The 270,249-nt window shown below is 37.5% G+C and overlaps 8 protein-coding genes, 2 long non-coding RNA genes and 1 pseudogene across 14 annotated transcripts; 4 read left to right on the top strand and 7 right to left on the bottom strand.

Annotated features, from left to right (window-relative positions):
* The first annotated feature begins 43,475 nt into the window (after window positions 1-43,475).
* LOC135776896 (uncharacterized) lies at window positions 43,476-45,582 on the top strand. The gene is made up of 3 exons (XR_010544221.1): window positions 43,476-43,576; window positions 44,569-44,779; window positions 44,922-45,582. It is a non-coding gene; the product is annotated as an uncharacterized lncRNA (long non-coding RNA).
* Window positions 45,583-53,902: 8,320 nt separating this feature from the next.
* On the top strand, window positions 53,903-77,531 carry LOC135776824 (uncharacterized). The gene is made up of 10 exons (XM_065287741.1): window positions 53,903-54,248; window positions 54,827-54,951; window positions 56,830-57,027; window positions 68,777-68,881; window positions 69,062-69,245; window positions 69,523-69,947; window positions 71,462-71,811; window positions 75,176-75,318; window positions 75,527-75,738; window positions 75,810-77,531. Exons 1-10 carry the CDS (start codon window positions 54,111-54,113, stop codon window positions 76,210-76,212), a joined length of 2,283 nt encoding a protein of 760 aa, XP_065143813.1. The 5' UTR covers window positions 53,903-54,110; the 3' UTR covers window positions 76,213-77,531.
* Window positions 77,532-78,299: 768 nt separating this feature from the next.
* Window positions 78,300-81,267, bottom strand: bnip1b (BCL2 interacting protein 1b). Its single transcript, XM_065287242.1, has 6 exons — window positions 81,144-81,267; window positions 80,864-80,956; window positions 80,176-80,267; window positions 79,979-80,080; window positions 79,708-79,826; window positions 78,300-79,379 (listed from the first exon to the last, which is right to left on the bottom strand). The coding sequence occupies exons 1-6, from the start codon at window positions 81,225-81,227 to the stop codon at window positions 79,183-79,185; spliced, it is 687 nt and encodes a 228-aa protein (XP_065143314.1). The 5' UTR covers window positions 81,228-81,267; the 3' UTR covers window positions 78,300-79,182.
* A 2,336-nt stretch (window positions 81,268-83,603) lies between these two features.
* Window positions 83,604-104,302, bottom strand: crebrf (creb3 regulatory factor). Of its 2 annotated transcripts, none has more exons than XM_065287241.2 (9): window positions 104,177-104,302; window positions 97,089-97,284; window positions 96,870-96,995; window positions 95,116-96,325; window positions 93,332-93,526; window positions 92,873-93,062; window positions 92,322-92,395; window positions 92,006-92,128; window positions 83,604-91,337 (listed from the first exon to the last, which is right to left on the bottom strand). In XM_065287241.2, the coding sequence occupies exons 2-9, from the start codon at window positions 97,200-97,202 to the stop codon at window positions 91,219-91,221; spliced, it is 2,151 nt and encodes a 716-aa protein (XP_065143313.1). In that variant the 5' UTR covers window positions 97,203-97,284; window positions 104,177-104,302; the 3' UTR covers window positions 83,604-91,218. The 2 variants fall into 2 exon arrangements, with proteins under 2 accessions (XP_065143313.1, XP_065143312.1); XM_065287240.2 differs by lacking the exon at window positions 104,177-104,302 and adding an exon at window positions 103,490-103,611.
* Window positions 104,303-104,630: 328 nt separating this feature from the next.
* LOC135776486 (V-type proton ATPase subunit e 1-like) lies at window positions 104,631-108,747 on the bottom strand. The gene is made up of 3 exons (XM_065287239.1): window positions 108,554-108,747; window positions 108,068-108,115; window positions 104,631-105,728 (listed from the first exon to the last, which is right to left on the bottom strand). The coding sequence occupies exons 1-3, from the start codon at window positions 108,655-108,657 to the stop codon at window positions 105,635-105,637; spliced, it is 246 nt and encodes an 81-aa protein (XP_065143311.1). The 5' UTR covers window positions 108,658-108,747; the 3' UTR covers window positions 104,631-105,634.
* A 795-nt stretch (window positions 108,748-109,542) lies between these two features.
* On the bottom strand, window positions 109,543-115,048 carry LOC135776485 (prenylcysteine oxidase 1-like). Its single transcript, XM_065287237.1, has 6 exons — window positions 114,767-115,048; window positions 114,386-114,592; window positions 113,727-113,901; window positions 113,024-113,235; window positions 111,398-111,538; window positions 109,543-111,097 (listed from the first exon to the last, which is right to left on the bottom strand). The coding sequence occupies exons 1-6, from the start codon at window positions 114,915-114,917 to the stop codon at window positions 110,436-110,438; spliced, it is 1,548 nt and encodes a 515-aa protein (XP_065143309.1). The 5' UTR covers window positions 114,918-115,048; the 3' UTR covers window positions 109,543-110,435.
* A 6,386-nt stretch (window positions 115,049-121,434) lies between these two features.
* LOC135776895 (uncharacterized) lies at window positions 121,435-123,976 on the top strand. 2 transcript variants are annotated; one of them, XR_010544220.2, is made up of 6 exons: window positions 121,435-122,462; window positions 122,552-122,612; window positions 122,700-122,872; window positions 122,963-123,184; window positions 123,264-123,487; window positions 123,586-123,976. It is a non-coding gene; the product is annotated as an uncharacterized lncRNA (long non-coding RNA). The 2 variants fall into 2 exon arrangements; XR_010544219.2 differs by having other exon boundaries at window positions 121,435-122,612.
* Window positions 123,977-125,699: 1,723 nt separating this feature from the next.
* Window positions 125,700-187,276, top strand: ppp2r2bb (protein phosphatase 2, regulatory subunit B, beta b). Of its 3 annotated transcripts, none has more exons than XM_065287234.2 (9): window positions 125,700-125,954; window positions 173,742-173,839; window positions 176,616-176,781; window positions 176,997-177,109; window positions 181,164-181,341; window positions 182,430-182,594; window positions 182,870-183,039; window positions 186,234-186,325; window positions 186,425-187,276. In XM_065287234.2, exons 1-9 carry the CDS (start codon window positions 125,783-125,785, stop codon window positions 186,702-186,704), a joined length of 1,434 nt encoding a protein of 477 aa, XP_065143306.1. In that variant the 5' UTR covers window positions 125,700-125,782; the 3' UTR covers window positions 186,705-187,276. The 3 variants fall into 3 exon arrangements, with proteins under 3 accessions (XP_065143306.1, XP_065143307.1, XP_065143308.1); XM_065287235.2 differs by lacking the exon at window positions 125,700-125,954 and adding an exon at window positions 149,651-150,123 and having other exon boundaries at window positions 186,425-187,274; XM_065287236.2 differs by lacking the exon at window positions 125,700-125,954 and adding an exon at window positions 172,537-172,691 and having other exon boundaries at window positions 186,425-187,275.
* A 70-nt stretch (window positions 187,277-187,346) lies between these two features.
* On the bottom strand, window positions 187,347-202,573 carry tcerg1b (transcription elongation regulator 1b (CA150)). The gene is made up of 20 exons (XM_065287233.2): window positions 202,485-202,573; window positions 201,022-201,250; window positions 200,170-200,322; window positions 199,712-199,988; window positions 199,299-199,550; window positions 198,890-199,075; window positions 198,455-198,558; window positions 198,282-198,370; window positions 198,024-198,184; window positions 197,304-197,379; window positions 196,360-196,495; window positions 194,365-194,454; window positions 194,170-194,288; window positions 193,741-193,891; window positions 191,568-191,732; window positions 190,864-191,046; window positions 190,589-190,768; window positions 190,235-190,318; window positions 189,654-189,754; window positions 187,347-187,959 (listed from the first exon to the last, which is right to left on the bottom strand). Exons 1-20 carry the CDS (start codon window positions 202,532-202,534, stop codon window positions 187,758-187,760), a joined length of 2,988 nt encoding a protein of 995 aa, XP_065143305.1. The 5' UTR covers window positions 202,535-202,573; the 3' UTR covers window positions 187,347-187,757.
* An 8,652-nt stretch (window positions 202,574-211,225) lies between these two features.
* LOC135776894 (zinc-binding protein A33-like) lies at window positions 211,226-215,016 on the bottom strand (annotated as a pseudogene).
* Window positions 215,017-215,423: 407 nt separating this feature from the next.
* Window positions 215,424-242,298, bottom strand: clint1b (clathrin interactor 1b). Its single transcript, XM_065287231.2, has 12 exons — window positions 242,100-242,298; window positions 226,212-226,316; window positions 225,604-225,700; window positions 225,171-225,279; window positions 224,193-224,363; window positions 221,471-221,651; window positions 221,017-221,239; window positions 220,335-220,416; window positions 218,898-218,975; window positions 217,852-218,114; window positions 217,373-217,547; window positions 215,424-217,259 (listed from the first exon to the last, which is right to left on the bottom strand). Exons 1-12 carry the CDS (start codon window positions 242,138-242,140, stop codon window positions 216,919-216,921), a joined length of 1,866 nt encoding a protein of 621 aa, XP_065143303.1. The 5' UTR covers window positions 242,141-242,298; the 3' UTR covers window positions 215,424-216,918.
* Between the last annotated feature and the right edge of the window lie 27,951 nt (window positions 242,299-270,249).

Below are 270,249 nucleotides of genomic sequence, written 5' to 3'. Positions count from 1 at the left end.
TTTCTTACTGGTGTGCTTAGAAAATAAAACTTGTAAATTTAAAAAGTCTTGATGTTCTGTGCTAGAATACTTTACTTAAAATTTGTTGTAAGGCTTAGGATATTTATGCAAAATGTTTGACTTGTAAATGCCCCCGTGCAGTTTTCCTGTAATTCCTCTTGTTCCTTGGTGACAGAATTCTGTGGCATGTGTAAATGTGTGTCCTTTCCTGAGACCCTTGAAGGAATTGAAATCAGCAGGGGTGTAGCTTCTCTCAGTTGTGATGACACCTGCTTGCACCCTTCTTTGCTGTTTTAAGCGACCTGGATCAATCTCATTACCAGTGTTCCTGCAAACTGATGGGTGCGAGAGCAGGAAGGAGAGTGCCTTTGAATACAACAGCTGTGCCCTCAGACAAAGATCTCATTAAGGCCTGCTGCTGCTGTTTTCACTCCATAATGGCGCTCTTCCACTATCATCATTGTTTTATTTGGTCTGGGACTTCTCATAAAACCAAAGGTCTAGAACAATAAATTGAAACATGCAGAGATAAGCGTTTTGGGATGAGGTCTTAGATTAAATAGATTAGATAGATAACAACGTTATTTTGTGTATTTGGTATAATACAATGTGCTCACGTGGTTTATGGTTAAAAAAAAAACATTTTTTCCACATACCACATACATTTTTATAGCCTCAGATTTCACTCTCTTCCTGAAATGCATGGATTTGAAAAGCTCTGTGTCCCTGATTGGCCAGCTAATTTGTACATTGTGATTGGCCTAAATACCTCATACATCAGCCGAAAATGTGACGGTCCTTACCTTGTTTGAAAGATTCAGTCATAATGCAGTGCTGAGTTAACTTACCCGTTGTGAGTCCGAAGCGGGAGGAATTATGATAATGTTGGTCTTGTCTACATCACCAATCCCAGGAAGTAAACTAATGCCTACAATCCGTGTGTTTGTTGTAGTCCAAGAAAAGAGATTTACGTTGAAGACGATAACTCACGTCATCGTTTACTTTGAGGTATGACCTTTTGCATATACTAATACACACCTACACACCAATGGAAATGTAAAATCGTGAATCAGACAGTGGTGCTCTTTAATAGACGCGTTGTTACATTTTTGGAGTGGTCAGCGTCATTATACAAAATTATTTTACCAATCAGAGTCATATTAGAGAGAAACATGTTTATATTATCATATTCAGGCATTTGGCAGTGGATGATATTAAAAGTGACTTTAAATGCATTCAAGTTAGACATTTTTTCATCATACGCATTCACTGAGAATTAAACCCATCATTCTGGCACAGCAAGCAATACCCAGCAAGCAATTTTGCGTTTAAAAGACATCTAACAGCCATCCAAACACAGCACAGACGTCAAGGCTAAAATAAGGCAAAATTTGGGCTGTCAGTAAAATTTAATAGATGTCTAACTATAGCCAAAAAAAATTATTTTAGATTTGGCTGATGCTTTCATCTAAAGCAACTTACAGTGCATTACAGTGCCTACATTTTTATCAGTATGTGTTTCTGGTGTTTAAACCCATGAACTTTTGTGCTGCTAATGCATTGTACCACTGAGCTATACAGTAGCATAAGTAAAGTAAAATAAATGGAATAACATAAATAAATGAAACCAAACACCTTGTAATCACTGTTGACTTTGCTTACATGCTGGAATGCAATACATCACACAATTTATTTTGGCAAACCAAATTATTTTTTGGTAACCAAATTCAAGTTTATTTTGGCAAGAAATGGGTTCTCATAGCCAGACCATATACTCTAAAAAAATTGTGGGTTAGGGTTGGGGGGGGGGGGTGATAGCACCAGATATGGTTCTATAGCACAATATGGTTCTACACAGGTACCACATAGGTGCTATATGGCACTTAAAATGGTTCCCCTATGATTACGAGCAAGTGAACCACTTTTAGTGCTATGTAGCACTGTTTGTTTTTGGAGTGTATTGGGTCCATGGCCATGTCTAATATATTTATTTATATAAATTGTTTTTGCTAACAAGATTTTTAAAATGCAGACTTCTACTTTAGCTGGCTTAGAAAATTTGAAGTTCTTTGATTTTGGCATTTAAATCCCCACATGGAAAAAACATATATAAACATATATGTTTCAATATAGGTTTTGATATAAGTTTTACATATATGTGACATATATAAAATTGGCCGTTTTCCTATATTATATGTACATATATGTACATATATGCACATATATGTTAACCTATATATTGGTAAAATTATTAAAATCTGTAGCTGCTAATAAATTAAACATAAATAAAGGTCCAACCAATGACAGTCTGCACCTGCAGGAGCCAGGATTCAAACCTCCAACCTTCCGATCACAAAAAAAATGCAATCCCACACGCCACTGCAGGGATTCGAACACCCAATCTTCCGATCATTAGACAACTTGCTTTACCATCTGCGCTACTGTCGCTGTTAAATAACACTGAACAGTAGCTGTTAAATTCAACCATTTTGTTATACATGTCCTAGACAGATCTTGTAAATGTTTTAAATGTGCAGACATAACTTTATTTAATAATTCACATAATTTATGGCCTGTATATGCACATATATGCACCTCAATTTTGCATATATGCAGCATATATATTATCATATATGGGCATATATGCTGTATATGTGCAGCATATATGTGCATAGTAGCTGCATAAGGTTTCATATATGTGCATATATGCTGTATATATGCAGCATATATGTGCATATAAACTGCATATAGGTTTCATATATGCACATATATCCACATATAGGTTCTTTCCATGTGGGTCCCAATATAGTTTTCTACTCTTTTCTTTCTAAACCACTCATCTTCCATGAATTAGGAAAGTTTAATATTAACCCAAGCGAAATTGGCAATTAACTGTCACTGTATACCTATTCCTTTAAATCCTCCATATCCTCTCCAGCACAGGGTTTACAAAACGAAGTTTCGGGTGTTCGGGTCGATCACTGTGACGATGCAGAGGGGTCCATTGGAGTCCATTTGATATCTGCACTTCTCTTTTAATGTGAAATGAAGATGCTAGCATGTTGGCAAATGGATTTAAGGGAGAGACAAAACCTGTCCGACTGGCTTTAATGGAAACACACCTTTTCAGCCGAGCTCACATAACCAGCATGCAAAATTATTCAGGCTGACAAGCACATTTACATATATTAGGACTATTTGAATGTGGTTTGAAAAAGCAGATGTTCACTTGTGTCTCACTGTAAAGATTGAGCCTCTGCATTTGCGACCCTGGCTGGTTGGTCTCCGATTTCATTCGCCGCAGCGCCAGCGATGAATAAAACATTGAATCCATTAAAAAATTAACCACCCCTACCTAAGGCATAATTATGGCACAATGTGAATACGTTCCTCAAAAGAGGAGAATGCAGTCGTAATGAAGATGCATTGTGTCATTTTGTATGCCGTTTAAATATTTAGCTAGCATACACATGCCTAAACAAAACGTTGTAAGTAGAACACACAAATGGGATTGCATTTTCAGTCGCAGCTTTATTAAAGCCAACAGGAACAGTTGAGCCAAAATGGCTGCGTTGTACATAGCTTACTTGCATAGTCACATTTGCTTTAGTCACCCATCCCTGGATGTAGTTTTGTAATCCTTTTTATTGACCTCCATTATTTTTGATACCATTCTAAATAAAGCTTGGCATGCAAATGCTACATGATTTATCAGTCTGGTGTGGCACTCACTGCATTGGGCCAAATCGTGTGCACATTGTTCTTCGTCTATTTGTTCTTGCCGGACTCCCTGAGGGATAAAATCCTAATTAAGCTGAAGAGGCCGAGCAGTCAGTTGCGCACCAATCCCGCTTATGGGAAGGAATGCGGCTAGGCGAGCGCGTCAGAAATGCATTTAAGATTTTATTAGTCCTCTGGGCCCTGATTCGAATAAATTGAATGAACAGCAGGCCGGCATACGTTTGTGTATTTGTACAATACGAGTATAACCTAGAAAGCATAATTGTCCTGTTGAATTTATGCGGTTGTCACCTCAGACCATCACAGTCCTAGATGTTATCCAACAGATGTTCAATGTCAATTTAACATGCAAGTTTGTAAGTTAAGGCACCGACTGTGTACCGAAACAAGGGTTATGCTACAAAATGATATAACTCATTCCCTCCGAAGCCCCCCCAAATCCCACAAAACGCTGACACGGCCGATCAGACTGGGTGGCCGGTGGCAAAATGCTGAGTCAGTCTGGTCTGCACCATCCTCCCCGGCAGAGATGCTCGTAGTGCAGCTTCATCAATAATGAAACGTTCAGCCAGCCGAGAGCCACAGCCAGGACTGAAGCTTTTAAAGAGCATGTCATGGCCCGCTGCAGTATTCAGACCCCTGGGATGGTGTGGCAGTGCAAAACTTCACTATCAGTCTGATGTCAGAAAGGTCGAGAGGTGGTCGAATAATCGAGAGACCGCCGGACATTTTGTGATCGAAATATTTAAACATTTTATGATTCAAACTCACAATACAAATTCCAATCTAGGAAATTGATATTGCTCCATTTTTATGCTCCTCAAGCTTTCCAGCATTCTTAAAAAAATGCAAAATGAGGTGGTTTCCCTAGGCTTAATAAAGCCTAATTTTCCTCACAAGTTTGTTAGTGCCCTACTTAAACATGGGTGTTCCTGCTTGTGTCTGCTCTAAATTCGGTAAACAGAATGAAATTACAGTGACACAGTGAGATGTTTTACAATACCACAAAAATGAAAGATCGGTTTAAATATAACCCATAGACAGAGCTGTAACCATGAACCATTTCTCAGAGAAACATGTTCTGAGGTTTATTCCTAAATTTGGTCCCCTCCCAATTTTGTGGTTATCTGGTTGCTTTCTTGCCCTTTGGACCACACTGTTAGCAAGTCAGCATTGATACATTTGCTAATGTTCTTTATACTGTATATACAATGAAAACATCCTGAAAATACATAGTCTGGTTGTCACTGCAGATACCTCAGAGGCCCAGCAATCCATCTGCATTACAGTTGGTTTGGCAGTGCTCTGTATTTAGCGGCTAACTCTATAAACCTATCCAAACTTTCTAATGTCTGCTCTTATTCAAGATCACAGTCCTTTACACTTTTATGGAATTAATTGAAAACATTTGTCTTAAATCTCTGGGAATAGATGCACATTAGTTGGGAAGAGATTGACTGAATATGTTGACAGGTGAGCTTTGTTTTTGTGTTAAGGAGGTTGCACACCCGGTGAAAAGCGCTGCGCTGAGTAGCATGTTGGACAACTTACAGGTATCGCAAGTAAAAATAAGACAGAGTCTACTTCCTGATGCAAAATTCTATGTTAATCATTAATGATTTGGGACAAATAAGATGTTATTTAATGTTAAACTATGCGAGTGGTGCTCTGTGGTACGGCAGGGATTTGAGAAGCATGCAGAGTCACAAGGGACTGCCCCTGTCAAACGAAGGCGCAGGTGTGTGTACATTCATAGAAAATATATGTTCGATTTTTTGATACCTGGTGCGATGCTGCAGTTCCTGCCTGGTGTGCATCCTCCTTTAGTGTTAACGCATACACCTTTTAAAAAATCAAGGTGCTTCATGATGCCATAGATGTGGGGTGGTAGTGGCTCAGTGGTTCATGTAGGTTGTCTACAAATCGTAAGGTTGGAGGTTCAATCCCGGCTCCACCTGACCAAGTGTCGAGGTGTCCTTGAGCAAGACACCTAACCCCAGCCACTCCCGACGAGCTGGGTGGCGCCTTGCATGGCTGACACCGCCGTCTGTGTATGAATGAATGGGTGAATGTGAGGCAAAAACTTGTAAAGCTCTTTGGACGGCCATTGGTCTGTGAAAGTGCCATATAAATCCAGTCCATAGAAGAACCATTTTGGTTGAATGGTTCCATTAAGAACCTTTAACATCTGAAGAACCTTTCGGTTTCACAAAAGGTTCTTTGTTGTGAAAAATGGTTCATCAGAATATTAAAAGGTACAGAAAGAAATGGTTCTTTGAAAAACCTTTGAGTAAATGATTCTTTAAAAATGGTTATTCTATGGCAGGGCTACGTGCCGATGTCCTGCAGATTTTAGCTCCAACCCTGATAAAACCTTACCTTAGGGTGGCCATTCGTGCCAGTTCCGCCGGACATGTCTCTAACAGGATTTCGGGTGCTTTCTCCGGAAGTCGCGTTGCTCGACCGCATACGTCATCGAGGTTCTCACATTTCAGTTAAAATACATTAGAAAATTAAGATTTATTTCTTTTAAGACATACAATCATTGTAGTTTCATTCTTAATTTGAAATGTAACGATTGCTTTTTTGTAATTGATCCCGAAATATTAAACCTTGATGACGTACGGTCGACCAACGTGACTTCCGGAGAACGCACCGTGCACATTTCAGCAACGTAAGTGTTGTTGTTCCCCAGTGGTTCTAATGTGTTATGAACTAAGAAAGTTTATCAAAACGGTTTCCCAGCATCAAAATGTCTGGTTGTTGCATTTGGTTGCACTATATATAATATACTAATATACGTATATATGTATCTGGACACTTTATATTTGCCCATCTGATAATGTCTTCTATCCACTCCTCTATGGTACACGGATCTGGTAGCTGTGTTGAAAAGTTGATAAAGTCCACAGTTTAAAATAACTTTCTATGTCTGTGTTGCTTCACTGCTGATTCTTGCCATACTACCGTTGCCATAATGCGCGCGCATGCGTTGCCACGTCATCATTGTGTACAAACTGTAAAAGGGTCTATGGCATCGCTGAAGACCTTTTGAAGCACCTTTCTTTATAAGAGTGCATGGTTGTTATATTTGCAGTTAAAGTTTACGCTTGTCAGCTTTAGCAGTTATTTCAGATTAATTGCCCATATTGCAATATCACAACATGAAATATTTCCATTATCTGATGGTATAATACTTCTTTCAATCTCAATGTGTTTTTCATACCCCCATTTCGATTCATTGATTACAGTGTGTGACCTTTTCATTGTCATCATGTGACTTTGGTGAAAAGGGATTGATTTTCCACCCAGCTATGTTCATAGACCTCAGTTTACAGGGTTCACAATAAGGACACCTTAGATGGACTGGCTAAGATATAGGACATAGGACATGAATTAATGCTGACTTTTATATACTATTATAATATTTCGTTTAGTATCGTTACAGTTACTCTATGTTTATTATACAGCTTACCTTAAATTTCATTTAAAATCCTTTTTTGTGTAGCCTATTTGTTAATGCCCAGAATGAACTTTGTCTGAAATAGTTTGAATTACTCTTTTGCTTGTTGCTCAACAATATTGAGGCTGCTGTGGGATTCAGACCAATTTTTATGCTCTATTTATGCTTTATTTTATTTTTTACTTTTCTTGCTCTACTTTTTGTAGGAAGTTTTAGAAACCCATTTTAATAAGGAAAGTGCCAAAAATTTTGAATAAAGGAGGTCAGTAGGTACAAACCCTAAACCTAACTTGTATTACAGTAAGTACATGTAGTTCCAGTATTTAGTGTATGTGTGTGTGTGCATGTGTGTGTATTAACACATCTACTGTAAAATGAAGGAAAAACCTTAATTGTGTATTTTAATGACCGTTATAATAAGTTAACATTGCTGAAATAACATCACACTATACTGTGGTGTTATACAGTATGATGCAGTTATAGTACTAGATGATAATACTATAGTACTTAGATAAATATACCATGGTTATCACTATAAACTATACACCTAGTCCATGGTTTTACAGAGCTACTTTGACGTTTGTCAAAAAATGGTTAAAACATATACAGTATACAACACATGACATAAAATTATGATTTTAATTACGATTTTCCTAGTGTACATTCTGTCTCTTCACATGTTGTTAATCATAAATATACACAACAAATAATGGCCAATTGAACATCTTTCTGCTTTACGGCAATCTTTCAACATGCAGTACAATACACAATGCCACAACACCCACAATTTTTCTTTGTTTAATTTGTAGGCCCCAGCTAGAGACAGATGGTGTGATGCCATATATCAGAGCAGCAATCTGCACTCCCATCAAACATTTACACATTACCTACCTTTCTGCAGCACACACACAAACACAAATTCAAGTGCTACCCTGGTAAAGTACTGTGTTTATCCCAGTCCTATTCTCACTTAGCTCTGGATCTCCGTGAATTCCCCTTCCCCCTCTCTTGCTTTCCTGGTCATTCCCAGCTCCTGATAGAAGCTCCGGGAATGCTGCCGAGACTCCCTCATGTGGGAGTGAATGGGTCATTTAAAGGCCAATCAAATTAATACATATACAGATGTACCTACATTGATTATATGAGAAGATATCAGTTATGTGCTTGTCCAGATATCTCCAATGCTAAGAGAAGGGAGTGTGCCTCATTTTGTATCATACGCCTGAACGTCAATTGGCCACATGACATTTTGTGATGTATGTCAAATTGAGCGGCCATTTGAAGTCACACTGTGGACGAATGCACAACACAACGACTGTACAATAGTTTTATATGCAGAAGAAAAACATGTAGAAACTAATACATAAAATACATCCTAACCCAAACCCCAAATCTAACCCCAATCAAAATTATTTAAAAATAGGGGGAAATAAATGAAAAAACAATACATAAAATGACAAGAAAACGAAAGTCATGTCACGAACACGAATAACTATAGAAATTTGTGCGACATGAAAAAGACATTTCGTATCAAGGACACGAATAAACTTATTTAAGTTTTCGTGACAATAACACGACTTTTCGTGAGATCATGTTGTATAAAAATATGGTAATCATTTATTAGTATGGTATTACTGTCTTAATCTATCACTGTACCATAACTACAATAATGCATTACTTATCAGCAGCAACCGTATAAGATTATGACATTTCCACTACAATGGTCATACATGGCCTTTATTTTTCATTTGCATGATTAAAACGTAGCTTTACTGAATATATTCATTATGAATGTACATATTAGTGCATTCCATTAAATATAAAAGACAACTGTTGTACAAGTCTTAGTGATGAATTCCTGTTTTCGGCTAATCGTGTGGTCTCCTTGGCTACTGTGGGAGTAAAGGCGTGGGATGCAGTGATGCAGGGAGTGAAGGCCCGCTGTCCTTGTGTGGGGTGGCATGCCGTGGAACAGTGCGGCACAGATCGGGAGCGTCACAGTGAGATGCATTGATGCATTCACCAGGCCAAACATAAAGCTCAGATCTGCAGCATGAACACACAACCATCCCCTGGGTGACCTGCTGACAGACTCAACATTGAAACAAAATCAGGCCAGTTGGACTGGTTGTGGATGAGTGATTTGGTGACTTGGCAGTAGAAGGAATGGAATATGTAACATGTCTTAGAAATTATGATTGCATGTTTTGTTGAAAGATCAATGGAAATAACGTGATAATTATTTTTATATCTTGTAGCATAGGGCCTAAAGACGCTCATTAAAAAATCTCTCTGTCAATATTATCTAAGGGGCTGTTTATACCAGGTATTAAGATGCGATTTGGTCGATCGGATCACAAGTGGACGTGAGAGACACATTCACGTTTACTTTCGACTGCTTCTGTCCTGATTACTTTGAGGGAGTGGTTGGTGGGTGAGCCCTTGGCTTTTGATAAAACGCCAGTGGGAGAAATGATTGGTTTAAATTAACACACACTATTATTGGGTCAATGTCCAGTGCTTGTGTTGTTATTAAACATGTTGCACAACGTCCTTTACTATATGTATGAGCTTTCTTTGATATTTCGATGAAATAAGCTTGCGCAACATTCACGCAGGTTGAATGGGTTTTTGATTACCTCTGAATGTTGTCAAAAGTGGACGAGCTCAAAACTTTTACACCCCGTTTACACATGTCTTCAGCGTCGTGATCTGATTGACCAAAATATATCTTAAGGTGTCACATGCAAGCTCTACTGTAGGTGCCACATGCAATTTGTGGAAACGTGTATTTTCATTTAAAGAAATAGTTCACCCAAAAACAGAGGTCAGTCATTGTCAGGTATCTAACATTTGTTCTATTAATCAATTTATTTCTTATTACCTTTTGTTTAAACACTGCTTAATACATTATATAATTATCCACTTTGACGCTGTGCGGAGGAAAATATATGCGGTGAAATATGAGCTACAGGGATCCATTTCTATGACAAAAGGCTTGCGTTACCAGGGGTTACTGGCATTTTCCAAGGGCGGCTCTTATCACGTCAAACGGATGTCAGGAAAATGTACCGTAATCAAATTCCTGACAGAGGGTAATTAGTTCAGCTCCTGTGCTCAAAGCAGGGCTAACGGCACACAGCCAGTGAGAGAAGGCCTCCACATTATTCTCATGTGTTGTGCTAACATGGCTGACGCTGCTGTACGCCCCATCCACAAAAATGTGCTCCGTACTAAAGTGCCTGTAAATAGTAGGTCAATTTGAATGTTCATTATATCCAAACTCAATTCACTTCATGAAAATGACATTAAACGTATCACATAATCATGAAGATCTTTCGCTAAGTGTGTCATTGTGTGTAAAACGTTTGGCTCATAACCCTGCAGATGTCGTTTGCACTCTTAGCAGACGCTATTTCACCATAGCAACTTTGCACATATTGCATATAGGGTTGCCACCCTTGTCTGATAAAAAACCGGGACATATCGATGACCCGACCAATTGGTTTGCTCACAAGCCCCCTAACACCCCCCCCCCGGCATAATATTTCTATAGACCTATGCAATTTTTGGCAACACTTTACAATTCTTATTTGTTAACATTAGTTAATGTATTAACTAACATGAACTAACCATAAGCCATACATGTGTTACTTTATTTGTTAATCTTTGTTAACATTACTTAACAAAAATACAGCTATTCATGGTTTATTCTTGTTAATTCACAGTGCATTAACTATGTTAAAAAGATTTAAATTATGTATTATTAACAATAACAAAGATTTAAAAAATAGCTTTATAAGTGCAGTTCAGTACTAGTTCATGTTAACTAATGTAGTAAACTAATGTTAACTAATGAACCTTATTGTAAAGTGTTACCCAATTATTTGTTAATTATACTAAAATATGTAAATCACCTTTACAATTTATATAAGCTCCTTATACTATTAATGTAAACTGTTTTATTTATATTCCATTTAAACAGGTCTAAATAGCAACTAGCCTCTCAACATGTATTTTACAATCATTTTAACCCCCCTGGGCAATGCTGAAGTCACTGTTACAAACTGTACAGCATCAAGATTGTTATTACTTTTAACTCTTTTAAGACAGGGGTACACTTTCGTGTAGTCTGGCGTAAAATGTGTCTTATATTTTTGCTTTTGGGGCGCTGACGGCGCTCCTGTTTCTAGATAATTCGGTTCGGGAGAAGAGATAAATCCCGCCCACACTGACAATTGATTGGTTGATTTACCGAAACAGGCCAATCAGGATGCTCTCTGTCTTACATGCGCTTATTGAGGCACACACATACACAGACGCAAGGTCTCCGTCTCTGCCGTGCGTGCGCTAAATAATATATTCACATAGCTTTCGAAAACCGGGACATGCAGTGTCCCGGGAGAGTTGATAATTTTCCCGGGACAGGTTAGTAAAAAGAAGGACAATCCCGGTAAAACCGGGACAGGTGGCAACCCTAATTGCATAAGTGGTAATTACCGGAACAGGTAGCTAAAAATATAAGTGAAGTGTTCATGTAGGGCTTTGGGTGCCAAGAAGAATGCCAAGAACACAATGGTAAGTGCCAAAACTGCGCAAGTGCGAGATCAGGTCGCCGAAGAGTTTTTAAAGAGCCAACTAGTGCTGTAAACACAGTGTCAAAATGTGATCATGGTGGCGGTTCGTGGGAAGTGTTAAAGAGAACTGTTAGTTGTGCTATATTTTTCAGATATATACAGTGTATCTTTCCTGCTAAACAAAATTAAGTGGTTTGCTCAACTCAATATTACTGTTTTTTAAACTACATTAACTTTTTAATGTTTAAAAAATTTTTCTTGATATAGCTGTTAATGTTTGGGTCTTCACAACAGCAGTTAACATTTGATAATCATATATGCGTATAACTTTGGTTGGGAATGCACAGTTTGTAGAGAGGCATGACAGGGTTGCAAGATTTGCATACATAAAACCAACCCAATGACCAATCAAATCAGCGTGATCTCACAGAAATTCATGTTATAGTCAAGAAAAACTTGATTAATTTATTTGTGTCCATGGCACTAAATTCAGCTTTTAGTGTCCGTGGCACGATTTTCGTTTTGTGTCATTTTATATATTGTTTTCTCCTTTTTTTCTATTTTAAAATCATTGTCACTTCGGGTTGGGGTTAGATTTGGGTTTGGGTTAGTTAGGATGTACTTGTATGTATTGGTTTCTACATGTTTTTCTTCTGCTTATAAAACTATTCCTGCCTGGAGTTGGGGTTAGAGTTGGGGTTCGGGTAAGGATGTCTAAAAAAAGCTGAATTTCATGCCATGGACACAAATAAATGAATCAAATTTTTCGTGAATATTACACAACTTTCCGTGAGATCAGTCTTAATTAAATATACCCCAGTGAGACTAGGCCCAATTACCAAAACTTTACTTTCATATATAAAATTATTTTACCTTAATATTGACAGTCAATAAACAAAATACTTGCTATTTAACCAGCGGTCAACATTTTTAAAGTAATCCGCTATGAAAAACATCTATGTATCTATGGGCCAATCTGGTCTTTAGCTTGTAGCTACACTGTAAAAAAAATCCGTAGAAATTGCAGCTGGGTTGCCGGTAATTTACCGTAGATTTACATTTATGTTATTTACTGGCAAGAGTTTGTTCAAAGTTAAATGAACATTAAACATTTACAAGTCTTTGTCTTTACAGAGTTAAACTAAAAAAAACAGCATCAAGCAAAACATTCTGGAAAAACAAAATCTGAAGCAAAAAACAGAAAAAGGTTGATGATGATTTCTGGTTCCCAGAATGCTTTGCATGAGGCTGTTATTGTATACTTTTATTCTGTAAAGATAAAGACTTGTTAATATTTAAAATTTATTTAACTTTGAACAAACTCTTGCTAGTAAATAACATAAACGTAAATCTACGGTAAATTTCCGGCAACCCAGCTGCAATATCATTGTAATTTCTACGGAATTTTTTTACAGTGTAGCTAGGGTCACTAAAAACATCAGAAAAGATCAGCTAACCAGCTGCGTTGTTTTTTTAAGCTAAATTCAGCTGCTGTTTTTAAATTGGCTCTTTCAGTCAAGTTTTTTATCTTTGTAAAGACCTAGAAGACTCCTTTATAAAACCAACTGTTTAAGCTAGCCTAAAACTGTTTTAGGCTAGTCTAGCCTGGCCAAGCTGGTCTTTAGTACATAAAATATTTTCATGTTAATATTTTTAGCTGTGGAACATATACATATCAGACACTCCCTCTTCATCATCAATTGGCCTCAGACAAGAAGTGTGAACGTTTGTTTCTTTGAAAATGGACTGCTGGGGTCACAGCAGAGAAAATTATCACCTAATATGCACCAAGGGGGCCTGACCCAAATAGCTATCCAACAGGAACAGTGTAAAAGCCTTATAGCCACTTCTGGCGAAAGCTTTGTCCCCAATTCTGTCCTATAAATCTTGATGGTGTTCCACATGTTTAGAATTTGCAACATCTCTTTGTTGTTAAATAGTGCCAGATGCAGATCTCGATATAACACTTAAAAGGTGCCATAGAAAGTAAAACTGTTTTTACCTAGGCATAGATGAATAGAAATAAATTGAACTTACCACTCAGAAATTAACCCATTTCAGCCCACCGGCAACTATAGTTGCCACAGTGCATAGTTGTCATTTTCCTTTTTTTAAGAATTTTTTAGATGTTATCCATGTTTTATTTCTCAATGACATGCAAGCTAACAACCAAATAAAGTATTTAAAAAAGAAAGAAAAGGTATTTATCTCCTTCCTGTCACATGAGGCTGTCAACTTCTTACCTCTTCTTCCAAGAAACATGGCGAAGGCAAACCCTCCCAAAGAAAGGTGATTTTCATTTTACTAACAAGTATTTTTGGTTGACATTTATGTATCTACATAATCATGAAGGTCTCTAGAGTCATCCAAACAAAACAAATCTTACAAGAGATCTATAGTTTTTTATATACTTAGTCAAAAGTCCAAGCGGCAACTATAGTTGCCGGTGGGCAAATGCCTTGTAAGTACATATATCATGGGGAAATGGTGTATACTGTGTCAATAGGTTAATAATCAAAGTTATTGGTCTTTTTAGTGCTTTTTTCTTTCATAATATCATACCTAAAACCCTTTAACTAACATATCTTCTGTCCATTAGACCTTAATTTGATAGGGAATAAAATCCATTCATACAGGTCATTTAAAGAGGTAGACAGAGATCTCCTCTTCTTCCAAAGACTGGTTGCCCATTTTATTGATTTATTTTCATATTATTTTCATTAAAGGACAACTAATTAACACATGGTTACAGAGTAGATCGTTCTCTGGTATGCGTTTTCATGATAATCGAATGTAAAGAGTTTTTTATCAATAAAAACAGATTAGCGTATAGCGCTAGTATATGGGGCAAAGAGTAAGTACAAGTAAATCGCTAGTTAATACCACTAACAAGGCTCAAAATAGCCTCACACTACCACAGTAGCATAATGAGGGTCCTAACATGCAAACCGAAGCATTGAGAACTTTGTAAGCGTACAAACAGTTTAATAAGAAGCTACTTTATAAAGACAGCACATTACGCGTATTCAGACAGCAGACATCTTGAAAAACAGACTCAACAAGTCGAGCCACGAACGATGTGCTAAGTGATATGAACTAAGTGATATGAACTGATTTGGAGCTGACATATGCTCCGTTGTTTCTGGAAGAAAGCACTGAATGCAACAGAGAAAATAAATAAATAAAAATTATAATAAAAAACCTGAAAAAGTCACAGTTTATATAACTTAGCACGCGTTCGTAAATCTAAACTTAAGACATTCTTCTTTAACAAAGCATTCACATAAAATGTCCAGTAATTGTACTTGTCCCGCAATAGTTATTTTGTCTAGAACAAAGCACTCACATACCTCATATGGGTAATATACTATTGCTGCAATAGGTAGCCTGTATGGAACCGAGCGTTTTAAACTACAATACTGCATGACACTTGCATTTCATGCGACCGGCCTAATAGATTTCTGTTTCTCTCTCCCTGTCTCGTCCTCGACCCCGAGGATAATGGTACAAACAGACCCATTTCCTGTTGCTGTAAAGGTCATCACACCACTGATCTACTGGCTGTCCTTCAACGTGATGCCCAGCCGATGTGCGACCACCGGCTGAACCAGTTTAATCCGCTTACCCGCCTCCTATCCCTACCCTGTTTATATATACAAATATATATATTAATTTCTCCCAAGGGATTTTGTCCTTCTAGGAGTTTTTCCCACAGGGTTTTCTCCTAGGGGGGTTTTCGTCCCCGAGAGAGTCAGCCAACTTTGGCATAACTTAGCACTTTACTGTATACGTTACATTATTAATACGCTCGCTTGTACGGTTTATCCTTAGCTGCTATATTCTACTTCTTATATTATCTATTGGTTTTCTGTGTTCTCCTTTACATCTACTCATGTAAATCTGCTTTGCAACAATTAACAATTGTGAAAAGCGTTATATAAATAAAATTGAATTGAATTGAATTGAACAAGAGATTATAAGCTAGATGCATTTTTATTTGGGGGGGGTTCGCATCGAATGTTCTTTGACTGTTATACATAATAAATGTGTTTATGAATAAAGGTTGATTTGAAAGCCGTTATTTTGAGTAAGATGCCAAATGTATTCAAATTTGACATTAAAGGGGTGCATACAAACTTTTTCCACCGGCAACTATAGTTGCCGCACATTCAAATACGATTTTCAAAAAAATAAAAATGGGGAAAATAAATGCAGAACATGTTTACAGAGGACACTATTAACACAATTATATGCATGAAACCATTCAGAAAAATTTGGGCACAAATGGGTTAACAATCTCCAAACAGTTGATTATTCCTCAAATTACGTATCTTAGTCTGATCCAGGCTCAAACGTAAGGTCTGTTTACACACACAGAGAGCTACTGAAATGAGCCGCTCTGTGAAACAACCAATCAGAGCAGAGCTCAACATTTTAACATATAATTTACACACTGGTACTGAAATAACACACACCCATTATTAACAAAACACTTACAAGACTCTTTTAAGGGCCCACATCCAGACCTAGTTTGCAAACAGCACTACTCACTCTCAACAACAGGCTTATATTGTTTCTGGCATGAACTCTGCTGGGGTAACAAGTCAAGATTATGGCCATATTACCCTGCCAGAAGGATGGATAGATTTTCCCACAGGCACCATCAGCTGACATGGACACAATGCTGGTTATAGACTTTTACGCCATGAAAAGGTCTCCACCTAAATTTGGTCACTTACACAAGTCATTTATGAAGGTCAGTTGCAAATCTTCAGATTCAAATATGGAGTGGGCTGAGACCATCATAAAGGTGACCGCCCATCGATATGATCTTAAAATACTTGATCAGTTCAATGAGGTGTTTACGATTCTTTTATTCTCATACATCAACAATGCATTGGGTCTGCATGTGTAATTACCATGACAACGTGGCAAGAGGGGGTGTATTTATGGCGATGACCTCCACATGATTCATCACCCGATAACGTCACAGTCTGAAACATTGTTCCACAGCTGAGCTCTCACTCACAAGGTCAGATCAGAGAGAGAGTGTGCGTGACTCTCGTCACCATTTGCTTGCCATGGCAACAGAAACCGTGGCTTGGCAAACAGCACACAGGCAACAGGGTAACGGGGATAAAAAATGAAAGATGAAATAATGGACAATCTATTTAAAGCTAGAGCAAAGATCGCCGTGAGTCAGCTCATGCTAAAGCATGATGCTAGCAACGCCAAGGTCAAATGTTCGATTATGCCATAAAATTGCAACATATATATTATTTGTCACTTCTCTCAAATAGGACCCACTGCATTTACTAAATTAGGGCCTTTACCTGCAGCAGGAGATGCAGTGGAAATTTTTGCCCAATGCATTGTGGAATTGAATCATCTTGATAATGGCGAATTCTGTAGCTTGCTAGAGCATGGGTCACTACAGCTTCATTCAGACTAGCAGCGACTAGCAGTAGCAGAGCCACACAATCTCATTCATTTCAATGGAAGCTTGGCAACTTCCGGCGACACGAGTGACAGTGACCATTGGCGACTGAATGGGGAGTGTCCAGTCGCCAGCAAAGTTGAGAAATGTTTAAAGAGTAACTAAACCCCAAACCAACTTTTTTTAGTTAATGATCTGTAAGAATGATGCTTTATTAGTGCTGTTCATTGATTTTAGTAAGTTTTTTGACATTTGGATATAAAGTGTTTCAATACTACAATATATGGTGTAAAAACGTCTGAGTGCTGCCCTCTTGAGGTTGAACGGTGGCTACTGCAGTTGAATTTTCCTATTGGATGTTGGGTCCAAGAAATGACTCGTGATGTAAGCAGGTTCAAGCTCACCACGCCCTTGTTACGATCTCACCACACAATTAGTTCGTCCCCCCTATCTCCGTTGGGATCTGCCCACTTTTTCTGCATTTTTCAAATATTGCAGTGGGTGGAGTCAGGCTCTGACCAGGGGTTTAGTTACGCTTTAAAGGTCACGTTCTTCCTGATCCTATTTTTTATACCCTAGACAGTGTGTAATGTTGCTATAATAGCATAAATAATACCTGTAAATTCACTGCCAGGTGATATATTTTCTTTAACAGAATTCGCTTTTCAAGCCTACAGCGAACGGACGGTTTGGACTACAGCCCTCTACTTCCTGCTTTAATGACGTCAGTAGAACAGTTTTTGACTAAACTCCGCCCACAGGAATACGGCAGTCACCAGCTAAGCTGCTATCGAATCGCAACACACTAAACAAGCTACACAATCAGAACTCGATATGTATTTCTGAAGGGACTTCATAGATCAAGGAAGACTGCGCTATACAGATAAGTAAATTGTGTGAAAATGGCACGTTTTTTACACATGAACACATGTTATATTGTGCACTGTAAACACAATTAAAGCTTCAAAAACACAGAAAGAACAGGACCTTTAACTTTATGCAAATTATGAGCGACTTGCGAGAGCGACTACCAATGAGAACGAAGTAGGGGAGTCATCAGTCTCTCGTCAGTTACTGGATTGGACGTTAGGCTACTCATTTGCTTATGACAACCAGATATAGAAACATATCTTTTAAAAGAGACGAGCGACACACAGCGACAAAGTCGCTTATAATGTGAATTTATCTTAACAGACATGTTTCGAGGTCATTTTATCCATCTTTGCTTTCAGTAGGGAGAAAGGTCACACTGTGACATACCAGTTTTCTACTGGTCACATGTCTGTCTCCATGTGATACAAATTCGCAGGTCAGAGTTCACCAGACTTGAACTTTGGTGCACAGCAAAATGCGAATTTGCGAGCTTGCGTTCCTGGTCTGACGTATTCGCATGCATATGAATGAAAGTCAATGCGTTAATGTAATTTAGCTTTTTGGAAAAAATTGTAGAAATGTAAATAGTGGAAATGTAAAAATGTACACATTATTTTTAAATGAATTCATATTTTGACTGGTAGGTACAATCAAACGTCATATAATGACAATGCCGTCAGCATGACACTGTTGTTTTTATGCTAGCTATAAGTTATAATAAGCTGCTTAAACAAACCACCTATTTGTGGTTAATATTGGAGGTCAGGCTCGAAGATTGTATTGTAACCAGTAAAACTTTAAAGTAAAATACACTATCATTTTACACCACTTTATTTAAATGAAAACTCAACAAGGAGGAGTATAATAGTACCACTTTTTTAACAGACTGTACTCATATAAGAAATATAGTTGAGAGGGGGCTGAATGCAATTTGCTTAATTCTCTATATTACAGGGCGATTCCAAGTGCGGGGATGTAGAGGTTATGGATACTTTACTGTGATTGTGCCGCATAAATCAGCTCTTTAATACAAGTGCTTGACTGGATATGTGCCCGTTATAACATTCTTTTCCATTACTTGATCATTTGATGAATTACTAAGGTCATGATCAGAAGAATATAAACACAGATGTGCACTTTTGTCAATCTCAGTCTATACCAACACACATACCACATGCTCAAACTGTTTTTTGTAATTAAACCGTTGGTGGACCCCATTTACTTCCATAGTATTCTTTTTTCCTACTATGGAAGTGAATGGGGTCCATGAACGGTTTGGTTACAAACATTTCTCACAATATACAAAATTTATACATGTTTGTAACAACATGAGAGTGAGAAAATGATGACAGTATTTACATTTTTGGATGAACTATCCCTTTAACTAATCGCTATATTGGTAATTACACCACCACGTGTACTTATAGCTGTTACAAGAACACGTCAGGACAATTAGAACCTGTCTTCTTTTTGCTGATTAGAATATCTTTAAACATCTCCACTTTGGTGGGTGTGTCCATGTGTGTCCTTTGAGAGCTGTATACTGGATTCTACTGCAGTGATGGCACCAATGATGCAGTGAGATTTTCTGAACAGATGGGGCATGTGATAGGTCACATCTGGCTGTGGGGGAGGAGGGAGGACAGGGTGACCTACGCTCAGCCGGAGAGGGTGCAGTTCAGGCCGTTATTCTCTGGTAATACCACGCTTTTAACAACGTGCCTGTAATAGATAACGTACAGCACATGCAAGAGTTTGATGCATTTGAGCTGCACATATAAAACTAGATGCCAAAGATAAAAGAACCCAATTTATGTAATACTCTACTCACAAAATTTGGTATAGGTCTGTTCTTCAATATTATATATTTTAACTTTCTTTTATACCAGGTGAAGATCTACTTGCGTGACTACACCTATTATTCAAGCAAATAGTTAGGTTCCTGTTTTAATAGGCCTACTTAGATTTAGTTTGTTGTTGTCTACCCCTAAGTATGAGAACCAAGGTTCTTATCCCACACTTTTGATAGTTTTTTATAAAACAATGTGATATAATTCATGTGATATAATAATTTATGCGTGATTTCTTTTGCTTTTATTTTGTGTTTCTCTTCTGACTGGGTGGGCCAGCCGTCAATCTGAGTGGGCTAGTGCCATCCTGTGCCTTATGTAGCCTCGCCACTGGATGTGATAATGGTGTGAAATTGTCTAAAGAGGCTATTTAAATGCATACGATATCTTGTAGGGAGTACATAGTACCCCTTATCCTAGGGTTCGGCAACATTGTGTTAGAGTACATGTGAGTGTGTCTGTGAGACGAGCCTGCTGCTTCATGTGATCTGGCGATTCTCATGACAAGACTACAAACAATGAGCTCCATACAGAGGCCAAACTCACGCTCCCCTGAGGTGTGTGTTTCAACATCTTCATAAATAGGGCGTTACAGGGTTCTTTTTCGACCAGTCTCTGTTTCTTCGACCACTCTTTTTTCTTTAAAGCCATGCTCCAGCCAAATATCAAAATTACCTCATGATTTACTCACCCTCAGGCAAATCAAGATACATATTTTCATCATTAGACGAACACATGAAAAACAGGGATCAGAGAACAACTTCTGACTTTGAAGCCCAAAAAAGTGTTTCCACAGAAGTAATCTACATGGCTTCAAGGGGTTAATAAAGGTCTTTTGCTGGTAATCAATGTGTCATTGTAAGAAAAATATCCAAACGTTATAAACCGTAATAACTAGCTTGCGGTAAAAATACCATCTTGAACTCACGTGATTCACAAGAGTGACTGTGCAACGTACCAACACTTACTACACTACACGTAAAACACTCCCGTGAGTCCAAGATGGCGCCTTTACCAGAAGCTAGTTTTTACAGTTTATAAAGTTTATGGATATGGATATATTTCTTACAATATCGGTTCAGTTACTCGCAGAAGACCTTTATTCACCCCTTGTAGCTAGGGGTGTAACGATTAATCGTGCAAATGCGCGTTTTGAATGAATTACGGTAAAATGCCGCCACATCCAAAAGCCAGAGGGCGCTCTCGTGTAGAAATGCCATTGGTGCCACAGAAGAAGAACCATTACAAACTCTGGCACGTCCGAAAACTCTAAATTGCTACCTTCTGAGGGAGCTTTCCAAGGCAGGAAGGCATCAAGGCGTGTCCGAATTCAATGTTAAGTTTACTTCCTGTCTCCTGAGTTTCCTATGCGTGGGCGTACAATTATAATGTGATTGGTCAAGCCTGGTCGAGTTTGAAAAAATAAAATGGCGGCCAAGGAAGCGACTGGAGCACAAATTTAGGGCAAATAAAGGTAGATTTTCACTTTTTACACCTTTTAATTGCATTTCTTGTGAGAAATTAGTATTGTAGTTTTCAAATATGTGATTAGTTGTCAGCCTTGCAGCCTTGCAATTCAGAATCGATTTCTGACAGCCGTTTTTAATGGGACATACGATCAATCGTTACAGCCCTACTTGTAGCCGTGTGAATTACCTTTGTGAAGGATGAATGCACTTTTGGGGGGTTTAAAGTCAGTTGTTCCCTGATCCCTGTTTCCTACCATTATAAAGTTTGGAAGAGTAATGACATTTACTAAAATAACTCCAAATGTGTTCATCTGAAAGTGATGGACATATATATCTCGGTTTGCTTGAGGGGGAGTACATCATGGGGTAATTTTGATATATGGCTGAAGGGAGACAAACGGGACATTTCACAAGACTTTTTAAGATATCAAATAAATCTTTGGTGTCCCCAGAGTATGTATTTGAAGTTCTAGCTCAAAATATCATATAGATAATTTATTATAGCATGTTAAATTTGCCACTTTGTAGGTATGAGCAAAAATGTGCTGTTTGGGTGTGTCCTTTAAAATGCAAATGAGTTGATCTCTGCACTAAATGGCAGTGCTGCGGTTGGATAGTGCAGATTAAGGAGAGGTGTTATCCCCTTCTGACATCACAAGGGGAGCCAATTTTTCACATGCTTGCAGAGAATGGTTTACCAAAACTAAGATACCAGGTTGCTCTTTTTCACATATTCTAGGTTGATAGAAGCACTGGGGACCCAATTATATCACTTAAACATGGAAAAAGTCAGATTTTCATGATTTGTCCCCTTTAAGTTGTCAAGATTTTATTCATTTTCTATTCAGCGTAAACTGGTCTGCTTTTGAGATTGCTGTCCTGGGCCCAGTGATATGTTCTCACACTTAATATTTTGTCCTTTGACTAATAATTTCTAGTATTGGCCCTGTCTTCATGTTTCTGCAGTATGACAAATAAACTTTAACAAATATATATGTAGTCTCTGAATTCATTTGAGCTCATAAATCTTAATAGGTTAAAAGAATTGCATGGAAGCAAAGCATAATTTTTTTAACAGCAGGGCATGTCAACAACTACATAGTTGGCAACACAGAAAAAATGAAAGCATTCCTATTTAAATCAAATGAAAAATGTTGATGGCAGTGTTCTAGCTTGCTTGCGTAAATGGAGTGTAAAAAAAGCGTAGAGTACAAAATGCCATAAACACTTTGGGACCCCTCCGGCACAACGCACTTATTTAACCTCGTTGAGATGAGGGGCACTTGACTTGGGATGACTTCTAAATGGATCCCTTCACTTTAGACTTCATCTACAAGTACTCACACACAACAACTACACAAAGGCAGCTGTTTAGACTATTTTCATGGTTCAAGGGGACACACAGAGCAAAACGATATTCCAGAAGAAAATGAAGGGTGTGGACTATATGCTTTCATAATTCCTGTTGAATCCTGGTTCCGGGCCAGCAGTCATCCATCTGCTTATGTAATGCGGAAGCTGTGGAGATAATATTCTGGGAAAGCTGAGCATAGCACACTGGCATTTGGCCTCTTATGAGATTGACTTAGCTGAGATTGTCCTAGTTTGACCTAAAAAGTTTTTTCAACATCTAATCTACCTTCATGCATTTCTTGGTATAGATCTGCAAAGTGGTTTAGATGTGAACAACTAGTGATCAGGTGTCAGCAGACTATTTTGGCTTGAATAAGTAAGTACAGTGAGTGACTACTGTAGTAACCAACCTATCAGATAAAAGAAAAAAACCTACATATTTTCACATCTTGACAAACATGATAAGTTGTGCATGGGGGAAAAACCACATAAGCATAAATAATAACATGGCATTTATACACATACATGCAAGAATACACACAAATGCATGTACATTTGCAACAAGATCTGGGTCTATGAGTGTGTTTTGGAAGTTTGAGGACACACCCCTTTACAGATTCAGCTCTCAGCACTTATAGAAAAGCCTTTTGACAGATGCTGTTTACAGTCTACTGCGTTGTTTATTTTCCCTTCCACAGTATCCGCCTTGCATTCATCTACACACACAACATATACAAACGGTGGTTAATGAGAAGGTCAACACCTTCTGAAAAGGTGACGCATATACTCACTTCCTCTAAAAGCATGTTCTTTACTCAAATCTCTCTCTGTCATTATTTCATTTGTTATTTCACTGGGTTACAGTATCGTACATTTAAAGTACCCTCGTTTCTACACTGTGAATTTAAAAAAAATGGTCCCTAGTTGTCACTGGGGCGATATACCTTTCAAAAAAGTATGCCTTTGCACAACAGTACCTCAGAGATAGGCCTACATACTGGTACCAAATATATACATATCTGTACCTAAATGGCACTTTTAAATTTCTGTTTGTCTTAGTACACGGTGTAACTAAAGAAGAGTCAAGTTTTAAATATTAAAAATATTAAAACTCTTTGGTTACTTTTGAGAGCGATGCTAATGGTCTAACCAGATTCAATGGATTATGCTAAGCTATGCTAAAAGTGTAACCGCCAGACCCGGAGATCAGCTGAATGGATTCCAAAACAGTAAAAATCAAATGTTTAACTCTAGCCCTGCTGAAAAAACCAGCATCAAACCAGCATGGACCAGCACGGGAATTATGCTGGTCTATGCTGGTTTAGCTGGTGGTCACAGCATACCAGCACCAAAACACAACATATGCTGGTATGGTCAGCATGGGATGCTGGTGCTAATGCTGGTTTAGCTGGTGCTAATGCTGGTTTGGTGCTGGTTTAGCTGGTGCTAATGCTGGTGCTGATGCTGGTTTGATGCTGGTTTAGCTGGTGTTCATTAGAAAACCAGCACCAAAACACAACATATGCTGGTCTTGCTGGTATGCTGTTTTTTTCAGCAGGGAGGGGAGCTAGGAAATGATCCTATTTTTAAATAAAAATGCGTGTCCCTTTAATATGATCCATAAATGATGTCTGTCTCTCTTCAATGTTTCAGCCTCAGTATTTATTTACAAGTCACCACAAAGCGCTGTTGATGTGTAAGTTGAGTAGACAGCTAAACACACACTAGGCTAGCTGCACATGGTAAATCCATGTGATCATACACTCAGACCATGTGACTCTCTGTATCACTGCCTGCCTGCATTATGACATGCAGAAATGATCCCACGCATTCACATGCACAGACTGAAGATAGGTTATATATATTTCCTTTGCGTTTCCTTCTTTTAGTCATCTACATTTCAACATTTATACAGCAAACACTATTCACATGATTGTGTCTTCTTTTCCAAAGTAGCACAAAAACATCCACTGTTAGTTGTTAATATGTTAGTGTTCATCCATGCCAACCAGAAGGAAGAATTACATTAGCGCAATACTTGCCTGTACTATCCCCTCCGCTGAACCATACAAGGGAACACCATGTTCCTGGCCGAGTTCTCTATTAAGTTGGAAAATCTGGGTAGTGTGGCGGTGGTGGTGGGGTTATGTAAGACACGTCAAAAACTTTACAAGGCATTAAAATAACACAGATAATCTTGTGTCATTGGAATTACTGTAAATGTTGTGGTTTGCAAACAGAGAACCGTTTATGTGCATGCAGCACCCAAAATAAAAACCAAGTGTAAAGAGCGAGTAAAAATTAGCCAACGTAATGCATGGGTGAATCGGATTATACAAATGATAATCTCGTCCTTTGCCCCCCCCAGCTTTCACCAATGGCCTGAAAGAAGCTATTGTCTTATTACAGGTACTATGTTCTATTGCCATGTTTAGATTCTACAAAATATATCCTGACCAATCATCGCTTGCCATCTTAAACAACATGTGTGATGTCATAGAGGAGGCGGAACCAGTGATTGACTTTTGGAAACAAGAGCGTAAACAAACAGTGGCTATGTCATGGTTTCTTGTAAGCCCAACTAAGAAACAAAATTTGACAGTGCATTGTACAAAAGGACAATCTGTGCGGTCTTTTGTTTCACCAAAAACTTTGTACGGAAAGGCTTTTGTGCTCTTATTGGTCAATGTCAAAGATGTGAAGTTGACCAAACGTCGCTTTATATGATTTGAACTAAGGTATTCTGCTTGTTGTTGATATTGCTTGTTATTCAGAAATAAACTACTGTTGTCATTAATTCTTTGCGGAAGTTAACCGGAAGTTACGTTTGTTTAACAAAAACCGTTTGCTTATGTTGTTACTACTGAAATCGTCTATACAGTTTTGGGATTGCCTTTTGGTTGAAGAATGCGAGATGTTGCCTTGAAAGCTAAATTACAACCATTGCATTGGTAGTACTCCAATGATGCCCTAAAATGCTTCCCACATACAGTAGGCAGCCCACTATACAGTAGGTTTTAAAACAAACCCGACATGGGAGACTTGACAACACTTTAAGCTAATGAGCAATACAATTCAAATAGCACCAATATTTTTCACAAAACAAAAACAATTGCGTCAACCTCCGAAAATCCATTTAGACCAAATATGAGTTAAATCTAATTACAATTTGTATTAAAGTTTGCCCAATATCTGTGATTTCATGCCATTGCATCATAATGTAACCGCAACATCTGCAAGCTCCTATCCTACAAAACAACCTAAAATGAAGAATTAGTTGGAATGTCTCACAATCAGTCACAGTCGAGTGTTAAACTGTCACAATGGCCTTTAGCACGTCTATCAGATCAGTTCACACACCGTCATTGAATGCGGCACAAATGAAGTCACTAACCAGCCCTTCTCAACTAGTAGTGACAGAGTTGGAGTCCCCTGTATACAAACACATGGGGTGTGGCTATTGAGATTAGATATGTCATCTACTGTAGATCAGGTTTCAGAATATATATATCATTGTTCCACACAGTTGTTTAAAGAGCACCTTTTTCCAGGGCTCAACGCAAATATTTTTTTATACTGGCCTGGTCGGCCAGTGGTTCAGGTTTTCACTTGCCCAGCCAAAATTTTCACTGGCCCCAATAAAAAATGTCTGTGTCACATATTTAAAAGTAATAATTCAAAAGTCAAATATATTTGTATACAGTACATATACAACAGATATGTTCCGACGAAAAAAGGCTCCCAACTTTTCTGCTTTACCTGTAAACTGACAGCAAACTGTGCAAAATATTGCATCGTTCCTTTCGTCGTGTTTTACCCAAGTTAATGTCATCTTCCAAGATCTTAAATAATATACATTGATAAAAATATATTTTAGTGACTGAGGGTGAAGCACTTACCCGACAATACTTTTTCCTGGCCCAAACGTCTCTCACGCTTGCCCCGGGCCACCGGCAGTCCTTTATGCCCTGATTTTATTGCTGAAAAACAACGTTATTTTGTGTATTTGGTATAATACAGTGTGTTTGCGTGGTTTATGGTTAAAAACACATTATTTTACACATACCGTACATTTTTGTAGCTCAAGATATACTGCTTTCCTCAAACACATTGATTTTGTACAAAACTCATCGATCTGAAAAGTGCTGTGTTCCTGATTGGCCAGCTTATCTGTACATTGTGATTGGCTTGAATACCTCTTATGTCAGCCGTAAATGTGACACTCCTTACCATGTTTGAAAGATTCGCTCACAATGCAATGCTGACAGGAGTTAACTTACAGGTTGTGAGGAATCATGATAATGTCGGTCTTGACCATGTCAACAGGCCCAGGAAGTAAACTGTTGTCTACAATCCGTGTGTTTGTTGTAGTCCAAGAAAAGAGATTTACGTTGGAGACGATAAGTCCCGTCATTGTTTACTTTGGGGTTTGTACCTTTTGAATATCGTTAACATGTACTAATACACACTTACACACCAAAGGAAATCTAAAAACGTGAATCGGACAATAGGTGCTCTTTAAGGCAAAATTATTATTACTTTATTCTTTAAAGTTACAGTAAGTAGGTGCCTTATGATAGTCCATAACATGATGTTTGTATTGGTGTAGTAGATGACCCTGATAAATAGATAACTACCATTGCAATAAAAACCGTAAAAGCAATTCAATGCAAATGTCAACCTTACCATGGACTTTTAACCAACTGTTTTTAACCATACTGATATCTCAGATGTCAATTTTTTGTGGCGTTTACCATGCAATGTCTCAGTTCAATTTAGTTTAAACATTTCTAAATAATTTTTCAGTAAGGTCACAACAGAGAAACATCAATTCTGCTATTTTTCCTCATAAATGCGCACACAAAAATTTTTAATAAAATTAATACTTGATGTTTTCTGCAAAGCAATTTGTTGAGTTTTATTGCTACTGGTTGTGCATTTTGAATTCCTAAAAAAGTATGTTTTCTCCTAAAACATGCCTTTTTTGTCAAATTCATAATGCATTTCCTTCATCTACAACACCAAACAGATGCATGGACTGATATTTTTCTGATGTCTGGACTCTATCATCAGAGGTGTATACAACTTAAGTATTTTAGTTACATTTTCCAAGCATCTGTGCTTTATCAGAGTGTTTGTCTTGGGGAAAAAAAATTACTTTACAAAAAAATGTTCACTACATACTAAAGCATAAAATCATACTGTGTATTCCTTTTATATTGCAAATTAAAATTGATTTACCTAATTACATAAAAAATGTGTACTTTTACTTTCTTGAGTAAAAGTATGAAAATACTTAAGTAAAAGTAAAAAATTGTACTAGATGTTTAATGTACTTAAATACTAAATATAAACCAAAAACTTGAAATTATGAAATGTAGTGGAGTTAAAATTATGATCATATGTTTTGGAATGTATGTTTCCAAAGAAAAACACTAATAAAATACGAATACTTGAAAATTTACTTTTATGTAGAAAGTCTATCATTAAAGGTTTATGAAAACATAAAGAGATGCTTCAATAATAAAAGCATTTTCTGATTAAATATATTTTGATTTTTGGCCGTAAATGTCACGTCTAAAATGCTGGAATTGGTCAAAATACAAGATGCACCATTTTGGGGTTTCTCAGATGCCACACCTGCAGAACCCACAGGAAAACATCCTTTTAAAGATTTCTCAGATATTAATAGTCTACTTAAATATATATTTTTTGCCTCAAAGGCTATAATGGGGTTACTGGAGAAACCATTGACAGCACTTTGAGTTCCTACATAGAGAGCTACTGTATGTTCCTCAGAGAACTGCCCTTTATTGAAGAGCTTTAGAGAATGGATGTGTGTGCGCGCACGTGTGCGTGCGTGTGTAGATATGCTGTATGTAATTATACTTCATCACATGATGTGTACTGTATGTGTGTGTGAAATTCAGTGCTGATAAGTGTTTCCTTCCCTCACACTGCAGTGAAATGATGATGAGAAAGTCACACCTTATAGATCTATGCGGTGGTGGTAATGGCTAAGATTTACTGGAGGGAGTTAGGAACATATTTTATAATATTAAACCATAGACAATCTAGAAGCTGTAATTTGGAAAAAGATGGAAATCCTCTAAAGAAATCACTTCATCTCTCTAAATCCCACCCCATTTCCAGCTCTGGTTATATACAGTATCTGTGTGTATGAACAGTCCTGCCCTGTTCACCGCCTCAGACTACGCAATAATAAACCAGAATCATGGAAAATCTTTTATTTTTAAATTACATGAGTGAATTAGAGCTCATTCATCTAATCGACATTTACGACACTAGGATATAAAAACTTGAGCATCACGTACGTCACTGTTCCTCGTCTATTTTATTATACTTGACAATCTTTGCCACTGTAGAGGTTCAAATATATTCACATTTGTGCAAATCCAAACATGGTGTAACGCATGCTAAAGGAGAGATGACGGATGACAATAAACATGTAAATTTAAACTTAAAAAAGTAACAGGCAACGATAAGTGTAATATATTTCGAAACCAACATAACATCAACATAAACGAGAACGGACCACAACTATGGGAACAGCAGGGTATTTATGTACTGTATTGGAGTGATGACTGGCAGGTGAGGATGATGATGATGAGACACAGGTGAGGGAGCGTGGAGGATAATCCTAGGGAGATGACTGGGGAAAACAACAGGCAGGCAGACAGACTGGAGCTGTAACACCTGGTCCATGAGACATACAAAGCATTCACATTAACAAAGCATTCACATAAAATGTCCAGTAAATAAACTTATCCCGAAATAGTTATTTTGTCTAGAACAAAGCACTCACATACCTCATTGTCCTCCGGGTATTGCGGCAATATACTATTGCCGCAATAGTTAGCCTGTCTGGAACCGAGCTGACTTAAACCACTATAATGTATGACACTTGCATTACATCCGAACGGCCCCTACGCTAATAGAATTCTGTTTTTGTCTCCCTGTCTTGTCCTCGACCCCGAGGACAATGAGACAAACAGACCCAGTTCCTGTTGCTGTGAAGGTCATCGCACCACTGATCTACTGGCTGTTGTTCAACGTGATGCCCAGCCGATGCGCGACCAACGACCACCGGCTGAACCAGTTTAATCCGCTTACCTGCTTCCTATCCCTACCGTGTTTATATATATAAATATATATTAATTTCTCCCAAGGGTTTTTGTCCTTCTAGGATTTTTTCCCACCGGGTTTTCTCCTAGGGGTTTTTTTCGTCCCCGGGAGAGTCGGCTAACTTTGGCTTAACTTAGCACTTTACTTTATACGTTACATTAGTTATACGCTCGCTTCTACAGTTTAACCTTAGTCGCTATATTCTACTTCTTATATTATATATTGATTTTCTGTGTTCTCCTCTACATCTACTCATGTAAAGCTGCTTTGCAACAATTAACAATTGTGAAAAGCGCAATATAAATAAAATTGAATTGAATTGAACATGCGAGAACCAGAACCAGTTATTCTGGTGCTGCATGTCGAGAGGCACAACGTTGGAATGTGTGGATGATAAAATTATCACTGAATAATAATACAAATCCCACCGCATCTACAATCATTCATGCATTTGTCAAATGTGACTTATGGTGCTTTCAATCTAAACATTTATTTCATGTATTTATCTTCCTGAGTGGCATGGCCTTTGAATGACTTTGAATAGCTCCTTGTACATGTGCTAATTTAATTCTCCTTATGGTAGTATGGTAACTATATTCAGTTCAAATTCATTTACATAGCACTTTATTGCATCGTTTCATTATTAACAAATTTGTATTATTAGTAGTATATCTTTAGCAATGCTATAGTATTTTATTGATAGTGTTTACTATAATAAAGCAATGCATGGCTTTTGGATGCTATAGGCAAGAGTTGTAAAGTGAAAGGTCTGCACCTTTTATTAATGCAGTTAAGCAAACAACATTCTCTGAATATCAGTAAGGCAAAGTCTAACCAACTATGCACTACTTTTACAAAAGCAGATCTTATCAGATGTGAGCTGGTATGTACTGTGTCCTTAGGTGTGCGGGGACAAACTCTCTTACATGCAGAGCAAGCGCTGTGAATAAAGGACTTTCTTTTTCTTGTTAACAAGGACCTGTAGTTCAGTGGACTGTAAATATCCACTCCTCCCATTCAGCATTTATGATTGGTTAAAGGGTGTCTGTGTTCCACCGGCCAGGGTGTTTGCGTGAATGAAAGGGATGGTGTTTAACACAACCCATGTTAGCTTAAAATGACTGGGACAGAGAGACTTCATTGAAACGATGAAGCCTTTTATTCTCAGAGCTATTTATTACAGTAAATATTGTGGGGCAGGAGCAACGGCAATCTGATCAATTGATTCTAGATATGTCCAATGACATTGCTCTTTTAGCACACTGGTCTGATTGGTTGGTCAAATAGAAGGACAGTCTGATTGGACATCCTGAGGGACACAGATGCACGCCATTTCAGCCCTTTTGTCCCCACCCATCTCTTCCTGTTTTTTTCTCTATATCCAAAAAATGCTGAAACATCTTTCTCCACACATTCCAGCTTTTCAAAATCTATAACAAAATAAATTCTAATATGTTTCTAATACACATGATTCCTTTAGGGTCACATTAGCCCTTAAGTGCTGCCTCTTACAAGGAGCTGATAATATAAACCAATGCTGTGTAACAAATACACACAGTTGGTATATAATAACCAATGCAATCTTCTGGCAATTCATATGTACACTGTAAAAAAGATTTGCTGGTTCAACTTAAAAATCATATTGCTTTAAAATTTTGAGTAAATTCAACTTAAAAGTATTAGTTTATTAAAAAAATTTAGGTTTTCATAAAAATAAATACATTAAGCCCTCATATCGCGATCCCAGTGCTAAAATGATTTTATTTGTATGTTTTCTGAGAGGTGTACGATCCTAAATAATTTAATATAAAGATGCATGCATCCACATGCGCATCTGACATTTAGGTTTCGGTTTTAAAACTATTAGGAAAAATGCAGGACTTGATGTTAAAAGAGTTATTAAAGGTGCAGTGTGTAATTTTTAGAAGGCTCTCTTGATAGAAATGCAAAATAATATGCAAAACTATATAATCAGCGGTGTTTAAAGACCTTTCATAATGAACCGTTATGTTTTTATTTCCTAGAATGAGTCGTTTTTATCAACATACACCGAGGGTCCCCTAACATGGAAGTCGCCATTTTGTACCGCCATGTTTCTACAGAAGCTCTTAACGGACGAACTTTTTTACCAAGTTGACTCCAAAGATGACATGTTTGACCTGTGGCACTACTGTAGCTTCTCTATGCGTTTCAAAAGCGAGGGGTGAGCGGTGAACTGAACTGTTGGATGCAATTTGCAACCTCACCAATAGATGCCGCTAAAATTCACACACTGCACCTTTAAAGGTCCCGTTCTTTTTGTGTTTTTGAAGCTTTGATTGTGTTTTCAGTGCGCAATATAACATGTGTTCATGTTTCATGTGTAAAAAATGCTATATTTTCACACAATTTACTTATCTCTATAGCGCTGTTTTCACAAATACGGGGTGATGTCTTCTTGTTCTATGAAGTCCGTCCTTCTGAAATTTGTAACGAGTTCTGATTGTGTAGTTTGTTAAGTGTGTTGGGATTGGATAGCAGCTTAGTTTGCCGTTAGCTTAGCTGGTGACTGACGTATTCCTGTGGGCGGAGTTTAGTCAAAAAAACGTTTTACTGACGTCATTAAAGCAGGAGGTAAAGGGCTGTAGTCCAAACCGGCCATTCGCTGTAGGCTTTGAAAAGCGAATTCTGTTAAAAAAAATATATTGATATACAAATATATTGGCAGTGAACTTTGAGCTTTATCATTTTACAGGTATTATTTATGCTCTAACAGCAACATTACACTACTTGGGTTTCAAAAATGGGATCAGAAAGAACGTGACCTTTAAGACAGATAACATTCGGGAACTGATTGATGTTAAAAAAGTTATTAAGAGTGTCAAGACTCGAAAACAATCCTCCTCGCATTGACTGAAAGATCCGAAGCATGCACAGAGATGAGAGTGCGACTGTTTAAAAAATATCTGTTTTGACAAGAATTCACGCAGATATAATTTGTTATAGGTTAAGTGAATGTTTGTTTAACTGTTGTGAAAAAATATCTGATGTGTAACATTATACAAGATCCATTTCAGTATGAATTCCCATGAGATCAGACTGATAATAACCTAGATATGCTTAAATAGCCAATAGCGTTTAGTTGAGGACACACTGGCCTAATGATTATACTGTAGCTGAAATATACTGTGATTTTGAAAAATGTTTTTAATATTTCTCTTCTTATTTCCTAACAAAGATGTGAAGCTTTAAAACGCAGAAAATGGGCATTATGAGTTTAACTGCTTTTATTGTTGTGTATTATAATTTTTCTGCTGCCAGAGAGAATGATGGGCAATGTAATTTTATTAAACAAGCCTGTTCCCTCATAAACAGGAAAACATGCGTTTATTGTGGCAGGCTTTATATCTTTTTTCATTGTAACAGTGCACAAATTGTTAAAAACAAGATAGGATTATCCGGATAGCTAAATAACTCACCTTGTCCGAGAGCACTTAACTTTATGTATGTATTACAAAATGCTATGTTGCTACTATAAAGTTTGAAGACGTATGTGTGCTAATTTTAAATGCTTGTCATTCAGACATGACTTCATATAAATGGACTCAAGTTACTAAACTTTGTGAATTTTATAGGCTCTGCACTGCAGTAAGGAGGAGAAGACTTTGTGTCTGGCTTGGGATTTCTACAGCTGGGCTTGACTTTGGCTGTTGCTGCAGTGAACATTACCAGGTGGGTTAATAATGTGATGGGAAGCTTGGTGTACATAGGGGCTGCCTGCCATAAATAGCAACACGACTATAACAACAGCACAGATGACACTGGTGGTAAATTGAACAGTATATGTGGCCATTTGTGTATTTGAACACTGAAAGTTTCAAACTGGATTCTTTAATGGTGTACACTAAACCTCTAGGGGATGGAGGGGTGTGAATGTGTATGTAGCGTGTAAAGGGTCTGTGTCCTGGTATGTACCCACTGTAATTATTTTAAATAAAGTATCACTGGTACTGAATGTACTATAACCCCGTTTCTCAAAACCAAGTACGCCGAACTCGGACTTGTGTCCTTCGTAGTTCGAACTTGCAAGTTCAGACTCGGAAGAACGAACTTCTGACGCGAAGTGCATTCTGGGAAACTTCGCTGTCATAAGTCCACACAAGTCTCCTCTGATGCATCCTCGATAAAATGGGCGGATCAAGAACACATCCAGGGATTTTATGTGAACTTGGGCTTGATGCGAACTTTGAATTGGAACAGTACTTGGGCCGCGGCTGATGACGTTTCACAAGTCCACAAGAACACAAGTACAGACAAGAACGCATATTGAGAAACGGCTTAAGTGATTGATCCTACAAAAAAAGTTATGTCAAAAAGAAACTCATGAGGTCACATGCATTAAGAAGGCAAATTGTCATTCTGTATTCAGAACTCAAAACTCATTGTCAGTCCCAAAACATCCTTTTGAAACCAAGCTGCCAAAACATTTTGTGCCAGATTTTATTTCAGTATCATGTCGTAGTGCGACAGAAGACTGCATCTGCAGAATTAGATCAACGCCACTTCTGCATCATTGCCTCTTTAGCCTCTTATGTATTATTTAGGTACATGTATACCAATATGTACCTCTTAGGTACTAAAAGGTGCAAAGGATTTTAAGAGGATACCACCCCGGTGACAGCTAGGGCTTTAGTACTGTGTATTTACTATCTACATATTACCATAGTACATGGCCATATCTAGAGTTTTACCATGGTACATTTTTTGTTAAAGGGATGCAAAAATAAGTTCATAAAATAAACAAAGCAACAAACAATAAATGAAACAAACTCATTTAGGAACTTCAAACACTGTCTGAACCATAACAGTTTTCAGTGGTCAGCAGCAAAGCCTGCCTGGTTCTGCTTTCAGGCGTCTGTTTGGTTAGTTAAAGTTACTCTCAACAAAGATTTTATTGTTAAACAGCTACAGCAGCAGACAATACAAAGTCCTTATTCTGCAAGACTATGAAATATGATCAAGTAATGATGGCATGTATGATCATTGTTAATGATTGCATACTGGAAGTGCTTTTAAACTTCACTGTTTCACACATGCAAACACATCATGTGACCATAAAGCAGAAGTCATGTTGTTCTGATAGATGTAGTAACCCATCTTACTCTGTCTGTACATATTTATGACCCTGTGTATAACAGTAAATGTCATTATGCTTTGAATAAAAAAGGCAATGTTTAGTGTGAAACAAGTGAATTTGTGGCATGAATGGAAGTGTGTGTTTGTGTCAATTAGGTTCTGACGTGTTTAACTACAAGAAGGTTAAAGACTCTAATACACTGAAAGAGAGAGAGAGAGACAGGGGAGAGAGAGAGAGAGAGAGAGAGAGAGAGAGAGAGAGAGAGAGAGAGAGAGAGAGAGAGAGAGAGAGAGAGAGAGAGAGAGAGAGGAAGTGAAGAAAGAAAGCTTCAAATGTTTCTGAAAAGAGAAAGTGCACAGACACACATGACAATAACAAAATTGTCAGAGAGAGAAAGTAATGAGAAATGGAGGACCATCATTTCTGGGTTCAAGCCATCATTTGCTTCATATGAGACCACAATATCAACTTGTCATCTATGAGCGCTATTTAGCATATCATACTTGTTTATAATACATATTTAACTTTAACAATTCATAAAAACTTAATTGCTTTCTGGCCATCTGCGATTTAAGCATGGATAAAAATCGTGATTTTTAGTAGTTTTACAGCACATAGTTTTATGAGCATTCGTTTCTTGGAATTTTTCAGAATTTTTGACACTGATAATCCACATTAAATGAAACATTTGCCATTTAATGCATTCACTGTACTTTCATACATATAGCACTATTAATACCGTCCAGTTACAAAAGAGTATAATAATACGTTTTTCCTTTTATTTCTAAACTTTACATCTCTACATCTGTATAAAAAAAATGTAAAATTGATTTGTATATCACAATATCTTTTTTGTAAGCGTGCTTCTTCACCCCTATCTGTTCACACAGTCCTTTAAAAGAACATAACAGACTTTCTGTACAACTCGCAGCCTCACTACATATTATGAATAACAGAAATACCCCTCATGATCATGCCAAAATCTACACATAACATAAACACATACACACACAGACTTAATACATGCACATCTCAGCGGGGGCTATAACACTGTGAACAGCAGTTTAGATCTTAATTAGTCCTGGATTCATTTATTAAGTGTTTAAGAAACCCAGTGAACATTGAGAGAATAAACTCATTCTGTTCTGTTGAGAAGCACGCGTGTGCATTCGTGGGTGTGCTTCTTTGGCTTTACTTGTTAAAAAATGCCTCTCACAAATCAAATAAACCTGTTAGACCACTTGGCCTTCATTAGTAAAATTGGTTAAGGTTTTTAATAAGGGAAATTATAAAAACAAATAATCATAACATCTTTATTAAAATCTAAAAATGGCAAAAGGTTGTTTGAAAGGACGGGGTATAGAAATAATAATAAGCTTAAATTGAAAATAAAGTCAAGTCTAGCTTTGTATTTTCTAGGGTGATGGGTTGCTTTTCAGGGTATTGTGATTGGTTGCTAGGAAGTTGCTGGGGGGTTGCTAATGTGTTGTGCATGCTTTTTTAGCGCATTGTGGTCGGTTGCTAGGATGTCGCTCTTCAGATGCTAAGATGTTGTGCTTGTTTTTTGGCGAATTGTGGTGGATTGCTAGTATGTCACTGTTCAGTTGTCAATGTGTTGTGTGTGCTTTTCAGGGTATTGTGATTGGTTGCTAGGAAGTTGCTGGGGGGTTGCTAATGTGTTGTGCATGCTTTCCAGCACATTGTGGTTGGTTGCTAGGATGTCGCTCTTTGGATGCTAAGATGTTGTGCTTGTTTTTTGGCAAATTGTGGTGGATTGCTAGTATGTCACTGTTCGGTTGCCAGTGTTGTGTGTGCTTTCCAGCGCATTGTGGTTGGTTGCTAGGATGTCACTCTTCGGATGCTAAGATGTTGTGCTCTTTTTGGAGAATTGTGGTGGACTGCACGTATCTCACTCTTCAGTTGCCAATGTGTAGTGTGTGCTTTTCAGCGCATTGTGATTGGTTGCTAGGAAGTTGCTGGGGGGTTGCTAATGTGTTGTGCATGTTTTCCAGCGCATTGTGGTTGGTTGCTAGGATGTCGCTCTTCAGATGCTAAGATGTTGTGCTTGTTTTTTGGCGAATTTTGGTGGATTGCTAGTATGTCACTGTTCGGTTCCCAATGTGTTGTGCATGCTTTCCAGCGCATTGTGGTGGATTGCTAGTATGTCACTTTTCGGTTGCCAGTGTGTTGTGTGTGCTTTCCAGCGCATTGTGGTTGGTTGCTAGGATGTCACTCTTCGGATGCTAAGATGTTGTGCTCTTTTTGGCGAATTGTGGTGGACTGCTAGTATGTCACTGTTCGGTTGCCAATGTGTTGTCCGTGCTTTTTAGCGTATTGTGGTTGGTTGCTAGGAAGTTGCTGTTCGATTGCTAAGGTGTTGTGCTTGTTTTTTGGCGAATTGTGGTGGATTGCTAGTATGACACTGTTCGGTTGCCAATGTGTTGTGCATGCTTTTCAGCGCATTGTGATTGGTTGCAAGGAAGTTGCTGGGGGTTGGCTAATGTGTTTTGCATGCTTTCCAGCGTATTGTGGTTGGTTGCTAGGAAGTTGCTGTTCGATTGCAAAGGTGTTGTGCTTGTTTTTTTGGCAAATTGTGGTGGATTGCTAGTATGTCACTGTTCGGTTGCCAATGTGTTGTGCATGCTTTTCAGCGCATTGTGATTGGTTGCTAGGAAGTTGCTGGGGGGTTGCTAATGTGTTGTGCATGCTTTCCAGTGCATTGCGGTTGGTTGCTAGGATGTCGCTCTTCAGATGCTAAGATGTTGTGCTTGTTTTTTGGCGAATTGTGGTGGATTGCTAGTATGTCACTGTTCGGTTGCCAATGTGTTGTGCATGCTTTCCAGCGCATTGTGATTGGTAGCTAGGAAGTTGCTGGGGGGTTGCTAATGTGTTGTGCATGCTTTCCAGCGCATTGTGGTGGATTGCTAGTATGTCACTTTTCGGTTGCCAGTGTGTTGTGTGTGCTTTCCAGCGCATTGTGGTTGGTTGCTAGGATGTCACTCTTCGGATGCTAAGATGTTGTGCTTGTTTTTTGGCGAATTGTGGTGGACTGCTAGTATGTCACTGTTCGGTTGCCAATGTGTTGTCTGTGTTTTTAAGCATATTGTGGTTGGTTGCTAGGAAGTTGCTGTTTGATTGCTAAGGTGTTGTGCTTGTTTTTTGGCGAATTGTGGTGGATTGCCAGTATGTCACTGTTCGGTTGTCAATGTGTTGTGCATGCTTTTCAGCGCATTGTGATTGATCGCTAGGAAGTTGGTGGGGGGTTGCTAATGTGTTGTGCATGCTTTCCAGTACATTGTGGTTGGTTGCTAGGATGTCGCTCTTCAGATGCTAAGATGTTGTGCTTGTTTTTTGGCGAATTGTGGTGGATTGCTAGTATGTCACTGTTCAGTTGTCAATGTGTTGTGTGTGCTTTTCAGGGTATTGTGATTGGTTGCTAGGAAGTTGCTGGGGGGTTGCTAATGTGTTGTGCATGCTTTCCAGTGCATTGTGGTTGGTTGCTAGGATGTCGCTCTTTGGATGCTAAGATGTTGTGCTTGTTTTTTGGCGAATTGTGGTGGACTGCTAGTATGTCTCTGTTCCGTTGCCAATGTGTTGTCCGTGCTTTTTAGCGTATTGTGGTTGGTTGCTAGGAAGTTGCTGTTCGATTGCTAAGGTGTTGTGCACGATTTTGGACATATTGAGCATTGTTGCTAGAATGTCGCTGTTTAGTTGCTACGGAGTTGTGTGTGCTTTTCAGCGTATTGGGGTTGATTGCTAGAATGTTGCTGTTTGATTGCTATGGTGTTGTGTGTGCCTTTCATTGTATTGTTTTTGGTTGTTGGGATGTCACTGTTCAGTTGCTAATTTGTTGTGCATGCTTTCCAGCATATTGGTTGGTTGCTAGGATGTCGCTCTGTGGTTGCCAAGGTGTTGTGTGCCCTTTACGGCATATTGTGTTCAGTTAGTAGGATGTTGCTAAAGTGTTGTGTATGTTTTCCGGCATATTGTGCTTGTTTGCTAGGTTGTCGCTGTGCGGTTGCTAAGGTGATGTGCGTGCTTTTTAGCGTATTGTGGTTGGTTGCTAGGATGTTGCTGTGTGGTTGATGTTTTACATGCTTTCTGCCATATTGTAGTCAGTTGGTAGAATGTTGTTGCTAAAGTGTTGTCCAATGTATTCTGGTTGGTTGCTAGGATGTCGCATTTCGGATGCTAAGGTGTTTGTGCATGCTTTTCAGCTTATTGTGGTTGATTGCTGAGATGTTGTTTACTGGTGTGTTCTGTAAGGGTTACCTACTGCCTCAAGTCTGATTGTTAAGAAAAGTAATAGTATCATCTATTATAGTATCATCCATGCTTGCACAAACAATACATTGCGTGCCAAAGTTTATTACTTAAGAGTTTGTTCAGCATATGTGCATAAGTAATAGTGATTCTTGACCAACACAACTAATGAAGCAAACACAACTAATGAAGTTTTCATACATGTAACACATATATATTAAAGCATTAAAGGTGATGACAGTATTTCTTTTTCTTCTCTGTGTGCAAATGTTTCAGTATTTTGTATATTAATGTAGTACAGTGACTGTGTTTCACAGTTTGTGAAAGTCTGAATGGTTTTAACAACAAACACACACACACTTCTCCTGAAAACTGTTATGTGTGGTATTGTAGATAACATAAACTTTGACCTCTCAGTGTCACTGATATGACATCTCTACACCACACTTCCTGTTTAGGCCTCTCAATAATTCATCCTGTCTGTGCTCTCTTTATTTCTTATGGAGTGTCATGCAGGGTGAAAAGAAAATAAGCTTAAGTTGTTGCAAGTACAAAAATGTGGAATAAAAAAGATGGTGTCAAAGCAGAAGGGATCATGTTTATAAAACTCATTAATAGCTTTTTGCAATTGTAGCAACTCATTCCAAGGTTTGTCGCGGCTGTATAAACAGGTTAAATTAAAAGGTCAAATCATTACTAATAGAATTTTCTTTTATATTTTTATTATAATGAAAACATTGTACTATGAAACAACAAAGTGTTTCTTTTAATTTATTGAAATGTAGCTGCAAAAAATGATCATTTCATACTTTTGCAACTTTCTGACATTAGACAAGTACAACATACTGAACACTTGAATGCATGACACACAAGTTTGGCTGGATGGTGAGGTAGGGCTGTTGCTATGGAAAGAGCAGATGAAGTTTATTGTTTAATGATCAGGGTCATTTCAGACTGATCTTACAGGTTTGTGCAGCACTTCAGTCTGGTTTGTGAGACTTTAAAGGGATAGTTCACCCAAAAATGAAAATTCTGTCATTATTTCCTCACCCTCATGTTGTAAAAACCTGAAACCTTTTTGAGTTATTTTATTTTGATGAACACAAAAGAAGATACTTTAATAAATTATGGTAAGCACACAGTTGACGATACCCATTGAATTCCAACGTATTTGTTTTTCCTACTATGGAAGTCAATATTTACAATCAGCTGTGTGCTTACCATCATTTATCAAAATATCTTCTTTTGTGTTCATCATTCGTCATTTTGTGGTTTACAACAACATGAGGATGAGAAAATGATGACAGAATATTCATTTTTGGATGAACTATCCCTTTAACCTGGATTTTATAGTTACAAATATAAAACAAAGTTGGACCAATTGCATTTTATTAAATGTGCAGAAAAAATTATTTTTTTTTAAGAAAAGTTGTGTAAATTAACCTTGACTTGTCTTTAAAGGGGCACTCCACTTTTTTGGAAAATATGCTCATTCTTACTGCTTTGGAATCCATTCAGCTGATCTCTGTGGCTGGCGCTAGCACTTTTAGAATAGCTTAGCACAATCCATTGAATCTGATTAGACCATTAGCATCGCGCTAAAAAATAACCAAAGAGTTTCAATATTTTTCCAATTCAAAACTTGACTCTTCTGTAGTTACATTGTGTACTTAGGCCGACTTTGCTGCCGTAACATGGCTATGATATTACACACTGCTTGTCCCCTGCCATTGAAAGTAATCAAGGGGAATATTTTTGGGCGCTGCTTAATATCATTGCACCTCCTGCAGCCATCTTACAGCAGCAAAGTCCTTGATTATTACGCCAGAATGAGAGTATAGTTCCTAGCCATATCTGCCTAGAAAATCACAACTATTAATTTTCTGTCGGCCTTAGTACACAATGTAACTACAGAAGAGTCAAGTTTTAAATAGGAAAAATATCAAAACTCTTTGGTTATTTTTTTGTGCAATGCTAATGGTCTAATCAGATTCAATGGATTATGCTAAGCTATGCTAAAAGTGATACCGCCAGAACGCGGAGATCAGCTGAATGGATTCCAAAATGATAAAAATCAAATGTTTAACTCCAGGGGAGCTGGAAAATGAGCATATTTTCAAAAAAGTGGAGTGTCCCTTTACTAAGCCAATTATTGAAGTTTGCATTTTGCTGTTTTTCGGTGACTGTTTTATCTGTGTGTATTTCTACATATTCCATTATGGCCATCCCTTACTGATTTACTCTCCAGCTGTGACTCATTCTGCACAGAGACACACAGTTAATAATCTGTCACATCACAGTGACTATTTACAGACTTTACACACTTCCATTAACACACATACAGGCATACAAACACTTCTGATTGATTTTCTCAAGCTGAGAGCTGCTGTGCTATTGGCTGACAGCGACTTGGAAATATGGAGTGAAGGTGAGAGAGAAAGAAAAATGAAAAACAGGAGAGCGGCAGGCTGGAACAGACAGGAATATAGGAATGTACGATGGATAAATCTACAGAGATGTGAATTTGGTTGTATTTTGAATATAATCTTTTCAAGCTACTTTTGTAGGATGCCGTATAACTGCTATGCATAGTATGCAAATGAGTTGGAATTGGATTTGCCAGCAACCACACGCAACAGAGCACATGCACACAGTGTACCTTTTTCACAATTGATAAGTGATCCAGAAGATGAGGCTGTGATTTTTATCTGTTGGGTTATAAATAAATCAACGCTGTGTTAATTCAGCCCATGGTTGGGTAACAACCCAGCATAGGTTTATTTATAACCCAAAGCAGTTCTCTCTTTGAGAATGTTTTTTGGAGTGCATTTATTACTCTGTGCTGTCTCACAATTTACTCAAAATTAAAAAATAATAATAATTTTAAAAAATTTATATGCAATGCACAACATATAGTAGGCTAAGCTATTCTTAAACCTTGCCTAGGCAATTTGCCTATAGAAATTTGCATACTATACACACTACACAATATACTGCAGAAATAGTATGGGTTGTATTGTATTAAGCTCTGAAGATTCTGTATGTCAGTATATCCATTTCTGTTTTGAAATAATCATAGATCTTATATATTTATCTGAAGAAAGCATCAAGCCAGCCTGTGCTAGCTTTTCCTTCTCTCATTCAGTTTCTCTCCATCATAACTTTAATTTAGCAGCTTATTTTTTTGTAGTAGACACATCAAAGCGTAGAGTGAATTGCAGTAAGATATCAGGAGAGAGGAGGGAGGGGCAGGATTGGCAAACGCTCACGCTTCCCATCATTCCCAAGAGTGAATAATTGCTCTGATGATGTTGGTGGAGGGAGGAGGAGGAGCGTGACGTAACATAGAGGGCGTGAGGAGTCAGGGAATACCCTTATGAAAAGAAAGAGAGATAGCGTGGGTGTGTATAAAACCTCTCCCTCCCTCCATCTCTCTCTCTCTCTCCCTCCTTCACGGCTCTGTGTGGCGTGAGAAAGTCGAGCCTCCAGCCCGTGTTTAAAGATTCATGATGCAGAGCTCTGCGTCTCAGCAAAGAGCTCCACTTACACACACACACCAGCTCCATATTTGCCTGTACCAGCACAGAAATGCAATTTAAGCTCATGCATGCTGGAAAGACGTGCAAATGCTGCATGCAATTTAAGCATAGATCAACTAGAAATACTGTAATATACTTTGCATCATTACATGGCTATTACCAAATAAATGCATAAATAAATAAATGCACATGAAATATTGATCTGAGTTGAATTTCAGAGGCTGGAGAACGATATGAGAGATTTGACACTAGCATAGCTATGCAGGAAATCGGTTTCCCGGGTCAATTATACGGTTACACAAATATTTGACAGCAGAGTGCTGTGTAATAAATATATGAACTAATAATGATTAAAAATAATATTATTATAATTGCATCTATATTTAGTCCTTGTAATGATTTCTTAATTTCATGTTAGAGCCAGCCACGTGACACGTTACGCCCAATATGCAGCACTGTTCTTGCTTATCGCCGCATGCTGCTATTTATAGAGTCTCCCAAGAGCAGAGAAAGACTCCCATTTGAAACAGCACACACACACACACACACACACACACACACATATATATACATATATATATATATATATATGTATATATATATGTGAGCTGAGAGAAGCTGGGGTGGATGGGTAGAACAGAGACTTACAGTACAGAGAGAGAGAACTTGAGAACAAGGTTTTACAGAAAAGGTGAGAAATGTATATGATTGATGGGCAGAACATCTCAAGAGGAGAGGTGAGAAAAGAGGTGAGATGAGAAATGAAGGTGAAGAAGAGAGAAAAATCTTTTGAAATTGTTTATATCTGTATAGCAATGTTTATTTTTTCAATAAACATTGACCAGGTGATGAATCTTCAGAAAATGTTGATCATGAACCCCAGGAGATCAACCCAACCATTTTTGCAACCAATTTTCAACCGTTTCCGTTTTTTTTTTGCAATCTACCAGGATTTCAGCAATAATATTTAATAAACAAATATTAGAAAAGCATTTACAATTCACGTTTAGTTGGTGCTGATATGTTTTTTAGTAGTTTAACTAGTAGTTTTGAATTAAATGTTTGTTTCTTTGTTTGTTGCAAATGTTGATGCATTAATTTGTATTTTTTTCATAATTTCAAGAAAATTATTCTTGCTTATTCTTGCAGTGACTGGATGAACTATTTAGTTTGTGTTATTACTATATAAGATTCATGTTGTTTTTTCATGATGTTTTATCTAACCTATTAAAGGTAAAAAATGCTTTTATGCCTGTAATGCTTTGATAAAACTAAAAAGACAAGTCCCCATGAATGGGAAATCGCAATCTACTTCACTTCCATATTTTGACGCATTACCGAGTGAAACTAAATATCAAACGAGAAAAAGTGGGTGTGGCTTGTGTTTCTCACTGTGAATTGATTAGATAAGTCGCAGCAAACTGACAGTTAGAGGGGGTGGAGTTAACAGATAATCCCGCCCAAGCTGTCTAGCTGATGTCATAAGAGAAGGATCCCCACAGAAGACCGGAAGTACCCTACATATTCAGATTTTAATTTTATAAAGGGCACATGAATTAAAAGCACACAATGATAAATTGTTTATAATGAACACTGCAATATTACATAAAAAAAAAATTATTAGCTTTGATTTCATGGGGACATTAAAGACTGTCCTGTCACTGATTCTGTAACATTACTACATGAACAATGATGCTTGAACAATGACACAGATTGACTTTCATCCAATGTTTCCTCCAAGGTTGCCATGGGACCAAAATAAGATCCAGGCCATGTTGTATCCAGGCCAAGTCTAATGATATCATCGAATGTGTTAAGGATCATGCCATTGAACAACAATGTTCAGGAAAGAGAAACTGAGAGAGTGAGACGTTCAGTTGACCAAAAGACTTTATTGACATGAGGGTTAAATGATCGCCCTCCAGTGGTCAGGCTCATAGTCCCAGTCACAGGTATTGTTGTTACAGCCAATGAATGCAGGTAAAAATTATATGGTCATTTCTAAACTAATATTTCCACTGCGCTATCCAGCTTTCCATTTTTAGCAACAGCACATGAGCTCATATTTAACTATAGCTCACAGTTTTTTTGCAGTGATTTTCTATAATAAGATCAGAAAATGAAAACAAGAGAACATGAAGCCATCATGGCACCAATTTATTGAACTCATGGATAGGAATAATGTGTTTCCAGTAACTGAGAAGCATTCAATATCCATTCAACAGAATTTATAAATACACATAATAAAAACATGTGAAGGTGAGTCATATCTTGTGTTTCTTATTTCTTAAAGATTTTTCCTTATGCTTGTTTCACATTTCCTAAGTCACACTTTCATATTCCATTTCTCTCCATATCATGCATGTATATCTGACACGCCTTCTGTTACATTTGATCTCTATCTACTGTGAAATCCGAGCATCTTGACTTTGTCAAAATAACCTGTAGATATTAAAGCAGAGATGGGTTTGCTTTGAGATGCTGGAGAGATTATCTCTGACACGGAGCGGTGTGGCGTCTTTGTAGGGAAAACAAATGGAAAACATCCTCAAGAGACACGACTGGAATCCCGTCGGAATTCAATCCGGCACTTCAGAGTCATGCTGGGAATGTAAATTTCATACAGAATCACTCAGGGTCTGCTTGCATTGGACAATCCAGTGTGCTATATATCCCAATTACAGAGGCGCTTATAGACAAATTGCCTGATGAATGCCACAGCAGTGAATGATGAGATGGTTGGATTTTGTGACCATGGCAACGTTTACATTCGTGACCCTGTCTGTGAAATCCAGGCTAAATTCTCATGTATTCTCATATTCACATAATGATGAGATAGGAGCATCAAAGTGTAATTTCACTCATTGATTTCATGATCTTACTCAGTCAACGTTGTTACATATATCAAGGTTATATTTTCACAATGTTCATACATTATGCAAGATGATTTTATGTACAAGAAAGTAAATCATAAAACTTACTTTAGCTGGGTTTTCAAGGAATATTATTGCTCCTAATCTTATATTTAGATTATGGCACTTTAACATGGATTTGACAGACAGGATAACATATTATTTACTTCATTATATTATATATATCATTTTTTTTCTATGAGTGTTTAAAACTCTTCAGGTAAACTTCTGATATCTTATTTACCCCATCAATGATATGAAGTCTCTGTCACATTGCTCTGCTTATAAGTCTGATGACAGTATATTTATTTAACCCTCTACTATTTAACACGTCTTTGAAAGATGAGCACACTCTATGGCAAGCCGTTCTGACATTTTATAAATCTAATATATTAACACTATTATCTAATTTTTCATTAGTAGTATCTAATGAATAAGTACTAGTATATAATGAATAAGTACTAGTATCTGTCAGGATTGCAGGAAGAACCCAAATGCAGACGGAGATGGAAGGGTTAACAAAAGACTTTAATTTTGAAAACACAAGACAAAACAATAGTCCCCATGGGGGAAAAACTCATCAACAGGGGATATACACTTAACAGAGACTTTTCACTAAACTTCACGAACAACTAAACAGATAAACTAGACTTGACTTCTCGATGAACACGACTGGCAAACACACGCGGTACAAAATGATCCTGCACAGAACAAAGGAAACAGTGACATTAAATAAGGAAACCAAACAAGTTAACAAGGAGGGAACAGGTGATGGGAATTAACTAATAATTAACAATAAGCAGGAGAACGAGGGGGCGGGGACAAGAGACAAGACACCGGAGCACACTACCTAAACCAAAGGCCACGACCTACCACACCAAACATGGGCACTGCCACGATCCTGCCACATGAACTATGAATCACTATGACAGGAAGTCAGGACCATGACACTATCTAATAAATAAGCACTATTATCTAACTTTTAGTTACTAGTATCTAATGAATAAGAACTAGTATCTATTGAATAAGAACTAGTATCTAATGAATAAGTACTAATATCTAATAAATAAGTACTAGAATCTAATGAATAAGTACTAGTATCTAATAAATAAGTACTAGTATCTAATAAATAAGTACTAGTATCTAATGAATAAGAACTAGTATCTAATGAATCAGTACTAGTATCTAATGAATAAGAACTAGTATCTAATGATTATGTACTAGTATCTAATAAATAAGAACTAGTACCTAAAAACAAGTATTATTATCTAATAATTAAGTACTAGTATCTATGGAATAAGTACTAGTATGTAATATATTAACACTATTATCTAATTTTTCATTTCTAGTATCTTATGAATAAGTACCAGTATCTAATGATTAAGCACAAGTATCTAATAAATAAGTACTAGTATCTAATGAATAAGTACTAGTATCTAATAAATAAGCACTATTATCTAATTTTAGTTACTAGTATCTAATGAATAAGAACTAGTATCTAATGAATAAGAACTAGTATCTAATGAATAAGTACTAGCACTTAATGAATAAGAACTAGTATCTAATAAATAAGTACTAGTATCTAATGAATAAAAACTAGTATCTAATGAATAAGTACTAGTATCTAATAAATAAGCACTATTATCTAATTTTAGTTACTAGTATCTAATGAATAAGTACTAGTATCTAATGAATAAGTACTAGTATCTAATGAATAAGAACTAGTATCTAATGAATAAGTACTAGCATCTAATGAATAAGAACTAGTATCTAATAAATAAGTACTAGTATCTAATGAATAAAAACTAGTATCTAATGAATAAGTAGTAGTATCTAATCAATAAGAACTAGTATCTAATGAATACTGTAGGTACTAGTATCTAATAAATAAGTACTAGTATCTAATGTATAAGTACTAGTACCTAATCTAATAGAGTCTATCAACTAAAAGGGCTACCTGTTGTAACTAAAAATAGATACTAGTAAATGTAAATGATTAAATGTCGGAACGGCTTGCTATACACACTCAGCTGTCTGCATATCCTGATCAGCATGCAATGTAAGTAGCAATGCAGTCCATTGTATACACTAGCATTAGAAACTACACCAACTTAATATATGACAGAGTAAAGCTGTGCTACTGTCAGAGCTCAAACTTACTGAGAGCAGTACAGACTACAGGCTGGTTTGCAAAGAAAACAGGCATTTGTTCCTGCGCTGACAAACTCACTGCTTATTTGCAGCCAAAATTAGATTCAAATGTATTTTGTTGAAAGCAAAATTGGTTTTTCCACACGCAATGTGACTTCGGCACCTCATTTGGCTGGGTGAGGTTGACAGTAGCCACAGTGTACATTTAAAACGTGTTCCAGGCAACTCTTCAGTGCCATTGACCATCATACAGACACACGCAGAAGGCCACAAAAGATTACTAAATCTGATATAATAAAGGAAATAAAAAGGAAGTCTTTGATTTATGATTAGATTAAAAGTGAGAGCGGAAAATGTTATTTCAGAGAGTTTACTCTTTGATGTGTTTCATTTAAGTATCAAGGTTCTCTTAAAACTGCTTCGGAGGGATAAAAGAAACAAATATGACAATTGTCAAAAAGCATTAAGAGTTTGAAGCTGTAAAATGAATGTTTATGCACAGTAAAAGTAAATGATCTGTGTAAATAAAATGAGAAATGTTTGAATTCATATTGAAATCTTCAATAATTTTGGAGATTTAGGGAAATTCAAGCTCAGTGTTAAGATCTCTTCTGAAACTCTAATGGAGACATTTGTGAGATTTCCAGGGATTTCCTTAGGAGAAATATATCTGAGACACAGGAGACTTAAACACAAGTTCCATTTGCTCTCTATTTAATCTCATAGATGTTTAGGGGAAATATTTGAGGTATTAAAGAAATCTCATGTAATTTTTCTTTCTTATGCATACTTTATTTATTAGGTATAAAATTAAAGATTGTGTCTTAAACTCTTGACGCGCTGTCCCTGCTGTCATGGGACTTTACTAATGTTCCATTGTGTTGGTGATATTTTTCTAAATCTAGATCTTAATGTGCGATCCATACAGAATATGAAACATAACCCCAGATGTGTGTACTGTAAATCACAGGCCATTGATTTTCAGACTGCAGTGCAGATCTGCACCATGGGTTGGTTTCATCATGGGCCGTGAATCATTAATCATAAATGAATATCATTTTTCTGTAAGGAAAAGGAGGATTAAGATGTCTTTGTACCTTTCAAGGCCACACAGAAGCTGCATCTAAAACATCATGGTGTACAGTATTCTGTCTGTAACAAAACATACACTGTAAACCTTTAGTTTGTTAGTAACTTACTGTAGATTTAAATGTATGTAATTCACCGGCAAAGTTAAATTAACAGTAAACATTAACAAGCATTTGTCTTTACAGAATTAAGCTATAAAATAACAGCCTTATGCAAAGCATTCTGGGAACCAAAAATCCTCATCAACCTTTTTTTTTTATTCAGATTTTGGTTCCCAGAATGCTTTGCAAGACTTGGTAATGTTTAATGTTCTGTTGCCAGTAAAAAAAAACATAAATTTAAATCTACAGTAAGTTACTGGCAAACAGCTACAGTAATATTGTAATTTCTACAGAGATGTATTACAGTGTACTAGTTCATTTTGGTTCAAATCGAATGCTGTGTTTACTAAGAAAACCCTTGTTTATCACTCTCTCTCTCTATTATAAAATAACAAAATTAAATGTAATATTCATACCCTGGCATGCAAATAGCTCAAAGTCAGAATAGCTCAAAATCAACGCATTTATATTCTCTATCAAAAAAAACATAAAATACTTCTTTTAGAAAGATATGCAACATATTTACTACTAAACAATGTAAAAGATGAACTGGGACTTCTGGGATATTATTTAAAAACACTTGTAGTGAATGAAATAGCTTATTCAGTGGTTTACATATAGCATTATACATCTGGGAAATATTTGGGCACATTCTAAGTGTAATTTGCTGGCACGCAATAATAAATCCCAGAATATACTGCAGTAATATTAAATCCCTAGAGGTGAATACAGGTGCTGAAAGTAAATAACATGCAGATAAAATGAGCAGCGATCATTTTTGCGTTTTAATAAACGATCACGCACAGAAGCATTGTCACACAGAGGACTCAATACCTGCTGCATCGTTCTCGTAACCATGACGACCACACAGATGGCCAATCCAATCTATTCCAATCAGAGCTGTGGCCTCCGTCACTCTTGCGAGGAATTATTAATAGTCGACAACCCTAGAGTCACATCAATCTCCCCACAAACCCATCATCATCTGAGCTCATAATCATCCGGGCTGATGAAGATCTCATCCGCAGGATTTTCATTGGACAGCCGCAGTCAAATGTGACCTCGGGACATCTTGGGGTCGTGGCTAAAAAGGCCCTTGGATTCCTTATGTGCAAGTGTGTGTGTGTTATCATCTGAATGGTGGCCTGTAGGAAAATTGTGCCAGTTCATTATGCAATCTGTCGTGATGATGATGAGAATTTCACCATTGCCAGGTGCTTCAAATATAATTTACAATTTACTCCGGGAGTGTTTCTATGTGTTTTAGTGATGGATGGGGTGATGCCATGATTGTCATTTATATATGACCAGATTTGATATAGAAATTGTTTCAAAACACATGAACTGGGTGATACATGAACGCAGCCTGTTCTGTAAGATGATAATTCCTTGTGTAAGTTACCAGGATCACTTTTTTCATTATTCTGGCTATACACAGGTACTATTTAAACTAGTTTTTTCTTTGTGTAAGGTGCCAGAGTCAGTAATTTTCTCTGTTAATATAGCAAACATTAGAATAACAATTATCTTGCTCTGCGAAAACAAGCATAAATGTGATATAAAAGTCTGATGCTGTCTTACTGCTTAGGGAGACAGGGAACAAGGAGTAAGTTGCCCTGGCAACCGAAAAGACTTGTATGCTCATTCAGAGCAGCAAATTAGATTTCTGTGGCCAACTGGGTTGGTTTGCAAAGACTTTTCCAGCTGATGAGCATCTATTGACGCTTGTTCGATATCTTCGGAGATGTCAAAAGGAAATCCAATACAGAAGCCCGGTGACTTTGTCTGGCCTGAATAGAGAGAGGCAGGGAACGTTTCTATATTTGCCAAGCTTGATCATCTCGTATCCGCTTTCGTCTGTTTATCTCTTAGCGGCCTCAGATGGGTTGAACAATAGGAGCTGTAGCCATAAACAGGGCCCACACAAAGGAGTGGGCATTAATTCACCCCATCGTTCATGAATCCGGTTAATGCCTATGTCTACAACCAAGTTTTGGTTGGTTATGTAAGATGCTGTTGCCCATGGTCATAGACGTGTTTGATTTGAAAATATTTTACATCAGGTGCTTTTATATAGCAGCGTGATTTATTGTGTTAAAGGTTTATTGCATCCAATCTTCTTAATAATCAAAATCTGATTAACCACTTTAAGGATTTGCCCGACACTTATATAATATAAAGGTGAAAATTGTGAGGCTTGTTTGCATGTGATCATTTAATCGGACACATTTCATTTGGATATGTCCTTAAGACTTCATTTGCAATGCAAGTATGCACCAAATGGTTGGCTGCCTTTGTCTTTCTTTTTTTTCAAGTACATGAGGATGTGTTGTCATTTCACGTACAGGGAAATGAAATAGCAGAGGTGACAAGTCCTGGTTATTTATAACACCAAAGTTTTTTATTGTCTCATGGAATATAATGATCAAATAGTTTTGATTGCTCTAATCATACTTGTAGGGTGGTTTGTGTTATTTACAGATTTTAAAAGCCATTGTAACCGTTCGCTTGTGTTATAAGAGCATCCGAATGTTGCATTTGATTGATGAAAAGAAATCATGTAAGTTTGGTTATACATAAGTGTTCAAGAATGTAAAGTAGGCATGCATATTTCATGCAGATCACAGATAAAAGCGTAAAATAGCTTACATGTTTGTGTGATAAATAGCTTTTATTGACATGTATATGTAAGTTGTCTATATCATTGCTGTATTGGTTTATCCTGTAATAAGTTCACGGATGTACCAAAATTTTATTAGTAATGCGTTATATTACTGCATTACAGCAAAAACTAATATATTACTGTAATATTATATTTTGTAATGCGTTACTCCCAAAACTGCTCACAATGCAATGCTACCCGGAGTCTACTTACAGGCTGTGAGTCCAAAGCAGGAGGAATTATGATAATGTCGGTCTTCACTACATCACCAATCCCAGGAAGTACAATCCGTGTGTTTGTTGTAGTCCAAGAAAAGAGATTTACGTTGGAGACGATAACTCGCATCATCGTTTACTTTGGGGTTTGTACCTTTTGCATATTGTTAACATGTACTAATACACACTTACACACCAAAGGAAATGAAAAATCATGAATCGGACAATAAGTGCTCTTTGACTACAAAATATACACGGGTATATTTGAATAATAAAAAAACAGACAATTAACTTTATCAAAAAAAAAAAAGGAATCTGTTAAAATAATCACTAATAATAGCCTATATGATCACATTAAAATGTGAAATGTGTTTAAAATGTGTTTTATGAGTTTTACTATGCAAATGAACTCTTGTAAAATAGTTTGATTAAGTATCCGTATTTTCATGAGTGAATATAGACCTTAAAAATATAAAAACAAAAATGTATCAGTGAAGTTGAGACAGCAAAATTGTTCAAAGGATAAAAACTGCAAACTGCAGTAAATGAAACAGCCATTGAAATATAGTAGTATATGTCTCCATCTTGTGGTCAGATATTCTGAATAATCTGAATAATTTAAAGAAGCTTTATGAAGTTTATAATGGCAAACGCCAACTACTGATAAATAATAAATAGCAGTAATAGTGAATGTATTCTTTATTTCTCATAGATACAGAATGGCTGGGTACAACCCAAATTAAGCCTTAAAAAAGAACAGGAACAGGTGGGTGCTTTTAAAGTGTCACACGCCTGTTGTTCATATTATGAATAACACTGTTAATATTTGGAGAGATAGGCTATAGACACATGGTCCTTCACTAATAAGGGCCCACAGGGGACATATTTGTTACATTTCCCCTCATCAGTGTCTCCATGGTTCCTCTCTTTTGTTGCTTGGCAACCGTTTTATCTGGCCGATGAAGCAAACATAGAAGCCTCCATGATTAAAAAATCATCCAATTACACAACAGCATAATTTGTGCTCATTATTCAGTTTTTATAACAATTATAATGTTAATCTGGGTTAAGGCCTATATTTAGATACTTCTTTAAGATGGCCTAAAAAATATTTTATGTGGTAAACACGATTTCATAAAAGTTCCAAAATACTACACAATAATAGAGTTATACAGTGAAGTGCAACAAGTTGATATTAACTACCACTGTGATAGGCAAATATTTAACATAAAACAGAGTTTTTGTCACATCTTCCTACACCTTTGACAGAAGATTTCTGTCTTCAGTTTTGAGTTTAGAGTATTAACAATTATTTTTTGTAATAATAACACTGCTTGATTCTAATTGGTCAGTCGTGACTTTACAAAACACACTTGCGATTACGGGTACTTGCAAGTGTGTTAACTTGTAAAGTCTGTTTGGTCTTTCATATAATTACTGTAAAGTATTTGATTGTTAACTATTGTCAATTCAATAATTAACTAACTAACTAAATAAATAAATAAATTCCGGTTAGGGGACTACTTATGTGTTTAATGTGTTTAAATGTGTGTCTTTTCTCATGGCAATATGATTTTGTTACAAACGAGCTAATAAAAATTTCAGATGAACATTTTGTGTCCAATTATTCACTCGTGTGGCACATTTGAGATGATTCAGCCAATTGGAAGGCTGCATCCTCCGAAGGTCGCATATGCAGGCTGCATACGTAATCAAGCCTGGTTTATTTCAGTTAACTGAGCACTACATTCGCAAGTCATAAGCATATTACAACAATTTACGATTAACTAAATATAATAGTAAACTTAATATTCTGAAATAAGACAGTATTTATGACGTATGTTGCCTACAAATGCGACCTCCAAAGGATGCAGCCTTCCGACCATTGTATTATTGCTTAATACATGTTCTCGTTGTGTCCGGCAGGTGGCGGTACAGATGCATATGCGCGTCTACACACAGACACATCGAAGAAGACGAGAGGAATCTTTTACCAATTTTTTTTGTTGTCATGTTTGGTTTTTATTTCAATCGTTATACGTCGCGGTATAATAATCGCGAATAATATCGACTTCAAGACTAAGAGAGACGTTTGAAACCGGCGGATCGAGTTAATGTAATAATCTGTTAAATAGATAAATTGATGGTAAATAATGGCAGAAGGTGGCAGTAATTTGAGTAGTCTTCCTCCGGGAGACCCACAGCTAATCGCACTTATAGTGGACCATCTGAAGAGCAGAGGACTGTTTGATGACTTCAGACGAGACTGTCTAGCAGACGTGGACACGAAGGTAAACCCTAAGTGCATTTTACAATAAAGGCCGTGTCTCAAAATCTAGTGAGCTACCTTCATAGACAGCATGCATTTGATACGTGTTTTATTAATACGAAACGTAATCATGTTTTTGTAATAACCATGTTTTAGCGTATTGATTACCATTGGCAAAACCATGGTTTTACCACAGTAACAAAAAACGTGGTTATTTTGTGTTAAACATGGTTTAAATATCCTAATGTTTTATAATTGTACTGCAAAATCCAGCTAAGACCAGCATAAGCTGGTACCTGTAGCTGGTTTTAGCTCATTTAAGGTGACAGTAGGTGGTTTAACCTGGTCCTCCCAGCCTGGTCAAGCTGGTGGGTCAGCTGGTCTTCCAGCCTGACAAAGTGACCTAAACCAGCTAAAACATGGTTAATTTTCATAAGGGTATAGAAAGGTGACTTAAAATGTTTTGAGATATAGGTATGGGTTTTGTGTTTCACAACATCTGTTTCTCTGTTCTCTTCAGTTTTTTTTATTACATCCATTGTTTACATCCATCCATCACCTGTCTTGTTTACAATGAGCCAAATTTATTTCTATTTCCAGCCAGCCTATCAGAATCTAAGACAGAAGGTGGACAACTTTGTGTCTAGTCATCTCAGTTCACAAGAATGGAGTCCGTCCATCAACAAAAACCAAGTGAGGAACGTGCTGAGACAGAGTGTAGTTCAGTACGTATCATTTTACACACTGTATTCTTCTGAATGTTTTCTATTGTGTGTACTGTATGTTGTGGATACAATGTATTGCATCGTTTGTTATGTTTAATGTTTAGAGAAATGGGGTTATGTGCAAAAACTAGGGGTGCACCGATATATCGGCCGATGATGCTTGCTATGCTTCTCAATGAATTACGGTGAAATGCCGCTACATCCCAAAGCCAGAGGGCGCTCTCGTGCAGAATCTCAATGTGTGCTGCAGACGGGTAATTATACACACGCAGCTATGACACGCAGCTCCAGGAAATGGCTTAAGGATATATTTATATTGCTGTTCTTCAAACCTTTTAAGGTATTTTCATGATAATAAAGAATATGTATAATGATTATGTTTGACGACTGTTGCTTTTTCAAATGCATGTTATAAACGACTCAAACTAACAGTGATTTCAGATCGATAAGGACTTACTGTCCAAAAGCCGTACTACATAAAATAGCTGTGAATATTATCGGCTGTGCGATTTAAGAATAGTTGTGTCGGCCACATATTATTAATGTATATCGGCATTTATCGGTGCATCCCTAGCTTAGCGTGTAAAACTTGCTTTTTGCATAAAACAGGTTGCATTGCTTCAGGTTCAGGTGCTTCATTAAATATGGAACTGTTTTACTTGAGATGCCTTTTAAAAAGAGCATATGTCCATCACATATGTTGATGGATATGTAAAAAATCGTACGATATTGATGCTCCTCTATGCTCTGCCTTTCATGAATTGCGTACATTTTTACAAAGCTCATCGTACTGAAAAGCACGGTGTGTTCTGATTGGCCAGGTATCCAGTGCGTTAGCCAAATACCTCAAGCGGAAATGTTACGCCTCTTATCATATTTGGAAAATTCCATTGTCTCCATGGCATGGTGGTGGTGACAATGCTACAGCTAGAAGAAAGTTACGCTGCCTTTCTTTGCGTATACATTTGGGCGGTGTTATGCAAATCTTCCCACACAGTGACGTAGATCTGTGGGAGTGTGTTTGAATGAGGCATTTAATCATTTTATGGATGAGCCCACACTTTTAGAAAAAATATCTCTTGGGTTTGAGACTTCAATCTTTTAACTTTAAGGATCTTCTATATGCAGACCTTTTAACACTCCCAAGTCAATGGAAAACATGAAATTGCATCACATTTCCTGGAAGAGAACCACCCGACTCGAAGCAGAGGGTTTTAAGGATTTAAAATCCTTTACTGCACGGCAAGCCGTTGATAATCTCTTACAAATGATGTTGCTAAAGGGAACATTATTTGGTGTATTTGGTTTAAAGTTTGCATTCAATCGCATCATATGCCCCTTAATGTTAGACTGTATGACAATTAAAGGTCCTCTAAGCGAATTCACGCGTTTTAGTGCATAAAACATATTTGCTAGCTGCCAGTCACCTTAACACACTATAAAAAAATGCAGTCTCTGTAGACAGCCCAGGCTCTGCAAACTGCAACAAAAACAAAGTGGTCAAACCTACCACCACGAAACATAACAAACGTGTTCCAGCCAATAAATGACAATAAGGATTTGGGAGTAAGGGTTGGGCGCGTTCATGACTCTTTCAGAAAGCACGGAAGGGAGGGAGAGGAGTAAGCTACTCTCGGTTTTGTTGGATAACACTTTGAACGTCAACAAGAAGTGACGTGACACAGATTCGCTTAGAGCGCCTTTAGGTATTGTTAAATGGACAATAAAAATCCACCATTGCTTGTCGCAACATCACATTGCGGCTGCTTAGGAGATACTTTGTATCACGTGTTGTGGAGTTGCATTGCATGTATTTAGGATATGGCATGACAAACAATTGTATAAAGTACAAAGTATATCTTGTGCTTACTTTTCCAGGTCAGGGATGTTGGAGTCAGGTGTGGACCGGATCATTACCCAGGTGGTGGACCCTAAACTGAACCATATCTTCAGGCCTCACATTGAGACAGCAATTCATGATTTATTATCCGCCGAGAAAAAAGAAGATGGGCCGTCAAATTCAACCCCTGAAGCAGAGCCACAGGACACAGCGGTCAGCGCTGCACCTAAAACACAATAGGGTACAAAAAAAAGAGTGTTTGTAAGTCATAACGAAATAAGTCATTCATCATACACGTCAGTAAATTGGCTGATAGTTTTGTCAAACAAAACAGAAAATTAATTATAAAATGTTTTTCTTGCACATGTCATACTTGATCCAATTATGTTCTAGGTACAAGAATCACATAGGGATTACGAAGTGATGTTTTTTGACAACCTGATGAACAATTGCTGACCACTGGAATTGGGGGGGTTGTATTAATTTATGGTTAATAGTTATGGACATGAACGACGCCTCTTCAGGCCCTGCACTGTTGAAGTTTCATGCAATGCAAGATGAACTCCTCACAGATTCACCATTATTGCATTTTGGTCCAGTTTAAAAAACAATGTTGGTTGAAATGAAATAAATCTTTTTTATACTAAATATTGACGTGACCCTTTTTACACAGCTGGACTTGAGAAATGCTTTGTTTTTCTTTTGCAATGTTTTAATTGAATTCATAGTAAAATAAATGTAACTTTTTAAGATAAATGATCATTGTGTTGCATCATTACCGGTATTGTAAAACCAGATTCCTGCTTTGCAAAAGATTCCCATTTGTTGTGGGAAACACGCTACACAACAACTTGGCCCGTGAGCACTTATTAACCAAAAGCAGTGATGTTTCTAAGAGATAATTTTTGCGATTCCATCTGGACGTTAACTGGAGCGAGTACCCTCAAAAGTTCACCGTGTTCCATAGCTCACAGACAGTGTTACATGATTGAAACCTTTTGGTGGTGAAAACTTTTCGACCCTGGGAATTTATTTAAATCTTTGACGTCCTCGTGGCATGAACATCCAGAGGAGGGTTTTTTGGTAATGGAGGAGCCTCAGGAGAGGTGTCACGTCCCTGGCCGGGACAAAGGTCGAGTGTTGCAGCTTGTTCTTGTCTTTCAGCACCTCTCTGCTGAGAATGTGCAGTACAGTCAGATGCTCGACAGACGCCGGTCAGGTTGCTAAAGAGCTGCGCTCACGTGTTTTCTGACATGAGCTGCTTGTCAATGTAAACAGGGTTCCCACGGGTCCTTGAAAGTTTGTGAATCTGGGGAGGAGGATTCAAGGCCCTGGAAAGTTTTTTGAAAACATACATACATAGATAAAGGTTATTGAAAGTGCTTAAAGTTTTCTGAAAAAAACAATGCATATTGTTCTCTGTGTAGTGTAGGACAATATCATAAAAACTCTAGACTTTTTAAGCACACATGCTAAACTATTCCCTTTAAATGCTTATATCTTCTGCATGCAAAAGTTGATTCATACCAAAATGTTGTGTTTGACACATGAAAACGTCTCAGGTTGCATATGTAACTGTTGTTCCCTGAGAAGGGAACAAGACGCTGCGTCTCCCTTGCCATACTTTCCGTCTTTGGCAATAATTCAGATAGCGATATACTTCCTGGTTCCCGCGTCACCCTGTCTTTGTCGTTAAGCCTCAACATTGGTTGAATTTAATATACACATTCAGACGCACTTACCCCAAAGTGTCACCGTGACGCAGCATGAGTTCCCTCGAAGGGGAACTGTAACAATGTATCTTAAAAGGTAACATGATGTAACCTTGCTCTCACTTGAAATGTGTCCCCACATTAAGTCCTTGAATTTGAGGGTATTGGACCTGGAAAGTCCTTGAAAGGTCCTTGAATTTGAAGTTAATTAAGGTGTGGGAACCCTTTGTAAATCTCTTTACATTAGGTGATGGATTTTAAATACAGATTGACATACAGTACTGTGCCAAAGTCTTAGGCCACCATCACCAGCTTTGTTGTTTTAGAAATGTTTTAATGTCCATTCATATTTATTTTCACTCTTTTTTTTAAGATAAATACAGGAAATATGTACACAAAATTAAAAACAGAACAATTTTCTGAACTAAATGTCTTCTTCAGGCGTCAGTCAGTATTTAGTGTGACCTCTCTTGGCACTAAACACATCTTGAGCTTTTTTGAGGAGACTGAAGTCATTCGATTAGAATTAGAAATTAAGATTGAATTTTATTTAGGTTCAAGAGATCCTGCAGTTTCCTGCTATCGCTCAATTGGAAGGGGAGTTTACCCTAAATACTTGACACTTCAGCTTATACTTTTATACAGTTTTAATACTATATACACATTTCCTGTATTTTCTGGTTGTATTCTAATAAAGAGACTAAGAAATAATTATATATAATCACTATACAATTGCAAAAACACATCTAATGGCAGCATGGTGGTCTAAGACTTTTGCACAGTACTGTAAATGTCTAAAGACACTTTGATTTAATGTTTTATTACAAAGATTTTCGTCTTATTTAAAATATTATGCTAGCACTTATTGTCTTTTTAATGCTATTGGATGGCCCCGAAGTTTTGAGCCCAGCACTGGGTCAAAGAGGGAAAAAAACAGCCGTTAGGCTTAAAGAACCCAGAAAATGTTATTTGACCCAACAAAGCCCAGCATTTGGGGTTGAAGAACTTGAATCACCCCAGAATAGGATGAATTACAACCCAACATATTGATCCCTTTTTGCCCCAACGCTGGGTTGAAAATAAGCCAGCAATTTTTTAAGATTATAACATTCAGTAATTAACTATTAATAAAAGTTCGCTGTTGTTATTCTATTGGTTATCAATGGAAACTGACTTCACACGTTAAAATTACTTAAATTATATTAAAATAACCATCATCTGCAAAACAGATGGTTTTCGCGTAAGTAATGTTACATTTCTGAGTCGTTTATTACAGTGGATCTTAATGATGGCTCAAGTGCCCTAAATACTTTTAAGTGCCACTGTATGAGCTACAGCCAAATGATTTCTCATCGTTGGCAACGTCACACAGTTTATCCACCTGTCAGTTAGACACAGAGTCCCTGTTCCTGATAGCGAAATGTTTAAAATAAAATAATCTTCCAGGTGCGAGCTCGTATTTCCAGCTCTGATATTGGCAACGTTTCTGCAGACTCTCCCCTGAACCCAGTGTTCATCATGCCTATTAAGATGCTTTCCTCCCGAGTGAAGAAACCTAATCTGACTCTCATATAAAAGGCACAGTGTGAACTGAAGGATGAGCCGTCTGCAAGCTCTCACTTGCGCTTGTGGATTTTTTTTAATTGCGTGGCCATCCTCCCTAAGCCATGTCAAAGTGTGTTTGAATACGATAATTAATCAATTAGATACATTGAGTTTCTGTGATTAAAGAGGATGCCGGTAGGGGGCGTGGTTTTACCATATTTGACATTGTTCACTACGGGGATTGTCCTTCAAATGCATCATTTATTCACCTCGATTATGAGATTTTGAAGAATCTCCTCCTCTTTTCTTTTTTGTATATATGTGAAAGAAACTGAAATAATAAGGAATCTACACGACGCATGCATTCCCTTACGAAAATTATGATTTTATTGTGGTAAAAGTGTAGTAACCATGTTTTTTTGGTGTATTGATTACAGCAAAACCATGGTTTTACAACACTTAACCATGGTTTTTGAAAACCATGGTTATTTTGTGGTTACCATGGTTTTACTACAGTTACCATGGTTTTTTGGTTAGTAAAACCATGGTTAATTTTCGTAAGGGTTACTGTATGACAGAAGTTACATTAGCAAAATATAATTCTCATCAGTAGCAAATATGTTTATTGAAAGCAACTTAAATGTAAGTATTTTTGACACCAGCTTAAGAGCATTTAAAGTTATAACCTCTCTCATATCATGAGACAGACTAACACTAACATTACACTATCAGAAAAAATAAGGTACAAAAGTTGTCACTGGGGTGGTGCCTTAAAAAAAACACTTATGTACTTAAAGCAACACTAAAGAGTTTTTGCTCTTTGCTCCCCCTACAGGTTAGAAGCGTAATTGCCCATTACCACTATTGTAAATATTGCAGCATAGCTGGCTCTGATTGGATTGTAGGTCTGCTGTAAAGCAAGTTTTTGTAGTTTTTACTCGAACTACAGGACCACGACCCGACAGTTGGAAACTTTTTTAGTGCGGTTTTGGCCGATAGAGGGCTGCAAAGCAGATGTGAAAGTGCCGTTCACCCTGTTTCAAGTGGATGAACCACTGAAACTTTTTTGGAAACGTTATTTTAAGGTAAAAAAAAAAACTCTTTGGTGTTGCTTTAAAATGTGCATATTAGTCACCCAATATCTGTACCAAAATGGCGCACATGAACAATTATATTGGGATTAAAAAGGATTAAAGAGCACCTATTGTCCGATTTACGTTTTTACATTTCCTTTGGTGTGAATTAGGACATGTTAACAATATGCAAAAGGTACAAACTCCAAAGTAAACGATAACGCGAGTTATCCTCTCCATCGTAAATCTCTTTTCAACAGTTTGCTTCCTGGGATTGGTGATGTAGACAAGACCGACATTATCATAAATCCTCCCGCTTCTGACTCACAGTCTGTAAATTAACTCCTGTTAGCATTGCATTGTGCACAAATCTTTCAAACATGGAGAGGAGCGTCACATTTCCTGCTGATGTCAAAGGTATTCAGGCCAATCACAACGTACAGATTAGCTGGAGAATCAGGGACACAGAACTTTTCAAATCCGTGTGTTTCAGGAAGAGAGTGAAATCTGGTGCTACAAAAATGTACGGTATGTGGAAAATAATGTGTTTTTTAACCATAAACCACTCGAACACATTGTATTATACCAAATACACAAAATAACGTTTTTAGCAATTAAATATGTGGTCTTTAATAAATGCTGTGAAGCTATACTGCTCATTGTTAATGCATTTAACAAATACAAGGTTACCAGATTTATTTCCACCATCAAGTCCTGATTTAAGTTTAAAATCACATTATTATATGAATTCAGACTAAGTTAACAACTGTAATTTGTTTAATTCAGCGTACAATCCAAAGGGTCATAAGGGCAAATTCTGAAAGATTAATCCGTGTTAACAGCGCTTGTGTTATTCCAAGAATTATGTGCAGATTACTCGGCAGATGAATTAAGTGCTCACATTTCATTCCCTAGCAGCTCTCAAAGTGTCGAAAGAAGCTGTCGAATGTCGAAAACTCGCACTGAGAGGAAACAAGTGACACAGCACTTTTGGCCTCGGATATGCGGCAATTAAATCCCGCTGGCCTTGGAGAGGGTTGGTAATGTAGTGTGAAATTGTACGTTCAGGGCATCGGTCAGGGGGACGTCTCAGCTGACATTGCATTTGTCTTCTGGACATTATAAATCACCAGAGTAATTACTGAGTATTTCCAACAGGCCGTCCACCCCCAGTCTCTCCTGAATCACAGCTGCCGGTCGCTCTCGAGCTGCATGGCCTTCCAAAGCTCAAGCCACAACAATGTCCCATTCCTCACAAAGTCCTCCTGCATCTGTTGAGTTTAATTGCTCATCGCATTTTCTCACCCGATATTACAACTAATATCAACTTTGCTGCCCAGATGTTGAGGAAGCCCGAGTGAATTGTCCCACTGGACAGGAAAGGTCATTTCTAAATGTCAAGTGTTGTTAGTAAAATACTTTCTCGGGGTGCCTATAACACACTACAGGTGGTGTTAAAGTGCAGTTATTTTACAGCAAAAATTTACAGATATTTCAATTCAAGGTAATCACGTACAAAGCTCCAACCTGATTTCACAGGAATTTGTACATTTATTCAGTATTCAGTTCAAATGCCTTTATCTGAAATGACTTCAGATCAAAGCTGTGACCTTGGCATTGTTACCACTGTACATGAAAAGTCTTTACCACTGTCAGGTTTGTTCAGTAAAGTTTGGTGTGGAAAAGCATATATAAACAATAGAATTTTAAAGTATAATATACATTTTTATCATATTTTTTATATTTTTATGTGCAAAAACAAAACATCATCTAAACACACAAAAACCCACACACAGCCTTGACCTCTTTCTCTTTCTGGGACGTTCTCCATCATGTTTACGTTCTTTGACATAATAATCATACCTTACCGTAGTGTTTGTGCAATGTAAAAGCTGTAGTCATGGCAACAGTATGACCTTTGAATATGAATCCTGCTGGCAGAAGATACTGGGATGAAATTTTTAATATCAACTTAATTACCTTTTAACCATATATAGCCATTTCTAAACCATTTCTCTGAATCATCGAGCAAAATTGTTAGGATATTGTCAAATATAGTCATTATCGCAGTGAAGAATCAAAAACTGTTATGAATATCTAGTTGCACGCATAAAAAATCCCTTTTGATATTTAATTAAACAAAAGTCAAAATGATCCCACTGACATACAGGAGTTTCCTTGCGTGCACCCCTCAAATATTTACAGTCTCTTCAAAGCCTCTTTCTCTGATCTCAGGTACATGTTTGTCGCAGCTGCGCTGGTCATGACACAGAAGAGTACAAGAGTTCATGGGTACATGTATTTATAAGAATGTGTTTGTGGGACAGGGGTCATTTTGCGATCAACAGAAGACCATCATGTTGTGTAAATCCTCTCCAAACCATGTGTAGGAGGCACAAACATACAAACCTCCCTGACTTTCCACAAAACGTCACCTGACAGGAGCATAAAGCATACATAACTAATAAAAATAAAGGTGGTTCGTAGCGATGCTACAGAAGAACCATTTTTGGTTCCTTAAAGAAACATTCAGTAAAGGGTTCTTATAGGAGAACCATTTCTTTTGTTTTTTTTATAATCTAAAGAACCATTTTAACTACCTTTTTAAGGACCTTTAGTGAAACAGAAAAGTTCTTCGGATGTTTAAGGTTCTTTGTACAAACCAATAAGCCAAAAATGGTTCTTCTATACTGTAGCATAGTGAAGCACCATTTTTTAAGAATCTAGCTAAGACATTTTAAAGTATGGTGACAAACATGTCTTTTTTCTAAGCCCAATCCTTTGATATTAAATTATTTTATAATCTAATATGTTATTATAAATGAGCGCTTCTCAAACTTTTTGGCCCTCTGTGGCCCCATTAAAAACAATTTATGACATAAAACAATCTCAAACTGAATTTAAATTAAACAATACATATTAAATGATACAATAGTGCTGTTAGTATGAGTCTTTTTGCACAAAAGTTATGATAAATTAATGTATTTTACAAAATGTCATAAATTGAGTTCAGTTCAGAACTGTTGTGTAGAGCTTTTAATTGGTCAGGATTGAGTGTCGGGTTTGACTTGATGTCCCGGCATGCATAAATTCTTCATGAGGACAGATTTAGGTCAGGGTTGTGTTCTCCCATTCTGATTTATATACGGAAGCGTTTTGAGAAACGCAATAAAAATAATCGTAAATTCATGGGCACTTTTTGAAATATTTACAGTGGCAGTTGTGTAAGTCTGTTATAGTGTTATACTGCCTCGTATAATGTAACAGTGATAATAAGGCCATCCATATTAGGCTTGACATTAACATTTTTCTATATCTAATCTTATTAAGGTATGATACCAATGTCCTGTAAATTCACTTACAGGTATATGTGACCCTGTCTGTGAAGTCTCATAATTTAATATAAATAAGATTTGTAGCGTCAAAGTTTCTTCAATCTTTGACATGATCTTACTCAGCTAAAATGAAAGACATCGAGGTTATATTTTCACAAAATGTTCTTTATATGATGGGTTTATGTAGAAAACAGTAAATCACAAAAATGCAGCTGGCGTTTTTTCCGCACTGAACGCCCAGAAATATAAAAGTAACCAACTTGGCGTCCGCCTGGCGTTTTCAGCCACTTTGGTGTACATGCTCCCTTACCCAAAGAGTTTACTTTTCAAAAACTCCAGCAGACTGTTACATGAGTAGTTACACGAGTAAGTATGGTGGCACAAAATAAAACGTGTCGATTTATAAGCAGAAAACAATTTGCAGCACTTCGACCTCGGGGTGCAGTAGCATCATCACTCCTGACTTCTCCCCCTCTCGCTCAAACTTCCCTCAATATAACTGCGTCCGAGGTCGAAGATTTTTGCAATCTTAAGGCCGCGGTATACTTTTTTTCCGCGTCCGGCTTGCGCGCGCACGCGTCCGCGCAGCTTCTCGAGTATACTCCCCGCGGCTACACGCGGATGGCCGCGTTCGACACTATACGCAATACAAATGATTTCTTATTCAAATTATTAGTCTAACAGGCTGTCAGGGCAGCACTGATTTGGCAACATTTACAGTACATTAAAACATTAGGATAGGTGAAGAAAAGTAACTGATCCACCATTGCAAACACAGTTTAGAACAAACAACAAGACAACAAAGAACAGGAATCAAACAAACATGCTCCAGAGCTTTCTGTTCTTTGAAGAAGTAAAAGTTAAAGAAGAAAAACCATAGTGTATGTGCAAATGCTGTCTATTTCCTTTGTATAATTGTTTATAGTGGAATGCACTGTCTAAATATTTTCACGCGCATGCGCTGTTGTACGCGGACTGTACGCGCACTGTCCGCGCGGTCTCAAATTTTGGGCTGCACGCAGACGGTCCGCGGCCTCTCGATGATGAAAATGACGTCATGTGGACGGCGCGCATACGCGGACGTCCCTAGTATACTTTCGGCTTTAGTGCTCTTCCGCCGTATAATATAGTTTACATTTTTTAGCCACTTTAAAAATCGCTACGTTTTATTGTGTGCCACCATACTTACTCGTGTAACTACTCATGTAAGAGTCTTTAAATAGGGAAAACATGTAAGTGTTTGGTGGCTTCTAAATTCATCCCTGTTTGGATCTGAAGGAATAAATGGTGCTAGGCTAAATGCTAACACATTCATGACGCGCTATACATAGATTAAGTGCACGCATTATAAAAATGTTTTATGTATTAATTAGTCTAAGTTGAAGTAAAAAAATATTGAAAAACTGGTGTTTTCCTTTAATAGTATTTACATTGTTTATCATTGTATACCTGAGGCTTAATTGTAACACTGGGTTACAACTAACCCGCTGTGTAAAAATGTTTTCAATCCCAGTTTAAAAATATTAGTTTAAAAATAAAAATATTTTTGCTGTTGAATGACCTTCATATGTTGTTTGATTTATTAGATGGCTGTCTCAATGAATCTCAAAATTAATGGTCAAAAATTGGTCCCTGGTTGTCACTGGGGCGCAGTACTCTTTTAGAGAGTACATCTTTGTACCTAGAGTTCGTATTAGTACATCAGAGATAGTATCAAATGCATAAATATCGGTACCTGAATGGTACATATTTTTATGGTACATATACTTTTTAAAGGGTACTGTAGTGACCGCTTGGGACAAATTTTGTGACCATTATTTCTGACAGTGTACTCAGTTTTGTTTTGCCAACCATAAGTATTAAACCTTGGCATGGAGCTCATCCAGATTTAATTCCAGAGGTGTCTGAATAAAAACTTGTTCCAGTGGGCCCATACATGCCTGTGTGCACAATAACTTCTCGAATTCGGTCAGGCAAACAAAAGTTAATCAGAAAGACATTCCAAGAATCCCAAGAACCTCGGGCACAATTACAAGAGTGCCCAATATCCTCATATAGGCTATTTAAAGGACCGCAAAGACCTCTGTGTTTTCCAGTCAAAGTGTTTATTTGAAAAGCAGCACTACCTAAACTTACAGTACAAGCCTCTTAAGGAGTCCAGTGTTTCTCCAGTGACTTATTAAATGTGCCCTGATGTACAACACAAAAACGTATCCAACCCAACCTCATCTCATAGGAATTCACATATTTTACGAGGTGACGATTTTGAATCGATTAGAAAAAGTGCAGTAATGAACTTCACACTAACCCTGCCCCTAAACCCAAAGTCACGGGCTAAAGCAGATTGTACAAAAACACACACAAGATCAACAATTTCACCTTGATTTTATAAGTTTACCGACTTCTGGTGTTAGTCTGTTGACATACTTACAAGTTTCGGAATAGTTTGCATGTTTCTATGATAATATTAAAGGTAAGCGTATCTGGAAGCCGATGTATGCAAGCAATGCATTGCAAAAAGTACACAAGCCCCCCTGAATTAATCAGAGCAAGAAAATCCAATGTAAAAGCAGTATTCGACCTGTCGTTCCTATGATAGCTGTTTGTACAGTTGTTTAGACACACACTGCTGTTCTCTACTCAAAGGCCAGAAGGAGAGCAAGTAGTCAATTCATAAACACAAGAGTAAACCCCACAGCAAATATAGTAAACATTTACATTTCCAGTAAATAACCTAAACATGTACCAACGAACAAATCAGATGCTGAGAAACACTGAAGTCATTAATTGCTCTGAATTACCTCTCGCAAACTTAGTGTTGACCCGTCTCATGGGGTTTTGACAATGAGACAGATTACGACATAGGGTTTTTTATGATCCTTGCAGGACCTAATCCGTCATATATACAGAAAGATTTTGTACTGTAATCTTGCTAGTATAATCTTAACTAAACATACAGGGTGTGAGAAGAGCAACACTGATATTATGTTATTTGTCATTGTCTGGACACTTGTATGCAAGATTAATGTATAACTGATGTTCCCTTTCAGTTGGTCAATTCGACGTCACATCGATCATCGATGAATTGGAAACTCTGCTTGTGTGTCTAGAAGAGAGCTAAGAGAGTATCGGCATGCAGCATTTGCATCGGCTGGCAACACCCAGCCGGCCAAGTATAAAAGGGCAGCAGGTGCGGTGCATCAGTAGCTTTTCACTTTGAATATGAGCAGTCATCTGCTTAACTAGAAGTGTGGTTGTCTGGAGACTCTCTGTGATCTATTTTGGCGTGAAGGCATTACAGCGGCTGTCTCTGCCTGATTTTAATCGCGTATGCGGTGGTCATTTCATTCCCCCTGTGTGCTTCAGCGTTCACAAGAGAGTTTTCCCTAAAAAAGCTGCACAGGCTGATTTGTGTCTTTGTAAAGACTCATTTCTCCCGTGTTCATCGGTGTGTCAGTGCCTTTCCACCCGTGTGTTTATGGTTCAGTGGATGGTCACAATCACTGCCTCACAATCGCTGCCTGGGTGTTGCACAGACTGAGGCAGCTTTTGTGGATGGGTCATGTTCCTACTTGGAAAGATGTCTATTGTGGATCTAAGGATGCGACGCCACTATGTCCAAAAAGGTGGAGTCCCCATCCCGCTCCCCCGGACCGCCCTGACACAGATGGGTTCGTGCGGCAGGATGTCCGACCTCTGAGTCACCATGAAAGCCTCCCCCACAGGGAACCAACCTTCCGGGGCCTCTAACACCTCAGGTCCGCAGCCAGTAGAGATGTTGGAGAGAGGGAGCGGACCAAGCATACTGCCCCTATCTTTTGGCTCTTCTGATGAGGATTGGATGTCGGTTGCTGCATCGGGGGGGGTCTTCCTCTATCGGACATCGGTACGAATCACTAAACAATCTGTTGGTCATGCAATGTCCACACATGTGTTCCAGGAATGCCATCTCTGGCTGTGCCTGCTGGACATGAAGGATGTGGAGAAAAATAACGCTTTCTAAATGCTCCAGTATACAGTACTAGGCCCACATCTTCGGCGAAGCGGCCAAGTGCTTCTCCTAGCAGTTCTCTTCCACCCAGAAGCAGACAGAGGTGATCAAACCTATCCTCATCCTGTCTTCGTCTGCTCCTTGCCGAGGGTGTCCTTTAGCAGCGCCCCCCCCGTTCCCTTCTGGAAAATGCAATAGCAAGAGATCCCTAGACGGGCGAACAGGAGATGGCATCGACTGCTTTCTGGGAGATGGTGATGGCACCATCCCTACTCCCTCTGAGAACCCTTGGTTTTGTTTTATTTCTGTTCCCACAATTTCACCAAAAGAGCAGTCTGCTCTGCAAAGGACATTGGGGGCTATGGGTGGTGCATAGCCGACCCATACACTCTCTCCTTTGTTGCCATGACTGGACGTCTGAAGAACCCAACCAGGTATCTTCACAATCCATCAGTCCAACTGCGGAGTCACCCTCACACCCCCTCTGCTCCGCTTGCCTCCCCCACTGTAGGTACATCTGTGGTGCCTAAGACCCTGGCTCGAGCTACCTAGCACGTCGCGTTGGCTCGTTCGCACCATTAGACCATTGCTGCTGAACTGTTTGAATTCATTAGAACGCAGGACAGCGGTCCCACTGAAATTGTTTCAGAGGCTCCTGGGGCATATGGCTGCTGCGGTGGCAATATCTCCACTCGGGCTGCCCTATATGAGACCGCTTCAGCAGTAGCTTTATGGCCAAGTCCCGAGATGGACGTGGTGCAACAGCCCTTGTCGCCAAACCTTCATTTCTTTGGGCAGGTAAATACGTAGAACAGGTCTCCAGCCTTGCTGTGGTATTCACAGATGCTTCCTGCACGGTGTAGGGAGCAACATACAACAGGCATGCTGTATCAGGAGTCTGGACAAAACCCCAGCTGCATTGACTGATGAAATGCCTCGAGTTGTGAACAGTATATCTTACAAGGCTAATGTGTTCTAATCCATACAGACAATACTGCGACCGTTGCATATAACAACCGACAAGGTGGTCTGCGCTCCTGTCGCAACTCTCCGCTATATCCTCTTGTATGTTCAGAAGCATCTGAGGTTGATTTACGCTATTCACATCCTGGGCACGCTTAACCATGTGCCTGATGAGTTGTCATGGGCAGCACATCCAGGAGAGTGGCGCCTTTACCCCCAGGCAGTCCAGCTGATTTGGAGACAGTTCAGGGCAGCACAGGTAGACTTGTTTGCATCGACAGAAACCTCTCACTGCCACATATTTTACTCTCTGACCAATGGAACACTCTGTACAGATGTGCTGGCACACAGCTTACCCCGGGGTCTTTGCAAATATGCTTTCCCCAGTGAGCCTGCTCGCACAGACATTGTGCAAAGTCAGCGAAGATGGGGAGCGCGTTCTACTAGTGGCACTTCACTGGCCCATCAGGACGTGATTCACAGAACTCCTGCTCCTTGCAAGGGGCCGGATTATCCAATGGGCATTGTGGGGCCCAAGTGACGGGAAGAAATTAAATTTAAAAATCTAAATAATGGTATACGATGGCATTTGTCAGATTTCAGAAGTAAAATGGGTCATGAATATTATTCAGCACTGTTTTTTTTCTGCCCCAGTTTTTACCATGCAATACCATAATATATCACATATCACATTTCTTCTGAAATCATATAATTTTGCTTTCCAGTTCTTATTCATTACATTTTATTATCAAATAACTGCAGGCTATTCCTTGTGTTTATGTCACCCAGTCATGGTGCAATATTTAACCTCAATGCTAAATGATGTCATTAAACTAAGCGATGTTAAATAAATCATATGTGGTTACTATTAGGGTAATTTCAGCCTACTAGAAGTACATTTCTATGCCAAATATAGCCCATAATAAGCTCACCGTTCCCCCAGCTGGAGTCTTGTTTCCAAAGCTGTTGCACATATTATGGATGTAGGCCATTGACGGCGCTAACGTAAGGATGCCAAGGGGATATGTTTGGTTTGGCAGGAGGCCCCCGGTGAAAGCATTCAACTGCTTCTCACCTCGTGTTCCTTCAATGTTCTTGCAGAATGAATAAATAGATCTAGGTAAACAGGTCGTCCCTTTTACGCCTTAAGCTAAACATTGCGGTGACTCCCTTTGCGTTGGTCTTGATGAAGAAATAACCTCATAAATGCATAAAACTGTATTCAGCTCCCAAGTTCCCTATGAACTCCTATTTGAGTTATTTTCAATAATGAGAATCACATAGATTACATTTTAAATGTGGTAAGTAGTCACTGTCCAACTAATCTTAGGCAATGAGGAATAAAAGATTTTACTGTCTTGATGATATTAAAGTGTATAGAAAAGTACAACACAACTTTTTGCACAAATATTCTCTGTGTAAAGACATGGTGGTTTGCACAAAAAAATTACGTGATCTGATTGCAAAAAGCAATATGCATCAACTTATCTACAATAAGGTGACCCTGCAATTTATGCAACAAAGTTTTTGCTGTTCTCCATTCGGTTATTAGGCTGCATTGAGACTGGATGTAAAAATCCCCATCAGGTCCATTAGGTAATAGATTCACCATATGTACTCTTAACGGGACATTTTCTCCACCACCTGAAAGCTGGAGGCAGCAATATTGTATGATCATATGACCAGGGTGTGACTTACAGGGGGCATCAAGCCTGAAAGTCAAAACAAAAGCCAAGATCGAGGCTCATTTTCACGCTTTGTCCTGTAAGTTTTATTTTCGCACCTATATGCAGATTATTTTCAAGGAACAGCATTATAGGAACAAAGCACATTGGGGCATGTTGTCACAATAGCAGTCTGCAGTTTATTGATACTCATATTTTCCACAAGTAAGTTTTTATTATTATTTCAAATGTAATACGTACTTTGTACTTGCATTTCAGATCAACTTAAGCAATGAAACAATTAGCAAACGCAAACGGCAGGGTTACATGTGACAACTAGCCCCGGTCTGTCCCATACAGTACGTGCCTTACGTGAACTTTGAATGGACGCATGGTTGCTGTTGTGTCGGTGACTGTGATTGGTCAACACCTGCTCACCTCCTTCATCCAAACTGACAAGAGTTGGAGGAAACACAGGCAGCATCCATTCGCCCGATCTCACTGCGGATCTCTCACTGCATATACAACACGGTCTCTCTCTGGTCATTGCAGAGTGATCAAACGGATCCCAGCGTCATCATCATCGCGAGAAATGCGTGTTAAATGTACTATCGTCGCGTTTTTGTTCATGTTAGCGGTGCGGCAGATAGACGCGAGTGATTCAAGCAACGCTCATGATAGCTCACTGGAGAGATCAGTGAATATTCAGAAGAGAAGATTGTCTCTGCAAAACACAGGTAAAACATTCATCTACACGTTTCTGTGACTTGTTTAACTTTTATATGGTCTGTCATTTAACTTCTGTGGAGGGAGATGAATTAATTCTGAGGCGCGTGTTTGGGCGAATTTATAATGTGTGGATTAACGTTAAATGGACTGTTTTTAATTTAAAGCTTTACATTTTTAAACATCCATTTCTATTGGGCTTTTCACAACTTCGCATTGTTGCAAAGCATTCTTTAAAGTAAGAAATAAGAAACACATATAGAGATAATGGAAATGAAATATAATTTTTTTATACATAATAACTGTCAAGCTTCATTCATCTAAATAAAATTATTTTTAATTTACATAGTTGGTTTTGAAAATAGGTTTTGATTAAGATTGTTTAATATAGTAATCTTATTTTGTATAAAAACACACACACACACACACACACACACACACACACACACACACACACACACACACGCTCTAAGCGTTAAATCTAACAACGATAAGAAGTCAACTGGGTGATGACGTCACGCTTAAAACTCAACTTTACGCGCCAAACGTAACATTTCGCAAGTTTTACATCGCTAACAGTTGCTTAATCGTCTAACATTATATATTATAATTTATCGTTTGCATTTCAAAATATATGCATGAAATGTTGCACCATTACATAATTACAAGTTAGCCCACGTGTTATTCAGTGTGGATACATGTTAGAATTACAACCTTCCGATCTCTCTGATGATGAAGCTAATACGGAAGTGACTTTAACTGCAATCCATCGACGGGCCGCTAGAGGCTGGCTCCAAAAGAGTAACATGTTAAAGGGGACATTTCACAAGACTTTTTAAAGATTCAAAATACATCTTTGGTGTCCCCAGAGAATGTATGTGAAGTTTTAGCTCAAAATACCATATAGCATGTTCTAATTGCCAATTTGTACGTGTAAGCAAAAATGTGTTGTTTTGGGGTGTGTCCTTTAAAATGCAAATGAGTTGATCTCTGCACTAAATGGCAGTGACGTTGATGGATAGTGCAGATTAAGGGGTGGTATTATCCCCTTCTGACATCACAAGGGAAGCCGAATTTCAATTACCTATTTTTTACATGCTTGCAGAGAATGGTTTACCAAAAAGTTACTTGGTTACATTTTCTAGTTTGATAGAAGCACTGGTGACCCAATTATAGCACTTAAACATGGAAAAAGTCAAATTTTCATGATATGTCTCCTTTAAAATGCTCAACTTTACAATATAAAATATATTTATTTACAGGGTACAAAAAGTGTTTTTGGTCTGTAAAGCTAATTTTGCCCTTTATGACAACTGTGGGGGGTGAAGTTTTTTTTAACTCATTATATTAAGCGTTAAAATTCTGCGTAATTAAGGGCCTGGCCTCTTGAGTGACGGGTGAACTGCCACTGGTGTCACTAGAGCTAGGCAGGCGTCATTTCGGCAACCAGCCACCTCCGCTTCACCCACATCCCGCCTCTTAACCCATTTTCGGTTATTCGCGTGTGACGTGCGGCCAAGATGGCGACGGCTAATATTGCCATCAAAAAATCTCTTCACAAACCCATGGGTGACGTCATGGACACTAAGTCCATATTTTCTACAGTCTATGGTAATCTCCCATAATAAGTACACAAAAACTAAAGTAATTTACAGTCTAGAAGTCACACATTTTTGTTTTTTTACCATCATGATAATAGGAGTAAATGTTAGATCATTGTAATAGTTGTACGTGTAATTATATTGTCTTCTTGTTGTATGACTCTTTAAAACTCCGGACCGGAGCTGCCGAGTAGGGGTGGCACGGTTCACAAAACCCACGGTTCGGTTCGTATCACGGTTCTATGGTCACGGTTCACGGTTCAGTACGGTTCTTGTTGTTATTTTTTCTTTAAATTTTTAACACTCCAGAAATGTATTATCTTATTAATATATTAATTATCCATAATTTAGGATACAGTATTAAAAAAAAGTTATATCATGTAATCATGCACAAACTGAATTTGACTTTAAGCACATTATTGGGACCATCTCTGAGGAAAGCCAGATGAGATTTTGATAGAGCAAGAGGGAAGACATTGATGATTTCAACATGCTTTTCATTTATTTGGCAAAAAAGAGAATGTGTATTGCCATCTACATAAACTTTATGTGCATTTTTAGCACACAAAGATAACTTGCATTTATTAAAATGCCAACTTCAGTGTAGCTCATAGATTTATCACTGAGAGGCTGCTTTAATACTGAGAGTTTATGTGGACGACAGAGAAACATAACCTTTGCACCTGTAATATTAAAATCTCTTTAAGTCTCTTTTCTCCACTTTTGACCACTTCTGATTACTTTGAGGGGCAATTTCTGAAAGATCGCGCAACTTTCACACGCTAGCAAAATGAAACTACGCGGAAATCAGCCGCTTTAAAGTCGCAATGAAATTGAAATGAAAAACTATATATGTATTTTTAATAGTGTGGTATTATTAACAAATGACTTATCTGTGAGCTTCATTATTTTTTAAAAATTCGTGTGTGCTCATAATCTTTAATCAAAAATGCAAATCTCCTCCCCTCCTCAAAACGATCTCTCTTCACTTCCGGTCAAAAGTATGGCAGGTGGGCGGGGTCCGGGAGAAGATCGCAGTGATTAGCAATTAGCAACACGACCCAACTTCAAACGATCCAATCAGATCTCGATGGACAAACTCAAATCCAGCCCTGCCTTATTTCATCTCAAAAGCCGTTTCATTCGGATATACGTCACCACGGGGAAAATAAGGCAATCGCTACTTCCGTTTCATGGCGACTTTAATTTTATCAATGAAAGGCTAAAAATAGCGCTAAAGACGTAAAACACTGCAGTACCTCAGATTAGATAAATGGTCGGAGAGAAGGCGATCTCCTGTGGCTGTTGGAGCACATTCAACCCATAGACTGCAGTTCAATCTATTGTTTTATTTCCGCTGTCATCATAAGTAACATGAAATAAAAATATGTTTCCACACACCAAACTTATACGACGCTGGCGCATCCTCCAACTGCGGGCAGACTTCCTTTTCTCTCCCACTTGCCATTTCTACACGTAACATAACCCGCAGTACTTATACTCCAAACCAGTCACCTCTTCTTTCGCGCGAAAGGGAAACACGCTATCTGAGGTCACATACAGGGCATGAGACTACATTGCGCATGCCATGAACCGTTGAACCGTGCGGTACACACGCGCTCCGAACCGAGACAAGCGAACCGAACGGTTCGGATTTTTTTCATGGACCGTGCCACCCCTACTGCCGAGTTAGACGCGGATCCGGCCTGGAGTCGTCTGCTGTCCGGGTAAAGATTTTTTACGTACCTAAGATTTTCTCTTCGCTGTTCTCCAGCAGAAATACAGCACTGTTTGGTGAATGCCGGTGATGTGGGTTGTGGGATGTTCGAGTGCTTCAACAACAACTCCTGCGAGATCCGTGGACTTCATGACATCTGCATGACGTTCCTCCACAATGCAGGCAAATTTGACTCTCAGGTTAGATCCTTACTCATCAATCACTCCTGAATGAAAATACATGTTTACAATACTGCGTATTTAGAGAATCATGGCATGAATAAATATTAATGCATGTCTCAATATTAAGCTCTCATTAATGAGTGCAGGAAATATGCCATAAGACATCATCAACTAAATCAATCATTAATTGCATTATGGCTTTTGGTTTTATTATACATCACCGTAGGGAAAATCATTTATCAAAGATGCACTGAAGTGCATGGCCCACGGACTGCGTCACAAGTTCAGCTGCGTCAGCCGCAAGTGTCCGGACGTAAAACAAATGGTGTTTCAGCTTCAGCGTGAATGTTACGTCAAGCACAACCTTTGCTCGGCCGTGAGGGAGAACGTCAACGTCATGGTGGAGATGATCCACTTCAAAGACCTGTTTCCTAGAGGGTGAGTAGTTAAAGACATGAAACAATTTGCTTTTACAAGATTGATCCTCATACTTTTACTTGCCACTGAAGGCCCCATGTAGAGTTGGTGAACATCCTGTTGGGCTGTGGTGAGGAGGTGCGCGTCGCCATCGGCCGCCGAATACGAACTCAGTGCGAGCAGAACTGGGGAGCTCTGTGCGGGAGTCTGAGTATCTGTGGCCTCGAAAAGGTAGAGCACCACGCCGGTTCCACCCTCGCACCCTCCGCCACCACCCCTTTGGGGCACAACACAACTCCACCGGGACCTAATGCCAATTCCCTTCCATCTCCGTCACGGGCCTTTCCTGAAGCTGATAAGGAATCGGTTTGGGCGCTTACAGGAGAAGATACAGATGAACGTCACAGTCAGTTCTCAGGTCCTCACGCACAAGACAACATCTCTGATGCTGATAAACAGCTGAAGAGATTTTTAAATGCCACCAAAAGGAGGTGAATAGAGAAGGGGGGAAGGTGCCTTTAGCCCACACATATAAAAGGCTTGTTCGATGGTCGAATCTCTGTTTCTGCTTCCTTAAGGACATACAGTATAAGCTGCAGTCTTCAGTGACAACAGACTTGTTATGGTTTTGCCACACAAGTTTTCATTTGTTTTGTAGGTCATTTTGAGCAAACATAGACAGTACAACAATATTTGACAGGAGTCGTCCCAAAATGTTGCAATATGTTTTACCCTTTGTAGGTGTATTGGTAGATTGTGTACAAAGTGCATTCCTAAGACTGCAGAGATTTCAGTCTGTCAGGCTGTGATTCAAAATAGCATTATACGTTTTAGTGATTACATCATTCCATAAGCTTATTTGTTTGACTATTTGGGCAAATCTAACGTAAACATGTTCATATTTCACCCCAAAATCAACACAATAAACTGTATATAGTGTTTTGTGACGTTTTATTAGAATAAGTGTACTTATTTTTAAATTGTCATCACTGCCGTAATGCAGCTTGATGAAGTTTCCTTGTGAGGTATCTGTGATTCAGATAATTTAATGTTTATTCTCATTGCTGTGATAATAATTTTTTGGTATTATTTTGGTCATTTCAACATTATGGTAATGACATTGTGGGAGGAAGATGTGCTGTAACATCATAAATAATATTCCAATGTACAATATCTTATTGACCCTAAAATAGCCATCTTCCTTTAGATTTTGGGGTAAAATATGACCAAACATTAATTGCTTTCACTGGATTTGGCTATATATAGCACATACGAGGTACATCAGGATATATAAGCTCTTATATGCCACGTTTCATACAGCAGAGCGATATGCCTCAATGACATATGCGGTTGTTATGAATGCAGTGTGACATATAATGTAATATCATATTTTTTCATTAGCCAGTTTTCATACATGATATAAAAATAAACTAATGCCTTCCTAGATAGAGTCAAATACACAAACATTTTAATATGCAGAGCAATGATTTTGGACCTACCTCATCTCTTTAACCTGCACATATGCTGTGGAATATATTGCATAACAAAATGTGTCCCGTATTTTCGTACCCACTCCCCTCTGCAGTATGTGTCTTGATATTTTACTTTTTTATTTAAATGTTGAAGTTATGCATGACATTTATTTTGTTGACTTTTATTTTGAAGTCAGGTTTATTACAGCCACTATACAGTGCTGTTACGTTGTGCTATTTATTTTATTTTTATTTTAATGTAACATTTTTTATTTTATTTTGGATCTGTAACAAATTCAATTGTATTCACAAGAAATTAAACTTTTTCCATAATGAAACTTATATTTAGTTATTTTGTGCCTTTTTGCGGAGTTCAAACATATTTATTCCAAACATATTTATTCTATATATATTGCTAGAAAACAAAGTGATATCACCTCAATTTAATTCTGTTTAATTTTGTTTTTATTGCGCTTTTAACAATTTTGCATTGTTTGTTGCAAAGCATGCTTTAAAGAAAATACTTATTACATAAAACAGCAAAACATTGTTTAGAAATAATGGAAAATAAAATAGGAAAATTATAAAATACACAGAATAGCCTATATGGTAGATAATAACTCACAAGCTTATTTTCGAAAATGTATATTTATTAAGATACAAGTCAACTGGGCGATGACGTCACGCTCACAACTCAACTTTACCCGCCAAACATAACGGGTAAAAACATTTCGCAAGTTTTATGAATGCTGACTTTTATTTTGAAGTCAGAACTATTTACACAAATACTCGCTCTTATTATTTGATCATTTTGCTTTGATTTACTGTCTTTTATTATCTGTAACAAATTCAAATGTATTCACAGAAATTAATTTTCCATAACCTTAATATTCAGTTATTTTGGGGAGTTCAACAGAGCATTCACTTCTTGTTATCAACATCTAAAGTGCTAGAAAATAAAATGACATCACCAGTACTTATCTTAAATCCTCAGAAACCAAGACCACAATGTTTGTTTTGTGCTGTACATCTACAGACTAAATAATTTACGGCTGTCACAGCAAAGCAAAAACTTATTATGAGCAACACAAAGCTGAAGGCAAGCACGTCCTTAATTCAGACAATTTTATTTCATGGCTGGATAATCTTATTTATTAAAATAAATAATGCAGATAGAGTGCAGTGCAGTCTATTTCAAGATTAACAAATGTGCAACAAACTATCAATCGAAATATTGTACAGAATACTTCTGATGAACATCAATAAAACAAGCACACGAGCTCACTAACACCATCTAGTGGTTAATTTCACTAATGACTAGTTCTAGAGACACATCAAACTTGTTTTTTTCTGGAAACATTTAATGGAGAATAGTCAATCCTATTGTCAATGACCAATGTCAGGACTGATGAAGCGAATTAAACAAGATAACCATTCGATTTACTACCATTAAGATGTTGACAAACATTTGTAATAAAAAAATTAAGTAATAAGATGTGATGTTATCTAATGTTTTGCATTCATAAGGCACAAAATCTCACATAATTTTTTTTACTTTATGCAGATTTAGTGTATGCTTATCCAAAGAACAATATTGATTTCAATTGTACAAAAGATGAAAATATGCAAATGAATATCCAAATATAATAAAAAACAATATTTTTCTGTTCTGGACCTAAAAAACAAGATTTTGTAATTGCACTTTAACATCCTTCCTTCACACCAGTTAATACTAAGTACTTAGTAAATATATTTTGCAATACGCAGTATATTTTGTCCAACAAACCGACATTGTGAACATTTTTGACTGACATTATATTTACTGAATGGAATTAGCATTCATGGCTTTTAATGTGCTTCTCGCTGACAAGAAAATCCTCTGCGAGTCATTTACGCCAGATTTACTTTCAGAATTATGTGAAAAGCCTACAGAAAAAAATGTACACAAAAATTTACATAAAGCTGTGGGAAGTCAAGGCGGGTACTTTTTCAGCTAAATAAATGGAAAGAGTCTTTTCTTCAAAATGTAGAGAACTGTAGCGATAAACAGAGCGAGTGCTAAAAAGATCAGCAGTTTGTCTGTCAGTTCACGACGATTATATTTCAGAATCAGTTTTCTTCCCAAATGGATGGTTCCCGTCATAGCTTTAAATTCTTCATTTGTCCCGTGTACAGTTCTTGAAGACGTTGCTGGAAACAAGCAAATGGAGAAAATAAACAGTTTAAACATTTAACACACAAAGTCAACCAATGTTTGAAAGGTAAAGTCATGTTTTACCTGCTACATTAAAGAAATCTTATTCTTTAAAAACAATATCATCATTCACTCATCTCACTTGTATGCTGTATGTATTGGCACGCTACAGCTGCACCCCTTAACTTTTTGGTTAAAATGGAAGCTTATAATAAAGATTATTTCATTTAATCTTTAAATCCAGAAAGGATCTTTTCTTCAAAATCCCTTGCTATAATGTAAGAGTACAATATAATTGTGATGACATCAGGCCCATGATTTTACCCAAAGTGGTGATGGTCTCCTCGCTCTGATGCACCTGTTGTGCCATCATACGGCTGATGCTCATCAAATTCTCTGTGATGTCACTAGAAGTCTGCACCATACCCTCTTTAGTGGCCTTCCTTAAATTGAGGAAACACAATAAATGACGTAAATGAAGCTAAACTAATAACACATCTCCTTTGATCCAAGAAAGAAAGTAAGTTGCATGAATTGTGTGAACTAGGAAGAGCGGCATTGGTCAAATGTGCTTCTATAAAGCATTTAAATGTACCTTTGCCTCACAGAATTTCCCCCATCGAGAAGTTCATCTTTCTCCAGGTTATCAATGGCTAGTTTGCTCGCCAGATTGGCCTTTCTCCATGCCATCTGATTACTAAAAACACAGGGAATAGTTTATCATATCAAGAATAACATTCAACTAATCCTATTAAAAATAAAACAAACACCACACACTTAGGTTTCTCTAACCTCAACATTTGCTTACGATGGCCTTCAGTTTCACTTAAGATGCTTAGCTTGTCAGTCTCTCGATCTTGTTCTTTAGCCATCTGTTCCATGTCCTATCAAAACAAATGCTTCATTTCATTTCAACACATATCGCTGTGAATATATCAAATGTATTTTGTCTACGCATTATTTGTTTTGAAGTTAAATGTTTGTTTGCTATATGCAAAACAAGTAAATATTAGTTGATTGTGACTGGTATACAAGCTCACCAACAAACAATACCAATATACTACTAGAAATATATAAGTATATGAACATTACATAAATCACAACAATATCAAACATCTACCAGATCTTCTCACTTTGGTAAAAATATCTTAAACCAGAGGTTTTCACACTGGGGTCCCCCAAGAAAAATTTAAAAGATAAAAGACAAAGCAAAAACTGTGCAGTCAATTATTTAAGTTTATAAACAAATAGCTGTCTTTATAATTTCACCACCCATTTACCCAACACAGTTTAAATGTTGTTTTTTTAATACATAATATTTTTAGTAAAAGGGTCACTCACTAGGGGTCAATAAATGTTTAAACTCTACTGTAAATTTTACTACGTAATTTTAATTAACTTTAATAATTTAAACTAATGACATATTCCATTATTACATCTGGAGTGATATGTTTAAATCAAATGAGTTTTAAAGTCTCACCTGTATTCTCTGTCTTAACAGACTGAATTTTTCCTTTACTGTAGAGTTGAGCTGCGTCACTACAGCCTGCGGACCGCAACACTCTCTGATATCCTGACAGACACCAATATCAGCGAAACATTACAAACTTTGACAAACAACAACAACGTCAGTGTTTACATAAATTCAAGACTGTGTGAAGTTAACGTCATATAAACACGCGTTGTTTTTCAATGCTTTTCACCAAGCAGACCAAAAACTGTAACCGTAAAAACGTGTCGATATGAAATATAAAGTCTACCTGAATAAGAGCTTTGATTTCCAGATCGTATTTGATGATTTCTTGGCCACATATTCGGACATGAACATCAGAGGAAGACGCCATGTTTGTTGTTATACGGAAAACCAGAAGGTCCAAACTTAAACGCTTTTTCATAACGCGTTTCTGTCGGAGGACTTCAAGCAGCTTTAAATATTAAATCATCTACAATACTGACATGAATGCTAATGTATTTATGCACATAATTTGATGTGGGTTAGAAAAGTGTTGGAAATTGGTGTTTAACTTTAATATGACGCAAATATGTAATAATATTAGGCTAGGGCAGTGGTTTTCAAACTGGGGGCCGGGGCCCCCAGGGGGGCTGCGAGATGGTGCCAGGGGGCCCCAGTTTTATGATATTTTATGAAATACATTAATTTATCATGAATTCTGTGTAATTAAACCTAAAAAAAAAATAAGGCTACTAACCAAAAGCACTACTTTTTGTATAATTTAATGTTTTTTTTATTAAAATGTTGAGTTTTAGAACAGTTTTTGTCACAAATTTTCTTTGGGGGTCCGCGAAGGAATGCACCGTACACAAGGGGGGCCACACACTGAAAAAGTTTGGGAACCACTGGGCTAGGCTACAGATTGCGCCATAAAAAAATTTAAAGGTTAAAATATTCTTACATATTTAATTTTATATATAATTTTGTATTATAATGCAGATAACTGTAATAAACTGTATGATCAATTTTACCACAAAAGAAATGAAAGTAGCCTGTTTACATCTAGATCAGGGTTTTTCGAACTTTATGCTGCAAGGACCCCCAAATGTGATGAAACATAAAACACATAAAATATATATAGAAATGTATATATTTTATATGTAACGAATATATAAGCTAATTGGCTATACTTAATGTTAGATGTATGAAGAGATTTATTTTTAATTCGTAGGGCTAATGCAGCAACTTTGACAATAAATCTTGATTTTATAGCAGCTTTACAAGGAAATCTGTCTTATAAACCCCAATTAGTGAGATAAAGGGGACTGTAATAACAATAACACACCAGAAAAATACAAAGAAAATAAGCATGTACATATCTAATGAGAGATAAACACAAAAACAATTTTTCTTCTGGAATCTACTGGGGACCCCCAAAACCATCTGAAGACCCCCTGGGGATCCCCGAACCACAGTTTGAAAGCACCTGATCTAGATTATTATTTATAAATAATTATATTTATATAAAAAATCTTTAATCACAGACATTTGGAAGATCACAATACCATAATTTTTTTTAACTAATATGTATTAGCAATAAGCAATATATATTTTACAACGTAAAATATTTATTAATCGTTGTTAATGTTATTTAATAACAATACAATTGGTCATTTTTGTACAGGATAGTTCATCGTGCATTAACTAACGCTATGTTAATGGATCCTTTTCAAATAAATGTTGAAATTAACATAAAAAAATAAGATCAATAGATGTTGTAGAAATATTGTTCAGTGTTCATTTCATGTTAACTTATCTAAAGTTAACAAATAGAGCGTTATTGTAAACTGTTATCAAAGTTATTTATTTATAACCATGTCTGTGAAATTTAGGCTCATAATCTAACGATGAAATCTGGAGCATCAAAGTTTGATTTCGCATTCATTTCCATCTTTGGCGTGACCTTACGATATTTTCACAGAATGTTCTTTACATTATGATTTTATAGAAAACAGTTATACAAACATCAAAGACTATAGCTGGGTTTTTACCGGCAGGTTCACATTTTACACATGGTTTGGACAGATAACTATAAGAGAGCATGTTGTTATCATTGAGACTGTGATGATAACCACAACCCCACAGGACACTGACAGGAAAGTCTGTGAAAGTTTATCGTTTCATATTGACTGAGAAATGCAAGACTGCTGCCAGAAGTGAAAGGCATCTAAGAGCAGAGTGAGGAAGAGAAAAAGAATTGGAGGAAGAGAGTAAAGGGTAAAAAGAATCTACCTACCCAAACTGAATTATGACTTAAGTCAAAGATTTAATAGACAACATCTGATATTTTTGATGCATTACTTTAGAAAGTAGGGTAAAGTTAAGTGTGCCTTATCAAATTTTAATATCTCCCTTAACACATTAAATCAGGGATGCACTGATGTGCTGATATCGTTATCTGATTAGTTTTAATGACATTTACTGATACCGATAGATATCGACAGTTTTGCTTTTTTAAATTTTTATTATTGCTGGAAGTGCAATTCTGTTATCATTGTAACCTACGGTAGTTCAAAATAATCACACATGATCATTTCTGATGCATTTTTTACTCCTCCTGATTGCCAGGATAATCTTTCCTTTTCCCGATACTGGGGAAATGATTTTATCCGCCAATACCGATAATAGGCCAATACATCAGTGCATCCCTATACATGAAATGGACTGAAACATAAAAAGCTCTCATGGAAACACACGACAGCTGAAGTGCTGCAGTTTCTAGTTTATTTCTGATAGTAAAATCAATAACAGAATTAGACTATCATGGTTACAAGCAGAATTGTGGTACCAACTCCGGGCTGATACAATGCAGTGACATAATAAAGGATAATACAAAAATCCAAATCAAATAATAAGAGGCACAATAACAGAAACAGACACGTTTTGAAGATTAATCACAACTGCTTTTACACCTAACTTCACATCTGTACACTAACAGAGCTCGGGCTGTTCTCCAACTAGTTGTGCCGAAAACAAAAGTGAAAGTAAAATGTCAAAACCCAGCACAACACTGAAACATAAATAGAACCACTGTCAAGATATTGTATTTGAACAGGCATATATGTGAACTACAAATATAGACATTGCTAATAGAATCAAGTAACTGTTAGTTTCAGTAGGATACACTTCTGCAGAGTTTCGCTTAAAAAATCACCAAGAGACCTATGACAGAGCAATTAGCAATGAAACACAGCCTTTCTTCTGTGACTAGGAAAGAAAAAAAAATAAAGGAGGAGAGATTTTACACCTGGGGGATACGAACACAATACTAGCTACTGAAGGATCCCATGCTAAGTTATCAAGTAGAATACCATACAACATCAGAAGCACAAGTTCACCTATTGTGTTTTTCCTTTTTCTTAAATGGATGACAATTCCGTCAATCATTGTAAATTGAATGTTGTATGGGTAATAAAAGAATAGAAAAACAGAAAAAGAAAAAATTTGGTGGCCCCGGTTAAGTTTTCGCTTCTAATCTCCAAAGTCAATTTCGTCGTTTAAATGTAAAAATTTGGCAAAGTTGTACGGGGATGCAAATTGCAGCGCATTCACAAGTGTACGGTTGGACAGACGCAAGGGTCGTCGTCTAGATTTCTTTTGGTTTTTAAGGTAGCTTTCGAGTGTTTCCGGTGCACGTCAGTGCAAAGAGATCTGGGCCCAACAGTCCAAGTGACCCTACTAGCTTCTCCATGTCTTCCTCAACATAAAAAACAAACAAACAAACAAAGTTATCACCGCTACATTTGCGTGCCCCTTTTCCCACCCGACCACTGGTTCGGTCCAAGTCCACTATGAGTGCCCAACAGGGGCCAGGTCTTGGCACAGGTGTTGCAGTGGCTTGAGCAGATGTCATAAGAGCAACCTTTTGGAACGGTTCCTAGGGTAAGATCGGGGAAGGGGAGAGGAGTTCGTGAACCTGACGACAGGTGCCAAGTCACAGCTCTCATGTCACTGAGGGTGTTCAAGTACATATTTTGAAATTCAGCACCATGGGTGGCGAGACAGGACTCCTACCCAATGTCCAAAGTTTTTTTTTGAACCCAATAAAACAAAGAGTTTCTTCTTTTCTCCGTGCAGCAGAAACCAAAGAAGACTCGACTTTTCTCTGAGGGAGTGAACGAGTGCAAGAAGAGCATCCCCATTCCAACTGGAACATCTGCGAGTGGTTTCCCAGTCCGCCGAGACTTCCCGCCCGCCAAGATGCAATCCGGTCACAGAACAATCCAGGCTGAACAATGCGCACCTTTATTTGTGTCGTTGGAAAACCTTGATTTTGTTCATTGCAGAACAACGGTTGAAGGCCATTTCTGTTCGATGGTGAGTGACTCTGCTCCGTATAAAAGTCTTAGCCTACGATCCGAGGAACAGTAAATCCAGAAGAATTGGGAGGCACAATAATCTTGAGCGTTGGTGAGGGGACACAATGTTGACAAGGTTTGACATCGTCTTTGCAAAGCTCCGCTCCGTGGGCTTTTGTAGAGACTCGCGAGCCATCGCATCAGTTAAACAGGTTTCAAATAAAACATACAAAATGTTATAATGGAACAAACTTCTTTTACCAAATAAGAAAAATCTCTAAAGAAGTACAGGACATGGCAAATAAAAGGAAAAAAAGCTATTTAAATCTACTGTTTTGAGCTTAAATACAAAAGAAATCAAGACAAATAAAGATGTGGTTTATATGTATATAAATATATACGTATATTGATGATACAAACAGTTCAAAACGAGTCTATGATTGCAGCACTCTTTGGATAGTCTCTCAACCAAAACACATGGGACATAGTCTTTACATATTGACTTGTTTAGTCATATTGAACTCCATTAAAGGAAGACTACATTCATCTTAAAATGAAAACTGTATGAGGGCAAAAGCAGCAACAGTTTCCATCTGAAGCAAGCTTGCTGCTCGACACAGCAGAAGAACAGCAAAATAAAATAAATTAAAATAAAGAAATCAAGAGAAATTTAGTTTTAATTCTTGGCATATTGGGCAAAAATCTCATCTCTGTAAAAAACTTCAATAGATCAAGTTTGGATTTACACATCTGAATAAGGCACCTGATTTTGCAGGCATCATTTTAAAAATAACATTGGAAATTTTGTAAAACCAAGTGCAACGTGGGTCATTTCACCTCGTGGTACTCGCAAACGGTACAGAAAGCTGTAGAGCAATGGACGTGGTCTACATAAAAGTATATGTGCCTACCATACATTTCTTTTCTCACTTGTGCTCATTGGTTAGAATAAAGACAGCGAGATTTCACTTTGCCCCAATGTCCGTCATTTACATGAACATCAATTTAGTTCAAGGTTAGCATGCATAATAGTCATGCCGTGTATATGCAAACTCCATCAATGGTTGCAAATATCACTAGAAAAGGGAACGAGTGTAGCATACAGACAAAACGGGAGATGTGAAATGTAGGAATGCTTTTTTTTGTCATTTTCATCTGCTGCTAAACCCTATAGCGACGTTATGCAAGCGTATCTGAAAGTCACCGTATGCATGTGAATCTAAACAATTACACAAGATACAGAGCAACAAAACGTTCATGATTCGTAAAGAGGTCCATTAAATGACAGCACAAAGTTTAAATAAACCAAAAACAAAGTTACAACATTCAAAAGGGTTAAATACATTGGAAAGAGCGTTTTTATTTAGCAGGCGTATCAAAAATTCATAAGATTTCTCAGCTTAGTCATCATCATGTTGTTTACCAACATGTTGTTTACCATCTATAAGAACCACTTTTACAAAGACACTTACAATACTAATCAATCAGATACAATTGTTACAAAAATAAGTGCTGTAAACTAAAGCAACATCCTGTCTTACTACAGAGTAAAACCTGCATAGTGCACCAATAAGAGGAATCTTTCTAAGATATCAAAAACACATCTGTACAAACAGGCATAACTGAAAAGTGTAAATGCTTATTTAATATACATATATATACTGTAGCCATTTTTGAACGCGAGTTATCTAGTGAGATCCAACTGTATTCAATTTGCGGTACGTCCCAGACAGCAAACGACTCCGGGCCGGATCGGGCCCGGAGTCATCTGCCGTCTGAGACAGACAGTGGCGTAAGATCCATTTATTGATTAACAATTGAGAAAAGTTGTTGCTTGAGAATTAGGCATACAGGTATATGCTGAATGTAACAGGGAATGATATTCGATTCTCTATTTTACAATACGATTTAGCAGCTTTACATCCTAAATTATTTTTTATCGACAATATGCAGACAATAACAAAACAATCAAAGAATGGATTTAATAGCTTACTCTTTGTTTTTTCAGTACATTTGATGTATTTTGAGAGAAATAGCATGTCGTGATTTGGGCGACTCGAAATAATAATGCGCACGATCTAGAAAAACAGGCAAATGTTATTATAATAACCAAACTAAAAGACTATTCAGAAACACAAAGCTACAGATTTCCCTTTGAAAAAGAAATATGATGCTAAATGTTGAACTACTCTAAGTAAGCAATACAACTAAATGTTATATAAATGGTGAACTATACAAAGTATATTCAAGATCAACGTGAGATTGTGGTTTTTTTAAAGGCAGGTTTACAAAATAGTCATTTCCTATGCTTCTTGTGTCAAGTTGCACTAATGTGATAGCAAGCTTATTAACTCAAGCTATTTAGCAAAAAAAAAAAAAACACATTTGTGTATAGATATTTTTTTTGTGTATCTTTCTATATATAAAACATTAACAGCAAAAAAGAAAGACAGAATAAAATACTGGCTTTAAATAGCAACCTTCTCCTTAACTGTTTGAATGCCACAGAGTCCCCTGGTTAAACCCCCCAAAATTGCACAGCTCACTACCATCATGTTGAATGTGAGAGCAGCAACAAACAATTGCTCTCAATACAGCAGGTCAACGACAAAAGGACAACATGCATTTCAATCCATCTATACTCATTGCCATTCATTTTTTTATTTTTTACAAAACAATTGTCAAAATTGTACGCTAATGCCACACGGAAAAAGCTTTTAGCTGTTGATGGCACAAGAAAGGCCGGTTTTGATGCCACAACATGTGGCTTTGTCGTCTTTTAAGAATGGATGGGTGATCTTACAGACAAAATAACAACAATAACAAACATCTTAGTCCAATTGATTCCCCATGGCAAATGGAACTGCCTTACAGTACAGCGATATTTATATAGTTATATATAGATATACTCTATGTTTTTCTGAGCTACTTTCTCAAAATACCTCAGATTTTCCCCGGCAAGTAAAAAATTACCTTTTAAAAAAAAAATCAACGACAACAATACCCATCTCTGGTCAAAGAGAAGGTGTCAACACTGTACATCGACCTGAAGAAAAATCCAAAGCAGTATTTTTCCATAGGAAATGTCTACTAAAGGCAAATGAAGATTGTGACGTCCACGCTAGTCGATGAGACGCAGACGAAAGTCCGTCTTTACTCATAATCTCTCTCTCTCTGTCACACTGCCCTGGTCAGGATGGTAAAAAGTCAAGTACGCACCGCAGCATTCAAACGAGGTCTTTATAGCAGCAAATGGAAGGGGGAAAGATTTTTTTTGTTTTGTTTTTGTTTTGTTTAGACAAAGTGCTTTTGCTTTCTTACATGTAATATAGAACATACAATATTTAAAGATATATACGGTATATACTATTTATTTAGAATAAATCTAAATTTATTTCTATGTACAAAAAAAACGCAAAATAACTGAAATAACGACACGTAATGGACGGTATATAGAAGCTTTACTATAAGCAAATAAAGAAAAATATCTCTTTACAAAAGTCTTAGAATTCAAAGGAAAAATATTCTCCCTTCTTTGATAAAAATGATATCGCCGCAACAAACTTCTCCGCTATAGTTTCAGCGTCGGAAATAAAGTCACTTTAAATAGGGCTATTAACAAATCTAACTGGAGATTTTCAGACGCAACAAATCTTCAGCAGTCAAAAGATTGTGGTGGTAGAGTCTGGTTCATAGTTCAAATGGGAAATTGTGTTTTGCATACAGAAATAGCTTATTTTTAGGTGTGTGTGTGTGTGTGTGTGCATTGCGAAACTTTCATTACAGTTAAGCACATACCACCCTATCATGTTTTATTACTGTGATATATTATTTAAATTGTAAATTTTGTATAAGCAAGCTACATCACAGTAATATTTATATTACGCTTTGAAATGAATATAACAGCTTGCTTTTACATTAAAGTAATTTTATCTGTCATAGAAATAATCACAATTAAAATCAATTTTATGGTCCTAACAACAGGTTTCATTGTTTATTTTTATTTCATTTTTTTGGCCTGGACATTTTAACTGGTTAAGTAAAACTACCCCTTCCAAAAACTTTAGAATAAGGATTTAAATGACAACGAATCTTTAAACAACTTTAAAGAGTAGCATCTGAATTGTCCTTGCAAGGTAACTGTGGGCAACACTGAATGTAAAGGTAAAAGCAATCTCTACAAAAATATAGGAAATTTAACATTTTCATTTCGTTTTTCAAGAATATTTAGAGTAAAAATGTCTTATTACTGATGTAATGCCTTAACAATCTATAAATAAGACAAGACTTGAATGAATCATTTAAAATTGACAAAATCAAATCGGAATATTAAATCTTTTGGTTTTTCATTCTTATGGGCAAAAATAGAGTATGCAGAAAAAATTAGCATAGGGAAACTAAACTACTATACTAACTAATGTGTTACAAATGCTTCAACAAAAGAGAACAGTACAAACATCTATGAGGATGCAAATGAATGCTTCTTTCTTTAGAGAATTGGACCCAAACATATTTCACAGTTCATTAGAAATCCCTGACCCTACCATTTTTTTCCTACATTCAAGACGGTGTCAGGTAAGCTGTGCAAAACCTTACTTAGACTGGCTAAGTGCCATTTTAAGTTGCATGTGTCTTTGGTACAAAAACAAAACAATCAAAATATAGTGTGCAAATATCATTTTTGTATCTTATACGTGTATATTTCTTATATTACGACACCGCCCACCCCCAACCCCCCCATCTTGAAGTACCAAAAGTTAATTTGTCAGAGCCATCTTATGATACAAAGCACAGACTCTGTGGCATATATCAATATTGTCCATGTTCCTATGTACATTCAGAGTATCTTTGAAGAGCTGAATTACATTACAAACCCCAGGCAAGACCTTCGCCCGACTCGACTACGTGCTTCCTGCAAAATGGTCCATTTGCCCTCGTCTGAGTTTTATTTCGCTCCGCAATTACAAGGCACAATGAGTCTTACTTTTATAAAGTACAAATATAAACAAAACCCCATATGGGAATCAAATTTTTTTAAGCCCCATCACTGAGAATTTGCGAAACAACAACAAGGGCGATTTGACATGAGGGCACTTCGACCAAAGTATATAAAGGAACAGATTTCCGTTGGTGCACCGGTGGTGGATAATCATCGTTCTGCTTATTTACAATGTGGGATTTACCTCACCATCTGCTTAAGAGTCAAATAAAAGAAAGATAAATACTTTCTCTTGATCTCTCCAACCTGAGACGATATGTGGAAAATAAACATTTCCTCACATTCGACTCCCTGTCCTATATACACACACACACACACCGAACATCTTTGAGCAACTTTCGGCTACACAGTTGTAGTTGGTGTGTGGTAACTACAACCCTCGAAATCCCTCAAAATACAACATCAGAAAAACCAAAGTCTACCAGTTATCCCGCCTAAACGCTTCTGTCCACGGCTGAGAGATTAGCGAGTGTAAAAAGTAGGCTTAGCTAGAATGAAAACGTACATGCCGTGTTTAAAACCTCTTAAAGTCTGCACCTTTTTTGACCGCTAAATCAAAGGAACGAATGCCTTCCGAAACTCTTGAATGGGCATTTAAAAGATTTAGCTGGACGCAAGAGGAAAATGGCTACAGCAAAAACTGGTGCTCAACTTTTTGCTATTTTCTCTCTCTCCTTCTCTCTCGTTTGTAGGAGGTATGTCGTATATTGGCTTTTACGTCTGACACATGGTGGCCTGTTGATGGTGATCAATACCAGCCACATGCACACATGGTAGGAAACAGACTACTGAGTGCAAAGGTTAACTACTTGGTTCATCTCCATTGGTGCGCAGGAGGTGAATATATACATACATATGCACAGACAGTAGGGCGTCGTATGCACATATTCACTATAATCGAGAGGGTGCGCTTCAAAGTGAAATGGGCATGCAGAGTGTCGGGCCGTTACAGTGTGGGACAAGGATGGCGCGTGGATGGCTTCCAGGCTCGTGTGTGTGCTTCCAGGTGCCTGCCCAGGATGGAGTTACACCTTCGAGGTGGGCACGCGCAATCCTACCAGCCCTCCGGTCGGATCCCCTTTACCGGTGTTCTCCAGAATCTGGTTGACGAAGTCTGATGTCTGGCTGGCCACTGGTGGCTGCACTGCATGAACAAAAACAAACAAAGACATTTTTTATTTTTCAATATAATGTTATTTTTGGTGCTTCTTTGTTAAAGGAATAATTCAACCCAAAATAAAAATTAGCTCATATTTTACTCACCCTCAACCCATCTTATGTATACATGACTTTCTTCTTTACAACGTAAACAAACAAAAATAAATAAAACCCCTATCATCCACACATATCCAAACCAATATCCAGATGTGCCAGATACTTTATTTTCCGCATCGACAATACTGTTTTGAGTATTAAAATGAAATTGCTCATTTGTTGCGATATGCATATTGCTGTATGTGTATTTGCGATATTCCAGAAATTTCTGTATATTGCGTGGCCTTAATATAAATGTTTCATGTAGTTTTTGATGGACGAATGTGCTTTTTGAAAATGGGGTACTATCAAATGCTATTATAAAGCTAAAAAGAGCCAGGATAATATTTCATATAACTCTGATTAAGTTTGGGCTAAAAGATGAAAGTAACACCTTGGAAGGCTTGAGGATGAGTCAAACATTGGCTAATTTACATCATGGGATGAAATATTCCATTAAGTGAGAATTCACGCTGAAAAAGACAATATCGCTGCAACTTAATTAATTAGTACGCGTTAAGAAATTATTACTTAAATGAGCTTTATAGATCGTCTTACCTAGGGTTTCTTCAATGAGTTTGTCCAGTTTCTCTGCCATACTTGTACCTTTGTCATGTGAGACATCTTGAACTCTGCTGACGATTTCCTCCTTGATAGCATTGATGACAAATAGCAATCGATCTAAAATGGTAACAAAATGCTCACTCTCTTTGTTTGGCATAAAACAATAAATATGCATTGTATGGAGCATACACAAGAACAATCCTAACAGTGTCTTGCATTACAATCAAAAGTTTACTTCAGCTCTGAATAAGACAGATTCGATCTCAGAAAAAATCTCAAACATTTAGTTTTCCATTTCAAAACAATGTACCGTATTCAGTGCCAAGGCCCCATAGCTTGACCTTGTTGGCCTCATACTGAGCTTTCTTCTTCAGTCTGCAGGCCCTGCGAAAGAAAACAACCATGTAAATATTCAAGAAGTGACATACGTCAGCAAAGCTTGCAATCTTCATTATGCAATATCAAAACAGATGACTAAAAGCAGTGGTTCTCAAACTGGGGGCCGCTATAGGGTGCCAGGGGGGACCCAGTTGTATGACATTTTATTAAATACATTAATTTATCATGAATTCTGTGTAATTCAACCTAAATAAAAAATAAGGCTACTAACCAACAGCACTACTTTGTATAATTTAATATTTTGTTTAATTCAAATGTAAAGTTTTTTTTTGTCATAAATTTTCTTTGGGGGGCTGCGAAGGAATGCACAGTACACAAGGGGGGGTGCACACTGAAAAAGTTTGAGAACCACTGACTTAAAGGATTCTTCAAAGTACATAATGATGATAAATGTTTGATATGGGTTGATAGGTTTTGGAAATAATGTGGTTTAAGTAGTTTCCGATGCAGGTATTGCCTTACCTGGATGCAAGCTTATTTTTCTCCTTTCGTGAGCGAGGTCGAGCGGTTAGAGGAAGCTCACTAACAGGTGTCAGGTCACTGATGACTTTATTTAGTTTCCGGAGTTCATTGCCGATCTGCAGCAGTTTCCGGGGGTTTGGAGTGAGATCTTCCACGTCTGTCCGTCGGGATTTCTTCAGTGTGTATTTTCCTGAGTAGTTCACAAAAAAATTGGTATCAAACATAAGCCATAATATACTTTAGCAGCTAGGATGTCAATCCTGTTGGATAATATCTTATATAATAAAGCATTACATATTGTTAATATTGCTAAACCTAGATATATAAGGCTGTAGGAAATGTAACATGAGCTGGATAGCCATTTCAACTGTAGCTGTAAATAATGTACAGGTAAACGCTCTCCTGAATAATTGATCATTGTAAAGAGGAAGGCTGTGAGATGGACAGTGACTATCTTACCATGGTGAAGGCCATTCTTTTGGTACATATTGCTGGGCAGAGTGTCTCTGTCCCATTCGGAAGGTTTCAGCATGCGCTCTTGTTTGGATGGGATGAGCTGCTCGCTGTATTCCCAAAAGTATCGACGCTTACCCCTCTTCCTGGAAATTCCAGCCGTGAGGCCTTTGACATCTTCAACCATATCAGTGTCACATCCTGTGCGAAAAGAAACATAAGAAATTAGCTATATTTACACTCTGACCTGATCATTAAAGCATTTTATAAACACATTCACAAGTTTTAGTTCAAGTCACAAAATCTTTGAACCTAATGGGTACCAGGCCAAATAGGCTTTTACTAGGGATGCATGCAATGTCATTCAGAATTCATAAAACTTTAGTATTGCATATGCCGGCACCTCCCCTTTGTTTATGGACGTGACATCATCACACAAAGACGAATGACGTTATTCAAACTTTTTTCTGGGAGAACAGACCCGACCCTGATTTTTTTTCTACATATTCAATAACTGATTTTTCTTCATTTCAACTGGAAAAAAATGCCACTTTAAAGGGACACTGCACTTTAAAAAAAAATATATTCTCATTTTCCAGCTCCCATAGAGTTAAACATTTTATTTTACCGTTTTTGGAATCTATTCAGCCAATCTCCGGGTCTGGTGGTACCACTTTTAGCATAGCTTAGCATAATCCATTGAATCTGATTAGACCATTAGCATCGCACAAAAAATAACCAAGAGAGTTTCGATATTTTTCCTATGTAAAACTACTCATCTGTAGTTACATTGTGTACTTAGGCCAACGGAAAATTAAAAGTTGGGATTTTCTAGGCCGATATGGCTAGGAACTATACTCTCATTCTGGCGTAATAATCAGTGACTTTGATATTACGCACCCGAAAATAGTCCCCTTGGTAACTTTCAATAGCAGGGGACTATATTCGGGCGCTGCGTAATATCAAAGTCCTTGATTATTACGCCAGAATGAGAGTATTGTTCCTAGCCAAATCTGCCTAGAAAATTGCAACTTTTAATTTTCTGTCGGCCTAAGTACACAATGTAACTACAGATGAGTAGTTTTACATAGGAAAAATATCGAAACTCTCTTGGTTATTTTTTGTGCGATGCTAATGGTCTAATCAGATTCAATGGATTATGCTAAGCTATACTAAAAGTGGTACTGCCAGACCCAGAGATCAGCTGAATGGATTCCAAACGGGACAAATTTAATGTTTAACTCTAGGGGAGCTGGAAAATGAGCATATTTTCAAAAAAGTTGAGTGTACCTTTAAATAACAATAATAACTATTCATATATATTATTACAAAATCCTTAGTTCCAAAATGCTTGGGATCTGAATAACTCACAAGCCGCTGCTTTTTGTATATCCATAAAATGTTCACGACTATGCTCACTTTCATATGTAATATTTTATCATGTAAAAGATATGTGGGAATTAAAGCGAATTGGACTTCCCCCAATGCTACTTGAGAGCAATGTTATTCTAGAAGAGTGTACATCATGAACTTCTTTCTCCTGTACCGCATTCTGAGCGCTCCTGTACTTTATGTACTCATGCGGTGACAGTAAATTTAACTTTTATACCATACAGAGTTTGTTGTTCTGCTGCTCACGCATCTTTGCACAAATGTGTATGCACTGTACATGATGCAATGCATGACAGATCAATCATTGGTAATGTTCGAAAGTTCTCACTGCTTGAGCACAGATAGCAGTTTCGGTATCAATGCAACACTAGTTTTTAAAAAGAGAAACACTAACTCACCTTGCTCTGAGAATGCATCGCTAACATAATCGTCTTTGTCACCCTCATAATCTTCATCATCCTCTTCCTCATCTTCTTCATTCTCTGAGAGCTCATGTTCACTGCCAAACCCTTCGTCATGATCTTCGTCATCTAGTTCCACTCCCTCTCCCTCCTCCTCTTCTTCCTCCTCCTCCTCTTCACCTTCCTCCTCATCTTCTTCTTCTTCCTCCTCCTCCTCCTCCACTTCCATCTCAACAGTCGAGTTCCCTGCCAGTCTGGCCCTGGTTAAAAACAAGGAGTAGTTGTGCTCCTCCTCTTTTGTTTTTTCAGTGGCAGTGGCCTCGGCTCCAAGGGCACTCACGGTGAGCAAGGTTTCAGTGCCTCCAGTGGCAGGGAAGTGAAGTTTGGGTGGCTCCACCCTCAACATCCCACCCTCTGGGCCAGGGCCAACAGGAACCTCTCGCTTAGGAGTCTCAACTAACTTTTCACAAGCCAGGGAGGTGATGGAGGATGCCGTGTTAGGGGTGGCAATCAGGTCCTCGCTGACTATTGAAACAGTTGACTCCTGGACTAGAGGGGAGGTGGCAGAAACACTAACTCGCTGTGTAAAGCGCTCTACCGAAGGTTTGCGTGGTACGCTGATGCGAACCTTGGCTTTACGTACGTAATCGGTATTGTTCGTCATAGGTGAGGCTTTGCTAAGCCCATGCAACCTGGCCACTGTCTCAGTGCTGGACGCAACAGGCCAGGTGGCTTTCTGAGATCCCTCAGTGAAGCCTGGCTGGGCATTGCGACTGGCTGCCGTGCTGGTTGCGGAAATGCTTAGCCTGTTGCATTTCTTGGCCGCAGTAGGAGGAGGAAACAAAGGCAGCTTTTGACCCCCCAACAAGTCCGGATGGTAAAGGGTGTCGCAAACGGGCTGTGAATCCTCACTGTTGAGCTGGGCCAGAGTGGGTGTCCGACCGATCACATCCTCATCTTGATAAGGACTGGAAAAGTCATCGAGGCCCAGGAAATCCACTTCCTTGGTGCCCCAAATGTCACAACTGGTGAGGCGAGTGTACTTGGTCAAGTCCTCCCAGTACGTGTCCCATTGCTCAAAGTTTGAGCTGTAGGCTGGGTCGTTGTCCCCCAGCTCAGGTAGATGATCCATGCTGTCCAAGTCTTTGCAGTCGCTTGGTGTGAAAATGTCTCCTCTTGGGCTTTGGCGACAAGTCATGTCCCTGTCCTGCGAACAATTAAAAATGTAACCCATTTTAATAACAAACAAGAGAAACTACTAGGTCTACCACAAATAAAACTGAAAAACAATGGTACTTCTTATTCTCAAGGCTGAAGTATAGTGCATTTTTTATGCGTATGCGCATCGCAAGGTTTATGATACCCTGCAAACAATGCACGCGTAGGTCACGCATGCTCCTACAGGAGAATGTAATATTGCATTAGAAGATGCATTGCATTTTGTTGCAATGTGCATGCTTTCAACGTCTGTGTAGACGCACGAGTCAAATAAAATGTATTTTGGTCAATCAGATTACAAGTGGATAATGCTAAATACAGGTGTAAATGAGGTATAAAGTGCTTTGAGCTCGTCCATTTTTTAAAGTCGGCATGAAACAAAAGTATCGATTGCCGAATTTTCATTTTTGGTTGATTATAAGAGGTTCAATGTTTACAATGGCCTTAACACTGACTTGCTAACCTAAGATGCTAACCCAGGTGTAGTGTGCAAGCCTTTAGGTATGAACATAAATACCATCAGCAGCACTTACCAATTCATACATGAAGTCTGGGTCGGAGCTGTTGGCCAACAGGTCTGTGCTGGTCAGTGCCTGATCAGCAAAAGAGCAGTTTTGAAATGCATCCCCAAAGGGAGGATCCATTGCGCTAATGCTGGGCTGCAAGATGAAAGCAAATGACACACACAGTCAACTTTATATTTCACAATATAACTCAGTGGACGCCTACATGTAAGACTTTAGAACTCGTACCTGAGGCATTGCCAAACACAGATCTTTTCCTTGACGGAAACTTTTCTGCCACCTCTCCTGTCTCAGTCGCCTGGTTCTTCCCTCAATCTCTGGCAGATAATTGATTTTTAGCATTAAAGAGATTTTTGCTTTTGATACAGAGGATTTAGCAGCACGTTTATGTATGGCTGGACTGTCCTCTTCTGTTGACTGTTGACTGTGAAGAGAGAATAAAAGAAAGATTAGCGAGCAGAAATGTTACAATAACACAGCATACTAAGCCTGGGCACAGTGGGCAGTATAATAAACCAGCTCTGTAAACACAATGTCAAGCTGTAAATACAAGCTGTAAAACGGGCAAAGATTATGAAACACAGAAAGGAAACAGCTGTCAGAAACTGTTTGTTGTCACCCGAAAAGCCACAGACAGGTTCATCCCATCGCTGCTTTTTTTGCAAAAAAGTCACAGCCAAAAGTAGTTAAAAAGGAGAAGAAAAAAACAGTTTGAGGTCCATGGAGATGGGGAAGACCTGAATCGTCTGTTTGGTGGGCTGGAAAATTTACAAAATTGGTAAAATCATGGGCTATTTTTACAAAACAAGCTCCCCGTCACCCTTTACCATCAGCTGACAGTCAGCCATAGGCAGTGAGCCTCGAGTCGCTGGATGCCATTTGCATAACAAATAAATATGCCGAAACATGTGCGACTTGCACTGACCAGGCAGCTTCAACTACGAGCAAAACAAACATGACTCCGTCCCTTGCGCTTGATGACATCATTTCCTCCCTTTGCACTCAGTGAGTCGGATAAAAGTCTTGGTTTTGCACACGGCGGGGTTTGCATACACACCACAAAAGCAGAATGTGAAAAAAATGCGCTAAAGAAACACTTCCTCTTAGCGCTCCGCTCTTACACTGTGAACCTAACACCCCATAACTAGATATTTATATGTTACAGGTGGAGAAAATGTAAGTGATGGTTCACCATACAAAAGTCATCAAGATGTTGCTGGGTGTTGTGGTTAGTTACCATGTGGTTCTTAAAGAAACAGTTCACCCCAAATGAAAATAAGCTTATATTTACTAGAAAGTATATGACTTTTCTACTTTCTGCCAAACACAAAGTTATATATAATAACATAGCAAACGCCACTAACAGATTTGCAGCCAGCCCTCAACCATCGACACAATATAAATCACATTCTTCATTCTGGACATTAAATGGTCATTCAGTTTTGTTTTGAGTGACCTACTGTACCTCTGAGCTGTCTGACTGAGTCATCAGACTTTGCTGTCAGAGACTGGAATGAGGAAGAGACGTGCACTTTCGATATGAGCAGTCTGGCCATAATATATCCACCTGTTGTAATAGATAAATCATCTCAGCAGGATTGCTATGCTTATACGACATGCCAGTGTAAAAGGAAACCTATGATAGTACAACACACGTTATTTAGAAATACAAAACTATAGTAGCCTACAATGTGCTATGCCATTAGCAACACACTGAATTATAATTACAATAGCAATAAAAATACAGAAAGATGATTACGTGGTTCTGGTATAGTAAACAAACATTGTTCTGATAAAGTCTCTTGTGGTTAAAATGAAATGAAGTCTTAATGTGATCTGGGAATAAAAGACTGTACAGTAACATAACACCAGCGGACAAGAGGGCGGTGCAACCCTAAATACACTAACTGGAAAATACACATACACAAATCAACACCAAAGAGAATTAGAGCATGTCATTAGGCCATGTCACGCTTGCTTTTCTCACAGGTAAGATTTTATATTGCGTCTGATCAATAAAATCCCATCAAACCAATTAATCCAAGTCCACCAAATCTCAGCTTTGTTTGAATCTGTTATAAATTCTTGCTCGTAGCCTAAAGTTATGCTGTTACTGTATATCTTTTCTAAATTGAATTAAATATTACATTTTTACGCAGCTGATAAAATGGCTGAAGAAATGTCTTTCAACAAATGAGGGACCTGAGTCATAAGTAGAAATCAGAATATTGTAGCGAATTAGGGGTGGGCATTTTCTACCCACAAAACCCTAGATGGATCGTTGCTGCCTTCCATTGTAATGAATTGAAGGCAAAATGTCCGAGCATGGGCACTGCCATGTTACGCAAAAATGTCAGTTTCTAAGTTAAATACAACTCATTTTTTCGGTTGTGAAATCGTAAGAAATCGAAAATTATAGTTATATCTATAAACTTCCCTCGAAGCTCGGAGAGTCTGCTCTGAGAAGCTCTCAATCACAAATGTCAATCATAATGACAACAACACGCACCGTTTCTATAGCATCAAATTACTAGCTAAAATGAAACTGATCTCAAAAATGAACATAGATAATGCTAACATTTCATATTTATATTTTGTGATTTGTATAGTCACAGCGTGTACAAATAACAAAGTTAACCCAGCCATCTTTTAACCGTATACATACTGGGAACTATATTCTCAGAAGGCAAAGCACTGCTACTTGGGCGGAGTGATTTGCTCGCAGCACCTAAGAAGCCCCGCGGTGAGGAGCAGAGAGTTTGCGCAAGTGTTGCGCTAATCACTCTGCCCAAGTAGCAGTGCTTTGCCTTCTGCTGTGACTATACAAATCACAACATATAAATTAGAAAAATGTTGGTGTTATTGTGTCACTTATTGGGAGCAGTATGCTAGCTGGAGCCATTTACTTGCAGTCTTTGTGCAAAAGCTAGGCTAGCGGTGGGTGCCTCCGACAGAGTTACCGGACGCACAGAGATGTACTTATCCAACCCTGGGGGATACGGTGAATAAGTTAAAGTCCCAACAAGTCGGCGTGTTCCTTTAAAGGACCCAAACCATCTTTCGAAAATTTTATTGGAAGTGTAATTTATTTTTTATTTTGACACGAGTTTCATTTGTTTGCATGTAGAGGGCAGGGTTTATGACTTGTACTACAGCCAGCCACCAGGGGGCGATCAAAGAGCCAGCAGCTTCACTTTTCAAGATGAGGCATACCCGGTGAATACATGTCAGTCAGCAACTATAATTACAGCAACACTCTGGCAACCATAGCTATTGAGAAATATGTAGTATGTTCACTGAGAGCTACTGGTTAGCACTAACTTTTCTATTTCCAAATTTCCTCTAAATTAGGCTTGTCAGCCATTTTCGCACATTCTTTTGAATAAATGACTAAATATTTTCTAAGGGGTTTGTCAGATACCATATCTGCACATATATAAGAAGTTAATACGTTAATTAAATTAAAGTAATGTGAACTAGGCATATCATCTGTTAGGTCAGATCAGAGCATTTCTTCTCAAGTGTGTTTTTATAAATCTTATGCCTCCCCGCTGCTGCGGAGTCGTCTAACTTCCAAAATTTGGATGCACATTCTTGCCTTCATGCAGGGGTTGATCCACACGCCAGGTGTATGTGCGCGCGATCGATCGACCAACCGAACGAGAGAGAGAGATGCTTCTGATAATGTTGTCATTTTCTAGTTTATTTCACCAACACCGCATCTCCACTATAAGGAGTACTCGGCATGTACTACTAAAGGATTTTTTTAACTCCTCAAAAAGAATGGAGTAATGGTGACAGCCTTATATTCAACGTAGAGATATTCCTCCTAACACATATTTAAAGTGTTATTAAAAAATGTAACAGTGTTTTGTTAAAAAAATGTTTTTAGCAGGTAGGTCTTGTCGGCTTTATCATTTTAAAAGTAGATTGCCACACAAAAAAGGCTTGAGACCCCGATTTAATGTTTATGCTTAAAAAAGTGCGTATAGCTGCTAATTGTATTTGTTGTTTGCTGATTTTCAAAAATAAAACTTGTTAAAATGTTTTCAGTGTGTGTATCAGTTCTTTTTGAACATTTCCATCTCAATTTAAGAAAACCATTATAATATTGATAACCGTGATAACTTTGGTCACTATAATCATGATATAAAATTTTCTAACCGTCCCATCCCTACTTTTAATAGCAGGTGACTATTTTTGGGCACTACGTAATATCACTGCGCCTCCTGCAGCAATGTTACGGCAGCAAAGTCCTTGAGAATAAGAGTATAGTTCCAAGCCATATCTGCTATCATTTTTAATCCACTTAGAAAATCGCCATGTTTTATTTTGTGCCACCATACTTACTCGTGTAACTACTCATGTAACAGTCTTTAAATAGGGAAAACATGGAAGTGTTTGGTGGCTTCTAAATTCATCCTTGTTTGGATCCTAATGAATGAATGGTGTTAGGCTAAATGGACGCGCTGTACAACGATTAAGTGCACGCACTGAGAAAAGAGAGGTATGTATTAATTCGTCTAAGTTGAGGGAAGAACATAGTAAAATATTGAAAAACGGTGGTGTTTTCCTTTAACATTACTTTTGGTTAATGCAAGTTTTGCATTTTTGATTTCCCCAAAATTAAGTTTGCGATCAAGCACTAAGTATCCATTAATGGAAAAGATGGTTAAAGAACCCTTTGTTGAAAACCCCAGCCTAAATCATAACCCATAATTGCTTAAATAGTTTACGCATATTGCCTGTCATTTCCGTACACTAGGACTTCAGTAAGTTGGTTGCAGTGCAAACAGAGGCCACTCCTTTGTTATGCATAAGCTGAAAAATCTAAAGCGTAGGCGTGCTGTGATCGAATCGGTGGCCTTTGTGCTATAATACAGTCGCAATGTTGCTACAGGAAGTATAGAAGAAACTAGAAAAGAGTGCATATTTCAATTCACATTTAGTTAGGCTGCAGTTTAATTAAGTTTAAGTTAGACTAGTTACAAGCCTCTGCAAGTCGGCTGTCCTATTGTCTGCCAGCTTTGCAGAACTTAAAAGGCTGGTGTGAGCTAATTACAAACAAGCTTGCATTTGCAGCCCAGGTTACAAATGCGGAAACAATCCTGTGAATGTCAGAGATCTCTGCTCGCTGAGACAGCAAAAGTACAAACCATAGCACAGAGCAATTGTATCAATCGTGCAGTCCATGAACACCGAAACATTTTCGATAGTTGGAAAACTTTTAACACTATCAGACAGGTAATACCTCAGTTTCAACCCATGGTTGGTGTAAAATAAGTACAAACATAACCATTGGTTAAATACATCCATGCTAGGTTGTTTTAACAAAGTTAGTTGTTTAACAAGCGCAATTTAAACATAAGGGGCAGCTGTTTAATATATGCATTTGAATAGAGCCTGTGCAAGTGGTGAGTAAGTCTTGGGTGGGTGCTCCAGACAGTGCAGAATACAATAGGACAAACTGTACAAATCACACTTTTACATAATATACATTATACACAGATTAACACAATATACACAATTAAACACATATTAATGCCTTATTCGACATCCCTTAATCTTAACAAATACTTAAAGTACCACCATATAAAACTGTCGAGATTTGTACCATAAACTAAAGTATGACCTTCTTTTCATTTACCTTAAGGGCAGCTAAGAATTAAACATCAAGTTTGCAAAAAACAAATTTAATTTTACACTTATTAGAAAGTATGGTAACACAAGATTGATTAATCTGTAGATTTATCAGCATTACTTAAAATTTACAAAATGCAAGGTGAAAGGTACACATAGCATTCGGACAGGCCTAATGATTGAGGTCCCATTCAGAAATGGCCATGTCATTGCACTCAAATATCTTTTTTTTTTTTTTTTTTTTTTTTTTTGTTAGTCCGTGCAGCAACACGTGCATTAGTTATAACACTGAGTGTGCTGCAAGCTTAAAAGCTGTCAGATGAACATTTCACACTCCTGTAGGTATACGCCCCCGCAAGGTTTACATGAGGACACAACCTGATAAACATCAGCTCTCGACTGCTCACAAATGCACAACACGGATTGAATAAACTGTTTGTACTTAGCAAGTAAATGCTCGTTTAAAGATCAGAACAATGCTTAAGTTATAACAGATATCATATTTTATTCTGACCTACTAACACTTTACAACACCCTGAACTCAACATGGCCCCCATCGAAAACAAACAGCTTCAACCAAACGCTATGACATTGAGAGCCAACACCCACGTTTTCCTCTTCTGCGATTGGCTATATGCAAATACTTATCCCACCTCCACATAAAACTGACTGCGCGAGCTCGCTGTCAATCAAGGATACATTTTCAAGAATGTTCTTTACAAGTGTGTTTGGTTGCAGTAACACGCAATAAACAACATTGAAAGGCCTTTCCACGTTACGTAAACAGACGGAATGCAAAACGTTATTACATCGTAAACTAAATAAAAATGTTTACAGACAAACTATCTGAAGGTTTTTATAATGAAATCTGCAAAAATAACATTTTTCGCTAAACCGAGTTGTTAGGACGACAGACGCACTTGTACTAAAACAGGAAAACACGTTCAAATGTATCTATTTATTTCTTCGTACGATCTAAACACACTTACTGAAATAGCTTCTGATGGTTGTTGATGTTCACGGGCATTTTACATACAGCTGAAACTATCGTGTTTCTATTCCGCCTTGCACCGTGGTGATGGGGGCGTGTACCCTTACAGATTTAGTAGGGATGTTTCATAGTTAATAGTAATATATTAATAAGTCAGAATTTCACTAAAAGGTCCACAATGACAAAGTTGAGACACATGAACTAATTTATAAAAGAAGGAAAATGTTTACTCAAATTCATAACGTGGTTCGTAATAATTTCTGGTGGGTCTTATATATGTAAACAAAATTAAATAAAGCAAATAAACTATAACATGTATTTATTTATCTATTAGTATTCTTTCATTTCTTTTAAAAGCTTAAACAACATCTGCTCCCCTTACTCAGCACCAATGACTGGTCAAATTAGCAACTACAGGACAAATATTGATCTTCAAGGACAACTAGCCACTTCAAGCTAAAAGACTACATATAACATTGCCACATATCTGAAGTAAACAGCTGGTAACAGGTTAGGTTGAAAAGAGGAACTAGAGAACTGCTTTCACACGATGGCCTCCGTGTCCCTCCCCTCTGCTAACGAAACTTAGCCAGAGAGCTAACTACCACAGACAATGTTTTTATCATCCTTAAACAACTATTCCAACACACTTCACACCGCTGTCATAGTAGAAAAGATGACTCACCTTGATTTAAGATATATTATAATAACAAAAAGACTCCAACTCCGATTTTATTCGTCTTTGGGAAAACTTAATATTATTTCTTCTCAATCCACGCCGTCTTCCTCTCTGGTTTGTTTTGTTTATCTTCTTCCTGACGGGTTTCTGGAAAGCGCGTGACTTCTACGTCACGTGCTTTCCAACTCACCAATCAAAGCGGTCGCTCAGCCTTGACTCAAAACAGACATTTAAATACATTTGAACACTGTGTTCTGTCTGCAAAGATGTTGATGTTTAACGTGGTAACATACTTAAATTCTGTAATATACATTTTTTAAAAGTAATGAAATGTTAAATGTTGATGTTTAAGTAAAAAACTGTCACCATTTACACAATATATAACCTATTATACAAATATATTTTTATTTTATACAAATATAAATCAATGTCTAAACCCAAAGCACATGTTGAAAGTAAATGAATTTATGCATGTATTTTATGTTTATTTTGTGTTTATTTCATGGTACTGTAAGGCACAACATTTTGTTCCTTTTTGTCTTCACATACAGCAGAATGACAATAAAGTTCATTTGAACTTAAACTTTGATTGAAAGGCGTCTTGCTACCTATTTAGTCTCATCAAAGTTACATTTTAAGCCTAAATACACACTCAGCATGGCACAATACAAATCAACTTCACAGGTTTTAGTTTTGTTTACTTAACATACCTACAGACATTTGCATCCAATACATTAAAAATATAATAAAAAACACAGTGCAAGGTGCAGGCTTTAACATGGCACAAAATTGTGATAAAAGATGGCATCTTACAAATTATAACAGGATACATTTCTTTGATAACATTGAATACTTGCATGGCACAATCCTTGTGGTATTTTCTATACCGGTCCGGGTGTGCGTGTGTTCACTACTCACCGCATGGGTTAAATGCAGAGATCACATTCAAAGTATGGGTTATTATTAACATACCTTAGTCATTCCATCACTTTCCCATATACTTCACTATAGACAAGACCATAGAATAAAATATTATTTAAACATAAATTTAAACCTAATGTAAATCTCAGTAGTTCTCATTGTCGGAGGATGAATAAGCAAAGGATTCCATCAGAGGGAAGGTTAATCAGCAGCAGTCTGTGATCCTCTTCCCAAGTTCCTGGGCTTCAAGCCAAACATTTTAGTAAATAACAGCATCTATTACTCCCAAGAAGGAAACAAAACTTAACATAGAAGATAAAAGAGGCTTTGTGTTGCTTGAGTGCTTGTTGTTCATGTAACTTACGATTCTGGAAAAACTGGATGTTACGGGCTATGCAAAGCCTACAGTCCTTTTTTAGGACAAGTCTTATAATCAGTTCTCTTTAAAAGCACATGTCTTCAAAAAAGTGCATGTCTTTGTTGCATATCGGTGGTGATCCACGTCTTTGCAAGGCAGCTTTGTACGGTGTAATGCGCCGTCCCCTACGGCCAGTGCTGTTTTAGGTACCATATTGTGTCGTTGCTCAGTGCCGGTCCAAATAAGGGGTTCAGCTGGGCCAAGATGGCTATTAACCAGCTGTGAAGGAAGAAGAACTATGTAAGAAGAAATCGAAAAGCCCTCTCGTACTTTTCTGCCAAATTCTACATTCTTTGGGATTCCGAACCAGTGAATTGTTCACTTTGTCATGGTAACACATTTCATACAAACAAATATCAAAGAACAAAATGCACAATGTGATACAAAGTATCAATGCACAAACAAAAACCATCCTTTGGGGCATTCTGGTAAAGCACAAAGCATAGATAGCTTAAATGACATAGCAACATTTGCCTTTTCACACATCAAAAGTTCATTGTTTTATAGGGTTTTGTAGGGTGTTTTATATCTCTTGAAAACAAGCTTGAAAACAAGCTCAAAATGAATAAAAAGTAGTTTTTATTGCATATAAATAAAATTTTAGGACTATACAGATGTTTTGCATTGAGCCATTACATATAGTAACCATAATGTATATCAGTATTTTTACAGTAAGGGTTTTGTATAAACAGTGCAACAATGCAAAAAAGTATATAAACTTATAAACCTAGGCCTTAACATCTACATCCAAAAAATTATTTAGGCAAACATTCATTGCAGGTTTTGTGAAATTCGTACTTTTAGCTCCTGGATAAAACGGCTAAGGAGATATGCGCCATTGGTCAAACACCAAGTGTGACATATCATTTGAAGCTCCCATTAAACGGTCTCTATTTATAGAAACAAATTTTCCAGACTTCTTCCTGCAAAAGCGACATTTATCTTTTTGTCTGTCGCTGTCTCGGTCACAAACAACACTCCTTTCAAACGATATGGCTTGTACCTATCCTCAAGTGGTCTGTGGAACAGTAACAAGCAGATATGGTTTTCAAATGGGCTAAATATTTATTAACGGGTTGCTACGTAACTCAATTAAACAAACAAATGTGGAAGAAAAAAGTTCGGCTATTTTGTCTGTCGTTTCCTGGATCCGCTTAATCAGTTCAGCTGTCCGGGTTGGCAGGATTTCACTTTACCTTTCATGTATGGGTATCTACCACCTAGTGCACAAAGCATATCAGCACAGCTAAGAACGAGAAGACGAAAAGAGACAGAACAGCCTGGACAATGTAAACATGAAATATAACAGAACACAGGAAACATACAGGGGTTAAGAGATAACCCTGGGTATTCATAATCTGACGTTTTACGTTGTGCATTCCTAAACCCTGCGTTAACATTTTCATTTGCGTATTTGCAACAGTCATGATTGGATAAAAAGCGATGTCAAACTGACTGAATTAAAATAGCACGCTGTCGCTTTGAATAACCGCTTGTCTCATGCTTTAGGTCGCAAAGTAAATCTCTCTTGGCCCCTGGGATGTAATTTTTATTTCAATTCGGGTGTTTTCAGTACACAGATGGTGATATGAGGTGTGTGCCCTTCAGTTTTTGATTGGCTGTCCATTGCTATGCAGTCATTACATTGTAACCCTACTTCATTTCACACTGCATGCGTTTGGTACAGCAATATGGGGTTAACCCTGCAAAAGCGGTGCTAACCCTGTTTTGGAGCAGGGTTTCATAACCCAGGGATATCCCCGTTTCTAAATTACAAGTGTGAAACGATTCTTAACCTAGGGTTAAAGCAGGTTTTGGACAAAGATATCCCAGGGTTAAGCGCCAGTAAGGTGTGAAAAGCCCTTATATGTCTATGGCTTGCAGTCGTGTGAATTTGTCAGACACTTTAATCCAAAGTGACTGACATATTATTAAAAATGTATAGTTATATGTGTTCCCTGAGGTCAAACTCATGACCTTTTGTGCTGCTTATGCAATGCTCTACCACTGAGCTATACATGAGTAAATATACAAATTGTGAGATGGGTTATGTGGCAGATGAATACTCAAGGTTAGTACAAAAATATGCTTTAAAGGGACAGTTCATTTCTCTCTCATGTTGTTGTTACAAACCTGTATAAATTAATTTGTTCTAATGAACACGAAGGAAGATATTTTGAGGATTGTTTGTAAACAAACTGTTCATGAGCTCCTTTTACTTCCATAGTAGTTTTTCCTACTATGGACGTGAATTATCTGTTTGGTTACAAACATTCCTCAAAATATCTTCATCAGAACATGAGAGTGAGAAAATGATGACAGTTTCACAACAAGCACCACTTACAGCAGAAATGCAAAGCAGCAGAAATTCAAGAAAAATATTGAAACAGCGCCCTCTTATGGTTCTTTGTGTTATAAGCTTACATAACTAATTGCAAAATACCATTTTGTACATACAAGGATATGAAGGGTTCCTGTAAACACAAACTATTTAATAGGCTTTTGTGAAAGAAAGACCAAGGCACATTTTACAAAGATCAAATAAAAAAGTTACTCACAACAGGTAGCAGCAAATCGATGTCATCACGAGCATAGTTACGATGACACTGTGGGAAACACATTTAGATTATTAGACTTTTAAACGTTTAGCTTCATATTTATCTTACAACAACCAGCCTTAAATACTATTACAAACAGGGATCGAGGAATGTTTATAAAACTTTAGCTTGATGGCACGACGTCACCACAACGTCACGCCTGTAGCATCCCCTGAAAGTACGCTCACGCTGGATATATAAAAATTAATCTGAGAAGTTTAACGTCTGGGTCGGGTGTAAACTGTAAACAAACTTCATTGACAATGTAAACCACAAAGCTTGATTTTTCATTGAGCATTCTCAGTTAATCAATTAGTTGATCTGCCACTTAACTTTTAAAAGAAATTACAAGCGACTAGAAGAAGAGAATTCAAACGAAGAGACGAAACTGAAACAACATTTGACTACGTTACACATTTTCCCCTCGGCAAATTAAAACATCCATACCCTTTGTTCGGCCCTTTGGGAATAAGCCACGGGACAACTCCACCAACAAATCCCCAAAACAGCGTAACTACCGCCGTTGTTATTCCGAAAGTGTTCTCCGCCATGATAAACCTGACTGTTAATATTAAACCTGTTTAGAAAAACTATTGCGTGTTTAGTTACGTGTGAACTTTCAGGAAGGGCGAAACTCACGCCTTTATGACGTCACCACAGATACCGATCACGTTTGTACTTTTAAAATATATTTAATGATGATGAACACTTTTTCTGCAAAATACATGTTGCGCTTTAGCACTGTGATTCGGAAAATGTGAGATTTATTAACTTTAACTTACACTAATCTCAAAGACACCACGCTTATTCTGAACGCTATATGGACTAACAAAAGAATTTATTTTATAGGCTTTTATTAACACTTCACAATAAAGTTTCATTCATCTGCAGTTTACTGACATTTTTAATTTTAAGACCAATATTATGCAGTGTTGCAAGTTCATGAGAAAACAAATTAATTACTTTCACATCTCTCCACAAGGGTGTTCACTTCACCATCCAATCTGTTCTTTAGCGAGCCTGACTAGACTACTTCTTTACTCACCCTTAAGTTGTTCCAAATTTGTTTACATTTCTTTTTTTTGCTGTATAGCCTACAAATGAAGGTATTTTATAAAATGAGCCAAAGAATGCACTGAAATAATATGTTAAATTGTTCTCTTATATTTAAATAAAGAGTATGTGGCTTTATTAAGTGCAAACATTATCCAAAGACGATTTTACATCTCCATTTACAAACCTAGAATTTGCCTTTAGAATGAAATCGTTTATTATTTCCTTTATCATAAATAATAATATTAAGCTCTGCTCTGATTGGCTGTTTCACAGAGCAGCTCCCTCAGAAGCTTTGTGTGTGTGCAAACAGACCTTATGTTTGAGCCTGGATCAGACGAAGATACAGAATTTGATAAATAATTAATTGTTTGGAGATTAAAAAAAATTCAGTGTGGACCTTCAAAAGTAACTGTAAAGTCAATAGCAGAACTTAAGCCTAAACGTTAGCATATAGCATTAACTAGCATATAGGTGGTAACTCAACAGTCACAACTTTGTTTTCAGCTTTGTGTCAACATTGTTTTTATATAAAAATTTACATACATGTTAGGGCGTACATTTCGACTTTAACGTCACAGTTGGTTTTATGTTGAGATTGGTCTGTTTTCCAGCTGTCTTTTGAATGCACGCGGTTTAAATTAGGAGGAAACAATCGTGTTTGAGGCTCAGGTTATGTCATTACCATCGTATAGAACTCTTATTATTCATCTATGCCAAGGTAAATACAATTTTCCATTTTACGGCATCTTTAATAACCAAACCGAATCGGGAGCACCATTGACTTCCACAAAATTTCCAGGAAAAAAGAATAATACTATGGAAGTGAATGGTGCCCCAGATGTGTTTGGTTATTAACGGTTTTCAAAATATCTCAATTTGTATTCAGCAGAACAAAAGACATTTATACAGGTTTGGACAACTCGAGGGTGAGTAAATGATGACAGATTTTTCATTTTTCGGTGAACTATCCCTTCACGTCAGTCAGTCACGGAGAACACATCACACGCGTTACAACATCCTGATCATGTTTCAAACATTTGGCCTTGGTGATCACTTTCCCCACTTAAGACTACAACAGTCCCAACATCTTGCATTTGGATCTCACATTTTAATCTGCTCTCCTTCACTACTTTAACCGATGGACAGTGTAAAACATAAACCAGTGTAAGTACTAAGTAGTTATGTAGTGTTAAACTGCAGATGGCTACAAGACATGACATTGCTTACTTTATCTAGATTTGCCAGTACTGTCCTCATAACATTGAAGAACGTGTCAGAGTTCTGTCTTGACCTTGTGCATCAGGTCTTTCTGGTCAATCATTTCAACTTGTCTGTTCCAGCGGTGATAAGCCAACAGTGCTATGTTTTTAGCTGCCACAGAGCTCATCTCCATTGCACTCGCAGCCCATTCAATGCCATTAAGGTAATACAAACCATCATGCAGTACCACTGGTGGCAACCCCTGGGTGCTCCCATACTGAGGGTATGCCAGCCATTCCGTGACCTGTACTGAATAGTAAGACTTAAAAAGTGTCTTCAGTTCGTTCTTCTCCAAAGGTTTTGGAGAAAAGACCTTGTAAACTCCGGCCTCCTGGGGCTGTTTGCGCCGGAAGCCTGAGGTTATGTTGACGGGACAGATGCTTGCCGCACTGTTGAAGAACACTCCATGGGTGTCTCTGGTAAGTACGCTGGAAAACGGGAAAAGCTTAGGGTCAGGGAAGCCAAAAAAGGAACAATTCAGGTAGCCATGGACGATTGAGGCCACAGTTTTGTGATAGGAGCCTGGCATTTCTGGTAGGTCTGTCTCAAAGCCCTGAAATGAGATGCCTGATTCGACATTTTGCTGGAGAGGTGTTGCTACTACTACAATGTCATAAACCTCCATTGTCTTTTCATTTTGAGAGTTGTAGGTGAGCTCATATTGGTGGTAATCTCCTGTGGACACAAAACACGAGTTTCAATAGGTCTACCACATTTTCAGACATTAAATGTGGCATTTCACTAAAAACAAAGGTGATGTCATTTACTGTAACTGAGCAATGAAAACAACCAATGGGAGGGAAGACTGCAGATCTAAAATGATCTTCTGCTGGTGTAAATGAACAGTCGAACAGGAACCCCAACAGTACACGTGGCAACCTCCAGTTATTTAACTTACCTTTAAAGGTCAAGACCCAAATGTTTTTCTAAGGTTTTCTGACTCTGTTATTAAAAATTTACAGTCACGTGTCTCACCTTTTGATTGGAGTTGAATGGTTGTAACCTGACTCTGGATGAGATTAGCCTTTGCTAGTTTTAGGAGCCCAGAGCAAACCAGCTTGTTTCCTCCCTCTACAGCCCACAGATTAGTCTGAGCACCAGCCAACGACACGGCACCTTTCACACACAAGTATATGTATTAGTGAGACACCAGATAGCTAGAGTACCTGGCTTTCACAGCGTGATGACAGGCTTAAACCAATCTTATGTTATTTCATAAAAATCCTAGATAACTCTCTAATTTTCTCTTCATCTATATATCTTTAACAAATATTGCAAGAGGTTTTGGAATATTTAGTGTAATATACACTGATCAGCCATAACATTATGACCACCTGCCTAATATTGTATAGTTCCCCCTTTAGGGGACACAGACCCGTCGAGTGAATGCTGGTTCTTATAGAAAGGTCTAGTGGGGTCCATGCCTCGATGGGTCAGGGCTGTTTTGGTTGCAAAAGGGGGACCTACACAATATTAGGCAGGTGGTCTTTATGTTATGACTGATTGGTGTATAAGTCGCCATAGATAAAATTGTCTGCCAAATGCATGCACATACATTCACTAAAAACATTAGTTCGGCATAATCACAAATAAAAACTATGGGTCTCATTCATTAAGCATGCGTACACACAAATTTGTGTGTGAGATGTGCGTACGGATGTGTTCACGAACAAATCGTGATTCAACAAAAACTTTCGTATCAAAATGTCTTCTAAGGGTACGCAAAAATTCAAGAAAACTAAAACTACTCGTAAGCAATAATCACGTACGCTATAACCAAATACTAGGCTATAACAATAATGTTTATAATAATGTTGATATATAACATTTACATGATTATTTTTTATTTTATATTAATATTTTCTGTGTTATATATTATTATACATCATCTATATCATTATATTACACATTATTATAGCCTAGTTATTTTTTCTACACATATAAAGATGCACGTAATGACAAATCTTTACCTTTTCTTTTCACACTTTTTAATCTCTATATGAAAGCGACTGCTTAATGCCTAATGTAAACGTCATGTAAATGTAATGAAAAGTATAAACGTCAATCACTTGATCTACTGTCTGTTTTACTTTAATGAAATGACATATTTGTTAACGCATCAAATACATATTTAACGTTACTCCGACCAGTGGACACAGCACTGGCTTCCTTCAGTGACAGCAAAACCTCCCAAATAAAAAATGTGAAGCAAAACAGAACTTTATAGATAATAAACATGATCATGGATTTCTTTTCGAGCTCTTTTGCTTTTATGGCAAACTGCTCAAAAATTTTCTGTGGACCAGCGCAGTGGAAAGCCTTTATATGGAGCTGGTTTGGGCATGTTATATGCAAATTACCAACCTCATGCACGCGGCAGCTCATGTAGAACAAACCAAATTCACTAACGTAAGAACAAGTATAAGAACAAATTAATGTGCGTATGCACGTGTTGTAAATTAGACGGAAAGTTTTCGTGAGAAGTTATTAAGTGTGTATAAATGTGCGTATAAATACGAAAAACATACGCAATTATTAGTGAATGAGACCCAATGTGCTAGAAGTGTAATTCCAACTTTTTTGAAGACATACAGCACATACCCACAAACGCCGGGATGCTGATGTTCTGGCCATAGTTGACTCTCATTATTGGGGCTATGACCTCATCAATGAAGCGCTGGGAGACACCTAATTCTAACAGAGACTCTGAAAGAGAGCGACGGGTCATGTTGATAAATCCTGAACCTCCCAGAGAGTGCAGCAACTCTTCTACTGAACTGAAGGCATAGCCATGGGCCTGGTATTTATAGATCCTGACAAAGAAAATGTGTTAGAGCAAGCAAGAGAAGACATAGTTTGCAAGCTAGATAATAAGAGGTAGTGAGAGAGGCTGTTTTCTATCCAATGATCAATGCCCTTAATTAAATATCCCTTGATACTGAATCATACTGTGTTTTTCTGTTTCTCTATTTATTTGAAATGTAACTAAACAGACACTGCCTTAATTGTATTTAAGGGTTATATAAGAAGAACATAGTCATCAAATTATTGCTCTTGGCATATCAGTCAATAAAATAAAAGTATTTATGGAGACTCAACCATGCATCCACCTTCAAAGCTGTTTTAGATGCAGTTACCACAATAAACATAGGTGGTGAAGGAATTCCCAGCTAAACGATTATATCCCTTTCAATGGATTATTTCTCATGTCAAGAATATGAGAAAGTATATTCTTATGTATGAGAAAGTCTCTGAACAGGAGACAATTTTGAAGGAGACATGGTTTTAATGATGTGATATTCACCTCATAAATTTCTCCATGATCTCCTCCACCCACATCTGCAGGCGGATGAAGCTGATCCCATAACGCCACCACAATCGAAACAAATCCAGCAGGTACCAATCGGATTCCGACAGGATGAACTCTTCTCCATTGAACACCGCCGTTTTCCCAGCTACGCTCTTGCGGTACTTCAGCCCTGTGGGCATGAGATAAAAGGTCATATTGCTTAAAATATAGCTGGCCACAGCAAAACTGAACCAAAAACAAGCACATAATCAGCACTTAATACAAATGGTGGCAAGTTGATAACTTCAAATCTCATTGGTTCTTAGGTGTCTCATCATGAGTGAGTAATAGGTGCTGCAACAGGTGTATGACATCATTGTACCTTGAAAGCGATTCGAAAGCAGATGACTCCATATGACTTACGATACCTTCATTTCGTATCTTGCACCGTCGCATGAAGTCAAACACACTTAATATTTAATTATGAAACACCTTTAGGACCAATGAGAATTTAAGTTATTGACACAAGCTCAAAATAAAAATTTTCTCTCACATTTATAAACAAACCCCAGTTATATAGATTACTTTATTGATGGATGGATGTGCTTTATTGAGCATTATAATATGGTGTCCCATATAAGATGACATGATGGAATTTTAATATAATATCATACCCAGTTGCTGGACAAAGTCCTGCATGTGCAAATTGAGAGAATGAATGATGGATCCGCCGGACTCATAATCCTGGTGGTTTACAGTGACTGTAGCCAGACGACCACCAACTGAATTCTTCTCAAAGACATCAATTCTCACTTCCGGTCCGAAATGTTGCCTCAGGAAATGAGCTGTGGCGGTTCCTCCAATTCCAGCACCGATAACAGCTACACAACAATAGTACACACATCATCATAACGCAAACTGATTATACTGCATTAACATTATAGATATTGATCCGCATTACAGCTGCACAATGTAACTGATGCAACTGCAGTGTGGTGATATAAGAATACACAATAAGTCACCGACAACAAACTGATCATTGTTATCAGACCTACCTATTTTTGTAGGAGGGGCACCGTCGACTTTGGCAAAATACGATTCCGCCGCCAGTACATGCACGGTGGAAAAAAGCAAAACGTATATGTACTGATGCATGTTTATGCCATAGAAGGATGCACAGAAATATCCAGATGCATACACGTGCATTCGAGCTAAACAGAAACTGTATACATTTCTATTGAATAATAAAGACGTAAAATTACATTGTTTACATTATTTCTATGCAGTAAAACGACAACAACAATGTCATTCCATATTCGCGTGCTGCCAGAAAACAGCGCATGATCTTGCACGCGCACGTTTCCAACCAATCGGAGAGGAGAAAACTCTCCACTGACCAATCAGACATGAGAACTCTGTTTCTTCCGCATTGAAAGTCGTGACGTTGAAATGTGTTTCCATAAATATTTTGACACGACTTATCGTACAGCGTTGTTAAAGATGCTGTAATCAATTTCATCAAGTTTTGCCATTTTCAGATTTATAATTCTCCAGAATTCTCCAAACCTTTAAACACAATGCATCTTAGAAAACCCCGCCTTCCGTGATGATTGACAAGTAGATAGCGCGTTTGATTGGCTAGTTGACTGCTGTTTCAAAGGCGGGCGGGGCGGGTTGTTACTTTACATTTTAGTAGTGTTTGTGACAAAGGTAGATATTAAGTGCGTTTTATATATCTATATTTATATGTAGTAATCAGTATGTATGTTTATTCATATATGGGCATCAACAGGAGTGTTTGTCAGCCAGAAATCCCCCTACCTGTTTATTTTGGTGCCTGCTTCTCGTTGGTCGATTTCCCAAACATAGATTAGACAAAAGGGATTTTTATAGAAAATCAAAATTAGCAGTTCAGGAACTGTCACAGTTTTTGACGTGGAAATACCTTCAAAGGTTTTCAAAGATTACAAAATCTATTCCAGTATTTGAGTACTTTTTAGATTTTGTTATTTTAGTGCAGAGTGTGAACTGCTATACACAATATATTTAAAGGGATAGTTCATCCAAAAAATAAAAATTAATTTACTCACCTGAATGTTGTTACAAACCTGTATAAATTTATTTGTTCTGCTGAGCACAAAGGAAGATATTTTGAGCAATGTTTGTAACATGTTTTGGGGCACCATTAACTTACATAGAATTTTGCTTTTCTATTATGGAAGTCAATGGTGCTCCTGCTTGATTACAATATTTTTCTTTATATTTTGCAGGACAAGGACATTTATAAAGGTGTGAAACAACTAAATTATGACCAAAATGTTCATTTTTTGTGCTTTAAACCTTGATTTATAATGTTAAATATTTATGTGAACTTCTGTTCTGTTCTATTAAAAATCGAATCAAATGCTAGAAGGTAGAAAATAACTAGGCCTTCAAACAAAAAAAATTCACTGCATCTTCCCTTTTTAATTATTATTGGAAACATATGCAGGGAAGTTTATATGTTTCAAAATGGTGTAATACATTCTCATTAGAGTTTCTGCTGGTTTGCATATGTTTACACTTTTAAAGGCCAGTTTTGCACGTTGTTTTCCCGTCATGAGCGGCCTATGACTTTAGGTCATCTGCAGACTGAGTCAGGGTGAGATTCTGAGTCATTTCCTCTGTCATGTGAGAGGAGAGTGAAGATTCAGTGGCGCAAGATGAGGCTACTGACATGAGATGCATGTGTGCACCATTAATGGCTAATGTCAAACTTACTTTTAATGTTTTTTAACAATCATCTGCTATTGTAAAAACAATCAAATGCTTTTTGAATGCATACATTAACATAGGGTAACAAAGAAAAAAAAAGTGTCACATAATTGCACACATGCCCAAACCATAAAGTACATTTATCTTCATCTATTAAACAACGCCTGCTATTTTGCAAGGCTTTGGAGCTGGTGGTTAGAAAGTAGGAAAATAAATCTCTTGCAAATCCGAAAAGTGAAAAATGTTAGTCTAATAACAGTGATACTGCGATAGCTAGGACGAGATCTCGCGCTCTTGATTGGCAAACCGAACAGGGTTAGGATTTCCCCGTCTCTACCCACGGACTTTACAGAGCGGAAATGGTGCATCAAATACTTAACCAACATTTCCTCCTCCTCTGGCGGTTGGGGTTTTCTCAACACCAACGTCGCCTACACGTAGCCTAGTCTGCAATAACAGGCTATTGATGGAAAAACAATGTTATTCGATCAACCTTTATCCATTAAACACGATTGCAACACCATTTTGCTGTTGTCAGTGTGACGTGGGTCTATTATCATGGGCCGTGTGTTGTGCAATTAGGGCTATCTTTGCACTTTGTGCAAAATGGATAGCCGGCGTGGGACTTTCCCATGACTATGTTGTGTGTAGTGTGGAATAAACGCCCATGCAAATGAGAAGGCTAATCAATCGGTTTATATAGGGATGCTGCACAGAGCGAGTAGGCGGCAGATGAGCTTTCTGCACATGTCTTATCATTGATGGCAGCTGCACGAGCGACATGATTCAGCATCCTCAATCTGGTACTGGTACCGAAATGACTCACCAGCAACAGATGATGTGGACCTGGTGAGAAAAGGGGGAATCTTAAGGTAGGTTTAAAGAGTTGAGCGATTTTAAGACGATAAATGACTGACAGATGCACACGTGGGTTGAGGTCGCTGGACTTGTAAAGGATTTGCGAAAAAGTGTCATGAATAATTTAATGACCAAAGCTGAAAGCACAATATAGAGGGTGAATGTGTATGAGGGAGATTTCTCTGCACATAGAATACAAAATGCTGCATGTAGGCCTTTTACTGTATGATACATAGAATTATAAATGTTTAAGATTTAGCTACATTCAGCATACGGGGAGTGTTTTGTACGGTATTTGCGTACAAACTTACTTTTACATTTATTTATCTATTTTTATTTACTGTAATAGAAAAATTCAGTTTGTGGAAGCGAAGTTGTAAATGTAATTTTTATTGTTAGTAGTCAAATCATTTTTACTATCCATAATTTTATTTCTTTTTTTGTTTGTTTGTTTATAGTCTGTCAGATTAGTTTGTTGTGATTTTTAAATAAGTTTATTTAGCATATTGAAAGTTAAAGGTAATAAAAGTTGCACCTCAATGTAATAAACTAAAAACAATTTAAATGATTCTTGATCATAGACTGTTTGGTATACATTTTGAATTTTATTTTGTTTCTCTCATTTCTTGCTAGGAACTAAAATAAACCTTACAACTATAAGCAAGCAGTAGTTTCAAGAAAATACACTTATAGCTGAATTGCTTGACATGTTAAATAAATGACGCCTATGAATGAGGAACAAGGAAATAAAGACAAAATTCCAAAGACATAAAATGACAGATTTTACTATGCAAATAACATTAATCACATCCAATGACGATCGCTTGTAAGAACATGAAATTGTTTTTTTTTTTGTAACAGAGCATAAGCAATTTATTTCCCCAATAAAGTTGAATTTACTTTCTGCTTAGGTCAGTTAAAGGGCACATGCATGATTGACGGATTTACTTCAGGATTTTAAACTGAGGTCTTGGCTTTGAGAACTGAATTCCAAGGGCGTCTTTTCTGTATTCAGCCCACGGAGTTCAGTTCTTAAGCTTGGATACTCAAGGCATCTCCTCTGACCTTCGACCTGATACAGAAAATGCTTGCTACAGGCTCAGAAGGTATTGGTGCATGGCATTGTGTGACCCCAATTGTTTTATTTAATTTTAGATATGTAATATATGAATCTTTTTGAAGTTGAAGTGCACTGTTAATACATAAATATTATATATATATATATATATATATATATATATATATATATATATATATATATATATATATATATATATATATATATATATATTTATTTATTTATTTATTAATTTATGGACTTATTGCCTCTCTTTTGACTTAAGCTTTCATTTCAATGCCATGCTTCATTTGATTATGTCAGATTAATGTGAATATTATTTTGTTGCAACCCAGAAAAATTGTAAGTAAATATGTGGTTGACCGTTCATGTTGTAAGATGATATAAAATTCAATCCCGTGGTAAATAATGGTCATTTATAGGTGAGAAATATTGCAACAAATAAAGTTTTTCCAAAACACGCATATATGCCACTTTAAATTATTGAATTAAACTAAATTATATTAATGACAAAAAACATGCCCAGACTTATAGGGAATATGAATTTGTGTTAGGAAAGAATAACACTGTAACTGGATTACAATTACTCACAAAAACATTGAAAAGTGGTCAGTTATAGTGTAGTTTTGATAAACATAAACATATAAAGAACGTAATGATGCCGATTTGTACTGCAATGGTATTTAATTTTTTTGTTAATACTTATTATTGAGTTTTAACATACAATTACATTAACAACCATTACACCCTTCCCTCACTTACACACGACTTATATACGAAAAAAGGGGGAAAAACAACTTCATAAGAAACATAAGTACGCATGCATTGAGACTACTGATCCAGAATACATCCTGAAGGAAAAATTTAAGTTACAGTAACAGATTTATGAGAGAAAAAACATATTTTTAATATAAAAAATTTTAATGTGGTAAAATTCAAAATACATAATTTATTTAATTGCATTAGTTAAATTATGAATTAAATAAAAAAGCATAATATTGTTTAATATTGTTTGCTACATTATAAAGAACGCTCTTAGTGCTAAACTAAAAATGTACTTTATGTACTTAACTTGATAACGCATGTAAATAAGGTTTTATTTGAGGTATATTCTTCATCCGATTACATTAGATAACAACAGAATTAACACTGATAAAGATATAAAAGCACTCATCTTAAAAAACCTAACCGAAAAGCAAAACGTTTAAAACTACTTTGAAGTTATTCATATTAATTTAATATTAGTATATTATTCTTTATTTTCACACAATTGTTTCCAAAAACATGTTAAGATGACTACAGTAACAGTGACATGATTACCAGGCAGGCTCATATTTTATTTTACTTTATTTCATCTGAAGTGTGCCTTCTCAAGGAAACAACATTAATCCTCTGGTTCACATTTCTATCTTGGTATATACCTCTAAGATAAAATCAGTTATTTGATGTCCTGCATGTTTAACTGGGATAGCCTAACATGATTATTTACCATGTGTTACATTACATCTTAAAAAGTGTTAATATTTGTAACAGGGTGAACTTGCATAATCAGTTTTGCATGGGTGGACAAACATGCCACGTAAGTGTATATTAGTGTATTTATAGTGTATTATTTATTTTTATTACATTTAATAAATATTTTTCATGTGATTTAATAAGTGGCCTGCCAATATAATGCTTATTTTTAACACTGCTTTTAACCCAAACTGAATTCAAACTATTGAATTATTCATGATTAACAGTCTCACACACAAAAGAAACCCTGGTTGCAATATGTGCACTGTTTGAATACCCTAAAATGCCCCGTACCTTTGAAATGTTGTCATTATGGTGTGCTTGTATTGTCTCTCATTAAAGTTTTGTGGATGCTCTGTAAAAACAAATAAATGTGTGTGTTCTGCTCATTGTATTCAAGCTGGCACTATGAGTGTTACCCTTTTATGCTGATCCATGAGAGACACAGATGGCCCTTTTCCTCGTACCCAGGGATCTGCTATCGATTAGGCTCCAGCTTTTAAAAAGACATCATTACATGTGAGATGATACCACAGTGAAGGAAAGCAGATATGCTAAATGTGTCTACATTTGTTTGCATTTCTGTGTCTACGTAGTGAGGTTCCTTTTGTCTTTGGCTTAGACACCATTACATTTGTCAGAAAGAGGAAATACTGTAAGATGAGCATGAAAAGCTGCTTCCTGGCAATGACCTCATCAAAGGTCATGTTTACATTATAGTTGTGTGCAAGACAAATCTATTCTGTTGCAAAGAGAGTTTTTGTCTGAATACACAATGACAAACAGCAATATTTAGACCATTTAATCCAGCTTTAATACCTATGCCTGCATATAAATAATTAAAATTGTGGGCAATGAATTATTGGTACCGCTAACCCACCGGTAACTATAAGACATTATCCAGTATTTTAATATGGGCCACACTTTACACTATATTCTGTTAACGGTGTTATTATTAGCCTTCATGAATAAGGAATAGTAAAGAACCTACAAATGCAATATTGTTTTACTGTAAGTGTAATTCATTTTATTACCATTTAAATATGTAATATGTGTAACGTGGACACTGTAATGTGAAAGTGTACTTAATTAAAAATATATAATGATTCATATACAATGAATTTCTGCAATCGCAGCACTCAACAAACTAAAGTTGTTAAGATGGGTAGCCTGATGTCCAAAATGACAATTAAATGTCATAGACTATTTGAATATAATAAAACTGAATTTATTATGTAAGATTTTGATTTTTTTATTTGATTCAAATCACAAAGATGAAGTCATTACATTCATTTTTACAATATGGTATAAACCTATATAACTGGATTTCATTATACATCAACTTTATTAGTAATATTTTGAAATCTAAATTGATAAAATATACGCATTTTAGTATTACCCTCGAGTCATTCTGCTATTGCAATAGCCAAGTCACAACTGTTGGTGTTGTACTTATTGGTTAGGCCTACACTTCAATCAACAATGCAAAAAAAAACAAGGTCAAATGTCACTCCAGGGGCCTGTTGCACAAAAGTAGAATTAAGACATCCAGGCTAAATGACTGAGCTGAGCTCAATGAAGCCAAAACAAGTGCGTCCACGCTTAATTGGTTGCACAAAGACCAAGCCAGGATGATCAGACACGGATTCATCAAGCCAGGTGAAACCAATCCTGGATAGGTGCGCGCTCACGGCTCACTCAACTAGACCCCGCCACCGATCACAGATTCACCGATTCACCATGGCAACTAGCGGCGTTCTTTTCCCCGTCAGAGGCACAAATCCATACGAGGAGGTAAAAGACATAATTAAGAAGAAAGGCAACACCGCCACAGTGGTAAAGCAGAGAGAAAAAGCGTGCCAAAGTATTGCAGACCGCCTGAATGCGTAAGTAGTGCACAATTACACACTCACCGCTCCGCTGAAACATCACAATTACAATTAAAAGATTTAATTCACATCTCCAAAAACGCAATTGTACTCTGATTATAAAACAGGTAATTTTTTTATTGAAATAGACTGCAAATATGAGTGAAATTGTGTAAAGTAACTCCATCACACTGGATAAGGCTTCAATAAATTATTATGAAAGCCTTACATTATTACTACGCTCATTATGTACTCTGCTTCTTATGTTGTCCACCGTTTTTTTTTTCTTTTTCTTTTTTTTCTGCTTTTATTAATGTAAAGCTGCTTTGAAACAATGAAACAATTGAATAAATAGATGAGCTATTAATAATAATCAATTTAATTTATAAAGCGCCTTTCAAAGGACCCAAGGTCACTTGCTCCTTGCACTTCCAAAAAAATGACTTTCTTCGTGTTTTTGTCTTGTTTTCAGTACAAATATCAAAATATTCTTAAATTAAGATGTATTAAAAGTTTTCTTGAAATATACTTTTTCATAAACACTTAATTTAAAACATTTTTTTATTCCATTGGCTGATATTTTTGCTTATTTTCCTAGGTCATTTTGCTCATCAAGAAAATGCATCTTAATTGAAGAAGTTTTTGATATTTTTACTGAAAACAAGACAACAATACAAAGTAAGTTATTTTTTGCAGTGTGACTCCATTGAATGTTCTTGTGTGTTAAAGAAAGTCTCTCTTTTTGTGTGTGGTGTTGTGTGATGTAGATTAAATATGATCGGGCCAAAACGGACATGGCAGCAGGTCAAAATCAAAATCTGCAGAATGGTAAGGGCCCTGACTAATACTTAATAATGCACAAGCATAGATTGTACCCAGAAGGTGCCTGCTTACACATTGTCTGTACTGTTTTAGCAGTGAAAAAGAATACCCAGAGACAAGGCACGGGTGGTGGGTCACCAAAAGCTGACCTCATCCCAGCAGAGGCCAGCTTTGGAGTTAAATAAAGGCAGGCCTGTTGGAGGGGATCCCTGGGGGAAAAGAGACAAGCATAGGTCCCTCACAAGATGCCACCCGCTTCATACAAGGTATGTTCTCCCATCGCTACATGGGACACAATCACATTCATATTGAATCTATTTGGACTGTCTGACTTTTGTTTGCCTATTGCCTTGTAGTGTCTGGCAGCACTGTGTTACTGTTAAAGCCACCAGCACGAGCACCTGACGATGCTGATCCAGTGAGTACTCCATCAAAGGCATACTGTAGGCCTGGCACGTCTTGTCTACTAGCTTCAATATGAATCCGATTAAATGTGATGGGGTCAAGGCCCCATTTCATCAGCACATAACGGCGATGATGATGAGGAGACCATCTCGCTGGATTCCAAAAGGCATAAGGTATCATGTCAAACTTGTGAAAGTACTATACAAAGGAGTCATCATTGGGAGCCATCACAAAATCTCATTTCTTTTACAGGACCCAGAGTCATTGGTGCACTGGACTGCACAAACATAAGGATAAAAGCCCCCTCAGGTGCCCATGAGGCAGATTTTGTAAATATGAAATCTTTTTACAGCATTAATGTTCAGGTGAACATAACTTTTTGATCTTTTCCATTGAACACTGGCAAAATGGCCTGGCTCAGTCCATGACTCCAGAATCTTTTGGACCTCTGAAATCTTATCAGCGCCTATCACAAGGTGAGCCACACAACCCATATATAACCACTTTTTACATAATGGCTGTGTCAACAATATCACTGTGTTTTATTAGTAATGATGAGATTTTGTGTTGACAGGTGAATTCTCTGGTGTGTTGCTGGTAGACAGGGGGTAAGGCTGCCAGCCGTTTTTCTCTGACACCTTTCACAGACCCCCAGGAAGCACAGCAGGCCTACAACTATGCCCATGCTAGGGCCAGAGTTGAAATGACCTTTGGCCTCCTGAAGGCACGCTCTCACTGCCTTCACAAATTAAGGGTCAGCCCTGTGAGGGCATGTGACATTACTGTGGCTTGTGGTGTCCTCCACAATGTGGCCTGCCTGAGGAAGGAGAGGGCACCCAGAGTGCCACCAGCCATGGACTGGGACAATCCGGAAATCTTCCCTGATGACAACAGTGGTCGGCTGTTGAGGGACCAATATGTGTTGAATTATTTTAGTCAGTATGTGTGCTTTCACATTTTTTTGATGTTTGTGGTGTATGTGTGTATACTGTTTGTAATACAAGCTTGGTACTGCATCCATTAATTGTCTTGTTTTCAGTTGTCTGAAATTGTCTGTTCAGTTAATGTGCATGAATTTGTCCTGCATTTATTTCAGTGTGCAGACATGGGTGTGTTATATACAGACCTTTGAATTTGTATTTATCCTTTGGTTGTACAGTATGCTTTGATTCTGTGCTTTCCATCTTGTAAAGTCACTGTGTGACTTCAGTTTCGAAAGGAGCTGATGGTTTACCTGCTTTGTTTTGTCCTTATTCAATAAAGAAACATAATGTTACACTTTGTGCTTTTATATTTATATGAAATGTGTATTTTATACGACAGAGTATAAGGGCCACACCGAGGAAAGGAGAAAGTCATACATTTGAGGCTGGTTCTTTCTGTGGAAAGATGCATATTGTTTTTACAGTCCTGATACTTATAACAATTTGATTAAGTATTTCCTTGTTTCTGAAACCATACTGAAGTACAATTCCACGAAATGCCCCACAACTGTTATTGTAACAACTGTCCTCCTCTAAAACAACAAGTTACAATATTACGACTTCATTCTCTGTCTGTTTTTTTTCTCTGTGGCCCTAATGTTCTATCATTTTATATATAGCCTTATAGTCTTTAGGAAACTGTAAATTATCTAATGATAGCAACATCATCTAAAAATCATAATTTATCCAAAATTATAAAAATTAATGATCACAAACATTTAATAAAATTACAGTGGGTCTAGTTATATGTGATAACAATGTATATTGGGCAGTGAAATAATTATTGGTTTCCATTTGTGGTGATTGCTGACTGACATAAGGGATGAGATTAAATAGATCCTTGAATTTAGCCTGGTCTGGAGCAGGCTAGCTCCACAGAATAGATCTCCATGGTAATTTATACCATAACATATCCTCCTGCCCCCTATCCAGCTTTAGTGCAACCGGATCACGTATCAATTGAGCCAGGATCACCAAGATATCCCGGCTTAATCCCTTATCCTAGTTTTGTGCAATAGGCCCCAGACAATCACTGAAATTACACAGGATTGTAAATATGGATATAAAATAAGTTATTTCATAAGGAAGAGCAAAGAGTAGCTAATTTACAATTATCTGGTCATGAGATTTATAACCACCATTTCTGGAATCAAGCAACAAAAACATATACGTTCATTGCAAACATGGTTTAAACATTTCGATTAGAGCAAGCAAATAAATGCATCTGAAATTTCTTGAATAAATCCCCAATTATTGAGAAAGTAAACAAATTCGTGTTCAAAACTGTCTCCTTACCTTACGACGACTCACAATGATAAGCTTCTAAATCGGGTACGATTTCGCGGGAATGTCAGTTTGACGTCACTTTCACGTAAGTTAGACCGTAACTTGCAATTTATGTTTCAAACAGAGATGGCGATAAAGACGCAAAAGTTACTGACGCTATTATAAAATAAAACTCAAATGATTGATTTAAACTAAAAATAAAAAATGAATTCGATATGTATATACATAAAAATTATAGGTACATAAAAGTGTACTGCATATAGTACGAAACCATTAGTAAATTGCTTACGCTCAAGTCATCCTCTGAGTTCATCCTTAACGTTACTGGATTTGACGCGGTAAATTGTAAATTGACCAGTAGGAGGACAGATGCACGGCAGGTGCTCCTCTTTCACACACCCCTCCCACATCCCAGATCCTCGCGTCCTCCAGCCCAGCAGCCGACAGCAGGAAACACAAGCATGGATCTCTCATCTGTCTTTCTCACACAAAGTGATATGAATGCAGTCTCGGGTCGTGTCATCGCATTTTACCCGCATTTATGTCTTCGTGAGGACCGTATCAAGTGATGCGCAGACTGAATCAAGTCAAAAGATGAAATGCTTCTCCCGGTACCTGCCTTATATCTTCAGACCGCCGAGCAGCATCCTCTCCTCCAGCTGTCACACTGAGGGTAAGTGAGCGAGTGATGCTTAGCTGCGTGTTTACTTCACACTAAAACTATATTGACTGATTTTAATGATGTAATTGCGATATACATTTTTAAAGTGCAATGGGAGATAGGTTATTTTACTAGGAATATGTGGCCGGACATTGGGATTGCATAACATTGAAACTGTGTCTTGAAATGTTGTGTATCGGCCACTTTGACAACATTGTGCGGTGCCGAGGGCGCTTGCGCGTATAACGGCCAGAAATGTTTGTTGGAGGACCACTGTGATGCCCAAAATAATGTCCAGATCGACAGCGGACTAGATCTGAATACTGACAGTAAATTACAATGTGAATGTTATTGTGAGTATTGAATCAACCTGTGTGCATGACGTTACGTCAATAAAAGTCATAGGGGTCAGGTTAAGAAATATCCAATGTAATGTTTAATTGCAGTAAATTGCCCTAAAGTGGGACACTGCCTAATCTGGGACACCTAAGGTCTGTGTTTGTAGGTCCCCCAAAAATACACAAATGCCAGCGAAACTATGACATCAGAAAAATAAAATATCACATTACATCTCAAAGTCTAGTCAGGTATGAAGGACTTGCACATTTCAAGTCTGAAATTCAAAAAATGTACCACATCAGTTAACAAAATTACATTTGCAATGATGCAGGCTTATATTATTTACTACATCTGTTAGTATTTAGGGGGATTTACAGCTTTTCGAAGACTTGCTGGTGCAGCAGTATCTATAAGGGGTAAACATTCCCTTTACAGGGCCTTGTGACTTTAAAGGGATAGTTCACCCAAAAATGAAAATTTTGTCACCATTTCCTCATCCTCATGTTGTTCTTAACCTGAATTTTTTTTTTCTGATTAACAACACAAAAGATTGATAAATGGTAAGCAGCACAAAGCTGACTGTAACCATTAACTTCCATAGTAGGAAAAACAAATATGGTTGCGTCAACTGTGTGCTTGCCATCATTTATCAAAATATCCTCTTTATTGTTTATTATACTTCCATTATATTTGTTTTTCCTACTATGGAAGTCAATGGTCACTATCTGCTGTGTGCTATCAAAATATATATTTATGTGTTCATCAGAAAAAGAAATTCAGACAAGTTTAGAACAACATGAGGATGAGAAATAATGTCAGAATTTTTATTTTGGGGTGAACTATCCCAATTGATTTTCTGCACGAACACACATACTCCATCTCAAACGTTAGGTCTGATATCCTCCTCCTGTAGCTGACATACTGGAGTTGTAATTTAATACAACACCTGCAGCTATATCTCATTCTTATAGTCGTTCCTCTACATCCTTTTCCTTTGATCCGTCTTTTTTCTGAGGATGTAAATGGCAGATGATCATTGCTTTGGTTGGTTCTGCCAAGTGAGTCTTGTGAAGATTGTGGGTTTGGCTGAGTATCTGCACAAGTCCTCTCTTTCTGTTTCCATCTATGCGAGCTGTTCAGGCCTGAATCGATCGGATCCTTTACCATTTTCTAAGCGGTATTACGCAAACCTGTTTGCATTTGTTTTTCGAAGGCCATCATGGTGCCAGGAAGTTGTATTTTTATGAGACAAATAGCTTCTATGAGCTCTTCTGTTCTGGATCAAAGAACTTGTGACTCAGGATATTGAAGAACATTTGAAAGCATTGTTTGGATGAAAATGCTCCAAGTGTTCCTGTCCTCAATATAGCATTTTACACTGTGTGACAGGATAACGTATTATAACAATAATAAATAAAACCAGCAATGCAATATTTATACAGTATCCACATAACATCGAAAGTCGTGGAAGTGTATCAATGTGGAAAGTGCATTGTTTTGATTCTGTGTGTAGATTTCAACCAAATATTTATTTGGTGTAAAGATTTTAGTAGAAGAACAGTACTGAGAAAGGGGAAACTGATGTAAGACACAAAACAGAGGACATTGAGGTTTGTTGACAGAGTCTTGCAGATAAGCTACTGTAAGGCAAAATAAACACAACCGTCTTCCCTCCAGAGAATTCAGACAGCATTGAGAGAACAAGTAAGAAAGACTGAAAAGGATTGGATATTGATTGACCTATAGATTCTGCTAGTAGTGGGGAAAAAACTCTTGAGCTGTGGTTAGAAGCATCGTTTTTTTGTTAGTCTGACATGTGGGCTTAAGCCCGAGGTATAGTTTGTTTTTATGTGTACTCGAACAAAGCATAGTCTTTTTACTCATACACAGAAGTTAGAAGCATGTGCATTGCAAGAATATGCAGTGCATCTCCTAGGCTACATACTACATTCTCCTGTCCATGTGTGTGCAACTTTTGTGTAAATCCAGTGTGCGTGTACAATTCTGATGACGAAATTTGTGTTACACGTAACCTATTCTCCAACCCATACCATTGCTTTGGTCGTTTGTTCATTTCACCAAATACGACCAATTGATGCATTTACTAAATTAGCGCCTCTACTGGCAGCAGGTGAAATTTAATATATTAGGGTATAAAATGATATTTTGGGGTATTTTGCTATGATGACATGTACTGGGATAAGATTTTTTTAAACTGCCAGGATTAATTGTATTTTTTTTTTACACATTACACTATTTAGGAAATTAAGGCAAATAACATACCCATTTATTTATTATATGATATAAACACAGCATACAAAACAGTCACAACTTTTTAAAAATATACTTAAAATATTCCAAGTGTACCGAGGTCAAACAATTGATTTATTTGAAGAAAAGACGCAGAAGTGATGACAATCCGCTGTAAATATCAGATCCGGTGATTTAAAAACTGCAGCCAGAAGAAGCAATGATACGTCGTCTATGATTGTAAAAAGACATTGGCTTTGGTGAGTCACCGATTGCATCATTACGTTTGCTAAAAATGTGAAGCGTTATTGGCTCTTTTGATCGACTACGTCTGGCTGGTTTATGTTTGAATGAGATCTGACTGTCACAGATCAGAGTTCTTCATATAAAGTAATCGTATGCCTTCAGTCCGCAATGTTTGCAACGTGAATGGTTTGTAATACTTTTATACCGTTTTATGCAATAAATACCTGACTGTACTTTTACTTGTGTGTTGTGTTTTATATGGTTGAGAAGTGGGTTTTGGGTAAGGTTGAGTATGGGGTTAGATGCTCCAAATATCTTAAAACCATAAATGTTTATGAAAGCGTTTCTACATTTACAAATTCATAAAATTTAATGTGCCTAATCTGATGTATAAGCCAAAAACCTTAAAAGGTAACAACAGGTTGTATAAGCTACTGCCGCTAGAGGACATTAATCCCTTAATACGTCACTTTACATCGTACTAAGGTGCTTGGACAAACGACCTATGAGGTCGTTATTTTTGGAGGACAATCTCGTCACACAAATTGTACGCGGACCCTGCATGCGTAAAAACTGAACTATACTTCTAGCTTTACACACGGTACACACCAAGCTGATGTTCGCCATAGACCTTTCTCACAACTTCCGTATTTATGACCGGAACTACGCAATCGTCGCAGAAATCTACTTCCTCCGCAGTCAAGGCAATGTAAAAAGTCGTATCTGTTCCATCAATTCCCTGTTGATGGTGAAGGTATACAGAAGTGGATTCAGGCTATCCGGCGAGACTTATAATGTGTCGTTTTAGTTAACAGTTCAGTAACAGTTATACTCGCTCTCTACTTACCTAGAAATTTATCATGGAAAAAGTTTTCCTCCATTAGTCGTGTCACATCAGCAAATGTAATATTTGGCAAATCCGTTAACGAAGTTTTGTAGACTCTTTGATCCATTTTAAACTTGCCCGGGTTTATGTTTTTCTAGTGTGTTGACGCTTGACAGGAACTCCGCTTACACGACGATTACGTATTTCCGGTTACTGTGAGAAAGGTCTATTCGGGCAGGTTTTGAGCAACATCTAACTACATTTTTTCGGTGTGCTTCGAACCGTCCACTAAAATAAGTGATGGTTGCCTTTTTTTGGCCAATTCACCACGTTCGAATCGATGGTAGCCCTTGTACGGGAGTTGGAATATTCTCATTGGCTGTTTTCGGCATAGCCAACCAGTGCAAGCAAACAACGTGGTCAAGAGGGAATGCACAGAACGTTCAATTTTTTGCATCTTTCATTAAAATACGTGAATATTTTTAAAAGATATAGCATTATGGATATATCACAAATCCTGCAGACTTCAGTTCCAACCCATCTTAAACACACCTGTCTGTAATTTTCAAGCAATCCTGAACACCTTGATTAGCTGCTTAAGCTGTGTTTGATTGGGGTTGAAGCTAAAATCTGCAGGACGGTAGCTCTCTTCTGGTTTCCCATTTTAACAAATGAGCATTAACTACGGACATCTGGTACAGGAAATTATCTCATCTCACGCAGGAACAGAATGGACGTTCTACTTGTCCATTGTGTATTTTGTATGCCAGGGCAACTTTCGTGGTATGGCCAACCATTCGTGCCAGTTTCGCCGGACACGTCCCGAACATGTTTTCGGGTGCGTTCTCCGGAAGTCGCGTTGGTCGACCGCATACGTCATCAGGGTTTAATATTTCGGGTTGAATTTCAGAAAAGCAACTGTTACATTTCAAGGAAAGAATTAAACTACAATGATTGTATGTCTTAAAAAAATAAATCTTACTATAATGTGAGAACCTCGATGACGTATGCCTTGGAGCAACGCGACTTGAACCAAAAACATGTTCGGGACGTGTCCAGCGGAATTGGCACGAATGGCCACCCTGAACCAATGTAGTTCGAACAGTGGATGTGCTACAAAGTTAATATGTTGTTGGGAAACAGTAATTTGATTTCTAAATAACAAACAATATCAATCGGTTTCTCTCACAAGCGTATCATTTGCGTCAGAAGACATAGAAAGAAATGGTTTAAAGAAAGGGTTAGGCATTTGCTGTGGGCAGGGTCTATGTTTTAAATGAACAGATATTGACCTTTAGTAAATTGTAAATTGATTTTCTGGAGCATAGTTTACCTTAATAATGATTTATTTTCTCTCTAACCATGGAAAGCAATGTCGTTCATTTATGTAAAACATTTAAAATTACACCATTAGTTCCATACCAGTTCAGCCTGCTCTGAGCCTTTCTTATTAAACAGATTTCTCTATGATGTACTGTAAATTGCATTGGATAAAAGCACCTGCTAAATGGCTTCACATAATGGTTTTCACAAGAGCATAAAACATTCAATAAGTAGAAGGTGGAAGTCATTTCAGAACATTAGACCCAGGAAATGCATTGTACAGTATGTATACATCATATTGAGCATATGTGTGCTGTAATCAATGGTCACAGATGCCTGTAACGACTTTTGTGTGTTTACTGTACAAATCACACAATGGAGTATATTAACACTTTCATATCTGGTATAAAGTAACTGGAGTCCCTGGATGTATGAAGGAATCAGATCTGTTTTATCTGTCAGCAACTTTGTTGGAAACCAGGCAGAGAACAGCATAAAAATATTGTATTAACAGTAGGCCAATATAAATATGTACACAAATGCTTAGCCAATGCATTGTCCTGCTGTGCATACTGTGAAATCGTCTAAGGTATCTTAAAATGAATACAAAAAATGGCAAAAGGAACACACATTACAGCAAAAGATATAAATAACCGGCTTAAAACCATTTTATGGGAAGGATGGGGGTGGAAAACTAACATAGTAGGGTGAAGTAGGTTCCGTGCTTACTAACATTAACAAGCGGCAATGCAAATAATAAATACCTCCTGTCTGCCATTTTCGTTTGGATAAACAGGTAGCCCCACCTCAAACTCACACTATTGGCTGAGCCACTGTTTGTGTGTTTGGCTCGTTTTGTTTTGATAGTTATCGTTTTGTTTGTTCAGCTAGCAGAAAGTATAACATTCAAAAAATGAAAAACAACAATTTTTTAGCTATAAAGATAACAAACCCCAGTACACAAGGTGGCAATAATTTTTCCTTTAGATGTCTGTGCATCTGTGGGACTAAATTTTTAATCCCGCTCTCTTCTGGTTCTATTCCCTTCCGCTCCTGCTTTTAATTCACTAAGCTATTCACTTATAATGATTTTCTTCCTTTATTTTTCTTAACATCCAGTTTACATCCATATTTTACTGTGTCACAGGAAAAATCATACCTCTTTAAATACGACCTCTGTCCTTGAATTTATAAATTATAAAAAAAATATAAAAAAAAAACTGTTTGCTTACTATATTGCAAGATAAAATTGCCTTAATTTGGTAGACAATATATAAGGAGATGACATGAAAGTACAGGCTGTAGAGAGTGGTACGGGATCGGCAAAGGACCTCTGGTCGCCAAAAGTGTGCCTGCATCATAATGTCGGAGCACTGCCCCAATACACCATCAGCTCTGACGATAAAATCAAAATTTTAACAAGCTATAAACATCTCTCCTCCAGAATCCAAACACGAAGACCGAATGCTTTTTCTCGCATATTAAGGTTTTAAAGTAGTTAGGTATTAAGACAACAGATGAGATGATACATTTTATAGTAGATAAAAATGCAGAGATGATTGAAGGAATCAGAGAAGGGATGAATGGTGATATAAAGGCCTGATGGTGATACTTAAAAACAGGTGACAATGAAGAATTTCAAAAGAATTTTTGAGCACAACACATATTGATTGATTTGTAGGCTGAAAATGCTGAAACAAAATCATGTTTCCATTACAGGGTTTTGCTTGGAGCTTTATTTGCCATTTAATTTTTATACTTCATCATAGGTCCTGGCACTTTATCAGTTCTGCCACATTTACCTTCTCTTTCAACTCAAGCGTCAAGCTCTTTTGAGTCCTTGCCAAACAGCATTGTCCATTACAAAGTTTGATATGTTGATATGAGTTTTTGAAGCTTCTAACAAACTGATCCATATTGTTTTCAAAGTATATCACAGTAGAGTTTTAATACACAAAACTATTAGCAGTCACAAAAGTGGGATTTTCAATGTATTTGTTCGTATTTTACAAGTTGGCTAACTTGTATGAACTTGTACGACGTAAATTGTACAAAATGTATCATTATTAGAAAAAACACCCCTAACCTTCTCCCTAATCCCAGGCTTACAAGGGCAAAAGCCAATTTGGTCGTGCAAATTCACACGAATTAGCCACTCCGTAAAATATGTACAAATTGCCATGCATGCAGTAAATCAGTACAGCACACAAGTCTTTGTTCACAACAGATTTCTTTTACTACTGTATGTGTGTCTTAATATATTCTCTTGCTTGGTATAATTTTGCTTGGTATTTCACAATTTGAGCTTTATTAAAACATCATTATCTTAAGCTAGGACTAGGCCTTAGTTTAATTTTGAAATATAACTAGTTAAACAAACATGCCTACTAAAAACATTCATTGTGTGCATTTTGAGGCAAAACAAAGGGCACTGATGTATTTTAAGATATGTTTTCAGTTTGGACAGCTCTTACATTTATTTTACTGTACATTTAGTCTAATCCCTGTCTGGGAAACCGCCCCAATTAGTTTTTGTAATATATATTTCATTGTCTTATAACACATAAGATGCACACCTTCGCCCGTTTGCAAGTAGCTTGTCTCATATTTAAGAAGAAGCAATAATTGTAATTATGCTTGCCTAAGCTACTTTGGTAAGCTCATTACACAGAATGTATTTCTTGTTAAAATGAAACTCTCTGAACTGAAATGGTTATAAATAATACCAATAACTTTCCAACTTCCCATTACGCAAAAATAGAAAAACAGTCATCATGAAACCAAATGATTTCACTCTTCAACAATGACCTTCTGACACTAAATTATACAATGAGTGTTTGACTGAAAGTAGGTCTAATGGGGTGTAAACACTATGATGATAACTATAAAGTTATGTTCGTTTTAAACTCACGCGCTGTACTGTTGAATGTAGAAGCCCTCGTGTTGCTTTGTTTTCAGTGCTGAACATTTTTTCTCCAAAATCTGATTGCAAAAGCCGACTGCTCTCTATTAAAGGGGTGCTCATCATTGCTATGCAAAGCATGTATCTTGCAGCATGATTATACTTTTTAAATAAAAGCTATTATATAGAAAAATACACAACTTCCCGAAAATTAAACTTTAATAACAGTAAAACCCGCGCCTCAATCAACTAAAGTCAACATTCAGGAAACCGCCAGATTTTATATTATATTATATTATTATCCTTCATAATCTGAAAAAAAGTTCTGAATAGGATCCCAACAAAATCATCTTTATCGTTATAGTTGTGATGTGAACTCTGCTATTCTCTTTAATATAAATAATTTTTTAACGCTTGTCTATAGTGTGAAAACCCCTTTAACTCTTTATTGTCTGGAAGGCATTTTTGCATTAACCATTGAAGAGTACCTGCTTTACGTGCAACCTTTATTCTAGGATATAGGTCACTTGTCACATACCAGTATAGATTTACAAATCTGTTACCATAAGCTTTAAATATACAAAAAAGCTTAATAATATTTGTATAAAATAAGCAGTAGTAATAGACTTAAAGCCTTAATGGGAGTACTGCCATATTAATTCCACAACAATTTATGCAGTTTGGCTTTGGGAGCGTTAGGAGCAAATGCTTATGAACTTATGTAAATGAAACATTGATGCATCGTCATTATTGAAGTAGAACAAAGAACAGATGGGACACAGGGTTCAGATTTGACTTTGTAATTAATGTAGTACAATCTCACATGCCTGAGCATAATCTTTATCAAACAGTGATAGATTCATAATGGGTAAGCGCTGGGACACTCCACTTCTGAGATGGTCCTCACTGCAGAACATGAGATCCATCTCATCTAGATCCAACTCCTCCCACTTTATATACTTTGTTCCGCCAAATGAACCAGTATATTTGTGTTGTTGCAGCCCGCAATTAATTGCATGCTGTGGTCGCCAACGTTTGCTCTTATCAGTTTAAGTGTAAGTTTGATTAATAATATAGTCGAGAATGAATCATAGTTTAGGAAGTAATGATCACAGTTAAGAGGAGGTAAAGGATACGTTCCAGACAGTGATATCACTGAAGGGATATATTTGCGACCCTCTTGGCTGTACATTATCACACTTATTGCACATAAACCATGTTTAGGAAACCTGTTTCCTAATGGCTGTAAGCAAAGACGCGTTAAAACAAATTCAAAGTCCCTACAAGATAAACATTCAATTTATTAATTTCTAAATAACTTGCCATATATATGTTAATATGCATATTTATACTGTATACATTCATAGGTATTATACTGCATGTGGTAAGATTACTCGTAGTGCCCGAAATGTTTTACTTCAAAACATAGCAAAAACACTTACATTTCATCTTAAAGTCACTACTTTTTTTGTAGTCATAAGTAAAGTTTGTTTTTCTGTCAAAAGAATAACTTAATTTAGTTACGACTCAATGCGGAAATGGTAACGCAACAACACGTGTATGACGTGTCTTGTGGTAAAACTGATGACCAATCAAAATGCAGTGGGAAGAGATACAGCTCCGCCCCTGGATCTCAATCCAACCCCGCCCCCTGGATGTCGTGTTCTGCAGTGAGGCGCTACTGCCACTTTTTTGAAAATATGCTAATTTTCTAGCTCCCCTAGAGTTAAACATTGATTTTTACAGTTTTTGAATGCATTCAGATGATCTCTGGGTCTGGCACTAGCACTTTTAGTGTAGCTTAGCACAATCCATTGAATCTGATTAGTCCATTAGCATCGTCTCTAAAAAAATAACCAAAGAGTTTCGATATTTTTCAAAATTTATTTAAAACTTGACTCTTCTGTAGTTTCATCGTGTACTAAGACAGACGGAAAATTAAAAGTTGTGATTTTCTACTCTCATTCTGGCGTAATAATCAAGGACTTTGTACCATGGCTACAAGAGGCGCAATGATATTACGCACTCCCCGAAAATAGTCCTCTTAGTAACTTTCTATGGCAGGGGACTATTTTCAGGCAGTGCGTAATATCATTAATAAAGAATAAAATGAGTTCATAAGCCTTTTTGTTTTAGTGTATAGTTTTTTGAGAGTATTAATAATTTAACATTATGTATTCTGTACTCTTAGAGAAACTAAGAGGCAGAAATGTTTGGAAACATACTGTATAAAAAGAGTGTCATTATTTATAAATATGTGTATTCACATAAGCTGGTAATAAAGTTAATAAAAATATTAGTACTATGAACTCAATGTGTTGCATTTGCACTCTTTTGCGATTGTCATGCGCATCTCATCAGTAAAGCCGGTTCCTTAATAAGTAATACATTTATTTACACACACTGTATATAAATTACGTAGAAATTACAGTGTTACTTGCAGCTGGTTGCCAGTAACTTACTGTAGATTTAAATGTATGTTATTTACTGCCAACATTTTGTTCAAAGATAAATGAATATTAAACATTAACAAGTCTTTGTCTTTACAGAGTAAAATTAAAATAACAGCCTCAAGCAAAGCATTCTGGGACACAAAATTTGAAGAAAAAAACAGAAAAGGGTTGATGATGATAATTTCTGGTTCCCAGAATGCTTTGCATAAGGGTTTTAATGTATAGTTTTATTCTGTAAAGATAAAGACTTTGAACAATCTCTTGCCAGTAAATAACAAAAATTTAAATCTACAGTAAGTTACTGGTAACCAGCTGCCAGTAACACACTTATTTATAACTGTATATTACAGTGCAGAGCTGTAGTTCACTGACAAGCGGGGAATATCGCATTCATAATTGCAGGCGATTCATCCGCGATTATGAATGCAATATTTCCCCACTGTGAACTATGGCTCTGTGTAGTAAATGCCGCATCAGTTTAGTTTAGGGTTTAATATGAAAATTTAATCAGTTTCACTTTCTATCTGATTAATCGATTAATCAAACATTATACAAATAATTGTTAGTTGCAGCCCTAGTTTTATGGTTTGCAAAACATTGCCAACATTTTCATAGTTAATGTGATGAATTACACCTGTTTTTACTCAGCTAGAACATCTGTGTGAATGTGATGGGTTGTGACGGCCATTTAAAATCACTTTAGGAGTCAATTAATAGTAATGGTCTTACATCACTTGTTAGCATTTAGCCATATTTCATTGTCTAATGCAATAACATTCGAACATTTTATGTCGGGCTCAGCTTTCCTCTCTTTCTTGTTTTCACAAAATTTCTTCTCTTACTCTCGGTATGAATGGGTTAGTCTCGGATGGCTGCATATGAATCTCAGGGGTCAAACAACTCTGAGCATGCAGGCTTGATGCGCTCAGCTTGATGCAACATTGGCCCTTCTCTAAAGATTTGATTAAAATGAAGAACAGTCAGAATGGAAATTCTACTTGTGTCATGAATAATTTGAGAAGAATCCAGCATTTCACCAGTACACTACTGCATTAACTTCTTCAATCAATTTCATGACATGTGCATGCATACATCGTGAGACATTGATTAATGTGTGCATATTCATATGGAAAATGTTATTTATGATATGAGTCACTAAAATGTTCCTTTTATGTTGAAAAGTCATTCAGCATAGATTTTACCATGAAGTGTTTAATATGTATTTTTATCTAAGCATTCTAAGAGTTTGTAGACTTGTGTGGTTAAAAATTGATAATAAAACATCCACAAATTGAACTTTTTAGTGTACAAATCTTTTTGAGGCTTTATGTATTTATGCCTATGCATAAAAAATGTGATCATTGGATCTAGAGTGTGTTTTTTCTGGGTTAAAATGTCATTTTAGCTGATATGATGGGCAAAACAACAGTTTGATGTTGTATGTGGTTTACTAAATTATGGCGAATCTGTAATAGCTTATGAAGTTAAAATCTAGCCAAATAATATTAGGATGCTAAAGAGACGCAAGTCCTGCCTTCCAGTAAAAATAACCAATCTTTAAAGACTGATGATTCTCAGGAGGAGGAGCTTTATATTGATGTGCATGCGCAGTAGCTAAAGTGCAATTAAAGCTTAAGAAACAAACTAATAGGAAACTTCCAAGCTATTTCATGCATTCTGATAGGGATGCACCGATACCACTTTTTTGGAATACAAGTACGAGTACGAGTACTTGCATTTCAGTACTTGCCGATACCGAGTACTTAATAAAAAAACATGATTTAAATTTACAGGTAAATGCTTTAGTCATATAATTTAACAAAAAAACAAAAGGACTAGTTTTCCAGTTTGTTGTAAACTCTGCCTCTTTGGACAACACAAGAGGCATTAACCCCTTACATGCCGCTCAAACATAGACATTTCTCAGACCGTGGTATCGATTCCAGGTATCGGGGGACTTTTAATGAGTACGAGTACTTTAGAAAATGTGGTATCGAGGCCGATACCCGATACCAGTATCGGTATCGGTGCATCCCTACATTCTGACTTCTTAAACAACACGAACAAGCAATGAATCATAAGTTAGCCAGAGATAGTGGGATAATGTTTTGTGTGTGTTTGCTCGTGACTCGCTCTGCGCAGTTCTCCTCCAGGAGCTCGGGTTTATTCTGAAAGAATCCGTACAGTTGATCTGTCTTTTATAAATCTGATATACATTTGCTGATATATGAAGGTTGTAATACTATAGGTATTCAAGATTAACCTGAGATCAGCAGAAACAGCATGTGTTATGTCGGCTTTAAATGAACTTTGATCACACAAAGCCTAGTTTTAAAAAACTAACAAAGGAGTCCCTTTCCTGCTTAAATAACTAAACTAAATCCCTTTATTGCTGATTGGAGACGAGATGCTGTTTAAGTTTAAAGTGCCTTCAAGAAACACAAAGTGCCCTTTTTTTAGCTGATGGTGCAGAGTTCAGGTCCCCAGGAACTCCTGGCGTCTTCATTCCACCACACAATGCAATTTTGTGAAGATCTGGAGTCTGGCAGACCTTCTTGGTCTCGTGGGTCTTTTGCAGCAGGACTAATGTCTAGACCAGGGGTCTCCAACCTTTTTTATGAACAAGGGCAACCACAATGGATTAAACAATATGAAGGGCTATTTTTTGATATTGTCTATGTCTACTCAAAACAATTTAATTTTAATTTAAATATTGTTTATTTTATTTATTATTTATTTACTTGCAAATATGTTTCATTACTGTTTAAAACATTTAACATGCATAAAAGAAAAAACAAAAATATGTAATGTATAAATATTAAAATTGAGGCTATTAATAAAATGTGCTTTGGCGGGCAACTCACAGACTCTGTGCGGGCAGCCATGTTGGAGACCACTGGTCTAGACAATCCTATTGGCTCTTAATATGCTCTCAATAGTTTGGCTGTGGTTGCAACTGATACTTTGTGCTTGTCTGGTTCTGAGCTCCATAGGATGTTGTTGATCCTGGCTCATCACTTTCCTTGTTTTATATTCAAAGAGTCCCAGTGCTAGATTTTGATTGAGAATGCATGCAGTGGTGTTATGTCTCACACCCCTGAAACACAGTGCACGCTACATGCACGAATGCATTTTGTTAGTTTCAGTCCGTGCATCTGATACTCAACATTATGCATCTTTGCTAATACAGGATTAATGTAAAAGCTAAGAGACGAGTCAGCAAATCCTTTGATAAAGCACTGTGATATGGGGTTTTGGGGTGTAAATGTGGGTCAGGATGAGCGGGCACAGCCAAATCGAGGGATTTGGCCTGCATGTAGATGCGCATCTGGGTGCCATTATATATGCATGAGGAAGTGGCAACCAGAAATATCGAAAGCAAACACAGTTCTAGATTTGATATCACTAATTGTTTGCATAGCCTCATTTGTGTATCTGGGAACAGACCAAAAGTTTTGCATATTGTAGGGCTTGGTCTGTAATACAGTAGTATACATCTGACTGCATTACTTCTGCACCATTGAAAACTCAACACCAAAAAGACCTCCTGACCCAACCGAAACTCAGACCGGGGGGCTTCTTCCTGTGAGGAAACAAAACAGTGCTACCCACTGAGCCATTGTGTGTCTCCTGCAATAATATAATCATAACAGCGTAATGAGACTGAGAGATCTCATACTAGCAGACAACAGGTGTAATGTTTAGGGTTGGCCAGTGGAGGGCACTGGTTGACAGGGTTTTTGTTATAAAGGTCGTATATGTGCAGGAAAGGAGTGATGTACAGCACCGTGTGACACCAGGTGGGATTGTTTCTGCATCACTGCTTCTGTCCTAAACGCTGAATAAACATATGGACCGCCAGAGCTGTGACACGTTAAAAAAGTGAATAAGACGTGTGTGTGTACATGTGTGTCACCCAGGCTTGCGGTAATGTCTTGCATCCTTTCTTTTGTATCTCACCACACATTGCAAACGCAAATGAGAGCAACCGCTATTATTGCGTTAGCAGCGTAAAAGTCATGGGTTCGATTTCTGGATATCACAAATACTGATGTGTTGAATGCACTGTAAGTAAAGCTTTGGATAAAAGCGTCTGCCAAATGCACAAAATGCAAATGTACATTCATAATGCATATCTATAACCCATGAGACGAAGACCTCACAGCTCTGTGTTAATGCCAAAACATCCAAACCAGACTCTGAAATTAGTGAAGGTCACCTCATTACTATTTAAGCACCTGTTAAGATGTTTCCTCTCTTGTGACCTATTAATAATTCATCAGTTCATCTTCATCATAGGATTCCAACTACATGTATGATTGAACCCTCAGACCTCATATCCTGAGTAAATGAATGAATATTGAGGTTGTTGCGTACCATAATGAATGCTTAATGATGGACAGATGTGTGTCTTCATCGTCATGGTTACGCTGGCTCAGACACAGCAGATCCGGCAGGGAAGCGGAGTTTCCCGCTACGAGCTGTCTGTCTGATCTGCGGAAAAGCCTTCTGCGTGTGAGCGTGACGGATGATATGGACAACAGGTCAGCGTTTAGATACAGTGGAGAAGAGACCATATGGAGGTGCTGGTTGGCAGAATGCTGGTCTGTCATTTACTGACCTGTTCCTGTAGCTCAACTGGTAGAGCGTGGCACTAGCAATGCCAGGGTCGTGGGTTCGTTCTTTACTTGCATCATTTATCTTTGTACCTGGCAGTGAGGAGGACAGACATAAACTGTAGTGATCCTCCACTGATGGTGAGTGGCACATGTGGATGCTGATGAAGTGGGGTTGTGAAAGCTACCATCGCACGCCAACTAACTATCTGCAATTATTTAACTTATTGAATATTAATATTGATGACGTGCACTCTCAGAAATAAAGGTACAAGAGCTGTCACTGCGGTGGTACATCTTTAAACAGTATGCATTTGTACCAAAAGAGTGCATATTAGTATTGGTACCTAATACTGTAGGCTACTACAATTTGTACCTAAATTGTAGACATTATGACTTTTTAACATGAACAGTAACCATTGGTCTCGTCTATTAATGTTTTTCGGAAGCCAATGATTTCGTTTCCTGACATCCATCGATTGAACTGTGTTTTCTTGACATGGTGCGATATTTCTTGGGGGTTTGTTTGGCAAAAAGGGGATGGGATGGTGACTGAAAGCGGTGACTCAATATTCCTGACGTCACGTATTTACGGAAGTCACAACGGTTCATGAAAAATCACAGCTTCCTCAAGCAGGCTGTGTGAATTTGACTGTGAAATGACTGTTTTGAAACTTAGACCTCCCCTAGACATCAGTTATCATGAAAAAAGGCATGAAATTATGTCAGATTTGACAATATGGGACCATTTAATAGCATGCAAAAAAATTTGATCAACATCCAATAAAATGTGCATTAAATTTGCATGTTGAAATAAGACAAAAGCTAATAAAATTGTAAAAATTATTATACAAATTATTTGTAAAAATGTATTTTGCTGATCATGCAGCCTGTGTACTGTATATAGTCGTTTCTCAATACCAAGTACGCCAAACTCAGACTTGTGTCATTCGTAGTTCGAACTTGCAAGTTCAGACTCGGAAGAACGAACTCCTAACGCGAAACGCATTCTGGGAAACTTCGCTGTCATAAGTCCACACAAGTCTCCTCTGATGCATCCTGGATAAAATGGGCGGATCAAGATCACATCCGGGGATTTTATGTGAACTTGGGCTTGATGCGAACTTTGATTTGGAACAGTACTTGGTCCGCGACTGATGACGTTTCACAAGTCCACAAGAACACAAGTACAGACAAGAACGCATATTGAGAAACGGCCCATGTGTCAGACAGTTGCTGGTAAAACCCGGATGCTTGGCAAACTTTGTCTATTGATTTGCAGTCAAAGTCTGGCATGAGGATGAATTAACAATGAAAAAAAAACCCTAACAAATCGATTTGTGTATCAGTGACGTCTGTCATAAGGGGTACATATCGACTGTGGTTGTATCTGGGACAAATGGTTCAGGGTTTATGGAAATTACAACAGCACAGTGCTGGTGCTGTTCACTTAGTCGTGTGAATGCATGTTCAAATAAATGGATAATAAATAAGCTATTCATTTCTTTACATGTTTTTACTCACATGCACAACATAAAACATGAAGTTTGTCATTTGTAGTAATTAAGTACCTTAGCCTAGCCTGCAGGTTACTACCAATTGATAGAGAAGCTGTTGTTGCTGTTTTAATGTGTTTGGCATTTGCACTTGGCAAGCGCTGCTTCATCCCAAGTAAGTGCGATTTTGTGAGTCCCCTGGGAATCAAAGCAATGACCTTGTCGTTGTTAGCACTATGCTGTAAGGTGCACTTTAAAATTGACAAATTATATATATATATATATACATATGTCCTGTATTTTTCTATACTGACCAGCTTCTCTATAGATAATTTTTTTTCAGGAGATTCTCTGTTTCTGTTCCCAAGATAAGAGGTCTTGATTGTGATTTGTTTTCTGCATGACACAATTTTAAACAGTTTTATTTCTCAGTGCATATCTGTATATTCTGTGTACCCTTGATGTATTCCAGTAAAAACTAAAATGAATATTGTTTAGATTAATAAATACTTTGGATCCATCAGGAGAGCAAGAGTATTTATGGCACAGGTGCAAAACGTTTGTGCATCTTTGTGGTGAGGTCAGTAAAATGCTGATGGTTGGTATGAAGGCAAACTCAAGCTTAGTCCCAGTGGATACAATTTGTGCTTTAGTAATAAGTGCTATGAAGGGCAACTCAATGTGTCAACAGCAGATGAAATAGCACTAAAAGTGTTTCTACATTAAGTGCTATAGCACCTTGAGAAACAAACACATACAACACAAAAGAACATATTATAAAAGTGGTCAATTCAAACCTGGCATGGTTTGTGTTTAGACATTTGACAATGACAACATACTTGAGTGTAAGGCAGAGGTGAAGACTGAAATGTAAACATTTTAATGGTTTTATAATAAGAGAAATCGACTAACAAACAGATAGACACAAAAACAGATAGACACGCACATAATTTTGTAGATTTATATTGCTACACACGCACACACACACAAATCTTGATAGAGTTGGCAGACTGCTGCTGTGTGTCCTGAATAGAGGAGTGTTAATTAAAGCAGGAACACTATTGATTTGAGCCTCCTCCAACATCCCCTCATACGCCTCAATAACCTCATCGTATGTGTGTGTGTGTGAGTGAGTAAGAGAGAGAGAGAGAGAGAGAGAGAGAGAGACTGGTTAAAATTTTGGAGTTGATTTAATGCCAGGGTCCAAAAATTTCCCAAGTTCTAAATGTGTTTATAAATTGACTGAATTACTCCACATTTACAGACTCAAGACTGCAGTATAAGATTAAATTAAATCAAAATAATAATGATCTGACCCTCACTAATAGAAGTGACATTTAGATTCTGACATTTAGCTTCTTACTTTTGCCTCTGTGAAAAATGTTGCACAGGCAGTTTTTCCTCCACAATGACACATACGGTACTATATGTAATATTCATCTTCCAAAATGAACATTATAAAACGTGCAGTTCTGGTTCTTCATTCTGATTGGTTGAAACGCGTTCTAAGCCGTGATAAAATACACCGGTAAACCCATGGTTCAGACCGCATTACAGAAGTATCACTGCGCCACTGTTGCTGCGTACTGATTTATGAAAATAAACACCACAATCTTTAATCATATTTTTAATTTGTCTACAATTGCACAATTATGGTGATATCCAGATAAATGTCAATAAATATTGTTGAGTCATCTAATCAATAAAGAGAAAACGCTCCCTGAGAAGTTTCTACCTCAAATTCATATTTCCGCTATCCACTGGGTGGCGATCTTACCCAACTTAAACACTGATGCATTCACTCAACACTAAAAACACAGCGTGTATTGATTAGGTTCTGAATCTGATCTCTTACAAAAGTTCTTCACATGAATGGAATTATCTCCGCTTTTAGCAAAAACATCTGAGAGGTGATAAGAGAACAACTATAGGTAGGATGAAACAGGATTTTTTATTAACTAAAACTGGGTGGCAACTTAAAAAAAAAACCCTGATGGGGAAAGAGTTAAGCATGCTTCCAAGCATATTTGATCATCACTTGATCGATATAAATGTTAATGTATAAATTAGATGAATGTAAAAAAAAATTAGATGAATGTTGGTTTATAAAATAAACACCACAGTCTTAAATCATATTTTCATTGTGTCTTTGCTGCATCTGTGTTGGTTGGGAACTGCGCTCTGTTACAGTCACACTTGATTCTGAGGAACTACTTTGTTTGGCGGAAGAGTAATATTTGTATTAATGTAATTACAACTTATTTGTGTTTTATTTTATAAAATCCCACTAACTTATGCATATGAAGTAACTTTTTATAAAAGCAATAACCCCCGCGAAGCACTGGGGTTACAGTGCATTTTAACAGTTGTTAGGCACGACGCTGCTTCTTGGGGCTTATTGCTTTATTATGTTAAACAAAATTTCAATACATGCTGCAAATGACACAATGATCTGTATTGTTTGAATACATGTTGTGTAACTAGAGCCCTTTCACACAGACATTCCGGAAAATACACGGAAAATGCATCCTGGATTATTCCGGGATCGTTTGATTTTTTGTTCATTCACACTGCCAATGATTTGCCGGCATCTGCAAGGTCCCAGAAAGACACGTGACCTGTAAAGTCCTGTACTATCTTTTACGCAGCATCTGAAGTTTGCATATTATATATTATTTCTCTCTCCAGAAACCACTCGCGTGCATTTTTGTTTATGATAAGACTATAAAGGAGCGTGTGGCGCGCCGTTCTAATGCTGGTGAATGATCTCAGCTTCTGAGTGGATATTTGACGAGCTCCCTGATCTCTGCTTTAATCCAGTGTTCAGACATTTCTCATCGTGATTGTTAATATGCATTTAAAACCCCCATTTTGAGGAGCTGAACGATATATCTTGTTGGGTTGACGCACGGGTGTTTTTGTTTATTATAGCTCAAATGAGCACGTGACGCGATATTCTTTTATGCTGCTGAATGATCTCCCTTTTAAACACAGTAAGTAACGAGCTAACTTACCATATATCTGCTTCAGTCTAGTATGCTGACATTTCTCATCGTGAATGTTGTAAATCCCTCATTTTAAAGAGTTGAACCAACTTCATGTTGCCATGACACGCGCGTCCTCACTACGGCACGCATGTCATTGTAAATGTGTCTCATTTATAATTTCCTGATAACTGCTTCAATCTAGTTTGCAACATTTCTTGTCGTGAATGTTGATATGCCTGTTATCTCTCGTTTTAAAGAGCTGAACCATAACTTTTGTTGTGATGATGACGCGCGCATCCTCACTACGAAACCCACATTACGGCATTGTTTCGGCTTTTTGTTCACACAGAGGGTTTTCCGTGTATCTTACTAGCAGTGTTGGGTGTAACTAGTTACTAAGTAATTAGTAACTGTAATTTAATTACTTATTTTTCTGGTAATCTAATTACAGTTACTTCTGATGTAACTAAATACTGTCTATGGACTGTAGAAAAATTATGTATACTATGATAAATAGTGGATTTAACATTGTTTTAGTTTACAATTCTCACTTTAACTGGTTGATTATTAGCATTAATATTACTGAGATGTTGGCTGTTTATTAATATTTATTTTTTATTAAGCACATATTAATGCCTGATTCTGCAAAACCTTATTGTACATTTTTATCCCTCCCCATTTCTACCAATACTTAAAATAAGCAACTACTTTTAGTATTAATAAGCAGTAGTTGGGAGTATATTGAGGCAAAAGTAGTTAATAGTTAATAGAGAGAATTGGACAATAAAGTGGGACCAGAACAATTTATGTACTTATATATTTTCACGGCGTACAGTCTGTCCGCATCCACTTTTGCTAATTTAACGACTGGAAAAATGTTTGTGCACCTATGGCTGAAATGAGTAATGTGGGTGTAACGTGCAATAAACCAATGAGAGTCTCAGCTCTATTAAACTATTAAAATTACTATTTGCATTTGTTTAAAGCAAAACATTAAATTACTTACCAGGCTGGTGAAGCAGCTCTTTATGCCTTCTAACGTCTCTTAATCGGTCCTCTTTTATGTCCAAGAGACTCAATATTAATATTTTACATTTAAATCCTTTAAAAATGTAAAACATTTGTGTGCTGCTGCGCATCCATGTGTGTGATAAGCAAACGAGTGTTGTCATCTCGTTTATAGGCGCATATCATCAACACACTCTTTAAATAACAAAAACCATATTGTGCTATTGACTTTAGACCAGGGTTTAGTTGGTCAATGGCGTAGTCTATTTTAGTTGCCTTAAAATAGCAACACGCCAACAATGCGTTTGAACACACCTCGTTTTTAGACCAGAACGCCCATGAGCACAAAAATGGGCACAAATGTATTTGCTGTTTAATCAATGTGGCGCTGAAAATGAAAACTGCGCTGGGCATAAACTAGCAATAAAACACTTACGCCACGAATTGCGCTGTGTTTATGATAGGGCCCTTGAAGTGGATCAAAACCTTTCATAAAAGTTGTATTAAAACCAATACCCAATACCCGTTCTTGTCTTAGAAAAAGCTTTGAAGAACCTCTTTGATCCACTTCAAATGGTGAATAGTGTAGTTTAATGCCTGGTAAGAAGTAAAAATATAATGGTGAATCGAATGATCAATCCAGTTTAACCTTTAATCATCATTTCTACATGTCTGCAAGTCATTCCAGTGTCTGTTGAATTTCAACAAAAGCAATGGCAGCATGCCAGGACACATGAAAGATGGTTTTAAAAACCCCAAAAGGGTTATTCCATTAATTATTTATTTTTCAGTGCTTCATATTAAAACATTATTATTGCATTGTTTTAAAATAAATGAATGTTTTCTTTGCAGTATTCAAGGACTGAAAACAATTTTTGTTTTATTTTGTCAAGTTTTCATTATATGAAGTTTATTTAACTTGTCAGAAACGTTTTTACATGTCCATTTACAACCCTTGAGGTTGCCCCATAATGAAATAGTCTAGCAGGGGTGGGCATTCCTGGTCCTGTAGGGGCCACTGTCCTGCAAAGTTTAGCTCCAACCCTAATCAAACACAACTGAAAATCCCAATCAAAGGCTTCAGTATGACTTGGAAATTGAGGTGTGTTTGATTAGGGTTGGAGGTAAACTTTGCAAGAAAGTGGCCCTCCAGGACCAGGAATGCCCACTCCTGGTCTAGTGTTAGCTTATTTGAAAGGGTCATGAACAATAATGTTGAGCTCTGCTCTGATTGGCTGTTTCACAGTGAGAATCATGGCATAAATATATTAGTAAATTCAGAAAAACTCAAAATTATTTTATCTTAATTTTTGAAATAATAAATGATTTGTGGTAAGAGACATCATGTCATAGATGCTCTTAGCAGAAATATTGTTGGACGTATGCACACTAGTTGGAAAAGTAAATGTGCGTTATCCTCAAGTTTCTACTGTAAGATAATTAGTGTATTTAAATCTTTATTGATTACGGAGGAATAATTGTGTTTAATTTTAGCAGAACTGGTATTGAGATGTACTCCAGAGACCTGCTGGGCCTTGTTATCTTCTCATTAAAGGGATTTGAGGTAGAGAGGATTTCATTCTGCCCATAGTGACACAAAGTAGGATTGGGATATGAGATTTTAAAGTGGTTAACAGTAGAAAAGAGCTGAGGTGTATGCTTCAGTAGTTTGTATTATGGAGAAATGTAGATTTCATTTGATTCATTTTGTGTGCATTTCAAGAGCAGTGATGTGTTAAATAACCTGTGCAGGCTGAAAATGTTTTAGAACAAAAAGACAAAATCAGTCAAACATCACCCATTTTGGTGGGGCATTAGGAAAACCACATTACCTTAGAAATGTATAATAATTCCAATGGCACTGCCATTTTCCATCATGTCCTACTGTAGTTCTAGCAAGTTATTTTGGATGTTACCATGGCACTTTTTGGACATAATATAGTAACACATTTCTGGAGCAACATCTCTATCAACCAATAAGACTACATTCAGGGACAATGTTAGGCTCTTATCCACTTTGTTTTCCTGGTTTAAGACAAAAAAATTCCAGCAAAATAACTATAACTTATGTTCCTGGGTTGTATTTAACACCCTTTAGAGCAGTGTTTCTCAAACTTTTTCAGCCCAAGGACCACTTTATCTTCCAATTTTTTTCTGAGGACCACCTAACAGAATCTCACTCTAACACGCCCCCAAAAAACAACAAAATAGGAAGGATAAGCTAAATTTAAGTTTAATATGCAACTGTTTCAAGTCAAAAACTAATTTTTTAAACACAAATGCAATGCTATGTCCAGAAATTATTATATGAATTTTAGTTCATTTGAAAAAGTAAATGTGAAATGAGTTACAGCTTAATATGAACAACAAACTGCACATATGAAAAAAAACTGCAATTAAACATAGTATAACAGCCTAGGTCCCACTTAATGTCATTCCAAAGAGCCATTAGTTTAAAACTGAGGTGGTGGGTATATGAAGTCTATGGTTGTAACTATGGTAACAATAAAATGCTGAAAAAAATATGTTCCCCTTCATGTCCAAAATCACTGAAATTATAGGGATTTTACACATGAAACAAAAACTAGTACATTTCGAAACTAATAGATCTGTGGATTTCAGCTGCTTTCAGGTTACGCTTGATCTTTTCTTTTGACTCCTCTTTGGTTTAGCCACCGATCCATTTTTAGTTATTAAAACAGAATGGCAAGTGCATTAAAAATCTACTTAAATAAGTGATGATTGTATAAACACTTGCCTAGTTTAGGTCGTCTTTTGGCAGACCACTGGGGGGGGGGTTTGGGGACCACTAGTGGTCCGCGGACCACACTTTGAGAATTACTGCTTTAGAGTAATGTTTATAGTGTAATTGCAGGCAAAGAATTTAGATAGCTATTTTGGTTTGTATTTTTTGTGCAAAATGGGAGTGGTAGGGGGCCCAACCTCATATTCTTCCATAAGGCCCAAAATTGCTAGTGGCGTCCCTGTGTGTGGATCCAAAAAAGATATTGATTCAGAAACACACCTAGAAAATCACAGTGACCTAAATGTTGTACATGGATGTTTATTATTAATGACAGTTGCCTTCACATATGCAAATGTGATCCATGATACAGATAAACCTCGTCATTCAACAAGTGCTGCATCACATCCATGAACATCATCAGACATTATAACTCTGGCCACGCATTTGCGCGCACACGCTGGAGTGATGCTGACGCAGGTGGCGCGCTGTCGGGGCGGAGTCACCAAACGCGCACAGCAATCGAGCCGCTGCAGCGCCAGTGCGATGCGGCGCGTTGACAGGAGCCTCACGTTAGCACTCTACCCCACTTATTATACAGACAGACGGAGAGAGAGAAACGATAACGCCGGTCACATCTGATATCCTTCTTTCATGCTCATTTTAACGCGTGGATGACGCTCTTTAAACTTTGAATGATTCACGGTTTACTGCAGTCAGCCCCGCCTTTTGACACAGTGAACCGGCTTTTTCCCGGTCCTCAGTCGTACTGTCGTTTATTTATTAGTGGATTTAAACATTGCTGCTGCTGACAACATGACAGCGCGTATCGCGCGTCGGACTCTGGGCTGAACGCATAAGCGCGCATCATGGATAGCGCGTTGTCTCTTTGCGTCTCTCAGTGTAATCAGCACGTTTCTCAATGGATGAGGAAATCGAATCCCGCAAGATCAACAACAGCTTCCTTCGAGACCACAACTATGCAACTGAAGGTAAACGCATGTCAGTCACTCGGTCACATGTTCTCCGGTGCACGTGAAAGGAAATCTTAAAGTAACTGTCGTATTAAGATCTTGCTAAATATGGCAGAACAAATGAAATTATAATGAGAAAAATAATAGGATTTTCAGAGTATACAGTATAGAGCTTGTTTAATCCCATCTGGATCCTTTGGAAATTATGATCGGAATTCCATTAACATTCTTGGAAGCATTCCACAGAATTATAGAGAAGTTTCTTTTCATTATAATTGTGTTGCTGGTATTTTCACATACAGTTGATAATCTAATGTGAAATACAGACTTATTTGGGCCAAAAATAGCTGAGCAGTCAGACTAAGACTTTAAGAAGATTTTCTACTGGTGAGTAAGCCCACCCGGCTCCATCCTTACAAGAGCTGACAGTTTACATCTGTGCAACAATTTAGTGTACAAATGTAGGATTCATGTTTTGTATAAACCGATAAATGTCAAACAGGAATTTTATTGGAATGTAATGTGACATTTTTAAGAATCGAATACAATCCTAATGTTTTTTTCCTCTCTAGGCCTACTACTAACATAATTCCAATACAATGCTTAAAATATATTATTTAATAGAAGTCTAAAAAGAATCTAAAAATCAAAAGGATACTGGAATACCAAATACTAAGGATTTAATTCTTGATTAACATGCTGACAAAAACCATTAGTTAGTTTGGATGAATGTCTCTGCCAAATGTGTCACATAAATACAAATACAAATCCTGAACACATTTTTTTAAGTGGCTGAAATGCTTACAGTGAAAATCTACATGTTGTTTTTCACACAGCTTTCCATTGTGAGTATTTATACAGTCCTTGATTGTTTTCCAATGCAGTGAAGCCAGTGCAAAGCCTAGGTTATATTGACAGTATAAAGGCATTCTTCTTCTGTGACAATAGACAGCTGATGAGTTTCACCGAGCCAGGCTCTCTTCTCATGCTCTTCCTTCGACAGGACTGCTGAGATGTGTCCATGAATGGGGGTTGGTTGGAGATATGGAGAGGGGGAGAGAGAGAGAATAAATCAGGGATTAAAGACAGTTGTGTATCATCCCAGCTGCGAAAATCCACATTTAAAACCTTTTCCTATCTGTATACTTTTCCCAGTTTCAGTCTCTAAACGTATTTTTCGGGATTTTGGGTTTATTTTGTGCTAGCCGTGACTCCAATTGTGCTACACATGTTGACATTAATGGCAATTTCTTCTGGTTTGTGGGATTATGAGTGTTGATTGTGTCTGTGTGTACTTTATTCATTGACCTGAGACAACCTCCTCTCATGAAGAGAAAAGAACGTACGGCCCGGGTCTCATTTTTCCTTGTTAATTCTCTGTGAATTATGCAAACGTTCCTCTCCCATTCATCACTTCATAAGCCTACAGCCCCTGCAGTACATAATGTCTATGTGTGCTGGCCAAATCTACACTTATATAAAAGAGACAAATTATCATAGAATATTAATAACAGTGTACGCCAATGAAGATTCATTATGCATACAGTATGATGTGTTGTGCAGTAAAATGTAAAAATTTAAATGAGTTAAATTTTTGAGAAAACATTATTAGTCGTGCATTACATATTTCTCTACAGTACATACACTGTCTGTAAAAATTTTCAAAAATGGTGCCATCCTGTCACCGGAGCAGAACCTTTTAAAAAGATCCTATTTAGGTACAGATATGCAGACGTTTGGTACCAATATGTGCCTCTGATGTAGTAATATGAACTCATTAGGTGTACTTTCTGAAAGGGTACCTGCCGGATCTCACAAGAACGTACATATTTTACGAGTTGGTTAATGCATATGAATTCTTACGAAGTCAAAAACGTAAGCAACCCCACCCCTAACCCCAACATCACAGGGTAAACATAAATGTAGTCGTATGATACCATTTAGCCACCTGGTAAAAAAATTATGAATTGCTAGTTGTTTTTTACCTTTTTTTTGACAGTGTATAATTAAAGATTTTAACTTTGAGACTCAACACATGCTGCTACAGACATGAATGCTATAACAAGCCTTCAGACTTACAATAAACTTGTGAGATGGGAAAACAGTAAGGAATGCAACAATAAGGGACCACAGCCATATATATCAAATATTGAATATTGGAATTTTTTGTAAAGATAATAGGAAAAATGTTCATCATAAGTTTTATCTTTTGAGTATGGAGATGGAGAGTACGCAAAAGTCCAGACGGTCGGTTGAAATGTGTAGGTTTAATAGCTTGATCGGTGAACCATCATGCTACTGATGCTGCTGTGCTTTTGACCATCAGATAAATAAATGATGACTTATGCATTTTTTAAGCAGTTTTAATGCATCAGTGTTTACCACTGTCATGGTCTGGTCCATAATCTTTTGTTATCACAATGGATCACATATACACAATGAAAGTCATTAGAGAGGAGACAGAAGTGAAAGCATGGCCGAAAGGTTGACAAACATGCGTTATTAGGGACCTTTTGACCTCAGGGTGTTGACTGTCATGTACCGGCTGTTTACACGACAATGTTATCATCGGTAATGAGAACTAACAAGTTGTCTAGGTACTATGACAAACAAAATTTTAACTTTTATCTGGTGAGAAAAAATAAGAACTGCTTTCCTGGTAGCCATCTTGAGTGTCACAGTCAATTATGTCCCTTCCAACAATTTTTTTTAAAAATGTTAGTTCCTTGAGGGCTTAAACAATGATTGAAAATTGTTGCGGAGGATGAGAAAATTGTCTTGGACACATTTATATTCCTTATTATTGTCTCTACATTTACCAATGATCACCAAATACCACATGTTTCTTTACTGTAAATGTTTATAGTATAACATGCACTGAAGCTTTTTATTTTTTAGATTTTTTAATTATAAATTTTCCATGTCAAATAACCCAAATCCAGTCATGGACACATTGCGGTAATGAAAATGTTCCCCTTAAATGTGGAAAAAACAACAAAATTGGTTTGTATGATGTCATTTGAAATCACGTGCAGAATAGTACATGAAGAGATGTTTGTAACTGTATGCTTCTTATTTTGATACTCTTACTTTGGATTTACTTTTTTATCAAAATGTTTCATGACACCTCATAAATCTAATTTCGCGAGAATAACCCGTATACAAAAATGCAAATCTGTGAAAATGATAACGTTATGCACATAGATGTTAGGCATTCAGTCTACAGACAACCAGAACAACAGTAGAGGTCTGTGTTTGTGCTGCTCAAGATGCTGAGTTTATTAATGGTTCTATAACAAAGTTTACAGAATTTTGACACTTCATTCTCCAGGATAACTTGTAGTAATAAACCTACTTTATCATTCGCCCACACAAATTGCTTGATGCTTTCCCCACCTTGATTTATTGCTCTCTAGAAGAATGTATTTGTGAGCAGGTGTGTTGTGTTTCTTTACAAAGTAACATTGGCACCTTCTGGCCTGGCACAGAAAATACAATGTTTTGAGTTGTGTTCGCGGGTCAGTGTGATATATACCGGGATAAAATAATCCTGCACCGGCTTGGGAGGTCAGACAAAATCTATAATGATGTGATGATCAGCAGTGAATGCAGATCAGAGTTAAAACTTCAGGATTATCGGTTTTGATCCACAGCGGAGATTTAGACCTTTAGACGATTTTAGCGGCATGTATTGGTCAGATCATGAATTGCAACCAACAGCTCAGTCCACCACTCACCCCTCCCTTTTGAAACGCATAAAGATGATAGCTGTCACAGGACAAACATTTTGTTGTCTGAGAAAACATAGTGTCAAAGGGTGCATCCCAATTCAGGGGCTGCATCCTTCGAAGGGCAATGACGCCACTGAAGGCTGTCCCAATTCGGATACATCTGATTGATCCTTCACAGCCTTGGCTATATCCCAAGTTTTTAATGCGCGCCTGTGACGTCTGGGTATTCTAAAATAAACATTCATAAGTGTAGTTAAACAAAAGTGTATATTTAGCTAATTAAAGGTCACCGTTTTAGTATTATAAATTATGTTTTAATGATGTGAATGAAGATTATTGCTGCAATAGTGTGCATGATGTGTTTTACTTTTGTATATTTCTAAGGTGGTTAAATTTGATATACTGTTGGGGAGTTTAATCTGCATTAACGTATCATATTTGAGTTCTACTGTAGAAACATGGAGCGACTTTGATGTAAGGGGACCCTGGGTGTATGTAGATAAAAACAGCTCATTCTAAGGTAATAAAAACATTATACACCACTAATAATATAAATAGGTAGATTATATTGCATTTCTGTCAAGATATCCTCCTAAAATGTAAACACTGCAGCTTTTAAGGTTGATTTTCTATGGATGCCTTATTTAGCATTATGTACTGCTGAGCTATAAAGCTCTTAACACATTAAATTCGATTTTAATGTTTTTCCTTGGCTTAATCTTTATTATATCTTTTTAATCAGCTTTAAAATATCTAGGTGCTGTAATAATGTTGTATTTGCTGCCTAAAAGTACCTTATTTATCTGAAGCAGAAAAAATTAAGCTCTAGTTTAGCCCATATACAAAGCAGATGCAATACAATAGACTTTGTAAACAATATGTAAAGACATTGAACAGACTCCAGCGTACCCCCTCCTCCATCTACAGTATAGGCTTAAAATAGGGCAGCTTCCTCTGGGACACTTGTGAGTTCAAAAGGGAACTGAGAGATGCTGAAAAACAGAGGGGGGTGTTTCCTTCAGAGAATAAATAACATGAACTGAGATGTGTTGTTGACTGTAAATCTGTCTGGCTTAGAAATCATGCTTTGCATGCGCGTTTCCTATTAAGATGTATTTGAAATTGAGTTTGTAGGTCCTAGGGTGGTTTCTTGGCTGATTGCTAAATGGGCAAACCAGATGTCCATTCCAGTCACATGTAACTATTTTACAGGGTGGTGATTTTGTAGTGGGCAGTCGTAGCCTAGTCGATAGAGAGTTGGGCTTTTAACCGAGCATCAAGGCTGCGACTGAGGTGCACTTGAGCATGTGTGTGTGTGCGTGCATGTGTGTGTGTGTGTGTGTGTGCGTGCGTGCGTGTGTATTCACAACTTGCAGTGTATGTGTTCACTACTCCCTGGATGGGTTAAATGCAGAGGTCACATTTCAAGTATTATTTACCATACATTGGCAAATGCTCACCTTCACTTCAGATACAAAAATGTTTGCTTATTAGAAGAAAAGCAATAATAAAGCCCAAATATGACAATATTAATGAATACTTTACAAGTTACAAGTGGGTTAGTTCATTGTCTATAAAATCAGTGGTTTTGACTGGCATGAGGTGATGCATTCATATAAAAGCAATGATAGAATCCAGAGCTGTTAGTTTAACTTAATTTAGCTGTAGTAGACTATAATATAAAAGCTTCATATGATTATATAATTTGATTTAATATTATTGGATCAAGCAAAGGATTATGATCTTAACAGAACTTAACAGTACTTGCCTTAGCATACATCAAAAATCCGTTTGTCTGTTATGTTGTGTGTGTGTTTTGGATTATGTTGGATTTACATAGCATATGATGATGTCTGTGATGTTGTCCTTTGATTGGAACTAGTATGTCTTTATTGCGCTGTGAATATTTATGTATTGGGCGGTTTCAGGCGTATTTACTCACTTCCTTTCAAGCATATGTTATAGTGGGTGTGTCTATGGTCCCAATAAACCTCAGAGGAATTAATTTGTGTTTACAAAATAGCAGAAGCATACTTGTGCATATGGGTGACTGACACTAATTGGAGGTTTGCAAGTTTTGTTCACGTGTAGTAAGAGTCGATGTGCAAGCTCCATCTGTTTATCAAAAGGTGCCACTGACTTTAGTCTTACAGTACTTTGAGACTGATTTCATCCCATTTGTTTATGCCACTATCCATTCTGGCTCTTTGTAAGGTCATTGCCTGCCTTCTGAAGACGTCACGCACCCCAGGAAATCGCTTAAGTCCTCATGCGATGTTTTGCCGGGCTCACACGCAACCCTCGATTTTCCAGTACTGTTCATTGATGTATTAAAATGTTTTTTTGTCTTTGCTATTGTTTTTGAGACACGTGATCTAGTCATTTCACCGCCTTGAAATGGTATTGGCATACCTTCCGTGTAAACAACAGTCACAATATCAGGATGAGAGTGAATGGCCATGAGCAGAGAGGTCACGCTTAGGTTCTCGATCGGTTGGAGGATCTAAGGGAGTGTCTACATTTATACTGTAAGTTACAGTACACTGCACAGAAAGTCGGACATTTCTAGTGTCTCATTTTTAAAATGCCTGTAGTGCACATAATCGTTTGCTCCCTAGAAATTCCTATAATGCAGTGTATAAATTATTATGTATTGAGGTTTTCCATCTCATAAATGGAGAACAATTATGTGATCACAATGTCCGATCATAATCATTATTATTAAATATCAAAACGAATGTGCACAAATAATTGTGTTCAATGCTAGTAACAAACTGTGTTTGGTGTATCATAAGGCAGCGGTTCTCAAACTTTTTTTTTTTAATATGGTGCTTCCCTTCGTGGCCCCCTAAAGAAAATGTGTGACATAAAATATTCCAAAACTTTAAATTTGAATTAAACAAAACATTTGAAATTATTCAATGTAGTGCTTTTGGTTAGTAGACTTATTCTTCTGAGATTAAATTACACAGAATTTATGATTAATTAATTTATTTTATAAAATGTAAGATTGTGTCAGGGCCCCCCTGATACCATCTCAGGGCCTCCCAGGGGTCTACGGACCCCAGTTTGAGAACCACTGTCATAAGGTACGACGCAAGTGCAAGTGACTGGCACTGTACTTTTGAAACAGGAATAATACAGGGACATAGAATATACTGGTTGTAGCCAAGTCTCTGTTCTCCTCTCAGCAGTCCCTCTTGTTACCCCACCGCCTTTTTTGATGGAGAGGTCCATGATCACATTGACTAAGTGTTTGTGAGAGGGTCGATGTCTCTGGCCGCAGACACAGGATACCAGCATGCCCTTCAGACCTTCTGACCTTATGTTTAGACTAACGGATGTGTCTCTCTGCTGTAAATGGTGGGTTGAGGGGGATGGTGGAGGTCCTCTAGCAGGGGTCCTTATGGCTCCATTGTATCCCTCCTGCGTAGGCTCATTAAATTCAGACTGCTGATGCCTCACGTTTTTCTGGCGCCTCATTCTTTGTCATATGCCCACGGCATTGTAGCACCAGCAACCGCACGTTTTTAACACATTTACACTGCAGTAGCTGTGATTCTGGTCGTGTTACCACAGTCTTCTCATTATGTCTACCGAATTCGTAAAAGGGGCAAAACCTTGCCTTCCTCATTACTGCACCCTCAGCACTTTGGTCCTCTCTTTTCATGCTGGGTGATAGACAAGTGGATGTGTCCCAGTGCATATTGACAACCATTTAACAGGAGCGGGATAAACGATTTTTCCTGTGCTGTACTAAATTGGTAGTAATCTTTGTGGAGCAGGCACCGCATTATCGACAAGACAGCACTCTCAAGAAAATTGCTTGGTAACCTGTATGAAAACATGTCAAATTACTGTAGACGCTTCTTTATTGAACATCCACAGCCATCTTCTCTAGAAGCATGATGCAATGGTAATGGCTATTAGAGGTCGATATGATTGAATTTGATTGAATAAACAAGTCTGGAGAGGTAGAAAATAAAGTGAAAATGTCCAAAGGATGTCCAAGGTTTCTGTTTTTTACAGAAAATGCACATGAAGTTAATGATTAAGATTTTCATATTGGATTATTAATAAATAAATGGTAAACTAATAATAATACACTATAATCACTTTATTAGCTTAGAGGTTTAAGGAGCTTTTATAAATGTGCCTTAGAAAATGTGCATATTGAGAAAAAATAATGGCACTGATATATTTTAAGATGTTCGAGCTGTAAGATTTTTTTAAGATTTTTCGAGCGTTCGTGTACAGTGTGCATGACGCAATTTTCATCATCAGATTATTGCCAAATTATTGAAACACAGCGTTTGAGCTGGCACGATTAATTGTGATTCATACTAATAATGGCTGTTTGATATTGATTGCAAAAGTGATATTATGCACAGCTCTTTCATGTACTATGGCTCTTTGATCAGTAGAAAGTCCTAATCAATCTAAAATCGCTGTGAGTTTGAGTCGTTTAAAACATAGATGTGAAAAATCAAACTTAATCATTAGAAATTGTAGAGCTGGAACGATTCACTAATCTGCCGATTCAATACATATTGCGATTGTGTTGGTATTGGGATTTGTTGTTTCAATCTGATTTTTGTTTGCCTAATTAAGGCTAGACCATTGAAAATACTTGATAATACCCTTAAACAGGCTGTATATGAGTCATATTAACAAAAAACAAAGCATTAGGCCTACATCATTCTGAATTTAATTTCATTAGCAGACCACATAAATAGTGCATATTTTAAAGTACCTTTAATCATACAAGTATACCAAAACCCTGAACTTGAATATACTATTTAAATGTGCAACATAATGAGTAGAAACAATCTCTGAAATAAAATAAAATAATGCGTGTGTAAATGGTACTACTTTTGCGGTGCATATTGGGTTTCTGCACAAGAGTGCCCTCTGGCTTTTGGATGTAGCGGAATTCATTGAGAAGCATAGCAAGCAGAATCGCACGGTTAATCGTCGCAGCCCTAGTTTGGGTACATTAGGGCTGTGACGATTAATCGTGCAAATGCACGTTTTCTCAATGAATGAATTACGGTGAAATGCCGCCACATCCAAAAGCCAGAGGGCTCTCTCGTGTAGAAACGCCATTTGTGCCACAGAAGAAGTAGAATTACAAACGCTATTCCAGGAAATGTCTAAATGGATATTTATATCGCTGTTCTTCAGATATCTTTAAGGTATTTTCATGATAATAAAAATATTTTGAATGTTTGTGTTTGACGAGTGTTGCTTTTTTAAATTCAGTCAAACTCATAGTGATTTTACAGTAGATTGATAAGGACTTCTTTATCATGAAACACAGAATCAATTTCAGGCAGGTCTTTTTAATGGGGAACACGATGTATCGTCACAGCCCTAGTGTTCATTGTATGCATAGATCGCGTAACCTTAAACCTGTGATAACAGTGATGTCATGCGCATGTGTAAATTCAATCTATACAGGCAAACGCGATTATAACCAAAACAAAAATGGCGGTCTACAGGACGGTGTGTGTGCTGCTCAAGATACTGAGTTTTATCAAAGCTTCTCCAACAAAGTTTTTCCGCTTTATAGTCAAGGATCACTTGTAGTATTAAGCCTATCTCGTCGTCCGTCTTAACAAAATTATTTAATGCTTTCACCATCTTAACTGTTTGTATTTATTACTCTTGTAAAGATGTCATATGTTTGCGGGAGTGTAGTGTTTCTTTACAAAGTAACATCGCCATCTACTGGCCTGGCACACCTAATGCAGCATATTTAGTCATGTTCACGGATCCATGTAAATGCAATCTTTTTGACATTGTTGTCTGTTCGTGAGATTTTTTACCAAAGTAAAAACTTTTCAGTTTTGTACTATATCATTGTCACATAAATGTAGTCTAAAGATCTTTGCACACTGTAGTGTCATATGCATTTTTTCGGATTGGTTATTCTACTAATTTGTCACGCACACACCTCTCAAAATGCTTGTTACAGATGTAAAAGTCGCAGAATATTTTACCTGACCTGTTTTTATGAATGACGAAAGTTTCAGAAGCAGTGTGTAAACATGATTGACACAACATGAGGTCGTATTTATTTTTTAACTTGCAGAAATTTGCACGGTGTGCAAAGATTTTTAGTCTGGGACTAAGCTAATTAAGCCTTGTCTGCGAAACCAGGCCATTTGTAATTAAAAGAACATGATAAGAATGATGAAGTCAATGACTTTTTCAGCTCTTCAGAGATCATCAGTCTCTCAGTCTGTGTATTTCTATTATTTAATTTCACATGCTAATCTTCTCAGTCAATGATAGCACATTAGTATGTGGAGCCACAGTCAATACACACGAGGGCACCAAATGAATATCAAGAGAACAGAATACATTACTGCTGGTAACATTAAACATATAATTTGACATATATATTTCTGCAAAAATAATACCATGTGAATAAAAAAGAAATAAGAAATGGTTTAAAATAAGAATACATTATAAAATCCAAAATTATAATAGATAAAGAGCAGCTTAAACATCCTATGGCATTGGTGAGATGTCAGGTAAGCATCACAGCTGTTATAACCTAAGCAATGGAAACAGAGGAAATCTGTCACATGGATGTATGAGACACCTGTGATTCACCTGCCCAATAGCAACACTTTCCATTTTGCCCCCATTTACAGAGTATGGGAACAATAAAACCATATTAGATGCAGGCGGTCACAGATGTTGCCTGTAATAAAGACAAATAGTGCCAGTGTGCGGGGTGCCAGTGAACACTGATGTAGAAGCGCTTTATAATCTTCTGCACGAGAGATAATAACCAGATCCATTAACGCAGACCAGATGTCACATTCACACATGTGCTTTCTCTCACATCTCACGACTGCTTAAGCAAATTCACAACTACAGACAGATACTTACAATTGACATGAAATAAGTGTAAACAGAAATTAAACTTAATTAATTAATTTGTGTTAACTAGAAAACAGCTTTTCAAGCTACTCATAATTTAAATCGCAAATCAATTATGATTTAAAGTACAGTCAAGCTGCTCTTTTTAAAAAGTAGTTTGGCAACAGTAGTTGCGTTTTTATTGCCCTTCCAATTGCGCAAATTGAAAGTGCAAACTGAAAATGGGCCTATTGAAAACATGTCAATTTTGCAAAAAGTCTCATATATTCATATCAATTGTAAGTATCTTTCAAGGAAAACATACATTGTCGAATAACATTGGTTAATAGAAACAATATCATTTCACAATGTTTTTTTTATCAATAATATTGCATAATAAAGTTTTGCGCAAATCTGGAATAGAAACCAGGCTATTATAAACTACTAACACTAAGTAGCTATGTTATTTATAAAGTATTATTTAAGTCTGATTATATTAATCATATTTATTCAGAAATATACTTCCTGGCATGCCACAAAATAGGCTTGAATGAATAAACACTTGAATAAACGTGACAGTATTAAACTTGAATTAATCTTGATTTACACGCTATGGGGTGGTTTCCCGGACAGGGATCAGCTTAAACCAGGACTAGGCCTTAGTTTAATTAGGAAATATAACTAGTTTTAACAAACATGCCTTACTAAAAACATTACTTGTGTGCATTTTAAAGGAAATCAAAGGGCATTGATGTATTTTAAGATATGGCAGTGTGAGATGTTTTTTTAGTTTGGACAGCTCTTACATTTATTTTTATCTAGGACTAGTCTAATCCCTGTCCAGGAAACTGCCAGGAAAAATGGTGCGAAAAATCGCTTTAGCACAACTTACAGTATGGTTCTACAGAGGTGCTATATAGGTGCTCTATAGTGCTAAAATGGTTTCCCCATGATTACGAGCTTTAAGTAATATTCAGCACCCTTTTTTTTAAAGTGCTTGCAACAACTAATCGATAAATACGATAATATTTGTTTCTGAAATTCATTTTCATATGCAAAATTTCTACCAGCACCTCCCTTAATTCAAAGATTTTTTTTTGTTCATTTATATTTTGTCATTTAAAGATTTTTTTTGTCATGGTTTTGGTTTCATTTAGTTCATTGTTATCATTATTCATCATTACTCTTTGTGTTGGTTACCTTTAATTAGTCACACCTGTGTTATGTTAATCACTTATCATTAGTTACAGCTGTTCGTCATTATTAGTACCCTTTATAGTCTGCCCTCATGTTCCTGTCCATTGTCTGATCTCATCTGAATGTACCCTTGTCATCGTGTTATCCTGTCTATTGTGATTAAAGTCCTGTAAGTTTTTATAATCCTGCCTGTTGTTGTCTTTTAGTTAAGAGAATTGTGACATTTTTACTATTCAAGACTTTTATTTAAAGCAACACTATGTAGTTTTTTTACTTTTAAATAACGTCTCTAAAATTATTTCAGTGATAGAACAACTTTTAACTGGACAAATTGTACTGTTGCTGCAACCTGAGCAGCCTCCTAGCTGCTACAAGCACACTCTGAAAGTGGCGGTGTAGGGTAGAGCACACAGCCCCGCCCCTCCCCCTGCCTGCAGAAGAGTGTCTGATACCAGGCACTGTTGCGCTTTTCAACCACATGGGGAGCTGTAAGTCATTTTTACATGGAAATTACATAGTGTTGCTTTAAGGATTTTAATATCAGAAATATTAGTCAAACTCTGTTTGTGGCTTTTGGACTTTTAATAGTACACTTCTACATGTGACCCTAATTTAGTGCCTTATTTGACTATAAAAAGTGAAAAATCTAATTGAGTAAATATGTATGTTTTATCCGATTAGTCGATTAATCGTAAAATAATCGCCCTATTTAATCGATTGAAGAAAAAAAAATTGTTAGTTGCAGCTCTAGTGCAAAGCACCACAATCTGACTCAAAAACACAGAGGAGCAAATTTCAAAATTAACATTTAAAATTTCTATGAAACAAAAGACCTAAAAATAGTTACTTTGGCACAGCGAAATATTTATTTAAATGGTACATTTTATAAAAACTAAATACTTTTTTTTTATATTACATTTAGCTCAGTTAAAGGTATTGCGGAGGATTTTCTTTTTCCGGGTGGATCATCAAGACTATTGGTCCTCCTAGTTGTCAATCAGGAGTGTTGCCCAATTGCATTTTTTTAAAAAGTGGAGAAGGCGGTTCTTTCCTTAATTCGAAAAAATCCTCCCCTACACCTTTAAGCTGCTGGTGTAATTCATTTTTTACAAATGTTAATTTTGCGCTTCATGACACTCTATTGTCCCTTCTTAGCAAAGTTATATGGTTAATGGAAAACTAAAGTGTATATATAATATATCAGAAAGAATCTCAAACTACTGATAAAGTAGAGATCAGAAAATCATTTACACACCATCATGTTGTCCTAAACCTGTATGTGTTTCTTTATTCTGTTGAACACGAGAAGATATTGTAATAAATGATGGTAAGCAAGCACACAGTTGACAGTACCCATTGACTTCCATAGTAGGAAAAACAAATACTATGGAAGTCAGTTGGTACTGTTAATTGTGTGCTTACCATCATTTATTCAAATATCTTCTTTTGTGCAGAATAAAGACATTTATACAGATTTAGGGTGTGTAAATGATGACCGAATTTTCATTTTTGGGTGAACTATCCTTTAAATGTGTATTAATTTTAGTCATTTACCTCCCAACACCCCTTTAACTCTCTCTATAATTTGTGCTTTCTGCTTGGCTCTTTGCATCAGTGCTTCTGCATAGTCATATATCAGAATTGATTTATTTTATCGGTGCCTTTGATACCTATGAGGTTATTTATGTATCCTTGTGGTAGGGATGCTCCGATCAGGATTTTTGCAGCCGATACCGATCACCGATTTGTAATCTTCGTGATCGGCCGATATGGATTCCGATACCGATTTTTTAAAGCTGATATGCAAGCTCTTTGATGACTGTAACTGTTACAATCTTTCTAAATAAAATAATACCACGGATGTTGCCTTTGTTATATTACTTGAAGTAATTAGGTATATTATTGTTTTAATAGAGACTCAAATAAATAAGCACAACAAATATTTATTCTGCAAAGAGAAATTTAATATGGCTTTAAAAAGGCTTATGTCTCCTAAAAGTACTGAAAATAAAACACTTCACAGACTTTACTGTATTAATTAAATATACACGCATTCGTATGAAGTATAAAAGTTCTTTAGTCAAGAGCAGAGAGTGATTTTATTGAGAGTTTAATTAGGTTACTGCAGCTTTAAGACGTGAGAGAGAGATCGCTCTGTTCACGTGCACTGATGACAGGCTGCTGTGTGTGGGCGGCGGCTGAACGCAGACAAGCAGCTGTGAGGAAAATAAAAGTTTAAACGCTCAAAACTTTAAAACGCATGGAAATAAGAAACTTTTGGCATGATGATGCAATTGTCCGTGATAGATATTTGTTGTATACGCTGTTTGATGGGGATGTGAAGACGCCTCGCGCTGTTGACCGGAGCGCGACCTCATAAACAATACGCATATCTCTGTAAAGGCAAAGAGAGACATACAAATCTGCACGCTGCACATGAGCAACAGGTTGTAAAAATGCTCGCGCTACGTAAAAAATGTCTTTAATTGCAGCCGCATTCAGGATCCTTTTGATGACAAAAGTAAACAGAAAGATCGGTTTATGAGATCGGCAGATTTAGCGAGCACCGATCGAGTCATTTAATGCCATTATCGGCCGATACCGATCGGCGGCCGATCGATCGGAGCATCCCTACCTTGTGGACAGGGCACTGCAGGGAAAGACTTCAGTAGTGCTCAGCAAAACAACTTTTTATATTTACTGCAGTCCTCCTCAGTCACCTTCAATCTCCCGAAATCTGCCAACAAAAGCTTAATACTGTCTTATATCAGACAACAGTGCAGGGTTTTATATATGGTTTAAGAAGTGCATACTGGGACTATACTGTAACAAGTAAAAGTTGAAAAATGCTTCAATTGATAACGCCTTTAAGTGAAAAATTTAAGTTAATTTTTTTTAAATATTTTAGGTGTTACCTAAGTTACCTAAGTTAAATTTTTTTTAAATATTTTAGGTTTTACCCAAGTAATTCATTTTAAATTGTTTTCACCTTAAATATTCAATAAGGTGAAAAAATGTAAGTTGATAAACTGATTTTATGCGTTACCAATTTTTTAAGTTGATCCAACTTTTACTTTTTTACAGTTTACTTACTATACTTATTATACATAAATAAAAACAAATTATATAAAATATCAAAATGTTGTATCAGATGTGTTTTAGCAATATTAACTGAACAAATAGTCATCTGCAAGGATAGAAATTAAAAGGCAAGATAGTTACAAATTATCAATTAAAAGAGAAAATATGAGATGACTGAATGTGGCAAAATCTAGGCTCCAGTTTTTTGTTGTTGTTCCTATTTGTCGTTTTGGACATGAACACCAGCAGCAATTTAATTCTTGGATTACTATTTGTAGTTTATATCTTTGAATTGAAGCATAATGGCCCCCTTAGGATTTGGCCTCTCTGTCAGAGAGGTGCATTATGGGTTAACAGAAAACAAACTCAGGCAGTCCACCATCACAGTTAGCATGTAATCTCTCTGGATCATTAGATTCAGAGCTGGACACGCTTGTTATTGACTGCTTCTCAGCAAACGTGCCAAGCCAAACACCCCCTGGCCACAGCATTCAATTTATTCATGATGTGAAATATTTTCACTTTAGCCCCTCGGGGTATATTCATCACTCCAAAAATAAATCTGCCCGTATATTTGACACAACACTACAGTAGGAGAAATAGTGTGGAGGGAAGGAGAGGTGGATTATACAGAGACAGAAGGCAGTCCAATTGATTTACTGTAAATATTCATGCATGCAGTGTTTGTTAAGGACCGTTCATATAATAACGATAACTATAATTATAAAAATATAGTTTAAAAAAAAATAATTTTATTTTAAAGAGAATAGCGGAGTTCACACCAGAACTATAATGATAAAGATACAATGAATGATATTGTTGTGATCACTTGCTGAGAGTTTTTTGTTTTTACCAATGAACCAAAAACTAATGACAGCCAATCAAATCTACTTGAATCTAAAGTGCATGCGCATTTGAAATGACAGGCACTGTGGAGAAGCTCATTGCTGAGGTGAGGTCCATTACATAAAATTACATCAGGTGTCCAGCGCTGTTGCATTTGCAGGGAAATTGACTTCATAATGTTTTTATTTTACTGCACTGTAAGTCACTTTGGGTAACAGCGTCTGCCAAATGCATAAACGTAACTGCAATATATTGATATGCTTTCTGGCCCGTGCTATTGACTTAGGATTTAGATCATACGGTTCAGACCGATACGTGACAGCAGTGATCTGTGACATGGCTGCGGGCTAGCGAGGATCAGATATTTATAACTAAAGCGGGAACTCAGTAGGGCTGTTTGCTGTTTGTGGAAAGTAAGATTATCATTGACTGCCTAAGCCACTTAGTACAACAAGTCAACACGCCAGCAAACATTGATCACCTGTTGGTGGGGATGCTAACATAGTTCTTACTTATTGTTAGTGGTCAACTGATATATCGGCCGATATTTGAAATTTTATCAGCATCGACCGATAAATATTTTCGTTTGGCTGATAGATTCTCCAGTTGCGTCTGGCTAGTGTATTAGCATTGTGTTCCAAGATGAATACACTCAAGTTGCTTTCTTTATATCGGCATCAGCCATAAAAAAAACCTTACCGGTGGACCACTTCTTTATTGTTACTTTTTGTTGCTGATGTGAAAGGGACCTTTATTTTCCACCACTTCCCTTCCCCCTAAAAATATTGAAATACATTTTACGTTCTTGACTTTTTTCAATATCCTTACCATCCCTATGCATTCTAACAAATCCAGACTGAAGAAATGAAAACACGCAAGCTGTACCCATATGTCTTTTCTCAAAAATGATTTTCTGACACATGGTGGCTTTGAAGCAGATTGAAATGAATTCAGGTCACCACTTTTTCCATAAAGAAACCTCTATATCTACTTTTGCCTTGGTCAACATCTGCCCTTCAATTTCACCACCACGGCCTGGAATGGAGCACTATCTGCATCATCTCTATGCTAATGTTATAGTTTCATCTTCTGAGCTCAGTTGACATCAAGAGATCCAATCTCACCACAATCACAGAGTCAAAAATGACCATAACGCCAATATCCTTTTTAATCATATAAAAGATAACAGTGTCTGCTTACGGGTTAAAGGGGGAAATTGTGCAATTGTCTGTGTGTTAATACAGAAAAGGTTTTCATTTTGGACAGTCTGGTTGTACCCTTCATAGTGACCTTTGACCTGGCTGTATTTCTCGGCTCCATTGGCTCTTTGATTGATTGATTTCTCACTCTCCATCTACCAAGCAATTTCGATTTAGTGGAAAATTGATAAATATATACTTTCATATAAAAGCAAAATGAATTTTCTGAGCTACATATAGCAAAAAATGAGTCTCCTACAAAACCAAGCTTTGAGATCCTGGTGAAACGAACTCTACGGGCCCTATTTTAACGATCTGAAACGCAAGTGCGAAGCGCAACGCGCAAGTGAGTTTGTGGGCGGATCTTGGGCGCTGTTGCTATTTTCCCGGCGTGAGAAATAACTCTTGCGCCGGGCGCAAATCAATAAGGGGTTGGTCTGAAGTAGGTTCATTATTCATAGGTGTGGTTTGGGCGTAACGTCAAATAAACCAATCAGAACGCTAGCCAACATTCCCTTTAAACGCAAGGGCGCAAGTTCCATGGCGGGTTGCTATTATTATGACGGATTTACCAGGCGCACGCCAGGAGCGGTTCACAGCCGAGGAGACCGACGTCCTTGTACGGGGGAATCCCACGCTTGCCAGCATAAATCGGGCACGCCGTGTAACGGGAGGTGGATCTGCCTACACATGACCTGACGCCAGCAGAGGACATCGCTGCGTCCACCCTCACCGCTGAAAGGGTTTGGGGGCTTTGAAATCAGACCCAAGAAACGCAAGGTCCAACCCCAAAGTAGACTAACAAATCAAGTTCATATACATTAAGGTTTCTTATGAAAACATTTAAATTATTATTTACATAAAATAAACGTAATACAGCCACATAACAAACTTATGAAAATAATTGAATCGTTATTTGCATGAGAATTTTTTAACGCAGGCACACAATAAATAAAAACTATCACCACAATGCTCACCACTATGATTCCCCTTATCTCGTGTATTAATATTTTTTAGTGTAACAATTTATGATTTGCAAAAATAACTGTTGCATCTGTGTAGATTAGATGCAATATGCGCGTTGTGCAAGCTATACGGTCAAGCATGCGCCCTTAAAATAGCATAATGAACAACGCGCAACGCGCCACTGACTTGAAACTTTTTTTTTCTGGTCAGTGGCGCAATTGTTTTTTTTTTGCGCTGAACCGCCCAAGGAGCGCAAGTTCATTCCCTAGTTTGTCGACGTGCGTCTGTGGAGGGAAAAACCCTCTGTGCGCCGTTGCAAAATACGAATGATACATGGGTCACTGACAAAGTCAATTGCGCTGGGTGCAAGATAGGGCCCTACGTATCCACTTCCTACATTGTAATTCTTTTTGTAAAACAGAATTAAATTTGAAATACAATTGAACCAAATGCCTTTGTTACAAATATTATATATGTATTATTTGTTTCAAATATTTATCTTCGAAACACATTTTTAGATATTTTTTGATGAAAACCGGTCCTATAGAGAGAGAAAGTCTAGACTTTTTAAGCACACGTGCTGAACTGTTATATATATATCTTCTGTATACCAATGTTAATTCATACCAAAATGCTTTTTTGCATAGTTGTGTTTGACAAATGAAAACGTCTTGGGTTACTTATGTAACTGTTGTTCCCTCAGAAGGGAATGAGGCGCTGTGTCTCCCTTCCAAAAACTTCCTTCCATATAACACCCTGTCTTTGTCGTTAAGCCTCACCATTGGTTGAATTTGATATACACATTCAGACGAACTTCGAATACACTTCGTCGATGGATTTATGGAACCACATGGGGGTTTATGATTTATGATAAAAAAATTATTCTGGTGTGAACTATCCCTTTCACAAAAAGCAGTGGAGGAATCTGTTATATCAGCTTATGATTTTATTGTCTTTGTTTACAGTCTCATGTTGAGATTTAAGCACGGTAATGATTTGATAATGCTTAGTTTTTTATCCATTTTTAGCAACATTTTTGTAAATCTCTCCCAAAAAATAAAGCGAATCAATGTGATGATAAGTAGTCCAAACACAGTTTACTCCAGGGGTTTAATTAGGTCAGCGTGTGTTATCACGTCTCCAAAAGCTCATTTAGTATTCTGCTTCTGCGAGGAATCTGAATATGATTTGGATGTAATTATTCCACCCCCAATCCCACCGCCCCTTTCTCTAAATCTACCCCATGATGCTTTGTGTGCTGTGATATGCTTGTTTCATCTGTCTATGGTGTCTTCCAATAAGAGATGTATGGCATGTGTCTGAATGGTTTTGTGTACAAAGACAAACTGTTGTCATGTGATGTGGTTTTTAAAGGCACAAAATTTCCTTGCATGTGTATTCGGCGAGTGTCTGTAATGTGTAGACATTGATCAGCCGAAACTTAAGAAGAGTGCTGCTGCTGTAGATGTCCATTGACAGTTTCTAAAGAAACGCTCATTACCTCTAAGTAGGGTTGGGTACCTTTCACATTTTTACCGGTACCGGTTCCGATGCCGGTACCTGGAATTCGATACCGGTACCCAGCGGTACCTTTTTCGGTACTTTACTCTGACTTAGGTGACTTTCAGTGGACATAATAAGCCCAAACCTCTCATTTTCAACATTTTGTTATTTATTTCGAAATGTTTAATAATACACACAATCTTTTTTTAAAAAAAACATCCCTATAACATCCAGGGCATATGTCTTGCATATAAATAAAATAAATAAATAAAATATATAAGTAAGACAAATAATCAATGAAAATAAACCTCCTAAAAGCAACATAAAAGTAAACTTTTATGTAGAAAACAATACTAGCAGTTGATTTTTAGAAAAATCAGCATGTCAACGTTCTCAGGTAAAAGCCATGACAGAGCGAGTGTAGAGAACACTCGCTCTGAGGATGTAGAAGAGGACTGGACACAGAGACTTTTTTGCCAATCTGGCCAGCATTGGCATTTGGTCCGCATGTGGTTGAATGAGTTCAAACAGCCACACGGACCGCCTTCTCTCCTCCTATACATCTAATCTGAGGTACTGGGCACAAAGTTTTACGTCATTTCTGACTTTTAGCGTGAACACACAGTCTTTAGGCTTTCATTGATAAAACTAAAAGCGGCTGATCTCCGCAGTTTCATTTCGCGATCGCGTGAAAGTTCTGTGATCTTATTTCATTAATTGTGCTGAAAAATCTGAGAAAGCTCCAACATATTCATGTACAAAACACTGTGCAGCATGTGTACTTAAAATACAAGCAGCGCCATAGTATTAGTTTGCGTCCATTTAAACCCGTCATTACTCCAGCTTGCGTTAAAACGAAAGCAAAGGGACTTCCCCGCGGTCTCCACGGACCACCACTCAAAGTAATCAGGACAGAAGCGATCGAAAGTGGACAAAAGAGACGGACTGGTGTTGCTAAATACCAGGTGTAAACAGAATTTGTCTCTCTCGTCCACTAGTGATCCGATCGACGAAAACGCATCTTAATAAGCTTTTATAAGCTTATAAGCTGTGCTTTTAAATACACACTGTGTTTAAATAAGTGCTTCCTCAGGTTGGATGTATTACCACTGCTTGCCTTGCACTTACTGTTACAAATATTACAGGTAGCATTGTCTGCATCATCCTTTGTGAAATTTAACCACACGTTAGATCGCTTTCTGTTAGCCATTAAGCAAGTTGCAAAGATCTCTCTCTCGCGCGTGCACACGCTTTCGCTACATACCAGACTCACACGGCGCGCTGACATGTTCTCTCAGGTACCGAAATTGAGCACCGATTGATTTTATGTGAATCGATACTGAGTAGTACCGACGCAATTCGGTCGGTGCCTATAAAAGTACCGAGGTCGGTACCCATCCCTACCTCTAAGTACAGCGGCTTTGCTTTTGTTATAGACAGCCAGTGTTTAGCTCAGCAACATCAAGTCTTTTCTTTCATTCAAACAAGCTCCCCAATGCTTACTACTTAGCTATTCAAGAACTTTACTTTTCCCCTGACTAATCCTTTTCGGATACAATACAACCATTTTTACGAGTGGTGGTTACACTGAGTGTGTGGACAAATAGAAAAGCCACTAAAACCAAGACTTTGGGCAAGGTCAAGGACCACAGACATGCAAGCACGTCAACTATTATTTGTTTAATAGTTCAATGTTGGGATAATTTTTTCTTCTTCTCAAGATTCAGCCAATAACACCCGTTATATAAGATGTATATAATTCAAAAATAAATAAATAAACCTTACTTTAAAGGCAGAGTGCAGGATTTCTGAAAAACGCTTAGGAAAAGGGAGTCGGGTGGACTACCAAAATACACTTGTAGCCAATCAGCAGCAAGTCTACTAACCAACATTGTTCCCTGTTGCGTATGTGTGGGGCGGGTCTATCAAAAGAAGATCCAGATTCTATTGGGGTAGGGGCGTGTTTGTTTAGGTGAATTCAAATGTCAACATTGGCTCTCAGAGATCATGTACCCCGCCTTTAAAGTACCATTACGTTTTTTTACTTGTTTTTCACCAAATTTCAACCATAAAGCATCTGTATATTTTTTGTTATTTTAATGTTTAAAAAAATGGATTACTGGATTACAATAAAATGATAAAATACAGTTTATTTATTTAAAGGGATAGTTCACCCAAAAATGAAAATTCTGTCATCATTTACTCACTCTCATGTTGTTACAAACCTGTATAAATGTATTTGTTTTGATGAAAACAAAGGAAGATATTTTGAGAAATGTTCGTAACCAAACCCTTCATGGACCCCATTCACCTCCATAGTAAGAAAAAAGAATACTATGGGAGTGAATGGGGTCCACAAAGGTTTGGTTACAAACATTTCTCAAAATATCTTCCTTTGTGTTCATCAGAATAAAGAAATGTATACAGGTTTGTTTGTTACAACATGAGGATGAGTAAATGATGACAGAATTTGCATTTTTGGGTGAACTATCCCTTTAAAAAAAATTCTATATTTTTAAGGCAGTAAAACAATGAATAAAAACACATAAATCATTTTTTTATTTGAATTATGCAATTTTCTTTAGTAATTGTTTTGCTTTGAAATGTGACCTGAACATTTCTTGAAGTGTTTTATGCTTTGGATTCACTTCGCTGCCGGTTCGCACCGCAAGAACAAAGTCTTTACAAGAATCACACCCAGCGCTTGTTTTAGTCCAGAGAAGGGTTGCCACGGTAACGCTGCACTTAAATTCTGCGCCAGACGATATAAAGCCCACGGAGATGTAGCGGGGTGAAATAACAACAAGCCTTTTCAATTCCTGGTTCTTTCTTCAGTTACAGCCTCCTTCTCCCTGTCTAGTTCTCTCTTCCTCTCTCTTTCAATCCTCGAAATGACTAAAACAAATATTTATAAATCATTTCTTTGTTTGGAATATATGCAAATGTTTTCGGACTGTATCGGGGGCACTCGACTCATTTTAAGATTGCATTGCATTGTGGGTTAAACAGAGTTACCTGCGCTGAGATAGAGAGAGAGAGAGAGAGAGAGAGAGAGAGAGAGAGAGAGAAAACTGTCGTTAGAACAGCAAGAAACAGTCCTCAGTATTAAAGATCGCACAGCAGCTTTATATCTGAAAACCACAGAAACAGATGCATCTCACTGAGGAAGACCAAGGCAGATGTGTGAAAGGTAGGAATCGATCGGGTTAAAAACAAGCGTTGTGAGGCGAAGCGATTCAATTCGTTCGTTCTTTTGGCATTCAAGCATACCCCAGAGCGCATGATGGGATTGTGTGTCTGTGATCTGAAACTGTTGTTGTATGTAAGCTGGGTCAGAAGGGGATCAAACCTGCAGTTTATTTTGGAAAAATATCTGAACAGATACAGTAACTGTAAGCTCATCTGTCATGTACAACGAGAGCATTTAATATTTTTATATTTATCTATAGAGCTATTTAACATACAAATGTTTTGTCGGCATAACAAAACATTTTAGTCACAACGCTGACGAGCTTCTCTGTTGTTTTGTGAGTTGCATTAATGAACCCTGGCCCACTTTTCTCCCCGTGGTGGGCTGCCGATTAGACACAGTATCATCTCACAATGGGACTCATCCAGCTATGAGGCTCTTTGAAGTGTCAAGCATCTTTTGTAGGTCTGAATGTGGGTCACGTACAGTTCAGGAGATGACGGATATTAGAAAGGTGTGTGCTGTAGCATAGGTAAAGAATAATGTTTAATGTTATGCGTTTGGATCGACAAACATAACAGCCTGTCTAAAAAATATCAATAGCAGAAGATTTATCTGTGTGTACGCAGACAGGAGATGTTGTGTGTCTGATCACGTTGCCCTTTATTAACATCTCTCATGAGCGTGTATAAGAGATTCTGTCACACTGTTGAATCTCAGATCAATGCTCTCAAATCTCTCTTTGCTTGTCATGTCACGCTTTTGTCCCTGGGACAACATTACATATCGACGTGCAATCTGCTCCATGTCCAGTGCAATCTATCTCTTTGTGTTTACTTCACGTTTCGTTTCAAAGGTCTCCAATCTGGTTCAGATGATAATGTGGATGATATTTGGCGGGATTTACTTATCAGTGTAGACTTGATACAAGGGGTTGAGGGGTGGAGAGATCAGGTGGACGGGGAAAGCATTTGGTGAATGAAGGTTAAACTCACATTAAAATGTGTTAAAAAATGGTTTAATGTGTAATTTTTTTTGTTTACTTCACAGCTGACATCATATCAACGGTTGAGTTTAACTCTACAGGAGAGCTTCTGGCCACTGGGGATAAAGGTGGACGAGTTGTGGTCTTCCAAAGAGAACAGGAGGTAACAGTAGGTTTATTACTATGAACTACAAAATCTTTTTATTTGGTTTCGAATCGTCTTCTGTAGGATGTTGTGTCTGGAAATGGTTTTAAGCCCCCTCAGTGTTTTGTCTAGCAGCATGAACGTGTGAAACCCCGCTGTCCACCCCTCCTCCTATCCCACCGCCATCAGCGTTAAAGAGATTTCATGGTGTCTGTTAATCCTCACACTATGATTCATGACCCACTGTGTATCAGACCCCCTTTAACCCTCTCACACCCACAGAGGGCAAATCTGTTTCCATTAATACCCCCGTCTTCTCTCGGCTTATTGATTTAGATGCATCCCAAGGTGAACACTGACCCTGAAGGTTTGCGTGCTTTGATTGCTGTTGAGATTTTCCTCGTACCCCAGACCACCTTTGTGCTTTGAGGTTCACAGCCTGCCTTGCGTGCGTTTTATTGCCTTGATGAACAAGGAAAAGAATCATAACATTTTAAGCGTGAAATTATTTTGGCTTTAAAAAGAGCTAGAGAGGGATTTAATATACATTTCCAATCAATCTTGGTTTTTGCTGATTATGTCCTATATTAAGTATCAGCTTCAAACATTTAAATGTTTATTGCCGTATGTACTGCAGTCGTGTAATAATGTGAGATTTATCATGCATGATCTACTTGAAACGAACAGAAACAATGAGGTCACGCGTTAAATTATGCATGACACATTTTAAAAGTAAAAATTTAGGGTCTTAAAACCCTTTATGATCTGAACGTGTATGCCTGAAGTTAGTTTTGTAAATATTTGTGCAAACATTTTCTTTTATTACAAAATGAAATTGTGTTTAATTAAAATGTCTTTGAAATGGATGGCTTGGACAGAACAATTAAGAAAAAGCAGCCTGAAAGTATACAATAACAGTAATACTTAAATTGATGTTTAGGTGTGTTGAAATAAATGGGGTCCCAAAATAGCACAGTTGTGTAAACTTCTTAAGTTTTTAATTTAATCTTAAAAAGTACTAAAGACAAATTTGGTATATTAGCTACAAAATTAGTGCATATAAAATAGTACATTTACTAAGTGTACTTAAAAAAAGTGTATTTTATTTTAGTGCACTTTTTCCACTTGTAATAGCATTTGTTAAAGGAATAGTCTATCCTTTTTCCATATTAAACTATGGCAATACCTTAACTAAGAAGAGTTGATACATACCTCTATCATCTTAGTGCGTGCACGTAAGCGCTGTGGCCAGTAGGGGGAGCCAAATAGGTGCAAAACCACTTGTTTAAAATCCCCCACCCTAATAGAGCTATCTGAGAGAGGTTTTTAGGAAGCATCTAAGGCATTACAGACCCAAACAAAAAAAAATTGTCTACATGTCACATCACAGAACAAGGATAAATACCCCGTACAATCGTTCTATGTCACCTTTAATATATACTTATCTTTATTCAATGCGTGCACTGAATCTTAAGGGCGATTTATAGTCACTGCATAGTCTGACGCGCAGCTCACAAAAAATTTAACAGCGAGTCAGATCTACGCGGACCGCAAGCGCTGTGATTGGTCCACCAGAACCCCTCCCGTCAGGTAAAAAAAACTGCGTCATAGGTATTTCCGTTTGTGACGGTGAAAACAAAGATGAGCTAAGTTGAGGAGTGATTTAACTCAAACTGCATCAAAAGTCGCTGTTTATTTACTTCCATCACTGCTGGTCTTCTCAAATTATACACAACAAGTTGATGTTTCTTCTTCGTTTGTGGGTTAACTTGCTAAGCTTCTTCTTCTTTCACGTTTGTGCTGCTACTGTGGTTACACGCGTGGTTACTGCCTACCAGCGGTCTGGCCGTGTGTTTGCACGTCGAAGCGGACGACAACGCAAAAGTATAAATGAAGACCGACGTGGAACCTACGCCGACGCGGCTACGTCGTAGGACCTACGCACGACTAAAACGAGCCCTTTAGGACAGCACATCATGAATGTGTTAGCATTTATCATAGCCCCATTCATTCCTTAGGATCCAAACAGGGATGAATTTAGAAGCCACCAAACACTTCCATGTTTTCTCTACTCATGTTACAAGAGTAGTTACACAATTAAGTATGGTGGCACAAAATAAAACATGGTGATTTTTTTTAAGCAGATAAAAAATGAGAACTATATTGTATGGCAGAAGAGCACTTAGTTTGCAGCACTTCGACCTCGACGCATAGTAACATCATCTCTCCTGACTACTCCCCCTCTCGCTCAAACTACCATCAATATTACTGCGCCCGATGTCTGCAAATTAGTGCTCTTCTGCTATACCATATAGTTATAATTTTTTATCCACTTAAAAAATTGCCACGTTTGGAAGTGATCCAAAGAATGAATGGGGCCAGGCTAAATGCTAACACATTCACAACGCATTGAAAAAAGATAAAGTGCACGCATTGAATAAAGATAGGTATGATTTATTAGTCTAAGCTGAGGTAAGAACATAGTGAAATATTGAAAACGGTGGTGTTTTACTTTAACACCCCACCCTGCACTGGAACTTTAATTTTCAAACCATGGCCAGGACATTTTCTAATATAACTCTTGACTGTGTTTGTCTGAATAAAGATACTCATAAACATCAAAGATGGCCTGAGAGTGAGTAAATCATGGGGTTATTTTCATTTTTTTCGTAAACTATCCCTTTAAAAAAGCTTAAGTGAGAGAGTCTAAACTTTTTACAGTTTAACAGTTGTTTATGTTTGTATTCTTTGGCATTGACAGATTTGGTCATTTTATCTTGTTTATTCTGCTTAGAGTAAAAACCAGCCTCATCGGCGAGGAGAATACAATGTTTACAGCACCTTTCAGAGTCACGAGCCCGAGTTTGACTACTTGAAAAGCTTGGAGATCGAGGAGAAAATCAATAAGATCCGCTGGCTCCCTCAACAGAATGCTGCGTATTTCCTTCTCTCCACCAATGGTGAGCAAACCAATTAAACTGCATTAAAGTTTAGTCTTGTATTTGGACATTTTGCAGCAGTTGGGGATACTGGCAGTAGCAGGCTTTCATCAGCTTAATTGTAAGACATTGATCTCATCTGATTTGTCTCCCGTCTGTTTGCTTTTTCTGATCCTGACATCACAAACACCGTTTCCTCTTTCTCCTGTTGTCACTCACCTCATCTCTTTTTCTAGATAAAACTGTGAAGCTTTGGAAAATTAGCGAGCGAGATAAACGACCAGAGGGCTACAATCTAAAGGATGAAGAAGGCAGAATCCGGGATCCCACCACCATCACGGCTCTTAGGGTAAGTCTATACAAAATACATTTTTAATACTGATCTATCATTGTGGTATAATTTGTTTTGATTAAATAAACCACACACACAAAACAAACTATCTAGAATATCTAAGAACCAATTTGGAAAAAGGGAGCTCTACACATCTTAATCTTTTGGCTCTAGTATGTGAAGAAAACAAAATAAGATCAAGCCCTGCTGTTATTTGGCAGCCATTCCCAAAGTGAAAGTGGCTACGGCCTGAACAACAGAGGTGGATTTATGGTCGATATGAGTTTTATATCTTGATATAAAAAGATATAAGATATTGGCTCACTTTATCTTAGCTTAGGGTTTTGTAAATTCTGATTATATAAAATAGATTATATAGGTTCTGACATATTGGGTTAACAATTCTGAAGCAAATCCAGGTATCCAGACCTGCATGCATTATTTATTCAGCATCGATGTTTTACTGCTTCGCTTGATGATACAGTGTCTCCGAATAGCAGATATATATATCAAAGTATTCCTGAGACACCTGCATGTGTTTAAGGCCGTGCTTCTCTCTTTAACTAATAGTGAAGCAGCCCACCAGAGACTAAAGCTGGAGGGGCTGAAATACACCACCTATGTGTGTATGTGTGTGTGCACAAAAGCATGATATTTATCGCTTTACACACACTGAGCAGAGAGGAAGAGGTGGGGGGATGTGGATCAAACAGGGTCTACAGGGTGTTTCTGCCCCAACCACCTGCACCAAGAGGCACAAACCATCTTTACTGCCGAAAATAAACAGAGAAATGTACCCGGCAATATCATGTTTGTCAGAAGGAGGGGCTTGACACTGCCAATAAAATCAAATCTATAACATCTTAAGGAGGATATCTGCATGTTCTGCTTGGATCACAGGCAAAAGGCATAGTTGGGATTTGTGTTTATAGAGCAAAACTACTTCTTCCATTTAACATATGATTATCCAAATACAGACACTTTCTTGCTTTGACACTTCCTTACCCAGAATCTGAAATTTGTTCCATTATTATAAATCAGCACAGTGTGAATGGTTGGAAGAAAAATTGTTTCGTGGAAAAATCTGCAACGCTAAAGCTATGAATTATGTATATTGTGTGAGAATAATCAAATTCAGCCTCCTCTTATCGGGGGCGGGCTAACCTTGCCAGCAGTCAAATTAATGCTTGATTGAAAAATAATAGCTTCAGTCAGCATAGATTGCTCGTGTCAACTCAATTCATGATGGGAAGCTCAGTGGGATCATTTTTATTATTGACAGTACATTGTGTAGTGGAGTACAGGCTAATGTTCTGCAATACCAAAAATAAATATTAATCACAGTATACTAAACATGCAGGTTACGTGTGTCAGTGCTTACCAAATGTTTGCCAAAAGGGTTTGCCAGGTCTTAGAAAACGTAAAAATATTTTACTTAAATTATAAAGAACATAAATTAATCAGTAGAAATAATAAGTATTAATAATTAATAGTAATTAATACATATAATATTTGTATTTTATGGATTAAATATTTATTGTTATATATTATGTATTATTTTATAAATATATACCTTAATGTGTTATAGATTTCTGTGAAAAAGTGGCCTGGTTTGCAATATGTAGCCTGAGAGCAGTTAATGGACATAGTAAAGGCATAAAAATGTATATTATGCATTTATTCATATACAGTATGGTGTCCTGCGCCCCTCAGATGCAAATTAAGATGATGTTGTCATATGTGAGGTGATAATGATCTTTACTGCTGTCCGATGTGCCTTCATCATCTCAGTCTCAATAGCTGGGTTTCCATTTTTTTTCAAAATTCCATGGTCAGTCCCATGGGTGTAATGTTCGCTACGTCCAAATGTATTCAACAAATGCGTTTCCATATCCCATCATTCGCATTTACTCGTTTTCGCATTTTTTCGCATTTTTTTTATTCAAAACTTGGCTCGTTTTTGATGCGATACCTCAAAATGCGCATAAAATCAAGGTGATGGCAACATGGCTAATGTCTGCTGTGAATGTTAGACTGTGATTATAAAAAAAATCAACAACACCCATCATGCACCGGCTTTCAGATTACTTATTATTATAGAGATGATAGATATGTGTGGTGCAAGAAATCTTCAGATCCTGACAGTGCGGTTTTGGGATCTGATGCATGCAGGTGAAGGAAGATTATTAGAAAATGAAAGACAATCTCTGTGGTTTCAGGCGCTGTTGAATTGTGTCTCAGAGTTGAGTGGAGAAAATAGCACAGTTTTTTGCAGTATATGCTGACAATTCATAGCTCTGAACAAATAATACATTCAAAATGTCCAGCAACTCTTTTCAGCCATGTATTTTTGATTTGCGTATTCTAGGGCTACACAATTAATAGAAATTTGTGCTCATTTCTGTGTGTTTTGACTGTATGTTTGGGCACCAAATATAGTGCTGAATCAGAGATTTCAAAATTGACGTGTCTTTTGTTTTCTAAACATTCTCATTATTATTTAATATTTACATCATATTATTTAGTTTTAGATGTTTAGAGTTTACCATGCAGCTGCTTCACAGTAAGATATAAAACATTTTAAAACTTTAATGTAAAAAAAGTATACTACGGGTCCGTTGAATGCTTGAAACTGATTGGCTGATGAGTGTTCTGAGGTGTGCAATTATTTTCTGGAAAATGCACGGGGAGCGTAGTTCCAGGCAGCTCTCTTGACCGCATTACAGTTCCATATCACTTTACATAGTTAACTGTAATAACCGGTTCACACAATCTCTCTCTCTCTCTCTCTCTCTCTCTCTCTCTCTCTCTCTCTCTCTCTCTCTCTCTCTCTCTCTCTCTCTCTCTCTCTCTCTCTCTCTCTCTTTCTTTCTTTCTCTCTTTCTGTGTCTCTGTCACTCTCGCTGTCTTTCTAATAACTTCATTAATAACTGCATTAGAATGCTAGCTTTAAAATGACGTTTTGGAACAAGCAAAAGAGCTTTGGATGAGATGTCTTGAGGTGTGGTAACCATAGTATAAGTGGAGTAATTGACTCGGAGTCGGTGAATTATTGAAAAATAATGCACACCCGAGGTGTAACGGCCACTCAGCTCCACGCCGTGGCTGCATCACCACCTTGGGTGTGCATTATTTTTCTAATAATTCAATGGCTTGTCCTCAATTATTACTTACTTATTCAACAGTCATAATCGCAATTACAATATCAAGATGAATAATAGACAATTAGGATTTTTTTTGTTATAATTGTGCAGGTCTAGTGTATTCTTTGTATTGCGCTAGTAGTTCAATCTTTAACGCTTAGATCCTCTGTTGGTCAAACAGAATTATTCTTAAATATTGCACATCCAATGTGGTGATGCGGCAGCGGGTGTGCATTTTTTTTTATAATTCAAAGGACCAGAGTCAGTTATCCCGCTTATACCACAGTTACCACAGTTATTGCTCTAGTGGTTATTTAAAGACATTTGACAGGTCAGGTGTGCGTTTATTGATAATTATACCACGGGTCTGTTGAATGCTTTATTCTGATTGGCTGAGAAAGGTTCCATGGGTGTTGATTATTTTTTTGTAAACCGCACACCTGACCTGTCAAATGTCTTAAAATAGGCACCAGAGCAATGTTTGTTGTAACCGTTGTATCAGAGGAATAATTGACTCCAGTCGTTTGAATTATTCAAAAAATAATGCACACCCGCAATGTTACGACACCCTGCTTCGCGCCGTGCCACAGTACCATCTTGGGTGTGCATTATTTTCAAATAATTCAACGGCCTGTCGTCAATTATTCCTTACATAATGCATGTGAAACATTTCTTAACCAATCAGAATAAAGCATTCAACAGCCCTGTGCTATAAATGCTAGTAAAAGATACATTTGGTTGATGAAATGTTAACTTTTGTTATTATGTTATAGTTTCATAAAATCAGTAAGGCATTGACATACGTAAAAACAATTTTTTTATGTTTTAAACAAAAACATGCATTCCCACAAAATGCCTTTACATTTGTTTTAAATTTTTAAACCTTCACTTTCCTCTTGTCTTTTGTCTTCCTTGTACCCCTCTGTCAGGTGCCTGTTTTGAGGCCCATGGACCTGATGGTTGAGGCAACACCTCGCCGTATTTTCTCTAATGCACACACTTATCATATCAACTCCATCTCAGTCAACAGTGACTATGAGACATACATGTCCACAGATGACCTAAGGATCAACCTATGGAACCTGGAGATCACAAACCGAAGCTTCAGTATCCTTTCATCATAGATAACCTTTGTAAAACAAAATGTTGTACTTGTACAAATAAATATGATTCATGCATTTGAGGAATATCTCCTTCATAGTTTTTTTTAAACTGAAATGTCCGCCTGTAAATTTTGATTGCATGTAGCATATTGTAAAGTGCACATGAATTCACATATTTTACCGCTCTTTTTGTTTTAATGCAAGAAGTTGCTACTTTGGCAGCTGAAAACAACTTACCATAGTATAACAGCAGAAAAACTATTTACTTTATTAGCAATAAATGTAGTCATATCAAAACCTTTTTTCAAAGTGTTAATACAGTGTTTGTAAAAACTAATATGTATATAAATCATATGTTGTGGTAAAATCAAGGTAATCCACTGCATCTCACAAATGATTGATTTATTCTGTTTTTATTAATGCTAAAAGTCATTTTCTACCCAGACACAAACATACTGAGTGTTACCAAGCTAAAAACAAAAGGATTCTGCTAAACCACAAAGAAAACCAATAAACCGCCAGTCGACTCTCCCTGCTGTCACTTAATTCTGACAGATAACACCTCTGTGATATACATTACACCCATTACCCTTTATCAAGTGTCCGACACTAATCGTGACCCCTGCTTGGCCTTCCCAAAGGTAAACGGTGTCTGGATTACTCAGGCACGTATGCCTATCGATCATCATTGATTTCCATTGTGAGCGACCCTGCGGAGCTGGAATGAGAAGCTCTGCGGACAGTCCATATAGATTTGGTTATGGGCTAGATACACAAAGCCTGTTGTGTCCCAAAGCATACACTGTAAACCTCAAAACACATCTGTGATGGATAAACTGTCACTGCTAAACACCACTGGACTTGTGTGTTAACATATTTATGCCTGTTCTGTATTTCCTATACAGTGCTTCTCTGATTTAGGATGGTAGCTGAGATGGTTTCTGTGTTTATCCAGTCCTTTGGGAAATAGAGCCGAATCCTATAGATACAGTACATCCACATGAGTTATTAAATGGGATTTGATGAATGATGAGGATACACGGAGTTCAATGTGTTTTCAGCATGTGATGTGCCTTCACTCTGAGCTCTCAGATATTGTGGACATAAAGCCGGCCAACATGGAAGATCTGACCGAAGTCATCACAGCGGCAGAGTTTCACCCTAACCAATGTAACACATTTGTGTACAGTAGCAGCAAGGGCTCAATAAGACTGTGTGATATGAGAGCTTCTGCACTGTGTGACAACCACTCAAAATGTGAGTTTACTACTAGTTTAACCGGTGCCAAAGTTCCCTGGTGGTTAGAAAACCATAAGATCACTTGTGCATGTCCTTGAGCAAGGCTAAAGGGTTGAATCTATTTTTTTTTTAAGTCAAGACTAGTGTCTAGTGTAATTTTGGGGCTAGATCTAGAAAAAAGTTGTTTTACATCTTTAAATAAAAGATTCAAAGCCTTGTCAATATTTTTCAATTTAGGATTTTGTACTGAAAAACAAGACAAAATGCTAAAACATTGCATTCTTCTCCATCAGTATTTGAGGAACCAGAAGACCCCAGCAATCGCTCATTCTTTTCAGAAATCATTTCCTCCATCTCAGACGTAAAGTTCAGCCACAGCGGACGTTACTTAATGACCCGTGATTACCTCACAGTGAAGGTGTGGGACGTCAACATGGAGAACAAACCTCTGGAAACATACCAGGTGATGAGTCCGGACACTAAACTACAGTCATCATTGACATCTAATAGAAAACACGCTTGAGACAGGGATATAACCACAACAGGCATTGAGGGGGGCATTTCCCCCCAATAATCAGAAACGTTTATATTTTAATATACATTTATATATCCCTGAATGTGGTTTTGGTCCCCTCCAATGTTTAAGATGTGGTTATGGCCTTGACTTGAGATGGTCGATATGAAGAGTTTGGTTCCAAAACGAGATAACTTGTCAAAACTTATTATTGTGTTTTATTGTGCTACTTAGCTGTATTATTATTTTTAGTTATGAAGGCTTAAAGGTGCAGTGTGTAAATTTTAGCGGCATCTAGTGGTGAGGTTGTGAACTGCAACCAACGGCATAGTCCACTGCTCACCCCTTGCTTTTGAAACGCATAGAGAACCTACGGTTCTACGGTAGCTGCCACCGAACAAACATGTCATCGTCGGAGACAACAAAAAATTGTCCGTTAAGGGCTTCTGTAGAAAAATGGCGGCACAAAATGGCGACTTCCATGTAAGGGGTCCCTCTTTGTATGTAGATAAAAAGGTCTCGTTCTAAGGTAATAAACACATAACGGTTCATAATGAAAGGTCTTTGTACAACCCTGATAATATAGTTTTGTATATTATTTTCCATTTCTGTCAAGAGATCCTTCTAAAAATTACACACTGCACCTTTAAATCAAAACAAACCAACTGCAGTTTGATTGATATTACTGGGAAATTATAATTTTTGAAAAATAATCTATTTTTGGAAATTCATGAGGCAGTATCCCAGACAGGGAGCAGTTTAAGACAGGACTATGCCTTAGTTAAATTAGGCTATTTAAGTAATTTTTAAAAGCATAATTTATAAATAAACATTACCACACTAACATTTAAACTAGTCTGGGACTAGGCTGGAAAACCGCCCCCATATGTTTATAACAACACACACTTTAAAGTCACAAAATGAGAATTAAGAAAATCCTCCAAAGCAAACACTTCATGTATTCAGTTTGCACTTGACAAATGTGTTCAAAAAAATTATTGTATGTAGAAAACAACCCATTTGGGGTGCACAGGTAAAAAAGTGCACTAAAATACAACTTAATACAGTTAGTAAATCTACTATTTTCATGCACTCATTTTGTACCTAATATACACAAAATTAGTTTTTAGTACTTCTTATTACACGGCTCTCTAAAATGCTTGATTCTGATTGGCCAGTCGTGACATTTCAATGTTTGTTCTATTCAGATAACAACGGCTTAAAACTAATAATGCACGGTAACAAGGATGCTGCAAATTATTTTTGCAGGTACAGTTTAATATTACAGAAATGAAATATAAATATGTCTTTTAAAGGCGGGGTGCATGATCTCTGAAAGCCAATGTTGAAATTTGAAATCACAGACAAACACTTTTGATAGACCCGCCCCACACATACACAAACCCATGCAATAGGTGTGTTCGAAATCATCCGGCGCTGTGCAGACCAATCGGCGAGGTTTGCTGCATGCAGTTGAGGGAGGAGCTGAAGACGGAGCCGTCAAGCCAGACACCTGCTGCTTGCCGTCATGACGTGTGTGCCGTGATTCCTTTTTTTAAATCGCGAATAAAGTGAATTAGATGTTGAATTTGATCAAAACAATAAACTATTAATAAAAAGGGTTTTTTTAATAAAAAGTTGCAACCAGAAACATTTTATATTGAATATTTTAATTGCTGCTTACATTGTATGCCCGAAAATAACAGGAAACAAGCCGACATTATTATATATATACATATTTATGCATATTAAATTGTTTTTTCCTGTTATAAAACATGAATTTATAATGTTTATTAGTGAAACTGAAGGTTGGATTAAACTTGAAACGCACGTGATCATTGTCATCAGTGAGGCGACCAATCGCGAAGAGCTGTGTCGTCATCACAACTCCGTGCAGCCGCTCTGAAGAGGCTGCACCGGCTGAGCTAGCCGGCTACTCTCGAAAACGCTCTCGCGGTTCTTTAAAACCATATGACACAGTCACGTGCCTTCAGCGCCAGCTCACGTCAGACAAAATTACTAACCGACACGCACTGCTTCAAGTCAGCCACCGATCGGTCTGCGCAGCGCCGCATGAAGTCGAACACACCTAATGATGTCGGTTAATAGACACGCCCCTTCCTGCTGTTTGGCTATAAGGGTGTTTTGGTACTCGGCCCGACTCCCTTTCTCTTTTCAAAAAACATGCACCCCGCCTTTAATAACATGTCTGCCATTAAACCAACAAATTATTAAACCATATAGTGTTTATAACATTTGAACGTCTTGTCTCATCGTTAAACTTAAAGTAAACGTGTTTTCCTCACGGAAGGTCAGTATTCGTTAAAAACTAGCAAATAAAATATTTCAAATCAATATTTAATGTTCCTTACCTTATTTATGAGTTAAATAGCTGTGTAATAAGGTTCTGAACACTCTGTTAGGGCTTATATGGGATATACTATAGTACGGCCATTCCCAAACTGTGGTCCCGCGGGTAAGGCAGGTGGTCCGTGTAAAGGCAATATAAGAATATGTATATTTTAAGAATGTGTATATAAATAATATTGATATAAGAATATTGATATCAATTTTAAATTAAATTGTCAAGTTATTGTGTGATTACAAAAATAGGCCAGTGGCGCTCGGCCGTGACATTTAAGTTCAGTGCCGTACAAAATGGATTGGTGTATGAATATGTGGCAGCCGTTTTCTGCAGTAAACTTTTTTTAACAAACCTGTTGTACTGATGTGATGACCAGTTATAGTTTTAGTGCTAGTAAGCCTATTTAGAGGTGCAGATTAATTCAGGACTTTGTGTAGACATATTTTATAATGAGTATTATGAGGTGGTCCGTGAAAATTCCAGATTACAAATAGTGGTCCACACACACAAAAAGTTTGAAAACCCCTGCTATAGTAGGTTATAGGGTAAAGTATGTCATGCACTTCAAACAAATAATGAAGAACCAGTGTTCAAACCTCAATATTATATTGTAGATTTTGTCTTTGCCTTACTGCATATTAATGTCAATATCATTAAACAGCACCATTTATACACAAAAGCCAGAATGTTTTATAATCAGTGTTCAAAAGAGTAACAGGACAAACAAATTGTATTATTCAGTCTTGTAATTGATCTTCTTTACGTGACTCTTTTACAGGTCCATGACTACCTTAGAAGTAAACTATGCTCGCTGTACGAGAACGATTGCATCTTTGACAAGTTTGAATGTGTGTGGAATGGGACTGACAGGTACATCAGAGACAACCAAACCAGATTTCGCTACCGATTTGTGGACTGCACTTTATTTATGTAGTAATCCAAATAATTCTTGTATTCTTCTTCCATTAGTGTCCTGATGACAGGCTCCTACAACAACTTCTTTCGTATGTTTGATCGAAACACTAAGCGTGACGTGACGCTGGAAGCCTCGCGGGAGAACAGCAAACCAAGAGCTATCCTCAAACCACGCAAGGTTTGTGTCGGCGGCAAACGGCGCAAAGACGAGATCAGCGTGGACAGCCTGGACTTCAGTAAGAAGATCCTTCACACGGCTTGGCACCCAAGTGAAAACATCATCGCTGTGGCCGCCACCAACAACCTGTATATTTTTCAGGACAAGATCAACTAGTCTGTAGCTCGGATGTCTGACGGCACTATTTGTCATGGACTTGGGATATGAACATTTGACTCACTAGCAGTGGACAGAGTCAACTTGAGAAACAACTATATGGGCTTTGCCTTTACATCAAACTGTGTTGCAGTAAATCAAACCAAATGTACAACTTAAAGGTGCACTGCAAACCACAGACAACAACTTTGGACTGCTTTTATTTCTCTTTTCATTTCCCCCTCGCTGTGGCTTTTGTTGGTTATACACAGCAATACAGAGAGGATTCATTTACATTTTAAGTTACTAAGCACTTTTTTGGTTTGTAGAGGTTAATGCATTGGCAAACTTGGGAGGCAAGTCATGTAAAAAAGTCTTGTTGAAACAAAATAGTATTTGGCCAACATCATCCGATTCTGAAATCTTGTCAGGACTGAAAACACAGATGGCTGTGAAATATGTTGGTGTTGATTGGGGTCGATTGTTGCAACAAACATAGGAATGCTGTAAAATTCAATGTAGCAAAAGTTCAAACCTTAAGCTTTTTGTTCCAATTTTATAAAGAAACGAGAAAAAAATTAATAAAAATCAGGATCAACTATTGTATTCTTTCTGGGATTTTCATGTTCTACAGAAAACCACAAAAATCAAACCGACCCAAAGAAAAAATAGTTGCGTTTATTTCCAGTTAATGCGTACAGAAATATAGCAACATTTCCAAATCAAACCATATTAAGAAAAACATACACATCATGTATTGGATGGTACAAGAGTTAATTCACGCGCGCATTCCTATAATCGATTTAGCAGCCTAATCCACATCATAGCCACAAAAGGGCTTCAGTACCAAGTGCGGCAGATGTACAAATGCATTCACTTCACCCCGCCTGCTGCATGAACTTCACAAACTGACAGTAACAATTTGCTTTGTGCTAGCCTACAACTAGTGGGCATACTGGGAATCATGTCGCACAGTTGGAGTAGATAATACAGATGTTTCAAAGTCAGTCAGCATCCGTGCTGTGACAAATCTAGGACTGACCCGCGCTCAAGTTCTTTGAGGTAGCGGTGACCTCACTTCGTAGAGCGGCGGGTTGGTTCTGAAGCGGTCGGAGGTGGCGGTGGTCCTCGGCGGTCCAGGTCCTCGATATAGAACGTGATGAGTTTGCGGCGTTCCTCTGGGACACAGTCTAGAACCAGGTAACGTTTATCGTTCTGCAGGACTTTCTCAATATCACTGAAGTGCTGGTCTGACTCATGGATCAGCTTCCGTGATCTGGACAGAAAATAGGAGAAACGTATTATTGCGCAGCTAAAAATATCATACAAGATATAGGATTATGATGAATAGGGTTGGGAATTTAATTTCAATTCCGATTTCAATTCCACTTAACAATTCTGGACCGCACAGGTTACAACTTTCACATCATCTGCACTGTGCGCAGGGCCGTCCCTTCGCAGGGTTTCCCACAGCACTTTTTAGTTCGGGCGGCCCGCCTAAGCTTGGAAACCCTACCGCCTTAACTAGGTTGTCAAAAAAAAAATTGCTGCACAAAAGGCAGTCAAGTGCATCTTGGAGAATAGCACTGACACGCGCCAATTGTATTAGTCTATAGTTCTTGCAAATTTTAAGTAAGTTAGCTGGTGATTTTGTTGTTTGAGCAACCTTCTAGCTAGGTTTCACGTGCCTGTTGATTCGACATAATTGTTGAGCGCTTTTGCTCACTTTATTTATGTGCATTATTTACATGCTACAGTAGTTACACTCCTTTAAGACAATGTAGTTAATAGTGGGAAATAATCAGTTTTACCATTTTTGCGCTATCTATCATCGTTCGTTAGACCAGTGGTTCTCAAACTGGGGTCCGGGGCCCCCAGGGGGGCCGCGAGATGGTGCCAGGGGGGCCCCAGTTTTATGACATTTTATAAAATACATTCATCATGAATTCTGTGTAATTAAACCTAAAAAAAATACTAACCAACAGCCCTACTCTGTATAACTTAATATGTTTTGTTTAATTAAAATGTAACATTTTAGAACAGTTTTTTGTCATACATTTTCTTTGGGGGGGCCGCAAAGGAATGAACCGTACACAAGGGGGGGCCGCATGCGGAAAAAGTTTGAGAACCACTGCGTAGTTTGTGTTTATTAACCCTTTAGTTTCACTTCATCACCCAGCTATTCCCATTAGAGGTAAAAACATTTAATTTGTTAATAATCTAGTACGTGTTCATTTTGAGTATGTGTCATAGTTTCTTTAAAGTTAAGTTTTATTTGAGTGTTTTAAATAAAAATATTTTAATTTCCATCATGACGCGTACGCCACGCCCCGGCCCAACCCTACCACCCTTAACTTACACATTTTCTGCTGGAAACCAGGCCCTCAAATACCAAAACTTAGAATTTTAATGTCATCGTGCAAACTGACTTTAACTCTTTCCCCGCCATTTACGAGTTAACTTGTTGTAATTTCTCATCAATTAAGAGAAAACGCTTCCCTGCCAATGACGAGTATTTCCGGCAATCTGCAATAATGCCATTTAACACCAGGTGGACTCTTACGCAACTTATAAAACCCAGAAGTATCGCCCTAAGGCAAACAGCTGTATGTCCGTGTGTGTTTTAAGGAACGCTCTGAATCTGATGTCTATCCTTCAAAAAATTTTAATTATCTCAGCTTTTTGCTCAAAATTTGGTGTTTTTGAAGAAACCTACCCATATTTGATTGGTGATACAAAGTAAACTAATGAAGGTAAGATGAAACTTTTTGTTTGAAATCAGATGGTCATATATATTTAAAAAAAGAAAATTTTATGGAATTCATTAAACTTTTGTGAAAATCATGAAAAATGCTGGCGCCTGCTGGCAACTTTTTTTAAAAACACTGGCGGGGAAGGGGTTAAGATTGTCATGAATTTCTTTGAGGGGGAGTGCTATAACCTGTGGTGAAACAACAGTAACACACATACCTATACGTGATGAATTTTGTTTCTTTCAAGAGAGTTCGAAAGTCTGCTTTTGCTGTAATGTATTTGTCCTTTATATAGTCCTCAAATTCCCGTTGCTTTTTCTAGAATTTGAGAGAAATATGAAACAAAAAAAATCAAAGATGGTAACCACCATGATGTACAGACAATGAGCACAATATATATATATATATATTAGGGCTGTCAAAAGATTAATCGCGATTAATCGCATCCAACATAAAGTTTGTGTTTACATAGCATATGTGTGTGTACTGTGTATAAATATTATGTATATATAAATACACACACATTCATGTATATATTTAAGAAATATTTGCATTTAAATACTGTATATACATTTCTATAATTTATATTATATATAAATATAAATATTTTATATATAAATATAACAATTTTTTCTTAAATATATACATGATTGGGTGTGTTTTTATATATAAATAATAATTATACACAGTACACACACATATGTTATGTAAACACAAACTTTTATTTTGGATGCGATTAATCGCGATTAATCTTTTGACAGCCCTAATATATATATATAAACAAAACATTCATCTGACCCTGTCACTGCTGGAGAACTTGATGCAGCGCGGGTCCTCCTTGATGACCTTTTTCACTTCTTTCCATGTGGTGGTCAATGTGATCTATAATTCAACATTACAGTATGAGCATATTATACCAACAATCTACTACATATAAAAATTTACATTGAATTTGGTCGTTACACATATACATTTTATAAGTCTTATCCAAGTCTTGCCACTTAAAATGTATTTAATTTACACAATGCATTTGCATCTATGCATTATATCAGTATCTGTTTCCTGGCATTGAACCCATAACCTATTTGCTGCTAACACAATGCTCTACTAATAAAGTTACACTATATATGCCGTCCTGAAACCCTGGCTCACCATTGAGGTTTCATCCAACAGCTGCCTAAAATGTTCCTTCTTTCTCTTGGTCAGAGCCTCCACGTGCTCCTCAAACAGTTTCTCTTTCTCGTGTCGCTCCAGCAGAGATGACGACTCCCAGCGATGGTCTTTACGAAGATTACGCCTCGTTTCTGACCACGTTGCATCCGTTGACCTGACCTTTTGAAGGCAAAAACACATTTTTTGATATTAAGAAAATGTCACAATGTAAAACGCTCCCGATGAAGTATTAGAGAGAGCGAGCCGGCACTGACCATATCAGACATGAGAGCTTTGAAGTGCTGGATGGCTTCCTCGCGTTTATGCTGCTCTCGCTCCCTGTCGATCTCTTTGGTTTGTTCGGATCGAGCTTTCTGCACCTCTCTCTCTCTCTCCCTCAGACTCGCCTCGATACGAGCCTGTCTCTCCAGCTCCTTCTCTTTGTCAGCATCTACGCTCTACACAACACAAATGTCAGGAGAAAAGCACTATGTTTCCAAAGAGAGATTTATAAACACACATTTTTCAATTACAATAACCAAACTGTTGAACCATGCACAATAAATCCAAAAACATTTATTATAAACCAAACATTGAACGGAGCAAGCAACAGCACAAGGAATTTGTGTCACCCTGGCCCACAAAATCAGTCAGAAGGGTCAAAGTATGGTTTGTTAGGATAGGATAATATTTGGCAGAGATACAACAATTTGAAAAATCTAAATATTGAGAAAATGAAGTCCTTAGCAACAGATGTTAGTAATGATAAGTCCGTTTTTATCTATTTATGGTAGGAAATTTACAAAATATCTTAATGGAACATGATCTTTACTTAATATCCGTATGATTTTGTGCATAAAAATAAACGATCATTCTAACCGAAACAGTGTATTTTTTGTCTATTGCTACAAATATACCCCTGCTACTTATGACTTTGTTTTGTAGTCCAAGATCAAGTATAATAGCAGTACGTTCTAACCTTCGCCTGTTTCTCCACATATTGTTTGTAAAGTTCTTCTCTAGCAGCAGAGCTCTCCACAGCTTTGTATCGCTGGTCGGTCTCCAGCTTGTCCTTCACTTTGGTCCAGCGCTGGGTGGTGTCCACATGATGATCAGACAGCAGATCAAAGAAGTCCTGCTTTACCTGTAACCAAAAACAGATTTTGACAGACTGAAGAAACATTTCGACTTAAGTTGTGTCAACATCACCTGTTCTGTCAAATATCATGAAAGTAACGGACTTAGGGTGGATCATAAAGAAGTTAGTGCTGTACATTTACCAATATGTACAGCACTAATTGGTTATTGGTCAAAAAAGACCAATAACAATAATGCAAACTCAAAATGAAATTATAATTTTCTGTTTAAACTGTAAATAAAGTTCATTTCTGGGCAAATAATGGACTCTCTCACATATGCTCTCTATAGACGGTTTCATCGGACACACGCGCGTTGTCGTGGTTATGTGCCTGAACCGAAATGTACTTCCAGTATGTATTTATTTATTGGTCTGGCTAGTGACTAAACTGATCTTTGAAATGATTACCTTGTTGAATATAAAATGTTTTGGTTTGTTAAAGGTGGGGTGCATGATTTCTGAAAGCCAATGTTGACATTTAAAATCACCAAAACAAACACGGCCCTACACAAAATAGAATCTGGACCTTCTTTTGATAGACCCGCCCCACACATACGCTGTAAGCAACTAAGTCTATACTTAAAGCAGCTGAGGGTTGCTGGACGGTGTATTTTGTACGCGCTCACTTGGCTTATGTCAACTGTCATTAAATCAATGTCCACTCACCATTTGAATGCTCAGAGTATTCATTTTATTCAATGTGTTGCATTGTTGTAACAGCATGGCCTTGTGATAAGGTCAAAAACTGTGTGTTCACCTTCCTCCAGCAACACCTGTCACCTGAAGGAAGGTTCCTACCTATAGTCACTCAATAATATAGAACAGTGACAACTAGTGGACACCTTTAGAAGACAAATGGCTCTTAGATACCCAACGATGTTGGTTAGTAGACACACCCCTTACTGCTGATTTACTACAAGTGTGTTTTGATAGTCGTTCAGACTCACTTTTCCAAAGTATTTTTCAAAAATCATGCACCCCGCCTTTAAAGACGAGAAGAGCCACAGAAGTAGTTTGTTTATGTTGTTACTGCTAAAACGGTCTATAGGGCTAGAGATGTATTTAGCCTAGAATTGTCCAAATCTATTTAAATTAAATAAAACCTAGAGCTCTATCATACATCCAGCAAAATACAGCAAAAAGCGCCCATGCTCGTGCTGGTTTGAAAACGAGATGTGTTCAGGCGCGTTGCTATTTTGAGGCAACTAAAATAGACTACGCCATTGTCTATTTTTACAAATAAATAATTTTTACTTATGCAAACTTCTTTTGCATATTTGTAGATTATAAAAAGCTGAGATTACATTGATCGTGCATCATACTTGAACAGCAATTTAAACACAGCTTTTTTACTTACTGCTCCATTACTGAAATAACGAATTAAAGAGAACCAAAGCTTTAAATTACAAAAATAACCATTTCAATAATTAATTTTTTTTAACTAGTGGCCTTCTTTCTCTGCTTGCAGGTTTTCCACTAACAAACTCCAAAATGTAAATAGGCAACGCTTCTTGGCGTGGATGAGATAATTTACTCTTTTCGACTGTGCGCCAGGCGCATAGACCATTTTTCCCGTCAGTAAACTAGCCAAAGTGCATTCGGACACACCCTTTTGGACTGTGCACTTTAGATCATTAAAATAGGGCTCCTTGACTTTAAAGGTCGACTGAGTAGATTTTTTTAGCAGCAGCCACCGGTGAGACAACCAACCTCTTACAACCAACGGCTCACCCCTCCCTTTCGAAACACGTGGAAAGGCTACGGTAGCCACCACGGGACTAACACACCATCATAATATTTGTCATTAAGTGGTACAGTATCACATAGCACAGTGCTACACCACAAGCAAAACTGAATCATGAAAAAACAAATATGAATACGTTATTGAAGTTAGTGCCTCAAAATTTCATCTAAATATACAATGGAAAAGCCACATTTTAGCAGTGTTTATCCACAATAATCCATTAAATGAAAGCTTACTTGAGTGTGTGTCTGTGAGAGACTGTTAACAGACCTTTTCTACTTTATTCTTGGAATCTTCTTTGTCTTTCTTTCTGAATGCTGTCATGAACTCAATGAACATGACCTCTCTGTCCTTCATCTTTTCAATGGCTTTGAAGCGAGGATCCTTGGCATGCTTTGCTGCAAACTCGCTGAATGTGGTCCTGCAAGTTTAAAGGGAAGTTATCAAATCTGTAGCCACAAATTTAAAGGGATAGTTCAGGAACAATCCTCCTAAAATTACAAGTCAAATAGTTGAATACGCAAGAGAGCTGATTTTATCTGAGAATTGAAAAAAAAGGATATTGACAGATTTAAATATACAAATCGAAACATATAACAGTCACTTTTAAACATCTAATGCAGTGCCATTTTGACATGTAGTTACCTGGACAACGTAAACAAAACATCTTGCAATACCTACAACAGTCATACAACAGACCTAATGGTAAGTTTGGCATCTTCCATCATCTTCCTGAAGTCATCTTTCGCCTGCATGAGTTTATTCTTCCTCTCTTTCCTCTCCTCTTCAGCACGGGTCTTCACATACTGATCAAACACCTGCTCAGAGATGGATGACAGTGAATTCACAAAGACGTCGTCCACTATGGCAAACCACTCAAGCTGCACTACTTACCTGTTTCCTTTCTTTAGGGTTCAGCAGCAGATATCGAGGATCAAATACGATCTTGTGTAGCTCCTTGTCCCATGTAGAAAAAGCTGAAACCTGCAGGTATGATGTGGACAGATACATGAATACATGACAGAGAATATCAAGCGCCAATTTTAAATAATACCTAAAAGAAAATCCAAGCAGTTTTGAATTAATGTTTCAGGTTTAATGCCGGTACAACATCATGCTGTTCATCAGTATAGAAAAAACTGAAGTGTACTTTATAAGAAAAGTTGAAAAGAAGTTTGTATGTATTCAAGTCTTGTGCCTTGGTATAGTTTCAAAACAATGTCTATTTTACCATTGATCTCAGTTATGTTATACCTTATTGTTCTCAAACGTATGTATGTTACTAAACTGTCACTGTTTTTTATTATTATTATTAGATGCATTGCCTGTGGTAACTGGCAACAGGTGTAAATACCAGCTTACATTGAAGCCAGAACATGCCTTTAACTGTAAAAGATTAAAACACTTATCTGTATCAGGTTATCAAAGATATTTTTATAAAGTTACATAACCGTACATCACCGTGTATTTATTTCTGACCATTACAGAAATTACACGACTGTAAAAAGGTTTCGTCAGTCAAAACTATCAAGAAAAAATGTATTCAATAGACAACACAGGAATATTCAATATTAAGTAATAAAGGCTTTCTTTATAAAAAGACGTATTGTCATGCAGCATTTCAGACTAAAAAGCAAAAACAAAAGACAAATTTAGATGATATGAGAGACAGATTGTGTGATTCTAATATAACAGTGATAAATGAGGATACAAACACTACTGTCAGGTGGGGCTGGGCAGTATGACCATATATACTGTATATATCCTGACACAGTAGACATGTTTGTTAACTACAAGAAGACATTCTGCTATACCGCTTACATGGTCATATATCCTCAACATCACTCTAAAAAATAAAAAAATTAAAACGTACATATCTGAGACACAAAATGCAGTAGGTTGTACAAGTGTTTCCAGTGTGCATATTTATTATAATTTTAATTATTTAGTTAGTAACCTCATTTTTTCGAGTTGCCAAGTATCAATGTAATACTGTTTTGAATCTGCTTTAAAGGGACACTCCACTTTTTTTGAAAACATGCTATTTTTTCAGCTCCCCTAGAGTTAAACATTAGATTTTTATCATTTTGGAAATCCATTCAGCTGATCTCCGGGTCTGGCGGTACCACTTTTAATACCAAAGCAGCAAAGTCCTTGATTATTACGCCAGAATGAGAGTATAGTTCCTAGCCATACCTGCCTAGAAAATTGCAACTTTAATTTTCTGTCTGTCTTAGTACACGATGTAGCTACAGAAGAGTAAAGTTTTAAATAGGAAAAATATAGAAACTCTTTCGTTATTTTTAGCGTGATGCTAATGGTCTAATCAGAATCAATGACTTGTGCTAAGCTATGCTAAAAGTGGTACCACCAGAATGGATCAGCTAAATGGATTCCAAAACGGTAAAAATCAAATGTTTCACTCTAGGGGAGCTGGAAAATTAGCATATTTTCCAAAAAAAGTGGAGTGTCCCTTTAACTTACAATTTAATTGTTATTTCATGTGAAGTTTTTTGCATATTGATGGTGGCAAACTTCCTTTATAAATATTATTAAACACATATATACACACTATACACCTTTTATTTATACGCATTTAATTCAATGGATTATACATTTTTGACCATTAAAGCTTCTTCTGGTCATACCACCTGCTCACACCAAGCACAAACTATCTAACACAACCTCAAAGCAGTTCAGAGCATACAGGTAAGAAAGTGGAGTGACAGATAAGAGAGAAAAATGTAAGTTCTAATAATAATAAAAATAATAAAGAATGATAACAACAAGAATGAACTTAAGATTGTACCTTGGTGGGCTTCCATTCAGATTTATGTGTCTAACATTATAGAGCTGGTTAGAGTATTGCGTTGGATTGAAGTATTTTACCCCTCTCTCCAGCAGCATGTCCCTGAACTGGTTCATGCGAGCCTCCAGGGGCACAAGGGCCCGATCGCGAGCAGCCTTCAGCTCGGCCTCCACAGACGCATCTTTTCCTGTGTCAGCCTCCTTCACATCGTCCTTCCTGTGAGGGAGAAGGAAACAGAATAAGGAAAAACAAATTCTGGAATGATGTTGCACTTTTTGCTCAAAAGCACATTTTTTGTATATTTCCCTTTTCCTCCCTTTACTGCTGTAAGTTCTTCACATAAAAACATTCGAATTGGAAATAGGCCCCAAGTTGTAAGACATCTCAATTTTGGGGTATCCTTACAATAACTCTTAATTTTTGCGTTCTGAAATTTGGAACAGGTTGACAGATACTGGCATCATCCTACGTTTCTTTTGGTTCTTCTAACCAAATCCCCAAACCGTACATCAACAGACATCAATGAGGAGCTGAAGTTTTGATTGAATCACTGGGTTTTCCTAATGGAGGCTAGAGAGAGGTCAAACAAGGTGGGTTACCTTGGAGGCCCACGTTGGCATCACCAGAGCTTAGAAGCGTTCCCTGAAAAATAGTCCCCAGTGCAACAGGACCACTGTTTGGGGTCAGGGGAAGGCAGGCGTGAAGGGCACTGATGGGAAACAGTGACTGATTTGATTTGGTAAATGATATGGAGGCACCACTTTTCACAGACCCAAACTAAAGATTACCACAGCTAAGACAAATCAGCATTGGGTGCATTCTGCTAAAGAAAACTCCCGCAGAAGATTTCATTAACTCTGACATAAAATGTTCCAATCAACATTTTTTTGCTCAGGCCGAGTGCGGAAGTGGTCCTACTTCCTTTTCACATGACTACAAAACTATTTTGCATAAAACTGCTAGGTGTTCCGCAAGGGTTAGTATTTGGCCCGTTAAGATTCCTGCTTAGGGGCTTGGTACTTACTTCCTCTTCTTAGCCTTGGAAGGCTCATCTTCCAGTGTGTCCTCTGTTGATGCATCAAGCTCCTCTCTGATGAGGCCTGCACATTAAAATAAATTAAAATACTTATAACGGTTAAAAGTAGTACATTTTCTAAAGAAAACGTGAATGGTGCATGCCCACAAAGAACTTGCCAACAGGTTGTTGCCAAATAGCCCAATTCAAACAGCCCGATACATGAACGTATTCTGGTCCCCGTTTCTCCTGCAACCCAAGTCTATGAAACTATTCACCAATTTTTTAGCAGCCAGATAAAAATCTAAAGTATGAATGCTTTAAGAAAAACAGCAGCTTCTGGAGGATCCAATCATGCAATTTTATTATTATTTATTTGATGGGCCTCAGTTTTTCTATAACTGAACTCAAGCACTCAAAAAACACAAAAGATTAAACATGGCAAACTCTTTGGGTTAATTCTTATTTAAGGCGCTTCAGTGTAATTTGTTACTGGGTGTAAACATAACATTGTCGTTTCATCTTGCGTTTTATTATTGTAATTTATCAGAATCGTCCTATCTCCGCTCTCAACTTTTCAATCTTTATCATGACAACCTTCATTTTAGTTACTTTGTGAACAATTTTCATTTGTATAATTTGCAAGACAATGCATTAAATCGCACAAAGTGCAATAATGCAACTCACATCATTTAGATTTGCGCTACATAATATTATAGATGGCTTTACCTATTTTCCTGCTATCATTTGAACCCCTTTTGTGGGGAGGTTCTTGAATATATTTGTCCACATCAGAACGTCCCACCAGCTCATCAGGTTTGACCCACATGGATAACCTTGTAGTTGGATTGTAGTAAAACACGCGATCATCTCCAGTCCAGACCACACACCTACACACAAAAATGTTAATTCTATCGGTTTAGATAAAACTATGTATAGAATAATTAAACTTTAACTTGATTAGGCAAAAAAAGGGTGGAGGCTCACCAGGGTGTACCAGGAATCGGGTTTGTGGCTACAGGTCTGGCCTTCTGTGCTGCTTTTTCCTCTTCTGTCATGTCTTCCTCTCTGGGCAACTAAACCATCAACAACAAAACAACAACTCAATAACGTCCCCTTAATGCTCAATATGTATAAACTGCTGTGGGCTGTGTACTTGCCTCTTTGGGCATGCCAAAGTTGATAGCTTTGCCACCCATATCTATATCCTTGGACTCTGAATCATCATCAACTTGGCCATCTTTAGCCTTGTCACTCTCTTTATCTGATCAGACAAGCACAACGTTGTTTGTGAAAATAACAAACACATAAGTCACTCCTCTTCTGACTGTTAAACCCTTTTTGTTCAAAAAACTAAAATCTATCTTGCGGCTAAACGATACAGCATAAAAACTAGAAGAGATAAGTTAGATTTTTTTAAGGACTACAAGAAGGAAAAATGGTTTCCTTTAGCCACTAAACAAGTCTTAATCTTTTGACAATGGTGTCCTTTAGTGTACATTTTTTATAAATATCTAAAACATAATGTTGAAAGGTAACATATGCACATGTCTGACACAAAGCTATTAGCCCGACTTTATAATGGGCTAGCATACCCCTATGCTTTAGTTCAGCAGGTTTGTCCCAAGTGGTTTCCAGAGTGCGATTGTTGTAATAGTAGATCCTCCCATCGGGAGTCTTATACTCCGTCCATTCAGAAAAAGGAAGAGCAGGAGTTGCAGTGAGGGCCAACTGTGGGTGCATCATGGGTACTAAAGGAGGGCCCATGCCTTGCAGCACACCTAAAAAATAATAATATTCAGTCAACATCCCTGCGTGAGGACTCAAGACAAGACATGTAATACAATACGAGGACGCCATCTACTGGTTGTTTAGTCAATCACATTGTTATTTTTAATAGGAATAGTTCACTGAAAAATTACAAAACCTACAAAATGTTCAACTTTTTAAACTCAAACAATCTAAAAAAATCTTTAACGATATTCAAAGTCAATTTTTACGTACCAGGCAATGGGATGTGCATGCCGTGCAGAGGCACTCTGAATGGAGGTACCATGACCGGGGGGAATGCTGGGATTGCGGAAGGTGGCTGGGCCGCAGACAGGCCTGGAGGGAGACTCTGAGGCAACAGTGGCACAGTCTGCACAGCTGTGACTGTAGCTGTTACTGTAGGAACACTGACCACAGCAACAGGGGTCACACCAACACTAGCAGGAGGAGTGGAGTCAACAGGAGGCACCTCAGAAAGACCAGACGCTACATGAAGAAGAAAACAAATGGATGGGTGATTAAAGCAATTCAGTTGAATTGGGGGTGCAAAATACATTGATGAACAACAGTGATGCCTGCCTTACCAAGCACCATTAATAGCATGTAAAATGTCCATGATCAATCCTTCCTCTGTGTGAAATACTTACTGGTAGAGGATTGTGTAGTAGCAGGGGTTGGGCTGCTGCTGGGATCAGGGCTGGTGCTGAGGGTCTGGTTGGGGGACAGACTCTGAGTGGAGACTGGACCAGACACAGCTGTGACAGAGCTGCTAGATGCAGTAGCGACAGAAGTGTTTGATGATGATGTTGCCGCTCCTGAAGACGGGGCAGCCATTAGAGGATTGAGCTCTGACTGCTGGATAATCTTTACTCCCTCCGGTTTAATCCATACCGACTCCCGTGTCCGGGCACTGTAGTAATACACCTGGAATAACAGAAAAATTTAACTTAACAGTGAACTTTGATATTATTGACTTTGCTTTGAAGGTTGATGCGCAAGTTGACTGCTATGGATGAAGAACTTTAAGTACTGAATAAACTTAGCTATTATAATTTTTGCAGTAATAACTTTACCATTTCAATTGTAGTTTTTAAAAATGATGTACCTTTCCCTGTGGGGTGGTGTTCTCTACCCAGATTTCATCACTGGGCAAACCGGAAGCTGCCCCAGCTGCTGGTGATGGAGGCATTCCAGGGGGGAAAATCATACCGGGAGGAGGGGGCATGTTACTCATAGGTGGTGGCATAAACTGTGGCCTCTGATGAAAAAAGACAATTCATATAATTATTAATAAATTATATAATTATTAAAGATCTGCATTGACTTCAAGTGCGGGCATTTTCCCCCGGCTGTTTATTTTATGCCTAGGCTAGTGGATATTGAGGTACCAAACAAAAGGTAGGTATTGCCCCATAACCACAATTTTGGTAGGGATGCAACCCATGTAGAGACAAACATGAAAGTAATATCACATGAGTGTTTACTGAAGGCAATTGTTTGTTCTGCAGTTGTGTGCCAAATGGTGTACTATATACCATGCACTAGAACTGCTTAAAATTTTTAACAGCTTTAAATATAGATATTAAATATCAAAAATGTATTTTATAAAATTGCATCGATTGCCCTCAGAAGGCCTTTTTTAACCCCTTGAAGCAGCGTGGACTACTTCTGTGAAGAATGGATTAGCTGTTTTAGGCTTCAAAATCAAAGGACTATTTACTACCATTATAAAGTTTGGAACAGCCATGAAATTTTCTAATATAACTCCGACTGTGTTCATCTGAATAACATCAAGGATGGCTTAAGGGTAATTAAATCATGGGATATTTTCATTTTTGGGTGAATAATCCCTTTAATGTACATTTCAATGTGTACACACTGCTCTAATTATATAAAAAATTATGTACAATGGTGCTTAAGTATGCAATTTGGGACACACTTTAATCACAGTAAATACCTGCAGGTGTGGGGGACCAATGGGTGGGGGTAAAGCTCCAGGTGGGGCTATAGGAGGCATACTGGCATCAAACGGTGGTCGTCCAAAAGGAGGTCTGGGGGGTGGTGGGGGTCCTCTCATCATACCGAAGGGCGGAGGTGGGGGTCGTAATAATGGAGGGGGTCCTCGTAACACTGTGTTGGGAGGTGGAGCAGGGCCACGAAAGCTCATGGCCTGCTGTAATGCCATCCTGAGGACAAATAATGATGTTATTAAAAGGGGACATTTCAGAAGACTTTTTAAGATGTAAAATAAATCTTTGGTGTCCCTAGAGTACATACGTGAAGTTTTAGCTCAAAATACCCCACAGATAATTTATTATAGCTTGTTAAAATTGCCACTTTGTATGTGTGAGCAAAAACATGCCATTTTGGGGTGTGTCCTTTTATATGCAAGTGAGCTGATGAAATGCAAACACTGATCGCCATGATGGTGGTTCGTTGAAATTGAAACTAAATTGAGCTTTCAATTATTTTCTCTCTCTCTGCACTTAATGGCAGTGCTGTGGCTGGATAGTGCAGATTAAAGGGTGGTATTATCCCCTTCTGACATCACAAGGGGAGCCGAATTTAAATGACCTATTTTTCACATGCTTGCAGAGAATGGTTTACCAAACAAAGTAACTGGGTTGTTCTTTCTCATATTTTCTAGGTTGATAGAAGCACTGGGACCCAATTATAGCACTTAAACATGAAAAATGACAGATTTTCATGTTATCCCATTTAAGGTATCTTGCATTGTAGGCAAGATCTATACTTGTTTTTCACAATACGGTTAAAGCCTTTTGACAAAATTTCCCGTTTTTAAGAAAATGTTTACAATATTGCATTACATGCTTCTACCATTGTGGGTTTATATGTGTGTATAAAATTATGATAAATATTTTCGTTAAGGTATTGATCCATAAATAGATGCATTGTTGTCAACAAACCTGTAGGCTAAAGTTAGCTATCAAAAGACGTAATCTACAGATAGACAACATGACCAGTTTATCGACACATTTCATTGTTCTTTAGTCTATTTTGTGTTAAATACTTTGGCCAAATGCGAATTGTTTTAAACAAATAAAAAACAGATTGAACGATATGGCGACACTAAGCTAGCAAACAAGCTAACTATGCTAACATGTAACAGCGTAGGCGTTCACACTAGATAACCAAAATCAAGTGAACATACTCAACATACATTATAACGATTTACTCACAATGCAAAAGTGAAAATAATCTGAACGGTTTATTGTTTTATCTACACTTCAAACGCCGAAGTGCTTCACTGTAACTTAACTGGTTGGCGGTTTATTACACTTGGTTCTTCTCGTTGTGTCGCGTGCTAGCGATGTAAACAAGTGCATGGGGAATTGACTTTTGCGTTAACCTACAGTAGATGAAATACAGTCACGATGACATTTTAACTTGTTTTCTCACCTGTTTTCCCCAAGTGCAGCGTTCTCTTCATCTATATTCTCCGCCATCATACTAGAAACTACACATACAGCTGAACTTCCTGTTGGTGAGGGAAAACTTCCTCCAATCATTTCCTTACACTCCTCCTTCACGTTGTTGCTGAATTCACAGGTTATTAAAGCTACAGAAACGCTTTTAAATCAGAAACTTACAAATGTGAGTTTCTTTATGAAAGATTATGATAGTTAAATGTATTTCTTTAGTTTAATTGTAAGGATTTCTTTGTACAACGTATCAGTTACAAGTGATGACGTAAAATGCATTAAATCTTTTCATAGTGATTTTACAAATTTGTAAATTGCAAATCAACAACTGCCTGTGCAAAGTTTAGCTGTCAAGAAACTGTTTTATATCAGATTTTAATCTGTAAAAGGATTTAAATTTTTTATCATAATTTAGAAATAATGGAGATATTAAAATGAAATACTTAAACTAAAAGCATTTTTCTCACATTATTTAAGATCATGCACTGTGAAAGCAATTCAAACAATTTTTATTTTTTGGCAGACACATTAAATATACATGTCATATTACAATATACATTACAAAATCACAATCTAATGCATCATCTACTGGCTTTGGTCTCCCAAATCGCAATAAAAATTGTAGGTATATTCCTGATTCCGGACAGGCAATTCCTCAGTCCTCATGCCTTCAGAGAATGGCACCTGCCAGTAACAGCCTGAGCTTGGGATGGCACTGTGAGGAAAATACATTTAAAATGATTCAGCATTTTTGTTTCAGCATTACAAAATTACCTTACAAATCAATCCCACTAGGGTTTAAAGATAATTTGAAAACTTACACTGATGGGTAGAACTGGGGTGCATACATGTAAAGGTGTGGCGAGGCAGTAAAGTAAGGAGTATTGAGAAACATGCTTGAGGGATTCATTGATTGTGGTGGTGGGTAGAGATGGGCAGAGCTGGACACTGGCATCGAAACACCTTGTTGCATCTCCAAGGTTTGGTTAAAGCTGGCTGTATCATGAATGTGGACTGTAACAGATAATTATTCATCAGTGTGACTTTTTCTTAAAGGCGGGGTGCACGATCTCTGAAAGCCAATGCCCCTACCCCAATAGAATCTGGACCTTCTTTTGATAGACCTGCCCCACACATACGCAACCCAGGCAACGGGTAAGTAGACACGCCCCTTACTGCTGATAAGCTACAAGTGTGTTTTGGTACTCGGCCCGACTCCCTTTTCCAAAGTGTTTCTCAAAAATCATGCACCCCGCCTTTAACTTCACATTTTAATTGCAATTTTGTATCCTATTTACTCTGTTAATTCAAATTTAATTCAAAATCAGGAATTTAATTGGAACAGTTGACTCAAACATGAAAATTAGCCCACATTTTACTCATCCTCAAGGTTTTGTAAGGAAAATGTATATTTTAAACTACAGTTGTACGCATGTTCATGAGAAAGTTAAAGTAGTTTTTCAACCTTCATAATATATTTTCAAGACCCTTGTGATGGTACATCGACTTAAAATAGGCTGAATGACATGTCCACGATTAGCCTGACGTGGTCCGTATCGCTTTTACTCGTACTTTTAAACTTGGGGTTTTGGGTAGTAACCTGAGCACAAAACAAACTACAAAAATCTGCTTTACGGCATACGTCACTTTCTCCACTTCCTCAAATTTCGGAAGTAAGAGCGCAACTATTTATTATCCTGATGTTTTTGTCATGGCCGAAGCAGCAACTAAGAAAAAGAAACCCAAGGTTTTGTCGGAGGAGATCAGCAAAAGAAAAGGGGAGAGTGACAGAATAAAAAGAAGGACGAGGATCAATTATAATGGGCCAGCGTTCACTGGCGTGAACTAAAGAAGCAGGAGGGGTTTCCGACCGATGCTGACTTGGCCCTCATGCTTTTGTACTAGTAAGTAATGTAATGCTTGCATATATAAGTCCTGTCTGGCGCACGAGCACTAATTTTTAAGGCTACTTGGAGAGTTCAGAGAGAGACTTATATCACATGACATTGTGATGGCGTGGTACCATCATGGACCTACAACACGGTTCGATTCCCCTTTAGGGCAATTTTTTTTAAAATATAAACTTTAACCAAGTGACCACCGTTACAACTGTCTTGTAAACGTCAGCTAAAAATACACGTCTAGCACCCCCTATTGGCCAAAAAGTTCCATGGTGTGTAAGGCTGTTAGGCTGACCTCTGACCAAATGTTACAAAAACTCCCCAATTCACCTCGAAAGATATTTTATAACTGTAGGGATTAGTTTGGATGTTCTTTAAAAATGGGGCACTATCTAATACCATTATAAAGCTGAAAAGACTATGATATTATTTAATATAAATATGACTGTATTTGACTGAAAGAAGAAAGTCATGTACACATAGGATGGCATGGGCACATTTTCATTTTGGGGTGAACAATTGAGTTCTGTCCCATTCAAATTCTGATTTCTGAACAGTGCACAACCCTGTTACTTTTTAAAAATCACTGGCCCTTCTACTGTACTTGTGAGCTCATACAGAATAACCTAATATTGTTATGCAATTTTTGATTTTACAGTGTAAAAACAAGACCATTAAAATTACACGGGGTTAATACAAAGCTCCATCACATCACTGTAATGTATAGCAATGCATGGGGATATCCATTGAAATGCAGCTGTCTTATTAGCTGTGTATGAGTAAAGTATGAGATGTAATTTTAGATTTAGAGTTACTGTGTTGTAAAAAGAGGGAATTATTGTACATCTCTGGTCCTGAAGTGCCCAAGTCCAACAGAGTTTCAACCCTGATCAGACACCAGTGGTTGTATTTTTTGTATATAATCCTGAAAACCATGATATGCTTTGCTTTGTTCAGTTGTGTTTGATTAGGGCTAAACTCTGCAGGACCTACAGGACCAGAGTGGAAACACTAAGAACTAATATCTATCTCAGACACTTGAATAAACACTGAGCAAGGATTCAAAGAATTTTTAACCTGGAGTATTTGGTCTGCTCTGTCCTAGTAAGCCATTTTCTCTGACAGATGTTAGGGGGACTGGGTAAGGAACTGATCTCTGTGCATATGTCATATGAGTGGAGGGTAAGGAAGTTTGAGTGACAGGGATGACAGATGGTTCTCTTGGGGCATGATTCTTCTTTTTTGGCTGAAAGACCCATTCTGTGTTAATTAAGAACAATGGAAAAATAAATTAAAATCATTTACATGTATGCATTCAGCAGACATTTTCATCCAAAGTTTGAGGTACTATATTGTGCTGTACTTTTTTACAAGGGTACCCCCCAAGTGACAGCTTTTGTACCTTTTTTCTAAATGTGTTTGAAAAATATTTAATATTTTTGAATATGCCTCCTTACCTGGGTACCTCTGCCTGTGTTGTGCGCTAATTTTTTGTGCTTCTTTATAGTATGGCTTCTTCTGATCTTCAGACAGTTTGTGCCATTCTACCCCCAGCATGACACTGATGTTGCTGTTGTCAGCATTAGGGTTGGCCTGGGCAAAGATGGGTCGGTGGATCTTCGCCCACACCATGAAAGCATTCATTGGCCTTTTGATGGTGTCTCTCTTACGCCTGTACTCTTGTATTTCCTTATTCACTAATAAAAGAATATTCTGGATTATTTCCTAAACTCATATAATTCCAAACTTTAAATACATGAATTTAAAGGTCTATTTTACTGTTACAATTGCTAATTACGTAGTACATGTATTACATCACTTTTATGGATATGTTTGTGGAAATGCAGTTATGTTTGAGGAGAAAAAGCTATTATAACATGACATGAAAAAAGTGTCATCATTGGACTGAATGAGTGCAGTGCACATACTGAGGTCCACTAGTTTTGGAGAGCATTAAAGATGTCTGTGTGACAGTGAATGATCAGCAATGTTATTAAAGGGATAGTTCACCCAAAAATTTCCTTTATGTTGTTACAAACCTGTATAAATGTATTTGTTCTACTGAACACAAAAGAAGATATTTTGAGAAATGTTTGTAGCCAAACCTATCCGAAGCCCCATTCACTTCCATCAAAGTATTTTTCCTATTATGGAAGTCAATAATGCTTCTGTTTTCTGCTTTATTACAAATATCTTTTTGCGTTCAGTGGTACAAAGAAATGTTTACAGGTTTGTAACAACATGAGGGTGAGTAAATGATAGCAGAATTTTCCTTTTTGGGTGAACTATCCCTATTACTCCCTATTATTATTACTCCTTAATTAAATATATTTTTGAATTTGAAAGTATAGTTTCATATATTACCATTTCAAAATGTATTTCAGGGACAACAAATAACTTACATTTCTATACCCATATGGCAAAAAATATGCTAACCGACTAAAATATAAAGGTTTGTATAAATTGTATAAAGTATAACATGTCTTAAATATAAAATTATAACAATTTTTGCAGTTGAAATATATTTAACTTTTCTGTTCAAACCTGTTGTTTGCAGGTTTAAACATACAAAGTTTTTCTTCCAATGCGACATGAATATAATTGCTTTAAAAATATATTTAAAAATATATTGTTGAAAAATACATTTTGGTAAACAAATATATTTCAGTACATATATTTTTTGCATACATTGAAAAAAGATTAATTCAATTTACTAAATTTTTAAGGTAAGTGGTTGCAATCAATGTATTTAAGCTACATTTAAACAAAAGTTTTTTTGTTTTGTTTAAATGTAGCTTAAATAAATTGATTGCAACCATTTACCTAAAACATCGAGTAAACTGAATAAATATTTTTTTTCAGAATATTATGAAATAGACCTACTAGCAACATTTGAAGTGAATCAAAACCTCTTATAAAAGTTGTCTTAAAACCTTACCCCTTCTTGTCTTTGGACAACTTTGGATGCATTTTCTGATCCACTTCAAATGTAGTGTGTATTTAAAAATATATTTGAAAATATACTTTTTGCCGTATGGGATCCCTATCACTATTAAACCGTTTAATCCCAAATTTTAGGACATTTTAAGGAAGTAAACTGATCTGGTTATGTGACCTTTCATGCTAGTCACATGACATTGATACATTTTAATCAAGACAATCTATTTTTTCATTTAAAAGTTTAAGAGCCAACATCAACACTTTTAGAGCTTTCAGAAATAAGAAAAGACACGGTCACAATTGTGACCGGTGGGATTAAACGGGTTTTAAGTAAGAAATCCTGATAACTCTTCATATTACCTGTCTCTAGTGAGGCTTGAACTGGAGGAAAAGGTGGAAATGTAATGTTGTCAACCTTATCCTGTTTAATCCCACTGTCCTGCGTCAGGGATTTGTTGACTGGTTTTAAATCGTCATAATGTCGTTGATTTTGCCTGTAAATCGCCGGACTCTGGATGTGAACTTGAGCTGGTTCACTGCCGCCGAGCTCTTGAATGTGGACGGCAGGAAAGTCAGATTTCATCAAAGCATCATGCTCCATGTTATCGGCTCTACTATGCTCACTTTTGAACATGGCCCGAGCTCTATTTTTAGGATGTCTGTCCATAAGTTTGGTCAGTCTGTCGGAACTCAGCAGTAAAAGTAACGGTCGTAGATTTTTGAAGATTATGACGCGCGAGCTCCGACAAACTGTTAAACAAAAACAAACAACTTGCGTACGCGACACTTTCGCGCCCAAACATATAACGTTTACATGAGGTAATCGTGAATTACTGAAGAGTCATTCAATATTTTGAGACTACATTTACACGGCAGATTATTTACTGGAACCAAACTTTTCAATTATGCGAGAGGTAGATGTACATTTGTAAAACAATACCAAACACTGAGAAATATATGAATTTTTAGTTAATTCAGTTTATTTTATGTTTTGTTTTATTTTATGTATTTTGTTATCCCCCAGGTTGAGAAACAATGAGCTACAAGGGCTAGAATTACATTTTTATTCTTTAAATCATTCAGGGTACAAGAATTGAATGGTTAAGTATAATATGGATAAAAAAAATACTGATCTGTAAAGATTCATGTAAAATTTGGAGACAATACTGTTGTTTTACCCAAGATCTGTCTAGGTCTTAAGACCGGTCTTGAGACCACTTTTTAAAGGTCTTGGTCTCATCTCGGAATCGACTGTATTTTTACTTGGTCTCGTCTCGGTCTCAGACGAAGAGGACATGGACTTTTATTTAAAAACCAGTCAAGACCACAACTGATGGCATGATGTCACAAGGTGACGATCTTTTGGGCGGAACCGAAAGTCGGGAAACTTTGGTTCCGCCCGGATGTTTCCGCCCAGACCGGGAAGAGGAAACACCGGACATCCGGTAGCATCACGAGGGCTGTAATCAGCGAAATAGAGTGCAGCTGTGGGCGTTTAAGAGAAACGCCGGTTGATTGGAGGATTACAGCACACAGAGGAGTATTTTAGACCAGTGTAAATCACAGTTTGGGTGTCTAGTGTGTGAGTTGAGGTACGGAGCTGGGCTCGTCCGGTACACGTTGGCAGTTGGTTGCACTTTCTCTCTTTCTCTCTCGTAGTTCTCAGTGGATGCTACCGTAAGAGGAAGCCCTGTGGGTGGAAGAAAACACGAGATTGTGACACGCTTGGAGTAACCAAGGAGGAAGGAAACGAAGCAGTTTGTAAACTATTTTCCAAGAGGACCGCTGTGAGTATTGGCTCTGGATTTAACTGAAACATAACTACTAACCTGTGTATTATCGAACGCCTCCAGGAAGGCGGCCCTACCCCTGATCTAGCGTGGTGGGTGAGCCGCAGGAATAAGTGGATTGAGCAGCCGTAGCAGCAGAACCAAAAGCTCCGACCGTAGTACCATCGCCCCCATCCGACCTTAGTGAAGTGGAGGACGTCGGACGTTTTGTGTGTACACTTGTAGTGTGGTGGGTGAGGCTATGTCATTTTGAAAAACCTTTCACGTTGAAGTGGTGCTGTGTATTTGCTGTGGGTTGCTGTGCTAGTGCTGTGTGTCTTGTCAGACGTACCCCGCATCATCCTTCTACTGAGGAGGAGACGGAGAGGCTGACGGTTGTGAGTAACCTTAATTATTGTGTGCTGGGTGCGATTCAAGTGTAAAGTGACGGCGTGGGCTTTGGAAGGCGCCCCGTCTGTGTGTCGACAGTTACAGAGTGTGGCGGTGAAGACTTGGAAGCTGGCAGTGCATGTGTGAGTACCACCTCGAACCTGTGTATTGCTATTTTATCTGTGTGTTCTATCTTGTGGCAGAGTGAGAGGCGAAGCAGTTCCGCTGCCCCGTGGCCTCTACAAAGGGGCGCCCCTGTCCGGTATTCGATCGGCCTACGGGCATTGAAGATAGGGCAGCGCTCGGCCCGGTGAGACGGTGTGACAGTTCGCCCCCTGCTGATCAGTGCATCCGCCGAGAGGGTTTTTGCCCCCGGCGACCCCTAGGAAAACAATCGTCGTTTGCCTTTCTGTGCAGGCCAGCTGTCGTAAGCCCGCCCTCGTATATTGTCGAACAGAACGCCGTACAACGAACTGTGAACAGCCATACATGCCCGAGCTGTAAACAGCAGAGAGGTGAGAAGTATCCAAGTTGCACTAACTGTGTTATTGTGTCCAAGCTGCCTGTAAAGGAAGAGAGAACGAGAGTGAACGTCAGTAGAACGAACTGTGAACAGTCATACATGCCCCGAGCTGTAAACAGCAGAAAGGTGAGAAGCATCCAAGTTGCACTAACTGTGTTATTGTGTCCAAGCTGCCTGTAAAGGAAGAGAGAACGAGAGTGAACGTCAGTAGAACGAACTGTGAACAGCCATACCTGCCCCGAGCTGTAAACAGCAGAGAGGTGAGAAGTATCCAAGTTGCACTAACTGTGTTATTGTGTCCAAGCTGCCTGTAAAGGAAGAGAGAACGAGAGTGAACGTCAGTAGAACGAACTGTGAACAGTCATACATGCCCCGAGCTGTAAACAGCAGAAAGGTGAGAAGCATCCAAGTTGCACTAACTGTGTTATTGTGTCCAAGCTGCCTGTAAAGGAGGAGAGAACGAGAGTGAATGTCAGTAGAACAAACCGTGGACAGTCCTACACGCCCCGAGCTGGAAGCAGCAGAGAGGTGAGAAGTATCCAAGTTGCACTAACTGTGTTGTCGTGTCCAAGCTGTCTGTAAAGGGAGAAAAGAGACGGGAGTGAATGCCCGGAGAGTGACCTGTGGGAGAGAACCATACTTACCAAGCGCTACCAGCAAACCGACCGGTGAGGACGATCCTAGTCCAGGTTACACGAGCCTCCACGTCCCAGTTGAAACCTGTGGAAAGAAACACAAAGTGGAGTGAGAAGTGAAGTATCGGCCAACGTGACACAGGTACCGCAGTTAGAGGGAGAGATAACACCCCAAGTTCACACTATTTTGTCTTTGCCTCCAGGAGAGAAGAGGAGGGCGCCACGGATAGCGGAGTTGGCAGGAGCCTGTGTCCCCTGTCCCCTCTCCCCCTATACCTTGGTCACCAGCCCCTGGAACCCCCGTTGCCCTCTTCCCCCTGCTGCCACTTTTCCGTGCTGTGGTCTGCCTGGAAGGCAGAGAGGCAGCTAGTTTTAATTGCCCCTTCCCCATTCCCCCAGTTATTTTAAATATTTAAATAAAGTTTGTTTTAATACTTACCTGCTCTCGTGTTGTTTGGTCATTGGGTTGGCTTTGGGGACCTCCTCGAGGTGGAAGTTGAGAAGGGGCGTGGCGTTAGGTTTAATAGCCAGCCCCTAGCCGTGACAATATCACAAAATAATTTTTTATCATTAATTATTAAATAATTATTATAATTTACTGGTTTTTACTGTGCCAATTTATTATTATTATTTTATCAACTTCTCTCATGGCACACACACACACACTCTGATTTCCATGTTTTGTGCCCACATTCCATAGACTTAAGGCATTTTATACTGTACAAACTGTATATTATATTCCCTTCCCCTAACCCAAATCCCAAGCATCACAGAAAATTTCTGTTACTTCACATTTTCAATAAACACCATTCTGTTTGATTTATATGCTTGTTTCCTAATAGGGACTTAAAAATGTCCCCACAACGTCTCAAAAATACTGGTATTCCAATCTTTATGGGGAAAATTGGTCCCCACAACGTGATAATTACCAGGTACACACACACACACACACTTGGTCTTGACTTGGTCTCGACCCTTCAAAGTCTTGGTCTTGTCTCTGTCTCTGCCTTTCTTGGTCTTGGCCATGACTTTGTCTCGGTTTAGGTGGTCTTGACTACAACACTAGAGAGATGCCATATAGCAATAATTTTTATGAGTCTGTATATTTGTTGGGTGTAATTCAGTAATAAATGCCTTTATATTGTAAACCGAAACTTGCAGTAAATGTTAAGATATGCGACCATGTCTCTACATTGTAGAAAGACACCTGTCTTTCTTCATAATCCAGATAGACTCCCAGTTTTTTGGGCACAAGTGTCAGGGGTAGCTGGGTCTCTGGTTTGGTGCATGCAAAAAACTGCCGTGTGCTTCTCCATATTGCCCAGAAGCCCTCAGAGGGGTTCATGGAAAAACGGCCATGCCTTTTGGAGGAAGCGGTGGTCACCCCGATACGCCAGTAGCCGTTGTTGGCAATCTCAACTTCCCAATAGTGACGACCGGATGAGAGCCCCTCCCAGAGTGCTGAATGATACTTCAGTTTCAGTTAAAGCTTTCTGAACCTTCTTCCTGTCCTCCGACATCTGCAGCCAAGGATGGTTAGTCATGGGGTCCAATGTGATGTCGGCTAAACAGAGGAGATGAGTCAAGATTTGACAAGATAAGGTAAGTGTAAAATTTAACAAAAGCTCTGGATGAATGATTTCCTCTGCTTTTCAAATTTGAAGAAAATGCGACTTGTAAATGTAATCTAAGACTATTGAAGTGAAGCTGTGCTTTACCTCAGGGACCACAATAGAAAAAAGTGTGTATTGTGTATTTCATTTTGTCCAATAAATTAAATAAAAAAGATGTTACGAATCAGTGATACCTGATGCACTGTAGATCCAGCTCCACACTACAGAAAGCAATGATAAACTTTATTAATGTTGCAATGTTGTCATCATTCACTGTAATGTTACATAATTGTAGACAAATACATAAATCAGTACCTGAGTTTGGAATGTATTTGGGCATTCCTGTCAAATCATACATTACATTTTTTTTTACAGATGAGCAGTCAAAAAAATTCTATACAAGGAAAAGTCTCACCTGTTTTCCAGACACATTGTTTGCTAAGGAGCCACATCTGTGGAACAAAATCCTAAACACATTGTATACAAAAAAAAGAAATAATGAAATAATATGTACACAATTTTAGTTATTTTAGTTATCATAACAGTTAAAAAAGACAATGTCATCATGCCACTGTCAGAAAAAAGAAAAAAATGGTTCCCTCAGGGGGTTCATTTTTATTCCTTTATGGGTATATAACACATTGAAATGTTGTACCTTTGGGGGTACAATATAATACCCTAAGGACCTATTATCGTTAGGGGTAAAAAACTGATAATTGTACCTTTAAAGGTACACAATAGATCCTTAAAAGGTATAACAATGTGTATTCATTTTTGTAAAGGAACAAAATAGACACCTAGGGTACCACCCCAAATTGAATTTATCATTAAAATGTCATTAAGTTTTAATACTCTGTCATATAGTTATACAACAGCATCATAAATATTTTTCTTGACCCCAACTACAGTGGTACAAATTAAAGTTGTTGTCATTAAAATGTAATTAAGTGTTAATACTCTGTCAAATAGTTTTATAACAACATCATGAATATTCTGTAGTTCATAGTGTTTTTTCAAGTTTCCTCCATGTGTTTAACAAATAAAATCAATCATTCAATAATAATAATAATAACAATTATTATAATTATTAAAATTGATAAAATTATATTTTATTGCATTTGGAGACCGATTAACCTAAAATAAATCCACCTGCTGTTTCCACTGAGTGATAAACTTCACACATTCCTGCAAGCTGCAGAGATCCTTCAGGTCCTGTAGCATAACAGGAGTATAGTTTTCTGTGTATCTAATGTTGGGTTATTTTAACAAAATAGGGTCTATCAAAAAGGATCCATCTATTACCTTTTGTCTCGGAATGGATGTTCTCTTGCTGGGAGCGGAGCTGTGCAGCGCAACATCCTCATCAGGCAGAGTCCATCGTACAGCTCCAATAGAGTTACTCAGACTGGCCTCAGGCTTCTGAAATCCTGTTATGCATAAGTAAATACTTTGGTAAGGTGCGCTCTTGCTGTATTGCATTTACTTATCTTTAAACGTTTTAAATGTTCTGACTTTAATTGCTGAACTTACTTTTGTCTTTTAAGATACTCTTCATTTTTTCTTTCCCTTGAGGAGCTCAGCCTAGCAAAACAAAAACTTTTTTTGTTTTCATTAAACATGTTTTGGTTTGAGATTACATTCAAACCACATTAGTTGTTGTTATTTTTGACCCCTGCTCATTTTTATATTTGTAAAATTTAGGCTAAAGTCTCATAATCTAATGATGAGATTAGGAGCATCAAAGTTTGATTTCACTTCATTAATTTCATATTAATTACATGAACTTACAGTTAATATTAAAGATATTAAGGTCATATTTTCACAAAATGATCTTTATATTATGCAGGATGATTTTAGGTAAATATGTAACCATGGACCACAAAACCAGTCATAGCCATTGATGTATGGTAAGGACAATATTTGGCCGAGATATAATTATTGAAAATGTTGAATCTCAGGGTGCAAATAATAATAATAATATTGAGAAAATCGCCTTTAAAATTGTCCAAATGAATGAAGTCCTTACACTGTAAAAAGTGAAAAGTTGTATTTATTAATTTCAACTTAAACTTTCATTTAAAGTGTTTTTCACTTCAACATGTATGTTGAAACGACTTAAAATAAAGTAATTTTTAAGTAGATTTAACTTTTACTTTTTACATTGTATACAATGTATTTTTGGCTTTTGCTACAAATATACACAGAAAAAAACTTTTAAAATGTACTTAAAAACATTCTCGTAACAATTTGCACAAACAAAGTAAAATTTACTGATTTTTTAAAATTACAACTTACAAAAATCGAATAAAATTTACTTAATAATGCATTAAACATTTGTTAAACATGATTATTTTTATTTTAGAAGTTAGATTTATTTTAATCGTTTAGGTAAAGTCTATTTGCTTTGCTGTCCTAAAAATATTAAATAAATCGTATGGTAGATTGTAGATTATTTGTTATTTTCTTTAACATGGTGTTATGGACTTGTTACTCTTAGTGTTTTACATGGCAAAAACAACATTTATGACTGACTATACCTAAGTAACCACACACACTTCATTTACTATGGCTTTTGATCAGGAAGTCCTTATCGATCTGAAATCACGGTTAGTTTGGGTCGTTTATAACATGCACTTGAACAATCGTCAAACATAACCATTATACATACTCTTAAATATCATGAAAATACCTGAAAAGGTTTGAAGAACGGCAATATAAATATATTTCCTGGAGCTGCGTGTCATTAGCATAGACAGATCATTAGCTGTATCTATGGTTCTTCGTCTACAGCGCATATTGAGTTTCTGTAGGAGAGCGCCCTCTGGCTTTTGGATGTAGCGGCATTTCACCGTAATTCATTGAGAAACATAGCAAGCATCATTGGACGATCGAGCGGAGGAGCACCCCTAGTAAAAAGTAACGTATGCGACATTCATCAAAATGTCCACATGATGGAGACACAGGACAACACGTATAATTGTATCCAATTCAGATCAACACATTTTCCCTGACGATTTTGGTACTCATCAAATTAGAAAACAGGATGATTAAAACAAATAAATAAATAAAAACACACACTCAAACAGGGCTTTAAGGTTTACAGAAAAATCTAATCAAACCCAAAAACATTTTCAACACCATTACATAAAATAAATTCTCAGATCACAGTTTTTGATGAAATTGTTTAATGTTAAACAAAGTTTTTGAGTACAATAAAAAGAATGACATCTGCGAAGAAACATTAATAAAAGAGGCGCTTGATCTTCTGTTTCTCCTTCCATTTGCATAAACTAATATGAATTTACTTAATCATTTGCTCATGCCTAAAACAATGTATATATATGCACAGGATCTCTCTGTATGTTAAGTATTAAAATAGGAAACTAAACCCCTAGGGATGTAAATAGTAATAAAATAAAGTTTTGGTCATTTTGAACATAATGCCTCAGTGTCTGATGGAGGACCCAAGTTGAAGCAGCACATGGGTAAATTAACAAAACAAAACAAAAAAAGCTGACATTAAACTTCATTTGGGGTTCACAATGCCTTCATTGATTTAGTCCTGTCACTGACTTACATTTCCTTAAACATAACACTGACCTGCAACAATGCTTTATTATAAATGTAAGACACTTCATTCATGCAAAAAAACAGATATGACAATTATTAGGCGGCATTATAAACACCAATTCAAGTAGTTAATGAAAATGTTTAACACCACTCCTGCTACCGGTTGAGAAATCTGTGGCTTCTGTTCTCACCCATACTCACAGTAATCTTAGCATTAAATGCACCTATGTATCTTCTGCCCTATCATTTATGTACGTGTAACTACATCTGCTTATCATCTCTATGAGATTCAGCTTTAAAGCGATGCATCACTACTGTTCAGAACCTTCATATTGATCATTGTCATTCAAAAACGGCCATTCAGACGCGCGCTTTAATTTTCAGTCAGATCGCTTGCTACACAAAAGTACTGAAACTATATCTACAGATATAGCTCATGAAAATGTTGACCGTTTTCCTACTTCTGTACAAGCCTGAGGAATATTCATATAAGTCCAAATAGCTGGAGAGTGGTAATGGATGTTAAGGAGTGACTATATCTGACAAACTGTAACAATTCAAACAAAAAGACTAATAAAACAATAAACGAATATTAAGGACCTGTGGTAATTTGTCCCATTTTATACCATCTGAGAACCAAGTAAAATAATTTATTTCCTGCACACCCAGATATTTACAATGTCAACCACTAGCAGTCTTTAAATCACAGCATGAATGATGAAAACTATGAGGTAATTTCTGAACATAATTGTATTTAAAATGGTCAAAGGGGCCGTGAGAAAAATAACGTCTATGGAGGTTTCTGTTATGAAAAATGTACCAAACTGCATACAGTCACATTTTAAGTATATCATATGCTTTGCACCTTATAAAATAATTCCACTCTTCAATAACCAACCCCACAGGAAAGAAATGCTGATTTGTTTCTTGTTATCTGGAAATGTACAATGACGAATGATTGAAGTGTTGTGACACTGGCTAGTTTTGTCCATTTTACTGGATGCAGCTCCTTCATTTGAGAAGGTGTATTTGGACCGTTAACCCCTAGGATGGGGGTTTCTTTCTACCCTTCATTTCCCAAAGTTGCCAAAATTTGCAAAGGCATCTTGTTTAGGTTGCACCATGGCAGCATTCAGACCCTGGCCAATACCCATGCCGGGCATACCGAGGGTACCTTGTAGGCCTATGCCAGCGGGTGCCATGTTCATATTCATGCCCATTAGTCCTTGATTGGCAGGCATGCCTCCAATGCCCATAGTGCCTGTTGCCATAACAGGAGGCATTCCCATACCTATGGATCCTCCGGCCACCACAGGGTTAATTCCTGATCTGGCAGTAGTCGCCGGTGGCTGGGCATTGAGTGTCATCCCGGAAAAATTCTGGGTGATCATGTTTAATGGTGGTTGAACACCTAAATAAGAACCAAAGACATTTATCGAATTACAAAAGCTGTTACGTCAGACTAGCAATGCACACAATGCTTTATGAATGAGTGCGCAAATAGGTTTAAGAAATGTTTCTGACCTTGCTGCATCATGGTATTAAGTGTAGGCTGTGTGGGCTTTGGAGGATTCAAGCCTGCGGAGAGGAAATCCAGGCTAATGTTCACGCTTGGGTCTGACCAGGTGGCAGGCAATGATACTTTCCCTCCTGACTTCTGTAGTCCCATCTGCTGGGGCAATAATGCACCTCCTATTGTCTGCAAATCAAATAAATATAATTCAAACTAATAGCTACGTACTGTATAGAGCAGTTACATCGAGATGTACTTGTTCAATCGATGTACTATTAGATCTTCTGCACAGATATTAAATGTGAAGAATAGGAAAGGTTGAACTGAAGTCAGGGTCTAAAACATTCCTCCCATCCACAGAAATGTATGGAAAACGATATAATACATTTGAAGAAACTGAAGAAAACATGACACACAGTGAAGATATATAAAACTGTGCTAGTGATTTTGGATATTTTAATCTCAAATATTGTGCCTGTGTATTGTATACCTGTGATCTGGACATGGGCATGGCTGCAGTCTGCGAGCACATGTTGAAGGTCAAACTTTGGGATGCACTGAGGCTGCTGTTGTTGGGGGCCATCAGGTCAAAAAGATCAGCAGAAGGTGGTTGGGTGGACGTTGAGGTGGGGGCAGGTGGGACGGACACGTCACTGAACAGGTCTGAGATGACAGGTGGGGCATTGGAGGCAGGGGGACTGGTGGAAGAAAAGGCGTTCCAGTCACCAAACTCACCGTTCCCATTAGATGAACCTGAAGAAACACGACAACGTCAACAAAACGATGGTTGGTTCTACAATTTGATTGGACGAGCTTTGTTTGAAGCTTTTCTAATAGTCAATGTACATAACCTATGCCCAAACCAGCATCAATTGAATTGTATAATATGTCAACCTGCCTGTGGTTTCCAGGGTTTGAATGGAAAATTTCAACAAAGATACATGTGTCGATTCCCCTTCAGACAAGTTAACTGGCCCATTGCTTTATGACTTGTTATAAGCACATATTACTGAATCCACACATACACATAGCTCTTAAGGAGTGTGTCTCTGTCAGGGCAGATGGGGCATGTATGATAGGAGCTGACGTATGTCTGTGCTCATAACACTCAGCAGGTAACTACTCCATCTGGACGCTTCAGTCACTCATTAATATTTCACTGTGTTGTGTGTATGCTGCGACTCCAGTCATATTTCAGACAAGCCAACACAACTTTTGTACTACTGCCCACCTACTGCATTGAGCTGACAACCAGAGAGAGAAGAGGATGATAGGACAGGGTTTCCATTCCTCTATGTAAACTCAAGAGAGTCTTTTCTAATAGGTTGCATTTTGCAAAGGGACTGTCCAATATAAGACCTTTTGAGCAATACACATCAACTAAAATATTTGCAAGCAAAGACCTAAACTAATTCCTTCATCATAGGGACAGTTTTTCTTAACAATGCACAATAGAATTGGATATTTCTGAGCTGTACATTTTTTCAATTCACCTGCACTGTGCATGAAGTGTGACGAGAGGTTTCTTATACGTACCAGCAGCTGAAGGGAGACTAGCAGAGGCGGCCGGTGATGAAAAATCTGCAAAGTCATCAATGAGGTCTGAGCTCCCACCTGCAAACCATCAAGAGGGTTAGAGGACATATTGGGCCAATTCCAATTAAATGTGAACATCCCTTTGCCCATTCAAAAAAAAAAAGAGCTTCTTGATGTGGAAGCACTAGAGGTAGTTACATGTGTCTTATAGCGTGGCCGATTATAATACACTTAGTGAATGAAATAATAAAATAAAATTCTCTTTAACTTTATGAGCGTCCCCTTTCTCAAGTGCCATTCTAGGGCACAAGGATGATGTTTGGAATTTGCCCATTCACATTCTTCTGAAAGCAAATGTTTGAAATTACTGCTTCTGGATCTGTAAATGCTATAGTGTTTTTTAAGGTGGTTAAGAGTGCCACCAAGTGCATAATAGCGGAATTGTGGATTGCCGTAAAAACTCGTTTTTGGCAGGGGAGCATTTTCTCTTAATTGACGAGATAATGACATCAAAATTTCTTTATTATTTGGATTTTTGTTAAATGTGATTAAAACTGGCTTGGTTTGACATCAGCAGGCCGGTTGCTTTCTAAAGGACCTATAAAACGATACATACTTTATATCAAATTGCAAAACTTATACTTCAGGGAAATAAAGAACTCTCATATAATAATCTTACATTCTCAAAACTCAAAAATGTTCTGGGTTAATTTAAAAAATAACCTATAAATTGAAAATAACCTAGCAATTTTTAGAGCGTATGTGCAAAAGGAATCCCAATGTTTTTGGGAGTAAACTGCATTTGTAACAAAACATAATGCAAAATACAGTTTTATAATCAAAATTGTTCAGAACATGTTCTGAATTCATTGTCAGGTCTATCAGAAGTTTATTTTGGACCCTGCATACACATAATAAGGATGTGACAGCTCAGGACTTCCTGACTGATGCAAACGGACACAGCACAGCTGTTGGGCCGGTGACAGGATATGGATGGACAGCAGCATCTGTGCGACTGTCTCCTAATCCATCCATCTCTCTCTCTTTCTTCCACTCACACTCATTGGAGACTGCTCTGACTACATCTCTCTAGAGCAGTGGTCTCTAACATGGTGCCCATGGGCACCAGGTTGCCCTCATGGAGTCTGAGAGTTGCCCGCCAAAGCACATTCTATTAATAGCCTCAATTTTAATAAGTACGTGTTACATATTTTTATATTAGCTTGGCTTCTTTTATGTATGTAACATTTTAAACAATGATAAAACAATCAAGTAAAAAAAAAGTAAAGGATTGTTTAACCCATTATGTTCATGATCTCTACAGCATTAAAGTTACAATGAATTTCTTACAGAAATCTGTATTTGTCTCATGATGAGTATAAATAAATACCTACATATTCAGGAGGACATTATGCAAAATGTGAAATAGTGCCCTACCCAAGGACGCTGGTTGACGTGAGCCAGAATCCACAATCAACAGATCAGCAAGCCCCGTGCTAGACGACTGACTGACGGAAGTCTGAAAACAAGACAGTAAGAATGTCATATTTCACTTCTACCTCATGGAGGCAGCAAATCATAATCAGCTGAGACGACTTTCAAACAAACTCTCAGCTTCACAAACTATATTGGCAACAAAGTTATTGCATGGTTCTGTCAATACTCAAAGTTTTATTAAAATGTATTTGATTAAAAGGTCAAATTCAGAGAAATTCAATTAAAGAGAGACACACGAGACAAAATATCTGAAGATTAAAAAAACATACATTGCTAAATGTTTCCTTCAATTGAGGTTGTAACACTATGGGCGGTTTCCCAGACAGGGATTAGTTTAAGACAGGACTAGTCCTTAGTTTAATTAGGAAATATAACTAATTTTAACAAACATGCCTTACTAGAGGCACAACAAAGAGCACTGATGCATTTTAAGATATGTCAGTGCAAGTTGTTTTCAGTTTGGAAAGCTCTTTTATTTATTTTAGTGTATGACTAATCTAATACCTGTCCAGGAAACCGCCCATATACGATTCATTAAAACTGTATGAATGGTCAAAAGGCTGGGAAAAATAATTGTATTAATAAACATAAGTGAATTTATTTAAGAGGGATTGTGCGTCACCTTTGCGTTTTCATCATCCGGGCTGTTTTTGTCACCAGTGTAGTGGGCAGCTGCACCCAGGTCAACAGTTTTGGACGGGACTCCTCCACGTTTGCGCGAGGACGTTGAGGTGATGGTATCTGTGGTCTGTGTGACGCTCTTTGTTGAGACCGTTTCCTCTTCATCCTTGAACTCTGACTTGGCAGGCCGACCGTTCCGTGAAACTTTGTCCTCCTCATTGTCACTGCGGGAAGATATAACAGCAAGCCAAATATATCAGATTATTAAAGGCCAAAACTGTAAGACATAAAAGTAATGAGAGAAAGAAAGAGATAAAAAGTATATTCTAACAGAGAAACAGACATACATAAAGATACAAAACCGTAAATACGTATAAAAAAAAAAGATATTTGGACAAAGCTTAATTCACCGGACTAAAGTATTAAACAGGAAAAAGACGATCTCGAGTGTTCACCTGACTCTGTCTGGTGAGTCGTCCCGTTCCTTCTTGCGAAATTTGCTGATGGTGTCGTCAATGGTGCTGCCAATTTTGTCACTTATTTCACCAAGCTTTTCACTGAAGGGGAAGGCGCTTTTGTTTTTGTCCCAGTCCTCCTCCCATTTGCCTTTGGATTCGGAGTCAAGCCTCTCTCCCGCTGAGAATGTGGAAATAAATTAGCACTTAATTTAATAAAATAAAAATAAATAAAAATTGCACCTATCAATAGCCTATTCCTAATTAAAAAAAATAAAACATCTCCTGATTTACTAAATAAAAAAATGACAGCAATCTCATTGCTGATGCTTACCATGACTATGCATACTGGGACTGTACCAATGTGGATAGTACACTTCCAAACACATAAGAAATACACCAGAAATAAAACTTCAGTTAAACAAAAACTCAAAGTTAGAGCTCTCTACCCCTTTTGACCCTGTGGTATTTTAATCTTTTGCAACTAAAATTTACTCTTGGCATGTCATAGATAATTGGCAATTTCGAAACTCTAGTACAGCTAATAAAGTGAAAAATCGGAGCACCAAAACAGAGGTGACTCAAAGCAGAAAGCAAGTGAAACCTCTTGACTTCTCACACAAGTTGAGAAACAACACTAATGACATGACAAGGGACATGGCATCTCAACTTGATTAGATAGATCTAAGAGACAACATCTTGTATTACAAAAAGCAGAGATCTGATTATTTTTGCATGAACATGATCATAAGCTTCACCCAATGAGGCAGCGAGCAAAGTTCAAAAAGTGATAGCCCTGAAATCAAAACAGTTCTAATCAAAAGATCAGTTGTGGGAAGGGAATCCACTGGGAATTTGTTGGAATGCGGAATGCTGTGAAACATCTTCAGAGGGCCTAAAACAAATCCCTGTGGGACATCTACAGGACTGAAACGAAGCATCTCAGTTTTTTGTTTAAATCAGTTTCTACAGATGAAAAATGGCCTTAAAGTTGACCTGACACAAGGGAATTTTGTGCATTATTTTTTGCATTATGCGTTAAAACAGTTTTATTTCATTTCAGTACATTTTAATTATTTTTTCACAATGTTCTTATGGACGCATTTCGTTATTCTGTGCCGTGATGAACACAGAAATATTATGACAATGCCTGTAGCGGTTTTATACACTGCTGTCGCGTTCTTTGAGCTGTTTCTAAATGAAGGCAAGACTGCTGACAGCGAGTCATGTTGACCGAAAACTTCCTAATGTCAACTTTACAACGAATTTGCCCTAAAGGTGAGTGACAAAAACACATACGCACTTCAGTTAGTGCGGTATAGGTGCGATTAAAGTGTTTACATGGCCATGTTTTAAATTATATCAATTATAGAACCTTAGCTTGCAATTATTAAAGCTAAAATTATAAGCGAAATGATTAGCTTATTAAAATTATGGCTCAATGTTTTTAATTTCTTAGGGGGATTCCAAGATACCTGACCTCTGCAATGAATTTACATTTAGCATACCAACTTGGATGCTAATACAAGCTTTTGCCTGTGATATCAAATTCATAAAAATACTTTTTAAATACAATCAAAATGTGCTTGATAAAATAGCATTTTTCTTTCTACTTTTACACTGGATGTACCATCTGACAAGGAACGTGTACCAGCCTAGCCATTACATTAAAGTAGCTATTTTTTTACAGTATTTAAGAGAAATCTATAAACTTTTCATTTTAGCCATAAAGATTCACTAGATGGGGTTCACTAGATTATGTGATATCATGTTTACTGCAACTTCTTAATAAAAGGCTCATGATTGTGGTTGTACTACCTTGACATTTGAGAACATCAAAATTGTTGGAAAAAAGTTTTTCAATGATCCTAACATCCAAACAACTACTGGTATTTGTTAAATGTGTTCGTAGGAGAGGTTTTAATTTGTTTATATGAGTGGTTTTATGATGCCAAAGTATATTATTTTGAATTTCAAATAATTAAAACACTTTTTTAAAGTTGTCTAAAACTGCTAATTTGTATGGACAGTTGCCCCACCTGCCATTTTACAAGTTTACCAAAAATGTATATATTAATTAGGGCTGTTAAGTTAGTGTGTTATTAGTAAGTTATGGGGAAAACTACATATTAACATTCTTAACGCACCCAATCAAATATCTCAATACAGTGCTCAAACGCTGTTTGAGAAGTTTTGTGTATGTGTGCGACTGCGCGTAACTAAAGCCTGTTCCCAGAAATCCACATCTCAAGGCTTTAGACAGCGCACAAATGCTACCTGAGCACAAGCATAATAAAATGTGGCATGAGCACAAAAAACACGAAAAGCACAGTTTACTTTATTCAGTTTGTGGGCAATTTCTCCATTTCCACATCATAATGTTATTTTTATAGTACATAATGCCCCTGGACACAAAAATATGCATTTCATTGACATATGGATTGTTTTGCTTATTTTTATTGTAAATTTAATTATTAATTTGTAATAATAATAATAATTGTTCATTAAGCAATTCTGTGTACTTCTTATTTGCTGTCATTAAACTATATATTGGCCATATATACATTACAACGCAAGCACTCTCTGTTTTGTGGGGCAAAGTCTGCAAAAAAGTTGAATTAATTTGCATTTTAAGTAGTAATGCAGTTGTTTTGATTATGACTAAATGACTATTCTTACATGGGGTTGAGTCTGAACCAGATCTGCTGTCACTGTCACTTACAGTTACTTTGTTTGAAGCCACCCATGGCGTCTGAAGACACTCCAATGTATTTGTCCTTGTTCTTCTTAGCTTTCTTTCTCTCCTCACGTAACCGGTCATCATCCTGGACAAACTCTACCATTTCTTTGACCTTCTGCCGTACATTGATGCCCTGGTCCTTCCCGCTTTCATCTACCAAAGAGAATAATTCAGGTCAAAACCTACATCTTTACCTTTGGCAGACATTTTTACACAACATGACTTAAGTGCATTACGTCTATACATTTTGTTGCCCATTATGCATTTGCCCAAAGCTCTACCATTTAAGACATACAAAAAATGTTTTTTCCATTCCTGCAATCTCATACTTCAGATATATTTATTAGAAGATAATGTTCTCTACAAGTCAACTTCATCTTATTGGCAAAACAACCTAAGGATGCTGAAAGATATTTAACATGTTCATTAGAATTCTGAAGACATCAAAACACTGCATTTCTAAAATTCCAATTTAACTAGGATTTAATTTGGCTATGCAACACTGAATAAGAAATAAATGTGGTAAACACTTTCTGGGCAAGACATGTTGTGAATTTAAGAAGCGGAGTCTTTCGAAAAGTAAGAGCCACATGTCAAAACTGTCTCAAAATCATTACATTTATCTAACGCCAACAGATATTAAAACACCAAGACCATCTGGCTGGCACCGCAGGCAACAACAGACTACATTCAGACGCTTACAGTATTCTTATTGAGTCTGCAGTAAAATGTCAAATATTTTTCTCATCATAAAAACAGCAGATTTGTAATAGCTAATAGCCATATGCACCTTATTAACTATAGCTTAGCTAACAATGCTACATTATCTAGTGAAAATCTCCACTCACTGCAACAGCATTAAAATCACGTGACTTAAAAACAAATTAATTTGCACCAGGTGTTACAAAGTCTATGCTTTCATTTTTAAGCTGCTAATCACATTCCCTATTTTAAACTTACCTACAAAATGATAGTTTTCCAAAGAGCGCAGGTCATAGATATGTTCTCTAGCACTGGTGACTACCCGCTCAGACCCGTTTCTGATGAGGTACGCTAATAATAATAAGGCCTGGACAAATTGAAAAGGGAATTATTAAGTATACATCAACATTAGGACATGAAAATAATCTACCGCAGGATTTGAGTTAATATTAATAATCCAAAACTCTATTTCTTTTTAAAAATATTTCATGAATCAGTAGTGTTTGTTTTCGTTAAAAAAAGACCACATTTAGAATAGAGTTGGTGTGAAATTGTAAACTGTATCACAAGTATATAAGGCATATGGCACCTGTTCTCTAAATCTTTGTATCAGCATCCGTCACTGAAAGAACATGGACACATCAGCCACTAATGAAGATATGGGTAATGTCAGATGAGCGGTAAACTGTACCTTGTAAACTCTTCTCCAGTTCTTCTTGTTATCCTTAAGCATTCTTGTCCAGAGCATATTCATCACCTCAGGGAATTGCTCATACATGAACGTGGATCTGTGGTGTAAATATAGTTGTAGAGGTCAGGCTGAAATTGAGCTTTTCTCTAATGCAACCAATTGTCAATATATGCTATTAGAACAATCACTTAAAGAGATGCATAATGTGTGTTTTTCCTGGTAAAGGCGAACTCGTATATCATTTTGATTTGGTTTGAATATGCAGAAGTGTCACTGAGACATGTTACTGTGACTTCAGTGAATGTAGTGTGGGAATGCAGGTCAAGTTTTTTTTAAATGTTGCCAAAACACCCATCCGTGTCTGGCTGCTTCTCACAGTACTTTAGTTGCAGATGGTGAATTTAAATAGTGCGGAGATGTTTCAACTTTCCAAAAAAAGATCTCACGTATGATGCAATTCAGTGGAAATCACCAGCTATCAATGTTGAGTGCATTTTGACGTAATTGCCCTACACAAATACCCTGGGGTAATTCTGAGTCATTAAATGCTTAAGGGGTGAGTAAAACTGTGCACCCTCCCCAGGTCAGTCCACAAAACCAGCACTTACTTGGCAATCTCACCCATGAGCTGACCCGATGGACCCCAGGGATCATCATTGGTGGCTTCTCGAACCTTGGACTCTATCTCTGAGTAGTTCATTACAACATTGGTGCTGGTAAAAACAAAAACAACAACAAGTCAATATATCATTGTATGTGGATTGTGGATGTTTTGAAAACATTTTTGGTTTTTAACATTTTGAAAACATTTTGTTATTTAAGACAGTCAGATTTGGTCGATCAGTGTTTTTTAAGTAATATGAGTGAACAGGCTGTTTAAAATGAACTGTATGGTATAAAGTTAAAAATAAAATAAAATGAACTGTATGGGAGAACATATACAGGAGGCTTTGTTTAGTGTTAATCCATTTTTTTAGTGGTAAACCAATTCCTCCCAAAAGACATGCTTATAGTCCTAGATCATTTATCCATCGATAAAAAACATCCATTAATAGCTACAGGTTTGAATGGCTTAGTTTGTACACTTTCATAGGCTGGTACGGTTTCAGTTAATATTAAATATCACATAGATTTGCATATTTTGTAAAATGTGACCATGCTTGTGAAGTTCAGAGTCAGACTAAAGTCTTAAACTCACTAGTGATGCACCGAAATTTTGGCTTCGCCTCTCCCATCAGTACCAAGCCATTATCACAGTGCTACACAGCAAAGTGCGATTGTGACAGCTGTGTGCAAACACAAAATGACACACACAGACAAGTTTTGTGTGACGCACCACTGGCCATGATCATGCTTTAACGTGTCTCTAGAATCGAAGATAACACGTATTGAATCATGGATATTTTTAAGTCCTCCCGTAAAACACAACAGGGTTTCAGATATACAGTAGTTGTTAATGTTCATCTGTCAGTAACTGATCATGAAGTGCAATTCATGCTGGACTGACATGGTCCAGGTGCTGACATCACTGAAGCAAATTTCAAAGTAAAACAGAGGCTCAACGCCATGCTGTGTATTACCTATTGTTTTTTATAAAAATGGCTGTATATCATAATTAAACATAATATTAGCAAGTGCCATATGGGAGTAAAAATCAGCACAGGCGGGTAATGAAATTGTGTCGATCGCTAGTTAGCCAGTGTCATATTTACAAATTCATGCAGCACTGCACCAATCTATGATTATGACATCAAGGTAGGGAGAACGAGTCAAGAACATGAATCGCTCTTGCATTACTTCGATGTCAAAATCAAGGTGTGGCAAAAAAGTTAGTTTTAGTTGAATAGTGCAAATAAAAGTTTTCTAGAACGTTGCATAATTTAGAAAAAGCTGATAAATTTAATTGTTGCATTAAACTAAACAAAGAACATAAAACAGTACTGTTTTAATTATTTCATTTTTGGTGTGTTGTTGTTTGTAGTTTTTCCAACTCCAAAAAAAATAATTTCTCAAATGTCTAATATTAATACAATTATACAAACTTTATACTAACTTTTAGAATAGGTTACAATTTATATATATATAAAGTGTATATTTTCCTGTAACTGGTCACCATTTGATTTTTACCATTCATCAACTTTTGCCTTTGATTTCCTATTGATCATCACTTTTATTTTAAGTGACTGCCATAGTTTGAAATAATTTTAGATGGAGTATAGCAAATTGTGCCGCAGGACATTTCTCCGAATGTCAAGTTTCAAAGCGTAGAAGGCGCATCATTAACCTTTAATGTTTATGCAATTCTTATCTGGTTTCCCACAAAACCAGAGATGTGAGGAAGTGTAGGAGGATGACAATGACACAATGCGCCTTATTTTAGGATTGGAAACAAAAATGCAGAACTACTGCAGTCTAGGTCAAAGGGAAATAATAAGAAACTTATCTTTCATGGTTCAGTTTTAGCTAAAGATAATCTTGAGGTAATGACCTCACATGATAATTTACCTCAGAGAAAACTGTTTGACAAACAGATCTTAACAACCCCGCTAAAAACTGACATTGTTGAGTGTTTGATTCCAGGAAACACACATATGGATAAAGAAATGTACAGTTTGAATGCAATGCAAGTCCATTTGGATAAAAGCATCCAAATTCATTAATTTTAATTGTTGTTGGTTGAAAGGATTTCAGTTCCACTTTGACCAAGGCAAAAGGAAATTGATGAGACCAACCAGAATCAAACTCAACACTTGTGACCCCTCTAAATCACAAATCATCCGGAGAACCCACCAATGGTGCTAAGCGGTGGTATATCCTGCTAACTCTTAAAACAGCTGCGAGTGCTTTTCCTTAATCATTACTAATGTGAAAAAGAGGCTTCCCCCCTCACTGTCAATCTGAAAAAGGGAAAGAATTAAAGTGAATTTCTGGAAGTTATTACCGGCAGTCTGGTGTTAAGATGAAATGTGGTAAAAACAGGAATGTTGGCAGGTGGGAGACATGCACCCCCACTGGAGAGCGAAAAGCAGGTGGCCTGGGAAGACAGCGCAGCTGATTCACAAATCATTTGAAGAGTGAGAAAAGATGTCTGGGCAAAATCAGTGACTTCAGCGAAACCTAGCTTAGGTACATTAACAGGACGAGATGGGCGATCCAGCTCAGCTGTGTCACTCGTGGGGTTTGGCACTTCCCAAAAGATCAGCTTGACTTAATGGCAGAGCAAATTCAATCTGTAAATGCTTTCAAAAGCAAGACCTCAACATTCCTCAAGTAATTGAGGCAATTCAGATGGAGGCCAATGCTGCACATATGGTCTAGATGACTAGAAGATGGATCTAATTGTGTGGCAGCTGGCAAGGAAGGATGTTCAATTGCCTAACTAGCGCTCTTCTATAAAAACCTCACATTGACGTTCATCTAACAGCTTCATTACAGTAAATATATCCGTGTCTGGACATGATCCACTGTCGGATTTTGGTGTATTACCTCAGGATTTATAAAATAATCAGGATTAACCATGTGTACATAAAGAGTCACAGAGCTCTTCAGTATGCTGTGTTACAAAGTGTTGAAAGAGGCCATCATGTAAAACCACTACCATAAAAGGGTTGTATGTTGTCTACAACAATGTAGGTGCAACATTTCAAAATTCCTTTTCACACACAGATTACAGAAAATACACAAAAAATGTGTCTAGGATTTGTCAATGATTGGCTAATGATTTTCTGGAATCTGTGTGTTTGCATGCACACACAACCTGTAAAGACACATGAGGGCTTTTCACACTGCGCTTAACCCTGGGTTCTCTTCATTCTAGGGCTGCACGATTAATCGAAAAAGAATCACGATCTCGATTCATACATATATGCGATCCTCATTTTAAATGACGGCGATTCACTTGCATATACAGTATTTCCCTGTATTCAGATTCTGCGTTCAAGTGTTCACGTATTTACATTACAATCCAAGAACATCAGTCAAACTTGCTAACACACACTCATACAGGGTAAAACCAAACCCTATTCATTCACCAATCAGACCCGATTGTTTCTCTCCTCTCTCTCATCTCATTTACGGCGTTCCGCTGTCACTCGCGTGACGTATAACAAGGCGGCAGACCTAAACACAGTCGTTTACTTGGTGGATCTGGAGCGGCAATTTTCACAAAAAAAGAGAGGATAAACGAGTGTCATTGTGGAAAATCCTGGTGGCGACGGAGAAAGTGAAGATACAACAACATTGGTTTCGAAAGAAGGCAAGGAAATTATTTACCTCAGGCTCCGGACGTTTCTAAATCGGAAGGCTGCAACCTCCGGAGGTCGCATGCAGGCTGTATACGTCATCAAGCCTGGTTCATTTGAGTTAACGGAGCATTACATTCGCAAGTCATAAACATACTTCAACAATTTATTATTAATAAAAAATAATAGTCATCTTTATAATGTTCATTGTTAATATTCTGAAATTAGACAGTCTTTATGATGCGCAGTTTAGAAATGCGACCTCCAGAGCAGTGGCGGCTCGTAACTCCTCATCCGAGGGGCGCGAATTCAAAATAAGTGTTCGGAGTATCATGTGTGTGGTTCCCTTTTCCAAAATATGTGTCCTGCGTGTTGAGAGATCATGTGTGCCTCACGTGTTTTGTCAAAATAAGTGCCTGCTGCACACGCATCAAAACCGTTTATGATAAAAGAGACGCTCATGTTCCAAAAGACACTCCCTTAACATTAAACTCTGATTACGCTCTTTTATCATAAACCCTTTGACGCGTCTGCAGAAGACACTTATTTTGGCAGGACACGTGATGCACATACTATCTCTCAAAGTGCAGAACACATATTTTGAAATTACGTACCACACACATGACGGGCTACATACATGTTGTGACGAACTTCGCATCGTGCGCCCTCAGAAAAAGAAGTCACCAGCAGCCACTGCTCCAGAGAGGCTGCAGCCTTCACATTGAGAAACGGCCTCTGTTCATTCCCCATTAGAAAGGGTTTTTCGCACAAGGGGAAAATTGTTACTTGTCTGCGTTTCTCTCTGATGCCTCAAAATGTTGATCGTTTAGTCTTTTAAAAGGTTTAACGTTAGTGTTTTTAAAGTTTTAAGTTTGGCCAGTTTGATACAAAAAGCACAGGTGCAATTTAACAGCTAACAAATTTTAAATTACTCTAAATTTTAAGGGGTCTAAAATATGAAAAAGAGACTTTTAAGACACGTTATTATAACTGAAAGTCCTGTAGCACATTTTTTTTAGTTAAGTGCATAATAAATGTTTTTGTTAAAATAAAGAGAATCGGGTGAGAGAATCGGGATCTCAATTCCCATGGAAAAAACCGTGATTCACATTTTAGCTTGAATCGTGCAGCCCTACTTCATTCTAAACCCCACTTTTAACCCTGCGTTTCACACCTGTAATTTGAAAGCGGTGTTAGCACCGCTTTTTACCCAGGGTTATGAAACCCTGCTCCGGAGCAGGGTTAGCACCGCATTTGTGGTGTTAACCCCGCATTGCGGTGCCAAACGCATGCAGTGTGAAACGAAGCAGGGTTAGAATGTTATGACCCTAATTAAACACAGCTGAAGTAGCTAATCAAGGTGTTCAGGGTGGCTTGATAATTACAGACAGGTGTGTTGGAGCTGGGTTGGAGACTCCTGACCCAGGGTTTAGGAATGCACAGTGTGAAACGTCAACTTATGAATACCCAGGGTTATCTCTTAACCCCTGGTTAAGTTTGAACAGTGTGAAACATGAAAAAATAACCCAGGATTCCGTTAACCCTGGTTTTAGAATAACCCAGGGTTAACAATTTCAGGTGTGAATTTTTCCTACCACGCTTGTGCATTTTATTTACGTTTCAAAAGAAAGACAGCAATACTAACAAATATATCAATTTTCTTTTACTCCAATTAACAACTACTAAGGGTGGACACAAACATAAACAAATCACAAGCATCAGTGGACTGTACCACCCACCCATCCTGAAGGAGGAGGTTAAGTACACTACATACTCAAAAATAAATCAAATATTAAGAAAAAGGAATATAAAAGGAAAAAAGACAATTATAAATTATTAAACAAGAATATTATGGATCAGCAAGTAGGCTGTGCATTTTTAAAGTCGCCATTAAAATTAAATGAAAAACTGTAATTTGTTTTGGAATATTTTTTTTTTTTACAAATAACTTATCTGTGAGCTTCATTCTTTTTTTTTAAATCATGTGCCCTCATAATCTTTAATCAAAAATGCAAATCTCCTCCCCTCCTCAAAAAGATCTCTCTTTACTTCAGGTCATATGGTGTGGCAGGTGGGCGGGGTCCGGGAGAAGATCACTGCAGTTAGGAATTTGCAACACGAATATATACATATGCAACACGAGTATATCTGACATCACATTTTTTTTGTTTTTTCTTCTGTGATAATGACACTCTTTAATAATGATTTTTACGTGTCTCTCTGATGAGTTTGTGTGCGTTCGCAAGCTCTCTTTCTCTCGATGAATTGGGTGTGATGAGTTGAGCTCCGTGTCACATTTGATTACATGCAAAAAAAAATTCAATCTGACTGAATTTAGTATTATTGATGGTTACAACAATACAGTTTACATGCACCCTAAGCATTGCAATCTGATTAAAATGTTTGTTTACATGTACATACTATAAAGTCCGAATCGAACGTCTGTGCAAGTGCACAGCCAGGGTTGCCAACCTCTCGTATCAAAACCATAGACTGTAAAAAAAAGATGGATGATGCATGTTCGCTCTCTTCCATTGGTGAAAAGTAAAGACGCCATTGTCCTGATATGACGCTGACATATTGGGTCTTGAGTCTGCGCAGTAGCAATTTCGGGAACAGTCCTGCGCAGTAGTGAGCTGGAAATAAAACAACGAAATCAAGGCCCCGCCTTCGCAGAATACGCATATCACAGCTATCAATCACAACGTAAAAACACTTGAATTTACATCAGCGTGATAAAACTACAGTAAATGACAGAAACCAGCTTTGGAAAAAAGATAATTGAAGTGTAAATCAATTGTTTAGTTGGACTCAAGTTCCATTGAAAAACATGGGGTAGGCGGGGTTAATGACATATACTGGGACCAGTCACTGGGGGGCGATCAAGACGTTTTGGCTTCACTTTTCAGGGCTTGTGCGCCACACTTGATCAAAGCCATCGCAATGGACATTCAAAACTAGCCAAAAAGCATGCCAATGATAGCCTAGAAATCTAGACGCACCCTAGCGGCCGCAAAATATATTTGCTGCCAGGGTTTAGTCTAGGCACTCACAATACACTTAACGGCTCCAAAAACCAAAATTTGGTCAGGCCAATCACATCGTGTGTAGCGTCTGTGGGGCGGGCCTAACATGATGACGACAGAGCTGCAACGGTTCCTACTTGAAAACAAAGAATGGTTGCTGCTGCTGGCGAACAGCTTTCTTTTGAAGCGGCTTTTGCCGCGACTCTGGAGGACTTAGACTTATGTTTTTCTTTGAGAGAAGAGCAAATAACCCTACTGAAGTCTTTTTTAAGCAAGAAAGATGTGTTTGGAGTTTTGCCGACTGGTTACGGTAACTACGTCACCTTCTTCATTGCTCTGATTGGTCATAGCGCTATCCTATTGCGTCCAGAGGCATTTTGAGGGACAACCTTATATCCCGCCCCTTGCATTGAGCCGTTTGTGTGAAGAGTTGCCAGACTTACATCTTGATGTAGGTCTGGCTAACCAGGCTATGCCAATGACTATTCTCAGTACAAATACCAATAACTAATGTACAAAATCCTTTAATCTTTAACCCGGAGAAAAAAACAACCTACGGAGACAATTTAAACAGTAGCCCAAATCTGAACTCTAAAAAAGCAGAGAACTTGGCAACACAACCCAGCACACAGCATCTCTCAAAACACAATTTGCAAAAGGCACAATGCTATTTTATTTCTTTATGTAGCCTAATGTTATAAAAATACACAAACTCTGCAGAATGTACAGCATGTTAGCCCATTACCTTAATAATGCATAGCCATTGCCTTGCTATTGTGTGTTTCTGTGACGAGAATTATGTCAGAGGTAAATAAGGGGTAAACATAAGATGTAAACTTAAATGTTCTGCGGATTTGCACAAGGTATTTTTTCATCCAATTGAGAAAATACTACGATTCACATGTTTACATGTGTACTTTTCTCATGCTGATCGGATCACAGATCGGACTCTGAGTACACAACCCCTCTCAATATAATCAAAATTCGTATCCGATCGACCTCAATCGTATTGATTAAGGTGTTTACATAAAGACTTTTCTATCCGATTGAGCCATCAATACGATTACAAACTGATTATTTGGTTGCATGTAAATGTACCAATTGTATCCTTTCATGTTTCTGAACTTAACGGAGTTGAATGCATTAGAGGTCTTCACATATGACCCGGGTATATATCTTAAAAGGTCAGGCGGGTCTGGTTTGATCTCAGTTTAATTACTTCGGGTCCCACTATCCAGGGTTGGATTAAGATTCTGTGTAAAACCCAGGTTGATCGCAGAACGTCTGTGATCTAGAGCACAGAGATGGCAAGCAATGTTAATCTCAAGCTCACTGCACTGAACAAGCAAAGCTCAAGCTGACTCAAGATAAAAAAAACGCAAAGCTGTAATGTAAAGTCACCTGTCAACGGGACAGAAAGTAGACTTTAATCCAAAATAACGAGTGGATTAAGCTCTTTTAATCTGTTAGAGATGACAGAGAGATGTACTTTTTCATGCTTCTGCTCTAAGAAAGTGAAGACAGCTACATAAACTATTATAACACCGGTCACATTTATAATCTCTAGACTTATTTTTAATCTTTAGACTTGAACTGTCTAGCATATAATATACATATTATTGAAATCAATAGAGTTTGACAAAAGGGGTCATCTAAACAAGTTTTGCTTCATATATCAGCAAAAAAAGTGTTTTGTGGTGCTTTGACAAACAGTATCAGCTTTGTTCATGGTAAAGAGAGTTTGGAGTGGTTGGATTTATAAAATATATCGTGAAATTAATGTTTAATAAATCAAAGTATTGTGTTGTGTAGCACATTACTAGTTGTTTGTCACATGTATAGTAGACCATTTTTGTCAGTGGGTAATGACTGCCTTTTTCAGCAGCTATCACCACAAGTATATTTCATATCTGTGGGAACCTACAATTATACTACAATAAGAAAAAAGGAATACACAAATCAAAAATCACATGTCACATACAAGATGTTTTAAAAAACTTTGCAAAGCTAGCTAAAAAGTATTTGAATTTATAACTTGGACATATACAATAAAAGACATCTGAAGTATGGTTCATAAAGTTAGGGCAAAGACTGTAGATTTTAATAACAATTGAGTTAACAGTATTAGCTGCAATCGATGCAGTTCGAACACGTACGAAGAGTGTGCTGCAAAGTCGGCCCAAGATTACAAGGAAAATCTCAGACAACTGAATAATGAATGATGTGGGTTTATGGAAGTGAGCGGTCTGTAGAGCAGCCACACCGACATAAATACATCCACACGCACGTACAGCAACTGTGTACCGTGCAGCGCGTATTCCACTGAAATATTCAATATGCAGGAAAGACAAAAGAAGAAGAGGCAAGCTTTCTTCCACACAAAGAGAAGGGGGCACAGACAGGCGTAGGGGCGTCTTGCCATCTTTTGCAACCGCAGCCTCTTTGTTCTATGGGCCTGCCGAGATTTACTCTCCAATTCTTTTCCCCCTTTCCTTTACTGTTTTTCATTGCCAATGGTTGGGCGTACTTACGCATTCAACTAGCATTCAGCTATGGCCTGCAAAAAAACCACAACAAACTCAAAACGCCAAACATGAAAGCTCTCTGAGTGGTTTCAGCTTCTCTGCTCCACCACCTCAGACTAAAAAGAATACCTAGCGCTTCAGAGTGAAGCAAAGGTCTGGATGAAGCTTTGCGATGGAGATGAGTATAAGGATGGAGGTGGTTTATAATAAGTATGGAACGAAAGCACTGGCAAACCGATAAAAGCCGCAATCCCTGGACAAGAGAAAGTTTGCTAAGGAAAGAAATCCCAGGGGATGTGAATTATGGAGATGGGTGATTCGAAGTTGGTGCTACTACTAGGATCTCCTCTAAAATAACAAACATTAAAAAAAGTATTGGAAATACAGCCCTGGTGAGGCTGAGTATTTCTGAGGTCTCCAGGAGATCTCCAACTGCTCCTTACCAGAGCAATGTGTTATAAAAGGAGCCACTGATAGGTGGATCAGTTGATGTTGGTTTACACTAGAGGTACTGGTGTGGATGTGTTCAGTTAAAGCTAACACAATTCAGAAGCGAGCTGCTATTAAAGGGATAGTTCACTAAAAATGAAAATTCTGTCATCATTTACTCACCGTCATGTTGTCTTAAACCTGTATGAGTTGCTTTATTGTGTTCAACACAAAAGAAGATATTGTAATAAATGATAATTAGTACACGTTGACTGCACCCATTGACTACAACAGTATTTGATATTCCTACTATGGAAGTCAATGTGTCAACTATGTGCTTACAGTCATTTGTCAAAATATTTTCTTTTGTGTTCCATAGAATAAAGAAACTCATGCAGGCATATCTTCTAATAGCCACAAATGAGCATAAGATTATTAAGTCATTAAGCTCATAAAACCACAGAGAGACTCCCTGAGTAACGATTTCAGCAAAGAAAATAATCTAAAGACATCAGACTTAAAACAGAAACATATTGTGTGCAAGAAATAAGATGTAGACACGAATGCTCTATCACAGCACTGTATGTAAACAGAAAAATAGTTCATGAGATTGGTAAATTTAGCAAGTACCAATCAAGTCGTTTAATGCGATGATCGACCGATACCAATCTGCGGCCGATCGAAGGGAGCATCCCTTGTAACAGGGATTCCCAAAGCGTGGTACGCGCACCCCCAGGGGTACGCGAGCTGCCACCAGGGGGTGCGCGAGAGGAAAAATGTAATGGCGGTCTGTTTCTTTAAGTGGGATTTTTCCATACAATAAATCAATATAAAAATATACAGTAAACATTTCCTTTGTAATCGCTTTTATTTTAAATAAAAAACTATAATTTATTAGTTTTTGATAGAAATGTAGAAGACACCTGCTGTCTTTTTCTACGCACTGCTCTTCTGTTATGCACTGCAGCCGCTATATGCGTGCCAACTCGTTTCATTCATTCCATATATATTATAAATATGCTTAACTGACTGAAATCAGGGAAACTGTCATGTGGGACGTCTTATGATAAAGTTGTTAGTCACGAAGGAGGAGAGGGACCAAGAGAGAGAGACTTTTTTATGGCAAAAATAGAAATAATGAAATGTGACGAGACATGGGCACAGGATACGCGAGCAATGTGTTTTCATGCATGGTAAAGAGACCGCCAATGAATTATATAATACTTACTGTAGAGAACTTATTAAAAGCTTTCATTTAATTTTGTTTGAAACTTGAGCTGTTATAATGAATCTGCAAACTATTATACACCTTTTGTGCGAACAGTAAAGGCTTTCCTTAATGTGTTTGATGGGTCTGCACGTGACGCACTGGTAAACATGAGGAAACCTCTCATATGTCATCTATTAGCTGACGGCAGTAAGTGTACGTTTTTTACCATAGTAAACTCGAATGGCGTCTAAATATCACAGTGGTTTAACGCATACACGGGGGCGCGCATCATCTACGCTGAGCGTAGTTTCAGATGGTGCAATAGGCGTAAATATTTTTCACAATGTTGGACGTAGCTAAGCCCGACGTAGGACTATTACACCCAACTTCTTAACGTCCGGCTAGTGCAACCGGCCCTTGGTTATTTGCGCATGATTAAACATGAGTATTTATGGTGAGAAAATAAAGCTTTTTTGGATTTTTTTTAAAATGGGGATTGGGGGTGCGCCAACCCGGTTGGGACATAGAAGGGGGTGCGCAGGAAAAAAAGTTTGGGAACCCCTGCCTTGTAACAACATAAACAAACGCCTTTCGTATAAATATCTGATTGTTAGGGGTGTAACGATTAACCGTGCAAATGCGCGTTTTCTCAATGAATGAATTTGAATGAATTACGGTGAAATCCAGGCACATCCGAACGCCAGGGGGCGCTCCCGTGCAGAAACTCACTTTGTGCCACAGAAGAAGTAGCATTACGAATGCTATTCCAGGAAATGTCTACAGGAATATTTATATCACCGTTCTTCAAATTGTTTCAGGTATTTTCATGATACTAAAGAATATTTTAAATGATTTTGTTTAACAAGTGTTGCTTTTAAATGCACGTTATAAACGACTCCGACTCGTTATAATAATAGATTGATAAGGACTTCCTACTGACCATATGCCGTAGTACACACACAAGCTGTGCATGAAACAAAGAATCGCAGCCTTGCGATTCAGAATCGATTTTAGACAGGCATTTTAATGGGACACACGGTTGAATCGTTACATCCCTATTGATTGTGTAACATTACATTAGATTATTGCACTACAGTAGATCTTAAAGCAGTCTAATCTCAATGTCAATCAAGCACTAAAATTGAAAGTTAAAAAAAATATTTTTCAAACAGATACTGTTTTTGACTTTGAGTGTACCAAATCTTCTGGCATTATCAGTGATTTTGTTTTGGACTCTTATCAACTTCAAACAGGTGTAGGTCTGTCATTGTTTCCAGAATACAACAAAGTTGATTTTTTTAAATATAGAGAAATAACAATAACTAATATTTTAAAATTTGCTAATTCGAACTCAATTTGGCTGCAGAATTTACAGATGTAGTGACCATATTCAATGAGTTGAAGTTTTATTTTCCAGTTCAATACTTCTTTATTGTGATGTTCTAGGTAATTATATTTAACATATAACTGTAACAGAAATGTTTCTGGCATATTAATATTTGGTTTATCACATTCTATAAGATAATCGCATATTGGATTTTACTTGTATCATGCAGAACAACATGCACAACCATTATGCCGTCCAAAGTCATTAAGCTACACCACAACTTTACATGCTATGCCACAAATAATCCCATAAAACAAATTGGAGCCAGCGGCTGTGCCAAGCAAACGAGCATTAAGAACTTGAGAATCTTCTTTTATTTATTACTTTGGGTGCCATTGCAGGGTAATACAAAAACGCCCTACCCAACATAAGACATTAAAAGCAAGTGAAAAGGCCAGCAATATCAATATCCACCTCCATTCAGCTCAACTCATGTATGCCTCAAAGATCTTATACAAATGTAGACTGGAGAGTTTGCTTTGTGCACCCAGTACCAGAAGGAACAAAAAATATAATAAGCCAATATTATAAAATGGAACAAGCCTTATATGAATCTTACTTTTCGGATAAACTAAAGCATCCTAAAGGTGAATGAGGCATGGTACCGTGTCATTTTAAAATAAGTCTACTAGCAGGGTGTCTCAAACCTGTCCTGGAAGACCCCTTGAGGCTGTTTATACTTGGCATTAACATGCGTTTTCGTTGATCGGATCACAAGTGGACGAAGTTAATGCCAGGTGTAAACAGTGTTCAAAACATTTTGAACACGTCCACTTTCGACCACTTTCAACCACATTCAGAGGTAGTCGAAACCCCTTTCGATCGGATTGCTTTTGTAGTGTAAACGCACATGTGGTTGAATGTGTTTGAACAGCCACATGCGACCGCCTTCTCTCCGCCCATTTATCTAATCAGAGGTACTGAACACAAGTTTTACGTCTTTTTTTACTTCTGGCGTGAACACACGGTGAACAGCACTATTTTAGCCTTTCATTGATACAATTAAAGTGGCTGATCTCCATAGTTTCGTTTTGAAAGCATGTGAAAGTTGTGCAATCCTAATTCATCAATTGCACTGAAAATTCAGAGAAAGCTCTAATATATACATGACAAAACACTGTGCAGCATGTTTTCTTGCTAAACAAGCAGTGGACTCTGACATAATATTAGTTCGCATCCATATAAACTCATAATTACTCCCGCTCGCGTTTGAATGACAGCAGAGAGACTCACCCACCGTCTCGACAGACCACCCCCTCACAGTATTCAGGACAGAAGCGGTCGAAAGTGGACAAAAGAGACAGATTTAAATACCAGGTGTAAACGTGATGTGTCTCTCTCGTCCACTTGTGATCCGGTTGATGAAAACACATCCTAATACCAAGAAATTATACAAAGGATTCTGCTTTCGAATCGCTCTCAAGATACTTTGATATAATTTACATGTCCATTCTTGCGGTGCTGCATGAAGTCAAACATACCTAGGCTGGGTCCAAAACCGAAGGCAACTGACTTGTTTATATTTCTGTTTGAGGTATACACAGATAGCGCCTTTGGGATAACTAATCGAATATTTGAAAACTGCAATACTAATTTCTCGCTATTATGTAAAAAAGTGAAAATATAAATTTATTTACACTAAATTTGTGCTCCAACCTCTTTCTTTGGCCGGCATTTATTATTTGAACTCGACAAGGCTCGATCAATCACGTTCCCCGTGCACACCCACACATAGAATTGTGGGACAGGACAATGAAGGCATCTCAGGAGATAGGAAGTAAACCTAACATTATATCCGGACATGCCTTGATGCCTTCCTGCCTTGGAATGCAGCCCTATTGTTTGCATCTGACACATCTGATTCAACTCCTCTGCTCATTAATAAAGACTGCAATGCCCAAGTCAGGTATGTCACATGAGGGACACATACAAATGTGCAGGACTAACGCTGTGTTCCAATTCACTTAATATATCCTAGGGCTGATTCACTTACTATATCCTAGGGCTACGATATTCGAATTTACTTACTATATCCTAGGGCTTGCAGTTTTTAAGCAGTTTCGGATGGAGGGGGCTGAACATATTCTTCACTCTTATAAAGGTAGAAATTTCTGTCTGTCTGCTTGCATTTTTATTATATCGAGAACCGTTCATGCCATCAACTTCAAGCGTGGCGTGTATGATGCTGCTGAGCTAAGGGAGTGCAGAATCGCATTTTGGTGCATTATGGACAGGCGACACAATCAAAATTAATAAACTTTAAAAAAAAACTACAGAACCAGATAGGGCTGTGTGATATATCGGATGGGATTGTCATGCGCATCTTATCAGTAAAGCTGGTTCCATGATTATTATTAATTCACCATCACCTGCTTTCAAATGGAGTGGCATTTACTACACAGAGGCATAGTTCACTGACAAGCTAGACAATATTGCATTTATTGTCACAGGTGATTTGTCTGAGACAATAAATGCGATATTGACTAGCTTGTAGGCAAAAAAGTTAAAACACTGAAGTCAAAATATAAGAGTCATCAAATAATATGAAATAACACAATTAACAGTAGGTGATCTTGATAAAACACAGAAGTTATAGTGACCAATAAATATTATAAATGATGAACCGGACGTTGTTTATGAAAGCTTTCAGGAAACATATTGTGAGTTTTTAAAAAGACCATCCAGTGTAAATAGGGTTACTAGAGACTTGGAAACATTGTACTTTAGGTAAACGCAAACTGAATTTTGTGTTGTACAAAAATGTTTTTTTTTTTTGCACTTCTTACCAAGGCGTTATCTGTTCTCCGAAAAGCATATTTTAGATCAAAATGTTAATAAAGTAAAGTTCAAGTTTTACTGAGAAAGACTTTATTCAATATTGAGATGAAGTGCGATGGGCATGGTGGAGCAAAACAATGCTCACAAATAATACTGAGGTAATACTTTACGCTAATTTTCTTTAAATATCACAGGTCGCTTATGTGGTGACAGTAACAAGGTTTAACGATACCGTTATTGAATCCTGAAGCCACAGCATTAGCATAGGCTAAGCTAACAGGCTAATTTTCTAGCCTCAATAACGGGCCCTGCGAACCGTTTAACTCCACAACATTATAACGTACCGACAATCACATTAATACACAAACCAGGGAGAACAATATGAATAAATACAGCCTGTGAGCCACCAGGTCTGGGTACTGTTACCTATTTAACGTTAAGCGTTTTATCTGGACGACACTGTTTACAATAGAAAAAGCGTTTTCTTTCATTACCTATTGAACCGTTTAAGTTACCTAGTCAGCATTTCTGGGCATTATAGTATTTTGGGCGTCATAGGCGGGTAAAAGCATGCTATAATCCTCAAAATTGCTCCACGCGCCTCCATTGACCAAAAATGATGTCTAACGTTAGGTAACGTAACTTAGGCAACTCAAAAAGAATTTGGGACACATTCAGAAGAAAACAACCCGGGACAGTGTGGAAATTGTACACACAATAACATAGCTCGTGGTATAGTAAGTATGGATCATACATTAAGCGAAATAACAGCTCTTGTAATGTAAAATTAATCTTGTGGCGCCCGCGATCAGCTGAGGGTCTGACGTCACGGGCCCGCACCTACATAACTAACGGGCCTCGGCACAGACACATAAGCTCTTCAGAAAGCAAAATACTCACGCTTTATCCACCAACTCCCTGACTTTCCACATATTCAACATCCTGGCGCTTTAGCAGGGCCTTTCCGCCTCAGTGTCGCGTCGCCCGGTCCGCACAAACACGCAGGTGGACTAGGATATCTGTTACCAATAATAACAGAATCCCCGGCCCCTTTTCCGCTGCTCCAGCGCTAATCGACACAGCGGAGCAGAGAGACCGTTACTACGGTGACGCGTATCGTGCGTCAAAGGGGTCGCCGACGCGGCTATGACGTTCTACGCGGCATCATGGGAAATGTAGTTTTTAAGAGATTCCCAACTGACAACGAATAGTAAATTATTAAAATAAGAAAGATAACGACGTTTGACTGAGATAAACATTAAGACACGACGATTAATGTTTATATCCACAAAAAAAAAATGCATTAGCCTATTCTGAGGCGTTTAAAACATGCAAGCCTTATCAATAGCTGGGATATAACTAGTAAGTGTATCCGTATTACTTACTACAGTACTTATATAGTTATCGAATACAAGGTAATTTGATAGATAGATCCGTGAACTTTATTCATGTAGGAATAATTCTGTAATTGAGTTTAAATTGGAATATCAAATCATTTATATGTATAATTTTTTACCATTATATTTTATGTGTAAATATGTTAAAAAAAAATCAACCTAAATTTTGCTTTAAAAATGTAGTAGCGCACAATTTTTGTCACAAATGCTTCATGCATTGTTTGAGTAAATGTGGCACATGTCTTTTGTTCAGATTTGGTATTCTGTGACATTTCCTCCGTTTAAAAACTTAACAAATCTTTTTGACATCATATTTTAGAGAGTGGCATCATAAAAACATGGTACAAATGCAGTAATATCTGCCAACTAAAGTCAATATTTTTGTCACGTTGAACCATATATTCTACCAAGAAAGTATTTAATTGCAATAGAGGTGGCAAAACATATTTTAATAGAAAAATCGAATCAAAACCAATAGATAAAATGTCAAAATTTTGGTAGACTTTATATGTGTTTATTATTATAGTATTTATTTATACATTTGGGATAAAATAGTATATTTGGATAATTTCTTAAAAAGGCTTTGTGTCGGCATTTTGTTAAAGTTGCATCAAAGTAGTTCTGTCTTTTAACTTATCTTTTAGCTCACCAATGTCTCTGTCAAATCTTAATGCACATTTCCAGTCTACCTTTCACTGCGAAAACAGACGAGTGCAACAACTGCAGACATAAACGTCAACACATTCAAAAAACATTGTGATCCGTCACAGCCCAAATGTAACTAACTCTTAAGAAAGAGAAACTAAGGTGATTTTTCTAAGCTCCATTTTATTTAGTCTCCTTTGTTAATGTAATGAGTGCTCTTATCCCGCCCCCTAGTGGAACGTTAATTTCGCACCTAGAAAGGTGGGACCAATTAGTGAGACGCACACACGGAAAAGGAAAGAGCGCATGCTGTTTGAAAAACGCTCTGAAATTGTAAATATCGTTCTAAAAGGTTATCAAATACATGAATGGATAATTTAAGCACCTAGCTGGAACGGGAACAAGGTACTGTGTTTGATTTGTTTAATGTTTATATGTATTAATACGTGTGTTAATCTATTTGACTGTGAAGAAGTGTTTAAACATGTCACCATGGCACCAAGACAAGTCCTTTTAGGAGGAGATGAGGAACCCTACGCTGTAAGGACTGATTTAGGATGGAGTATTGTAGGGCGCTCACTACATACCCAGGATACATCTAGCTCACACCATCTGTGTCACAGAACTACAGTCAAGGAGCTACCTCCATTAACTCCTACTGACGTCATTCGCATTCTAGAGTCTGACTTCAAAGATGGCAATGATGACAGCAAAATTGTGTCACAAGACGACATCACATTCCTCAACATACTGGATGAGGGAATAAAGAAAAATGTGTACGGGCATTATGAAATGCCTCTGCCCTTCAAAACCAGACCCAGCCTGCCTGACAACAAAGGCTCCGCTATGACACGCCTCCTTCACCTTAAAAGGAAATTGCAAAGGGATGAAAGGTATAAGGAACGTTATGTTGAGTTCATGGAGGAAATCATCGAGCAAGGAGATGCTGAGCAGGTCAATGACGGTGGGAGTGAAGGGGAGAGATGGTACATTCCCCATCATGGTGTGCATCATGCAAAAAAGCCAGATAAACTTCGTGTAGTGTTCGACTGCTCAGCCAGATACAAAGGAACAAGCTTAAATGACCACCTCCTCTCTGGACCTGACATGTTGAACAACTTAAGTGGAGTTCTCATCCGTTTCCGACAGCACCCTGTTGCGTTGATGTGCGACATTCAGAAGATGTTCCATCAGTTTCATGTGGTCGAATCTGATCGCAACTTTCTGCGCTTTCTTTGGTGGAAGCAAGGAGATTTGAACTCACAGCCCATCGAGTTTCGCATGAAAGTGCATCTGTTCGGTGCAGCCTCCTCTCCGGGATGTGCAAACTACGGGATGAAACATCTAGCTAAAGAGAATCGCGACATCTACACTCAGGGCTCAAGATTTGTGATGAGGGACTTTTATGTAGACGATGGACTCGCAAGTATCGAAACCACTGAAGATGCTATTCAGCTTGCCAGGGAAGCACGTGAACTCTGTGCCATGGGCGGTCTCCGACTACATAAGTTTGTGTCTAATGACAGAAAGGTATTAGAGAGTATACCACTCTCTGAACGAGCCAACAACGTGAAGGATATGGATCTCTCATTTGATGAATTGCCACTTGAGAGAGCTCTCGGGATTCAATGGGATGTGGAGTCTGACCGTTTCAAGCTTAACGTCAGCCTCAAAGAACAGCCTGCAACACGACGCGGCATTTTATCTACAGTGGCTTCTCTGTACGATCCTCTTGGGTTTGTGGCGCCAGTCGTCCTCAAAGCAAAGATAATTCTTCAGGAGATGTGCAGACGAGGTACTGGCTGGGACGATCTTCTCACTGATGAGCTTCGACCAAAATGGGAACAATGGAGAAGTGATCTTGCCCAATTAGATCATTTCACCATATCCCGTACCTACTCACCTGCTGGATTTGGAAGGGTCTCCAAGACAGAGCTGCATCACTTTTCTGATGCCAGCATGAAGGGTTACGGCCAGTGTTCATACCTGCGACTTCAAAATGAAGAGGGAGATATTCATTGTGCTTTAGTTGTAGGAAAATCACGTGTTTCTCCAACCAAGATCACAACCATCCCAAGACTAGAATTGACAGCAGCAGTTGTTTCCGTGAAGATAAGCAACATGCTTAAGGAGGAATTGGGATGTATTGACGCAGAGGAGTTCTTCTGGACCGACTCTAAAGTGGTCTTAGGATATATAAGAAACGAAGCACGACGATTCCACACGTTTGTGGCTAACCGGATACAGAAGATTCAGCTAAGCTCAGCCCCACAACAGTGGCGATATGTTCCAACAGATGAGAATCCTGCTGATCATGCTTCCCGGGGCTTGACTGCCAGTGAGTTTTTGTCATCTACCTGGCTCACTGGGCCTAAATTCTTATGGAACAAGGAAATAAAGGTGGCTACAGACGAAGTGCCAGAGTTAACAGTCGGAGATCCAGAGGTCAGGAGTGTTCTAGCGCTCATTACCAAAACCACAGAACACGTAAGCCTCGTTGATCGCTTGTCCAAGTTCTCATCCTGGTCGCTGGCTACACGAGCAGTTGCACGCATTCTCCGGCGCATAAGGAATAACAGATCAAACAATCTTACCACTGTAACAGAACGAGAAGAGGCAGAACATTGCTTAATCAAAATTCTGCAGAAAAATGTGTATCAAGAAGAGTTGAACCTGCTGAGCAAAGGAATCCCTCTACCACGGCACAATCCTTTACATGCTCTTGACCCTTTTCTCCACAACGATGGTGTTCTCAGGGTGGGAGGAAGGTTGTGCAACTCCTCTCTTCCCAATTTCATCAAGCACCCTGCAATCATTCCAAAAGATCATCACATCACAAGGATGATTATTGCCTATAACCATGAGAAGATGAAACATCAAGGTAAAGGTCTGACACTTAATGAAATAAGGCGCAGTGGCTACTGGATTATAGGAATTAACAGGGCTGTTGCATCCTTCATTCGTCAATGTGTCACCTGTAGACGGCAACGCAGACCTATGGAGGAGCAAAAGATGGCCGATTTACCTCCTGAACGCTTGGAACCATCCCCTCCTTTCACTTTCTGTGGCATGGACTGCTTCGGGCCATTCCTTACAAAGCAAGGAAGAAAAGAGAACAAGAGGTATGGTCTTCTTTTTACTTGCCTAAGCTCCCGTGCCATTCATATTGAGATTCTTGAAGACATGACGACAGATGCTTTCATCAATGGCCTTCGTTGTTTCATCGCCATACGTGGTTCCGTTCGTCAGATCAAATCTGATCAAGGAAGCAATTTTGTGGGAGCCAAGAATGAGTTCAGAGAAGCTCTAAAGGAAGTTGATGCAGACCGTCTTGCTGTATTTCTTGCAAATAAGCAGTGCGACTTTATCATGAACGCACCCCATGCTAGCCATGCAGGAGGGGTGTGGGAAAGACATATAAGGACCGTGAGAAGCGTTCTAAGATCCACTCTTGCCCTTTCCTCTGGTAGACTAAATGATGCTTCGCTGCGAGCCTTTTTCTATGAAGCTATGGCTATAGTCAACAGTCGTCCTTTGACTGTTGACAATCTCAGTGACCCCCATAGCCTCGAACCACTCACTCCTAATCATCTTCTGACAATGAAATCGGTCCAGGCCTTACCTCCTCCTGGTGAATTCGTTAGAGAAGATATTTATGGCAAGAAAAGGTGGAGACATGTTCAATACCTTGCAGAACAGTTTTGGAGTCGATGGCGGAAGGAATATCTGGCCAACATTGCTCTTAGACAACGCTGGCATGCTCCAAGAAGGAATTTACAGGTTGGAGATATTGTAATCCTGAAAGGAGAGGATTTGCACAGGAACGAATGGAGATTGGGTAGAGTTTCAGAAACCACTACTGACAAAGATGGACTAGTACGGAGAGTTAAACTCCAGCTTGGTGACAGTAAGCTTGGAAAGAAAGGAGAGCGTCTTCACAAGTTGTCAGAAGTTGAGCGCCCCATCCAGAAGCTTGTTCTGTTGCTGGAGTCTAACTAAATCTGCTCCTTCCCTCTATAGTGCATAATATTACATAGTTGCCGTTAAGTTTACAACTTTGGCATAAGTTGTCTTTGTTCTTATACAGGCTTTGGGAAAGCAATTTTTAGTTGAAATCATTTGTGCTTAATGTTCTCTGTGTATGTTCCATTATTCACTCATGATTGGTGGGAGTGTAACTAACTCTTAAGAAAGAGAAACTAAGGTGATTTTTCTAAGCTCCATTTTATTTAGTCTCCTTTGTTAATGTAATGAGTGCTCTTATCCCGCCCCCTAGTGGAACGTTAATTTCGCACCTAGAAAGGTGGGACCAATTAGTGAGACGCACACACGGAAAAGGAAAGAGCGCATGCTGTTTGAAAAACGCTCTGAAATTGTAAATATCGTTCTAAAAGGTTATCAAATACATGAATGGATAATTTAAGCACCTAGCTGGAACGGGAACAAGGTACTGTGTTTGATTTGTTTAATGTTTATATGTATTAATACGTGTGTTAATCTATTTGACTGTGAAGAAGTGTTTAAATGTGTTATCACTTGTGTCATGCAAAGTTTGTTAACATAAGTTTTTAACATTGTTAATATTGACTGATGTAATTTATATCTTTTTGTAATTTGTTTGTTAATGTTGGATAATGTTTATGTTCGTAAGAGCTGATTTTATGTTATTTATCTGCCCTGTAGCTCTTACGGTGTTTCATGAAGAGAAGGTGTAACATAAGAAAGGCAGATTTGTGTTTTTAAAGGAAAGGCTAACGGCTGAACACAAAATAAAGGCTTTTTGAAACATCAGTACGCTTCACCATTGTCTGGCTGGGGTTTTGCTACACCAAATATAAACGTCAGAAAGAGTTGTCCTTGGACGTCTGTAAATCCTGCAGCACTTTACCATCCCAGTTCCATCATACTTGTCTATGTGACAGACAGCGGACATCAGCGGATGTTAGACCACCAGCTTCCTGATGTCATCTCCAATACAAGATCCATTTTTCAAGAGTCTGTGTCATATTGTATCCTGTGTAAATTCCAGTGAAATGCTGAGATTTTAAAGATGGATTTAGATGGGGATGAAAAAGGCAACCTTTCACATAAACACACTCTATAAATAAATCATTAACAGAATGACAATCAAACCATCCAAACAAAAAAACATTGATTTTATGAAGTGACAACAGACACAAGACGGCACTTAACATTTTCAAAGTCTGGCACTCCACAGGGAACCGAAAAACCATTGTGTGCAGATATGAAAAGATGAAGACATCAGGAACACTCAGGAACCATCAGCTTAACTAACAGAAATGGCAGAGATTGACAGATGAGGCTGTTTTTTGGCTGTTAATAAAGTATGAAGCAGTTGTGTGGTCATAGGGAGGGGTAAAGTGATAAACAATGTACACGGGATGCACTTAGACTTGAGGCCCACAGAATGAGAAAGTGCTGTGTGGACGACCACATTGTGTAGTTTACTCCATATATCATTTAGACGGTCCTTTAATTTAGTGTTATCTATAACAGAAAGATACATTTAAGATAAAGACAACCAAGAAACATGTTTATTTCATTTGATTCCTTTTAATACTTTTTATGGGTTCAGTGTGTCTGTCAAATAGGCTTCAGAGTTCTGAGAGGTTAAATTCCCCAATAGAGGGCACTATGACACCTCCGAATAGCCATCTAACTCTGTAACTCAACCTCATGTTACTTAGGAAATCCTTCTTGATTATGCAGTTACACAGTTTGATGCATGACATATATGGTATCAAAATAAATGGCATCTATTTTTGTTCCTGTTAAAAAATACTTTTTAAGTACCATGGTACTTTGTATCGTGATGTGGTTCCACTATGGTACTTCATCAAAGAAATTAATATATTTAATGGTATTTAGATCCATAGTCTAAAGAGAATACCAAAAGCTTGGTATTACCACGCTACATGTTTTTTACACACTTACAATTTGCACGATCAGTGCTATATATGCCAGTTGATGTGTATTGTTTTTAAAGTGCAAAGATCTTGGGCTCCAAGCTATGTAAATGTCTATGTATACCGCTTGGGAAAAAGACCTTTGATCTGCTTGTGGTCAGAACAGAGGTCAAGAAAAACATCCAAACTGCAACACAACATTAACATGGCATTATTTTGAACTTCACAGGACACAGATTTCACATTGCACTTGAACACAACGCAGACACACACATACAAAAAATCGTTCCACAGTATTTAAAGCAATTGTTTCCATATGGCTTACTCATACAAAGAACAATGGGAAATTGTGCATTGTTTAATGCTTTTGTCAGCTTTGTTTTGTTACAGTAGAGAGCGAGAGAAAATACTGCAACATGTCCGTGACCGAGCGCTGTGATTTGGATCTCATCTACCATGGGAAACCCAGCTGAGTAAACAATCTCTGTCCATTATCATTCATAAAACCTGACGAGTAGTTCTGGAGCGCCATCTCGTCCCTGCTTCAGGTCTGCAACCCCTTCATCTCCACAGTCCAAGTAATTTCCAATGAATAAGCAGCTTGTCATCAAATACAAATATGTGGTTTTACAAGGACAGTTTTTGATTTTAGAGGGACATGTTCCCCTCAATGTCTATTGTGGTTACAGCCCTGGTTTTGTAGTTACACAGTTTGTGCGGCCTCTGTTACCCTGAGCCCAATAACATATAAGAAAGAAAGATCACATAAGATCTCTTTATTATCTCACTTGTTTCTCCTAGACACCAATAATAATAAATGAAAGAGACATTGAAAGTTTAGCTTCTGTTGCTTATTAAGATGTTCATCAAATCTCATGAGCAATGAAAGAGCAACCTTAATAAAACTTTTCTTTTGGGAATAATTGTTTTTAGGAAATTGTATAAAGTGACAGAAAAAACTTCACACTGTGAAATTAATTTAAATTAAAAAGTATATATTTACAATAAGGTTGTATTGCATTGGCTAACAATGAACAATAATTTTACAGCATTTATTAATCTTACCTAATGTTTATTTTTAGCATTTACTACATTAGTTAATGCACAATGTACTGAAAACCACTCTAAAAAAATGCTGGGTTATCATCAACACAGCACTAGGACAAAAAGGACAAACCCGACCGTTGGGTCAAATTGACAGATAAATTATATTTGACCCAACAATGGGTTAAACAACTCTGCATTTTGGGCCAAAAGAACCCATAAGGTTCAATTACAACCCAACGGTTTGGGTTTGTCTCATTTGACCCAGCCCTGGAGTGTGAACAATGTGATTATCAGAGATTAATACATGCTAAAAAACTATATTGCTCACACTCTAAAAACTAGTTGGTACAACCCAAGGGGGTTGTTTTTATCCTATATGACATCAGTAAGTCACGAGGGAACACAAAGCACCCAAATGGCTTTGTTTTTACTTAGATTAAAAAACCTAGAATGAGGTCTAGAGTTTCTAGAACAGTCATGCCCTTTAACACCAATCAGTAAAATGAGAAGTAAACACAGTTCTAGTTCATTGCTGCTCTTCTCTGATATGTTGAGTATTATGTAGTCCATTGGATCACACTGGCTGCCCCTGCATGGCATGGAGTTTTGTTTCAGTAACTCCATGCTGGAAACAATTGTCACTGTTATGGACTGTTTACACTGAAATACAGTTGCTGTAATGTTCTTTATACTATTCACATTTCTTGTCTGAAAAGCTGTCCATAGTTTAGATTGTCACATGCTAGCAGTGTTTTAAAGAGTTGGGTGCTCTCTTATACTCTGTGGAATCTAGTGACACTCATATCTCAATTTAATAAAATTACAAAGAGTTGACCACAGCTTCCAAAGTCAGATGCTAACTTTACACTTTACAGCATACAGGTAAGAAAAAGTAGCACACAAATAATTCTAGTTTTTTGTGTCTTTTTTTAAAACACCCATTAAACATTCACAGTGCTGGAGGAAGAAGTAAGTGAACCCTTGGACTGAATAGCTTGTTGAACCTCATTTGGCAGCAAAACTTCAAGCAAGCACTTTGAATCAGACCTGCACATCGTTCAGAAGGAATTTTACCCATTCCCCTTTACAAAACTGGTACTCAGACACATTTGTAGGGTGTCTGGTGTGAACCGCTCTCTTGAGGTTATTCCACACGTTAAAATCTGGGCTTTGACTAGGCAACTCCAAATGGTGCATATTTCTCCTACTTCTACTGAGCTTCAACTGGTGGACAGCCACCCTGACATTTGTTAAACTTGGGAATTCATTTTTCCCTCGATGATGGCAAGTGGTCCAGGCTCTGAGGCAGCAACGCCTGCCCAAATCATGATGTTCCCTCTATACTTCATTGTTGGGATGATGTTGGTAAGCTGTGCCATTTTTACACCATAGTATTATTCCTGAAGAATTCAACTTTTGTTTCATCAGTCCATAAAATATTTTCCCAGTAGCACTGAAGTTTGCCAAGGTGCTCTTTTGCAAACTTCAGGCTCACAGCAATGTTTTTCGGGAGGGCAGTGGCTTTCTCCGTGGTGTTCTGCTATAGACACCATGCCTGTTCAAAGACTTACGTATCGTAGACTCATGAACAGAGATGTGTGCCAGTTCAAATGATGTCTTCAAGCCTTTAGCTGTTACTGGTGGGTTCTTCTTTACCTCATTGAGTATTCTGCGTTGTACCTTAGGAGTCATCTTGGCTGTGCACCCACTTCTAGGAAGGGTATCTACAGTATTAAACTGTCTTCATTTATAGACAATTTGATTAACTGTCGACAGATGGATGTCTAAACATTTTGAGATTGTTTTGTATCCCTTTTTAGCATTATGAAGTGCAACAACTCTTGATCAGATATCCTTAGAGAGGCATGATTCATGAGAGTTGATGCTTAAGGACATCAATCTTAAATAGTTTGAGTGTCTTTTAATCAATCAAAGTTGCACTAAACCACATATTTAATCTCATTTTATTAATTGGACTCCAGTTTGCCAGCCTCTGATACAAATTCGCTCTCATTAAAGTAATAAGTATATGGGTTCACTTACATTTTCCTCCAACACTGTGAATGTAATTGGTGTTTTCAAAAAAAAAAACACACACACACACAAGAAATTAGAATTATTTGTGTGTTGTCAGCTTATGCAAATTGTGTTTGTCTATTGTTGTGACCAAGATGAGGATCAGATCACATTTAATGGCAAATCAATGTAGAAAACCAGTTTATTTCTAGGGATTCACATACTTTTTCTTGCCACTGCATAGCTTTCGTCAATATCATTATATCATCATGACGGAGGTGGTGTTTAGCGGGCTTGAGAATGGCCAAAACAATGTTTTCAACAAATAAAATTTTAGCTTTCTCTTTTAGACTAAGTGGTGGTTTCCTGGACAGGGATTAGACTACTCCTAGATTAAAATAAATGTAAGAGCTGCCCAAACTGAAAACAACTTGCACTGACATCAGTGCCATTTGTTTTGCCTCATAATGCACACAAGTAATGTTTTTAGTGAGGCATTTTTGTTAAAACTAGTTATATTTCCTAATAAAACTAAGGTCTAGTCCTGGCTTCAGATAATCTCTGTCTGGAAAACCACCCCTATGTGTTTCACCATCTTTCCAAGTATGAATGACAGTTCTAATATATACATTAGGTACCTTTGCATCTTTAGCCCAAGATAAAACGTCTTGGTTAGATGTTTATCTGCTAAGCTGTTTCTTACAACATTGCTAATGTTTTAGAAACTTTTCACTGATTTAAGAGGCCTGCACTCTTTCATCATCCAAAACACACTTACATGTAGGTTATAAAACACAGAGGTGCCAATATAAGCTCTTCAGATGGTGGACCTGTAAACCAGGTCAAATCCAGTTGTAAAACGGCTCATTTTCTGTATAAATATTGACAGTTTGACATTGGTTTCACACAGACTAATTTAAAGGCCATGACAGGAAACACTAAAGTAGTTTCCAAACTTTCGAGGGTGAGGTCATTGCAAAAATATTCCTCAATGTCATAAATATGTCATCCGGCGGTCCACTTTCGAAGTCTGCGTTTTTTACTCCGACTAGATTAACATCAAAACGTGAGAACACAGATAGGCAATTTAAGTAGGCAGAACGTTTAGGCGCTCAACTAGAAATCTCATCCAGACTGGGCAGTGAGAGAGTTTAAGTTCTTAAAACAACACAGGCTGTCAAAGTGCTTCTTAAAGGGTGTTGAAATCTCCGATTCAAAACAGTAGACTTTTCGTGAGCAGACGTGACCCATAGCACCGCTGGCATAAACAAATATTATCGGTTCGCCCGTCCAGAGAGGGAGTGAGCTGCGTCTGGGAAAAGGTGTTAATTGTTTTCAGGCTGTCATCTTTAAGAGCTGTTGAGATCAATTAACGTCATGTCGGCGCTGTGAGCGAGTGTACGGTGAGGAAACCCAGCTTGACTGTGTTGTGTGTCTGGAATGTGAGGAGCAGATATAGATTAAGCGTGTGAAAGTCAGCAGTGAGGGAACACTTCAGGAGGAACTTACAGTCCAATTAATGTCTCAGCTTGAGTGATAGAGTCGATAAAAAAACTGCATTGAAAGTATGTCAAATAAAATGTAAATGACTCAGAGTTGAGCTTCAAAGGAATGCTTTAACTAAACATAAAAACTCTGTCAAGATTTACACACTGTTGTGTTGTTTTCAGAATAGCATTATTTATTACTCAACTGAAAAATCCAGCTAAGACCAGCATAAGCTCCCAGCTTGGTTTTAGCTGGTTTTGCTGGTGTAGCAAGCTGGTCAAGCTGTGTTTTATCACTTTTTAAGCTGGTCTAGCTGGACTAAGCTGGTCAGGCTGGAAGACCACCTGACACACCAGCCTGACCAGCTTTGGTAGGAGGACCACCTTAAACCAGCCAAAACCAGCTTCTGCTGGTCTTAGCTGGATTTTTCATTGGGGATATTCAACGGAAAATAAAAAATCTGCCAAATTATTTCATTTTCGCATTTTACATTTATGCATTTTGCAGACACTTTTATCCAAAGCGACAGTGCATTACAAGGTATACTTTTTTATCCACATGTACTGTATGTTCCCTGGGTTCGAACCTATGATTGTTGGATAAATTGTTCTTGGTTTACAGTAAATATCTGAGCTGATATTTAACCTATGCTATAGAAGAATCATTCAGTCAAAATTCTTCTATTAGTCTTTTATTTCATTATGAGACAAACCCAAATATCCCAAATATCATTATTTGCTTTATTTTGACTAGCTATGTTTCCATCCAAAGTTGCGAATTAAACTTATGAATGTCGCATAAAACATTTGCGAATAAAGGCATCCTGTGAGTCCATAAGCACAAATGCGTCACCTACTCGCACTCGTTTTACCCCCTACACATTACAAGTGTCACAGTATGTCACTCATCTTTTTCAATGAGGTCATTAGGAGGCGTTTTTAAATCTGGTTGTAACATGCACTCCAGTAACTGACAAGAGACGGATCCTGAAATGTTGCTTATCATTTGCATAGAGTTGAACTTTTCTCAACTTTGGACCTGTCCCAAATGGTGCACTTCATGTGGACTTTCGGCCTGCTGCCTTAAAATGCGCGTACTCGCTTAGCCTACGAGTCCGTAGAGTGTCCCATCTGTCATTTTTACACTTCGAAGTGTGCTCATCAGTGCCCAATTTGAACCTTTGATGCGGTCTTCACACACTTTACCAACCCAGAAATCCTTGTGAATCAGACGATGGAAGAGAAGAGTTCACACTGATGGGCAAATTCTCTTCCGATTTCCTGCGTGACGCTCGAGTCTGTCCCAAAATACGACTCCGGTGCACCCTCTTGGACTCGTGTCATGGGTCCCTAAGGTCTGCACTACATGATGTCATCAAAGTGTGGACTCTGAGGAGGTCCACAAGTCCGAAGTGTGCCATTTGGGACAGGCCCCCTGTTGTAGTGCTGGACACGCCCCATCTGGTCGCCAAAGGTCACTGATGCTTTTGTCGCCAGAAGTTGCCAAACTTCCATTGAAATTAATGAGTTAGCATCACTCTGCTACTGCTAGTTTACTGGTAGTCTGAATGACCTATTAGACTAGGTCTGGGAGGTCTTTATACCAATGACACACTTTGAGAATGACCAAATCACATAACTGCACATTAAAAAGTTAATTCTGTACTATCTCAATTTATGCGCATGTTTTGTTATCGGATAAGAGTTCTGACTCAGTTAAGTTTTTATGCAATTTTTTTAATTTATTCATATCTTGTGGTTTCCATCCATCTTTTTGTTATGGGATACACCAAAATGTGCATAAAAATAGTTGGATGGAAACATACTGTAGTTCCCGAATCTCCTTAGTTTATTTCTTATGTCTCTATAAATAAGCTGATAGTAACTTTGTATACCACGCTTCATTTTATTGCCTCCTATGAATCGCTTTGTTGTTTTCCTTATTTTTAAAGTTACTTTGAATTAAAGCATCTGCTAAATGACTATGTACATTTTTTGCCCGTGAAACTGATTGTGACATGCCAGGTTTGCATGTTTCTAATAAAATGCAGACAACAATGAATTTTGACAGCTACAGTATGGCGAAATATCTCCTAATAAAATAAGAAATGATAACATCTGAAAGCTTGAAATCTGGCAGCAAAGTTTGAAGCTCCCTCAACAGATCTGTTTTCTGAGTAAATTCAGCCAGCCTACAGCTCTCAATGAGAAACAGTGAAAATTGGATAAATGCCCCAAGGCCCAGCTACACAACTACCTTTTTTGCTTGTCCACCTGTCAGTGTGAATAAATGTTGGGATAGTGTGTAGAAAAACATAACTGTGGAGCCCACTGCCTGCACAAATTGAAGTAAGCCTACTGAAATGTTAAGCGTTACAACCAAATAGATCATACTGTATGTGTGGTCGACCCACAGTCTCTTTAAATTAAATACAGCGTAAAATGAATACAGGTTTTACATTTTCAAATATATAACCACAAGCCTTTGCCGCACAAACAATTCCCTATTGGACTCAATGTTATAACATGGAAAAAAGAGGGCTGCACTATATAATTTACACTGTCAGAAAAAATGGGGCAGCAAAAAAACTGCTGTCACTGGGGAAGTACCCTTTAAAAAGATCCTACCATTTAGGTACAGATACATTTGTTTCCAATATGTACCTTTGAGGTACATCTTTGGTACCAATATGCACCTCTAAGAGGGTTAAATCCAGGTTATCACCAATGTTAACAATAAATTAAGTAATGAGAGGGGTGACAATTCAGTGTTTTTGGTTACTCGGATTTAGCATTGGCTCATAAACAGCAGTATTAAAATATATAGACCACTATTTGTCACAAGCAAGTTATTTTCAACCCAGCGTTGGGTAAATATTGGACAGAACACAATTATGGGTTAAAAGTTACCTAATTCTGTTTTGTTGTTACCAAACCATTGGGTTATAATAACCCAGTATTTGGGTTGAAAATATCCCAGCATTTTAAGAGTGTATGAGCTTCTAACAACATTTCAGGCTTAAACCTTACAGTGCAAAAATGACTTTCTACTTATCTTGTTTTCAGTACAAATATCTAAAAATTCTTAAATCAAGATGCATTTTCTTGAAGAGCAAAATTACCAAAGTAAATAAGTGTAGTTTTTAGACAAAAAATATCAAATTTAACTGAATTTGTGCTTAAAACAAGCAAAAAATCTGCCGAAGGGGTAAGAAATAATAATATTTTTTAAATTAAGTGTTTAAAAAAAGTAAACTTATTTCAGATTTTTTTTGCACAAATTTACTTAAATATGATATTTTTTGTCTAAAACACTTGCTCATCAAGAAAATGAATATACAAATTTTTTGTATTTGTACTCATTTTTGCAGGGTAATAGTCCACAATTAAAATAAAAGTGACACAATTGCCATATAAAAAACAGGATTGTAAAAAATGATTACTTCATGAAACCTCTCAGTTAATTTGTATTGTATAATCAGTTACAAGCCAGTAGCACTGATGTCAAAACTAACACAATGCATCATGTGGTGATGGCAAATTTTTAATTTTGTATTAGAGATGTAATACAACAAAGATTTTTAGGGAAAACCCACATAAATGTCAGTGTGTTGAGAAGAATGAACCATACTTTTAATGTTTAGTCATTTTTGTTGTCTTTGAATAGACCCTTTTACTGTTTGTACACAATGATGACGTGGCAATGTATGCGTCATGATGTTTGTCATTTTATTTGCATAAGCTGTCCTGATCAATCGGGCCTCTCGTTCATTGCCTCAGACTCTGGTGTACATGAGTGTGTTTTTCTCACAGGAGGAGGAACATAATTCGTCCCCTGTCTAATTAACTTTAATTGTCAGTAATCGTGAGTAGGAAAACTATTATCATCACTAATGCTTAGAGAAACCTGAATCTGCACAGATGGGTCTTTCTGCTCTCCCCTTGTACCTGTGATAAATCCTGAGAGAGTTTTCAGCACTGTCAATCGACAAAACAAGACAGCTTGTGCACCTCCCCTCATCCTGCAGGAGCTCCTTAAAACTGATAAGATGATGTTGTTCCCACCAAGATTTAAGAAGCTGCTTCATAGATGGTTTCAGCAGCAATAACAGCTTTTTTGGGATAAACTTATCTTCTGGTGGACTTTTACAGTTTATTTCTGATAACAAGAGAAATAAATGACAAGTAAATTAACTTCTTTCATATCCAACATGTATCATTGATCTGACATTACTGTGTAAAATTAATGTATACAATGTAAGCAGGTTGCCTGACTGCCAAACCTCTTTTGTAAACCTCTCCATGCTCGTCGTTTCCCCTTATCTTTAGCAAACCAAGACACCAAGGTATTGTTTTAGATCAGTTTAGCCACTAGCAAGACCGATAAATAAATACAGACCAGAAGTTCACTTCGGTTCAGGCACGTAACTGCAACAACGCGTGTGCGTCCAATGAAGGGATGGTATCACTGAATTATTAAATAAAAGAATTAAACCATATATAATAAATTATATATTTATTATAATTTTTTATATATTATACTATGATCCATTCTCCAAATCTACGTGCACGATCCTCTGCATGGTCATGGGAGAAATTTAAATACATGGTTTGAATGCCAGATGGTTAGTGATTTCATTTAGAGGTTGTGTTTATTTTTCTGTCTGCTAATTTCTTTTTTATTGAGTATGATTTTTTCCCACAGATTTTCTTCACTTTCTACACCTTTTTTTTCTGTTAAATAAATAATTATACAGTACAACATCAGTTATATGTTCTGTAAGCTGAGGATTGATTTGTCAAATTTTAGGAGTGGGTTAGGATCGGATTTACGAGCTGATATATAACACCATAAATTTGAAAGAGGGTATATTTTCTTTGTCAAGTGACTGTATGTATTTGTTTGTCTGCACTCAAAGGTCTGGCCTGTGACAACCCTGTCAGCTCTTGTAAGCAGTTCAAATCATCTCTCTCTCTCTCTCTCTCTCTCTCTCTCTCTCTCTCTCTCTCTCTCTCTCTCTCTCTCTCACCCCAGGGGAAAGAGCAGCTGTCAGCCCTCAGCGGGTGAGGGACCCTCGGGGTGCACCTGGGGACCGAGGCCATCAGGGCCTGCTAGATCCGGTCTGTCAGTGAGTAGCCACCCTCGGGGATGCCTAAAACAGCGATTCCCCCTCTCTCTCTTATTCCTTGCCTTTATCTCTGTGTCTTTCTTCCTTCAGATAGACCCTCTGTGACAGATGAGGCAGGACAGTGTGAAGATGTGCACCTGTCTATACAGCGAATGTGCATTACTGTAAAAGCTGTCTGTCACACACAGGGTCTGATCTTCTGTCGGCCCGAAGAGCCCGAATCAGTCTTCTGACACAGGACATATGTCTGGGTGAATATGAGAATGTGTTCCTATGTTTGTGACTGTAAAGGTACATATAAAGGCAAAATCTGCCTCTGTGTGCACACATAATATATATATTAATTCTGCTTTTTTAAAATCCTGCATCCTGTTTTCTATCAGATATCAGCATTTAGGTTTATTTTTGCACTTAGCACTCCATGGGGATAACTGAATATTTTTATCACAGTTTTTGCTTTACATTTTAAATCACAACACACATTTCAGTGGGGTTAAGGGAACATTGACCAGGCCCACAAAACTTTCAAGCAACATTTAGCATAACTCATCCTGTCCTTATTTTCCCTCATGGGAACCCAGATCTTCCCTTCCTGTTCCAGCATCATGACCTCATAATGCCATTACGCCAACTCTTACAATCTGGAAAATATGACTCTAGCCTGTGGGAATACCAGCTCTCAAACGTGGGGTGTGGTTGGACCGATCTATGAGTGAGTGAGTGTTAGTATTTGGCTGGTGAAACATATCTTAACAGGATATGATACCAATATATTTTCACACCACACTACAACCTTATGCAAACTATAAAGAATCAAATGTGCTGGCTGATGAAAATACATTTGCTAAAAGTCACCTACACCAACAAAAATTTAAAGAAAGATTTTATCTTCTTTTTTTTTTTTTGCATAATTTCTGAAAAAAAAGCACAGCTTGTTGAAACAGGACTTGTTGAGTGTTATACTGTCTCTAAAAGTTAACTAAACAATTTAACAACATTTGCTATTTCAAATGTAATTAAATGGTATCATTATTGTACTTACCAGTGGTACATACTTAGTAGTTATTATTATGTAACTCTAGATACTGTAAGTACTGGGTAATACCAGATACATCATTTTATTGCAAGTATAGTGTAACTAACAAGAAACACTACTGTACTTACAAATAAATGTACAATACAAGTATTAAGTACTTACTGTACAGTCAAGTGTGTGCTAATGACAGATACTTACAGTGTAAATATATGATAACTAATAACAAATTGTACTAACAGATTGTATGTTCACGCCAGAGTAATGTAAATGACCAGCACATATAGTAAATGTATTCTGTAACAATGCATCTTAATTTATTGTCTTACTAGTCAATATAAGTCAGAGTGGCATATGTATACTATTCTATATCTTAGGTGGTAGGTCCTGTGTAATAACTGTGTAAAATGCAACACTTTATTTTACAGTCCTGTGTCCATGCAGTTACTATGGACGTACAAGTGAAAGTAGTTAATGCGTACGGTATTCAATGCTTGGGTTTAAATGGTACAATAAAGGACAAAGATACTGTGTACAAAAATGGCACATCAGTTATTAGTTATCATATATGCACAATATAAGTGCCTTTTATTAACTTTTGTCTGCATGTACCACACACTTACCGCGCATATACAATTTGTACGTACAATAGTATTTGTTATTAGTAATTACATACGTACACTGTAAGTACCTGTCATTAACTGTAAGTACTACACACTTACCATGTATAGACAATTTGCAAGTACAGTAGTGTTATATGTGCTGGTCAATAACTTACATTGGCTTGTATGTACAGTACCTACTACACACTTGCCATGTACATACAATTTGTAAGTACAGTAGTGTTTCTTGCTAGTTACAGTATACCTATACCCTATAAGTATATATCTGGTATTACCCAGTACTTTTCTAGAGTTACATAATAACTGCTAAGTATGTACCACTGGTAACTACAATAATGATACTACTTAATTACCATGTAGATACTCAAAAGTAAGTACCACACCACATTTGTCTGTAAGTACAACATATTTACCATATATCTACAAGGTAAGTACATGTACTGTAAAATAAAGTGCTACCGAATTGGTCATTATAGCTTTTTTATAATAATCATATGTTTTTGTGCAATGAGATCAGTCTGGTTAACACTCCTTACACTCTTTGGTCCTTGTCTTACATCCGGTGCAATACAATACAAGTGTTTTTTGCTAGTTTCTCGAATAGTATCTGTCTGATATTAATATTGACATCTTGTGTGGTTCTGTATGATTTGGGCAACGTCAAGTTATGCCCCTGCTTTAAGTTACACCCCGTCCTGTTATGCCCCTGTCTTGCAGACCTGTCTTAGTTTTAGCCCGACGCAGTTATTATTTTCATGTCATTAGAACAGGGTGTTTAACGGAACACTGTTTCGGTAAAAAAAACGTTGTGTAGCGTTTAAGGGCTGAACATAGCTGTTTTTGAAATTGAATGGGTGAGAAGACTCTGATTGGTTTATTGCATGTTATGCCCAAACACATCCATTACTCAAGCACCGGCCTGCGGTGGGGCCAGAGGGTCTGTACTTTTAAGTACTTATGTTTTATATAAAATATAATAGGTACAACCCTTTGGACCACCATGCGTCTGACGTGCCGACTGTTTTTTTTAACTAGCAAAAGTAGATTCGGACACAGATCCAATGTACTGTTATTGTTACTTTGTTTCAAATAGATACATTTGATATGCAGATTTAAATAACTTCTAAAGTTAGATAATGATCTCCAGGTCATTGGACTGTGTGTGAGAGTGTGTGTACAGTATGTGTGCGTTTGTGTGTGTGTGTGTGTGTGTGTGTATGTATGTGTGTGTATGATCAGTGTGAAGGTCAGGCAGGAAATGTTTGTACAGATGTTGTCTTCATATAGATCAGTATGGGAGAATCTCAGCTCTGACAGGAAACGCCTGCACTTTGTAGCTTTTTGCACTGTTGAATTCTGTTCACACTCATATTAAATAAAAAAAGATACGTTGACATATATAAAATTTTGCAAATTTAACCCTCATATTTCTCTAAATTACCAAAATAACAGCAACAAAGAATGTATGCATGTTTTCCTTTCTGACAAAATTTAAGATAAAAAAAATTAAATCTGTGCTATCAATTGAAGTAATTTTTAATCTATTAAAAGTTTACTTTTTACAGTAGGGCTAATCTGAGATTTTGTTTTCGAAATGTTATTGCTGGTAATTAATAGTTTGTAAATAAAATAAATGGTTTCTTTAGATAAAACTGTCTGAAAAATAGCAAACCTAAATATTAATATTTTTCTCATTGCACTTTATAGGTTATTTTACACTTTAGAGAGACCAAAAGCACATTCATTTAACTGCTTATCAAAAGTGTATAAAAACAAAACATCAAAAAAATACATATTTTCTATTGGGTCAATATGACAGGATTTTTAAACATAAAACTGTTTAAAATTAGTAAAATCATTTTTTATTAAGTGCATTAACTTTTGTTTAAAGGAAAGGGTTAAATAAAAAGAAAACACTCAACCAAAGCATCTCCACTTAATAAACTTTTTATCAACTGTGATCTTTTGTTTGTAAACTCTATAGGTACCATGATAGTTATATAATAAAAATGCTTTAACAAACTAGATGGCACTCTTCAACCAAATAATAATAATATTCTGTTTGTGAAGTCTCTATCTTTCTCTCTCTCTCTCTCTGTCTCTCACACGCTCGCACGCACGCACACACACACACACATACAGAACAGGATTTGATCTACAGGGAGTTTGTGTTTTTTTCTCCCTCCCCAGGCCTTGCTAGTAGAGCTACTTTTGTGGACGTGTGATCGGCACACATTTGGGAGTTGTAGAAAATCCCTGGAATCTCACCATGCTTTTTATTTATTAATACATCTGTACAAGTCAGTGCAGTTTCAAACTTTTATACAACTGCTCTGTTAGAAACAAATCTGTAGCCACATTTCAATGACTGCAATCAAACAATTAGCCTACTCATAAATTACATATGCAACCATACACTCTCTCTCTCTCTATATCTATCTGCTAACAGTACTTATATTAGTATGCATGTATTTAAATGACAAAAACTAATATGAAAAAGTCCAAGGTAAAGGAGGGGAGGCAGGATTTTCAGTTAAAGCATATCTTTTTGATACTCTTCAGAGTTTGGCAGTGTAAACCTTTATAGTTTTTCAAAAAGTGCAATAATTTAATATATAATACAGTAGACTCAAAACTTAAAAGGGTTTAAGAATGACGTAAAGGTAAGAAAATAAGGACTAAAGAAGTTTATTTTTATTTTACTTTTTTATTTTCCTTTAACTCTCCATTTAAAGAAATACTTTAAAGAAATTAACTAGACAAACACCGTAACACAACAAAAGAATAAGGAAAAACCAATGGCTGAATCTTTTTTGTTTATACTATGCGTAATGATTTAGATAATAAACTTAGATTCTAATGTGATTATTCTTTATCAACATCTGTACATCTCTGTCCATTAATAGGGGCAGGTTGAAGAGAAAAGGAAATCTGTTTTATTCCACTGAGAAGAAGACTGAAGATGCCAATTCAAGTGCATCAAAGAAGTCATTTCCAACGGGAATACCATAGGCAGAGTTCGGGAGGGGGGCAGGGGCACCCCCCCCCCAAACGAGAGCTATTTATGATTTTGTCTAAGCTATTAAAGAAATAGAAATATGAAAATTCATATTTTATTGGTCTAATCTTAATATTTTAATGGGTAGACTGAACTCAAGCCTAAAACAGTTTTAATTCATTTAAACCATATTTAAAAACCGTGAAGACGCATTCTCTTGCTAATCTCAAGGTATTGCAGTACCCTTGTTTGCCAGTAGGTGTGCCCCAAGCACAAACGTGAATTGTAAATTGTGTGGATGTGTTTTCATCTGTGAAGTAAAGTGTGCATATTTTCCAATGAATTGTGTATGTGGAGGTGATGTATGTGTTAGTGTGTGTGTATGTTGAAGAGCAAGAGAAAGGTTATGATTTTGTCAAAAGCCAGCGAAAGACAAAGCGAGCTGATCTCCCCTGTGTAAAGTATAGAGATGACTAATTCATGAGACAGTGAATTCACAACCAGGCCACATCCAGAGAAAAACATATACTGACCACCGGTCACCCCTCCTGCTCCATGAAAGAAGATAAAACTCTCAACTTATGTAATGATTTCATTAATCTGATTTATTTTACCAGACATTTGCATAAAGTCTACATCTCTTTCTTGCATATACCCATGATTATGTGTGCATTTTCTCATCATCAGAGTAGGGGAGGTGCAGAAATACAGAGGAAAAAGCGAAAAGCTTATAACACATGGGGTAGTTAAACATCCTCAACACTACCGGGAAAATCACACGCATCTTAAAACAACACCTCACCCTTATGCCAGCCTCACAAAAAGGTCATTTCTGATAACAACTTCTAAAAGGACTCTCTAATAACAACAAGAAAGCAGAGAAAGTTTTGAAAGTGCATTTCATCTTCTTGCAGGACCCCAGCAACTAAATCAGACTAAGAATTTGAAAAAGGTTTTGAAACATTCTTGAAATTTAATCATTTGTTTAACATCATTCTTTACAATATCAAATTCATTGCAAAGAAAGAATAAAGAAATTTACGAACAGATAAACTTTCACGATAAAAAAATTCTAACAGCAACAGTCCATCTTTACCAAAAACACATCCGCATCCTCCAGAAGCTCATCTCTGTCTGTTTTATGATTGACAGGAAGACAGACAGGTAAACTAAAGGGCATCGGGAGGTTTTGATATCGCCGCCTTCATTTTTATTCATCGTTTCTTTGCGTGTGTGTGTATGTCTCTGTGGCAAGTTGCATTTGTACCATCGCACGCTCTTCATCTCTGGACCTCATATGCATTTTCAGGCCGCGTGGGACGCCATTTGCATTAGAAAGCAGAATACAATCACTTTAATTTTTAACAAGACATTTTGAATGTGCCACAAAGGCAAAATCTCAGAGCTCACGAAAGGAAAGAAGAAAGGAATTATTATGCGGGGAATTAAAGGAAAGCTGGGGTTGACATCAATCCTGCGTTGCGGCGAGAGAGAAATGCACCGCATCCATGTTTCCAATAAAAATAACATTAAAGTAAATCTGCCGTTAATCTTGCATATTGATCAAGGTCGGTGTTAAGGAATTAATCATGAGCGGTGCGCTATACATCAAACAGTCATAAATAAATAAACATCTCATACAATGTAGTGCATCTGGGCCGAGGTCAATACCTCATTAGTGGGGGGTTTATAAATGTACCGCATTTATATTAAACAATTGAAATTGGCTACACACTAAAGGTTATTTCTATTAGGATTATGTTCGATTGTCACCAGTCGTGATGAAATATCTTTCGCTTTATGGGAAATGAGAGGTGGGGAGTTTCCTGTAAGTGCTTTGGAGCTTCATCAGTCTAAAGTCTATGAACTGCGACCGATGAACCTGAAAACACCCAGATTGACACCCTGAATGACAGACGAAAAGCCTTTATGAGCTTTTAGACTTTGTTCCAAAGCTTTTATATAGATTGCAAAACGTGACATAATGAAAACATTGAAAAACAATGAAAAAATAAAAATATGTATGACTCAGTTCAGCGAAACCCCATGAGAATTACCCCATGATTTGCTCACCATCAAGCCGTCCGAGATACATATCTCCATCATCTTTGAGATGAACACAATTTGAGTTATTTTCGAAAATGGCCTTGCTCTTCCAAGCGTGATAACGGTATAAAAGGGGCTAATTTAAGCCCAAAAAGTGCATCTATTCTTCACAGAAGTAATCCACATGGCTCCATGGGTTAATATGTTTGCCCAGTCATTGAAGTTGGTCTGAATTGGTCAGATTTGGCAACCCTGTTTCATTACACCATGCAGACCAAGTGAGAATGGAGCGCAAACAGAGGAACATCCTATACTGTACTGAGAAAACATGCCACAGAAAAACAACTTCTTAAAAACATTTGTGATGAAAATGATATATCTAAAAGCAGAGTTGATATGTTTTGGAGGAGGTGTGGCTTTGGAGAATGTGGGATTGGAGGGGGGGATTATTTGCTTTCAAAGCTAGCTTGCTACGGCTAGGTTTTCCAAAATTGCTTACCCTATCTTTGATGTAAATCTGTGGGACTTTTTGCCTGTTTGATTGTCTGCCATGTAAATGTGAATTTACCATATCTCCTCAACAAAAATAACATCTCTTTCAACTAGGGATGCAACGATTATAGATTTTGTTGGTACAGTTACGGTCTGTTGAAAATTCATAATTGTACGATTAATATGAGTATTATGCATTCATTAATTTTACAACGTTAAAGGCGGGGTGCATGATTTAAAAAAAAGCTAGGCCAGGTAGTCAGGCCAACTACCAAAAAACACTTAACCAATCAGCAGTAAGCGGCTTGTCTAATAACCAACATTGTTGCCTGGGTTGTGTATGTGTGGGGCGGGTCTATCAAAAGAAGATCCAGATATTGGGGTTTGTTTAGGTGATTTTAACTGTCAACATTGGCTTTCATAGATCGTGCACCCCACCTTTAATGTATAAAATCACGCCTTTGAACAATTGTTAAATTCTTTTATATTTTCAGTTTGTGTATTTGTTCTTCAATTCTTAAAAAATAACCTAGCTGGCTTTTGACTTAAACTGTATAACTGCCTTTTGAAACCTGCATTTATTATAATGATTTTTTAATGTGATTTTTAAAAATGAAAATTTCAATATGGACTGAGATCACCTAAAATAATATGTCTATTATTTTAGTTTCTTTGAAGTTTGATAAGAACCTCTCAAAATTAATAATAACACAGGGTCATCGGACCAGCAGGTCATTTTGACAGGTGTAGCTTAATATTACACATAAATAAAATATATATGTCAGCTTTAACGCGCTAACTCATGCTATTAATTAATTAACCATTAACGCTTTAAAATAATTTAACGCAATTAATTGCAGTCAGTCAGACCACCAGCATCTTTTCGTGTCGTTTTATGTGCAGTTATTAGTTTCTCATTTTTCAAACCATTGTTGCTTAGGTTTGGGGTTAATTCGGAAATAGTTTTTTCATGTTTTTGTCTATTTTTAAACCATGATCGCTTGGAATTGAAGTTAGAATTGGGTGACAATGGTAAAAAAATTTGAAAAACAACACAAAAAAATGCACCGTATTAACTGAATGGGAAGGACTGGCATATCAAATGAAAGCAAAATTGGAATTTGGCGTATGTATTGCAAAACTTTCTTACTGCATGCTATTTAAATGCACTTCATGAAAATGGGCTGCCAAAAAAATCCCTTAATTCGCAAAAACGTTTTTATGTTTGCTTGAGGTGTTTTTTAACTTATGCGAAAAAGTGTTCATGTGAATAGTGGGAGATGGAAACGCATTTGCCGAATAAATTCTGAGGTAGTGCACATTAAACACACGGACTGACCATCTAGCTGTTTCCGCTGTCATTGTCTTTCCCATATATGGGGCTTGATGTCATTGCAATGCCTTTGCTTCTAGTTCCTGCATCAAAAAATCTGCATTTCTTTTTTTGTGCACAGTAGCATTCAGATTGGCAATGCCTACGGAGCCCCTAAGGGGACATGGACCAAAATTAAATAAAGTTTAGTTTCATGTGCTCACGCGAAACTTTCATGTGCTCACGCGAAACCTTCATGTGCAGAATTTTTTTTAAAGTTTAGTTTTGCGTGCTCACGTGAAGCTATCGCGTGCTCACCTGAAACTATCGCGCGCGCATGTGAAAGCGAAAGTTTCACGTGCGCACGCGATAGTTTCACGCGAGCACGCGATAGTTTCACGCGAGAACGCGATAGTTTCATGCGAGCATGCGAAACTAAACTTTAAAAAAAATTCTGCACATGAAGGTTTTGCGTGAGCACATGAAAGTTTCACGTGAGCACATGAAACTAAACTTTTGATTTTTTTTACTCCAATGTCACCTTAGGGGCTCGGTAAATTACAAGTTGCACTGGTAGTAAATTTATAACCTGCCCCATAACGTAATGCATTCCTGTCTCCATTTTTTGTTTTTTATCTTTGTTGTTAGTAGGTTACCAATACCACTTTTATTGAATAACTTGATGGAAATTCACCTAATTCGCATTTTTTGTTTTTTCTTTTTGCATATTTTGAAAAGATTCGTTTCACGTTTGTATAAAAACCCCAATAGTGATGAGTGCCTTTCAATGTCCAGCTCAGAATGTTTTTAACCATTTTAGATACTAGACATCGGTATAAAAGGGAGGTCAAATCGTTGCTATAATTTCATTATGATGTAATTAATGTTCACTTTTCACACTTATGTAGCATGAGTAAAACAAGAGACAAGGAATTCTTTCAACCATGTGGCAGGTCTCTGTGGGAAATCCTCTTTTATTGTGCTGTAATGTGAAAACATAAGTGGTCCATTTGCCTCCCTCCCATTCTCTCTTCTTTACAGAGGGCACTCACCTCCTAACCTGCTATTGTTTAGTACCACTCATGAATCTCATAGATGATGCCCAGTGGGGCTTTAAGAAGAGAGTTCTCTAAACAGCAAGTGCAACAGGACCCGACATGCATGTGTGTTATGTGTAACACCTTATCAATGGCTCAAAAGTGGGACACTTCCTCTAGAACAAGCCTAGAACTGCATTAGACCTGAACCTCGGTTGACACCCGGGCCGAGTGCTAATTGGGAAATAAATCAGGGTTAAACTAAAATGGTAGAGTGATGAATATTCATGAGTTAAAAACTTTGTCAATATTTGGTATTATTCTGCAAAACAACATTTTATTAGCTGAAAGAGAAAAGCTTTCTGTGATGTGGTACAGAATTGCCATTGACATCTGCCAGGTCTTTGGAGATTATCATTATTGTGATAATTTGTGGGCCAGGTGTCACAAACAATTACACCCATCCTGTCCTGTCTCAACAGGCCTGCATATTAAAGCCACCCCTTCCTCATTTCATTTCACCCATATGGCTTTCATCATCTCACCTTCGGAAACTCAATCGAGCTGCTTCTCTTTAGGGATTTTATTACCAATTGGCATACAAAAAAAAACTGGTGATTGGCATCTCTGCTTGACTAACCACTAAAATGAAGGTTTAAAGCGTAACTAAACCCCTGGTCAGAGCCTGACTCCACCCACTGCAATATTTGAAAAATGCAGAAAAAGTGGGCAGATCCCAACGGAGATAGAGGGGACGAACTAAGTGTGTGGTGAGATCGTAACAAGGGCGTGGTGAGCTTGAACCTGCTTACGTCACGAGTCATTTCTTGGACCCAACATCCAATAGGAAAATTCAACTGCAGTAGCCACCGTTCAACCTCAAGAGGGCAGCACTCAGACGTTTTTACACCATATATTGTAGTATTGAAACACTTTATATCCAAATGTCAAAAAACTTACTAAAATCAATGAACAGCACTAATAAAGCATCATTCTTACAGATCATTAATTAAAAAAAGTTGGTTTGGGGTTTAGTTACTCTTTAATTATAAGAATCTTCTGAATTCCTATTAGCTTATTTCTTCTGGGATCACTGGAGGACTAAACAACACTTTTAATTTACAAGTAGATTGAGGGTAAGATGCATTGAGACATTGCACAGAAACACAAACTCCCATCTCTCCAGCCGTACTGTTTTTATTTGTTGCACTTGTTATTAAAGGCATCAGTATTGCTATTGCTCATACTTTGGGTTTGTCTCAAACTGTTATTAAAGTGATACTTTCAATAATAGATGACAGGAAAGCTATTTGACTAACAATTTCCACCTGGAAACCAAGAAGCAACTGTTAACATTAGTTAATGTTTTAAATGATATGAACTAACAATGAACAATACTTCTACAGCATTTATGATTTTTTGTTTATGTTCAGCATTTGCTTCAGCATTTACAAAAACATTTTTAAAAACAAAAGTTGTAACTTAATTAATTTTATTGGCATGAACTAACAATAATTAATAAAGACTGATGAACTATATTGTTCATTGTTAATTCAGGTTAACTAATACATTTACTAATGTAAACAATGAAGAGCTCAGATGCATAAACCGCTAAACGCCACCTCTGTCAAAAATTAGATAATGATATTGACCAAATGCTCTTGGCACCTATTATACTTTCTTCAAATACTTTCATTTCAAATCCACTTAATCCTGGCCTCAGGCAACTCATATATATCAAATATACCACTTTTTTTGGCAGAAACCTTTACACTGTAAAAGTTGGATCAACTTAAAAAAAAAACTTATATTGTTAATACCTAAATTAATCTTTGTAAACTTCAATTTTCCACTTAAACAT

The sequence above is a fragment of the Paramisgurnus dabryanus genome, chromosome 18 (genome assembly GCF_030506205.2).
Source record: "Paramisgurnus dabryanus chromosome 18, PD_genome_1.1, whole genome shotgun sequence".
NCBI lineage: Eukaryota > Metazoa > Chordata > Actinopteri > Cypriniformes > Cobitidae > Paramisgurnus > Paramisgurnus dabryanus.
Note: the sequence above shows the minus strand (reverse complement) of the source record. Positions and strands in the feature narration are given on the sequence as shown.

What these genes read in the sequence shown, in the direction of transcription:
- tcerg1b (XM_065287233.2), bottom strand. Translation starts at nt 202,534, where the DNA reads ATGATGGCGGAGAATATAGATGAAGAGAACGCTGCACTTGGGGAAAAC. An exon ending in TACTACACAATCCTCTACCA is followed by an intron (nt 199,551 to 199,711) that starts GTAAGTATTTCA and finishes TTCTTCATGTAG; the next exon opens with CGTCTGGTCTTTCTGAGGTG. An exon ending in ACAAAATTCATCACGTATAG is followed by an intron (nt 187,960 to 189,653) that starts GTATGTGTGTTA and finishes TTTTCTGTCCAG; the next exon opens with ATCACGGAAGCTGATCCATG.
- LOC135776485 (XM_065287237.1), bottom strand. Translation starts at nt 114,917, where the DNA reads ATGCACGTGTATGCATCTGGATATTTCTGTGCATCCTTCTATGGCATA. An exon ending in GGACTTTGTCCAGCAACTGG is followed by an intron (nt 113,902 to 114,385) that starts GTATGATATTAT and finishes TCATGCCCACAG; the next exon opens with GGCTGAAGTACCGCAAGAGC. An exon ending in CAGCATCCCGGCGTTTGTGG is followed by an intron (nt 111,539 to 113,023) that starts GTATGTGCTGTA and finishes TGTGTGTGAAAG; the next exon opens with GTGCCGTGTCGTTGGCTGGT.
- crebrf (XM_065287240.2), bottom strand. Translation starts at nt 103,527, where the DNA reads ATGCCCGTGAACATCAACAACCATCAGAAGCTATTTCA. An exon ending in CGATGCATTCTCAGAGCAAG is followed by an intron (nt 93,527 to 95,115) that starts GTGAGTTAGTGT and finishes CTTTTCGCACAG; the next exon opens with GATGTGACACTGATATGGTT. An exon ending in AAAAATAAGCTTGCATCCAG is followed by an intron (nt 92,396 to 92,872) that starts GTAAGGCAATAC and finishes TTTCTTTCGCAG; the next exon opens with GGCCTGCAGACTGAAGAAGA.
- LOC135776486 (XM_065287239.1), bottom strand. Translation starts at nt 108,657, where the DNA reads ATGGCGGAGAACACTTTCGGAATAACAACGGCGGTAGTTACGCTGTTT. An exon ending in CCCAAAGGGCCGAACAAAGG is followed by an intron (nt 108,116 to 108,553) that starts GTATGGATGTTT and finishes TGTTTCCCACAG; the next exon opens with TGTCATCGTAACTATGCTCG. An exon ending in TCGATTTGCTGCTACCTGTT is followed by an intron (nt 105,729 to 108,067) that starts GTGAGTAACTTT and finishes CTTCCTTCACAG; the next exon opens with CTGGTTAATAGCCATCTTGG.
- clint1b (XM_065287231.2), bottom strand. Translation starts at nt 242,140, where the DNA reads ATGTTGAATATGTGGAAAGTCAGGGAGTTGGTGGATAAAGC. An exon ending in GGAAAACTATCATTTTGTAG is followed by an intron (nt 224,364 to 225,170) that starts GTAAGTTTAAAA and finishes TCTCTTTGGTAG; the next exon opens with ATGAAAGCGGGAAGGACCAG. An exon ending in GACTCACCAGACAGAGTCAG is followed by an intron (nt 221,240 to 221,470) that starts GTGAACACTCGA and finishes ATCTTCCCGCAG; the next exon opens with TGACAATGAGGAGGACAAAG.
- bnip1b (XM_065287242.1), bottom strand. Translation starts at nt 81,227, where the DNA reads ATGGCGTCTTCCTCTGATGTTCATGTCCGAATATGTGGCCAAGAAATC. An exon ending in TGTTAAGACAGAGAATACAG is followed by an intron (nt 80,268 to 80,863) that starts GTGAGACTTTAA and finishes TTGTTTTGATAG; the next exon opens with GACATGGAACAGATGGCTAA. An exon ending in GGAAATTCTGTGAGGCAAAG is followed by an intron (nt 79,827 to 79,978) that starts GTACATTTAAAT and finishes CCTCAATTTAAG; the next exon opens with GAAGGCCACTAAAGAGGGTA.
- LOC135776824 (XM_065287741.1), top strand. Translation starts at nt 54,111, where the DNA reads ATGGCAGAAGGTGGCAGTAATTTGAGTAGTCTTCCTCCGGGAGACCCA. An exon ending in CTGAGACAGAGTGTAGTTCA is followed by an intron (nt 54,952 to 56,829) that starts GTACGTATCATT and finishes TTACTTTTCCAG; the next exon opens with GTCAGGGATGTTGGAGTCAG. An exon ending in CGTCTGAAGAACCCAACCAG is followed by an intron (nt 68,882 to 69,061) that starts GTATCTTCACAA and finishes TGAATTCATTAG; the next exon opens with AACGCAGGACAGCGGTCCCA.
- ppp2r2bb (XM_065287234.2), top strand. Translation starts at nt 125,783, where the DNA reads ATGCAGTCTCGGGTCGTGTCATCGCATTTTACCCGCATTTATGTCTTC. An exon ending in GTGTGACAACCACTCAAAAT is followed by an intron (nt 182,595 to 182,869) that starts GTGAGTTTACTA and finishes CTTCTCCATCAG; the next exon opens with TATTTGAGGAACCAGAAGAC. An exon ending in AACCTCTGGAAACATACCAG is followed by an intron (nt 183,040 to 186,233) that starts GTGATGAGTCCG and finishes ACTCTTTTACAG; the next exon opens with GTCCATGACTACCTTAGAAG.